Genomic DNA, 255,655 nt, shown 5'->3' on the forward strand with positions numbered 1-255,655 from the left:
AAAAAATAAAACCCGACCCGCTAAAATGTGCAGGTTTAAAAAGAAAAAAACCAGGCTGCGAACAACCTTCAGTTACCCAGCCTAAGCATGGAAACATGAACCAGTAGTACCCGCTGCAGGTAACACCAACTCGGTAAGGCAAAGTAGGCACATGCCCTGCCCCGGTTCTAGGTCTCGGCAAGAAACTAGCCATATAAAAAAAACCTAGTTGTCAAACCTGTAGGGCCATCAGCATTCTGTAGTCAAATAAAAAACAAACCGTGACTACCGGAACAGTGCTGATGAGCACCAGGTAACTGTCTTGCGCTGAGTTCAGGGGAATCGCTGACCAGCACCCAGTCACGGCACGCTGAAAGATGCACCATGGGTTAGTAGTCACCTTGCCGGCCCAGGGCTTGAGGAGCTGATAAAGAGAAAACTGTCTTTGTGCCCACCAAGCCGTTGCCGATCGCCAAGATGCGTTGTTGCGTCCAATCCAGCAGGCTGTAGAAAACTTCTAGCTTCCTCAGCTGTGTTATACCAGCAAACTCCCTTCGCAGTAACCACGCGGAGACGAGCCAGATAAATCAGCGTGGCCCGGGTTCCTTGAGCTATAAGTTGGGTACATATGGGGGCCATAGCCTTGCATTGCACCGCCACAGCCAGGGAAAAGTCCTGAAACACCAAGACCTTTGCATTATCATATGACATCCCATTTTTAGCCCAGATCACCTGCAGAATTTCCTGCTTGCGGGCATAATTGAGAATTTTTGCCACGACTGCATGGGGCCGGGTCGCGTTCTGCAGCCTAGGCCCCAGCCTGTGAGCCCAATCGATGTGGAGGCGGCCATGTTTTTTTTTAGATAGGCATAACTCCTCCAGCGATGTCTCTAGGACTGCGGATAGCTGGCAGTTGTCCAGGTTTCGGGCAGGCCGATAAACCGTAGGTTCAAACGACGAGACCTGTTTTCCAGGTCTTCGAGCTTTGCCGACTGCTTTGCTACCATAGCCTGCAAGGATGCAATAGCAAGCTGCGTGTTTTGAAGGCCGTCCTGGTTGTCTGATGCACGGTGCTCCAGCTCTGTAAAGCGAGCCTCAAACCTTCCCAGATTAGCAGAAATTTCGGTTACCTTACTGGAGATAATTTTAACGTCCGTCCCAGAGCCTCCAGAACCGATTTTTATATCCGCATAGCCTGTCCCTGCGGGAGATTCAGGTGGGCTGCTGGCAGCCATCACTGTGGCTTCAGAGGGTTTCTGGTGTTCCTTTACCTTTTTCCTTCTCTTTACAGACAACATGAGAGGACATTCTGGGCTAGACTGCTCCCCCTGAATAAGAGCAATAAATCTCTGTGTGAGCAACATCCCTAAGGTATCATTAATAGTGCAGATGAGGTCTGATGCATGAGGCCTGGCTCCGAGAGAAGAGAATCACATCCTCTTCCCTCACTGCATCACGTGATCTGTTTTATTTTTTCGCACGTTCTTTTTACTATACGCAAGACTGAAGAGGGACCCCTGCTGGTTGCAGGGTTGGTGGCATGCTTAGTGGTGCCAGTCAAAGTTCTAGAAACTCTGACGTTCTGTGATTGGGCTCTATGCTGAGGATATCACCCATATGTGAGGACTAACATCCTGCTGTCCTGTGAGAACACCTGTTACAGGTAAGCAACTCTGCTTATTTATCTAATTACCATAATAGCAGTTTATGGATTTTTCTTCTAGGAACTTATCCAAACCCAATTCCACTAACTGCTGTAATCACATCCTCTTGCAATGAATTCCAGAGCTTTACTATGCACGGGGAAAAAATGTTCTTGATTTGTTTTAAATGAGCTATTTGCTAACTTCATGGAGTGTCCCCTGGTCCTTCTATTATCTGAGAGAGTAAATAAACTATTTACCTTAACTTGTTAAAGTCCTTTCATGATTTTGTAGACTTCTTCTATCATTCCCCCCCCCCCCAGTCATCTCTTCTCCAAACTGAACCCTAACATCTTTAGCCTTTCCTCATAGGGCAGGCATTCCATGTCCCTTATTAGATTGGTCACCCTTCTCTGCACTTTCTTCAGTGCAGCTGTATCCTTTTTGAGATGCAATGACCAGAATTGCACACAATATTCAAGGTGCAGTCTCCCCATGGAGCAATAGAGGCATTATGACATCCTCTGTTTATGTGCCATTCCTAACTTTGATCGCCACAGCTTGCTGAGCCGACAACTTCAATGTATTATCCACTGATGTCTAGATGTCGTTCCAGGGTGGTAACTCCTAAGCTAGAACCTGACATTGTGTAACTACAGCAAGTGTATCTTTTCCTATATGTATCACTTTGTACTTGTCCACATTAAATTTCATCTGGCATTTGGAAGCCCCATCTTCCAGTCTCGCAAGATCCTCCTGCAATTCATCAGTCTGCTTGACCTTTAACTACTCTGCATAATTTGTCTTTGGCAAATTTGATCCCCTCCCTTGTCATACCCCTGTCTAGATCACTTACAAATATATTAAAAAGCACCGGTCCAAGTACAGATCCTTCAGGCACTCCTGTTTACCTTTTTCCACTGTGAAAACTGACCATTTAATCCTACTGTTTCCTGTTTTTATTTATTTATTTTTTATTTATTTATTATTTTGCTATACCGGCTTTCATGACAGGAATCACATCAAACCGGTTTACATTTAACAATGTGTGTAAAGTAGAGAGAACTCAATCCACAGTAACAAGAACAAGGTTAGGAGAGTGCAACAGTTACAATAAAACAGGGTAGTAAAACTAGGATTTGGAAAAGAAAGGGGGAGATAATTGAACAGCAAAATATTTACAGAGTAGCAATATTGATTCCAATATAAAATTTACAGAGTAGCAATATTGATTCCAATATAAAATTTACAGGGTAGCAAGATTGATTCCAAGAGTGAAATTATATAACAAATGACATTAATAACACGGTAATTGAAAAGATGGGGAAGTTAGTGGTTTCTTATTAAATCCATTTATGATATAGTGTTTATGATATTGGGTAAGGTTCTCAATCGAGGCTTGGGAAGGCTTTTTTAAAAAGCCAAGTTTTAGTCTTTTCCTGAACGTTACTAGGCAGGGTTCCTGTCTCAGTTAAGCTGGAATGGAGTTCCATAAAGGTGGGCCTGCTGTTGAGAACGCTCTGGCACTGAGAGATTTGTGTTGGATTGTTTTGGCGTGAGGTACCTGAAGCGATTCTATGTAAGATTCCCTGATGGGTCTGGCGGACGTGTGTTTTTTTGAAGGGTATTAGTAAGTTGAGCTGTGTATGTTGATGTATGACCTTGTAGATGGTGGTGATGGATTTGTACATGATTCTGTAGTGAATCGGTAGCCAGTGAAGGTCTTTGAGGATTGGTGAGATGTGGTCGATTCTCTTGGAGTTTGTAAGGATTCTGACTGTTGTATTCTGCACCATTTGTAGGGGTTTGGTATGCGAAGCTGGGAGGCCCAGTAGTAGTCAGTTACAATAATCTAACTTGGAGAAGATTATTGCTTGCAGAATTGTTCTGAAGTCCTGAGTGTGGAAGAGCGGCTTTATTCTTTTAAGGATATGTAATTTATGAAAGCAATCTTTGGTTGTTTGGTGGTTGAAAGATTTAAGGTTGAGACGGTTGTCTAAGATGGCTCCTAGGTCTCTTACGTGTGAGGTTTGGAGGAGAGATGGTGGCTTTGAGGATGTATTGTAGTTCTCTGGGGATATAAGCAGGTATTCTGTTTTTGAGGCATTGAGTATTAAGTTTAAGCTGGTGAGGAAGTGTTTGATTTCTATTAAGCAGCTGTCCCAGTATTCTAATGTTTTCGTAATAGATTCTTTTACTGGGATCACGATCTGAACATAGTCTGCAAAGAGGAAGTGTTTCAGGTTTAGGTTAGTGAGCAGTTGGCAGAGTGTGAGCAGGTAGACATTAAAAAGCGTGGATGATAGAGGAACCCTGCGGAACCCCTAGGGAGGATGGAAAGTAGTGGGATTCTTTGTTATGAATTTTTACCTTGTATCCTCTGTTCTCAAGGAAAGTTTTAAACCAATTCAGTGCTGAGCCTGTCACTCCTATGTTAGGTAGCTGTTTTAGCAGGAGGTAGTGGTTGACTGTATCGAAGGCAGCCGAAAGGTCAAGGAGGATTAATAGGAACGCTTGACCTTTATCGATGCCTGAGAGTAGGAGAAGTCCGTGAGGGAGAGAAGTAGCGTTTCAGTGCTTGCAGCTTTGTGAAAACCAAATTGGTTTGGGGACAGAATGTTGTGATCCTGTAGGTAATTAGATAATTGAGTGTTCACTAATTTTTCCATAACTTTAGCTATAAATGGGAGGTTGGAGATAGGGCGGAAATTATTAGGATCGCTGGCATTTAGGTTCAGTTTTTTTTGTAGTGAGCCTGACATCAGTGTTGGCTCACATCAGTGTTGTGGTTTGTTTTTTTTTTTTTTAGCAGATTACAGTCCACAAAAGGACATCACCTCTATCCCATGACATTTTAGTTTTCTGAGAAGCTTCTCGTGCACAACTTTGTCAAACACTTTCAGAAAATCCAAATACACCACATCTACTGGTTCACCTTTGTCCACATGTTCACCTCTTCAAAAAGGGAGATTTGTGAGGCAAGATTTCCCTTGGATAAATCCATGTTGACTGTGTCCCATCAAATCATGTCTAAATGTTTTGTGATTTTTATTCTTTAACATTTTCCACAATTTTTCCCAACACTGATGTCAGGCTCACTGGTCTATACCAATGGACATAAATATTGCTACATTTGCTTAGGCCCAGATCACAACCAAGCGTCGTAGCGACTGTGGGTGCATGTCTCCACGGGCCCAACGTCAATGGGCAGCAAAAATGGAAAGACTGAAGATGGGCACCTATGCCCCACCAACATCAGTCCACTCTTCGCCGGGACAGGCCCACAGAAAGCGGGCATCTTCCCTAGGCCCCTTCGAAGCCAGACTAAGCCTACCAAGTACAGGGCCAGGGTTTCAAACACCCTCAAAACCCTTGACTCAAGCCAGGGCTCCGGCAATGGGATGGAAAATGGAAGGAAGTGGTGATGCGTCGCTGGGTTCTCGGCCTTCGAAGTCAAAAGAACCCCACCATTCTGCGTCAAAAAAGCGGACGCATGGCGCTTCTCCGGACAGCACCTTCACATCACACTGCGCATCTACGGTGCAAAAACCATCTACAAGCACATCAATGGAGCAAGGACTGCCTCATGATGCACCAGTAACTCAGGTTAAAAAGAAGAAATATTCTACATCTCACCATAAGATGCATCAAACACAGTCTTTGAGCAATTTCCTAGGAAAAGAAATGAGGAGAGAAAATATCAGGATGGGGGCCCGAGCTGTGAGAGCGAGAGAGAGAGGAAGGGCAGAGTCCGGCTGACCGGTGAGGAGGCGGAGATTCACCAACTACTCGCACCTGCGAACCCGCTCCTGTGACATCACTCGCCTGCGCCCGTGAGAATAAAAACCCGCGGGACTGCAGAGGAAATCGGGGCCCGAGCTGTGAGAGGGAGGAAGGGCAGAGTCCGGCTGACCGGTGAGGAGGCGGAGATTCACCAACTACTCGCACCTGCGAACCCGCTCCTGTGACATCACTCGCCTGCGCCCGTGAGAATAAAAACCCGCGGGACTGCGGCGCACCGCAGCCGCCGGCGCGTCGCCTAAGCCGCGCGCGCCCAAGGGGCACGTGCGACTTAGACCGACTTTGACCGCTTGGAACGCTTTGGAAACTTTGTTCAGATATTAGAAATTATATGGGGCGGAAAAGGAAGGCCAAAGTCGTAACATCATCTCCGGCTGGATTGAGAACAGGGCCGATGGACGCTCACATCTACAAGATATCGCCACAAGAGGACAATGGGGGAGACGGTTCAGAAGTCTCTCTAAGTCCTGGCACAAGGCTAGCACCTTCACAGCCCCTCTTGGGAACATCAGATGGAACTAGAGGGTCGTCAATAGTAAGTGATATTGAAACTAGTGTTCAAACACCGAATGAAGTGAACCCTCCCTGCCCAGAGCTAATACAGCAAGGGACAGGTTTGGATATAACACCTACCATTGATAGCGCTAGGTTATCAACCGCAGATGCTACCAATGTGACATTAGGGGACTTGTGGAGAATGATGATAAAATTGGATTCCAATGTTTCTTTGAATATGTCTCTCGGTGCAACAGTAAATAAGAATAAGATATTTATACAGGAACAGGGGAAACGCTTGAGTGATATAGAAATTTCAGCACAGAATGTAAAAGTAGAAATTGAGAATGTTAGAAATTATGCATACAACTGATAATATCATTTTGCATTCCAATATGGAAAATTTGGAAAATTTAATGTGTATAAAAAATCTACGTATGGTGAATTTCCCATGTACAAGGTTGTTATCTCCTTTTGAAATGTTTTCCAAATATGTTAAGGAAATTCTAGCTCTGAACGAAGTACCTGCTGTTTCTAAAATTTATTATTTTCCTTTCCAAAGAGGAGATAAGCCTGGGAATGGAGAATTGCAGTCTCCAGGAATATCAACCTTTTTGGAAGAATCTGTAGATATGATTGAAAAAAGGATTACTATGTTTGTATCGTTTATTTCAGAGAGAGATAAAGAGATTATCTTGGAAAAATTCTTTAAAAACAAGGATATATTATTCTGTGGGCAAAAAGCCTTCATCTTCCCTGATGTCTCTAAACTGACTCAGGTGAGGAGAAGGCAATTTTTAGCCCTTAAAAATAAGGTAATAGATCTGGGGGCAACTTTTTTTTTTAAAGTACCCCAGTAAATGCTTTATTAATTATCAGGGGAAAAAGTTTATATTTACACAACCCTCTCATTTGGAAAATTTCCTGAGACAAGAATCAGGAACAATTGGAAAATAATTTGTCACCATCATTGTCAGCCTAATAAGATAGGTAGAGATTTCTCTTTCGTTTTCTATATTTATTTTGAAGTAAGTAATTACTTTATGGGAAGAGGGCACCCCACACATTATTTTGTTTATTATAGCATTTGTTTCAGGTATTTCCTTTATGGTCTTAGATATTATTGTCTATGTAGAGATGCTATAATAATTTTTCCTGTATTATGCATAACGTGTATGATTTATTGTTTTAATGACAATGAAAATCAATAAAGTTTAAATTGCAAAAAAAAAAAAATATCAGGATGACTCCCCTGGTTCCTCAAAAACCAGCCAGGAAATTGATGTAGAAGTTCTTTCTACTCTGGAATCCTACTCAGAACAATCTCTTCTGAGTGAACATTCCTTTTCCACCATATCTTGGTCCAAGAAATTGTCTCCAGTCATTAATCCAAGAACCCAGCTTAAGGGTACCTCACCTGAGCATATCCTATTGCCTGCTATTCCTCCTAAACCTAAGATTCTGGAGGAGGGAAGCTGCACCTCCCTCCTCAAGGAACCCTTGCAGCTTCTGCAATGACAAGTTTCAGAAGTCTTGTCTACCTTTTTTCAGGATCTAGAACAGGGAAAGCAAATACCACCTATACGTTCTCTGCAGGCTTCTCCACCTCCATCACATGATATGATCACAGTGGACCCCATTATTGAACCTAGGCCACAACCAATGAACCCTGCTTCCTAGATATAAACTTGCTCTTCTAACTCTTCAACAGGAATGCCATCAGATCCACCTGCGAGTACAGCAGAGCCTTATTCCCCTCCGGAGGACTTAACCTATGCTAAATTCATTGAAAAAGTAAGTAACCTCCATGTTCAAACAGGAAAGGTCCCAGATCCTAGGGCAGAAATGATGGGCATTCTAAAAACCTTTGAATCCCCTGCGGAACAGACTGCCTTACCACCGCACTCTGTCTTAGACAATGGTCTCTTAAAAATCTGGAAAACTCCCTTTTCCACAACTGCAGCATCTAGAAAGATTGACATAAAATATAAGATGTGTACTTCATCTATATATGAAACAGCTCAACTTCCTCATCATTCTGTGGTGATGGAGTCAGCTCTCTCAAGAGCAAAATGATCAAAGTTACATTCCACTACCCCACCAGCCAAAGAAAGTAAATGCTTGGATGATTTCGCAAGAAAGGTATACCATGCTTCAATATTGACAACTACGCTACAGCACCGTTCTATACCACGCAGTACCTCTGCAAGACTCTACAAAAGCTGCGCCCGCTCTGCCTCTCAGAAAACAATACCCTTCCACAACCATATCTGGATTTAGAAGATGGTCTCAGACATCTACTCAAATTTATGAATCATTTGAGTCGGCGGCAAGGGCCTCTACTTCTGCCATAGCGGCTAGACACCTCGCTTGGCTCAAGGCGAGCATTATTCGAACAGATGTCCATAAAAAACTAACGGACATTCCATGCATTGGAGACTATCTTTTTGGAGACCAAGTTGCAGACGGTCTCACATGTAAAAGAGCAGAATGCAGCTGTCCTCTCCCTTACCTCCCCTTTAGAATCACACAATCATCATCAACAACAATCTTACCCTTCTTACCGTCATTGGTACTATTCACATCCATACTCAAAACCTTATTCCCAATATAGGTCACAACCGTATGCTCCACACCAAGAGGAAGACCCAGGCAGCAGAAGCAGCCATCTTCATAGGATGTCGCCTCCAATTCTTCCTAGACCATTGGAAATCCATTACATCGGACTAATAGGTGATCACCACCATCAGGGAAGGTTACTCTCAATTTCAAATCCATCCCACATCTTCCTCGCCTGTCTCCAAAACGGACCATTCCCTCCCCCATACAGCATCCCTCAAGGCAGAGCTAAGCAGCCTGCACCTTCAAAACTCCATGCAAAAAGTCCCTCTTCTTCAACAACAAAACCAGGGATTTTATTCCAATATTTCCTAATTCCAAAGAAATCAGGAGGTCCCCATCCTATTCTGGATCTCTGTCTGCTCAACACATTCAGAAGGAGACATTCAAGATGACCTCTCTCAAAAATATTCTACCACTGATACAACCCAACACTTGGCTATGGTTCCATTGACTTGAAGGATGCTTACTCCCATATACCAATTCACCCTTCCTCCTGTTTTCAAGTTCAGAGTACGCACTACCAATACAAGGTTCTCCCCTTTGGACTATCCTTAGCCCCCAGGGTATTCACAAAATGCCTAGCAGTGGTGGTGGCTCACCTCACACAACTTTCGATCCAAATATTTCCCAATCTGGACGACTGATTAATAGTAGTGTCCGATCAGTCTACTCTAAAAGCACATACGTTGCTCACAGTCAATTGCCTTCAAACATTGGGATTCCTCGTCAGCTTCGAAAAGTCACACCTGCAACCTACCCAACTGCTTCAGTTCATAGGAGCTCTCATCAATACAATAGAAAAGAGAGCCTATCTTCCCTCAGACAGGATGCATACTCTTACGATGTTAACGCACAGCCTACTCAAAGAACCCAAGCAGCCGCACACCAAATTCTTCAACTTCTGGGACATATGGTGGCAGCCATCTATGTGGTTCCCCACACCAGGTGTTGCTTGCAGTGGGGCCTAAAGACACAGTGGTCTCAGTTTCTACAGCCCCTCAGCTGCAAGACTTGCATTACCGAAGCAATGAAGAGGGACATATGCTGGTGGCTCTCCCTCAAACCTATCGACAGGGGCTCCCTTCTGTCTACCCCCTCTTCACCTCATGCTTACCACGGATGCATCCAGGAAAGGTTGGGGGGCCCTCCTGGGCTACCTGAAAATGTAGGGTCTCTGCACGACCCAGGAGTCTATGTACCAGATCAATCTCCTAGAACTATGTGCTATCTGGAAGGCACTTCAGATGTTCTCCGCTCAAATCTCATGGTGTACACAGACAACCAACTGGCAATGTTTTATATCAACAAAGGAGGGTCCGGTTCCTGGACACTGTGTTGGGAAGCACTTTGAATACTTCACTGGACTCTCAAGGCCAAGGCCTCTATCCAAGCCACTTACCTTCCAGGCCTCAACAATGTAACAGTAGATTGTCTAAGCTGAGTATTTTATCAACACAAATGGACCTTGAACCCAGAGCTGGCAGCAAACATTTTTCAAAAGGGGCGATTCTCCGCAATCGATCTCTTTGCCATGGAAGCCAGCAGACAAGTTCAAACGTTCTGCTCCATTTATCCCAGTAGCATACGGTTCGCCCCATATGCCTTTCTCATTGCTCATTTTTATACATCAATGAAACCCAAGCTTGAGGTGCTGCCTTTTCCACCCACACCGAAGTTTTTGTAACATTTTAAAGACAGATTTCTATGTAGCCAATTACAATTGGTTTGCATGCACTGCTGAAAATAAAAATCTGGAACGCACCCAGGATAAAAAAAAAACAACAAAAAAACAAACTGGTAGCAGGGTATATAAAATAAGCTAATCAAAGTGACCTAAATTCTTGCCACTGGGTACATATAAATATTGAGTAGGTTGGCAGAGAAGCTACAGCTGTGGGTTATGTGCTATGGTATCTCAAACCACTGGCCACTTAAATGAAATATGCTGCATCTTCTCTGGTTTAAAAAAAAAAAAAAAAAACATTCTAAAACTTTACCTCCCAATCCAACTTTATGAAGTCTAATTGGACTGAAACTTCTGATTCACCTAAGTCCAGTTTATAATATAAAATATTCAGGGAAATCAACTCTTAATTCCCTACTCAAATTATCTATCCAAAAGTTTTTGTTCCTGAAATTTATCTAATTGCCTAAGCATACACTTCTCAATTTTACTTACGTAATTTTCAAATTTGAAATTGATTGGAAGTTAGCAGTTTCTCTTAGAGTAAAGCAGGATTTTTCTGGATAGGCCTTGTTCCTGCTTATTTTAGTTGCTTAGGTAAATTATCTTCAGAAAGTGATTTATTTACTTATAAATTTGGCAAATCCTTTAACCTGGTCACTACAGCAAAGGGGCATGGATCTAAAGGTACTATATAATTTTCCCATCATGCATGTGGTCTCACTTAAGATACTGAAATTCAGACCATTTCTCCAGCCTACAAAACACCATCTATAACACTAATAGTAATAAATTTGGGATTGAGTTTTTTTGTATTTTCTTTAAAAAAAAAAAAAATGGCTGTTGAGCTTCACTGTGATGGTTCATCTTCCTTCTGGCAGTCTCATTTTAAGATCTGGCAAAAGCCTCTTACCAGAGCGAAGAAATGGCAAAGAGATTGACCATGAGGATGCAAGTTCTGAATGCTTACCTGATTTTTTTTTTAAGTCCCCTCTTCAACAGCCAAGGCATAGTTATTGTAAAAGTTTTATCCTGCATTTCTGTATATTGTGTTCAAAGTGGATTCCATAAATGTATGTACATAAAAATAACTTGCATACAACACAGCTGTGCTAAGAAAACTGAGTAGGGTCCTTATGATACTTATGTAAGAGCTTGAATAAAGAGATGGCTAGAGCTTTTTTGAAGTCTTTTGGCCAACAGTACACGATTCAAGAGATGCATTTCCAATTCAACGAGGCAAAAAATTGTTGCTAGGGGTTAGCAGACAAACATTTGATCACCCAAAATAACTCATAGTAATGGTTTAATGCATTGTTAATCCTAGTATTTACAGAAACTCTTCCTCCAAACAATTACTCCTGTACTCTTATTTCCATATACAGAAGCTCAGTAGTTCTCTGCTGGCTGCTCTCACCTGTTCGTTTTGATCAGCTAATGGTCAAGGCCAGGGGTGTTAACACAATGCCTCCTTGCAAGCAATTTACTTACCAGTGGTGGATAATACAGTGGCAGACAGACCAGGCTGCAGTCTGTTATCTTTTCTGATGCTGGGAACAACCATCAATCGACCTTCATGACAGAGACCAACCAAAAGCTTGAATACGTCTGCTCCATATGCCCCAGCCAACAGCAAGAGGCTCCAACTGTGTTCTTCCTGCCTGAGGGGGGAAGGGCCTAATGTATACTTTTTCACAGATCCCACTCATAGTATGGACCATCCAGAAACTCATCTGGGATCAAGCCAAAAATACTAATCGCCCTGGCATGGTCCAGATAATCATGGTTTGATATCTGCTTTAATTAACCTTCAGCTCTGCCCTATTACCTCAGGAATGGGGCAGTCTTTATTTATTTAGAGATTTTTATATACCGGTATTAGTTGTGGACATCATATCGGTTTACATTAAACAAAAAAGCTTGGAAATTACATGATAACAGGGGAACAATGAACTGGGAGGGGGTAACAAGGAACAGTTATGAAGAAAAGATAAACAAAAACTGGTACCTCAATATGAGGAATGCATTCAACCCCATGTAGTAAACATGATGTGGTAAAGTCTATTCTGGATAGGCTTGTTTGAATAGAAAAGTTTTAAATTTCTTTTTGAATTTGCTCACACAGGGTTTGAGGCGCAGGTTGGGTGGCAGGGTGTTCCATAGGGCGGGACCAGTCTTATTATACCCCATGCTGCAGTCACTTAACCTGGCAGCTTGGATGTTGAGTGCTCTGTCCTAGCACAATTCCTGAGTCAATTCAAGAAGTACTCTGCTTAATCAACCGGACAGGACTGCTCCTTTAAATAGAACAGTTACAGTCGTACACTGCATGTGCCTTGGGCCCCCCTTACTTGCAGCCCTCAGCATCTCCTGGCTTATTTCCATCACTTTTATAGTCTGGTTTGGCAACTTCCTGTGGCAGTGTCCACCGGCGTTCTATCACAGCATATCATGTGCAGGAGCATGGACACTATTTTCCTCCATCCTCTGGTTTCTAACTTCAGGAAGGGACTACTGAACCTTCACCCACCAGTCACGAAACCTCATGTTCCTTGGAATATTAATGTGGTGCTTAACTCTCATGAAGACTCCCTTCAAGCCATTAGTCAGCCTCTCTCAAACATGGAAGACACTCCTAGTTGTAGTCACTTCTATATGTGGAATAAGTGAACTTTATTTATCTGCTTTTTGCACATTTTTCAGCACTTCAAAGCAGATTACTCTGGGTATTTCCCTATCCCCAGCGGGCTTACAAACTTGCCCCTTGTGACCCCTACCTACAATTCTTCCCCAACATAATGGTCTTGCAAACATATCCCAAATTCCCATCGAAGGTAGCATTTGCTTTCCACTTGAATCAGTCCATCACTCTGCCCCCCTATCCAAAACTTCATGCCCATAATGACAAAGTATTACATATACTCAATTGTAAATGAGCCTGACCTGTTACCCACTGAAGGCAATCACATTCCTCAGTTGTTAGTCTCCTATAACCCAAATAGCATGGTTTCCAAACTGGTTAACTAGCTGCATTCAATACTGCTATATGGCAGCTGACCTTGAACGTACAGGGCCAGTTAGAGCTCACCAGGTGCAAGTTACAACTTTGTTAGTCACATGCATGAGAGAGGTTTCCATTGGGAACATCGGGAAAGGTGCCACATGGTCAGCTGTACACACTTTCACTTCCCACTACTGTCTGGATGCTCTAGCTGCTCGGGACACACTGTATTGAGACATACAGAATCCAGGTAGTCTGCTGGCCACCATGGAGTCCATCTTGCTATGGAAAAAACTACGCTACAACCCTTGGCTTGGGACTCCAGATAAGCAGGGCTAAACTAGCCACAACCTGTCAATGGGGGGGAAAAAAAAAAACAAGTTTGCTTACCTTATGTTTTCCACAGATAGCAGGATCAATTAACCATAAGATGCCCACCCTCTTCCATGGATAGCAGACTCAATTCATCCTAAAGCTTTTGGGAAGACAGAGGAGCTGTAATAATTCCCACACATGCCTAGTACAGCTGAAAGCACTCATAGCTGAGCCAGTTCCTTCCAGTACTACCAGAAGGCACCATCTGCAGATCATGGCTAATTTATCCTATCTACAGGAAATAGTTTACAGTAAGCAAACTTGCTTTAATTGCAGTTCCTCAGTGTGTAGTGGTCTCTCTGGGTTCAAAATATTCTATCCTTCAGTAACAAATTAATATACTCGATTAAGTCAAACTGGCTTTGTTTCCTCCGTCCTTCCTATGAAAAGGGACCAGTCTACTACATTGGGCCAGCAGCAGGCCATAGGCTCTTTTGTGCAGTCTCCTATTTGATCTGACCAGATGGAGAAAAACAATTGGTATTGACAAGTAGGTGGCATTTTCACCCCAACAATGAGCCAGGACTTCTTGCCTTGTTTGCTTCCACATTTCACTTCCTTAGCAGACTTCTGTGAATGCACACCAACAGGAAGATATCACATGCTGCCCACAGGCAAAAAGCCTGCTGGATTCTAACTGCTGCTTCAACTCCTAAAATAACTAATACTGCAGATGATCCACTGGCAGCTGTTGCTGCTTTGAATCTTAGTGACTAAAAATGTTGTGCATGCTCCCTGCTTGCTACTACTGCTCTTATCCTAGGGGCAGTGCATAGCAGCTTTTCCTGGCTGTAGGAAATAAGCAAAGATTGTTTTGAAAGATTGGGCCTAGATACAATAAATATTTTTACCACCCACAAGTTAAGTCTTTATTGCTAAGGTGTGCATAGTGCAGCTGGCAAAAGGATGGGGTAGGAAGGCTGAACGAGGCTGGTGGGGGATGGAAGGCCCGAGGTGCTGGTGAATGAGTGGGGGTGCAGAAGATGCTGTGAGTTGCAGAAGACACGAGCACGTCCTGGTGTTGCAGGGAGAAAGTATGTGAGATTTTAGGGGGGCTACTGGACAGGGATGGGGGACAGGACAAAGAGGAGCCATGACATTGTAAGGGTCTGGGTACTTGTGACGGATTTCCTTGGGTGGCCACTTAGTTTGAGCAGGGGAAGAGGGTTGATAGTGGATGGGGACATCCCTTGAATCCCCTCAACACTGCAGGGAAAAGGCACACCAGCTCCATTGGATACAAAATGTTCCCCACAAAGTGTACTACTGCCTGTCTCCAAATTATTAAACCAATTTCACTGGAAAAATGCAGACTTGAAATGGGCCTTAATGCAGCCAATCAAGTTGAAAGAGTGGGATGTATCTGTACAATACAGCATACATTGAGTACAGCTATACAAATTAGTACAGGGCCAAGATGTCTAATAGCAGTGGAACAGGTACAAATAGGTAAGAGTGGATGAAATTATCATCTGCTGCCATCTTTTCCTATATTAGCACTTCATTATAAAATCTGATCACTAAGGGACAGCCTGATAGCATAATTGATTCTATTTTGTATAGCGATCTGAATTCACAGGATTCAGTAACTACTGTAAAACTCAAGTAGACATCTGCTTTCATGCTCCTTTCTGGTATAAACTTCAGATATTGCGCTTAAGGGAGTTGATAAAGATGTTGAACATAAAATGGAGGAAATTTAATAATTAAGCCTATCAGGTATACATAACATCTTTAAGAGCTATCCCGCTTCTGCCTCTGTTTGACCTGCAACTAGAGCCAAAGACCAAGGAGGATGTTTCACTTGTAATGTTATCTAAAAGTGGTGCACTAATTTTTGCACTCTGGTATTAATAGAAAAGTCTTGCTTTTCTTGCCTTCACAGTAGAAGCCTTCACAATGAAAGCATGAAGCACATTCAAGACTAGATAGAACAGCATGTAAAGGAAGTTGTTTGCCCCCACCCTGGTGTATATATACACTGTGGGGGTCCCAGCTGGGGTTAAGTCAGGGCTTACTTGCTGGTACTAAATACCAGCACCTTTTTTTTTTTTCTTGTACCTGCTTGATTTTACACCTTGAGATCCCTTGAACAAAAAATGGATCCTGTCTGTGAGTACTGGCAGCCTTCCCTCCCCCCCCCCCCAAGGTAAATAAAGGCAGACGACCAAAAAGGTCCATGCACTTGGCCCAACACATTATCTAGGGTTGTAACTGCACTCCATGCAGTTTAGCCCAGTACAGAAATGTTACACCAGAATTATTAGTTATTTCTATTCACTGTAAATTGGGTGTAAATGAAGTGTAGACCCATCAAGGGGTGGATGATGTGGAGTCCCCAGCTGGAACTGCAGGTGATTGAGAGGGCAACCAGTTTTACACACACTCCTTTCACTGTTGCCTCCTTCCTTGGGCCTAAGCCCCCATCTTACTTTCAGGCTGTCCTCAAACTTTACAGCCAGGTGGGGGGTTTGGGCTCCATGCCCACTGCAATAGTGATCTGTCTGGCACTGCTGGCAGCTTGTGTGGGCCGAGGCATGCAGGCTGTGCCACTCACTGTTGCCATCATGCAGTAGCTCAAACTACTGTTGCATCTTCACCATGCTCATCTTGCAGTTTCAACACTTACTCCTGGGGGAATTCTGCACACAAAAACCAAAAATTCTGCAAAATACTGCAAACTTTATATTGGTCAAAATAACAATTTACATGACATTCTTTAAATAATTGCATTTTAAATTAATACAGAAAAAAGTTATTAAAGATGCAGAATTTTAAATATTTTGAGCAGAATTACCCTAGAAATTCTCTGTAAGAGTGTCCCTTCCACTCGCTCTCCCTACTCCCCTTGCCACTTTATCCCCTCAGGCCCCAACTCCTTCACCTGCCAGTATCTCCTCCACCTCTAGGCTCAACCCCTTCCAGTCTATCGCCAGTCCCAGAGTTTGACCCCATTCTCAGTACTGCCTCTCACACAGGCTCCTTGTCCCTCCCTCTCTCACACAATGCTCCCTCTCTCTAGTACACATACACACATCCTCATACAGGCTCTCTCACTCTCTCTTGCACACACACACATTCTCCCCATACAGGGCCCTCTCTTTTGCATACACACCCACACAAGCTCCCTTTCTCTCACACATACATCCTATGTCTCTCTCACGCACCCCTTCACACAGGCTCTGTCTCATACATACACAATCCCTTCACACAGGCTAGCACCCTCACATACACACAAGCTCCCAATCTCTCTCACACATACCCACTCCTTCACAATCTCCTCATATAGGCTCCCTCTCTGAAACCCACACTCAAGCATCCCCCCTACTCTTACCTCCCCATGCTCACACCTCTCTCCCTGCTCTCACCCTCACCCCTCACACCCTTTCCTACACCCCTCTCCTCTCTCACATTCTCTCTCACTGGGGCCTTTATCGTCGCCGAGAGCGGAGCACACTCCGTTCGTGGCACATGGGGGCCTTCCATCTTCGCCATGAGTGGAACACACTCAGTTTGCAGCACACAGGGCCTTCCATTTTCGCTGCGAAAGGTGTAACCAGGCCTTCATGAGCGGAGTGTGTCCCGCGGCACATGCGGGCCTTAGTCTTCGCATGCTCTGTTCGCGGCATGCAGGGGTCTCCTATTTTCTGGGCAGAATTTAGCAATTCTGTGCAGAAAATAGGAATTTGTGCAAATTCTGTGCTCCACAGTAGTGCAGAATTCCCCCAGGACTAAACGCTTCTGCCTGGCTGTTGACAGGAAAGGCTGTACTAAACTTGCAAACTGCAAATGCTGCATGCTCCATGTAGTCCACATGCCAAAGCCTCACTTGATGGTCAGATGCTTTTAAAAATGAACTGACAGCTATTAAGAGTTAAGGTTATAATTTTTATTACATAATTGTCTTCAAAAGAACGAAAGTTATAAAATTTAACTTTATTTTGTACAGTTAAATATACAGACGCTTAAATGTCTGGGCGAACTCCAAATCCAGGTCCTTTTGGGGGCTGTGTCAGAGAAGTCAGACCACCAGCTGGCTCGCAAGAGAAGCGCCCACTCCTAAAAAGCAAATAAACTTGCCATTAGTGGACCACATTTTCTATTAAATTAAAAAAACAAAAAACAAAACTATAGTCTTTTTCTGAATCCCTCTCAAAATGCTTGACTAAAGCCTGCCAGCAGCAGCAGGAGTAGAGATAATACTAATTGCTTCTATAGCACTACAATATAAGCAGCACTTACAAACGGTCCCTGCTCAGTTTACAATATAATCAAGACAGACATAAATGAAATTCCCAATTTTTGCCTGTAAGTGGTTAAAATCGGGCTGAGTGGGATAAAGGGGGTTAAAATTTAAAGGCAGCCTCAAAGTTGATTTTTAGACTGGATATGAATAAGGCGAGAGAAGGAAGCATGATGTTATCAACTAAGGAATTCTTTCGAGCTTGCAGGAGCCAGGAGTTGGAGATTAGGAAGGACAGATAGGCATGACTGATAAGCAGAGGGGTATAGGCAGAGAGGTGGCGAGTAGCTGCAGCAGGACTCCTCTTGTAGGAGAGTAAGAGGAGCTTGAACTGCATGCATATATTGATAGGGAACCAATGAGGTCAGTCACTTAAGAAATGGGTTTATATAGGCATAGTGACTTTGGCAAAAATCGTAGAACTGAATTCTGGATAGATTGTAATGGAAAGCTGTTCAGTAGGAGGACTAGGAAGAGCAGAATTGACAACTTTCAGGGATTTTCCAAGGGAGCTCTTAGATTAGTGGGGCCTCTGGTTCTCAAAATCAGTGGTTCTCACAAGACAAGCAGGATGGTAGTTCTCACATATGGGTGGACGACATCAGGATGGAGCCCAATCATGGAACACTTTTGTCAAAGTTTCTAGAACTTTGACTGGCACCACTGAGCATGCCCAGCATGGTACTCCCCTTCAGTCTCTTTTTCCACGCAGCTTTTGCCATGCGGAGTTAGGAGCTCTTCCACGGTTTCCTGACAGAAAAATATTCTTCAGGAAAAAGTTCAAGTTTTTCAAAAATGTCACCCCAGCTGGGGTCCCCCTTGTATACCGTCGATACCCGTGTCTGTTCAGTAAGTTTTACTACCTTTTCGGTCAGTTACTGAAGGTTCCAACTTTTAGGCCCGGAGGTCACCGACCGTGCCGTGGCCTAAATTTGACGACGACGACCATGGCGACAGGTTTTTGTAGGTGCCCGGACTGTCCGAGGACAATGTCCATCACCAACCCTCACCAGATTTGTGTGTTGTGCTTGGGCCCTAGCCATGATGTAGATTCATGTACCAACTGTGCCCAAATGACCCCTAAGGGGCATAGGGCTCGTTTGGAAAAGATGGCTTTATTGTTCCATTCCACACAGGTTTCTTCATCAAAAGCTTCGAAGTCATCGACACCGTCGCCAGCCAAGTCCCTTCACCGGTTGGATACTGATGACTCTTGACCTGCTTTGAGGACTTCAGCTTCCACTTCTTCGGCGCCGGACAACAGTAAGGGAGACCATAGGGAAAAGCATCGCCATCTGCATCGAAAACCCTTACCATCGGATCTGAGTGCACTGATGGCTTCCACTTCCACTGAACCACAGAGGAAGAAGGCCCGTGCTGAGGAGCCTCAAACCTCCTCAATGCCGGGTTCACCGAGGTGTCCCTCGCCTTCGAGAGAGGCACTGACAGTGCTCCACCTATACCGGTGGTTGTTCCGGCGGTGCCCATCCAGCCTCCCACTCCGGACCTGGTCTTAACGCCAGTGTTCCGTGAGGAACTGAGCCGGATGGTTCAGGAGGCGGTGGTGCAAGCTCTCCATGGACACCCAATTCCATCGGCACCGATACCAGCTCAGATTCAGACACCGGATCTGATGCCACCGATGCTTGCACCATTGCTGAACAGGATCAATGCCCTCATCGGTGCTTTGCCTTCAGCACCGAGGAAAACACAGTTACCTCTGAGTCCTTCGATGCCCATTCCCCTCTCTTCAGATGAAGGTGAATCTCCAATGCCAAGACCTTCTGGAGTGTTACCACCGAGGAGGCCACCGATGTCATAGAGTCCTTCAGCACCTCTTTTGCCACCAATGCCCCATCGACCTCTACCGATGCCGACACTGGTGCTACCGCTACAGCCACCGGGCCCTTCGGTGTCCCAACCTCCTCCGGCTGGGGAAGGTCCATTTTTGCCCTCTAGAGAACTGTTGGGTGCTGGGGCTCAGCACTATCATCCTGGTCTGTTGACTCTTCGGATTCCCAAGACATGGGGGATATTCCATCAGAGCCTTCTCCTCCTGATGAGAGAAGAAAGTCTCCGCCAGAGGATATCTTTTTTATAAGTTTCATCAAAGAGATGTCAGAGTCTATTCCATTCACTCTCCAGACTGAAGAAGACTCCAGACATAAAATGTTAGAAGTCCTTCAGTTTGTTGATGCACCGAAGGAAGTAATGTCCATACCTGTCCATGAGGTCCGCCTTGACCTCCAACGTAACTGGGAACATCCAGGAACAGTCCCCGCAGTAAACCGTAAGACTGATGCTACATATCTGGTCCAAGCAGCACCTGGATTCCAGAAGGCTCAACTTTCCCACCATTCAGTGGTGGTTGAGTCCGCCCAGAAAAAATGCAGAAGGCCAAGACCTCACTTGTCCACACCTCCAGGAAAAGAATAGAAATTCTTTGACTCTTTTGGGCGTAGAGTCTTCCATGGAGCAATGTTAATCTTCCGTATTGCAGCTTACCAGCTTTACATATCGCAATACAACAGGAACCTGTTCAAACAGCTCCAGGATCTTTCTAATACTCTTTCAGGACCAGCTCAATGCCATTCATAAGAAAGGTCTGGATGCTGGTAAACATGAGGTGTGCTCCGCTTATGACATCTTTGACACAGCCACCAGAGTGTCAGCAGCTGGGATAAGTGCTCGGAGATGGGCCTGGCTCAAGTCTTCGGATCTGCGTTCAGAGGTTCAAGAGAGGTTAGCTGACCTCCCCTGTACAGGAGATAACCTCTTCGGTGAGAAAATTCAGGAGACTGTTGCTCAACTTAAAGACCATAACGAGACACTACGGCAACTCTCGGCTGGGCAGAGTTCTCCACGTCTTCTAAACGCCCATTCCGTAAGAAGACTAAGCGAACCACCTTTAAAGCATGCAGGTACTACCCACCTCAGACTCTGTCTCGCCCATCTAGACCATATCAGAAGTCTCAGTCTTGCCAGCCTAGGCCTCAGAAGACGCAGCCTCCTCCACAGCCTGGTCCTTCCTCTGGTTTTTGACTGTCCAGTAGAGAGCATATGTCCACCTCCGCCACTGCCGCAATTACCACTAGGCGGCCGTCTCTGCCACTTCATCAACATCTGGCACACGGTCACCACAGATCAGTGGGTCCTGTCAGTAATAGCTCAAGGTTTCCATCTCAACTTTCTGTCCATTCTGTCGGACTCCCCGCTTCATTCAACGTGGAGTTTCGCCGACCACTCTCCACTTCGAGGAGGAAATAAGATCCTTTCTTCAAGCCAATGCCAAGGAACAAATTCCTTCTCCGCAAAGGGGAAAAGGCTTCTACTCCCAGTACTTCTTGATACCAAAAACGTCCGGAGGCATTCGTCCGATATTAGATCTTTGGGCCTTGAACAAGTATTTATGAAAGGAAAAGTTCAGGATGGTAACCTTGGGCTCTCTACTCCCTCTGATTCAACAGGGAGATTGGCTTTGCTCTCTGGATCTAAAAGACACGTATATGCACATAGCAATTACCCCATCCCACAAAAAAAAACCCTCCGATTCCTCGTCAGAAACAAGCACTTCCAGTACAGAGTGCTTCCGTTCTGCCTGGCATCGGCCCCTCTTATCTTCACAAAATGCCCAGCAGTAGTAGCCGTATACTTAATGCGACTGGGCACTCACGTCTATCCTTATCTGGACGACTGGTTACTGAGGGCTCAGTCTGCGGAGGCGGTTCTTCAATTCCTCCATCTAACCTTGCGACTACTACTGTCCTTGGGATTTCTAGTGAATTATCAAAAATCCAATCTGTCTCCGTCCCAATCCCTCTCCTTCATTGGAGCGGATCTCGACACTATCCAAGCAAACGCTTTTCTTCCTAGGGACCGAGTTCATACGCTTGCAGTGCTTGCGCACATTATACAGTCTCACCGAACCACGACTGCTTGTCGTATTCTCATCTTGCTGGGCCACATGGCGTCCTCGATCCATGTTACACCAATGGCTCGGCTCACCATGCGAGTAATGCAGTGGACTTTAAAATTCCAGTGGTCTCAGGCCCACCAATGTCCAAGATTGTCCAGGTCACCAGGCAGCTTAGTCTCTCACTAGCTTGGTGGGTCCAGGAATCCAACCTGCTCATGGGATTACCCTTCCAAGCTCCAGAACCTCAGATTATTCTGACTACAGATGCTTCCACCCTGGGTTGGGGAGACAATGTCTACAACCTACAGACTCAAGGAACCTGGTCTGCAGCAGAAGCATGACATCAGATAAATTTTCTGGAGCTCAGGGCAATCAGATATGCCCTTCTAGCTTTCAAAGCTTGCTTATCCAACAAGGCAATCCTAATCCAGACAGACAATCAAGTGGCGATGTGGTATAATCAACAAGCAGGGTGGAACCGGCTCCTACCTGCTGTGTCAGGAGGTAGCGCAAACCTGGGCTCTAACTCTGTCATTCCATGCTACTGAGAGCAACTTACCTGGTGGGCGTGGACAATGTACTAGTGGACTAACTCAGTCGCAAATTTTAACCCCACGAGTGGTCCCTGAACCCTGCGGTGGCGGAACGCATATTCCAGAAGTGGGGGTATCCACTGATAGATCTCTTTGCGTCGATCCACAATTACAAAGTGGACAACTTCTGCTCCCTACGTCGCAGTCCCAAGGACTCCACCGAGGGATGCGTTCACTCTCTCTTGGACAACAGGTCTCCTGTATGCCTATTCCCCGCTTCTACTCATAAGCAGGACTCTCGTGAAGCTATGTCGAGACAAGGGTCTCATGATTCTCATAGCCCCATACTGGCTGCGATAGGTGTGGTTTTCCATCCTTCCCGACCTCTCCGTCCGCCCACAAATTTGCCTGGGTGCAGATCCATCACTGATCTCTCAGAACGCCGAACACCTGAGACATTCGAACCTTCAGGCTCTGGCGCTGACAGCTTGGATGTTGAAAGGCAAATTTTGTGGCCTCTCAGACTCTGTATCCCAGGTCTTAGAACCTTCATAAAAGCCTTCCACTAGATGATCTTACCATTCTAAATGGAAACTGTTTTCGTTGTGGTGCACATCAAAAGGAGTTAGATCCCTTTACCTGCCCCACATCTAAGTTTCTAGACTACCTCTGGCACCTCTTGGAGTCGGGTCTCCAAACTTCCTCCATTAGAGTACATGTCAGTGCAGTGGCCGCCTTCCATAAGGGTATAAGGGATGTCTCTATTTATTTATTTTATTTAAAAACTCTTCTATACTGTCGTTAAGTTAGATAACCATCACAATGGTTTACAGCAAGGCACGATAATGAAAAATATGAGTGGTATAGATTACAAATTAATCATGTGCCATCATAGTACGGTAACAATTTAATACAATAAACTATGTGTGTAAGTTAAACCTGTTTGTTAGGAACATATTTGGCGGTTTGAAATTAACATTAATATGCATTTGTAGGTTATGAATAACAGCTTCTAGTTTGGTGCGTCCTTATCAATCAACTGTGTTTCTCCTTCTCTTTATAAAAGGCTTGTTTAAAGAGCCAGGTTTCAGATTGGTTTTGAATATTTTCAAATCTCTCTGCAGCCTTATTTCGAGTGACATGGTGTTCCATAGCACGGGGCCAGCCAGTTCCAGTGCTCTTTCCCTTACTTGCGTGAGGCGTGCAGATTTGACAGAGGGGACAGTTAGTAGAGCCTAGCAGATCTCAGGTTTCTTTGCGGGACATGTACGCGCAGTGCACTGTTAAGCCAGTCTGCTTTTTCATCGTGGATTAGTTTATGAATTATACATAAGTGCCTTATACTGTATTCTTTGTTCAATTGAATTTCAACGCAACCCTTAGTAGTGCGCTTTATGAAGGGCTTGCTTCACCTCAAGCCCCCACTCCGTCCCCTGGCCCCTTCTTGGGACCTTAATGTGGTGTTAGCGCAGCTCATGAAACCTCCGTTTTAGCCTCTGCGCTCCTGCGAGTTATGGCATCTCACTTGGAAGGTTCTCTTCCTTCTTGCTTTGACGTCTGCTCGCAGGATCAGTGAGCACAGGTGCTGGTTACTTACCCCCCTTATACAAAATTTCTTCATGAGCTGGTGGTCCTTAACACTCACCCTAAATTTCTACTGAAAGTAGTCTGAGTTCCATTTAAATCAATCCATAATTTTGCCTACTTTCTTTCCAAAACCCCACTCACATCCAGGTGAGTGGGCTCTGCATTCCTTGACTGCAAGCGTGCGCTAGCCTATTTGGAACGCACTGCAGGCCATAGGAAGTCCACCCAGCTATTTGTCTCCTTTGATAAAATTAAACTGGGAATCCCAGTGGGAAAGCAGACCCTGTCCTCCTGGCTGGCGGACTGTATTTCCTTCTGCTACCAGCAAGCAGGCCTTCCGCTCCAGGGATGCGTTAAAGCGCATTCCAGAGAAATGGCAACGTCGGTAGCACATTTTCGGTCTGTACCTCTTGCAGACATCTGCAGGGCTGCTACATGGAGTTCTCTCCATACCGTTGCAGCTCATTATTGCCTAGACAAGGCTGGCACCCAGGACTATCTTTGGCCAGTCTGTCCTACGCAATTTATTCTCAGCTTAATACCCAACTTCCTGCCAACGGCCCGCTGGGAATTTCAGGCTGCCCTCTTCCAAAGTCACCCCTGTTGTTGTGCCTGTTTCACATCCTTGGGTGCTTTTGGTACATTACTCAGGCATCCTCAGCTCGCTATTCACCCATATGTGAGGACTACCATCCTTCTTGTTCTGTGAGAAAGCAGAGTTGCTTACCTATAACAGGTGTTCTCACAGGACAGCAGGATGTTAGTCCTCACGGAACCCATCCGCCACCCCGCGGAGTTGGGTACGCTTACGATTTATTTTATTTTTCGCACTTACTTTTACTATACACGAGATTGAAGGGAGACCCCTGCTGGATGGTACCATGCTGGGCATGCTCAGTGGTGCCAGTCAAAGTTCTAGAAACTTTGACAAAAGTGTTCCATGATTGGGCTCCATCCTGATGATGTCATCCATATGTGAGGACTAACATCCTGCTGTCCTGTGAGAACACCTGTTACAGGTAAGCAACTCTGCTTTCTCAATCTTTTTCTCATCAAGATACACCTGACAGACCATGCTCACGTGTGACACACTGCTCATTACAATTCACGGCGGAAACAAAAAATAAAGGCCCAGTATTTTTATTGTTAAGAATGACACAAGGGAAAGATACATACATATACTCTCTGAACAGATACATATACTCTCTGAACAGAAATTGTATAAACAGTTAACATCCCACACCAAAACCACAAATTTCCAGTACTCAAACAGGGTATATTGATATGAGAGAAAATGTTTTGTGAACTGTTGTTTCCTGAATTTCCCTGTTTCTTCACGCTATGAGCTATTGAATGTGTCTATTAGAATTAGAGCCTTGTTTTCCGGTGGCAGTGTCTCCTTCTCGTGACCTAGGAGTATTGGGTGTTGGCGGGATTGATTCTGAGCTCAGAGACATATGGAGGACCGTCATGAGACCTGAGATCTCTCTGGTACAAACGGTCAAACAACTATATAATTTTTCTGCTGGAACTGTAGGGAAATTGTCTGATTTGGAATCTAAATTGGAACAAGTTGAATCTCACATTTCCTTGTTAACTGGTAAGGTTGCTAATTTACAAGCCTTAGCAACAGCAAATGTGAAAGATTTTTTATCTCTACATTATAAGTTAGGGTTAATGGAATCACATCTGAGATCAAAAATTTAAGGTTGTTGAATTTTCCAAAATTGAGATTAATATATCCTTAGGAGCTACTTAAAAGATATTTTCATGAGACATTGCACTTTGAATCTGGGAAAGAGATTCAACTTTCTCATTGTTTTTATGTACCTGAGATGAAAAACAAAATTTTGTAAATGGGGAAGGTGTACTAGATGCTCTAGCTAACGTCTAGAAGTTTAGACCTTACTGAATTTCTTCAAGATTCACAAGATATAGCGCCGGATTTTAAAAGCCCTATGCGCGCAGGGCCTATTTTAAAAAGGCCCGGCGACGCGCGTAATACCACAGGACGTGTGTAAGTCCCTGGGCTTTAATAAAGGGGCAGTGCCAGAGGCCTCCAACATAGCGGCCAGAGGCAGGCGCAAAAGGTAAGACAAAAGTCGGGGGTTTAGAGTAGGGCTGGGGGGGAAGGATAGGGGAAGGGGTGGGAAGGTCAGGCTAGGGGGGAGGGAACGGGGGGAAGGCAGCGCGGCTACCCTTGTGCGCACTGACCCCCGATTTTATAACTTGCGCGTGCAAGTTATAAAATCGGGCTTACATGTGTGCGCGCCGGGAAGCGCGAGCACATGGACGCCCGCGCGCACCCTTTTAAAATCTACCCATAATTTCCACTAGGGCAACATTGCTAATTTTCTGTTCTCTGGAGTTAGAGAAGAGGTTACTTTTGAGAAGCTATTACAGAAATAAGAATTTGTTGTTTTGTGGTCAAAAGGTATACATATTTCCTGGTGTTGTTGTATTCAGCAGCCCATGAGGCAAGGCCACGGACCATCATGCTCACCTACTCTCCTGACACCAGGCCAGGTACAGAGAAGGGCTACCAAAATGATAATGGGAATGGAACAGCTTCCCTATGAGGAAAGACTAAAGAGGTTAGGACTTTTCAGCTTGAAGAAGAGACGGCTGAGAGGGGATATGATAGAGGTGTTTAAAATCATGAGAGGTCTAGAACGGGTAGATGTGAATCGGTTTTTTACTCTTTCGGATAATAGAAAGACTAGGGGGCACTCCATGAAGTTAGCATGTAGCACATTTAAAACTAATCGGAGAAAATTCTTTTTCACTCAACACACAATTAAACTCTGGAATTTGTTGCCAGAAGATGTGGTTAGTGCAGTTAGTATAGCTGTGTTTAAAAAAGCATTGGATAAGATCTTGGAGGAGAAGTCCATTACCTGCTATTAAGTTGACTTAGATAATAACCACTGCCATTACTAGCAACGGTAACATGGAATAGACTTAGTTTTTGGGTACTTGCCAGTTCTTATGGCCTAGATTGGCCACTGTTGGAAACAGGATGCTGGGCTTAATGGACCCTTGGTCTGACCCAGGATGGCATGTTCTTATGTTTTTAAACACCTTACTTAAGAAAAGGCAACACTGAAAATATTTCACCAGGCCTTAAGTCACCAATACACCTCCTATTATGAAATCGGAACAAGCCAGGCTACCACGGAGCCCTACTCAGAAACTACACACCAGCAGAAAACCTCACCTGAATCACAAGTGCTGACCCTCACCTAACAAAGAAACCAATACACATAACTAGAAGCATGCAGACAAAAACTGAATTGCAACAAGCCATGGTCTCTGTATGCAGTGTAACAAAGGAAAAAGAGAAACATCACCAGTCCTTATAAAACAAATCAAATATAAAATCAATAGCAGCAAAACCATACTATGAAAAAGAACAGATTTCAAAACGGCTGATGAATGAAATATCCAATAATTAAAAAACTCATATCAAATTTCTAGATACCAATAAAAATTTCAAAATAGACACAAAGGCCCAATAATGAAAAATAATAAGGATACAAAAAATGTTTTGCTCTGCATACCTGGGTACGTTTTATATCCAGGTGCCCTGAGATTGTTTTGAATTAGCAGAAGGAGGGATGGTTTGCTTGCAACTTTCTCCTCTCTCTCACACTGGCTCTCAATCGCTCAAATATACACATGCGTTTTCTCTCTCACTTTTATATAGGCTCTTAATTACACATTTACACACATGCTGTCTCTGTCTTTTCACGCTTACACATACAGGCTTTCAATCGCACATATACATGCTGACTTTTTCTCACACACACACACACACACACACACACACACACACACACACACACACACACACTCATTCACATATTTATTATTTATTTATTTGTAGGGTTTTTTATACCGACCAGAGATATCATGCAGGTTCACAATTAACTAAGGAAAAAGAAGTGGGAAGATATCAGTTACAAAAAACAGGGGTCTTAAAAGTGGGGGTGCGAGAGAAGAGGCGCACGAGAGGGATAGTAGAAGGCATGAGGATAGATAAACTTAATACTTGGGTACAGATAAGGATATACAATGGCCAACATAGCTACACAACAGCTGAAACTAGCTGCTGTGTGGTTACATGCGGTAAACGTAACAAATGTTAACAGACAGATCTATTTACAGGAGAACGTCATAAAACATTTATTTTATTTATTTATTTAGTGATTTTTATATACCGCGGCACGTAAAAAAATACATCACCTCGGTTTACATTAAACAAATTAGCAACAGGCTTTACAGACAAAAGAAATTAAGGTGTACATAAAATAAATCATTTAAGAACTATTAAGAACAAATACATAATATAAATCAATAGCGAATTAGTTAAGAACAAAAGGCAATTAAACTGTTGAAAGTCCTATTCCATTCGTTGATGCCAAGTCAAAAATCATAAACATAAAGTGGTCGGGAGTATAGGGAAAAAGGAGAATTTCGCAGCGAGCAAAATTAATTGGGGAGAGGAATAGGGGTAGGGAGATAGGGAAGAAGAATACAAGTAAACAGCATTTCAGATTAATCGGTGTTCATTGCGTGTAAGCTTGTTCGAACAACCAGGTTTTGAGGTTTTGTTTGAATTTCTTATGGCAGGGTTCGAGACGCAGGTCCGTGGGCATTTTGTTCCAGATGTTGATTCCGGCTATGGAGAAAGCGTGGTCTCTTGTGGCAATGTGTCTGATGTGTTTAAGAGGAGAATAGGCCAGTTTAGCTTGGTGGATATTTCTTATTGGTCTCTTCGATGTACAGAAAATAAAATGTTCGGAGAACCATTGCATCTCTTGGTTATGGATCGACTTATGAATGAGGGATAGTACTTTGAATATAATTCTGGATGCTACAGGAAGCCAGTACAGGAACATGAGCGCTGGTGTGATGTGTTCATGACGGCGAGTATTGGTGAGTAAGCGTGCTGCGGCGTTTTGTAGCATCTGTAATGGTTGAATTGTGTTTTTAGGGAGACCTAGTAGTAAGGCGTTACAGTAGTCTAGTTTCGGCAGTATTGTGGCTTGTACACTGTCCGGAAGTCATGTGAATGTAGAAGCGGTTTAATTCTTTTTAGTGTATGTAGCTTGAAGAAACCATTCTTGATTGTGGCCGAGATGAATTTCTTTAAGGAAAAATTATTGTCAATCATAACGCCAAGGCTGCGGACTTGCTGCAAATGGGGAGGGTCTGATGTTGAAAGTAGTGTGGTGTTAGAGGAGATGTTATTGTGTGGAGTGATGAGGAGCTCTGTCTTGGTAGTGTTTATTGCTAAGAAGTTTTCTGTGAGAAGATTTTTTATTTCAGCCAGTGCCGTATCCCAAGTTTTCAGATCATTAGCGAGGGAATCGTTGATGGGGATGAGGATCTGTACATCATCGGCGTATATGAAATGACAAAGGTCCAGTTTCACCAGGAGTCGACAGAGAGGAGAAAGGTATCTGTTGAACAGTGTTGAAGAAAGAGACGATCCTTTTGGGACACCTTGAGATAGATTTCTGGGTTTCGAAACTTGGCATCCCATCTTGACACTGTATGTCCTGTCTTTCAGGAAAGATTGGATCCAGCATAAGGCAGTGCCGGTGATGCCAATTTGTGAGAGGAGGGAAAGAAGGGTATTGTGGTTGACAGTGTCAAAAGTAGAAGAAATATCAAGTAGAGCCAGTAAGTAAGAATGACCAGTATCTAGGGTTTTTAGTATTGAATCTGAGAGGGACACTAGCAGAATTTCAGTGCTATGGTTCTTACGGAAACCATATTGTGAAGGGAATAGTAATCGATTTTCGTCTAGAAAGTCTGTGAGTTGCTTGTTGATGACTTTCTCTATGATTTTTGACAAGAAAGGGAGGTTCGAGACTGGACAATAGTTGGCGGGTTCAGAGGGATCCAGGTCTGATTTTTTGAGTGTAGGCTTTATTATTGCGTGTTTGAGTTGCGTAGGAAAAACACCAGCCGTTATGGATTTGTTGATGATGTTAGAAATGGGAGGGGCAATCCTTGTAGGAATGGAAAGGAGTGTTTTTGTTGGCATGATATCAATGGGGTGCATGGCAGGTTTGATTTTTTAAAGAATTGATTCAATTTCTGATGCAGTTGTAGTTTCGAAATTTGAGAGTGTGGGTGAGGGGATCATGGTGCTTGTGGACAATAGGGATACCGGAGGAGCGGGAGAGGCGAAGCGAGCCATGATATTAGCAACCTTGTCGTGAAAATAGGTAGCTAGTTTCTCACATTTATTTATTTTTTTTTTAAATTTTTTATTTATTAAGTTTTACATTAATACACAAATAAACAATTGTGATTGATAAAGTGGTTACATAGTATTCCCTCTCAAGCAAATATACACTCAATGTAATATAACAATAACCATCAACAATAATTAAGCAATTAGGGGGAGAAATGGAAACCTATAGAGCGCATATCAAAGTAACAAGAAAAAAGAAATATTAAGGAGGCCGATTCCCCACCGGTTCATTACCACTTAGCACCCACTGTTAATGACTATGTGGCAGATAACTGATGAGAATCTATAAAAAAACAAAGTTGTGAGGGTTCAAAAAAGACATATACGGAGTCCTTGTACTTGACTACGCATTTGCAAGGGTAACGAAGCAGGAACTTAGAATAAATAGCCGTCACTTCTTCCTTCATTTGCAGAAATTTTTTCCTCCTTTCCTGAGTTGACCTCGTGATATCAGGAAAAAGCCAAACCTTTTGACCGAAGAATTCTATGGATCTGTTTCGAAAGAATAACTTTAATATATTGTTCTTCTCAGACAGGAACGCAAAGGATACAAATAAGGTCCCCCTTTCTTGAACCATGTCCTCATGTGAGAGTTCCAATATATCAGTAATATTCAATGAAGCCTGCTGCTGCTGCTGCGCTTGATTTTGCTGTTCATCTCTCTTTGATGGCATATAATATATCTTTGTAATTAATGGAGCAGCCTCTAGAGGAACTTTCAATATCACATTTAAATATTTTTTAAACAATTCTAGCGGCGTTATATGAGAAATCACAGGAAAATTTAAGACTCTAATATTTGTACTCCTAATCGTGTTCTCCATGTTTTCTATTTTTTTTATCAATCACAGTCTCTCTTTGCATTGAATGATATTGGAAACTTTCCAGTTTTTTAACTTTCTCTTCGATATCTTGAATTTTTTGTTCTTGCTGCTCAGCTCTCCTTTCATTTTCAATACTACGTTTATGCGAGTCCACACACATCTTAGACAAATTAATAACAGCGTTCTCAACGGCAGCTAAAGCGTCCCATATAGAATCCATCGTTACCACTTCAGGCCTTACTAGGAAGGAGGTTAAGTGTCGAGACTCACCAACACTAGCGGCTCCAGTAACAGTCTCTCTTCCTTCAGGCAGCGTCGGGCCGGGCAACAATGTCTCCAGCAATGATGTTCCCTCCGGGTCTCTCTCTTCCTGGGCACAAGGCCCCGCGAGGTTCCCCTGCAAGGTTGCCTGCGTCATCTCGCGGCTCTCCGAACGCTGTGGTGGGGAGGGAGTCTCGGGTGCACCGGGACTTAACGAGATTTCATCGGCCTGGGACCTGGACGTACGCTCCGCGTCCCTGTCCACCGCGGCCAGCCGTCCTGTCTCTCTCGGTTGGGGTGTCGAGGTGAAGAAGGCAGGTATTGTAGCCTGAGCTAAATCTCCTTAGCCAGGAGTCACCATGCTTTCGCGGAGCCGTGCTTTCCGCTTAGTATGGGGCATTTTAAAGCAATTTTTTCAGGCAAAAACTCTTTTAAGAGGAAAAAGGTTCGAAGCTGCCTTCCCGTACCTCTCAAGCGGCCGCCATCTTAGATTGACTCCGGCCCTCACATTTATTTTTATCTTCGTTTTCTGGGTTGATGTTTATTGGGGGGGAAATTATGTTAGAAACATATTGGAACATTATAAGGAGTACAAAGTACAAGGTTAGATTTACAGTAAGATTTGAGATTACAGTATTTGAGCTTCCAAAAATTGAGAATTTGGAATTGAGAATCTAGTATCTGCATATGTGTTCTGCATTAGGAATTGAACGTGGCAAAGGCTAATGCCAGAAGTCTAAGAAGTTGTATGCTAATGCCAGAAGTCTAAGAAGTAAGATGGGAGAATTAGAATGTATAGCAGTAAATGATGACATAGACTTAATTGGCATCTCAGAGACATGGTGGAAAGAGGATAACCAATGGGACAGTGCTATACCGGGGTACAAATTATATCGCAATGACAGAGAGGAGCAGTCGGGAGGAGGTGTGGCGCTTTATGTCCGGGATGGCATAGAGTCCAACAGGATAAACATCCTGCATGAGACTAAATACAAAATTGAATCTTTATGGGTAGAAATCCCTTGTGTATCAGGGAAGACTACAGTGATAGGGGTATACTACCGTCCACCTGGTCAAGATGGTGAGATGGACAGTGAAATGCTAAGAGAAATTAGGGAAGCTAACCAAATTGGTAGTGCAGTAATAATGGGAGACTTCAATTACCAATATACACTGGTGCAGGGTTAAATGTATCACCACCGAGAGATTCGAAAAGAGATTTTTATTTAATGTTTCAAGTAAAGTGAAACAATGTTGAAACGGCAACTCCACAAGTTACATAGTATATCATTTAAAGCGATCCCCCGACACGGACCGTGTTTCGCTAGGCTGCATCGGGAGGGACCAGCACGCACATTTAAATCTTCTCATATGTGCAATGGCGCTCCATTGCACATATGAGAAGATTTAAATGTGCGTGCTGGTCCCTCCCGATGCAGCCTAGCGAAACACGGTCCGTGTCGGGGGATCGCTTTAAATGATATACTATGTAACTTGTGGAGTTGCCGTTTCAACATTGTTTCACTTTACTTGAAACATTAAATAAAAATCTCTTTTCGAATCTCTCGGTGGTGATACATTTAACCCTGCACCAGTATATATTGATATTTGCGGATGTGCAAGGTGTTTGCTTCTTGACTCTTTTAGACTTCAATTACCCCAATATAGACTGGGTAAATGTATCATCGGGTCACGCTAGAGAGATAACGTTCCTGGATGGAATAAATGATAGCTTTATGGAGCAATTGGTTCAGGAACAGACGCTCCATAAAGAGAGAGGGAGCAATTTTAGATCTAATTCTCAGTGGAGCACAGGACTTGGTGAGAGAGGTAACGGTGGTGGGGCCGCTTGGCAATAGTGATCATAATATGATCAAATTTGATTTAATGACTGGAAAAGGAACAGTGTGCAAATCCAAGGCTCTCGTGCTAAACTTTCAAAAGGGAAACTTTGATAAAATGAGAAAAATTGTTAGTAAAAAACTGAAAGGAGCAGCTACAAAAGTAAAAAATGTCCAAGAGGCGTGGTCATTGTTAAAAAATACCATTCTAGAAGCACAGTCCAGATGTATTCCACACATTAAGAAAGGTGGAAAGAAGGCAAAACGATTACCGGCATGGTTAAAAGGGGAGGTGAAAGAAGCTATTTTAGCCAAAAGATCTTCATTCAAAAATTGGAAGAAGGATCCAACAGAAGAAAATAGGATAAAGCATAAACATTGGCAAGTTAAATGTAAGACATTGATAAGACAGGCTAAGAGAGAATTTGAAAAGAAGTTGGCTGTAGAGGCAAAAACTCACAGTAAAAACTTTTTTAAATATATCCGAAGCAGAAAGCCTGTGAGGGAGTCAGTTGGACCGTTAGATGATCGAGGGGTTAAAGGGGCACTTAGAGAAGATAAGGCCATCGCGGAAAGATTAAATGATTTCTTTGCTTCGGTGTTTACTGAAGAGGATGTTGGGGAGGTACCCGTAATGGAGAAGGTTTTCATGGGTAATGATTCAGATGGACTGAATCAAATCACGGTGAACCTAGAAGATGTGGTAGGCCTGATTGACAAACTGAAGAGTAGTAAATCACCTGGACCGGATGGTATACACCCCAGAGTTCTGAAGGAACTAAAAAATGAAATTTCAGACCTATTAGTAAAAATTTGTAACTTATCATTAAAATCATCCATTGTACCTGAAGACTGGAGGATAGCAAATGTAACCCCAATATTTAAAAAGGGCTCCAGGGGTGATCCGGGAAACTACAGACCGGTTAGCCTGACTTCAGTGCCAGGAAAAATAGTGGAAAGTGTTCTAAACATCAAAATCACAGAACATATAGAAAGACATGGTTTAATGGAACAAAGTCAGCATGGCTTTACCCAGGGCAAGTCTTGCCTCACAAATCTGCTTCACTTTTTTGAAGGAGTTAATAAACATGTGGATAAAGGTGAACCGGTAGATATAGTATACTTGGATTTTCAGAAGGCGTTTGACAAAGTTCCTCATGAGAGGCTTCTAGGAAAAGTAAAAAGTCATGGGATAGGTGGTGATGTCCTTTCGTGGATTGCAAACTGGCTAAAAGACAGGAAACAGAGAGTAGGATTAAATGGGCAATTTTCTCAGTGGAAGGGAGTGGACAGTGGAGTGCCTCAGGGATCTGTATTGGGACCCTTACTGTTCAATATATTTATAAATGATCTGGAAAGAAATACGACGAGTGAGATAATCAAATTTGCAGATGACACAAAATTGTGCAGAGTAGTTAAATCACAAGCAGATTGTGATAAATTGCAGGAAGACCTTGTGAGACTGGAAAATTGGGCATCCAAATGGCAGATGAAATTTAATGTGGATAAGTGCAAGGTGATGCATATAGGGAAAAATAACCCATGCTATAATTACACGATGTTGGGTTCCATATTAGGTGCTACAACCCAAGAAAGAGATCTAGGTGGCATAGTGGATAACACATTGAAATCGTCGGTTCAGTGTGCTGCGGCAGTCAAAAAAGCAAACAGAATGTTGGGAATTATTAGAAAAGGAATGATGAATAAAACGGAAAATGTCATAATGCCTCTGTATCGCTCCATGGTGAGACCGCACCTTGAATACTGTGTACAATTCTGGTCGCCGCATCTCAAAAAAGATATAATTGCGATGGAGAAGGTACAGAGAAGGGCTACCAAAATGATAAGGGGAATGGAACAACTCCCCTATGAGGAAAGACTAAAGAGGTTAGGACTTTTCAGCTTGGAGAAGAGACGACTGAGGGGGGATATGATAGAGGTGTTTAAAATCATGAGAGGTCTAGAACGGGTAGATGTGAATCGGTTATTTACTCTTTCGGATAGTAGAAGGACTAGGGGACACTCCATGAAGTTAGCATGGGGCACATTTAAAACTAATCGGAGAAAGTTCTTTTTTACTCAACGCACAATTAAACTCTGGAATTTGTTGCCAGAGAATGTGGTTCGTGCAGTTAATATAGCTGTGTTTAAAAAAGGATTGGATAAGTTCTTGGAGGAGAAGTCCATTACCTGCTATTAAGTTCACTTAGAGAATAGCCACTGCCATTAGCAATGGTTACATGGAATAGACTTAGTTTTTGGGTACTTGCCAGGTTCTTATGGCCTGGATTGGCCACTGTTGGAAACAGGATGCTGGGCTTGATGGACCCTTGGTCTGACCCAGTATGGCATTTTCTTATGTTCTTATGTGACATAGTATCTACATGTGAGTTCCGCAGCAGAGTGGTACATGGCAAGGTTATGGGAAGGCTTATACACATACTTACACACATGCGCTCTCTTTCTCTCATTTACACACAGGATCTCAATCACATACTCACACGCTCCCTCACCTAAACCAGCTCTCAATCACACACGGTCTCTCTTTTTCCCGTCGATAGCAGGGCTGAATTAGCCATACTGTCTGGGAAGCGTCGCGATCCCGAGTAGGCGCAGTTTCCCCAAGCTGATCACAGAGTTTTTGATTCTGTGCGTCTGCGCAGTAGTGTTCCCGCGCGGTTCTCTCACCTCTTCAGTTTCTTTTTTTTCCCGCAAGCCGTTCGCCCACGGGGTTTTTTCCTCTAGCAAATTTTTTTCTGACTGGATTTTTTGGGTTTTTTTCCCCCAGGATTTCTCTTCCCAGATGGCTCCGAAGCCCTCTGGGTTTAAGTATTGTCAGTGTGGCAAAATTATGTCCATCACAGATGGACATAATTATTGCTACATCTGTTTAGGCCCGAACCACGACCAAAAGTCGTGTCGGGACTGCGGAAGGATGTCTCCGCGAGCCCAGCAGCACTGGGCAACTAGAATGTTAAGATTACTTACCTGGTAATCTCCTTTTCCTTAGTGTATGCAGATGGACTCAAAACAAATGGGTATAGTGTGCTCGTGCTAGCAGTTGGAGACGGATCTGACGTCAGCACGGGTACATATACCCCCCACAGGAAGTGAAGCAATTCAGTAATCTTCCTTGCAAAGCTGTTATAGCTATATGTGTACTGACCGATCGATTAATCAACAGGATTAGCCTGACCAATTGATGGTAGCTGGAGACCGCCAGTGTTCTCAACCGGAAGGCGTCGACACCCGGCAGGGTGGAAGCCCTATTATAAGCAAAACATGGCTTACCGTGAGTCAGCGAATCCCCCTGTATACCGGCAGCCGGGCAGGATGCTGAGTCCATCTGCATACACTAAGGAAAAGGAGATTACCAGGTAAGTAATCTTAACATCTCCTAGCGTGTAGCAGATGGACTCAAAACAAATGGAATGTACAAAAGCTACTCCCGGACTGGGCGGGAGGCTGCCCGAGGACCGTGTAGGATTGCCCTCACAAATGCTGTGTCCTCCCTGGCCTGAACGTCCAGACGGTAGAATCTGGAGAAGGTATGGAGGGAGGACCACGTCGCCGCTTTGCATATCTCTGCAGGTGACAGCAGCTTAGCTTCTGCCCAAGAGGCTGATTGTGCTCTGGTAGAATGAGCCTTGACCTGTAGAGGTGGTGGTTTTCCTGCCTCTACGTAGGCTGCCTTGATAACTTCTTTAATGAATTTAGTCGATAGAATTTGGAAACACGCTCAGCGAGCGTGGGTAGCTCCAAACTGCTTTGGAGACGGAAATTACTGAATTGCTTCACTTCCTGTGGGGGTATATGTACCCGTGCTGACATCAGATCCATCTCCAACTGCTAGCACGAGCACACTATACCCATTTGTTTTGAGTCCATCTGCTACACGCTAGGAAATGGAGATGTTAAGAACGGGCACTTCAGCCCCACCATCCTCCGTACATTCTTTGCTAGGACTGGCGAAGTTGGGTAAGGCCCATTCGAAGCGGGCGTCCTCGCTGGGACCAGCAGGACAGGGAAGAGCTGTTACAAATTCCAGGCCAGCACACACCCTCAAGACCTCATACAAAAGCCGGGGATCCGGCAGAGGAACTTTGGCACAAAGAACCGGGGAGTGCGTCGTCAGAACCTGCGCTGTCAGCGTTGTTTAAAAGTAAATATGACACACGAGTGACACATGGCGCATTCAAATTATACGGCGCATCGCCGTGACGACGCATCTTCGACACGCCATACGGCGCACGGAGCATGTACGGCGCAAGGCCAACCACACAGCGCATCTACGGCGCACAAGGCATTGCACGACGCTCCTAAGGTGCGTGGTGCAAAAAGGATGCACGTACAATCACCAGATCACAATAGATCGAGCAAACATCACCATAAGTTGCACCATACAGGTTTTTCAAAACAGATGACAAAAGAAACTTCAACAAGGAGAGGGCACTCTAGAAGTTCATCAAGAATCTCCAACATAACTTCTGACATAGATGTTGAAGGTCTATCTGCATCTGATTCTCTATCATCAGGTCGCACTCCTCCCAGTGAAAGTTCTTTGGCCAGGCTCTCATCTGTATCTAGAAATAAGAGACGCTCTCCTACCTTGCAAATTCCATTAACAAAACGTATTCGCCCTTCGTCTATTATACCTCCTCAGGGCCAGCAAAAAGGAAAATCGCCTGAGGACATTTTGCTTGCGGCAATTCCGACAAAAGCCCCAAAGCAAAAATTACATATTCCTCCACAAGGTACTTTGGTGGCATCTACTATGACGAAGATCTCAGATATTCTCAGCTCTTTTTTCCAAGAACTGGAAGAAACTAAGCAGGTACCACCACAGGATTCTCCAGATGGTTCTCCTACCTCTCCTTCATATGTTGAACCTTTGGAGCTGGTCAAAGAACATACACCAACTCAACCACTTAGTCCGGGTTCTCCAGAATCAGTTCACTGTTTGAATTCTTCAACAGGAATGCCAACTGATCCTCAGGAAGGTCTACCTGAGCCTTATTCTCCTGTGGAGGATCTGACTTATACAAAAATCATTGAGAAAGTAGGCAGTCTTCTCCAGGTAGAAACAGGGAAACTACCTGATCCCAGGACTGAAATGCTTGGGATCTTAAAAATATTTGAATCTCCTCCCGAGCCCACTGCTCTACCTCCACACTCTGTCTTGGAAAATCTTCTATTCAAAATCTGGAAAACTCCTCTCTCAATATCTGCTACTTCAAGAAAAATTGATATGAAGTATAAGATGCGTAATTCATCAATTTATGAGTCCGCCCAACTTCCCCACCAATCTATTGTGGTAGAATCAGCCTTATCCAAAGCTAAGCGTAATAAGTTGCATTCGAACACACCACCGAGCCGAGAGGGAGAATAAATGCCTGGATGACTTTGGGAAGAAGATGTATCACTCCTCCATGCTCACAAACAGAATACAACATCATCAGTTCTACACTACGCAGTATCTCTCTGAATCACTCCAAAAGCTGCGTCCACTATGTCTATCGGAGGACAATACACTTCCACAATCTTTCTTGGATATTGAAGAAGGTCTCAGACATTTATTTCCCATGAGAAACTCGCCGATATTCCATGCACGGGAGACAATCTCTTTGGAGATAAATTTGGAGACATAGTCTCCCATTTGAAAGAACAAAGTGCAGCTGTACTTTCCCTTACCACACCTGCAAAGTCTCACAAATCTCAACACTGATTTTATCCTTACCATCGTCAGTATTACTCAAGACCATACAATAGGCCATATTCGCAATACAGGCCTCAACAGTATGTCCCACCAAGGAACACAGCTCCACCTGTTTCTAGGGGTCATGCCAGACAACAAAGACAAGTAAAACAAACGCCGGCCCATCAGCAAAAGCAAGCTTCATCTTTTTGAAATTAATACAGCCACCACCACTACCAGTACTCATAGGAGGATGCCTTCAATTTTTTCTCCATAATTGGGAATGCATCACATCAGACCAGTGGGTACTCAGCATTATAAAAAACAGTTACTCTCTAAACTTTCAATCTACTCCTTCTCTTCCTCATATTCCTCCGAAGAGGATAATACAATCCCACTACACATCCCTCACAGCAGAACTGAACAACCTACAAGTTCAACAATCTATACAGATCATCCCTCTTCATCAACATCACCAAGGGTTTTATTCCCAATATTTCCTTATTCCAAAGAAGTCAGGTGGCCTACGACCCATTCTCAGACTACTCAACAAACAAATACAGAGAGAAATTCAAAATGACTTCTCTCAAAAATATCCTACTGTTGATTCAAAACAACGATTGGCTATGTTCCATCCACCTGAAGGATGCATATTCCCATATACCAATCCACCCATCTTCTTGGCATTACCTATGTTTCCAAGTTCAGAATATACATTACCAATACAAGGTTCTCCCATTTGGCCTATCTTCAGCCCCAAGAGTATTCACCAAATGTCTAGTGGTGGTGGCTCACCTCAGGAAACTTTCGATCCAAATTTTTCCTTATCTGGATGACTGGTTAATAGTGGCATTGGATCAGTCTACACTGAGAGATTATACGTTACGCATGATCGAATGCCTTCAGATGTTGGGATTTCTTATCAATTACGAGACGTCTCACCTACAACCTACTCAACTATTTCAGTTCATAGGCGCTCTCATAAATATGGTGGAACAGAGAGCGTACCTTCCTCTAGACAGGATCCAGAACATGCAATCATTGGCACACAGCCTACTTCACAGAAACCGGACATCAGCATGCCAGATTCTCCAACTTCTGGGTCATATGGCAGCAGCGATATATGTGGTTCCTCACACCAGACTTCACATGCGCCGCTTACAATGGGGTTTAAGACTCAGTGGTCTCAATTCATATAGCCTCTCAGCACCAGAATTCAAATTACGAACGCAATGAAAGAGGATATTCGATGGTGGCTTCTTCCCAAAAACCATTCCTCGGGAGCGCCATTCCGTTTACCTCCTCATCATAAGAACATGTCATATTGGGTCAGACCAAGGGTCATCAAGCCCAGCATCCTGTTTCCAACAGTGGCCAATCCAGGCCATAAGAACCTGGCAAGTACCCAAAAACTAAGTCTATTCCATGTTACCGTTGCTAGTAATAGCCATGGCTATTTTCTAAGTCAACTTAATTAATAGCAGGTAATGGACTTCTCCTCCAAGAACTTATCCAATCCTTTTTTAAACACAGCTATACTAACTGCACTAACCACATCCTCTGGCAACAAATTCCAGAGTTTAATTGTGCGTTGAGTAAAAAAGAACTTTCTCTGATTAGTTTTAAATGCGCCACATGCTAACTTCATGGAGTGCCCCCTAGTCTATTATCCGAAAGAGTAAATAACCGATTCACATCTAGCCATTCTAGACCTCCCATGATTTTAAACACCTCTATCATATCCCCCCTCAGCAGTCTCTTCTCCAAGCTGAAAAGTCCTAACCTCGTTAGTCTTTCCTCATAGGGGAGCTGTTCCATTCCCCTTATCATTTTGGTAGCCCTTCTCTGTACCTTCTCCATCGCAATTATATCTTTTTAGAGATGCGGCGACCAGAACTGTACACAGTATTCAAGGTGCGATCTCACCATGGAGCGATACAGAGGCATTATGACATTTTCCGTTTTATTCACCATTCCCTTTCTAATAATTCCCAACATTCTGTTTGCTTTTTTGACTGCCGCAGCACACTGAACCGACGATTTCAATGTGTTATCCACTATGACGCCTAGATCTTTTTCTTGGGTTGTAGCACCTAATATGGAACCTAACATTGTGTAACTATAGCATGGGTTATTTTTCCCTATATGCATCACCTTGCACTTATCCACATTAAATTTCATCTGCCATTTTGATGCCCAATTTTCCAGTCTTACAAGGTCTTCCTGCAATTTATCACAAACTGCTTGTGATTTAACTACTCTGGACAATTTTGTATCATCTGCAAATTTGATCATCTCACTCGTCGTATTTCTTTCCAGATCATTTATAAATATATTGAAAAGTAAGGGTCCCAATACAGATCCCTGAGGCACTCCACTGCCCACTCCCTTCCACTGAGAAAACTGTCCATTTAATCCTACTCTCTGTTTCTGGTCTTTTAGCCAGTTTGCAATCCACGAAAGGACATCACCACCTATCCCATGACTTTTTACTTTTCCTAGAAGCCTCTCATGAGGAACTTTGTCAAATGCCTTCTGAAAATCCAAGTATACTACATCTACTGGTTCACCTTTATCCATATGTTTATTAACTCCTTCAAAAAAGTGAAGCAGATTTGTGAGGCAAGACTTGCCTTGGGTAAAGCCATGCTGACTTTGTTCCATTAAACCATGTCTTTCTATATGTTCTGTGATTTTGATGTTTAGAACACTTTCCACTATTTTTCCTGGCACTGAAGTCAGGCTAACCGGTCTGTAGTTTCCCAGATCGCCCCTGGAGCCCTTTTTAAATATGGGGGTTACATTAGCTATCCCCCAGTCTTCAGGTACAATGGATAATTTTAATGATAGGTTACAAATTTTTAGTAATAGGTCTGAAATTTCATTTTTTAATTCCTTCAGAACTCTGGGTTATATACCATCTGGTCCAGGTGATTTATTACTCTTCAGTTTGTCAATCAGGTCTATCGCATCTTCTTGGTTCACAGTGATTTGATTCAGTCCATCTGAATCATTGCCCATGAAAACCTTCTCCAGTATGCGTACCTCCCTAACATCTTCTTCAGTAAACACCAAAGCAAAGAAATCATTTAATCTTTCCGCGATGGCCTTATCTTCTCTAAATGCCCCTTTAACCCCCTCGATCATCTAACGGTCCAACTGACTCCCTCACAGGCTTTCTGCTTCAGATATATTTTAAAAAGGTTTTACTGTGAGTTTTTGCCTCTACTGCCAACTTCTTTTCAAATTCTCTCTTAGCCTGTCTTATCAATGTCTTACATTTAACTTATTTATTTTATTTATTTATTTGGAGTTTCTTATATACTGATAGCCGTTTGCACATCGTATCGGTTTACATACAACTAATAACTTGTGGGCATGGCCCTTACAACGAACAATAGAAAGATGTGGAAAACAAATATACAAGAGATATATGTGTAATTAATAGATATATGCAACAAATACAAGGGATATATATGAGTATAAGAACAGGGAGTATAAAAAGGGTTTCTTAGACAACTATATTAATAAGTATATCTTAAAGAGAACAATTATGATACAGAGGTTATGATACTAGCAAAACAAGAACATTAAACTATACAACGTTGCTATGAGAAAGTGTAAAAACAGCGGTGGGGAGCTGAGTAAATCAGGGATTCAATAGGGTGGGTCGGGGAGAAAAACAGCATAACGGAGGTATAAAAGGGTGTGGGAGAAAAAAGGAGGGTGAGGGAAAATACAGAGGGAAGGCATACAAAGGAGTAGGAGAGAGGGGTGGGTCATGAGCTACAAGGAGTAGGAGAGAGGGGTGGGTCATGAGCTACAAGGAGGTGGCCATAGGGGTTAAGGGAGTAGCAGAATTGCTAAAGGGGGGTGAGAGTCAGATGCAAGGGTTATCTTATCGATATCCTGTTGTAGGGTCTTCTTTATTGGGAGGGGGGAGCATGTGGGTAGGCCTGTATGAACAACCAGGTTTTTAGTTTTTTTTTTTAATTTAGGAGTTGAGGTCTCAGTGCGTATATCAGGGGGTAGGGAGTTTCATAGGGTAGGGCCAGCAAGGGAGAATGCTCTGTTCATGGTAGAGGTAAGTTTGAATGTTTTGATTGTCGGAGTGCGGAGGGTTCCTTGGAGGGCGGGGCGGGTGGGTCTGATGGAGGTGCGCGGATGTAGGGGAGGGGTGATCCAGTTGAGGTTTTCATTATTCAGACTTTTATGTATGAGGGAGAGGGCTTTGTACAATATACGTGATTGTATAGGGAGCCAGTGAAGTTCAATAAGTGTTGATGTGATGTGGTCCCTTTTTTTGGAGTTGGTGAGGATACGTGCAGCGGCAATTTGTAAGAGTTGTAAAGGTTTGGTATGTGTTGAAGGGAGGCCAAGGTGGACGGCGTTACAGTAGTCTATTTTAGAAAAAATAATAGACTGGAGAACTGTGCGAAAATCAGAAAAGTGTAGTAATGGTCTGAGTTTTTTAATCGTTTGTAGTTTGAAATAGCAGTGTCTGATAATACATAAACTTGCCAACGTTTATGTATTATCCTATTTTCTTCTGTTGGATCCTTCTTCCAATTTTTGAATGAAGATCTTTTGGCTAAAATAGCTTCTTTCACCTCCCCTTTTAACCATGCCGGTAATCGTTTTGCCTTCTTTCCACCTTTCTTAATGTGTGGAATACATCTGGACTATGCTTCTAGAATGGTATTTTTTTTAACAATGACCACGCCTCTTGCACATTTTTTTTTACTTTTGTAGCTGCTCCTTTCAGGTTTTTTTTCTAACAATTTTTCTCATTTTATCAAAGTTTCCCTTTTGAAAGTTTAGCACGAGAGCCATGGATTTGCATACTGTTCCTCTTCCAGTCAATTCAAATTTGACCATATTGTGATCACTATTGCCAAGCAGCCCTACCACCGTTACCTCTCTCACCAAGTCCTGTGCTCCACTGAGAATTAGATCTAAAATTGCTCCCTCTCTCGTCGGTTCCTGAACCAATTGCTCCATAAAGCTATCATTTATTCCATCCAGGAACGTTATCTCTCTAGCGTGTCCCGATGATACATTTACCCAGTCAATATTGGGGTAATTGAAGTCTCCCATTATTACCGCACTCCCAATTTGGTTAGCTTCCCTAATTTTTCTTAGCATTTCACTGTCCGTCTCACCATCTTGACCAGGTGGACAGTAGTATACGCCTATCACTATAGTCTTCCCCGACACACAAGGGATTTCTACCCATAAAGATTCAATTTTGCATTTAGTCTCATGCAGGATGTTTATCCTGTTGGACTCTATGCCAGCCCGGACATAAAGTGCCACACCGCCTCCCGGAAACTGACCACAGATGCCTCCAACAAGGTTGGGGGGGGCACATCTGGGCGAACTGAAAACTCAGGGTCTGTGGACCCCTCAAGAATCTACATACCAGATCAATCTCCTAAAACTACAGAGCCATTTGGATGGCACTTCAAACGTTCTCGGATCAGATACGGGGATCAAGCCTCATGGTATATACCGACAACCAGGTAGCCATGTTCTACATAAACAAGGAAGGAGGATCCAGTTCCTGGACTCTATGTCAGGAAGCAACACAAATTCTACATTGGACAATAAAAGCCCAAGTATCAATTCAAGCAACTTATCTTCCAGGCCTGGATAATGTAACAGCAGACCGTCTCAGTCAGATTTTTCATCCACACGAATGGACCTTAAATCCAGAAGTGGCATAAACATTTTCAAACAGTGGGGGTTTCCCATAATAGACCTCTTTGCCATGGAAACAAACAGACAAGTCCAGACCTTTTGCTCAATTTATCCCAGCAATCAAAGGCTTGCTCCCGATGCTTTTCTCATTCAATGGACACCAGGCTTGATGTATGCCTATCCACCCATTCCACTCATATCTCGAACGATTTGGAAATGCATCCAAATCAGACATGATTTTAATAGCTCCGGCGTGGCCGAGACAGCCCTGGTATGCGTACCTCGTGAAACTTTCTATTCATCCACCGATAACGCTACAAAAGATTCCACATCTTCTGACACAAGAAGGGGGCTCATTACTTCTCCCCATGAATCAATCCCTTCATCTCACAGCGTGGAGATTGAAAGGCAAATACTATCCCCTAAAGGATATTCTTATTGCGTCACGGAAACCTTCAACCAGACGTAATTAAAAAAGAAAGTGGAAGCGGTACTTAGACTGGTGTACTCCAAAGAACATAAACCCTTTCTCATCCACTGCCACTCAATTACTACAATACCTGCCCACACTTTACGAAGCAGGATTAGCCACCACTTCGGTACGAGTTCATATCAGTGCTACAGCAGCTTTTCATGAACCTTTTAATAACCTTCCAATTTCTAACCATCCGTTGATTTCTAGATTCATGAGGGGAATGATACGACTTCGCCCACCAGTGACTAAACTCCCAATTCCATGGAATTTAAACGTAGTACTGGAACAACTAATGCTTCCATCTTTTGAACCATTAGACTCTAGCCACATCAAATATATGACATGGAAGACAATCTTTCTCATTGCCATAACTTCAGCAAGGAGAGTCAGCGAACTACAAGCCGAGGGATCTGTAGGAAGGTCAAAGATCTTTAATAGACCTAATGTTTCCGATCTGGGATCTGGTTGTTTATGTACCTCCACATTCAGTACTAAGCCCACCTTATCTATGAACTTAGGGTACGCCAAGTCATCAGGGGGCAAGTATGGTTCCTGTGGGTCTGAAGGATACCCAGTGGATGATCCTGGTGATAATGGAACTGAGTCAGGTTGATTTGTCAACGGAGATGAACTAGCCGGTCTAGGCGTTAAAGGTTGAGGTGAGAATTGTGGCATCACCGATGGTTCCTTCTGTGGTGCTAGTTCTGGAATCTTTGGAGGAATATCCAGTGATGATAAATTTGGATTTTCCTCTGTTGGAGTAATGGGAGTTGGTGCAGGGATTCCAAAACCTGTCTGGATGGAGGATAGGAAGTCCGAGAAAACTAGTGATAACTGAGTTATCGCTCTTTGTGTGCCCTCTGGAATCTGAGGCTGTAGAGTTAACGGAGAGGGTGGATTGGATGGAATTGCAGCTAGCAAAATGAGCCTTCAGTATGTGGCGGATGTTTTTGTAGTATGAATTTTTCCTGTAGTTTGGTGCGCTTCTGCAAAGGTTCTTGCAGCTGAGGTAAGGCCAGTTTTCTCTTTGATACGGAGGCAGGATCTCAACGTTCAAGGAGGTCTGGCATGCAATTACATCCTACCGTTGGGTGCTGGAGATATCATCTCAGGGTTATCAATTACATTTCCAATCCAAACCTACCCTTCCGCATTTAACTGCCAACATAGGCAATTACTCCAATCACCTTCATTTGGCAGCAGAACTTTCACAACTCAAAAACCAAAGAGCAATAAGAATTTTGCCATCACACCTCCACAATATGGGGTTTTATTCCCCATATTTCCTAATTCCCAAGAAGGCAGGAGGTCTAAGACCGATTTTGGACTTATGAAACCTAAACAAACATTTAGTCAAAGCAAAGTTCAAGATGGTATCACTCAAATCAATTCTTCCACTCCTTCAACCCAACGATTGGATGTGCTCACTAGACCTAAAAGATGGCTATGCACATATTCCAATGCAGCTTTCATGGAAATACCCCTGTTTCGATTCAAGAACCAACATTACCAGAAAAAAAGTTCTCCCCTTCGGCCTCAGCAGCCCCATGGGTATTCACAAAATGCATGGCAGTGGTGGTGGCCCATCTCCTGTCTACAAAGCCTAGGTTTGATCATAAACTACAAAAAATCCAACCCAACCCCCTCCCGAACACTGCACTTCATAGGAGTATTGTTGGACACGACAAAAGCAAGAGCCTATTTTCCAACAGACAGGAGATTATTGTTACAAACACTGACCAAAGATCTCTGTCTTGCAACCAGACCAACAGCCAGATGGATACTAACAGTTTTGGGACATATGGCTGTGGCCATTCATATAGAAACATAGAAATGACGGCAGAAGACGACCAAATGGCCCATCCAGTCTGCCCAGCAAGCTTTTGCACTTATTTTTTTCATACTTAGCTGTTACTCTTGGCCCTTATAGGTAACTTTTTGGTTCTATTTCTCTTCCACCCCCGCCATCAATATAGATAGCAGTGCTGGTGCTGCATCTAAGTGAAGTATCTTGCTAATTGTTTAGGGGTAGTAACCGCCGTAATAAGCAAGCTACTCCTACGCTTGTTTACCCAGCCTGTGCAATTCAGTCATAAGAACATAAGAAAATGCCATACTGGGTCAGACCAAGGGTCCATCAAGCCCAGCATCCTGTTTCCAACAGTGGCCAATCCAGGCCATAAGAACCTGGCAAGTACCCAAAAACTAAGTCTATTCCATGTAACCATTGCTAATGGCAGTGGCTATTCTCTAAGTGAACTTAATAGCAGGTAATGGACTTCTCCTCCAAGAACTTATCCAATCCTTTTTTAAACACAGCTATACTAACTGCACGAACCACATTCTCTGGCAACAAATTCCAGAGTTTAATTGTGCGTTGAGTAAAAAAGAACTTTCTCTGATTAGTTTTAAATGTGCCCCATGCTAACTTCATGGAGTGTCCCCTAGTCTTTCTACTATCCGAAAGAGTAAATAACCGATTCACATCTACCCGTTCTAGACCTCTCATGATTTTAAACACCTCTATCATATCCTCTATCATATCCCCCCAGTCCTTATTGGTTTTGTCTGAATATAAATTCTCTTTTCTTCATTCCCCCTGCCACTGAAGCAGTGAGCTGCGCTGGATATGTATTCCAAGTAAAGTATCAGACTTAATTGATTCTGGGTAGTAACCACCATAACAAGCAAGCTACTCCCCTGCTTTTTTATGGATGCATATCTTTTTCCACATTTAATCTTGCCGTTGAAGCATAGAGCAATGTTGGTGTCGCATTAACCGTGTATATGTTTATTGAATAAGGATATTTATCTCCAGATAGTAGCAGTCATTCCCGCAAGCCACCCCCATGCCTCTTCTCTTCATTCACATCCTCTAGACTTTATGGATCCACAGTGTTTATCCCACGCCCCTTTGAAATCCTTCACAGTTTTGGTCTTCACCACTTCCTACGGAAGGGCATTCCAGGCATCCACCACCCTCTCCGTGAAGAAATACTTCCTGACATTGGTTCTGAGTCTTCCTCCCTGGAGCTTCAAATTGTGACCCCTGGTACTGCTGATTTTTTTCCCCAACGGAAAAGGTTTGTCGTTGTCTTTGGATCATTAAAACCTTTCAAGTATCTGAAAGTCTGTATCATATCACCTCTGCTCCTCCAGGGTGTACATATTTAGATTCTTCAATCTCTCTTCATAAGTCATTTGATGAAGACCATCCACCTTTTTGGTCGCCCTTCTCTGGGCCGCCTCCATCTTGTCTCTGTCTCTTTGGAGATACGGTCTCCAGAACTGAACCCAGTATTCCAGTTGAGGCCTCACCAAGGACCTGTACAAGGGGATAATCACTTCCCTTTTCTTTCTTGATATTCCTCTCTCTATGCAGCCCAGCATTCTTCTGGCTTTAGCTATTGCCTTGTCACATTGTTTCGCCGACTTCAGATCATTAGACACTATCACCCCAAGGTCTCTCTCCTGCTCCATGCACATCAGCCTTTCTCCCCCCATCGAATACAGTTCATTCAGATTTCCACTCCCCATATGCATGACTCTGCATTCTATGGTCCCAAATACACGACTTCATATTAGACAACTTCAATGGGGTCTAAAACGCCAGTGGAAGCAACATTCTCAGCCAATGACTCGCAGAATCTTCTTGACTTCAGCAATGAAAAAGGAATTGGAGTGATGGCTGCGGCCACAGATACTCCAGAGAGGTGCACTGTTTTCAACACCACCTCACAACATAGTACTAACAACACATGCTTCCCACAAGGTATGGGGAGCACACCTCAATCAGCTAGAAACACAAGGACTATGGACTCCTCGCAAAACTTATCAGATCAACCTCCTCAAGCTCAGAGCAATCCGTTATGCCCTCCGGACCTTTCGGAGACAGTTACAAGGCAAAAGAGTGATGATATACACAGACAATCAAGTGACCATGTTTTATATAAACAAACAAGGAGGGTCCGGTTCATGGATTCCCCTGCAGAGAAGCCCTTCTCATATGGGATTGGGCATCTCGACACGCAATACACTTGCAAGCAACATATCTTCCCGGCTTAGCCAACACGAGAGCAGACTGGTTGAGTCGAATTTTTTACCCTCACGAATGGGCTCTAGACCAGAAGGTGGGCGACTACAACTTTTTACAATGGGGAACACCATCCATAGACCTCTTTGCCAGAGAAAGCAACAGAAAAGTACCTCATTTCTGCTCCGTTTCCCAGTCACCTTAGGACGGCTCAAGACGCCTTTTAATCCCGTGGACCCGGGAAGTCTAATGTATACCTTCCCTCCAATTCCACTAACTCACACGCTCCAAAAATGCATGGCCAAGGCTGCGGACTTCATCCTCATCGCCCCGGCTTGGCCAAGACAACCATGGTACTCTTACCATTCTTCATCTCTCGACTGACACCTCCATCCCCTTGGGCAACAAGGAAAGACTCCTGTCCCAGGACCAAGGAGCTCTCTTCCACCCAATGCAGGTCTCCCTCCACTTAACAGCATGGAGATTGAAAGGTCATTATTCAGGGAACAAGGAATATCGGAGGATAGCCAAACAATTCTTTTAGCGGCCAGGAAGCCTTCTACTAGGAGAGCATATCAATATAAATGGAAGCGTTACGAATCATGGTGTTCAACCAATCACCATGATCCCTTTCATTGTGCTCCTATGAATCTCTTGGATTACCTGTTTTCCTTATAGTCATCAGGCTTAGCGACTGCTTCAATCACGGTACATCTTAGCGCCATTGCAGCCTATCATAGACCGCTCCAAGGACAACCAATCTCGCAGCACCCGATGGTTTCTAGATTCATCAGAGGTCTCTACCATCTACGACCCCCGATTTCTAAGCCGCCAATAGCTTGGAACCTCAACCTAGTTCTTGAACAACTAATGCTTTCCCCATTTGAGCCTCTAGATTCAGCACATAAAATACCAGTTGCAAAACGAACAATCTCTAGCTGGAAAGCTCAATGCATTCAGTTCTGTTACAACAAACAACGGGTAGCACTACCTGTGAAACCGAATGCTCATCAACTTTGGGCAATCTCTACATCCATAGCCCACCTAAGTCACGTTGCACCTATTGACATTTGTACGGCAGCGACCTGGTCATCTCTACATACTTTTACATCTCATTACTGCTTAGACCAGCAGACGTCTCAAGATGCTAAGCTGGGACGAGCGGTATTGGACAATTAGATTTAAGAACTCCACATCAGTTGTCCACTCAGGACAAGTCACACAAAAAAAAAAAAAAGTTACAACACTTCTTAGCGTGACAGGAAAAGCAAGTTTGCTTACTGTAAACGGTGTTTCCATAGATAGCAGGATGAATTAGCCATGCTGACCCACCCACCTCCCTGGACAGCCTCATGTATTTATAACTGCCACAATACAGACTGAGGAGAAGCTGTTTTCTGTGCGGGAACACTCGTGCAGCTGCACAGAGCAAAGCTCTGTGTATCAGTTTTGGGAAGCTCCACCTCCGACGCAAGACTGACAGTCCCAGGACAGCATGGCTAATTCATCCTGCTGTCTACGGAAACACCGTTTATGGTAAGCAAACTTGCTTTTTCAGCTTTCCCCCATGTCTGTAATGATCCTTCTCATCCACCTGATACTGCAGGTGGGCAGAGTGCATCTCTTTGCCAAAGAATGAGTATGTCTAACGGATAGGTCTTTGCCAAAGAACACACAAAAATGAAACTATGAACAATCAAAACATAGTTCTTTAATAACCTATAAAAAAAGCAAGTTTAGATAATGAAATGTCTTTAGATCCCTAAAACACCAATTGGATTGTCTGTATCCATACCAAAGATCTGCTGGCCTTTAGGATTCAACAAACATTTTCAGTATTCAAATCCATAGAATAATCATTGAAACTTGTATCCAACTTCAAGCTTACCATTTTAAGTGGGTTACTGAATATTGTACCATTTTAATTGGCTTACTGAATATTGTAGAACACTTAGTTGCCTTGCTGCACTTCAGTACCTATAGCACCACTTTTTCAGTGCTACGGAAAACAAAAACCTCACACTTAAAATGGCCCTCCAATTTACAAATTAATTCTGGTCTACATTGCAATTCCAGCTACCACCCATAGAAGCTTGACAGCCCATTTGGCTAGGGCATATATTAGAAACCCAATGTTACCTTTTCATTCATATTATTTGTGAATATCCTAAAAGCCAGCTGCCTGTGGGGTCTTGAGGTATCACTCCATCTTCTCATTCAGCATATCCACCGTCAACTCTCCTCAGAATAGATAGACTAGTACAAAAGTTCCAGATATCAAACATGCTCCATGGCTTACTGACCCATTTTAGGGAGTTAGAGTTGTAATTGTCAACTTATTTTTCCATTATCTACAGAGATAGCATATGTAAGTGCAATTTACACTTACTTTTGGGATTTTTGCCTTCACTTTCCTAATAAGCCTACATAACTTATTCAGTTGCCTTACTTAAGCTAATAGAACAAACAAACCTGCATTCTCCCTCCACATGTAAATGTGAGAACTACAATTTTTTATAGATAAGGCCTCAACTATTAAAACAGAAATGGACTAGACAGGGTGGAATTTGATGCTGTTGAGGCTATTCAAGAGAAAGACAGAGGCACATTTAGGAATTTACCAGCACTGAGTAAGTACTTGAGCTGTTTCTGAAATGGATCAGGCTGATAGAGCAGATGATTAAGCCAGTATTCTGTGAACTGTCCCTTCCTGATTGTTAAATCAGACCAGCTCAGTCTTGAGTGGCTCCTTAAGAAAAAATTTCTAAATGGAGTAGCAATTAAACCCCATCTATATTAGATCCTCTTCAATTGCAGTAGCAAATAAATTATGTCCCGCAGTCTCCAAATTAATTAACCCAACAAAAAAAGGAAATCAACCCTGGTTCTCCACCGAACTCAAACAGATAAAACAAGAACGACGACACAAAGAAAACAGATGGTGCAAAGCCCCCAACTCATCTACCCTATCAACATACAAAGGAACCTTACATCTTTACAGGACCTCAATTCTAAAGTCAAAAAGAGAATACTATGCCAATAAAATCCACGATCTCCAATATGATGCAAAGGATCTCTTCTCATATGTATCACAAATCACAAAGTCACTACCACCGACGATACCAGACGAACAGGCACAATCCAAGGCTAACGAGCTCGCTGTATTCTTTCAGTAGAAGATTTTGAGCACTCTCGCACTCCTTCCAACCAATACTACCCCCCTCGCTACATTCGCCAATATCCACACCCTCACGGGAGCCAAGCTCGACAATTTCGAACTAACCTCCCCTAAGGAGATCGCATCCCTTCTTAAGAGGCAGAAACCATCCAGCCACCCAGCAGACAACATCCCATCCAAACTTCTGCTACTTATCCCAAACACAATCTCCGGACCACTGACCAACATAATAAACTGCTTGTTAACTCAAGGTGTGTACCCAGACAGTCTAAAAAAACGCGGCTCTTAAACCCCTCCTTAAGAAACACAATTTAGACCCCAATGAACTAGCTAATTTCCGCCCCATCTCTAATTTACCATTCTTAGCCAAACTAACAGAGAAATTGGTAAACACCCAGCTTTCAGAATATTTAGAAGAACACAATATCCTATATCCATCCCAATATGGTTTCCGCAAATCACGCAACACAGAAACCCTTCTCATCTCACTAACAGACCATATTATTATGGGATTGGACAAAGGCCATTCCTTCCTTCTAATCCTCCTAGACATCTCGGCGGCTTTCAACCACTCCATCCTCCTGAATCGCCTATCAGACATAGACATATCCGGATCAGTCCACAGATGGTTCAAGTCTTTCCTTAGTAACAGAAGCTTTAAAGTCAAAATTAACAACAAAGAATCACCTTCTACAAATTCTTCTCTTGGTGTACCTCAAGGATCCTCCCTATCACCCACCCTCTTCAACATCTACCTCCTCCCCCTTTGCCAACTGTTAACAAGTCTCAAACTAATTCACTACATTTATGCAGACGACGTGCAGATTCGGATTCCTATAACAGAATCCACCGCTAAAACACTCACGCTCCGGAATAACTGCCTACAATCTATCACCAGCCTTCTCAACAGTTTAAACTTGGTCCTTAACGCCTCTAAGACCGAACTCCTCCTCATCTCTTCCAACCAAGACAACCCCCTCCCACAGACCCACCACAACACCCATCTCACTCATACTCATGTAAGAGATCTTGGGGTAATACTCGATAACCACCTTAACCTAAAGAAAATGATCAACATCACAACCAAAGATTGCTTCTACAGACTCCAGGTTCTAAAAAGACTCAAACCTCTCCTATATTTCCACGACTCCAGGACAGTTCTACAAGCCTTGCTATTTGCTAAAATAGACTACTGCAGTGCTCTTCTCATAGGCCTCCCCAGCTCAACTACCAAGCCGCTACAGATGATACAGAACGCCGCAGCTAGAATCTTGACCAACACCAACCGTGGAGAACACATTACTCCCATCCTCCGAAACTTACACTGGTTACCAGTTAACTACAGAGTCCTACACAAATCACTCACCTTAATACACAAATCCATCCATAATCACCTTCAACTCGACCTCGAAATCCCTCTCAAACTCCATACTTCCAACAGACCGATTAGAGAAGTCTACAAAGGATCTCTACAAGCCCCTCCAACCAAAGCCACACGCCTCACTTCGACCAAAGACCGAGCTTTCTCGACAGCAGGCCCAGCCATTTGGAACAACATCCCCTCAGACCTCAGGCTGGAACCTTGCCTCCTAACATTTAAGAAAAAACTTAAGACTTGGCTGTTCCGCCAAGTCTTCCCAGACCCCTTGGATACACACTAGATGACTAACTCTTTTCACGACAATGGATCTTTGTACCTCCTCTAAGTACTTTATAAGCATTAGTACCTCTCCTAACTACTTAATAAGCACTAGCCCTGATTCCACGATGTTATTGTTCTTAGTTTAATGCCCTCTTAGGCCTTTCTTTCCAGCTGCTTAAGCTTCCAAGTTTAATCTCCTTGTTGAATGTAACTGATTCTTCTGTGTATATAAAAGTTGTTTTCTGTTACAGTTTTTCCCAGTTCGATGTAAACCGATTTGATATGGTCATTAAACCATGAAGGTCGGTATAGAAAAGTGCTAAATAAATAAATAAATAAATTGATGAATTTCCTTTCTACCTAAACTGTCTGAGAAGTTAGTTCTTTTGCAATGTAATTGGTACATAGAGGAATATATCCTGAATAATCCCAGTATGAATTTGTGTTAATCATGGAATAGTGACAATGTTCTTTTTATTTTCTGCTTTTTGGCACTTCAACACAGATTACGTTCAGGCGCTATATTTGATTCACTGCATAGGAGTCTGGATAAGGGTGTGGGCAGTGAACAAGCTTCCACGGGGCTGCCAACAGCAGTGAGCCAGAATATGGTGTACAGAAGGAGAAGGTATGTGCAGCCACCAGTGGTCCTGATCCCACCCATGGACAAAAAAAAAACAGGGAGAGAAGCTATGCAGCTGCCAGTGATTCTTATCCAACAGCAGGCCCTCTGTATTAGAATTCATGCGAGTAGTACAGGGCTTCCCAAACCTGTCCTGGAGTCCCCACAGCCAGTCGGGTTTTCAGGATATATTCTTAATGAATATGCATGAGAAATTTGCAGGCCCCCTATGAAACTTATCTCTAGCCTGTACAGAGATGGATGTACCATCTACACCATGGTAGTATGTGCCAGTTGCACTCAGATGAACTCTATTGAAGTTGGTTTTCAAGCCAACCTCCGATAAGTATAGAAGATAATCAAGCAGTTTTTGTGTGGGGCAGAAGAACTGATCCAGGGCCTTCTGCTCACACATGGAACATCCTCACTACTTCAGTCCATTGGACTTTCTAGTGGAAAGCATTCTGGAAGGCACCAGGAGCAAATCATCATCCTTAGATCGAGCGGGTGCAAAATTAACCTCTCAACATCCAGGCTGTAAGCAACAGCCTGGAGGTTGGGATGCCACAACCTGCCTCAGTCTTGTGGGATGAGCTCTCGGGAAGTCTCCAGACTGATCAGTTTCCAAATGGACAACTCCCAGAGGAGTGGAAATCAGACCTGTCTTAGCCAATGAGGGACTAAGAGGATCAAAGTCCTTGTCCTTGCGAAGTTTCAAGAGAGTTTTCGCCACTAAGGAAATCTGAGGATATGCATACAGAAGACCCTTGCCCCAGTGGTGGGCAAAGGCATCTGAGGCTGGTTTGCCATCTGTCCTGCACAGGGAACAGAACAGTCACCTTTCTGTTGTGGGTGGATGCAAACAGATTTATATCTGGGCTCCCCTAGAGGCGGAAGATCTGGTTTGCTACGTCCTAGTCCAGAGACCACTCATGAACACTGAAGGCATGACTTTGTCTGCTATCACACTGTCCATTCCAGCCAGATACATGACCCTGAGCACCATCTCGTGGGACAGGTCCCACGACCAGATTTGGACTGCTTCCTGACACAGGAGATACAACCCCATGCTTCCCTGCTTGTTGACTTACCACATAACTACTTGGTTGTCTGTTTGGATCAGGACAATTCTGTTGGACAGAATCTCTAAAAGCCCAAAGCACGTACCTGATCCCCTGGAGCTCCAAGAAGTTGATTTGACAAAGTGTTTCCTGGACGGACCAGAAGCACTGGGTGCGGATCCCCTCTACATGAGCTGCCCACCCCAGGGTGGATGTATCCGTGATTAGAACAGTTTGGGTAGGGGAACTTTGGAAGGATATTCCCTATTCCAAATTTGAGTATCCACCACCAGGAGAAAGTCTCAGAGAGATGAGATGATTAAGATGTGATCCTAGAGTCTGTGCATGGCCTGGGGATACTGCGACCTCAGGGTCCATTCAGCTCTGTGCATGTGCAAACATGCTAAGGGAGTAACATGAATGCCGATCTGACACCTACTGCCTCTTGAGTCATTGCTGCTATGGACGTCAAGGTGATCACCCTGGAACGTGGCAGGAAGGCTTTCGCCTGAGCGGTGTCAAGTAGTGAAGTCCAACTGAGGTGACAGGTTGAGATGGGACTTCATGTAGTGAATTCTAGTAACTCCAACACCCAAATGGTCAAGTGCATGAACTGAGTGGTTCCTGCCTGGGATGTGCTCTTGACCAGCCAATCACCCATATAAGGGAAAATATGCACTCCCAGCCTGCAGAGGTGCGCCCCCACCATGGCTAGGCATTTTGTGAAGACATGGGGCCGACCCTAGCTTAAACGGCACCACCCTGTACTGGAACTGTTGTTTTCCCACCACAAATCTGATACTTCCTGTGACTTGGGAAGATCTCTGAGTGTATGTGTCCTTCAAACTGAGGGAGCATAGCCAGTCCCCCTGCCCCCCCCCCCCCCCTTTTTTTTTTTTTTTTTTTTTAGGGGAATCAAGGTGCCCAGAGAAACCATCTTCAACTTTTTTTTTTTAGAAGCTTATTAAAGGCCCTCAGGTCTAGTATGGCACAGAGTAATCCTGTTCTCTTTGGAATCAGGAAGTACCTGGAGTAGAATCCCTGCCCTCTTTGCCTTGGTGGGACAGATTCGACTGCTCTGGCTGTTAAGAGGGCAGAGAGTTCCCTTATCAGTACCGCTTGATGCACTACTGGCCCTCAAACAGACACTGAGGGCAATTTGGCAGGACACCCAATAGGTTTAAATTGGTACCCTTGACAGACGAAGGACAGAACCCACTAGTCCGAGATTATACTGGACAACAGATTCACGAAGAATCACAGCCTGCCCCCACCTTAGGAATCCAGCATCTCAGGTACAGGTGGCTGGCTTTATGCTCCCTATGATCCAGTCAAAACCCTGTCCCAGGATTTGACTGGGGTTTGGGAGCTTTCTGCTGCCTGAGACAGCAGCAGGAGCTCACACAAGCGAGGGGCCGGAGGATAGTACATCCTGTGGCGGTAGAAAGATTTCCTCTGACCCTGTCTCACCAACCTCCTGGTTGAGGATGACCGGTCGGAAGTGCTGGTGGAGAGTTGTTGGAGAATCTCCTGGTGGTCTCGTAACTGGATGACTGCATCCCTCACTTTATCTCCAAAGAGATTCTCTCCCGTACACTGCAAGTCAGTGAGTCTTTCCTGTACCTCCGGGTTGGAGATCCAAGGCCTACAGCAATGCCATTCTGCGGGTGCCTATTCCCACTGCAAAGACTCTATGCCGTTCCAAAAAACATCAGATTGTACAAACATCGTGTTTGATGCATTCCAGGCCCTCATGCACCAGTGACATGAGCAAGTCCTGCTGCTGTTGAGGCAGCTACCGGACCACCACCTACTTCTGCTTCCAGAGGTCTCACGAGTACTGGCTCATATAGAGCTGGTAGGAGGTAATGCGGGCAATGAGCATGCTCCCTGGAATACTTTCTTCCCAAGAGCATCCATCATCCTGTCATCCTTCCCCGGGGGTGGCAAGGAGTAAGTCCGAGAGAACTTGGCACTCTCTTGAGACTGGATTAGATCCCCGCTGATTGGTGCGACAGCTGACGCTTATTGAATCCGGTAGCCTTCCAGATGTACTCCATCCACCTTCCTATTCATAGGGAGGTACTGTGAGGGGGTGTTCCCATATCCTCAGCAGCAACTCCTTAAGGATCTCATGCACTGGTACTGCCGCAATCTCCTTAGCAGCCTCCACAAACTGGAGGATTTCTAGCATTTTGTGCCTGGCATCCTCTTCCATCAACACCTGAAAAGGGATGGCCTCTGCCATCGCCAGCACACGAGCTGTGTCGGGCAGCAGACTGTGCACCACTTCTCCAGCATCTATTCGCTCAGCCTCCAAGCATGATACGATAAGTGTTTTTTTGCTAGATATAGCATTTAATCGCTCAGCAAATAAATATAAGAATAATGTTTGTCAAGGAACAAAGAAAATGAAAATGAACAGTGCTTGTTAAATCTAAAGAGAAGAATACCAGTGCTTGTTAATCCAAGAAAAAAAGAAAGATTTTTACTAAACTGGTGAGATTTAGAGACCAATGATTATAAAATGGAAGTGTGGTATCAATGTACCAGTGAAATCGTGGGGTCCATTAAGCAGGAACCATTTCTCAGAGATATGCGAGAGTATATTATATCATAACTCTTTTCATATATGAGGTCTCTTACTCCCCCCCAAAAATTTAAAAATTAAAAAAAATTTTCACATCAAAGTTTCCATAATATATGGTGTTATTTTGGATACAGTATTAAGCGCTTACATCATATAAGCAGTTTATTATAATATGAGCTATTGCATGGCATCATGCAAAGGTGAACTGTGCCGATGTTTCCTCAACTTCCCTCTGTGCTCAGCCCAGTCTTTCCTCAGTACCAATGTCTGACTATGAACATAAGCACGACCTAGAAGAAACAGACAGGGGCCAGTCTCAGGCACCCTTATCTGCTGGCATCAACAGAACTGAAGGCCCCGTTGATGTTGATGGCGCGGTGTCCATCAGTGCAGCTCCAAGATCCATCAGTGCAGATGCCACGAATGCCAATCGATGGTTCGGACTTCCTCAAAACAAAGTTTCTCTATCTTATCGAGTCCAGTTAGATGGCGCCGGCCATCCATTGCTCCTTCCATGTGACAGGGGCCGACCAATGGCACCGGTAGCCCCTGTGACATAGTAAGGGCAAAGGCTATTGGCGCCATTTTGAATACTGGCAACAGACGGCCCGAGTGCAGGAGATCACTCCCGCACCCCTGCTGGACCCCCAGGGACTTTTGGCAAGTCTTGGGGGGGTCAGGAGGATGGGGGGTTGTAGTTAATTAACTTTAAAGGGTTGGGATGGGGTTTTTTGTTTTGTTTTTTTCCCAACAAAGAGAACGATAAACGTTTTCTGATCCGGGGAGTGGTCAGAAATGGCCCTCCCCAGACCTAAAAATGAAATGGGGACCAAAACAAATTTTATGCCCTCCCCTAATTTGCTCCATAAGACGCACAGACGCCCAGGAACAGAGCCGGTTTAGCACACCATTTTTTTTTTTTTTTTTTTTTTTAAATTTTCCCGCTCTGAATCCTAGGTGTGTCTTATGGTCAGGTGCGTCTTATGGAGCAAAAAATACGGTAAATACAAAATCTAAAGCAAACCAAAGTTTGTATTTAATACTTAAGTATCATAAGCACTAGGAAGTGGTAATATACTTCTTGAAGCGTGGAATGGACATGTTTGTTTTCTCCGGCAAATCAAACAGGACTACAAACTGACAACAGCATAGGTAGCTGCTGCTACTGGTTTAATAATCCTTGAAGCAAAACAAGTAGACTGCTCAGATGGATATTAAAATATTTTCAGACTTCTTAGACCATTTCAATTTAAGATTCTATTTTTACTAATATAGATTTTATATAAATAACTCAAATTGATAGAAGTGGTACAAGTTGCTTAACTGAACTATATGAAAAGCAATTTCTGAATTCCCCACAATCTACAACACATGCATTCAGTTATATTCAACAATTACCTTGGGCCTGGTTTTGGATCCCTACCAGCTTTTAATTCATCGATTATATTTTCAATATCTTTTGGTGTCAAGTCTTCCTGTAACAGAAAAGATGTTTATTACAAAATCAGATTTATAGAAAAGCTTCATGATTGTTTAAGTCAAAGTTCCATGACCACTGCACAACTTAATCACTCTATTTATATTAAAGAAAATAGTACACCAATTATAAAGATATACTGGGCGACATCCTGTTTTTAAAGATGAAACCAGAATATAGCATACTGAACCAGCTGCAAACTACAACCAGCCGATTTTGAGCTAAGCACCTGCCAAACAATCTGATATTAGAGACTGTGTCAAACACTGAATCCACTTGTGCAAGACATGAGCTAAATTAATGGTATTCAACCTGGTCCATTCACTGAGTCACTTCAGTAGTGAATACATTTACAAAGAGTTATGATCTGTTTTTAACCTGAACACAAACTCTAGATTCATACAGTTTCAAAAACATGCCTAGTTTCATAACTGTGTAGCTTCAGGGCATTTTTGGGTTTTTTTTACATTTAAAAATTGTATAGTCAACCAAACCAAATACATATTTTAAATCTGCATAATCTCTTAATGTTGCTCGATTGTGCCTTCAGACTTAATCATATGTGCCAGGGAAAATTCAGTTCTGCCTGATGCTGAGATCTGGCCAGCAACTAGACTACCAGCAAACAGCACCTTCTCATCTTTCCCCTCCTGAGCTTCATCTTTTTGAGTCCTCGGGCTGAGGGAGAGAATGCACTCATGCTAAGTGTTTGGAGCAGCAAGAGTGGAGGAGCTCTGCCAGCCAAGCTAACTGAACCAGCTGCCATTTGGAAGAGACTGGTGAGGCTTTTAGTGCTTCCGTAGCTCTTCAAGCAGGAGTCCTCCATGTCACCTGCCCCTTGGATGTTAGTGTGCCACATGACATTTTTGTTAATGTTGGTGTGATTTGGGCTTTAGAAGGTTGTGAAACACTGATCTGGCTCCAGTGTTTGCTTGAGATGGTAGGATGCAAAGAGCTCCTAGCTCTCAGAGAACAAGTCCGATCTCTGGAGGCTAGAGTGGCAGACCTGGAGGAGCTGAGGCAGACAGAGAGGTATATAGATGAGACCTTCAGGGACATAGTAGCCAAGTCCCAACTTCAGACTGGCAGCCCTGGTGCTGCCTTGGAGGAAGAAGGTCTCATGATTGGAGAGCATCAACCTGGTGCAGCAGGAAAGGATCCTGTAGCAAGGACCTGCTCTCCAGGTGATGCACTGCTCTTTCACACCGAGGATATCTCCCCAAGGCCTTCTGCCCAGGAGGGAAGGGTTAGGTCGGCCCTCATAGTTGGTGACTCAATTATTAGGAATGTAGATAGTGGATGGCTGGTGGGCGTGAGGATCGCCTGGTAACATGCCTACCTGGTGCGAAGGTGGCGGACCTCATGCGTCACCTAGATAGGATTTTAGACAGTGCTGGGGAGGAGCTGGCTGTCGTGGTACATGTGGGCACCAACGACATAGGAAAATGTGGGAGGGAGGCTCTGGAAGCCAAATTTAGGCTCTTAGGTAGAAAGCTTAAATCCAGAACCTCCAGGGTAGCATTCTCTGAAATGCTCCCTGTTCCACGCACAGGTCACCAGAGGCAGGCAGAGCTCCGGAGTCTCAATGCATGGATGAGACGATGGTGCAAGGAAGAGGGATTCAGTTTTGTTAGGAACTGGGGAACCTTTTGGGGAAGGGGGAATCTCTTCCAAAGGGATGGGCTCCACCTTAACCAGGGTGGAACCAGACTGCTGGCGCTAACCTTTAAAAAGGAGATAGAGCAGCTTTTAAACTAGAACAAAGGGGAAAGCAGACAGTCGCTCAGCAGCACATGGTTCGGAGAGAGGTATCTTCAAAGGATACTAATGATTCATTAGAATTAGGGCATCCCGACAGTGAGGTTCCAATAATAAGAAAAGTAGTCCAAGTGCCTGTAACTAAAAACTCACCTGAGTTAAAAAATTCTAACTTATCCCTATCAATTAAAAAGCAGAATGAAAATACAAACAAAAAACAAACTTTGAAATGTTTGTATGCTAATGCCAGGAAGTCTAAGAAGTAAGATGGGAGAATTAGAATGTATAGTAGTGAATGATGACATAGACTTAATTGGCATCTCAGAGACATGGTGGAAGGAGGACAACCAATGGGACAGTGCTATACCGGGGTACAAATTATATTGCAATGACAGAGAGGAGCCCCGGGAGGCGGTGTGGCGCTTTATGTCCGGGATGGCATAGAGTCCAACAGGATAAACATCCTGCATGAGACTAAATGCAAAATTGAATCTTTATGGGTGGAAATCCCTTGTGTGTCAGGGAAGACTATAGTGATAGGAGTATACTACAGTCTACCTCAGCGGTTCTCAACCGGTGTGTCGCGACACCCTAGTGTGTCGCCAAGCACCGGCTGCTGTGTCGCGTCCTCAGGGTCTCTCCCGCTGCTCTTTCTTCCCTGCTGCCGTTGCTGCTGAGCTAACAACACGTTCAAGCCCAGTGGGAACGGCAGCAGTGCTAAAAAAAAAGCTGTGGCACTTGTGGCTGGGCCTTTTCTTCTTCCCGCACCTGCTCCCCCACCCCCCGTGACCCGGAACAGGAAGTGAAACGCGGTACGCGGGAAGGAGAAAGAGCCGTGCCGCGTGATAAAGTAGCAGCGGCGGCTGCAGCATCGGCCCCCGAGCAATTGAAGCAGACGGTAATCGGGAAAGGAGAGAGCAGCATGAGCCTCCCGCGGCCGATGGGATTCTTCTTTCTTGGCTTGCGGGGGCTGGAGGAGGAGGCTGCTGCAGCTACCATTTGTGCTCGGGGAGGGGCGGGGAAGAGGAAGTGAGTGAGAGAAAGAAGCAGCCAGCCTGCGTGTGATTGAGAGCATGTGTGTGAGTGAGAGAAACTGGTCAGAGAGCCGTTGTGTGTGTGTATATGTGAGAGACAATGAAAGTGACTGCTCAAGGAGATGACTGATGTGTATGTGAGAGTGTGAGACATTAGTCAGGGAGGTGACTGATGTGTGTGTGAGAGAGAGAAAAAGCATTGAAGTGAGAAATCTGGGTATGTGAGAAAGCATGGGCATAAGAAGCCTGCTGTTGGGGGGGGGGGGGGGATGTGTGTGAAAGAAAGCATGGGAGTGAGAAGCCTGATTATGTGAGAGAGCATTGGAGTGGGAAGTCTGTGTGTGTGTGCATGCATGAGAGAGAGAGACTGGTTGGTAAGGTGACGGTGTGTGTGTGAGAGAAAGAGACTGGTGTGTGTGAATGTAAGAGAAAGAATGTGATTCAGGGAATGAGAAGCCTGTGCACGTGGAGAGCGAGCATGGAAATGAGAGAGAGACTGGTGTGTGTGTGAAACAGAGAAGGTGATTATGGGAATGAGAAGCCTGTGCATGTGAAGAGAGTGAGCATGGGAGGGAGAAGCCTGATTATGTGAGAGAGAGAGCGCGTGGGAGTGGGAAGCCTGTGTGTGTGTGTGCATGCATGAGAGCGAGAGACTGGTTGGTAAGGTGACGGTGTGTATGAGAGAAAGAGACTGGTGTGTGTGAATATGAGAGAAAGAATGTGATTCAGGAAATGAGAAGCCTGTGCAGTGGAGAGCGAGCATGGAAATGAGAGAGAGACTGGTGTGTGTGTGTGTGTGTGTGTAACAGAGAGAAAGTGATTATGGGAATGAGAAGCCTATGCATGTGAAGAGAGTGAGGATGGGAGTGAGAACCTGGGTGTGTGTGAGACACAGCATGGGAGGGAGAAGCCTGTACATGTAAGACAGAACATGGAAGTGGGAAGCCTGTGTGTGTATGCATGAGAGAGATCAGGTGACTGGTGTGTGTGTGTGTGAGAGAAAGAAAGTGATTATGGGAATGAGAAACCTGTGCATGTGAAGAGTGAGCATGGGAGTGAGAAACCTGGGTGTGTGTGAGACACAGCATGGGAGTGAGAAGCCTGTATATCTGAAAGAACATGGAAGTGGGAAGCCTGTGTATGTGTATGCATGAGAGAGATCAGGTGACTGGTGTGTGTTTGTGTGTGTGTGTGTGAGAGAAAGAAAGTGATTATGGGAATGAGAAGCCTGTGCATGTGGAGAGAACAAGCATGGGAGTGAGAGACTGGTGAGTGTGTGTGAGACAGAGAAAGTGATTATGAGAGTGAGAAGCCCGTATATGTAAGTAGAACACGGGAGTGGGAAGCCTGTGTGTGTGTATGGCATGAGAGAAACTGTTCAGGAAGGTGACTGGTGTGTATGTCAAAGACTGTTTGGGAGATGATTGGTGTGTGAGAGACAGAAACTGGTCATGGGGGCATGACTGGTATGGTGTGTGTGTGTGTGTGTGTGTGTGTGTGAGAGACATGGGCATTAAGGAAGAGGACCATGAGTATAGAGCTTAGCCTCTACTGCTGCTTCTGCTGTGTGCTACGGCCTGCATGGAAGAGGAGTAGGAGAGCTGCTGGAGGAGGGTAAGTAAAGGTGGCTTTTTAAGTTTATTTTTCTTGATTGACTGCCATTTTAATTATTTATTATGTGATGTGTCTGCTTTTTTTGAAATATTTTATTGGTGTTTGGAGAATTTTTAATAGTTTTTATGAGTTTTTAATTGTTGGATGTTATTCTGTTCATAGCTGTTTAGAAACATTTATTCTGCTTATTAGTATAGTTTTACAATTATTTCTGTGTGGGGATCTATAGCTGCTTGCTAGCTCTGTTTTCCTAATAACCTAATAAGAGGTGTATTGGTTTTTAGGGCCTGATTTAATATTTATAGTGTTGCCATTTCATAGATAGGGTTGCTCCTGTTTGAGTGTATTCCATAATACAGGTGTAACTGTGTGCGGATTAGTTTATGTGCATTACTACAGATCCTGGGAGTATGTTAGGTCGGTTCTGTGTCTGTTACCGAGATGAGATATTTTACTAGCATGTAAGAGTTTTATCAGTCTTATTTGTTGTGTTTTCTCAAGAGGACATGCATTGGTGGTAAGCTGCTGTCTTTTCATAAGTAGGGCTATTGAGCCTGGAAGTAGAAGGAGTTTGAGTTGCTGTTACTGAGATGACACCAGAACCAGAATATCTTTTTTATAGGGTGAATTGTATGGGGAATGTCATAATTCTGCTTTACATCCATTATTGTGGGTCAGGGGGGTTCTCGTGGATGCAAACTGTACTTTTACATCTAGCCCCATGACGATCATGGGTCAGTGTGTCATGCATGTGAGAACCATCTGTCAGGTGTGTTCCGACAGAAAAAAGGTTGAGAACCCACTGGTCTACCTGGTCAAGATGGTGAGACATCAGTGAAATGCTAAGAGAAATTAGGGAAGCTAAGCAAATTGGTAGTGCGGTAATAATGGGAGACTTCAATTACCTCAATATTGACTGGGTAAATGTATCATCGGGACACGCTAGAGAGATAACGTTCCTGGATGGAATAAGTGATAGCTTTATGGAGCAATTGGTTCAGGAACCGACGAGAGAGGGAGAAATTTTAGATCTAATACTCAGTGGAGCACAGGATTTGGTGAGAGAGGTAATGGTGGTGGGGCCGCTTGGCAATAGTGATCATAATATGATCAAATTTGAATTAATGACTGGAAGAGGAACAGTATGCAAATCCACGGCTCTCTTACTAAGCTTTCAAAAGGGAAACTTTGATAAAATGAGAAAAATTGTTAGAAAAAAACTGAAAGGAGCAGCTACAAAAGTAAAAAGTGTGCAAGAGGCGTGGTCATTGTTAAAAAATACTATCCTAGAAGCACAGTCAAGATTGTATTCCACACATTAAGAAAGGTGGAAAGAAGGCAAAACGATTACCGGCATGGTTAAAAGGGGAGGTGAAAGAAGCTATTTTAGCCAAAAGATCTTCATTCAAAAATTGGAAGAAGGATCCAACAGAAGAAAATAGGATAATGCATAAACGTTGGCAAGTTAAATTTAAGACACTGATAAAGACAGGCTAAGAGAGAATTTGAAAAGAAGTTGGCCATAGAGGCAAAATCTCACAGTAAAAACCTTTTAAAATATATCCGAAGCAGAAAGACTGTGAGGGAGTCAGTTGGACCGTTAGATGATCGAGGGGTTAAAGGGGAACTTAGAGAAGATAAGGCCATCGCGGAAAGATTAAATGATTTCTTTGCTTCGGTGTTTACTGAAGAGGATGTTGGGGAGGTACCCGTACTGGAGAAGGCTTTCATGGGTAATGATTCAGATGGACTGAATCAAACCACGGTGAACCTAGAAGATGTGGTAGACCTGATTGATAAACTGAAGAGTAGTAAATCACCTGGACTGGATGGTATACACCCCAGAGTTCTGAAGGAACTAAAAAATGAAATTTCAGACCTATTAGTAAAAATGTGTAACCTATCATTAAAATCATCCATTGTACCTGAAGACTGGAGGATAGCTAATGTAACCCCAATATTTAAAAAGGGCTAAGGCGGCGATCCGGGAAACTACAGACCGGTTAGCCTGACCTCAGTGCCAGGAAAAATAATGCAAAGCGTTCTAAACATCAAAATCACAGAACATATAGAAAGACATGGTTTAATGGAAAAAAGTCAGCATGGCTTTACCCAAGGCAAGTCTTGCCTCACAAATCTGCTTCACTTTTTTGAAGGAATTAATAAACATGTGGATAAAGGTGAACCGGTAGCTGTAGTATACTTGGATTTTCAGAAGGCATTTAACAAAGTTCCTCATGAGAGGCTTCTAGGAAAAGTAAAAAGTCATGGGATAGGTGGCGATGTCCTTTCGTGGATTGCAAACTGGCTAAAAGACAGGAAACAGAGAGTAGGATTAAATGGACAATTTTCTCAGTGGAAGGGAGTGGGCAGTGGAGTGCCTCAGGGATCTGTATTGGGACCCTTACTTTTCAATATATTTATAAATGATCTGGAAAGAAATACGACGAGTGAGATAATCAAATTTGCAAATGATACAAAATTGTTCAGAGTAGTTAAATCACAAGCAGATTGTGATAAATTGCAGGAAGACCTCGTGAGACTGGAAAATTGGGCATCAAAATGGCAGATGAAATTTAATGTGGATAAGTGCAAGGTGATGCATATAGGGAAAAATAACCCATGCTATAGTTACACAATGTTAGGTTCCATATTAGGTGCTACAACCCAAGAAAGAGATCTAGGAGTCATAGTGGATAACACATTGAAATCGTCGGTTCAGTGTGCTGCCGCAGTTAAAAAAGCAAACAGAATGTTGGGAATTATTAGAAAGGGAATGGTGAATAAAACGGAAAATGTCATAATGCCTCTGTATCGCTCCATGGTGAGACCGCACCTTGAATACTGTGTACAATTTTGGTCGCCGCATCTCAAAAAAAATATAATTGCGATGGAGAAGGTACAGAGAAGGGCTACCAAAATGATAAGGGGAATGGAACAGCTCCCCTATGAGGAAAGACTAAAGAGGTTAGGACTTTTCAGCTTGGAGAAGAGACGGCTGAGGAGGGATATGATAGAGGTGTTAAAATCATGAGAGGTCTAGAACGGGTAGATGTGAATCGGTTATTTACTCTTTCGGATAATAGAAAGATTAGGGGGCATTCCATGAAGTTAGCATGTGGCACATTTAAAACTAATCGAAGAAAGTTCTTTTTCACTCAACACACAATTAAACTCTGGAATTTGTTGCCAGAGGATGTGGTTAGTGCAGTTAGTATAGCTGTGTTTAAAAAAGGATTGGATAAGTTCTTGGAGGAGAAGTCCATTACCTGCTATTAATTAAGTTGACTTAGAAAATAGCCACTGCTATTACTAGCAACGGTAACATGGAATAGACTTAGTTTTTGGGTACTTGCCAGGTTCTTATGGCCTGGATTGGCCACTGTTGGAAACAGGATGCTGGGCTTGATGGACCCTTGGTCTGACCCAGTATGGCATGTTCTTATGTTCCATCTAAAGCTTGCCGAGTTTCCAGAACTCTCATATGAAGAGTATGGAAAAAATTCCATTAAAAAAAAAAACTGTGAATAAAATCTATTTAATGAAATTAAGTCAAGGAAGTACAAGGATGACAGCGGCCTTAAAAGTAAGGCTAGAGGCACGGGTAACTTGTAGAAATGCAGACAGTATATAAAATATCAATGCTAATGAAACATTTTAAGATACCAAAATTTATACTAATCATTTGACTTTTTTTCAAGCATTTTAAGTTACCTAGCATCATTTAAAGGAGTGTTTCCAAAATTATTTCTAGAGTTAAATTGTGCTTTAGCCACAGAAATAGGCTTTTAGAAAATACCCTTGCCCAATTTTCATATTTGGGAACATTTCATTTCTGATCACCTTGAGTGGTGGAGGAAGGGAATGTTCCTCCCTATTGCACAAGTTCTTTCATGCTCATACATGTGCTCACATACACAAGATGTGCTCATGCATGCTCTCACTCACACACCAGATGCCCTCATACTGGAGAAATTACTTACCTGATAATTTCGTTTCGTTTTCCTTAGTGTAGACAGATGGACTCAGGACCAATGGGTATAGTGTACTCCTGATAGCAGTTGGAGACGGATCAGATTTCAATCTGTCGTCAGCCCTAGTACATATACCCCTGCAGGAAGTGCAGCTCTTTAGTATTCTCCTCAAAAAGCATTGTGGATATATGTATGACTGAATAATTTGAATAATTTGATTAACTTTATAACTTGGATAACTTGATTAACTTTATAACTTGGTTGAGGGGGCAAACTAAGATGGCGGCAAAGTGGGACAGAGGAACGCCAGCTACCTCTACTCTTTCTAAAAAGATTATCTGAAAATTTGAAATGCCGTCGAAGAGGAAGGGAAAGGTAAGAGTCTTCCCTCCAGAGCCCTTACCTGGCCCCAGCCAGCTGGATATCGTCCGTTTCCTGTCCCAGGCAGTGAATTTTGAGGGAGACGAGGAGACCATTGTGAGCGCTGCGGCAAGAGCGCAGCGTGTGTCGCTGGCAGAGACGTCCCTCAGTCTGGACCTGTGCGCACCCCCGGCGCAACGCGACCATACCAGGGAATCTGCTCCGTCGCAGACGGATGACGTTTTAGCGCTGGAGTCGTAGGGAGAGCACCCTGAGGGAGCGGTAGGAGAGAAGTCGGGCCAAGTGCGAACTGACCCAGAAACAGATGGAGAGAGGCCGGAGACATCAAGGGAGACTCTGTTGGAGGAGGCGGGAGCCATCAAGGGAGACTGTTGGAGGAGGCGGGAGCTCCCATGGCCGGAGAGAACACCCAACAGCCAGAAGCTCCTGGTGAGTCGACTTGGGGGCCAGCAAGGCCGGGGGCGGTGACCCTCGAAGCGATTTGGGAACTTGTTGCAGGCCAAGGGCAATCTTTAACACGGCTTGAAAAGAAAGTAGACTCCCTAAATTATAACTTGCAGGAAAAGATACTAGGAATACAAGAACAGGAAACTGTTTTGATGAATAAGATGTCCGAGATGGAAAAAAAGGTCCAAACAAATGTCGCAGTAAATTCAGCAATTATAAAAGAACAACTTTCATCATCACGGTATTTCGAACTGCTGGAAAATGGACTGAGACAATTGAACGTAAGAATTTTAAACTTTCCCCAACTTATGGGAGAAATACCATATATATCTTCAGTTTTTAATCAGTTATTTTATTTTTAATCAGTTTATATTTTATTACCCCACCCAGATTCCTGTTCTATGTAATGGTATTACAAACAGTTATATCACTGTAAGCCGATGTTGAATTGTTTCGCTGTAAACCGATGTGATATGTATTCTTACATGAAGGTCGGTATAAAAAAAGTTCTAAATAAATAAATATAACCTTAAAAAGATTTTTGACAACTTCCCTAGGTTTTTCTGAACAAAATATTCCCTCGATAAATTCATGTAGATTTCTCACAAATAGGGCAGTTGTCAGAAATGAAAATACAAATGTTTTATCTAATTTGACGGGTTTTCTCGAATCTTCTAATTTAGATATAATCGACAGGAAAGTTCTTATAGTTTCACTTATCTCAACCCAAGATGTAACAAATGTAATGCGAAATTATTTTAAGAAATTTCCTGTGAGTTTCTGTGATCAAGAAGTTAGGTTGTATCCTGATATGGCTCCAATTACTCAGTATCGCAGAAAAGAATTTCTATCTTTTCGACAAAATGCCATCTCCCTGGGTTTCACATTCTCACTATGATACCCCTGCAAATGTATTCTAAAGAAAGGGGAAGAAATTTGTGTTTTTTCAAACTGACCAATTGCGGCAGTTTATTGAAGGCCTGTAACATCATCTCCTAATGCTTAAGAGATAGTAGGTCTATTTAGAATGTCACTGTGATTCTATGTAAAGTCTATTCCTTCATGATTTCTTGATACTCCTGATGATATTTTCCGTTTGTCCTCACTTCTAGGTTGATTTTGAATATTATATTTTGAATATCCTTATTATAAATGCATGGGGTAATGGATACATTTAAATTTTGTGTTATATATTTGAAAGGCTGAAAATTGAAAAGTAAAATGTTATACTTTGGAAGGATTATCAATGTGTAAAATTGAAAAATGATAAATAATAAAAAAAAAAACTTTATAACTTGTTTAGCTTGATAAATTTGAACTGGTTGAATTGGTTATAGCTGGAGACTGCCAGTGATCTCAACCGAGAAACGTCGACACCCGGTAGGATGGGTGTCCTAGTTGGAGGAAAGCATGGTTTACCAGTGAATCACTCGCTCTCGGGGATGTCACCCAAGAATTCCATGAATAACGGCAGCCATGGGTGGGATGCTAAGTCCATCTGTCTACACTAAGGAAAACAAAATTATCAGGTAAGTAATTTCTCCATTTCCTAGCGTGTAGCAGATGGACTCAGGACCAATGGGATATATAAAAGCTACTCCCGAATCGAGTGGGAGGCTGCCCATGACCCACTTAGTACTGCCCTTGCAAATGCTGTGTCCTCTCGAACCTGAACATCCAGGCGTTTAAACCTGGAGACGGTGTGGATGGAGGACCGTGTCGCCGCCCGGCAGATCTCACCGGGTGACAGCATTTTGGTTTCCGCCCAGGACACTGCCTGGGCTCTAGTGGAATGGGCCTTGACTTGTAAAGGCAGTGGCTTGCCTGCTTCTATGTAGGCCGCCTTGATGACTTCTTTGATCCAGCGGGCTATGCTTGCTCGCGAGGCCGCTTCCCCTTGCTTCTTCCCGCTGTGAAGGTCGAATAGATGGTCCGTCTTTCGTACGTATTCCGAACTTTCCAGGTATTGGATGAGGAGTCTGCCGACGTTCAGATGGCGTAGACTGCGAGACTCTTCCGAATTCTTAAGCTCATCTGGCGATTGTAGCGAGATGGTTTGGTTGAGGTGGAAGTGAGATACCACTTTGGGGAGGAATGATGGAACTGTGCGTAACTGGATGGTTCCTGGGGTGAGTCTGAGGAACGGCTCGCAGCAGTACAGTACTTGTAGCTCGGAGATACGACGGGCTGAACAGACTGCCACCAGGAAGGCTGTCTTCAATGTTAATAGTCGGAGAGACAGGCCGCGAAGAGGTCTGAAGGAAGCTCCTGCTAAGAAATCTAGGACCAGGTTGAGGTTCCAAAGAGGCACCAGCCACTTTAGTGGTGGTCGGATCTGCTTGACTCCTTTCAGAAAGCGGGAGACATCCGGGTGAGAGACTATGCTGCCGCTCTCGCTCCTGGTTCCGTAGCATGACAATGCGGCCACCTGTACCTTGATGGAGTTGAGAGAGAATCCCTTCTGTAGACTGTTCTGCAGGAATTCCAAAATCGCAGGAATTTTGACTGAGCGTGGAACTATGTCGCGGTCCTCACACCAGGCTTCGAATACTCTCCAAATCCTTATGTATGTTAGGGTTGTGGAGAACTTGCGTGCTCAGAGCAGGGTGTCAATTACTGCACCCAAGTATCCGCTCTTCCTCAGGCGAGTCCTCTCAATGGCCAGACCGTAAGAGAGAATCGAGCTGGATCCTCATGGAGGATCGGTCCTTGTTGGAACAGGTCTCTGTGTGGAGGTAGCAGGAGGGGGCTCCCTGTCAGCAGCCTTCGCATGTCTCTGTACCATGATCTTCTTGGCCAGTCCGGGGCCACTAGAAATACTGGTCCCCTGTTGTGTTCTATCTTGGGGATGACTGCCCCCAATAGGGCCCACGGCGGGAAGGCATATAATAGTCTCCTGTGGCCAGGTCTGTACCAGGGTATCGATTCTCTGGGACTGGGGTTCCCATCTGCGGCTGAAGAAGCCGGGCACTTGGGCGTTGGACCGGTTTGCCAGGAGGTCCATGGTTGGTGTTCCCCAACAGTTTACTATCAATTGGAATGCTGTGGTCGACAGCCTCCATTCTCCTGGGTCTAGACGTTCTCTGCTGAGGTAATCCACAGAGACATTGTCTTTCCCCGCGATGTGGACAGCAGAGATCTCTTGAAGGTTCGCTTCCACCCATGACATAGGGGGTCTATTTCCAGAGACACCTGTTGGCTTCTGGTTCCTCCCTGATGTTTGATGAAGGCAACTGTTGTGGCATTGTCTGACATTACTCTGACTGACTTGTCTCGGAGTCTGTGACCGAACGGTAGGCAGGCTAGTCTGACTGCCCGGGCCTCTAGGCGATTGATGTTCCACCCCGACTCTTCTTTGTTCCATTGCCCCTGGGCGGTTAGCTCCTGGCAGTGTGCTCCCTATCCTCGTAGGCTGGCGTCCATGGTGAGCAGGATCCAGGTTGGTGAGGATAGTCTTACTCCCTGGCTCAGATGGCCTTCTTGTAGCCACCATCGTAGCCGAACTTTGTCCAGGAGCTGAAGACGTACGATGTAGTTCTGGGACAGTGGATTCCATCGTGATAGTAGTGAGCGCTGTAGGGGTCTCATGTGAGCTCTTGCCCATGGCACTACTTCCAGTGTGGATACCATGAGGCCGAGGACCTGTAGGTAGTCCCATGCTGTGGCACGAAGCTCGTGCCACTGGATCATCAATTTCGATCTCCTTGTCTTGTTTGGTGTCGAACCGGACGCCCAAGTATTCTAGAGATTGGGAGGGCTGCAGACAGCTCTTCTTTGTGTTGACCACCCACTCGAGGCTCTCCAGTAGAGTTTTGACTCTGTTGGTCGCCTGGTGGCTTTCCTCTGGGGATTTCGCCCTGATCAGCCAATCATCAAGATAAGGGTGTACGAGGTTTCCTTCCTTCCTCAGTGTCCGGGGATGCTGTGGCTAACCCGAATGGTAGTGCCCAGAACTGGTAGTGTCGGTCCAGGATTGTGAAGCGTAGAAAACGCTGCTGCTCTTGTTGGATCGGAATGTGTAGGTAGGCTTCTGACAGGTCCAGGGATGTAAGGAACTCTCCCGGTTGTATCGCCCTTATTACCGAGCGTAGGGTTTCCATGCGGAAGCGAGGAATCTTCAGGTGGTGGTTGACCAACTTGAGGTCCAGGATGGTCCTGAACGTTCCTTCTTTCTTGGGAACGATAAAATAGATGGAATAATGCCCAGTATATATTTGCTGTGTGGGCACCGGTGTTATAGCCTCTAAGGCTAGCAATCTGCCATGACCCATCCCCTCTTGGAAGGGTCATGGCAGGGGGATTCCACAAACTTGTCCGGAGGGAGGTGGTGGAAATTCAGGTAATATCCCTCTCGAATGATGGCTAGGACCCACTTGTCCGAAGTTATCTCTACCCATCTTTGGTAGAATAGGGCAAGTTTGCCCCCTATGGCTTCTTCCTTTGGACGGGTCTGCTGATTTTCATTGTAGGGTGCGGCTGGGGCCTGGGCCCGAGCTGGCTCCCCTTTTGTTGTGCTTGTTCTGAAAGGACTGGCTCCGGCCTGCATGGCGGGCCGCTTGATATGTGCTGTGATCCTCTGCCCCTGGAAGTTCGGGGGAAGGGTTGCTGGTTTCTCTTATTCCTGTCCTCCGGTGGCCGCAGCAGTGGGGATTCGCCCCGTTTGTTGGCTAGTTTCCCTAGTTCGCTTCCGAACAGGAGGGTTCCCTTGAAGGGCATCCTTGTGAGTCTCGTTTTGGAAGATGCGTCGGCCGACCAGCTTCGGAGCCAGAGTTGTCTTCTGGCTGCCACGGCTGATGACACTCTTCTAGCTGCGGTGCGCACCAGATCAGAAGCGGCATCTGTGAGGAATGATACAACTGGTTCCAGGGCTTCCCCAGGAGTGTTGTTCCTGGTCTGTGATAAGCAGGCGCGTGTCACCACAGCACAGCAGGCCACGATCTGTAGAGACATAGCATAGATGTCAAAGGACTGTTTGAGGATAGATTCCAGACGTCTGTCTTGAGCATCCTTGAGTGCTGCTTCTCCCTCCACTGGGATAGTAGTGCACTTCGAAACCGCGCAGACCATGGCATTCACTTTCGGACATGCCAGGAGATCTTTGGCAGCTGGGTCCAGAGGGTACATGGCTGCCAGAGCACGTCCCCACTTTGAATGTAGTCTCCGGGGCATCCCATTCCAGGTCAATTAGCTGCTGGACAGCTTGTAATAGTGGGAAATGACGGGAGGTCTGACAGAGTCCCTCTAGTAGGGGATTCGTCTTAGGCACTTGTGCCCAGGATAGCGAGCTCTTTCAAGCTGTGTGACCAGGTCTGGAAGCTCGTCCTTGGTGAAGAAGCGTCTCATGGTTCGGTGGGGCTCTGTCCCCGGAGGGAGTTCCCCTTCCTCCAGGGGTTCTGAATCCTCATTTGAGTTGTCCATGTCCCCGAAGGTGGGGCTTCTGGGTGGTGAAATCACTTCCCTGGGCATAGAGGGTCCTGGGATGTTGAGGTCCTCCGGTGGAGCTTGTGGCCGTATTATCGGAGGCCCCGGTTGCATGTGGACGAAGGTATGCAGACCTTTGAAGAATTCCACCCAGGAGATAGATGCTGGGTCTAAATTAAGAGGCGCCGTGTCCCTGGGGAGCCCCATTAGAGGGAGGGTCCCGCTGGAAGATGCTAGGTCCGGCGTACTGTTCGAGAGGCTGGAACCCAGCACCGGCTGGAGAGGGCCATGGGCTGGATCCCCTAGGGCCTCCTCGCACTGTATACACAGGGCCGTGGCCTCCTCATGCTGTGCATCTCTAATGTGGCATGCTGGGCAAAGGCCCCGAGCCTTGAGTTTCTTTTCCGGTGGTGCCATGGCTTGTGCGCATAAAATACAGTTATGAGCTCCGGTGCGAAGTTGTACGCGTAGGTTTGGTGCGCGCTCAGGGAGATATGCGCGCACAGATCGAAGTTATGCGCCCGATACAGTAAGCGCGTGGCTATGCGCGTCGCCTGTGCACACGGTACTTGGGCGCGCAACGTTATTTGTGCGCACGGAGCGGGACGACAGACAGGGCGGTGAACAGATCAAAATGGTGACGGTGACCACGCGGACAATATGGCGACTACCTCGGAGGGTCTCCACGTGAGAGGACCCTCGGGTCTAGCCCTGCTAGGGCAGATCAACCCGGTGGCACTGGTCCCGGCTGGCGACCTGTGCGACTCCTCGAGCTTCGGAGACCGGAGACTTTTAAATAGATTTCTACCTTACCTTGTCTTGGCCCTTCCCAGTCTCGTTCCGGGCAGTCTCCGCACTCGAAGTTGCACCCGCTGCCTCTCAGCCTCACCCGATGTCGGGGGTTAGGTCCCCGCCAAGGATCAGCCGCTGGACCGAGGCTTACCTCCAAGGGATCGTGGAAATCACATCGGGAATTCTCAACTGGGGGAGGGACCCAATGGGTGTCACCGCAGGAGAGCGGGGCTCGTCTGTAGAGATAAGATTTTTTCTTATTTTGGTTTTCTTTGGTAAAATTACTCTAACGCTGTGCAAGCGTGCATAGAGTCCCTAACTGCTATGGAGATGGAAAATACTGGGGAGCTGCACTTCCTGCAGGGATATATGTACTAGGGCTGATATCAGATTGAAATTTGATCTGTCTCCAAGTGCTATCAGGAGTACACTATACCCACTGGTCCTGAATCCATCTGCTACACGCTAGGAAAATACACATTTTCTCACACACACACACACAGATATGCTCTCACACATACAAACTCACTTTCACACACACACACACACACAGATATGCTCTCACACATACAAACTCACTTTCACACACACACACACAGATGATTGAGATCAGCAAGAAGGAAGTGTTAGCTCCGCAAATTTTGAATACTGCAGGGCTGGCACAGGAGGAGCAGCAGCTGAACAGGCTCCCTCCTGCTCCTGGTCGGATAATGGACGGCCTGCTTCTTGCCTTCACCACCAATGGGATGAGGTCCACCGGCAGTGCTAGAGGATTGTTTTCTTCCTCTAGACCCGGAGACTCAGCAATTCATTCAGAATTCCAAGTCTCCAGGCAAATCCGGAGAGTTCCCAAGTATACCTATACATAGGTAGAAGTACATGCAAAGGGCATTCAGGGCTATAGTTTTACCTGCAGTGGTAAGTGTCCACCCCAGGAACACCTTAAGCACACTTTCTGCTTTTTCAAAAGTGTGCATGTAGTTTTCTACAAATTAGGTGTAAATGTGTGCTCTTAGTCCTCTGGAATAAAATACAAGTAAACTTTGCCTTTATACCAATTTTCAAAATCCATGGGTGACTGACTTCGAATCAATATGGGCACTTGCAAAATTACCCCCTTAATGTCTACAGTGGGTTAAGTCTCAAATTCTGTTATATACACACCATGATTAGTCAAATTGGGAATGGCCAACTTACCACAAGCCTTGGGTTTCTGTTTGGCATAGGAGCCAAACTTTCATAAAATAAGCCCTATGAATAACTTCTGGACTGCAAGGGTTAAGGCAATAACACAAGTGATAAGTGTTCAGTATAAGGTAGTGGGGTAGCCACCTAGTGGTTAGAGCAGCAAGCTAGGAACCAGGGAAACCAGAGTTCACATCCCATTGCCACTCCTTGTGACCTTAGCCAAGTCACTTTACCCTCAGTTGCCTCAGGTACAAACCTAGATTGTGAGTCCTCTGGGAATAGGGAAATATCTACAGTACTTGAATGTAATCTGCTTTGAAGTGCTGAAAAGCAGAATATTAATAAAATAAAAAGGTATTACTGTATACAGTTTAATTTATTGCATTCAGGCTCCTGTTTTTCTTCACCTGCAGCGGTATGCTTTATATTTGTCTCTACATCTTTGGGTTGTCATAATATTTTTTTCATTTGTGACTTACTATTAAACTTTACCGTATCCAAAGCTTGGTCTTGCATTTTCTCAGCGTTCAGACAGGTTAATCCACGTCCAGTGAGTTATGCACCTGTACCAGCAGATGGAGATGAAGCAAAGCTGACATCACGGTGTATATACCCCTGCTATGACATCAGTCTGCCAGTATTCTTAATCTCCAGCAATCTCTGGCCATGCATCTCCCTACTGGGGAGTGCTTGTTTAAGGGGGGCGGGGGGGAGGAAGGATTGATCACACACCGCTTGTCCTGAGGAGATACCTGGTGATCCCTCCCTCAGTCGAGTGCCTCGGTCTAGTAGCTGATTTCTGGCATGGGCTTAGCTGCCAGGAGAGATTCATTTGAGAGGCTAGCAGGTGCAGGAAGCAGAGCGTGGCAGTGAAGGCATTAGCCCTCTCTCACCGCAGCAAGAGACAGACTCAGCTCAGGTAAAGTTTATTTAAAAGAAAAAAAGAATGCTTTAGGGATTCCCTCTTCTGTTGCTGGTCTCAGCGCACCAATCAGACATGCATTCCCATCTCAGTGGGGGACTTGGAGTGTCACGGTAGCTTTTGCAGGTTGAACGGCCCTTTGGGCTAGGCCCTGCTCAGAGGATTCACTGGGATGCCACGGCGGCGTTCACACGCTCTTTTGCACAAGACATCCACAAAAGCAGTGCCTGACTTCTTTTCATAACTGCGTGTCCAGGTTGAGCGTTGGTATGGACCGCGTAGTTGAATGTCCAGATTTTGGGTGTTCGTAGTACAATCGTTCAGAATCTCTCTCTCCATCTCTTATATGCATCCTGATTTTGGGTGACCAGTCCAAGGGTAAGATAAAGTTCTTCTGTGTGGAGACATGGACAAGGGCTAGGAAGGGCTCAAGGAGAAATCCAAAGGTGCTGCCCAAAGAGGATGACAATATATATATATTTTTTTTATAATAGGCTACAGCAATCTACAGCTTCAAAGCCTTATTTAGCCTTAAGACTGAGAATTTTCATTTATGAAAAGGGGAAGACAGCCATTACTGTAGGCTGTTCCCTCTATTGCTCAGCTATTAGAAAGGGCAGGAGAAAGAAGCTACAACATACATGTGATTTCGCCTGCTTAAATAATTCAGCAGAGAACTGGAGTTGTGCAAGCTCTGTGGTGCTGAGGGAAAATATGTAGAGCCCTCCCCACTGAAACTTCCCTATATGACTATCAAGGGAAGAGGAAGGTAGAGAGTCTGGCATGCTTAATTTATTATTGGGATGAAATAGCAACAAAATGTTTGCTGATCCAGCCAAAACAAGAGTGCTGACCAGGCCCTGTTCCATGTGCACTACAGTGCTACCTTCCACTATAGGGGCCAAGGCTTAATGGGGAACTCACCCAGTTTACTCTTGGTAGGATGCTGACCTTCTGCAGTTCACATCCACTTCACCTGGTGCCTGCTTACTCATAAACCATGCAGAATACACCTGCTGACACATTGAGCCACCATGACTTACCTGCAGCACCATGCCTCCCTATATTTCCAAACATATTGGAAGCCAGGAGAGGGAAGGAGAGGAAAGAGTGATCTAAGACTTCCTGACAATCCCCAAATCTTTGTACAGCACCATAGAAAACAAAGACAGTTCAGGGGGGAAAAAAAACCAGCTGTGCTGTAAGCCTTTTGTTTTGTTTCTTTTTTTAAAATACTGCCTCCCTATTGCTCTCTCAGACAGGTTTGGTAATTCCTTTTGCCAGACCTTACCAAGGGAAGATAATTATCCAGGACACACTGTGCTTGACCCACCCATGCAGGAACTCCAAACCCAACTGGGAAGGAAAAATCAGTCCCACCAGGACCATCACCTGAATACCCCCAAGACTGCCTACATTCCACCAGGAATCTGAGCCTAAAGCTTTCTAAAGAGCAGCCTATGCTCCATCAGAACTTGGGCCTAAAAAGCCTTCCCGGGAGTGGCCTACACAACTGCAGCACTCTATAGACATACATACATACACACTCAAACCACTAAACGGGAATACTATAATCGTTATAAAACTGCTAAGAAAATTATTTCAGCAACAATTGCTTGCAAAAAAAAAATTTTAATTAAATATATTACTGAAAAAATATATATAAAAGAAAAAAAACAGAGAACTATTTAAAAGTGGGGGAAAAGCCAGTTCATAACTTGCCACTGAAGTAGCAACACAGAGACAATTTGAGCTCCAAAATCTAACGCTGCAAGGTTTTTGTACTGATGTGTTTACAAGACTTGCTTTCTTAAATCTATCAAGCATTATCATAGTGAATAGCCAATGTTGTCTCAACGCCATTTATAGATGGCGTTGAGGGCCTTCAGTTGGGGACAATTAATGGCTTACATCGAGCTGTATTAACAGATAAGCAATTACTATCTTAAGCACAGCCTAAAAGTGATGCTTTATGGTTTAAACATTTTCATCTGACAAAATGAGACGGAGTAATTTTATATTATTAAAAAAAGGTTTACCAAAAACTTTTTGTACATCACAGGGCACTTTATACATGAGCATTCCTCCTTTGAATAATTTATTCAATTTTGCGGGTGTTTTTTTATGCCAGTGATGATTAGAAATGCTTGAAGCCGGAAGGTACATCATGTAACAGTTTTACAAGTTGGCTTGCTACTTCGGTGGCAAGTTATGAACTAGCTTTTTCCCCCTCTTTTAATCTGCTCTTTTTTTCCTATATATTTTTGCAGTAATATATTTCATTTTATTTATTTTTTTGCAAGCAATTGTTGCCGAAATATTTTTTCAGTAGTTTTGTAACGATTATAGCCTTCCTGTTAGTGGTATTTCACAAATTATACTATTGGCCTTATGATTTAGGTTTTGCCATTGTTTCACCTGTATATATATGTATACATATACACACACACACATATACATACACGCATGCATATACACAGTGTATGCATTCACCTTTCCAGTAATACACAACAGTATAACAGCAAAATTACTTCAATAAATAAATTCCTGCTTCTGAATCTCTCCCCTCACATAAAAGCTCAATTCATTGTAAAGTGTTCCACTCTTTCGTCCTCAAGAGAGGTTCAGCTATTAAGCTGCATTTGATTATGAAAGAGTATGGTTTGCTAATATATTTTTATTGCTCATGTAATCTATATTTACTGATCCCAGAATGGTACCTTTTAAATTCTTCCAGTTTCATTACTACAAAACCTAGCATCTCTACTTTCCTATATTTCACAGCCACCTTGCTTCAATTTAAGTGTTTCAATTTATAAATAGATTTCCAGCCCATCAATTTACTATGTTAGAATTCCTGTTTATTTGATCTTTTTCTGCTGTCACATTTCTCTTGGTAGGATGCTGACCTTCTGCAGTTCTATAAAGTGATGGGAATTGTAAAGCTAAATTAGTTGAGTAAATGGGCAGACTACATAGTCTATACCAGAGCTTTCCAAAGAGTGTGCTGCGACACATTAGTGTGTCGCCTGGTCTACATAGCAGCAAGGAACTGCAGCAGGAAGATCGGTGGGCCGTGATGGAGCTTACCTCACCACTGCCCAAAGAAGAGGGTCACGTTTACTCCTCCTCCTTCCTGCCTATGCAGCCCTGAAAGAAAAACATTGCCGGAGCCGCATGGGCAGGAAAGAGGCGGACAGGGGCGGATTGGCCTATCGGGGGATCTGGCTCCCCCCGATGGGCCAGTCACTCCCATCACGTGGTTTTTTTTTTTAAACAAGGATTCCCACCAAAGAAAATGAGAAGGGTTGCTGTGGCCCAAAAAAAGATCTACAAAGTCGCAGTAGAACCGATGAGGCCGCATCACAGCTCATTCTGCTGTGCCTGAAGAGGACCTGCGAGCTGCGGCAGAGCCCATCCTGCCGCGGCGTGAAGAGAGATCTACGGGGCTGCTGAAGAGGACCTACGTGTAGGGCCGGTGCACCACCAGTCTGGGGGCGGGGATGGCATGACTTCTCCTTCCTGTCCGCACGGCCCGGAAGAGAAAGTGGTGGGTCCGTATGGGCGGGAAGAAGAAGAGGCCATGCAGGAAAAAGAAGAGTACTGGCTGTTGCAGGCATTGGCTCCAAGTTCGCGTGGCATCCAAGAAGCAGCAGTAACACCTCTCCCACCTCAGCCTCCACCTCCACGCAAGTGCATTCCCCGGGCTGTCGCAGGAAGAGGCATCAAGGGCCAGAGGAAAATCAACAGTGTCACCTCCCTCTCCCCCTGCAGAAAACAGAGCGGCATCAGCCCCCCACGGCCTCAAGTAAAATGAAGAGGTCCTCTGCAATGGGGCTGAAAGAGGAGGCTGCTGCTGTACTTCTACTGGGGAGGGGGGAGGAAGTGAATGAGTGAGAGCATTTGTGTGTATGTCTCTGTGAGGGTATGTATGGGTGAAAAAGCATATCTGTCTGAGAGCATGTGTATGTGCGAGAGCATGCATGACTGTGTATGACTGCATGTCTGAGACAGCATGTCTGTGTGTGTATCTGTGAGATTATGTCTGTGTGTGTAGCTGTGTCTGAGAGCATGTTTGTGTCTGTGTGTGAGAGAGCATGTGTGTTTATATGAGAGAGAGAGATTGGGAGGAACAACCCCTCCCCTCACCTCTCCCCTCCCCTGCTAATCCACAACAATCTCAGGGTATCTGGAAATCAAAAGATTCCAGGTATGAACAATCAGGGATTTTTTATCCTTTTTAAATTTTAAGTATTGCATAGTGTTTGAAATATTTTATTAGTCTGGAAAATTTATGAGTTTTCAATTATTAGATGATGTTCTATTTGTCAGCTGTTTTGAAATATTCTTTTTATTAGTATGGTTTTACTTCTATTGATCCTTTATATTTACTGATTTTGATGTTTTTCAGGTATTATAATATTTCTGTTTTTCCGTTGTTGCACTGCATAATAGTCTGGCCTGTTGCAGTTAACAGTTCAATTTTTGTCTGAATGTTTGTAATAATACTTTATGGTTACTTTATTCTGTATTTTTGTGAGGGTTTGTTTGTATTTTGCATCTGTGACTGAGTTGACATATTCTGCTAGTGTGGAGGTTCTGTGTAGGGATCTGTAGCAGCTTGGCTTTTTCTGTTTTCCTAATAGGAGGCAGCAGAACGGGCTTCAGTGCCAGTAGCAGCAATCAGCACCTCCCCAAATATCCACATGGCAGCAGTGACAGCAGTAGCAGAGGAATGAGAGAGGCTCTGAGTTGCTGGCAAAAGAAAGAGAGGAGGGGTCTGCCTTCAGTGTGTGCAAGTGTATGAATAGGAGTCTGCCTGGGGGGTGTATATGTATGAATGTATGGGTGTCTTCCTAGGGTCTGTCTGTGTTGGAATAGGTGCCTGCCTGTGTGTGCGTGTGCGCATGTGTGAATAAATTGGTGCGTGCGTGTGTGCGAATAAATTGGTGCGTGCGTGTGCGAGTGCGAATAAATTGGTGCGTGCGTGTGAGAGTGCGAATAAATTGGTGCGTGCGTGTGCGAATAAATTGGTGCGTGCGTGTGTGTGTGTGTGCATTAATGTGTGCATGCCTGGGGGGTGGGGAGGGAGCGGTGTGAGAATGAATGGGAGCTGCCTGGAGGTCAGTGTGGGTGTAACTATGTAATCCACAAAAATGTATGTATATATTTAAGGAAACATACATAAATTGTCAAAATATGTTTTGTTCGTTTAACCTTTAACCTCTGGTTTGCTGGTAGACTGAATTACTGTGTCTTGAAATTATGTTTGTCTAAAAAGTGTGTCACCAACATGAAAAGTTTGGAAAGCTCTGGTCTATGCAGTCTTTCTGCCCTTTTGCTTTTTTTTTTTATTTAAACTTTAAGCAAAATATTTGAATCAAAAACAGTGAGGTCCATATTCAGCAGGGCTGTTAGTGGACAAGTTATCCAGCTAAAGTTAGCCAGGTAACTTGTCCTGTACATTCAGCGGGATAAATGTCTCACTGAATATACTTGCTTAAGTTATCCAGCTACATGTAGCCTGATAACTATGAAATCTAACTGGCTGTTTCAATTCAGCTGGTTAGGTTATAATGTTAAAAGTTATCCAGTCTCATGTGGCAAGATAACATGCTACTTAACTGGATATCTTTAACGATATCAGCTAAGTAGTGCTGCCAAAAGGAAAAATATTAAACAAAGAGTGGGCAATCCCCTCCCTCCTCCATCCTGCCAAATATCTTTAAAGGCCTTGTCTGGAGATCACATGATGCCTCGAATGGGGTAAAATATGATCTTGCTTGCTCCATTTTCCCACCAGCTGCATCTGCTTCCATCACCCCCATCAGTTTAAGTCGCATTTTCTTTTGCGGAGTCTGGGCCGGGCATGTCGGCCTGTGCTAATCAATGCGACAAAGGAAAAGAAAAGTCCCGGCCTGGAGGAAATAAGATGGCGGCTGCAAATCAATCGCAGGAGGCCACATCACCATCAGGGGCTATGATTGCAGAACTGAAGGCAGCAGTGGTGGGGGCTCTGGAACCGGAGTTCCAATGATAATCATGGGAATGCCAATAAAAAAAATTGGAATTTCATGCCCCATTTACAATTGATGAATTGGAAACAAAATTGGATGATCAACTAAGTGTAATGGAGACCTCAAACAAACACAATGACAAAAGAATGGTACACAATCACAACCAGTTTAGCAACTAAATTAAACCCAGTAAAAACAAAATACATAAAGAGTAGGGATGTGAATCGTTTTTGAACGATTAAAATTATCGTCAGATAATTTTAAAATCGTTAGAGTGCACGATACAATACAAATGCCCCCGATTTATCATCAGGGGCATTTGTATTGTATCGTTAAATAGGGCGCGAGAAAACCGGCACACCAAAAAAAACCCTAAAACCCACCCCGAACCTTTAAAACAAATCCCCCACCCTCCCGAACCCCCCTAAAATGTTTTAAATTACCTGGGGTCCAGTGGAGGGGGTCCCGACGCGATCTCCCTCTCTCTCTGGCCACGGCTGCGTTGAGAAATGGCGCCGGTGGCCCTTTGCCCTTATCATGTGACAGGGCAAAGGTAGCGCCGGCGCCATTTTGGTTCCTGGCTCCCGACGTCACCCGTGCAGGAGATCGCCCCCGGACCCCCACTGGACCCCCAGGGACTTTTGGCCAGCTTGGGGGGGCCTCCTGACCCCCACAAGACTTGCCAAAAGTCCAGCAGGGGTCCGGGAGCGACCTCCTGCACGCGGGCCGTATTGCCAATCTTCAAAATGGCGCCGGCGCTACCTTTGCCCTCACTATGTCATATGGGCGACCGTCGCCCGTATGACATAGTGAGGGCAAAGGTAGCGCCGGCGCCATTTTGCCGGTGAACGCGATTCTGTATTTAAATTAGGTGACGCGGTAAAAACGGGGAAAAGGAGGCGCTAGGGACACTAGCGCGTCCCTAGCGCCTCCTTTTTGACAGGAGCGGCGGCTGTCAGCGGGTTTGACAGCCGACGCTTAATTTTGCTGGCGTCTGTTCTCAAGCCCGCTGACAGCCACGGGCTCGGAAACCGGATGCCGGCAAAATTGAGCGTCCGGTTTTTGGCCCGACAGCCGCGGGCCGAATTCAAATTTTTATTTTATTTTTTTTTACTTTTCGGGACCTCCGACTTAATATCACTATGATATTAAGTCGGGGGGTGCACAGAAAAGCAGTTTTTACTGCTTTTCTGTGCACTTTCCTGGCGCGGGAAGAAATTAGCGCCGACCCAAAGGTCGGCGCTAATTTCTGAAAGTAAAATGTGCGGCTTGGCTGCACATTTTACTTTCTGTATCCCGCGTGCATACCTAATAGGGCCATCAACATGCATTTGCATGTTGAGGGCGCTATTAGGTGCCACGGGTTGGACGCGCGTTTTCCTCCCCTTACTGAATAAGGGGTAAGGGAAAACGCGCATCCAAGGGCAGGCTAACAGTGCACTCCGTCAGAGCGCACTGTACTGTATCGGCCTGTATGTGAACTTAATAGCAGGTAATTGACTTCTCCAAGAACTTATCCAATCCTTTTTTAAACACAGCTATACTAACTGCACTAACCACATCTTCTGGCAACAAATTCCAGAGTTTAATTGTGCATTGAGTGAAAAAGAACTTTCTCTGATTAGTTTTAAATGTGCCACATGCTAACTTCATGGAGTGCCCCTTAGTCTTTCTATTATCCGAAAGAGTAAAAAACTGATTCACATCTACCCATTCTAGACCTCTCATGATTGTAAACACCTCTATCATATCCCCCCTCAGCCGTCTCTTCTCCAAGCTGAAAAGTCCTAACCTCTTTAGTCTTTCCTCATAGGGGAGCTGTTCCATTCCCTTTATCATTTTGGTTGCCCTTCTCTGTACCACTAGAATGGTTCAAATCTTTCTTGAGCAATAGAATGTATCAAGTATATATAAATAATAATTCCACTATCTGATAATAATTCCTTATCAGATAGTGTGAAGCTTGAAACAGGAGTACCATAAGGCTCCGCACTATCTGCAATTATGTTCAATATATATATGACACCATTGTGCCTTCTTTTGTCAGGCCTTGGATTGTCATATTATCTATATGCAGATGACATACAGACATTAATACCAGTTAAAGATACGTTAGAAAAAAACTTTTCAAATAACGGAAATATATATGAATATTATAAAGCAATTATTATCCCAGATGAAATTAAGTCTTAACATTGAAAAAATAGATAATGTTATTGGAAAGAAAAAGAGGGATGAGCAATGAGAACCTTCAGTTTAAATATGAAAACTATCAAATTACGATGACCACAAAAATCAGAGATCTTGGAGTTGTCTTAGACCCAGAACTGAACTTTAAAAAACAAATAGAAACAAAAATGAAAGACAGGTTTTTTAAATTATTGTTGCTAAGGAGATTAAAACTACTTTTGAACATAAAAGAATTCAGAACAGTGTTACAAGCCCTGAATTTTAGTGGCATTGATTACTGCAATGCCCTCCTACTTGGACTACCGTATTCTACATTGAGACCTTTGCAAATTCTTCAGAATCCAGCAGCTAGGATACTAACCGGAACTCGTAAACATGACCATATAACACCAATACTGATTGATCTACACTGGTTACCTATTGAACAAAGAATACAATATAAAATTTTGACAATTCTACACAAGGCAATACATACAGAACACACAGAAAGGCTGAATGCTTCTATAAGATTACATACTCCACAGCATAATTTGAGATCATCAAACAAAGGACTATTGGCAAGCCCATCACTATCATCTGCTAGACTAACATCAGTAAGAGAAAGGGCATTATCCTTCGCAGCCCCTAAGATCTGGAACACTCTACCAGTGGAATTAAGACTAGAAACAAGACAGAATTTTAAAAACTACTAAAAACATGGTTATTCAAACAGGCTTATATGGAGAACAACAACTGAGCATTTCACGATAAAGGTGTTTTAAGAAGCAAATGAAGAATGATAATGTGAGATGTGAGTGGTAGATTAGGTATTTTCTGTTGTAAGAAATTTTTTAGATTACTGGCTAATGTTAGTTATAATTGTTTTACTTATGGAAATTGTTTTTATGTATTTTAACAAGATTGTAAACTCATTTTTTTGTCATATTATTCAGAAATTACTACCCATAATGGAACGCATAATGATAGTGGGTGGGGACTTCAATCTTACTGCAGACCCCCTTCCTGGATAGGTCCACTGCTCAAAAGGTTATGAGAATGGGACCACGAAAAGGCATTCCTTTTTTGCTCTCTGAACTCCAACCTTTGGATGTTTGGTAAACGCTACACCCCACAGAGAAAGATTTTACCCACTTATTCTAGACTAGATTACTTCTTAATCTCTGAATCTAGCTTCTCACAGGTAGATGAGGCTGGAATTGGGAATATAGCTATATATGACCATGCACCTATTTGACTGACTTTGAGTGGGTTAGGGGCAAGGTCCCAAGTTTGGGATGGCAGACTCCACTTTTCAGGAATATTTGAAGACAAAGAGGTTGGATTATGAGTCAAACAATAGTAGTCATTTTGCAGAATGGAGAAATTACTTACCTGATAATTTCATTTTCCTTAGTGTAGACAGATGGACTCAGGACCAGTGGGTTATGTGCTCTTCTACTAGCAGACGGGAGACGGAGTCAGATTTCAAAGCTGACGACACCCTAGATATACCCCTGCAGTGACCTCAGCTCTTCAGTATTCTCTTCGAAAAGCCATTGTGGATATATATTTGCTTAAATAACTTGCTTAAAACTGATTAAATTTGATTCAACTGATTCCAAAAACTGGAGACCGCCATTGCACTCAACCAATTAACGCCAACACCAGACAAACTGCGGGTGTCTTGAACTAGGGGTAGGCAATGGCTTACCCGTATTTGCTTAATCTCGAGGTTCGCTTTCCGAGGTCCTCCTTCTCTGGGGCAGCCGTGGGTGGGATTCTGAGTCTATCTGTCTACACTAAGGAAAACAAAATTATCAGGTAAGTAATTTCTCCATTTCCTAGCGTGTAACCAGATGGACTCAGGACCGGTAGGATGTACAAAAGCTACTCCCAGACAGGGCGGGAGGCTGCCCATGGCCCACTTAGAACTGCCCTTGCGAAGGCTGCGTCTTCTCGGGCCTGAACATCCAGGCGGTAGAATTTGTAGAAAGTGTGTAAGGAGGACGACGTCGCCGGCCGACATCTCGGCAGGCGACAGCAGCTTGGTTTCTGCCTGGGCCCTAGTAGAATGAGCCTTAACCTGTAGGGGTAAGGGCTTTCCTGCCTCTATGTAGGCTGCCTTGATTACTTCCTTATTCCAGCAAGCTATGGTCGCCCGCTTCTCCTTGATTCTTTCCGCTGTGAAGAATGAACAAGCGATCCGTTTTGCGCACCGGTTCCAATCTTTCCAGGTATCGCACCAGGAGTCTGCTGATATTTAGATGGCGAAGAAGGCATGAGTCTTCAGAGTCCTTATGTTCATCCGGAGATGGTAGGGAGATGGCTTGGTTCAAATGAAACCTGGAAACCACTTTCGGTAGGAAGGAGGGGATGGTGCACAGCTGTATCGTGCCAGGAGTGAACCTAAGGAACGGTTCCCGACAGGATAGTGCCTGTAGTTCGGAGATGCGATGAGCTGAACATATTGCCACTAGGAATATCATCTTCAATGTTAAGAGGTGTTGTGACAGACCGCACATTGGTCTGAAGGAAGCCCTTGCTAAGAAGTCTAATAAAAGATTGAGGTTCCATAGGGGGCACCGGCCACTTTAGGGGTGGCCGGAGTTGCTTAAGCCCTTTTAGGAAACGGCCCAAGTCCAGATGAGCTGATAGATGGATTCCGTTCACTTCGGCTCTGAAGCAGGAGAGGGCTGCTACTTGGACCTTGAGGGAGCTGAGTGACAACCCTTTCTTCATACTGTCCTGTAGGAACTCCAGAATCATGAGGATCTTTGCCGTCCGCGGGAGTATGCTGCGGTCCTCGCACCAGGCTTCGAATACTCTCCAGATCCATATGTATGACAGGGATGTGGAGAACTTGCAAGCACGGAGTAGGGTGTCAATCATGGCCTTTGAGTAACTGCGCTTCTTCAGGCGAGTCCTCTCAAGGGCCAGACCGTAAGAGAGAATAGAGACGGATCTTCATGAAGGATTGGGCCCTACGGGGAGGTAGGCACAGAAGGTTCCTCGCAAGGAGTCTTTGCATGTCTGCGTACCATGGTTGTCTTGGCCAATCCGGGGTCACTAGTAGAACTAGTCCCCTGTGATGTTCTATCTTGCGGATGACCTTGCCCAGTAGCGGCCATGGAGGGGGAAGGCGTACAGCAAGTCTTCCTCTGGCCAAGTCTGGACGAAAGCGTCAATCCCTTGGGAGTGTGGCTCTTGTCTGCAGCTGAAGAACCCGGGGACTTGGGCACTGAGATGGGTGGTCAGCAGATCCATGGCTGGGAGGCCCCAGCGATTTACTATTAGTTGGAAGGCTGTGGTCGACAGCATCCATTCCCCCGGGTCCAGGCTCTCTCTGCTGAGGAAGTCTGCTGAGACGTTGTCTTTTCCTGCGATGTGGGAGGCCGAGATCCCTTGTAGCTTTACCTCCACCCATGCCATGAGAGGGTTTATCTCCAGAGACACTTGCTGGCTCCTGGTTCCTCCCTGGCGGTTGATGTAGGCAACCGTTGTCCGACACTACTCGAATGGCTTTGCCTCGGAGTCTGTGGCTGAATCGCAGGCACGCTAGTCTGACTGCTCCAGCTTCCAGGCAGTTTATGTTCCATCCCGCCTCTTCCTTTCTCCTTTGTCCCTGGGCCGTCAGTTCCTGACAGTGGGCTCCCCACCCTCATAGGCGCGCATCCGTGGTGAGCACGATCCAGTTCGGTGGGGATAGGCTTACTCCTCTGCTTAGGTGGAGTTCCTGTAGCCACCACTTAAGCTGAGAACGTACTTCTGCTAGTAGTTGGAGGCGAATTGAGTAGTCCTGGGACAGTAGGTTCCAGCATGACAATAATGAGCACTAGAGTGGTCGCATGTGAGCCCTTGCCCACAGAACGACCTCAAGGGTTGATGACATAGCCCAAGGACTTGAAGATAGTCCCATACTTGGGGTGTGCATTGGTCATCAATCGTCGTAATTGTTCCATCAGCTTCCTTCTCCTCGGGGGAGGGAGGAAGACTGTTCTGTTTGGTGTTGAAACAGGCCTCCAGGTACTCCAGAGACCGAGAGGACTGCAAACTGCTCTTGACCATGTTCACAACCTGAATTCCTGCAGTATGTTCTTGACTCTGCTGGTCACCTGCCGGCTCTCTTCTGAAGACTTTGTCCTGATCAGCCAGTCGTCCAAGTAAGATCTCTTCCTTCCTTAGTGTTGCTGCCACGACCACCATAATTTTGAAGGATGTTCTGGGGGCGGTTGCTAGGCTGAAGGGTAGCACTCAGAACTGGTAATGGTGTCCCAGTAACACAAAGTGTAGAAAATGTTGGTGATCTTGATGGACTGGGATGTGAAGGTAGGCTTCGGAGAGGTCCAGGGAGGTTAGGAACTCTCCCGTTGTACTGCCATTATTACAGGGCAGAGAGTTTCCATGTGGAAGTGTAGTACCCGCAGATGACTGTTTACATTCTTGAGGTCTAAGATGGGTCGGAATGATCCTTCTTTCTTGGGAACAATAAAATAGATGGAATAATGCCCTGTATTTTTCTGGGGCGTAAATACTGGAGTTATAGCCTTCAGACTGAGTAGACTTGCCAGAGTGGATTCCACTGCCAGTCTCTTGGTGTGGGAGTGGCAGGGTGATATCATAAATTTGTCCTGAGGGATGCTGTGAAACTCGAGTGTTACCCTGTCGAATGATATTTAGTACCCATTTGTCCGTGATTTTGACCCATCGTTGAAAGTCGACCCCATATTTCCTCTTCCTGTGGATGGGTCGGCCCATTCTTATTGGGAAGCACGGTTCAAGCCTGCCCCCGGGCCTATTCCTCTCTTGGTTTGTCTGTTCTAAAAGGGCTGGGACCTTCCAGAGGGGCGAGATACATGGAATGATGAGTTCCTGTATGGTCGAAAACGTTGGGAGCCTCTGCTCCTAGTTCTTCTGGGGAAGGGGCGTTGGGATCTTTTACCCCTGTCTTCCAGTAGCCGAGGCACTGAGGATTTGTCCCACTTGCTGGCTAACTTCTCTAATTCGCTTCCAAATAGGAGAGATCCCTTAAAGGGCATTTTTGTGAGATTCACCTTAGAAGTCACGTCTGCCGACCAGTTCTACAACCATAACTGCCTTCTGGCTGCCACTACAGAGGCTACTCCTCTGGCTGAGGTACACACCAGGTCTGAGTTTGCGTCAGTCAGGAAGGCTGCTGCAGGTTTGATTGTTTCATTGACATATGTTCCGGAATTATCTGCCTCTCTTGATAGGAGCAAGCAGGAACGTGCCACCAGCGCGCTGCAGGAAGCTATCTGCTGTTGCGTCGAATGCTTGCTTAAAGATGGATTCTAATAGTCTATCCTGAGTATCCTTCAATGCCACCCCTCCCTCCACAGAAATGGTTGTTCGCTTCGAGATGGTGCAGACCATGGCATCCACTTTCAGGAAACGCAGGCGATCCTTGGTCACTTAGTTCCAGAGGGTACAAGGCTTCCAAGGCTCGACCTCCTTTAAAGCTTGCCTCTGGGGCATCCCATTCCAGGTCAATCAGTTTCTGGATGGCTTCCATCATTGGGAAATAGCATGAGGCCTTATGAAGGGACACCAAGTTAGGGTTCTTCTTTGGTTCTGTCATAGGGTTCCGTGCCTGGGATCCCCAGAGTCTTCAGGGTCTGTGAAAACAAGGGCTGGTAATTCATCCCTGTGGAAGAAGCGAAGCATTGTTCTGTATGGTTCCAGGCCTGGAGGGATTTCCCCTTCCTCCAGTGAGGCACCATCGTCTGAGGTGTCCAGGTCCCTGTCAGAAAAATTCTTGGTGAGGCAAGGCATGTCTTGTGGGCCCGGGGGGGGGGGGGGGGGGGTGTCAGGTGCTCCTGGCTGGGGTTGGACCTGAGGCGCAGCCGGAGCTGATTGTAACTGAACAAAGGCTTGCAGTCCCTGGAAAGATTCTAACCAGGAGAAGGCCCCTGGGTCCATGTTAGCCCCAGGGGGAGTCGGAGCAGTAGCCCCTGAAATGCCCTCTTGTGGAGATGCCATTTCGGAGTTACATAGGTTCGGGGTGCTATCGTATGTAGTAGCTCTGGACCCATCCTTGGGCTTCTTCGCATTGTTCTCTAGTTCAGGCTGCACAGCTCTGATGTGGCAGGCTGTGCAAAGGGAATGCCTTCTGAGCTTCTTGGATGCCAGTGCCATTGCTTCTGTATATAGTTGCACAGGTAATGCGTTTCAATATGCGCACAGTTATGCGCATGAGCACTGTGCTTGCATGTAGTTATGCGCGAGGTGTGCGCTCCTCTATATTGGATGCAAACAAGTTGGGCGCATTGGCCATCTGGCCTGCCCCGCGCGTACCGCCGGTCGAGAAAGGAAGATGGCGCCAGCGCCCCCGAGGGTCTCCAAGTGTCTGGACCCCTGCACTGAATTGGAGCCTAGCCCAACCAAGGCTGCTCAACCCGATCGGTGCTCCCTTTTTACCTCGCTGGAAGAGAAACTGAATCGATACGGCAATCTGAGCCTCGGAGACCAGAGAACTTAAAGTTTTCTGCTTACCTGGTCTCGGCGCTTACCGATCGTGTGCCGGGACAGTCTCCAGCTGTGGGGGGGAGAGGGCTTTACCTTCACCGCCGCGCTCGTTTGTGCACCCACTGCCTTTCAGCCACTCTGGGAGCTAAGTCCACGCCAGGAACCGGCTACTGGACCACAGCATACCTCTGAGGGATATCTAAAATCACCTCAGGAATTCCCAACTGGGGGAGGGACCCTTAGGTATCACCGCAGGAGAGCGGGGCTCGATCTTCTTTAACCTTTTAGGTACCAACGTTCCACAAGTGGAACATTTCTTCATACACTTTTAATTACTTGCAAATTGTTTTATACCATATTTATACCATGCTTGGGTCTAGTTAACTAAGATATGTAAAAAGAGGCATCAGGAAATAATTCCTTCAATGAGCAGGATCTAAAAGGTTAAGGTAAACATTTTTCTTCTTTGCTGTAATTCTTGACATTGTTCTAGTGTGTGGGATAGTGTCCGCATCTGCTAGGAGATGGAGAGATACTGAAGAGCTGAGGTCACTGCAGGGGTATATCTAGGGTGACATCAGCTTTGAAATCTGAATCCGTCTCCCATCTGCTAGCAGAAGAGCACATAACCCACTAGTCCTGAGTCCATCTGGCTACACGCTAGGAAACTTATTTATTTTATTTATTTCGGATTTTTATATACCGGCATTCGAGACCGCAGTCACATCATGCTGGTTCACATAAAACAGGGGTGCATAATAAACATAAACTAGAACAATGGGGCGGAAAAGGCAGTTACATGTAACAGGGTGACTAGAACTTGGCGAAGAAGGGCAGGAAGATTAAGATAGGTAACAGCATTAAATATAATTCAAACAGGGTTGTAGTATTTACAATTTTTGCAGGAAGCGGTAAGGTTGAATGCAGACACACATTTGTAAATGAAAGTCCCTTTCAAGCTCTTCCTAAAAACGGTGCTGCTCTGGCTGGGTGCAGATCCAGTTTCTGTACATGAGGCAGTTTGCACTCCTGACGCTGCCATCAGTCAGGTAGGCACAACCCGATTCCTGTGAAATGCTAAACGTGTTATTGAATTCCGATCCATCCGTCCATCTCCACGGCTGCCCTTGCTCTTTTCTCAGACCGATCCAGTGATCGGAGGGACCTTTATGGCGAATTGAGAAATCCAGTTCCTGCCGGGTCTCGATGTGAGCGAGGGAGGCGTTGTGAGAGGTGCAGAAGCTCTGGGCCGTGTCCAAATCTCTTGAGTCCTCAGAGAAAAAACAACATTTGCTTCTGTACCAACTTTATTTTGGTATGCTTTATTTTGGTATGCTCCCAAGGCAACTTTATTTTGGTATGCTTTATCCAACTTTATTTTGGTATGCTCCCAAGGCAGTATTGCGAGGAGATGTTTTCTTTTTAGTGTGGCGGCATAAAACTATAGCTAAAGAATATTGGAATTAGAAAAGGCATTAACTCGCCATAAAATAGCTTCATTATGTGAAAATACTATGGTGAATAGAAAAAAAGAGTATATTTCAATACAGGTTGCCCTAAATACGTTATTGCACCAAAAAGCCAAAAAAAGCATTCTTTATTACAAATATAAATTATACCACCAGGCTAACAAAATAGGGAAACTGATGTCGAGATTAATAAAAGTAGACACCGCTACTAAATATATTTCTTATATTAGGAGACCACATGGGCGAGTGATGAATACCATTTTGGAAATTCTTAGTTCCTTTGCAGGATTATTACTCCCACTTGTACAGTTCTGGAGAAGTAGATTTGGTACATTGTCATAGCTTCTTGGGGAAGCTCAGTGTGAAATCCTTTACAGAGGCACATTTACAGAGATTGAACCAGCCAATTAGAGTTGATGAGGTTATAGGAGGTGTACAATCAGCAAAACTATTGAAGGTCCCAGGCCCCGATGGATTCAATGCAGAATTTTTTAAGTTGTTGATTGACCATATTCCACCCATACTGAGTAAAGTGTTTATGGCCCTCGTTGACGAAGGCGCTTATCCAAGCAGGATGAACAAAGCTGTTATGGTACTTCCCAAACTGGGTAAGAATCCTAATTTAGTAAAATCCTATTGACCTATATCTTTGTTAAATTTTGACCAAAATATTGGCTAATAGGCTGCCAGAATGCATCGGTCCATGCTAAGTGGGGTTTGTGAGAGGTCAATATGCAGTTAAGAATGTTTGGCGTTTAATGTCAGCTATAGCACACTGTACTTATAATAGCAAGCCATTTATGATAATCAGCTTTGATGCCGAAATGGTGTTTGATAGGATGGAATGGCAGTAGGTGTATGATCTCTTACACTATATGGGGTTGAAAGATTTATTCTTGGATGGGATACATTTGTTATATACTAACCCCTTAACAGAGGTGGTAGTTAAATGGGGAAATGTCTGCAGATCTCTTAGTTCATAGAGGGATGAGGCAGGTTGTCCCCTTTTTCCGCTTTTATTTCTTTTGTCTTTAGAACCTCTTTGGATGGTTATACAACAACATATGTGCATTCAGGGTCTCTTGATGGGTAGCCTGGTATTCAAATATGCTGCATTCGCAGATCTGTTTTTCTTACAAACCCTTTTAGTTCCCTTATACATCTACTACCACTTATCCAAGAGTACAGAGGCTTTTCCAGGTTTAAGCTTAATATGGACAAATCTGAAGCTATGGTATACCCAGATACTCTTAAAAGTGATTGGGTAGGGGATTTTCCATTGCGCTGGGTTGAAGGGTCTTTTCGTTACTTGGGGGGTAATATTTCTTCCGATTCATATCAACTATACACTCTGAATATCCAACCTTTATTCACTAGCACTAAAGACAAACCATTGTTGTGGCACTCCCTCCCGCTATCGTTGGGTGGCCGTGTGAATCTTTTTAAGACGGTTATTTTTCTCAAATGGCTATTATGTTTTACAGATGCTTCCTATTCGCCTTGCTAAGAGGGATATCCTAGACCTAGATAAGATGCTATCTATCTTTCTTTCTTTGGGCGGGGAAAAAAAAACCTAGAGACGCACTTGCAAAGTTAAAGAAGAACTGGAGAAAAGGGGATATGGGTTTTCCGGATATGGAAGAATACAAATTAGCTAGTTTACTGAGGGTAATAAGAGATTGGCTTTATGATGGCTCGACTTTTACAGACATCAGCAGCAATAAAATACTCAGATACATTAGATTTAAGATACGCCTTACAGGCCCCTTCAACAAGTCTCCCTAAAAATGTAGTTCGTCATGTTTTATTGGCTCCCCTATGCTGTGCATCGAAATCCCTTATGAAGAAGTTGAGAATTCTGTTAACTTGTACCCAGTTTCTGCCAATTCAGGGCAATTTGAACTTTCAGCCCGGTTCCTCCTCACCATGTTTTTCATATTGGCAAGAGAGGAGAATTACCAAACTTCAACATGCACTTTCAGGAGAAGGGACTATCATGTCTTTTCAGACTTTACAAACTAGATATGGCCTAAGTCCTCACGATGCTCTCTCTTATCTTCAATTATGTCATTATATCCAGTCATTACAATTGATAAATCTCACTCCTTCAACAGTAGATAAAATAGATAATTATTACTGTGTTGAGAGACATAAGCTTTCTCTATCCCTGCTATATAAAGAATTACAGAGACTTGGATCCATGGGGTGGGTACACTCTCTTTGGGAGCGTTGGTACCTAGAAGGAGGACTCCCCATTAGTTGTAACCCTCTGCCCGTTCAGTTTCTGGAAGTACACAGTCTTTCTACCAACAGTCAGCTCAGAGAAATGCAGTTTAAATTTCTACATAGAGCATGTGTTTCTCAGTCTATGGCATTCAAAGCACAATTAACTTCATCTGCATTGTGTAGAAAGTGCTCCCTATCGCCGGGTTCCCTTATTCATAGTTTTTGGGGTTGTCCACTCATTTTGGGCTTTTGGAAAAGAATAGTGCCATATATTAATAACCTTTTCGTATGTTTAGTTCCACTACAGGTAGATATAATTTTATTTAAAATGTGGTTAGCCACTTATCTTAAAAAAGCAAACGAAAGGCTACCCATGAAGAAATTATTGGCTCAAGGAAGACTGTCAATCTTACTAGCGTGGCGAGAAAAAGATATTCCATCATAATGGCAGTAGCATAATGCTGTTCACTCCATGATTTCTATGAGTCTATGACAGCACGATCATCCTATCGAGCCAAAACCAGATTTTTAAATGTATAGGATAGGTACATCCATTCCCTTTCAAGTAGGGCACGGAGTCTAATCTTGAATTCTCTTTAGAATTTCTGGTAACCTGTGATTTGTAATTCAATGGTGGAGGAGGGAAAGAGTGGGGAAGGAGGCTGGAGAGAAGGAAAAAAGAGATAGAAGTTTAGGGCTCTAGCCACATGTACAAGATCAAGGCATCTGGCTGGATTGTGGACAATTAGAGCAAATGGGGGGTTATTAGAAGAGATACAAAAGAAAGGAAGGGTCTTTGGCTTTGTATATGATTTATCATGATGTTGTTGTTCAATCATACACTTTCAATGTTGTATGTTTCTGCTGGAAATCAATAAAACAAATTTGAACTAAAGGCCCTGTCTGGTCGTGCCTTCTTCGCCTCACTCAAAATCTTAACCAGTCCCACCCCCTTCCCAGTGTAATTGCAACATCTGGCAGCCCCCCTCTTCCTTCCCACAAGGGTCTATTAAACAGCCAGGCCCCACCCCTTTCCCCGACCCTCCTGATCCCCCAATTATCTTTAAAAAGATTGCCGGGAACAAGGGACCCTATATGCCTTGGTCCCAACACTTCTGCAGTGCTCTAAAACAGACAGCGCTGGAAGCGTAAACTTACTTTAAGCTTATACTTTTAGCACTAGAGGCAGTACACTCACCAGCATAAATTGGAGCCCCTGGGGAATAGTCTGTACAACCTCTGTGGTATAGGATTGCATCTAAAATAAACTTTATATAAATTGTGTGTCAGTTGAGCAGAAACAGAAGCCTTTGCCAATCTTAGCCGAATCTCCTCCTAATCCTTCTCCAGAATAAACCCCGCATCATTTTCCCATGCAAGCTCATGCTTACGTTTCCCCATTGGGCATGAAAGCAGTAATTTATATAGAGATTAAACCTTTAGAGCTAAACTGACCACAACAAAGCCTCTCAAAAAGTGTGACAGGTCTCTGTATAATTTTTTTACCCACTTGCACTTCAAAGTAATGCCTTATCTGGTAAAAAAAAAAAAAAAACCCTGTTAAAAAACAGCTCATATTTCTCTTTAAGAGTTGCAAACTCTAAACTATGCTTCCCTACAAACTACATAAAGTAGCAAGACCTATGTTCATCCATAAAAACATAGGAATCCTGACCCAGAAGGAAATTACTTCAAATAGAAGCAAGCAGGAAATGTTTCCTCCAAGAAATCACAGATTCTCTCCTTGAATACCATAATTTATTTATTTATTTAGCATTTTTTTTATATACCGAGGTAGAGCAGAGTAGCCTTCACTCCGGTTTACAAATTATAACATGTTACATAAAACTATTGAAGACATTGAAGAAAAACAACAATTAACAATCTGAGAACTGTCATGTCAAACATATGAACAAGGCAAGATATCCCAAAGGATAAGCAAATTGAGTATAAACTAGATAAGATGTACCAAAGGATAGGTACATTAAATAGACTGAGTTCAAGTATAATGATAAAATAGTCTTAGATATCTGTAGGAAACAGGATAATTAGACAGAGGGGGGAATAAATGACAAAATATGGGAAGCTGTGGGATTAAGTTTTGAGATTGTTGTGCAGGCTGTCAGTATGAGATTGGCAGAGTAGCCAGGCTTTTAGTTCTTTCTTAAAAGATTTTGGGTTTTCTTGGGAGGTGAGGAACTGAGGGAAGGAGTTCCATAGTTTTGGGCCGATGATAGAAATGGCTCTGTTTCTGGTGGACGAGAGTTTAGCATAAGGGAGTGATGGAATCACTAGCTGTAGTTTACTAGTTGATCTTGTTGTGCGTGGAGAGTACTGGATATGAATGATGTCATCAAGTGCGGTGTAGTCTGCTTTGTATATTGCTTTCTGTAAAGTTGAGAGGATCTTAAATTCGATTCTTTGTTCAATTGAGAGCCATTGTAATTGCTTGAGTACGGGTGTGATATGATCAAATTTTCTTTTACCCGTCAGAACTCTGGCAGCAGCATTCTGAAGGAGTTGTAAGGGTCTTAGGGATGATTTAGGTAAGCCAATTAGTAGAGAATTGCAATAATCCAGACCAGAGAAGATTAGGGTTTGAAGGACGGTTTTGAAATCATGGGGGTAAAGCAGAGGTTTTAGGTGTTTGATTACATGTAATTTATGAAATCCTTCTTTTATTTTTGAAGAGATGTGTATTTTATAGTTTAGATCGCTATCAATCCAGAAGCCCAAGTCTTTAACGTTGTCTTTGAGTTGGATGGTGGTATTGTCGAATTGGAAAGGTGGCATAAATTTTGGTCTGACATTATTTCTGGCGATTAGAATGCATTCGGTTTTGTTCATGTTTAATCATATGCCTCATAAAAAGGTTATTATCCCAGGACAAGCAGGATGCTAGTCCTCACATATGGGGTGATGTCACTGACGGAGCCCTAGTGCGGGAAAACTTTCTAGAAACTTTTGACTGGCCCTGTGATGCTACTGAGCATGCCATGATATTCTCTGCCACAGGGGTCTCTTCAATCTGCGTTTTTCCGCACTGCTACAAGCATCGCAGGACAGGAGCCGTTGCGAGTTTTTCACAACATTCTCTGACTGAAAAGTCACAGTTTTTTCAATATTCTCTCGGTGTTTCCTTTCATCGGCTGGTGAGCACCTCGGTCTCAATTTCTCATCTTTGGAAAAATCTTTTCTCACGAGTTCCCATTCTTTTTCAACGGCCGTCGATAACTAACAATGGCTACGGGCTTAAAAAAATGCCCCATATGTAATAGAACCATGTCGATCACCGACCCACATCTTGAATGTGTCCTCTGTCTCAGTGAAAAGCACGATGTGAATTCTTGTCCTAAATGCGCTGAGATGACTGCGAAAGGCTAGGCAGGAAAAAAATGGAACATTTGTTCCAACTGCAACTGATTCCTTCCCCTTCAAAATCATCAAGGTTATCTCCGGCCGGAGTGACTAAGCGAGCATTACTTAAGAAACCTCGTCCGGACGGATCGGGTGATCGTCCGTCCTCGCCATCGTCCACAGCATCGACGAAGTCGACCAACCAACTTAAATTAAAGCATCACCATCGGCATCCGCATCGACGTCCCAGGAGGAATCGACAGCAAAGCGGCCACGGACCCAGGAAACATCAGTCCCCTCAACGCCTGGGCCTTTGCCTCCATCGATGCCAGATCCTCTGCAGACCTCTGCACAGGATGCATCATCGCAGCCTCCGCCACCGCTTACAACTGCTCTGGTTCCATCAGTTGTACAGCCGGAATTGTCTGATCTCAGACAAGCGGTCATTCAGGCTTTAAAGGATCAAACACCTCCGGCGATCCCACCAATGCCACCAGCATAGATGCCGGTGGGCCCACTGATGCCGGTGTCCTTGTTGGCACCGAGGACAACCATGGAGTCGATCACTACGACACCGAGACTCATCACGTCATCGACGTCCATCTTCGCCCAGATACCATCGGGCTCTTCGATGCCGATCTCAATCCCAACGACGTCGAAGTCTTCGACACGAACACTTCTACCGACGACTACATCGATGACAGCTACTATACCATCGAGACAACCGTCATCTGAGCCTCCTGAACCTCAGGATCTCGCATTCTATCGACGTTTTTTACAAAGATATCAAAATGTCATCGACAACCTGCCAACATCAAAGGCTCAGACACTTCACATTTGTTTTCTTCCGATGATCCACAACCAGGCCCTTCAGGCCTTCATTACCCTCCCAGATCTTCCCCACGGTCTCCTTATAGAGATGACCCAGACGACTCTTGGGATGACCAGCAGTCTGTTACGTCTTCTGAGGGATTCATGTCTGAACCTTCACCTCCAGACCAGAGAAAAAAAATCACCTCCAGAAGATTTATCTTTCTCAACATTCATACAAGACATGGCAGATTCCATTCCCTTCAAGCTAACAGCAGAACAGGATACTAGGCAACAAACTCTAGAAGTTCTACAGTTTGTAGACCCGTCTAACAAGTGTTGGCTATTCCAATCCATGAGGTTCTTTGGATATTCAACGCCGCATCTAGGAGCATCCATCTTCTGTCCCCGCAGTAAATAAGCGTGTGGACACAACATATTTAGTGCAGACAGCTCCAGGATATCAGAAACAACTACCACACCAATCTGTGCTGGTAGAATCTGCATAGAAAAAGTCTAAACGTACCCGCCCACACTCATCAACTCCATCTGGTAAAGACCATAGGTTTCTCGATTCATCAGGGAGAAAAGTGTATCAAAGTGCCACCTTGAACACAAAAATCTCTGCTTACCAATTGTATATAACACAATATCAGAGGAACCTATGGAAGCAAATGGAAGAAATTATTACTTCTTTGCCTATGCAATTTCAGGAACCAGCACAGGCCATAGTCAACAAAGGCCTAGAAGCCGGAAAGCATGAGATGAGGATGGTCTATGACAACTTTGAGACGGCTTCCAGAGCAGCAGCAGCTGGAATCACCGCTCGTAGATGGGCATGGCTTAAGGCCTCGGACCTCAGGCCTGAGGTCCAAGAAAAACTTGTGGACCTACCATGTCTCGGAGACAATTTGTTTGGAGAAAAGGTCCAAGAAGCAGTACAACAGCTTAAAGACCATACAGAGACTTTACGTCAACAATCTCAAATACCACAAGATCCCTCTACACAACCTTCTCGTCGCCTACCTCGAAGAGAAATTAGGTGTTCTTACTATATAGGCCAAGAAGATACTACCCCAAAACTTCTAGGGGTAGGTCAACTAGACCACAACAATGGTCCCAGGCCAGACTCCATAGTCTCTCAAGGTTACAAACTAAATTTCCTCTCAATTCCTCCAGAATCTCCACTAAGTTTCTTCCCACAACAAAATTCTCAACTAATTCAATTACAAGTAGAATTATCCATCCTTCTGAGAGCCAGGACTGTACAGCTAGTGCCCCGAACTCAGCAGGGCAGAGGATTCTACTCCTGGTATTTCTTCATTCCAAAGAAAACCGGAGGCCTACGTCCCATCCTAGACCTCAGAAATCTCAACAAATTTCTAAAAAAACAAAAATTCAGGATGGTTTCTCTAGGCACCATGCTTCCACTACTTCAAACAGGAGATTGGCTTTGTTCTCTGGATCTTCAAGATGCTTACGCTCACATTCCCATATTCCCTCCTCATCGCAAGTATCTGCGCTTCATGGTGGGCCATCACCACTTCCAATACAGAGTTCTGCCATTCAGACTGGCATCTGCTCCCAGAGTCTTCACCAAATGTCTAGGCCTACCTTTTCAGCAACCAGTCCCACAGATAACTAACTACAGATGCATCCACCTTAGGTTGGGGAGCTCACATAGACAATCTCCAAACACAGGGGACTTGGACAAACCTCAAAGCAACATTTCAAATAAATTTCCTGGAGCTTCGAGCTATACGTTTTGCGCTACATGCGTTCAAGGACTGCCTTTCACAAAAGGCTGTTCTAATCCAAACGGACAACACAGTAGCCATGTGGTACATCAACAAACAGGGAGGTACGGGCTCGTATCTCCTTTGTCAAGAAGCTGCACAGATTTGGGCCTGGGCCCTAACACACTCTATGTTTCTCCGGGCCACTTATCTGGCAGGCATTCACAATGCAGTGGCAGATCAACTCAGTCGTCAATTCCAACCACACAAATGGTCCCTGGATCCCTCAGTAGCGAACAGGATCTTTCAACGTTGGGGTCAACCGACAATAGACCTCTTTGCGTCACATCTGAATCACAAAGTGGACAAGTTCTGCACTCTGCACAGACAGAAGAACCAGCCAGCCAAGGACGCCTTTTGCTCGCCCTTGGAACTCAGGCCTTCTATACACGTATCCTCCAATACCGCTCATAACCAAAACTCTAGTGAAGCTACAACAGGACAAGGGGTCCATGATACTCATAGCCCCATATTGGCCTCAACAAGTATGGTTTCCCACACTTCTAGACCTCTCAGTCAATAATCCCATTCGCCTGGGAGTAGCTCCCACTCTCATAACTCAGGATCAGGGTCGGTTGCGCCACCCCAACCTTCAATCCCTATCCCTGACAGCATGGATGTTGAAAGCTTAATTCTACAACCACTCAATCTTTCAACCAATGTATCTCAAGTGCTTCTAGCTTCACGTAAACCTTCCACACGTAAGAACTATTATTTGAAATGGAAACGGTTTACTTTGTGGTGTAGGCAGAAAAAAATTGATCCTTTTGCTTGCCCCACTGTTTCTCTACTAGAATACTTATACCATCTTTCAGAATCTGGTCTTCAGACTTCATCTGTAAGAGTACATTTAAGTGCAATCTCAGCCTACCATAACAAGGTAGGAGATGCACCTATTTCCACACAACCTCTTGTCAGTAGGTTTATGAGAGGTTTAACACATCTAAAACCACCAATTCGGCCACCAGTCATAGAATGGGACCTGAATCTGGTCTTAACAAGGCTCATGCATTCCCCTTTTGAACCCATAGATTCATGTGATCTTAAAATTCTCACATGGAAGACTATCTTCCTCATAGCCATTACATCAGCTAGAAGGGTTAGTGAGTTACAAGCACTTGTCACATACTCACCCTATACAAAGTTCCTACATGACAGAGTGGTTCTCCGTACACATCCAAAATGCCTTCCCAAAATAGTTACAGAATTCCACTTGAACCAATCTATAGTTTTGCCCACATTCTTTCCAAGGCCTCATTCCCATCCAGGAGAAACAGCCTTACATACCCTGGACTGTAAGCGGGCACTAGCATTTTATATAAACCGCACTGCAGTCCACAGGAAATCCACTCAACTTTTTGTATCTTATGATCCAAACAAACCAGGAAAAGCAGTGGGTAAACATACCATATCCAATTGGCTAGCAGATTGCATACAGTTTTGCTATGAAAAAGCAGGCCTTTCTCTCCAAGGGCGAGTAAAGGCGCATTCAGTAAAAGCAATGTCAACCTCAGTAGCACACTATTGTTCAGTGCCAATCCTTGACATATGTAAAGCTGCAACATGGAGTTCTCTTCACACCTTTGCAGCTCATTACTGTTTGGACAAACAAGGACTACAAGATTCAGCATATGGACAATCTGTCTTAAAGAACTTGTTTCCAGTTTAATCCCAACTCCTTCTACATCCAATCTGCTATGATCTTCGGCTGCCTCATTTTCAACAACAATACTTCACTGTTGCTTCACTACCAAATGACTCAGCCTCTAGCTTGCTAATCACCCATATGTGAGGACTAGCATCCTGCTTGTCCTGGGATAAAGCAAAATTGCTTACCTTGTAATAGGTGTTATCCCAGGACAGCAGGATGTAGTCCTCACGAAACCCGCCTGCCACCCCACGGAGTTGGGTCTCCTACCTTTTATTATTTTATTTTTCCTAAAGCTTACTGCTACATACGAGACTGAAGAGAGACACCTGTGGCAGAGAATATCATGGCATGCTGGGCATGCTCAGTGGCCTCACAGGGCCAGTCAAAAGTTTCTAGAAACTTTGACAGAAAGTTTTCCCGCACTAGGGCTCAGTCAGTGAAGTCACCCCATATGTGAGGACTACATCCTGCTGTCCTGGAATAACACCTATTACAAGGTAAGCAATTTTGCTTTAGCCAATTTTGGGAAATGTATCCCCTTCAATACCCAAGCATCATCAGCCAAGGCCATGCCTAGGAGGGAAAACTGTAACTCCACCTACTGTTTAAGGTTAATTCTACCTTGTCATTACACTACCGCTCTTAATTGTACTGCTTTATAAGATTGCCCTTGCCCTGCTACCCTTAGGATTCCAGACTGGTGAAGAAATCCTGTTTGTCATGGGTTTGCACTTGCAGTACCCTGACTTCCTGTCTCTTAGTGGATTTTCTGGATTTATTCCCTGTGGAAATTGCTCCGTTTCAGCTATTCCAAGCAGCCTAAGGGCTCTATCTTGGTGGGTAACTCCCTACTGGAATCGGCAGTGAGTAATTCTCTTGGAGTTAAGATATACAGGGTGGCTCATGGAAAAATAGCCTGCCTCCAATGCACTAGTATTGGAGGCGGGCTACTTACCCCAGCTACTTACCCCAGCAGTCCAGCAGTCTGCCTCGTGTTCTTTGCTCCATCTGACTTCCAATTGGAATTTCAGTGAGAGGGGGAGAAAAGCTAAGGCTTTTGTGGTATATATTAGTGTATACCTGCAGGGAAAAATACACCACTTTTTCCCTATATTTTCGCCAAACTCTGGCCAATACTGCCTTTCGTATTTCTTACTTCACCTAGTTGCCCAAAGGGTCTTCCTGTTCACCTGAACTATCCTTTACACAGGATGGATAGCTCTGCCCTTGACAGGGTGCAGTGTGGGTGAGCTTCAGGCCTAACCTATCTCCCTGCTCTGGAGTTTGGGCTAGCGTTTCCATCCAGAAAACTGTGATCTTTGTCCAAGGGTCCTTCCCTTGGTTACATCTCTGGACTTTTTCCTGTATCCAAAGGGTTCTAAACATACTGTCGTCATGGTTTACTGATCTGAAACCCTGCTTGTAATGTTTTTCCATGATGCAGATATGTTTTTTGTTTGGTACTTGCATCATTCCCCTGCCTCAGGCACCCCCTGCTACGCATAGGGGTTTTGTGTCTCAGTCTTTTCTATGCTTTTCTCTTTGTACAGCCCCATTCTTTTTCCTGTTTGGTCCTCTTGTAGGTTAGCTGCCTTACAGGCAAAAGGGAGAGAAGCGGTGCTTTCAGTACGGTGCGGTTTCCCGCTCTCTCCTGCTTGAACAGCCTATAGCTTGGTATTCACCCATGTATGAGGACTACCATCCTGCTTGGCCTCCGAGAAGGCAGAGTTGTTTACCTGTAACAGGTGTTCTGAGGGCAGCAGGATGGTGGTTCTCCCAAAACCCACCCCCCTCCCCTGGGGGTTGGTTTCTCCATGTATTAGCTGTACTTACAGTTAATCTTTAAAAACCATTTTTGTGAGCGACGCCTTCATTCTGCCATTCAGCGTCTTTTTGCTTTACTTACTTTTAAACTACCCCGGGCCAATCACCATTCTCCTGTTCAGAACGAGGCCACCAGTACCCTTGGGTGCTTCGAGAAATTTGTTAGTCATCCCATTGGCTTACTTCGTGCTCTGTCCGTTGACCAGGCTTATTGTTATGCTTTCTTAGATATACTAAGAACTTCTTAATGAATTTGTTCTTCAAATGTGTATTCAAAACATATGTCATCCATAAAGTTAAACACACAGTGGAAAGTGAGCGGCCTCTACAACATCACTTAAAGTGGACACAGACTACAAGGCCCAACTGTGCGTCCAAAAACTGGATGCACAACCTGGGCGCACAGCTAGACACACATAGACCAACAATCCTATAGAGCAGTGGTTTTCAACCTTTTTTCTGTCGGGACACACCTGACAGATGGTTCTCACATACATGACACACTGACCCATGATCGTCACGGGGCTAGATGTAAAAGTACAGTTTGCATCCACGGGAACCCCCCTGACCCACAATAATGGATGTAAAGCAGAATTATGACATTCCCCATACAACTCACCCTACAAAAAAGATATTCTGGTTCTGGTGTCATCTCAATAACAGCAACTCAAACTCCTCCTACTTTCAGGCTCAATAGCCCTACTTATGAAAAGACAGCAGTTTACCACCAGCGCATGTCCTCTTGAGAAAACACAACAGATAAGACTGATACAAACGCTTACATGCTAGTAAAATATCTCATCTCGGTAACAGACAAAGAACCAACCTAACATACTCCCAGGATCTGTAGTAATGCACATAAACTAATCCACACACAGTTACACCTGTATTATGGAATACACTCAAACAGGAGCAACCCTAACTATGAAAAGGCAACACTACAAATATTAAATCAGGCCCTAAAAACCAATACACCTCTTATTAGGAAAACAGAACTAACAAGCAGCTATAGATCCCCACACAAAAATAATTGTAAAACTATACTAATAAGCAGAATAAATGTTTCAAAACAACTATAAACAGAATAACATCCAACAATTAAAAACTCATAAAAACTATTAAACATTCTCCAAACACCAATAAAATATTTCAAAAAAGAAGACATCTCATAATATTAAATAATTAAAATGGCAGTCAATCAAGAAAAATAAACTTAAAAAGTCATCTTTACTTACCCCCTCCAGCAGCTCTCCTACTCCCCTTCCATGCAGGCCGTGGCACACACCAGAAGCAGTAGTAGAAGCTAAGCTCTATACTCATGGTCCTCTTCTTTAGTGACAATGTAGTAAAGGAAATGTCACAATGAATTTCTCTGAATCGCCGTGTCCCCACAGGAATAAATATATTTTGTATTTATTTTAAATTATATAGCCGCATCATCAAGCCTGTCAGCGTGTTCTCTGAATGTTGACAGGAGAGCCGCCCGGACTTCTAATCTCGAGGGCGATCGGGCCGCCGTCCATATCGAGGCAGAGGCAGAGTTTGGAGGAACGAAACGCCATCCAACACCAGGCAAACCCGATCTCAAACCAGCAGGAATGTCTAGTGTTAAATCTTTCTAAAACGTCTTTAACAGAAGCACAGCTAAGGGTCCTAAATAAGGGACTTACTTTTGTGCCCACCCCAAAACCAAAATTGTTTGATTTAGAAGTCGCCTTATTTAAATTTGTGAGGAAACTGTACATCAAACATTTTTTTACTGATCAACCTGCAACTATCGATATCTCAATATTGAAGAACCCTTCAACATGGATACCACCAGGTCCTCCGGATCCGATTATATTTTCTTTTCATCAGCTAATATTGAGACAATTACGTCTTCAATTTACTAATAATAATCAGTTTTGCAATTTGACATCTGATGAATTTCGAGCTATACATGATTTACAAAACAACTCTGAACTGATTATCAAACCAGCTGACAAAGGTGGGAAAATTGTCCTTATGGATAGACCTCAGTATTTAAATGAAGTACACCGTCAGTTATCAAATAGGACATTCTACCTTCCATTACAAGAAGATCCCACGATGTCATTGTTAAAAGAAATTGAAGATCTTGTACAAGAAGGAGAAAAAATTGGGTTCCTCACGAAGAGAGAAACTAATTTTTTGATAATAAAAAAATTTTTTTTAATAATTTTTAAATAATTTTTTGATAAGAAGAAATTCGATGGTCCCCATTTTTTATCTTTTGCCAAAGATTCACAAAGATTTAAATAATCCACCGGGGAGACCAATCGTTTCAAGTAGAGATTCCCTACTGGAACCTCTGTCAAAATTCGTTGACGTCTTTTTGGCTCCTTTTGTATCTGGATTACCCTCTTTCATTAAAGATTCACAAGAAATGATTATTTTTTTAGAAAGTATTCAGGATGACATTAGTGACTTATTTTTAGTCACCTTAGACGTGGAGTCCTTGTATACATCTATTCCACAGAACGAGATGATGGACATTGCGATGACCTATTTCGAATCTAGGACTCGTCCACAACGGATACCCTCAGAATTTTTGGAGTCCTTACTACGAATTGCATTAACTAAAAATTATTTTCCATTCGAAAAAAAAATTTTTCAACAAATTTGTGGCACCGCAATGGGTGCCACAATGACACCTGATTTGGCAAACCTGTATATGGGGGATTTTGAGCAAAAATGGATCAATGAGAATCAACCTTTTTTTTCAAAACATTTTTGTGTGGCGCAGATATATAGATGATATTCTGATATTATGGCGTGGAACAAAGGATGTTTTTGATGAATTTCTAATTTGGTTGAACGCACGTAATATCAATTTACATTTCACAGCTTCAATTCAGACTAATATCATTCATTTTCTAGATATCACTATCAAGAAGACATCTGATGGATTTAAAACTTCGGTCTATCGGAAACCAGTTAGTAGCAATACTTTTTTGCACTTCAGCAGTGCTCACCCTCGAAATTTGAAAGAGAATTTACCGATGGGTCAATTTTTTAGGATTCGCCGCCTGTGCTCCTCTCATGATGATTTCATAAATCAAGCTAAAATTCTAAGTGATCGCTTTATAAAGAGAGGTTATTCTAAAAGATGTGTGAAGCGAGCCTTCCTCCGTGCGAAATACACCAACAGAGATTGGCTTTTTTTACCTAAAAACAAACAAACAGATGAACTGATCACATGTGTTGTGCCCTTTTCTTCTATGGCATCCACTTTTAAACAATTAATTTATCAAAATTGGCAAATATTACAACATTATGGTGAGTTTGAAGCATTGCCCAGATTTACATATACAAGAGGATCGAATTTAAAAGATCAATTGGTACATTCCGATTCGACTATCTCTGCCATTGAACAGAATATTGGCTCACATGCAGCTTGTGGAACCTGTTCTGTATGTGCAAATATGCTTGTGACCACAGTTATTAAATTTGATAATCCATCCCTCTCAATTCAATTAAGGCAGAATACTACGAGTAAATCTATGGGTGTCATTTACATAATCCAATGTACTTGTAAGATGACATATGTCGGAAAAACCAAAAGGCAACTTCGGACTCGAATTATTGAGCATCGTTCAAGTCTAGCAACACAACGCATGACTGCACCTATTGTATCCCACTGTATAGAAAAAGGACATATTTTTGAAGAACTATAAGTTTGTGTATTGGAACAGATTTTAACACATTGGCGTGGAGGTGACCTGAATCAAAAACTTTTGAAAGCAGAACAAAGATGGATTCATCTTTTAGACACCCTCCACCCGAAAGGGCTGAATGCTGAACTTGAACTAAATGTGTTTCTGTGAACACTAACTTGATACTGACGTCATATCCTTCCTCTATCATAGAGCTAACAGCAAAACACTTAAACTCTGGAAAACCGGCCATCTTGATGGGAGACTTCAACCTCCACGTGGATGTCCAACCTCAATCCTCTAACTGCAAAACCCTTCTCTCCTCCCTCAACCATATGGGCTTCAGACAAATAGTGAAAGAACCCACCCACAAAGCTGGCCATACGTTAGACCTTATCTTTATAAACGAAGGTCTTTCATCCCACACTACACCAACCTGCCTTACAGTACCTTGGACGGACCACCATATCATCTCATCCATGTTAGAGATCTCTGAGCCCCCTCCCCAAACAACTCAAACAATCACCATTTCGACCAGGAAACAATGCTCAGGAGAGCACCTTAGTAAACACCTGTCCAAGGAACTAATGAATCTGGACCTTACTGACGCCAACTCAGCAACATCATCATGGATCAACATCACTAACAAGGTTGCAGATCAAGTGTGTCCCATGACAACAAAATCTATCAATCCGGACAAAGACAACAGGAAACCTTGGTTCACTACAGAGCTGAAGTCACGTAAACTCGAGCTTAGATGCAAGGAAAACCAATGGCGAAAAAGCCCATCTACAACAACCCTCCTCACCTACAAATCTTGCCTCAACACATACAGAAACGAAATCAACAAAACCAAGAAAGCATTCTTCTCCAAAAAGATTCACCACTTTTCATTTGATTCAAGAGCTCTCTTCTCTTATGTTTCAGCCCTCACTAAACCTTCCGGACCGAGCATCCCAGATGACCAAGCTCTAAAAAAAGCCAATGAACTAGCCGACTTCTTTGACAACAAAATCACCACACTCGTAGCCCCCCTCAAAGGATCATCGCCGCACACTAGCTTCACAAGCAACCACAGCCTGCAATCATCTATAGCACCCGTTCGTCAACCCTACACATACTCAGCAAAGCTCGAAACCCTTGAACCCACGTCCACCTTAGAAATAGCGAACATCCTTAAGAAGATAAAGCCGTCCTCTCATTCCCTAGACCATATCCCACCAAACCTGCTGAGTTCAATCCCTGACTTCATTGCCAAACCAGTTGCAGACATAGTTAACCGCTCCCTCGCCCAAGGCCAAGTTCCTAACCAACTCAAGTTGGCAATGCTCAAACCTCTCCTTAAAAAACCCAACCTTCCCACTACAGATCCTGCTAACTACAGACCCATAGCTAACCTTCCTATGTTAGCTAAAATTATGGAGAAAGTGGTTAACAGACAACTTTCTGAATTCCTCGATGACAACAATATCCTTACCACTAACCAATTTGGATTCCGGAAGAAAAAGAACACCGAATCGCTATTAGCCACACTCACGGACACCATCATTTTCAATCTTGAAAAAGGTCAACCTTGCCTCCTCGCACTTCTGGATTTATCCTCAGCGTTTGACACCGTGAACCACTCAAGCCTTCTACAACGACTAACAGACATCGGCATCTCAGGAGCAGCTTTCAACTGGTTTAAATCCTTCCTAGAGAATAGAACCTACAAAGTCAAGATAAACAACAAGGAGTCTCACCCCATTCAAGCCAAAATGGGGGTACCACAAGGGTCCTCACTATCCCCCACCCTCTTCAACATTTATCTTCTCCCACTCTGCCATCTACTTACTAACCTCAAGCTCACCCATTTCCTATACGCGGATGACATACAAATTCTCATCCCCATAACGGATACTATACATAAAACCATGGCTTACTGGAATAAATGCCTCTCAACAATCAACGATCTACTAGCCAGCCTCAACCTGGTCCTAAACACCAACAAAACGGAAATCCTTATAATAGCTCCGGATCAAGCTGCCCCACCCACCACCAGCAATCCTCCAGACACCTCAGGACTCACCACCTCACCTCAAGTCAGAGATCTGGGTGTACTCCTAGACAACAGACTCAGCCTCAACAAATTCGTAAATAACACCACAAAAGAATGCTTCTTTAAACTACAAGTTTTAAAGAAACTAAAACCACTTCTACTCTACAGGGATTTCCGCACAGTACTCCAAGCCATCATTCTCCCGAAATTAGACTACTGCAATTCACTTCTGCTGGGCCTTCCTGCTTGCACCACCAAACCCCTCCAGATGGTCCTGAATGCCACTGCAAGAATTCTCACCAATGCCAAAAAAAAGGACCATATCACCCCGATCCTCCAGAATCTCCACTGGCTTCCCATTAAATACAGGATACAGTTCAAAACCAGCATGATGATCCATAAGGCCCTACATAACATCTCTCCACTCAACTTAACCTTCCAGCTTCAACTACACACTTCTAAAAGGCCAAGTAGAAGGGCATACCAGAACAGAATGGTCACCCAACCTGCAAAATCCTCCCTGAGGAAACGCGCACTATCAACAGCGGGCCCGTCTCTCTGGAACTCTCTACCACCAGAGCTCCGCCTTGAGCCGTGCCATACTACTTTTAAAGTTAAACTCAAAACTTGGCTCTTCCTTCAAGCCTTCCCTGAGAGCTAAGTTCAAGAAGAGCAATAACCCTCCTGTTATTACAACAATAATATAAAGTTCATTTGCCTTATTTATATGTTTTTAAGTTGATCCTAGTTGTATTTTACTCTATAATTGATTAATCGTTTGACTTGTTCCATGTAAACTGCCATCCCGGCGATAGTTATCTTGTTACCTGTGAACCGGAGTGATATGTATTGTATACAGGAACTTCCGGTATATAAAAACCAAAAACAAATAAATAAATAAATATTGACAGATGACGTGTAAGTTAAGAATTGGACTATACTTGTTTTTAAGCTCGCGTCTGACGAAACGATGGTCTCTGTTTCTCTTGTGGAAAGAAGTTGTGAGACGATGTTCGTCCATTTTGAAGGTCCGACTGCACGCCGACCCAAGATAAGTAATTTCTAATACATTATTGAAAGATACAAAGTGGATAATATTTTACAAAATTGTATCAATACAGGTATCGATTTAACAGAGAAAGATTGCCTATGAAAAAATTCTGCACTTTTACTATAGCTCCTGATGAAGCAGCTGGTGCTGCGAAACCTCGGCCGTATGTTGAGCTTTCATTTAAGATCTACATTATAAATAAGTGCAAAAGATTACAAAAATGCAAAATTGAGAAAAAACTCTTAAAAAAGATTGCCGCAGATGATTAGAAGTCCGGGTGGCTCTCCTGTCAACATTCAGAGAACACGCTGACAGGCTTGATGATGCGGCTATATAATTTAAAATAAATACAAAATATATTTATTCCTGTGGGGACACGGCGATTCAGAGAAATTCATTGTGACATTTCCTTTACTACATTGTTTCTTAATATTGATGGAAATTGTCTGAGTTCTTTTTGTGTACGTACCTCTTCTTTAGTGCCCATGTCTCTCACACACACCCCATACAAGTCATGCCCCCATGACCAGTTTCTGTCTCTCACACACCAATCATCTCCCAAACAGTCTGACACACACACACACACACACACCAGTCACCTTCCTGAACAGTTTCTTTCATGCCCATACACACACACACAGGCTTCCCACTCCCGTGTTCTACTTACATATATGGGCTTCTCACTCTCATAATCACTTTCTCTGTCTCACACACACACTCACCAGTCTCTCACTCCCATGCTTGTTCTCTCCATATGCACAGGCTTCTCATTCCCATAATCACTTTCTTTCTCTCTCACACACACACACACACACACACACCAGTCACCTGACCTCTCTCATGCATACACACACACACACACACACACTTCCCACAGGCACTTAGAGAAGATAAGGCCATCGCAGAAAGATTAAATGATTTCTTTGCTTCGGTGTTTACTGAAGAGGATGTTGGGGAGGTACCCGTAATGGAGAAGGTTTTCATGGGTAATGATTCAGATGGACTGAATCAAATCACAGTGAACCTAGAAGATGTGGTAGGCCTGATTGACAAACTGAAGAGTAGTAAATCACCTGGACCGGATGGTATACACCCCAGAGTTCTGAAGGAACTAAAAAATGAAATTTCAGACCTATTAGTAAAATCAACCATTGTACCTGAAGACTGGAGGATAGCAAATGTGACCCTAATATTTAAAAAGGGCTCCAGGGCGATCCGGGAAACTACAGACCGGTTAGCCTGACTTCAATGCCAGGAAAAATAGTGAAAAGTGTTCTAAACATGAAAATCACAGAACATATAGAAAGACATGGGTTAATGGAACAAAGTCAGCATGGCTTTACCCAGGGCAAGTCTTGCCTCACAAACCTGCTTCACTTTTTTGAAGGAGTTAATAAACATGTGGATAAAGGTGAACCGGTAGATGTAGTATACTTGGATTTTCAGAAGGCGTTTGACAAAGTTCCTCATGAGAGGCTTCTAGGAAAAGTAAAAAGTCATGGGATAGGTGGCGATGTCCTTTCGTGGACTGCAAACTGGCTAAAAGACAGGAAACAGAGAGTAGGATTAAATGGACAATTTTCTCAGTGGAAGGGAGTGGACAGTGGAGTGCCTCAGGGATCTGTATTGGGACCCTTACTTTTCAATATATTTATAAATGATCTGGAAAGAAATACAAGTGAGATAATCAAATTTGCAGATGACACAAAATTGTTCAGAGTAGTTAAATCACAAGCAGATTGTGATAAATTGCAGGAAGACCTTGTGAGACTGGAAAATTGGGCATCCAAATGGCAGATGAAATTTAATGTGGATAAGTGCAAGGTGATGCATATAGGGAAAAATAACCCATGCTATAATTACACAATGTTTGGTTCCATATTAGGTGCTACAACCCAAGAAAGATCTAGGCGTCATAGTGGATAACACATTGAAATTGTCGGTTCAGTGTGCTGCGGCAGTCAAAAAAGAAAACAGAATGTTGGGAATTATTAGAAAGGGAATGGTGAATAAAACAGAAAATGTCATAAAGCCTCTGTATCACTCCATGGTGAGACCGCACCTTGAATACTGTGTACAATTCTGGTCGCCGCATCTCAAAAAAGATATAATTGCAATGGAGAAGGTACAGAGAAGGGCTACCAAAATGATAAGGGGAATGGAACAGCTCCCCTATGAGGAAAGACTAAAGAGGTTAGGACTTCAGCTTGGAGAAGAGACAGCTGAGGGGGGATATGATAGAGATGTTTAAAATCATGAGAGGTCTAGAACGGGTAGATGTGAATCGATTATTTACTCTTTCAGATAGTAGAAAGACTAGGGGGCACTCCATGAAGTTAGCATGGGGCACATTTAAAACTAATCGGAGAAAGTTCTTTTTTACTCAACGCACAATTAAACTCTGGAATTTGTTGCCAGAGGATGTGGTTGTGCAGTTAGTATAGCTGTGTTTAAAAAAGGATTGGATAAGTTCCTGGAGGAGAAGTCCATTACCTGCTATTAAGTTCACTTAGAGAATAGCCACTGCCATTAGCAATGGTAACATGGAATAGACTTAGTTTTTGGGTACTTGCCAGGTTCTTATGGCCTGGATTGGCCACTGTTGGAAACAGGATGCTGGGCTTGATGGACCCTTGGTCTGACCCAGTATGGCATTTTCTTATGTTCTTATGTTCTCTTTCAGATATACAGACTTCTCACTCCCATGCTGTGACTCACACGCACCCAGGTTTCTCACTCCCATGCTCACTCTTCACATGCACAGGTTTCTCATTCCCATAATCACTTTCTTTCTCTCTCATATACACACACACACACACACTCACCAGTCTCTCACTCCCATGCTTGTTCTCGCCACATGCACAGGCTTCTCATTCCCATAATCACTTTCTCTCTGTTACTAGTCTCTCTCTCTCTCATTTCCATGCTCGCTCTCCACGTGCACAGGCTTCTCATTCCCTGAATCGCATTCTCTCTCTCGCATTCACACCGTCACCTTACCAACCAGTCTCTCTCTCTCATGCATGCGCACACACACAGGCTTCCCACTCCCATGCTTTCTTTCACACACACACACACACACACACACACACACCCCACAACACCAGGCTTCTTGCCCATGCTTTCTCACATACCCAGATTTCTCACTTCCATGCTTTTTCTCTCTCTCACACACACACACCAATCACCTCCCTGACTAATGTCTCACACTCTCACATACACATCAGTCATCTCCCTGAGTAGTCACTTTCATTGTCTCTCACATACACACACACATCAGCTCTCTGACCAGTTTCTCTCAATCACACACAGGCTGGCTGGCTGACTGCTTCTCTCTCTCACTCACTTCCTCTTCCGCCCCCCTCCCCGAGCACAAATGGTAGCTGCAGCAGCCTCCTCCTCCAGCCCCCGCAGACCAAGAAAGAAGAATCCCATCGACCGCGGGAGGCTCATGCTGCTGTCTCCTTTCCCGATTATCGGCTGCTTCGATTGCTCGGAGGCCGATGCTGCTGCCTTCTGCTATTTTTCTACGCGGCACGGCTCTTTCTCCTTCCCGCGCACCACGTATCACTTCCTGTTCCGGGTCACCGGGGGGGGGGGGGGCGCGGGAAGAAGAAAAGGCCAGCCGCAGGTGCCACTACTTCTTCTACCACCGCTGCAGTTCCCACTGGGTTTGAACGTACTGATAGCCCAGTGGCAACGGCAGCAGGGAAGGAAGAGCAGCGGGATAGACCAGGAGCACGCGACACACCTGCCGGTGCTTGGCGACTCACTGGTGTGCCGCGACACACCGGTTGAGAAGCGCTGCTATAGAGGGCAGCCTTAGAAATTGTGCAAAATGCTGTTGTGGCCTACCACATGGCATTCAGCAAAAAAACCTTGGAGCACAGCCTAGCCTAAGGAGGCTGCTCAATCGCTAGGCTGCCCACTTACCTCAACCTCCCACAGAGCAGGATGACCGGAGCAACTCAATCCAGCAAGATTGTAACCTTCATCCAGCTTTATATCTACCTCCTCATCAGAGTCAGAGGTGGCCTGCTATCACTCCCACACGGCCATGCTCTTCCCACATCAGTGTCTTGCTTTCCTTGCTGCAAAGAAGCTCTTGATTTCTGAAATCTTGCGGCACGTGGACATACTCAGGAGGTTATACAAACAAAATTTCTTCATGTAATGCAATTGTCTTCCGCAAGTAGAATAACTAAATTCTTACCCAGGCTTCTTGGGGGATGACATCACTTTCTCACCCCTACCATCAAATTTCTGTTTATCTATTTGTCTACTACTGCCATCCATGTCATTTGTCATTACACAGAAGCAAATGCACAACTCTTTCTACAGTCTCTTCCTTAAAGTGTCATAAAAAAAAAGTTTCCTTTTAAAAATAAATATCAGAAAACATCTCTCCTTCCTCTTCTCTACCTCCCAGAGCTTTCTAGTCAATCTGAAAAACTGAAGTTTTCTACAAAGATTCAAAGAACCTTTTCTGCTATTATCATAGTCTCTTCAGGTTGTTCTAAATCATATTTTGTACTGTTTCAATGATGCATTACTACAGGAGAATATGCTGTTTAATCTCCTTCCTACCATGCTAGAGCCCGTCCAGTCACACAGCATATCTATCTCCCCAACCAGAAAATCAATGAAACACTTGGACCCATACACATAAGCGGGGACTCAATAGTAATTCATACATACTAATACAAATTTGATAATATATTTATAAATATGTATTACATATGTAAAACTGACTGGACAGTTACTTGAAAAAAATAAAAAGAGAATATCAGTTAATATCTTCTAGTTTATCTTCCCCACCCTCACTTTCTTCTTTTAATCCCTTTATTTATTTAGCATTTAACCTTTGACCACCATTGTTTATGGAAATACATGTTAAAAAGGAAAAATTCTAAAGATAAAAAGGTATGATATAATAAAATACTCACATAGTAGTGATCATTAATTTGCACCATTGGTGCATTCACACAGGCACCAAGACATTCCACTTCTGTCAAAGTGAACAGTTTGTCAGTTGTGGTTTCCCCAACTTGTACACCTAAAAACAATGAACAATTAGGCAATTTAATTAGCTAAGTAATACAGCATTAAAAACAAGCTTTTGATGTTATTACCAATGTTGGCCTTGTGCCTCTTTCCTCAAGACCAGGGGTGTGCAATGGGGGGGGGGGGGGCTGTGAATGAAGATCCAGGGGGCTGCAAATGTCCTACCATGGGGGAAGGTGCATGTGGCCACCAGTGGACCTGATCCCACTGGCAGCCAAAAAAACAGAGAGAGGCTTGCTTGATGGATGGAAGGGGGGGCCAAAACTAAAAGTTTATCACCCCTGCTCTAGACCAATGATGGCAAACTCCAGTCCCCTAGTGCCAAAAACAGGCCAGATTTTCAGGATATCCACAATGAATATGCATGGGATATCCTAGGCAGTGCATCCAATCTCTCTCATGTATATTCATTGTGGATATCCTGAAAGCCTGGCCTGTTTGTTGCACTCGAGGACTGGAGTTCGCCATCACTGCTCTAGACACTGTCCAAGAGACCATTTCAAAGATTGTTTAAACCTGGTTCACTTGTAAATCATAACTGAATAATAGTACTGCCCTGATCTGACCATCAATTAATAAAGGCAGGCGAGATCAAAAACAAACCTTTACTTTCAGGAAAAAGATAGATAAGGAAATACTTTTAGAATCAATGGAAAATAAGCTCCCTGAACTAAATCCAGCTAGTGCTACCTCAGCCTTTGATTCTTGGGAACAGACTGACAATGACATAGCTGATAACATCAGTCCTGTCCTAACAAGAACCTGTAATAAAGAAAATAAGACTCCCAAACCGAAAAAGCCATGGTATAATGATAATTTAAGATGTACCAAACAGACCCTCACAAAATCTGAGAAACACTGGCGAAGTGTCCTTCTCCAGAACCACTTGGAAAATATAGGTCTCTCTTAACTAAATACCATGCATTAACTAATAAAACAAACAAAACAAAACAAAACAAAGATTATTATGCTAAACAGATCCATGGAGTAATATTTAATTCTAAATTACTCTTTGATGTTAAAAATTTAATCAAGGACCCATCATCTTCCTGAGAAACTAACTTCTCAAAGGCTGCCTGTAATGAATATGCTGCATCTTTGTTAGATAAAATTAATAGGTTGAAAAATCAGTTCCCTGTTAGTTCTCACACAAAAACCTCTGAGGATTCCCATGGTATGGCTAAATGGACCACGCCTGACAGAGTATCTGAGCTTGAAATCAGTCAAAATCTTGCTAAAATTAACCCAGCTATTCATCCACATGATCCAATCACAGTACACTGTGTTATTTCTCCTAAAATCATAACCTTAATCAATCTTTCCCTTTCTGAAGGACTTGTTGCATCTGATTTAAAACAGCGGTGATAAAGCAGATTCCGAAAAATAAAACCAGTAGAATTGACAACTGGGATAACTATCATCCCATATCCAACTTGTCTTTTCTCTCAAAAGTACTTGAAATTGTGTTATTTTAACTGATGAATTATCTGAAGACCAAGACATTCTTTTTCCAAATCAATTTGGATTTAGGAAACATTATTCAACTGAGATTCTACTCCTCTCCTTAATGGACTCTTTTACAAGGATTTGATTCTGGTGAATCTTATTTTCTTGTGCTAATTGATTTAACAGCGGCTTTTGATACTGTGGATCACACACTATTATGTCAGCAATGGATCAACATTGGGATTGATGGAAGTGTTCTCAGTTGGTTTTCTTCCTTCCTATCTAGTAGGTCATTTCAAGTTAAATTGGACATTATCCCAGGACAAGCAGGATGATAGTCCTCACATATGGGTGACATCACTGGACGGAGCCCTATCACGGAAAACTTTCTGTCAAAGTTTCTAGAAACTTCTGACTGGCACACTGAGCCCAATGAGCATGCCCAGCATGCCATTATCCCTCGAGCCACCAGGGTCTCCCTTCAGTCTTCTTTTTTCCGCTCTGCAGTTAGCCTCGCAGTTAAGGAGCCCTGTGTGTTTTCACACAACTTTTCCTCACGGAAAAACTAATATTTTTTCTCAGAAAAATCCCTTCATTGGGGTCTCCCGGTCTCAGGATCAATTTTTCTATCGATCGGTGACTAAACCTATATTTGCGGTCGATACCGTTCCTTAATTTCATCAATGACCACAGGCCGTCGACGGCTGTCCGGCCTTTCACAATGGCAACTAGCTTCAAAAAATACCCTAATTGCACCCGTACAATGTCCATTACCGATCCCCACATTGAGCGTGTTTTGTACCTCGGCCCCGGACACAATGTTTCATCATGTCCCCAATGTGCCGAGATGACTTCCAAAGGTAGACGGGCCAGTCTAGATAAAATGGAGCACCTTTTCAATATACAGCTCGTTCCATTATCATCGATGCAGTCGTCACCGGCAGGAGTTACAAAAAAGGTAATCCTAAAGACCCGCCGGGTATATGGGGGTAGTGGGGACCCACTATCCCCAACTCCTTCTAAGGCGTCGACAAAATCAGCATCGGTGCTCGAGAAAAAATAGCACCGTGAGAAGCACCGGCATCGACGGGAACCGCCCGGTGCAGATTCCAATCTGGGGATGGGATCCACAGCTGTCGACCCACCCGCTAAGAAGCCTAGGATCGAGGATTCATCAACACCATCGATGCCAGCAAAGAGGCAAGCCCCACTGATATCGGTGCCGGTTACTGAGCCCCCACAGGGACCTGTGGTGCAGCCAGTATTGCCTCCTCCGCCACCCCCTATAGCTGCTCTGTCCGCATCAGCTATCAGGGAGGAACTGGACGGATTTATCCGCCAGGCAGTAGTCGATGCCCTCCGTGACCTCCATCCACCAGTACCAGTGTCCATACCTCCACCGGAGACATCAATGCTTCAACCAATACGGTCCCGGCTCGATACCTTGATCGGTGTCCTGCCAACTCAACCGGTGCCATCGAGGCCAAAGACACCAATTAAGCACCCGAATCAACCAATTCCGGTTTCTGATTCTTCGGATGTTGAATCCGACTCCGACCATCGACTCCTTGTCCGATGCCAGGGCCGTCGGGGCTATCAGGATCGAGCCGCCCGATTCCATCGATGCCGATCCAGATGCCAGGAAAGAAAAATCAGAAATCATTGATGGATCCATTGAAGAATAAGTCACCATCGATGCCATTCTCCTTTCTTCCTTCCAGTCCACACCCACTTACTTTATCAAACACCTGGGAGGATGTGGACTCCGGTTCCTCTTATGAGGATTTCTTGTCAGAACCCTCACCACCGGAAGAAAGGAGAAAATCTCCTCCTGAGGATCTCTCCTTCTCTAACTTTGTGAAGGAGATATCCAAAACAATTCCTTTTCAGCTGCTTACAGAGGAGAATACCAGACATAAGACTTTAGAAGTCCTGCAGTTTGTAGAAGCTCCATAAGAACATAAGAAATTGCCATGCTGGGTCAGTCCAAGGGTCCATCAAGCCCAGCATTCTGTTTCCAACAGAGGCCAAACCAGACCACAAGAACCTGGCAATTACCCAAACAATAAGAAGATCCCATGCTACTGATGAAATTAATAGCAGTGGCTATTCCCTAAGTAAACTTGATTAATAGCCTTTAATGGACTTCTCCTCCAAGAACTTATCCAAACCTTTTTTGAACTCAGCTACACTAACTGCACTAACAACATCCTCTGGCAACAAATTCCAGAGCTTTATTGTGCATTGAGTGAAAAAGAATTTTCTCTGATTAGTCTTAAATGTGCTACTTGCTAACTTCATGGAATGCCCCCTAGTCCTTCTATTATTCGAAAGTGTAAAGAACAGAGTCACATCTACTCGTTCAAGACCTCTCATGATCTTAAAGACCTCTATCATATCCCCCCTCAGCCGTCTCTTCTCCAAGCTGAACAGCCCTAACCTCTTCAGCCTTTCCTCATAGGAGAACTGTTCTATCCCCTTTATCATTTTTGGTTGCCCTTCTCTGTACTTTCCCCATCTCCTAAAGAGACTGTTGCCATACACCAGTGCATGAGGTCCTGGTTGATCTCCAACGCCAACTTTGGGAGCATCAATGCACAGTGCCACCTGTAAATAAGAGAAGAGATGCCACCTATTTAGTGCAACACATCCCTGGGTTTCAAAAGTCTCAACTCCCACACCAGTCTGTCATGGTAAAGTCTGCACAGAAGAGATCAAAAAGGATTAAACCACACTTCTACACCTCCTGGAAAGTAACAGAAATTCTTAGACTCCTTAGGTCGTAAAATGTTCCATGGTTCCCTATTACTATCCTGGATTGCGTCACATCGATTATATATGACACAATACCAATGGAATTTATGGAAACAAATGCAGGCCTTTTCAGAAACCCTTCCACAAGAGCATCAATACTCCTTCAACTCTATTATTTACAAGGGTCTAGAGGCTGGAAAACATGAAGTCCGTGCAGCCTATGATTCATTTGAGACTTCATCCAGAATGGCAGCAACTGGAATCAGTGCCCGGAGATGGGCATAGCTCAAAGCATCCGACCTCAGGCCTGAGGTCCAAGAAAAGTTGGCTTATCTGCCTTGCACAGGTGAAAACCTGTTTGGTGATAAAGTCCAAGCGGCAGTTGCTCAACTAAAAGATCACAGCAAAACTCTGCGCCAACTCTCCATGATACCTGCAGAAATTCCATCCTCTACAAGGCTGACTTCCAGAAAGGATACAAGACCACCTTTCTACAGACCACGCAGATATTATCCACCAGCTTCTCATGGCAGAACATCAAGACCATCACAAAGAGGTCAATCCAGACAAATAAAACCATCCATACCTCAGCCTCCCCCCTCAGACAGGCCAGGCATCTGGTTTTTGAAGAGATCCCAGAGAACAGCAGCCTCTCCAGAAACCAGAGTCCAAACTTGCCAGTCAGAAGCCGGGTTTCCTACTTTCTGCCCACCTAGTCAACCATCACCACAGATCAATGGGTTCTATCCATTATAACACAAGTTTAACATCTGGATTTTCTCACAGTGCCCAAAGACTCTCCACCAAGGCCTCTTTGGGTACACAAAGATCATACCACTCTTCTTCACACAGAATTATCCACCCTCCTGACAGCCAGGGCCGTGGAACCAGTTCCCCGACCTTAGCAGGGCAGAGGATTCTACTCCTATGTTCTCATTCCAAAGAAAACATGAGGCCTATGACCCATCTTAGACCTCCAAAATCTCAACAAATTTCTACAAAAAGAAAAGTTCAGGATGGTCTCCTTAGGCACCATGCTTCCCCTTCTTCAAGCAGGAGATTGGCTCTGTTCTCTGGATCTTCAAGACGGGTACGCTCACATTCCAATATTCCCTCCTCATCGCAAGTTCCTGCGCTTCCTGGTGGGTCGTCAACACTTTCAATACCGGGTTCTGCCATTCTGACTTGCCTCGGCACCCCGAGTATTCACGAAGTGCCTGGCGGTGGCAGCGGCCCACTTACGCAAGGAAAGCATACACGTTTTTCCTTATCTGGACAACTGGCTCATCAAAAGCCAATCAAAACAAGGAACTCTCTCAAGCTCACAATCAATCTGCTTCACTCGCTGGGATTTCTTATCAACTACCAGAAATCCCACTTCCTACCTTCTCATCTCCTACAATTCATCGGAGCAGAATTGAACACCACCGTGTCAAAAGCATTCCTATCAAAAGATCGCGTAGACATGCTCTCCAAGTTAGCGAAATCTCTGCGTGCAAAGCAAACGGCTACAGCCCATCAGTTCCTTACTCTGTTAGGCCACATGACTTCCACAGTCCACGTCACCCCTATGGCCAGATTAGCCATGAGAATAATGCAATGGACATTGAGATCACAGTGGCTCCAACCCATTCAATCACTATCATCTCCAATTCGGATAACCCACCAGTTGCATTCATCTCTCCTCTGGTGGACAAACATGAACAATTTTCTCACTGGCCTACCTTTCCAGCAACCAGTTCCTCAAGTAACCTTGACTACAGATGCATCCACCTTAGGTTGGGGAGCGCATATCAACAATCTACAAACTCAAGGTACTTGGACGAGTCTCGAAACCACCTTTCAAATCAACTTCCTAGAGCTTTGAGCTATACGTTATGCTCTCTATGCGTTCAAGGACTGCCTTTCACACAAGTCTGCTCTCATACAAACAGACAACACATTTGCCATGTGGTACCTGAACAAACAAGTTGGTACGGATTATCTCCTTTGCCAAGAAGCCACACAAATTTGGGATTGGGCCCTGACACATTCCATGTTTCTCCGGGCCACTTATCTGGCAGGCATACACAACGTAGTTGCAGACCGCCTCAGTCAGTTCTAACCCCATGAGTGGTCCCTGGATCCTTTAGTAGCAACCAGGATATTCCAACGTTGGGGGCAGCCAACAATGGACCTCTTTGCATCCGAGCTGAATCACAAAGTGGACAGATTCTGCTCCCTGCACAAACAGAGAAAACAGTTAGCCAAGGACACCTTTGCTCGCCCCTGGAACTCAGGTCTTCTATACGCGTATCCCCAGATACCGCTAATAACAAAAACTCTCGTGAAGCTACAACAGGACAAAAGGTCAATGATACTCATAGCCCTGTATTGGCCTCGACAAATATGGTTTCCCATACTCCTCGAACTCTCGATCAAAGAACCAATTCGCCTGGGCGCAGCACCCACTCTCATAACACAGGATCGGGGCAGGTTGCGCCATCCCAATCTTCAAATCCTATCCCTCACAGCCTGGATGTTGAAAGCCTGATTCTGCAAATATTCAATATTTCAACTAAATGTCTCTCAAGTGCTTGTAGCTTCACAAAAGCCTTCCACACGAAAATCCTATAGTTGTAAGTGGAAAGAATTCACCACGTGGTGCACGCAGAAAGTATTGATCCATTTTCCTGCCCCACATCATCTTTTTTGGACTATCTCTTGCAACTTTCAGACTCTGGTCTCCAAACTTCGTAAGTAAGGGTACCCTTGAGTGCTATCTCAGCTTACCATAAAGGAGCAGGGGATGCACAGATATCAGCGCAACCCCTTGTAAGTAGGTTTATGAGAGGTTTAATTCAACTTAAAACCCCTTTTCGGCCACCAGACACAGAATGGGACCTTAATGTAGTAATAGCAAGGCTCCTGCTTTCTCCGTTTGAGCCCAGAGATTCCTGCGATGTTAAATTTCTTACATGGAAAGTTCTCTTCCTAGTAGCTATTACATCTGCTAGAAGAGTTAGTGAGTTACAAGCACTTGTAACATACTCACCCTATACCAGGTTCCTACATGACCAAATGGTGCTGCGTACTCACCCTAAATTCCTTCCCAAGGTAGTTTCTGATTTCCACTTGAATCAGTCTATAAACTTGCCCACATTCTTTCCAAGGCCTCACTCTCACAAGGGTGAAAGAGTTTTACACACCTTGGACTGTAAATGCGCGCTAGTGTACTATCTAGACCGCACTAGAGTCCATAGAAAATCCACACAGCTCTTTGTTTCTTTTGACAAAAACAAACCAGGTATGGCAGTGAGCAAACAAACACTCTCCAACTAGCTAGCAGACTGTATAGACTTCTACTATGAAAAAGCAGGCCTTTCTCTCCAGGGACGAGTAAAGGCGCACTCAGTTAGAGCAATGGCAACCTCTGTAGCACACTATCGCTCAGTACCGATTGCAGACATCTGCAAAGCTGCAACATGGAGCTCGCTTCACACCTTTGCAGTTCATTACTGCCTGGACAAGGAAGGATGACAAGATTCAGCCTTTGGACAATTTGTCTTAAAGAACTTATTTCCAGTATAATTCCAACTCCTTCTACATCCAACCTGCTGTGATTTCAGGCTGCCTCATTTTTCCCAACAGGACACCAGTTGTTGTGCCTGTTGCACAAGTTGTACACTGTTGGTACAAAACAAAGATGACTCAGTCTGTAGCTTACTAATCACCCATATGTGAGGACTATCATCCTGCTTGTCCTGGGATAAAGCAAAATTGCTTACCTTTAATAGGTGTTATCCCAGGACAGCAGGATGTAGTCCTCACCCACCACCCCGTGGAGTTGAGTTCGAAACGTTTTATTATTTTATTTTTTTCGCTTACACTTACTGCTACAAACTGAAGGGTGATCCCTGTGGCTCGAGGGATAATGGCATGCTGGGCATGCTCAGTGGGCTCAGTGTGCCAGTCAAAAGTTTCTAGAAACTTTGACAGAAAGTTTTCCGTGATAGGGCTCCATCCAGTGATGTCACCCATATGTGAGAACTACATCCTACTGTCCTGGGATAATACCTATTACAGGTAAGCAATTTTGCTATCACATATTTTATACTTTCCATGTAATACAGGTGTCCCGCAAGGCTCATCACTATCAGCAACTTTATTCAATATCTATGATTCCTCTGTGTAAATTACTGACAGGTTTAGTAATATTCCTTTTGTATGCTGACATTCAAATTTACATTCCATTTTCTAAGTCATTTGAGCATACAGTGTTACATACAAGTCATATAAGTCATTTGAACATACACTAGCAGCCTATATGAAAGCTCTTCAGAAAACCCTGTCTCAACTTAAACTAACATTAAACCCTAATAAGACTGAAATAATCTGGTTAAGTAGAAATTTGTCTATGGTTAAACCACTGGCTCTTCTTCCCTCTCCCTCCTATTGTCCAGCACCAGTCACCCCATCCCACCTCCAATAGTACTCAAATAGTTCCCTCTTCCCGCCCCCCCCCCCCTTGGGCCTAGCAAAAATGTCACTGCAGTGTTCTCCCTTCCAGCCCATCCTACCTCCTCTTTTTGGTAGTAGTAGCATGGGCCCAAGTCCTGGAGGAGCACTTCCTTTAAAATACACCCATCCTTGCCACTCATAGGCAAAGGAGTCACCTCTAACATCATCCTTCTTCCCTTCCACCACATTTATACCCAAGTCTGACCAGGCGATATGAATTTGGATACCCCATGCTGCAATGCCAGAGCAACAGACTAGGGAATGGCCAGCTCTGATGTTAAAACACAGATGAAAGCATTTTAATCTGTCCCCACTTTGTGATAGAGGAACTATCCACCAGATTGGATGCAGATAAAATCCCAGAAAGTAAACAGAACCCTTTGTCCCAGTAAAATAAATTATTGTATATACTAGTGTATAAGTCGAGAAATTCATGCTGGATAATAGGCCCAAAAAAGCCTATTATGCATGTATACTATCTGTTTTTCCACATGTACTGTAAAGTCTCCAAGGTATGCGTGTATGTACACTTGAAACGCCAAAATGGAGTGGAGTTGGCCGCTTAACTTATGCAGCTAACTCTGGTCGTGCTGCTGACCTGTCCTAAAATTAGCGCGCTGTGTGAATTTTTTTTTTTTTTTAATTCAGATATGGCTTTTCTTGAATTTTTATCTTCCTGACAGATCACATTTTAATCCTCTTCTTATACATGAGTCAATGGATTTTGGTCTCAAAATCACCTATTGACTTATACATGAGAGACTTGTACACAAGTAGAAACTAAGACATGACCATTTCTTGGGATCAAATTATGAGCAATTGCAGGAATCAAGATGATTCTGTGTTAAAACATCAGCCTAAGTGTATCACCAACCCCTAATTCCTTAGCATCTTTTTATAATGAAAATTTACACCAAATCATTAGAAAGGGACTTATTACTAAAACACAGTACGGTTTCATCTACTGATGGTGTCTGCTTCTAACTGGAAGATCAGATCTGGTTCATAAATATGTTCCAGTGATACAAGTAACTAGAATGACTGGATCTGTCAGTGAACATTTTCTGGTATTGCTTATTCTCGATCAGAGTCTTCTACTCCCATCAAGCGCAACAGCAAAAAAAAAAACAACATTCAAATTTAAACATTCTAGGATGACGTGGTGATTCAAAGTAAGTACTGTACCTACTGTGCACAAAACCCAGATTGTTTCCCCAAGTCTAGTTTCCATTCCCAAGGCCAAGCAGAGCTGGGGGTCCTGCAGAGGCAGTTTTCAGAGCCTCTCAGGGGAGAGTTGCCCATACATTGCTCAAAGGTGACATCTACTGGACAGATGAAGAAAGCAGGCATACCAGATTCTGGAATAAGCCACACAGTCTGTGGCTCCTAAGGACCATCACTGCAATGCCTGGGATAGCAAAGGTTATAAAAATAGGGGAAATATCCCAGATATTTGTGAATGAAGGGTCACAGTGCAGTTGCTCAAGAAAGATTGGTATCAATTGAGCTGGAAACAATTAAAACCTGGTTATTTCAGCAGGCTTTTGAGACTAGAAAAGCATAGTACCACAATAGCAACAGAAATATTCTAGCAGACAGCATTGGAAGAGCAATGTGTTGACTGGTTATGCGTGTATGAATGGAGTTTAAAATGAAATTGTAATTTAATAATGTATGAATTAATCCACGGATTTATATTTTATTTTATATTCTTGTATTGCTTAGTAGTTATTTTAACTTTTTTACATTGTAAACCGATATGGTGGTGGTATCCAAATACTGGCATAAAAAACATTTTTAAATAAATAAATAAATGCAGGAGGAAAGTACCATTTAAATAAAAAAAAACACCCCTCAAGACTGAAATATTCTGTTGGGAAAAGGGGTTGGAGGGACTGCAAAGTTTCACAGTAGATCTAGACAGAGAAAGAAGGGTCAGTCTGGGAATATTGTTCTCCCTCAGTTAACATAAACCAGGATAAACCCAAAGCAGTAGCAAGGAGTTCTATCCCAACATGATAACCAAATCTAGCAGGAGAAAGAGTGCCATCTGCGATCCTAGGTTTACAAAGAATTTCTTCTGTGCTTATAGGCATGTTTGACATTGATTGGATATATTTATAGGAGAATCTCCTGTTGATCTCTATCTTAGATCCTTATGTTCTAAAAGGAAGTAAACTTTAAAAATAAAATGAACACGTGATCTATATAAAATCAATAAACTGCAATTGAGAAAAATAAGTACAAATCTTTTGATTCTCCGAGTAAAGAGAAAACTGGAGAGTAGAACCAGGGAGTTTCTGAACCATAGCCAGACATTTTACTATATCTTCTGAAAAATAATATGCCTCTAGATAGTTGTCACAAGCTATCTGCAGAGCAGATGCTGAAGAGCACAGAACCAGCTGGCAGGGGAGAAGCATTGACTTCTGTACCATAATGTCTGCTAAAATTGCTTGACTGCACCAAAAACCTCTTACCACCTTACAGGCCAATACAGAACGGTGCGCTCTGCCAAGCTCACAGTTAGCCCCAGTTTGGACGTGCGTTTTTGACCCGCTATTATTACCCCTACCTGAAATGACTCTCGGAGAGCTAATTGCAGTTTGTTTGGTTTTTTCTTCTCTTTCCTTTTTTCTATATCTGGGGGGGGGAGGGGGGTTACGGAATGTAGATAGGCGCCACAGCTCTTTATGTTTAGAGAGATGGTAGATTATAGGCATTGGGGGTTAGTAGGGGGGAGGGTTAGGGTGGATGAGGATTTCAAGGTAATACTGAGTTATTGTTTTACATAGATCCTAATTTAAAGGAACATTTGCACCATATGGATATGACACACATAGACCTGGGTTTAGGCTGGGAGGCCAGGTTCCTGAAATGGTTAATTCTTTGTTGCTCTTATTTCTATGCTTTAATCTCATAAGATGGCACAAAATGTGATAGGTATAGGCTCTGATTTCAAGAGATATAAAATACTGCAAACCCCACAAAGGCACCATGTACATATAGCCTTTTTACAAGAAATTAAGCTAAATGAACTGGATCATCAAAAGCTACACCTTATGTGGGTAAATCAGGTATACTCTGTGCACGTCTCATCCAGCACAGCTGGGGTAGCAATTCTAAATCGGTAAACATGTACCCTTTCAAAAAAGTATTTAAATAAATAAATAAATAAATAAATAAAGTTGAACAAACGCTAGCTGATGATGAAGATAGAAACCTCATACTAATTGGCCAAATCCATGGGCAAGATTTTACTATTTGTAATTACATATGCGCCTAACGTTTATAATCATGGTTTCTGAGGAGGACAAGATGGCGGCATAGATTGACGCAGCTTGATATCGAACGCTTCCTGAGCCAGCCAGATTTGCAAGTAGCCGGTGAAAGAACGGGGATCTCCCTTGGAGGAGGCGTCCCTCAGCCCTGACCTGCGCCTGCCTCCGGCACAGCATGACCCCGACAGAGACGCAGTCCAGTCGCCCTCCAATGACACAGTAGGAGCGACTGGGCAGGAGGGGGCTGCTTCTGGTGCGTTGGATGTGAAGAGTTCCTCTGTCGCTGGAGAGGAAGTAAATTGGCGATGGAGAAGGTGTGACTGGCTCCCCAGGAGATCTGCAGAGGAGGGAGAGAGTGGAGGCCCCTCTGGATGGAAGCCAGGAACCAACAACTTCCAGCGTACAGGGTGAGTCCACGCAATTCCCATGTAGGCTGGAGACAGTAACCCTAGAGGCAATATGGGACTTAGTGGCTGGATTCGGGACTTCACTAAGTAGGCTACAAAGTAAAATAGACTCTGTAGCTTATAATTTTCAACAAAAGATCCTCAGCGTCCAAGAATAGTCTAATGCAGTTTTAAATAGGGTAGTGGAGGCTGAAAGCAAAATTCAGTCGGCCCAAGCCCTAAATGTGTTCATTATTAAGGATCAACAGGCTTGTTCAAGGCGTCTGGAAATCTTGGAAAACAATATCAGACATTTGAATGTCAGGATTTTAATTTTTCCTAAAGTGGCGGGGGAAATACCTTATACTACTCTGAAAAGGTTCCTAACAGAAGCACTTGGATTTCCTCAGGACTATATTCCCTCAATAAATTCTTGCTATTTCTTAAACAAGAGGGCTTCTGTTACAGGGACTGCTGCTGCTGTTTCAATTCCCGCCAATTTGACAAGTTTCTTAGAAAACTCTAATATGGAAGTACTTGATAGAAATACATTATTGGAATCTTTCATTGCTGACCATGATATAAATAATGTTATGAAGTCTTTTTTTTTTAGACAATTTCCTGTACAATTTTATGGGCAGTCAGTTAGAATATATCCTGATCTGGCCCCAGTGACATGGATCAGAAGGAAAGAGTTTCTCTCTTTCGAACAAAGTGTTATCTCATTAGGTTTTTCTTTTATGTTACATTACGCCTGTAAATGTCTTTTAAAAAGGGGGGAAGAGTCGGATCAATTATGCCACTTTGTTGAAGCTCGTAAGCCGACCACCTCATCACCATTACCTCAAAATGGGGCAAGGTCATAAACTATAAATGTCCCGGTTATAACTAGGCTAATGCCCTAACTATTTTGATGGATGTTTCTTTAATTTTCTCCTTTTGATATTTCCTGTCCTCCCAATGGTTTACTTTCTTGCATATTATATATTGAAAGTACAAATTGGATAAACTCTTAAATGTTAATTGTTATTTCTTTATGAAGAAAAAATATTGTAATGATTACTGGATTTATTTAGTTGCGTAAAGAGTGTATATTCCTAGTTTGTAAGTCTAAAAATAATAAATAAAGAATTTTAAAAAAATAATCATGGTTTCTTCCCTCGCCTATTAACCCTGTTAGCAACCCACATCAAGGGCCACCTTTTGTTGGGAGGCAACTTTAACTGTGTGTTAGATCACACACAAGACCGAACTACCAAACGTGCTGAACCGGGTGAGGCAGTAACAAAAGGGGTATCCATGGTCTGCCACACATTACGACTGATAGATGTGAGGAAAACATTCACCCGAATGACCTTGAACATACACATCTTTCCCAAGCTCATGGTACTGGGTCTCTGATAGCTTACATACTAGCCCAAGAAGCTGATTTTGCTCAGATAATTTATACTGACCTGGGACCACTAGGCATCATGGATCATGCCCCAGTGATCATTGACTAGTTATTAGACCTACCGGCAAAACATACTCGCATATGGCGATTCCTGTACCACCTTTAGGGTGACTCGGGATTCCGCACTTACCTGGCTAAGAAATGGGAACTCTAATACCAATGACGAACATAAATCTCAGCCCCTTTATTCTGGGAACAGCGAAAGCAGTCCTCAGGGGTGAGATAATAGCTTACACGGCGATGCAAAATACAAATTTATTACAACAAATCCGTAATTTAGAGACGAAACTAAAAGATGCCAAACGTAACTTTGTAAAATTACCAACAAGAAAGACCAAATCTCTACTCCACACGTTTTCATATGAATTGAACTCATTACCACACCAAAGAGCACAGAAATCTGTTATGTATTTTAAGGCCAAATACTATCACTATGGTGCTAGATCCGGGAGACTCTTAGTGAACATGACTAAAAATTGGAATGGCCGAAAGCATATCATGGCAATGAGGTCCACGACGGGCTCACTAGTGAACACGGATCGGGAAATGAGGGAGATTTTCCGAACATACTACCAAACTCTATATCAGGCCAACCCAATTGATCTAGTGGCTCTCCGAGAGTTTCTATCTCAGGCAGGTCTACCTCGTTTATCTCCCTCCCAATTAGCTGGGTTAAACTGCCCAGTATGTGCCCAAGAAGTGTGTAATAATATTAAAAGTGCCAAGCTACTTAAAGCCCCAGACCCAGATGGCTTCCCAGCTGAATTCTATAAAATACTTTTCCCTCAACTCTCATTGCCTTTAACTGCAATGATGGATGATCTCATAGCGCACCCGGAATCTCCTTTCTACCACAATATAGCACATATCACTGTAATACATAAGGATAATAAAGATCCTACCCGGCCAGACTCCCATCGACCTATTTCTCTCCTTAATTTTGATGTTAAATTACTAGCAAAAATTATGGCAAATCGACTATTTGGCCTATTACCATCTCTCATTGGCGAAGACCAAGCTGGATTTATTAGGGAGAGAAATTCGTCCATGAATGTCCGGAAAATACCTTCCGTTAGAGACATGTCATTCGCAAGAGATACCTTCAATGTTGATCAGCTTTGATGCCAAAAAAGCATTCAACCAGGTTAACTGATCCTTTATGTTTGCTATGTTAGACTCTCTGGGTATTACTGGTTACTTCTGTCAAACATTACAGGCCCTATACTGCAATCCTACGTCCTCTGTGTTGGTCAATGGAGCGCTATCTGTGCCCTTTGGAATACAGCGTGGAACCCGACAGGGTTGCCCGCTGTCTCCATTGATTTTTGTTCTCACCCTAGAACCTCTATTGAATTATATATGGGCCAATAGTGAGATTAAAGGTATTTCCCTGCGGTATGGTGAGCCGGAGCTCTACAAATTAGTAGCCTTTGCAGATGACCTTTTGGTGCACCTAAGTACTCTGCCATCTTCTAAGGAAGCATTAATGCAGGAATTTACTCGCTATGGGCAAATAGCGGGCTTGAAATTAAATCTGGGGAAGTCTGCAGCTCTGCTCACCCAACCTGAATCTCATGCTTGGATTCCACCTGATTTCCCAATACCTCAGGCAACTCACACTCCATAAAATACTTGGGAGTCTTAATACCTCTTATTCCAGCCTTAACACAATCTTTAAATTACAGAGCCCTACTACGTAAAACTAATGTTCAACTCCAACTTTGGAGAACCTTGCCACTTACTTTAGCGGGTAGGATTGCACTGTATCAAATGATGATTCTACCCCAATGGTTATAAGTGATGCAGTTACTCCCTATCTATTGGTCGAACAGTGAGCTCCGGGAAATGGATGCTCAGGTAAGAATTTCTGTGTCAAGGCAAAAAACCCCGCATCACATTGTCTAAACTTCGCCATCCCAAAAAATATGGTGGTTGGGGTCTAGCCAATTTAAAAACTTATAATGTGGCTGTCAATTACATCATGCAGCTGATTGGATTATGGGAACTACTTATTACACCCCTTTGGTGGTAGAACAACTTCAAATTAAATCTCAGAGACTCATTTCTCTTATATAAAACTTCCTGAATACTTCTTATACAGCTTCACCATAACATATTGATTCGACCAACCTTAGAGGCTTGGCGATGGGCTTGTCGGAGATTGCAATTTCCTCAGCGGACCACTCACTTCTTACCTATTTTGGGAAACAAGGATTTCGAACTGGGCCTACACAATAGAGTTTTCCAACAGTGGTATGAGAGGGGCATTAAGGCTATTGTACATGTAGTGGATGACAATAATTCCATGTACTCGTTTCAGACCCTACAAGAGAACTATGGTCTTCTACCCCATCATTTTTACACTTACCTACAACTCCGCCACTACATACACTCTATCTTTGCCTGACCCCATAACCACGCATGGGAAATTTTATCAGACTCTTAGATATAGATGATCCTACCCGACACAGGCTCTCCTGCTGGTATAAGCTACTAAGTAAGCACCAACTCCCACCTGAATGGGATATATCACCTGAAACTGAAAAAGGAAAAAAAAAACAGAACTGCAATGTGAGGAAGAGACCCGATCGGAAGCCCCGCCCCCCCCGACGTCACAAAGGGCAGCTCCGACCGTTGAAAGGAGCCCTGCCACCAGTTGCTGCACGCCATGCATCATGCGCCGAAGGGGCACGACAAAGTGGCCCTCCCCTTTGTGCACCCCTTAGTGCAACCTGTAGTGCAAATGCCAGTTAATATCTTTGCAATTGAATATCTCTTCATGAAGTTAGCAATTGAATATCTCTTCATGAAGTTAGCAAGTAGCACATTTAAGACTAATCGGAGAAAATTCTTTTTCACTCAACGCACAATAAATCTCTGGAATTTGTTGCCAGAGGATGTGGTTAGTGCAGTTAGTGTAGCTGGGTTCAAAAAAGGTTTGGATAAGTTCTTGGAAGAGAAGTCCATTAACTGCTATTAATCAAGTTTACTTAGGGAATAGTCACTGCTATTAATTGCATCAGTAGCATGGGATCTTCTAGGTGTTTGGGTAATTGCCAGGTTCTTGTGGCCTGGTTTGGCCTCTGTTGGAAACAGGATGCTGGGCTTGATGGACCCTTGGTCTGACCCAGCATGGCAATTTCTTATGTTCTTATGTTCTTTGTTTAATATACTTCCTGTTATCCCTTTTTGCTCAATTGTTAAAAATCCTGCATTTGAGCTTTTGTAAACCGTTGTGATAGCTTTACCGAATGACGGTATATAAAAACTCATTAAATAAATAAATATATATATATATATATATATATATATATAACGGTTACCAGTTGGAACAGATAGAAACTTAGGTAGTGGAAAATGCCCTAAATGTGGAGACCCCTGTAGCATGCTGGGACACCAGTTTTGGTCTTGTCCACGAGTCTGCTCCTGCTAGCACGATGTACACAACTACCTGACACATATGTGGGGTATCTTTTACATATCATATAAATGTGTTTCTTTGGGATGACGTTAGAGGCATCTTATTTCCAAACAAATATGTACAGTGGTGGTGCAGACTGGCAATATTTCTTGCAAAAAATGTGTTTTACAAAAATGGATCTCTTCAGACCCGCCCACAATGTTGCAATTTCATAACATGATCCATCACACATGTATGTTGGACAAATATATAGAAAGAAATTGAATGGTTTAATAAGAAAAAAAACTCTTAAACGGTGGGACATTTACCATCAATCTTTACACCCGGCAGCTCAGAGCCTGATCCTGAACGATGTAACCACTGATTAGTCTTAGACTAGTGGCTACTCTGTACGGCGCTGTTAGCCTTTTCTTTATTTTGCTTAAGGATCCTGAGCTCTGGAGTGGGTGGGTGGGTGGGATGGGTGCAGAATGGGGTATCTACTCGTATATTTAGTGGGATCTTTTCTTTTCTATGTAAAATGTCCTTCCAATATGCAGAACCACTTCTGGTGGACATTCCTCCATGTGCCTAGAAATAGTGTAAGTTTACACTGAATATATACTTGGCATATCTGTCATGTAATTTGCGCATGCTTGATGACGCTGTTCTGATGGGTTATCTGAAAAACTATTATGCTGCTATTTTGTTTGTTAATTCTTTGTTGTTCAATAAAAATGATTTAAACAAAAAAAAAAAATCCTGGGTTGTGTACAGAAGTCATCCTTCCACACACAAGCAAAATAACAGACATAATGTGCACTGCCGAACCAGGACTACTGTCCTCAAAAGCTACTGAGGTTGGTGGGAGGATCCTTTATATAAAAGGCAGGAAAGACAATAGGTCCAAGGGCCTGAACTTATATCAAAGTCAGCGCTCTCCAGGAATATAACCTAGGAGCATTGGAATGAGTATAAGAAATGAAAACTATTGAAATAAAATTGACCCTATAAGAAATATCTGTCCTGTTGTAAAAGGCAGGAATAATGACTGATTGAAAATATAAAATTGTACAACTTGCTGTTACATACCAAGCTTTTTCTTAATGGCTTCTAGTATACCATCAGAGTCTCGAAGCATGCAGGGTGTTGTGGTGCAGATCTGAATGTGGTATTTTCCTACTGGCTTGCGATTAAACATTGTATAAAAAGTTGCCACTTCATATACTCTCATGGATGGCATTTGTAAAATCTCAGCAACCTACAATACAAAAATGAACAGATTTCTTGTTTAGTATACAAATTCAGAATCGCTGCACTGTACATTGATCTAATTTAATTTGATTTATAAAACAATTTAATTACTGCACTATTAAAGCCCCCTTTTTCCTTTGCCAAAAAGGGAACATGTTCAAGGTGTGCTACAGAATTGTTAAATTTGTTTTAATTAGACAGTTAGGATTTTTATAATGGGAAATACATTTTTGAACAGATATCTTGGCATCTTATTTTTATGCCATTTTAACTCATTTTTCTCTTATCATTTTTCTTTACAAATGCTTAACTGCTTCAAATGTATACATTTGGTGTGCCACAGTGCAGTGGTTAAGATCTTACTGCATCATAGCAGAACTGTAATCAATTGCATAGCAGCTAAGATATACAAACTGAAGCAACAAGATCAACTTATCCTACTGAATATAGTGCATGATAAGCAGGAGCTAGTTATAGTAAAGCAAATTATGTAATTTTATAATAAATGTCCAAGTGAATTATTACGAGCTGGCTTTATTGTAGCAGGCATTGCATATCAATCTTAGTTTGAATATACCAGAAAGCTTTATAACACGTTTACAATCTTCTTTAACTTGTCCTAGAGAATTGTTTCAGTGTTACTCGCCTTACCTCTCCAATAGGAAATAATGAGAAAGGAAATACCCTTGATTATAATATTTATGCCAAATATTGTATAGAAAAATTGGAGGCTGTTACGGACTCTTTAGGCATTCTAATAAGAGTCTGCTGCTTTTGTTGATGTGCCCTCTACTACCACTAAAGCAGTTTGGACTAGCTTTGATTATGTTGCCAAGTCCAAAATTGAAGGTGCAATTTTGAAATTTAGTTCTTACAGAGATGCTCATTAGATCCCTGCCTTTTTTGGGTTCATGTAGGTTTAAATAATTTTGAGTAAACTGGTTGATCTGTCTCTTATAGAAGGAGAATTTCCAGATGGTTTTAAAAGAGCAGTTGTACACTATTTTGAAGAATACTCAGCTTACACCAGATAGCCCTACACGTTATAGGCCAATTTCGATTCTCTCTTCTTTAGTGAAGGTTATTGAGAAAGTGGCACTGCTTCAGTTTGATTTTTTACAAAAACAAACTTTTACATTTGAGTCAGTGGTTTTCAAACTGGTAATAGTACTGAGATTCGTTTGCTCAGTCTCATTTTATTGTTCACAAATTAGATCAAAAACAACCTATTATTGGTATTTTCTTCGACATTTCAGTTGCTTTTGACTGGATATCATTTTATCTTAATGCAACATCTTGCAGAGACAAAGTTGGGTTGAGCTGTTTTTAATTGGTTCTGCTCCTAATTAGTTAAAGAGAAATTACTACTTACCTGATCATTTCCTTTCCTTTAATAAGGACAGGTGGATCCAGAACCAGTGGGGTTATGCACCTCTACCAGCAGAAGGAGACGGAGCAAAGCCAACATCAAGGTATATATACCCCTGCAGACATATCAGCCCGCCAGTATTCTCTGCAAAAGCTGACTGTGGACATTCTAACAAAGCTTGATTACTAACAGATAACTATTCCAGCACTCAGCCAACAGGAAAACACTGAGCTCAAAGAGTGTAAACACTAGTCTAGGGGCTGGATTGACACTTACCAGTAATCCCTGGAAAATGCAGCCACACAGGACAATAGCACAACCATCTGGCAGCCAAGGGTGGGAAGGTAGATCCACCTGTCCTTATTAAAGAAAAGGAAATCAATCAGGTAAGTAGTAATTTCTCATTTCTTAGCATATGGACAGGTGGATCCAGAACCAGTGGGATGTAACAAAGCTACTCCCGAACAGGGCAAGAGGCTACCCGCGGTCCAATCAACACCAGCCAACAGGAAAACACTGAAGATGGATCTTCCAATCAATTTCTGAGCCATAGCTGGCGACTAGCCGCTATTACCGAAGCTACCTCTCTCGCTAAAGGGCAGACCAAACTGCAGTCCACATCTGCCAAAAGGCAGCTGCTGGTTCCATCACTGACCTGGAATACACACCAGATTCAATCAACCTGAGCGAGAAGTAAACAAGAGCAAGCCACCAGGGAACAACAGGAAGCTATATGCCAATTCATTGCCATTGTGTCAAAAGTCTGCTTAAGGATAGACTCAATTCTCCTATCCTGTGCATCCTTCAAGGCAGTGCCCTCCTCTACAGGGATAGTCTTCCACTTGTTTACGGCACACACAAGCGCAATTGCTCTCGTGCAACTGGATCCAGGGAGTACAGTCCTTCCAAAACCCGTCCCTCTTTAAAAATTAGCTACCGGGGCACCACATTCAAGATCAATCAATTCTTGAATGGCCTCCATAAAAGGGAAGAAACAAGAGGCTTTACACACAGAAATCAAAATGGGATCTTTCTTTAGCTAAGACATGGATTCCGCCCCCGAACTCCCTGCATCCTCAATGTCTGGGAAATCAGAGCCGGTAATGTCTTTATGAAAAAAAACACAACATAGTTCTATATGGCTCCAATCTCGGAGGAATTTCCCCATCTTCCAGGAAGGAAGGATCGGCTTCACCATCTATGCCATCTGGGTCCCTATCGGGGAGACACGCAGCAGATCTAGGCTTACTTCAATGCTTACAGACAGCACCAGGCACGCGGGAATCCGCAGCCTGCAATCCTGACCTGTCAAGATTGACCGGGGCCAGGGACTGCACCTGAAGGAAGGACTGCAGTCCTTGAAAAAAATTCTATCCAAAAAAAGGCAGCTGGATCCATGCCAAAACCAGGGGGCATCAGACCTGCACCCACTGAACTAACTTCCAGTATTTACGAAGCAGTTAGGGGAGTCCCAAAATCAGGCGACACCTCTGGCAGCTCTTTTTCCATTCCCGCACCAGGCTGGGAAAAACCGGTCTTAGTAAAATCAGACTAAGGCAATTCTCCCTGAGCCTCCAAACAGTGCTGACAAGCCTAAATATAACAAGTAACACATAGGGCGAGGCACTTGGACTTCTTTGCTATGGGTGCCATCAGTCTGTCAATACACCCTAACAGACATCTGATAATTGTGCACCCAGCTATGTTCGTGCTGCAAGAACTAGGCACCCAAAATTTAGGAGCCCAAAAATTAGGTGCTCAACACTGTGCTTTGATAAGCATGCAAAGCGAGCTCAAATAAGTGCGTGCAAGTGTGTGTGCACAACTGAGTGCTCTGGTAGTTGCTCCTATATGCCCAACCTGGACACCCAGCTGGGCCACAAGCACAGACAGAATTGAAGAGGACAGTCTTGTGTGCAGAAAAATGCACGAAAATGCCACCATGGCCTACCACATGGCAAACAAGACAAGCCTGAGAGCGGGGCCTTTCCCAAAAAGGGCTGCTCAACCCAAATTGCCCCCATCCCCTAGGCTCCCCCGGAGGTGGGAACAACCATTGGATCAGTGGACAGAGCATGGAGACCAGAGGAAAAGGAGTCCCTATTTAACTCTGCTTCATTGGTTTTTTTTGTAAATTACCCTTTACCTGAGCTCAGCCCATCCCAGTTGAGTAAAAGTCTATCTCCGGCTGCAGGGGGGAGAGGGCAAGGACCTTCACTGGGGTTTTTTGTGGAGTTTTTTTTTTACAGCCAAGTCCACGCCAGCTGAAAAACCAGCTACCAGACCAAGGCACTCGTCTGAGAGAAAGATCCAAGGAAATCACCTCAGGAATTCTCAAATGAGGAAAGGACCATAAGGTATCACCACAGGAAAGCAGGGCAAATAGTTCTTCTCTTCTCCTTTGAAAATTTTTTTTTAAGAAATCCTCAGTAGGGAGATGTACGTCCACCATCTGCTGGAAACGGAGAATATTGGCATGCTGATGTCACTGCAGGGGTAGATATATCGTGATGTCAGCTTTGCTCAGTCTCCATATACTGGTAGAGGTGCATAACCCCACGTGTCCATATGCTAAGAAAGTAAGAGTTGGACAAAATTCTTCAGACTGGGCATCAATTTCCTATGGTGTACCACAGGGGTCTTGTCTGTCTTCGATTCTTTTCAATGTTTACATGCATCCCTAATGCTTTTTGTTATAAGATCTAGGAACAGATTTCAAAATGTACGCTGATATACAGCTTTTGTTTCCAGTTTCAGTGAGTGTACTTTAGCCACGTCTTCTGGTATCCCAGACATTACAACTAGTTAAGCACTGGATGAGTGAGAATGGTCTCCTACTGAACCTTGCTAAAACAGAAGCTGTATTTTCATGTTTCCTTGGACTTCATGTTTTCTTTGACCATTGATGATGTTGCTATTCCTGACTCCAATATAGTTCGTAACCTAGGAGTGTTATTTGATTCCTCTTTTAAACTTTGATTTACAACTGAAATTAGTGGTGAAAAGGGGCTTTTTAAAATTAAGACAAGTGCGATGGCTGAAACACATTTTAGATCTCAGTGATTTTAGAATGGTGGTTCAGGTTTTTGTCCTGTCCAATAAACTATTGTAATGCTTATATGTGGGCCATCCTAAATGTCAATTGTTAGCTTTGCAACTTCTTTAGAAATATGCAGCAGATTTGGTTACTGGCTGTGCTTTACATGATCATATTGTACCAGCTCTGCAATCTCTACACTGGCTTCCCATTAAACAAAGAATAAAATTTAAAATATTGTCATTTTGGTTTTTAAGGCACGAATTGAAGGCAATCCACCTTATTTGAGAGATTATTTGAACTGATATTAGCGCCTTATTACGCTTCATTCAAAGAATTTAGTTTTGCTGGAGTTACCTGACAAAAAGGAAACTCCACTTAAAAGAAACATGCAATTGTGCATTTTCTTTTGCTGCCCCTTCCATGTGGAACAATCTGCCTTTGTCCTTACATCAGGAGAGTGACTATAAGATGACCAGGGAGGCTTTTAATCATGATGTGCAATTTGTTTTAAACTTTTTTTTTAAATAATATCTGTATATTTTTATGTTATTTGTTAAATGCTGTAAATGTTTTATTGTAACCTGCTTGAAAGAGTCTAGTAATTGACGGGATATAAATTGTTCAAAATAAATAAAATTTTAGCATCTGTGCTCCTTCTCTCTACAACCAGCTTCCAAATTCTGCATCTTCCATCTTGCAGCACAGTATGTCTGAACTAGCCTTCCTGAGTTGGCATATCATGCTCCCACTGGCCATATTGAAATATAGAAACATAGAAACATAGAAACATAGAAATGACGGCAGAAGAAGACCAAATGGCCCATCCAGTCTGCCCAGCAAGCTTCCCTCATTTCTTCTCTCATACTTATCTGTTTCTCTTAGCTCTTGGTTCTAATTCCCTTCCACCCCCACCATTAATGTAGAGAGCGGTGATGGAGCTGCATCCAAGTGAAATATCTAGCTTGAGTAGTTAGAGGTAGTAGGGGTAGTAACCGCCGCAATAAGCAAGCTACACCCATGCTTATTTGTTTTTACCCAGATTATGTTATACAGCCTTTATTGGTTGTTTATCTTCTCCCCTGCCGTTGAAGCAGGGAGCTATGCTGGATATGCGTGAGGTATCAGTTTTTTTCTTCTCCCCTGCCGTTGAAGCAGAGAGCTATGCTGGATATGCATTGAAAGTGAAGTATCAGGCACATTTGGTTTGGGGTAGTAACCGCCGTAACAAGCCAGCTACTCCCCGCTTTGTGAGTGTGAATCCTTTTTTCTTCTCCCCTGCCGTTTAAGCAGAGAGCTCTGCTGGATGTGTGAAGTAACAGTTTTTCTTTTCCCCTGCTGTTGAAGCAGAGAACTATGCTGGATATGCATTGAAGTGAAGTATAAGAATGGAGTGATCAAGCTAGTTGAAAGGCATCAGGAGTAGAGGAAGGTGGAGGTAGTAATTTGGATATTTGGTTTGGGGTAGTAACCGCCGTAACAAGCCAGCTACTCCCACCAGTTTTAGGTTGTTTTTAAATCTTAAACCCAAAGTCTATCTGATCATAGTTGCATTGATTTGAACCAGTTTATTGTAATAAGTACATTTCTGGGTCCTCTTATTTGTCCTGTGTTTCAGGTCTTAACTAGATTATAAACTAAGGAGCAGGAATTGTCATTTATGTTTATCTATGAAGCGTTGCATTTATCTGGAACTTTTTGTCAGAGGATGTGGTTAAGGAAACTAGTGTAGCTGGATTTAAAAAAAAAAAAAAAGGTATGGATAAGTTCCTGGAGGAGAAAGCGCAGTTGCTTCCCAGTAACAGGTGTTCTAAAACAGCCGGATGTTAGTCCTCACAGATGGGCGATATCATCAGATGGAGCCCGGCATGGAGAACTTTGACTGGCACACTAAGGTCCCCCTTCAATCTCATAATATAGAAAAAATCATGAGCAAAAAAAAATAAGACAAGAAAACGCAGGAGAACCCAACTGCACGGGGTGGCTCGTGGGATTCCTGAGAACTAATATCCTGCTGTCCTAGAAGAACACCTGTTACAGGTAAGCAACTGCGCTTTCTCCTAGGTCAAGCAGAATGGTAGTCCTCACAGATGGGTGAATACCATGCTCCAGGCTGCTCTCGGCAACAGCCAAGACTAACAGGCACAAAATGTGGTGCCAACAGGCACAACTGTGGTGCTATTGGTCAAATAGGGAGATAGCCTGGTCCCACCCAAGGGGCCTTAGGTAGGAAGAGTTGGGTTTAAGCCGGGAAGAGATTGCGTAGGACAGATTGGCCGAAGCTACTGCCTTGTCGACCATCCTTGTCCAAGCAATAATGAACGGCAAACGTGTGCAGGGAGCTCCACGTCACAACCCTGCAGATTTCAGTGACATGAACCACCTGTAAGTGGGCCACCGATGCTGCCATAGCCCTCAGAGTGAGCTTTAACTCAGCCTCCCAGCTGAAGGCCCGACTGCGCATAGCAGAATGAGATGGAGTCTTCTAGCCAATTGGATTTCCCTGGTGGAAATGGGGCCTTGGAAAAAAGGTGGGCAACACAAGACTGATTGATGTGAAAAATCAGTCACTACCTTAGGCAGGAACATGGGATGCGTACGCAGGACCACACGATCCTGAAAGAACTTCGTGTAAGGTGGGTACATAACCAAGGCCTGAAGCTCACTTACCCTACGAGCTGAAGTAACCACCACCAGAAAACGGACTTTCCAGGTGAGGAATTTCAGCTCAAAAGGAGGATGCATGAATCACACCAACACAATGTTGAGATCCTAGGACAACAGGGGGCTTTAGCTGAAGCAGACCCCGCATTAAGCGACCTACTATAGGCTGAACCAAGATAGGCGTGCCAGCAATGCCGCGATAAGCGCTGACTGCACTCAAATGAACCCTAACCGAGGTGGTTTTGAGCCCAGCCTCGGAGAGGTGCCACATGTAGTTCAGAAACCTTGGAACAGGGCAAGTGAATGGATCTAAGCCATTCCCCTCGCACTAGACGGAGAACCTCTTCCACCTCAAACTAAGATGGAATTCCTGGTGGAAGATTTCCTGGAGGCTACCAGCACTTGAGACACGTTGTCAGACAAATCCAGATCAGGCAAAGTCCCTAGACAGATGGGATCTCTGACTGGTTCCCTCTCCTTCTGGAGCTTCCCTCCTTCTCTGACTGGTTCCCTCTCCTTCTGGAGCATCAGAAGAGTTCTCATGAGCAGCGGAATAGGAAGGTATGTGTATAGGAGGCCTGTGCCCTAATGAAGGGCAAAGGCGTTTGAGGCTGGGCATCCATCTGTCCTCAAAAGGGAGCAAAAATTGCTCACCTTGCGGTTGTATGGGGAGGCAAAGAGATCCACATCTGGAATTCCCCATAAGCAGAAAATCTGGGCTGCCAATGCCAGGTTCAATGACCATTCGTACGGCTGAAAACAGCGGCTCAGGCAGTCCGCCAGCATGTTCAGCGTTCCAGCCATGGACGCCGTTTGCAGTGACATGCCCTGTGCAGAGCCCACGACCAGATCTACACCATCTCTTAAGAGAGGAGGTACGATCCTTGGCCCCAGTTTGTTGATGTACCACAATGCCACCTGACTGTCTGAATCAGGACTAGTTTGCGGGTCAAACAAACCAGGGTTTATCTGGTACAGAGCTTCCTGAGCCGTCCAGTGAACCTGCGTATGGAGGCCATCTACATGGGCTCCCCAACCGTGGGGGGACAGCATCGGTGGTAAGAACCACTTGAGGCGGGGCAGCTTGAAAGGGGATCCCTTGCTCTAGATTAGAGAGATTCTCCCACCAGGACAGGGAGATCCTCAAGAGGCTGCGTGATGGAGACAAGGGCTCAGAGGTCCTGGGATGCCTGTTACCATTGCAAACGCAGTGTCCACTGCGCCCTGCGCATGCAGAGGTGGGCAATTGGGATGACATGGACAGAGGCTGCCATGTGGCCCAGCAAACGAAGCAGCAGACAGGCAGTTACTTGCTGTCTGCTGCATACCAAGGTCGCCAGTGAGGACAGGGGGAGAGCCCAATCGTGGGGCAAACATGCCTTGCCTGAGTCATGTCCAGTCTGGCTCCTATGAAGTCCAGCTGAGGGAACGGGCAGAGGTGAGACTTTGGATAGCTGATAACAAACCCTAAAGATTGCAGCACCTGTACAGTAAGGGTCAAAGCGTCATCACCCCCTCGCGGGAGGGTTTCGACCAACCAGTCGTCATGTCCCCTCTGATGGCTGAGGTGTGCTGCCACCACTGCCAGGCACTTGGTGAACATCCAAGGGGCTGAGGGCAAGCCAAATGGCAGTCCCCAGTACTGGAGGTGAACCTGTCCAACCACAAAGCAGAGAAACTTCCTGTGGTTTGGGAAGATCACAATCTGGGTGTAAGCCTCCTTGAGATCGAGGGAGCAGAGCCAATCTTTTCTGAAGCGCAGGGATCAGAGTGACCAGAGACCATTTTGAACTTTTCCCTTTGAAGGAATTTGTTCAAGGTTCTGAGGTCGAGAATGGGACGTAGGCCCCCAGTTCTCTTTGATATCAGGAAATACCTTAAATAGTACCCTCTGCCTTGCTGATGATGGGGAACGGGTTCTACCACTCCTGCCATCATCAGAGCGGAAAGCTCTGTCAAAAATTATTTCCTGTGGGGCAGAGGAGCCCCACAACAGATATGGGGGAAAATCCCACTGACACTTGTCTGAATTTCAGAGAATACCCTTGGCGAACAATGGTAAGCACCCACCGGTCGGACATGATGAGCGGCTAGTGGTGGCTGAAACAAAGAAGCCTGCCATTTACCGGGGGATCATGCGGCAGGGCTATGGCTGGTTAACCCATGCTCCCTCACCTCCAGTCAAAAGCCCATAGCTGGGGCTTACTGGGGAGCTGGCTGGGTTTTGGGGGTTCGCTGCTGACGAGAGCAAACCCTGGAACTCGGCCGGGAGGATTTGCTGCAGAGGATAGCGGATCGGAAGCGCTAGCTGACAGCTATTGAAGGGTTTCATCGTGATCCTTCAATTGAGCTACCACATACCTGACCTTACCCCCAAAGAGATTCTCTCCTGTACAGGGGAGATCTGCCAACTTCTCTTGTACCTCTGGACAAAGGTTCGAGGCACGGAGCCAGGCCATCCTACGGGCACCGATCCCCACTGCGGCTACCCTGGCTGCTGTTTCGAAAACATCATACGTGGATCTCACCTTGTGTTTTCCGGCTTCTAGACCCTGTTGAACACCTGCAGAGAACAACTCCTGTTGCTGCTACAGCAGGCATTCGGCAAGTTCATGGACTTGTTTCCACAGGTTCCAGTTGTACTGTGTCATATATAACTGGTAGGAGGTGATATGGGCGATGAGCAGGGCACCCTGAATGACTTTCCTACCCGAGGCATTCAGCTCCCTGTGTTCCCAGCCCGAAGGGTCGAAGACATGGGTACGGGAACGCAAGGCCCTTTTAAGAGCACACTATCACTGACTGGTGACGGAGGTGGCATCGTTCGAACCCTAAGGCTTGCAGTACCAAATAGGTGGCATCCGCCTTCCTATTCACAGGAGGAATAGATATCAGGTGTTCCCACATCCTAAGGAGGAGCTCCTCGAATAAGTCGTGGACCAGAACAGCCACTATCTCCTTTGGGGCATTGACAAACTGGAGCACTTCCAGCATCTTATGGCGAGCTTCTTCCTCCGTGAGGAGTTGGAAGGGGATGGCTTCAGCCATGGCCCAAACAAAATCCACAAAGGAGATATCCTCTGGAGAAGACAGATGCCTTTCTTCTGGCGGCGAGGGCTCCAAGAGATCACCAGATTCTTCAGAGCAGGACTCTGAGGAGTCATCTCCCCATGGGTCATATAGGCCTTCTTCTTCGCTAAGGTCCCCGGGGGGCCTGCGCGGACGAAGCCCATCCACCGAAGGCCCTGGAAGCAACAAGGGCATAGATGGTACCGGGAGCCCTATTGGCAGCGATGGCAATGAGAAACACGATATCCTGGCCAGGAATTGTGGCCTCGGGACCAAAGAACTAGATGGCATCAACGGCTGTTGCGTTTCATCCTCCTCAGAAGATCCAGTGATGGGAATCAGTCCTGAGGAGGGCATAGTTGGTCGCTGGGGAACTGAAGAGCCCCCGGGCATCGGAAGGACACCAAGTAAGACGTCCAGACACTCAAGCAGTGACACCAAGAGAGATGGCACAGGCTCCGGCGCTGGTATGGGAGCCGGCGTCAATGGAGACACCCCTCAGGGCTCAGAGCACCGCACTCTGCACCCTGCAGTCCAACTCCTCCTGGAAGTCTGATGTAGACAGCACTGATGGAGGGGGACGAGGTGTCACCGGAGCCTCCACGGAACCCTGAGGAGGCTCGGTGCCTGGCACTGCTAAAGGTGTGGAACGCCTGGAACTCCCAGGCCTGTCAGAGAATGGGGCCTACTTGCCACTGCTACCACTCGTGCCGTACTGGAACCGAAACCATGTGCAGACGGTGACTGGTGTCTATACTTGTGGGCCTTCCCACGGTACTCTGTCCAGTCTTTCCCTGGCACCGAGGAAGCTGAGGATCCCGAAGTCCTCAAGGGCACCGAAATCGGCAAGGGTCGATAACTGGCTCCTCGCTCCTTGGAAGAACTCACCGGGGGCGTGGAAAGGGGCAGTGTATCCATTGGTTCCCCTCGAATCCTGGGTGTCAGAGACTCCGAAGCAGGCATGGGCAGAGTAGACTTCTTTGGCCCAAAAAGTTTCTTCATTTTATCAAGCCAAGCACAACGGCCTTTGGGGGTCATCTGATCGCACAGCTAACGCCCTCGGACATCATGTAATGCCCCCAGGCACAGGATGCAGATCTCATGCTTTTCCGTGATGGACATGGTCCTCAGGCACTGGCGAAAACCGGACGCCACCATAAAAAGAAAGCCAGCGAACGGTAGATGGCAGATGGCCACCTGGGAGCGACACAACAGGAATCAACCAGAAAGAAGGTAGAGGTAGTAAAAATACCTACTGTACTGTAAGCTTTGCCTATAGTCTCTAGAGCAGAGCTTTCCAAACTTTTCATGTTGGTGACACACTTTTTAGACAAACAATTTCGTGACACGGTAATTCAGTCTACTAGCAAACCAGAGGTTAAAGGTTAAACGAACGAAATGTATTTCGACAATTTATGTATGTTTCCTTAAATATACACATAATAAAATGTTTCACGACACAACCTATCTTGTGAAAACCTTTCATTTATATTAAAAATATATAATATTCCAAGATTAATGTTAGCGTTATAATTTATGAGTAACAAAATTAAAACTAAGTTTTTGTGCTATTCAATTTACCTCTTTAATGAGATATATGAGCTTGATGGGATGAACACAGCTTTTGAATATTTGGTGTTAATAAAAAAAGTCCAAAGGGTCTTCTGCGTAATTTTAAAAAGCTGGCCAGTTTCACACTATAAAATTATTTGATAGCCTCATTCAACTAATTCTATATGGCTATGAAAGTGAAGTCTGGAATTTATAGGAAGGGACAGAATGTCAATATAAATCCTGCACCTCCAGTTCTGTAACTCTGTGTATCTACTGAAATTCCCCCAAACAATGGAGCTTGGATGTTTCCCTTACAGCTCATCATACTAAAAGATATTTTCAAATTCTGGAGTCACCTCACAGTAACAGCAGCACAAACACCTTCCACTGCCAGGCACATTGTAAACTAACACAAAACCCCGCAAAAAAGACACTCAAAATCTATACTGCAATCCCATTGTAACTTAACAGTAATAACACCAAGGACTCAAACAACAATACCCTACCTGTGAAAAAGCAAGGGTAAATATTACACTGGGTCCTAGAATACCAATACACCACCTACTTAGGAAACAAAACAAACCAGATTGCTATAGATCCCTATGCTAGCAGAATCTTTCATCATGATCACACACACAGAGCAAAGACAGATCCTTACCAAATACAGAATACAAAATAAAGGAGCACAAATTAGACAAAAACTGAAATGGAAACCCCCAAGAAGCCAGACTGTGTGTATTAACAATGGAAAAACAGAACCACCATTCCTCATAAAGCAAATAAAATCAAGAAACATAAAGCATCAGTTATAATAGTAAAACCATACTAATAAAAGAATATTTTAAAACTACTGATAAATAGAATTTCTATTAATTAAAATCTTATACATTTTTTACAATTTCCCAAACACCAATAAAATATTTCAAAACAGCACATATATCAAACACCACCCAATAATTAAAACTAATAAGGATTTAAAAAAGCCCCTGCTGTCCATACGTGGGAGCTCTTGATTTCCAGTCACCCTGATATTGTCAAGGATTAGGTGGTTATCCTCTCTCTCTCTCACACATACTCACATGTCCATTCTCTCTCACACATACACTGTCACATACATACACATTCATGCTCTTATACCCACCATAACTTCTTGCTCTCACAGACACTGACACACGCTCAGGCTCTAAGACACTCTCTCCCCCTCACACACACACACAAACTCTTACTCCCCTGGATTTTCTCTTACACACTCATGCTCTCACTCTCTCTGGCTCCCTCACATACAAACACACACACCCAGGCAAGTTCCCAATCATTCTCACACAAACACACACACCCAGGCATTCTCACACACTGAAACTGACCCCCAGGCAGGCTCCCATTCATTTTCACACCACTCCCTCACCATCCCCCAGGCATGCACACATTCATTCTCATACACACAGACCCCAGGCAGGCACCAATTCATTCTCACACACACACACACACCCCACACACAGGCAGGCACCTATTCTCACACATACAAAACCTAGGAAGACACCCGTTCATTCTCATACACAGACACATCCTCAGGCAGGCACCCATGCATTCACACACAGACACATCCTCAGGCAGGCACCCATGCATTCACACACATACACCCCCAGGCAGACTCCCATTCATACACACGCACACACTAAAGGCAGACCCCCTCTCTTTCTTTTGCCAGCAACCTCGGAACCTCACTCATTCCTCTGCTGCCACTGTCACTGATGCCGCATGGCTATTGGGGAGGCGCTGATTGCTGCTACTGGCACTGAAGCCCATTCTGCTGCCTCCTCTGTGCAGGCCCCGTGGGTTTCCACTTCCTCCATGTTGATCTCCTACATTGTGAGATCCGCATAGAGAAAGTGCTACTCTTGCACATTACCAAAGATTACATGTGCCAATCAGTAAAAAGTCTTTTTTTTTTTCCTTTGCTGTCTGATCTTAGTTTTCTAATCGGTTGGTCACAAGCTTTTTTGTTCCACCTCCCCTTTCTTATTTTTTTGCCAATTCCTTTCATATTGTCTTTTTTTCTATTTCTTTACTCTCCATCTATCTTCTTCCCTCAAACACACAGTCAGGTTCTCATTCTCACATGCTTTCTCTCTCTCACACACACACACAGGCTCTCACTCTCACATGCTCTCTCTCATACAATCATTCATACACACAGTCTCTCACTGGCACATGCTGTCTGACTCACACACACAGGCTCTCTCTCTCTCCCACATGCTGTCTTGCTCAAGCACAGGCTCTCACTGTCACATGCTCTCTCTCATACAATCATTCATACACACAGGCTCTCACTGTCACATGCTGTCTCTCTCTCACACACACAGGCTCTCACATGCTGTCTCTGCAAACATTCAGGTCCTCACTCCCACACACAATCTCTCAACTCATCTCATACACGCACACAATCTCGCAACTCATCTCATACACGCACTCTACGGGCCGCCCTCAGCCTCTCTCTCTTACCTCTGGGCCTCCTCTTCACAGGTCGCTGCAGGATGGGCTCTGCAGCGGCCCTGATCTTCTCGGGTTGATCCGCGGCAGCCCTGATCTTCTTGGGCCAATCCGCGGTGGGGACCCTGCTACCGGGCCTCCTCCTCTTCTCAGCCCACTGCAAAACGCTGTTCCTCTTCTGCACACGGCTGATGCTCCTCCTCTTTCCTGCCCGTGCGGCTCCAGCAACATTTTTCTTCCAGGGCCATGTAGGCAGGAAGGAGGAGGAGCACCTGCACGTTTAGATGTGACCTTTTTCTTCGGGCCGTGGTGATGTGAGCTCCACCACGGCCCTGCCGATCTTCCTACTGTGTGTCTCCGGCACAGCAAGGTGATGCTTAACTACTCAGCCGCCAGTGGGATGAAATCCACCGGCGGCCGCATTGGCTTCCTTTGACCTCTCCTTGGTATACCACGTCACGTGCACCGGGCTTGCGCGACACACCGGCACAGTGGAGGCGACACACACTTTGGAAAGCTCTGCTCTAGAGTGTACTATATTCTCCCCTTCAAAAAGGATTCTCCTTCTCAAAAAGAATTTCAGGGGCTAACTCAGATTATTCTTGATTTAAATATCACTAACATTCTGGAAGTATCTCAAAAGGGGTCAAGTCAAACCTTCTACCTTAATAGTTTCATTCCTACTAGAATCTGATAAGGAATGGATTATGAAGATGTTTTTAGACATCCTACAGAGACGCTTCTGGACATGAAAATCAGTGCCTTTCCGGACCTTGCAAGACCTACTCAGTTGAAGAGGAGACAATTTCTTCGATTGAGGCCCCAAGTAATACAACTTGGAGCCTTTTTTCTACTAAAATACCCATGCAAATGTGTGATTAAATATCAGAATCTTATGTTTATGTGCCCTCTCAACTTGTTGCTTTTTTGAAGGGTAAGAGTTGCCTGTAATTTCTTCTTCCCCTATAGCTGATGTTTAAGCGCCACTTATCTGTAACCTTAATCGATCATTTAATATTGGCTCCTGTATCAGATCCTATATTTCATAGTTTAGAAAAAATTATTCCTGTGGTTGTGTTTGCATCCTCCACTATTTGAGGACTTGACATGCAGATGGATTTTCTTCAGTTTTTTTCTATTCTTTTCACTTTTTGTTATCTTTCTCTGCTTGCAAATTCAAGTATTTTCTTGAAGTGTATTGTGTAAATTTATAAATTAAAAATAAAAAAACCCAAAACCTACCGCGCTGGAAAAAGCACCGACCAGAGAAGGGGGACCAGACGTTGGATGGGCAAAAAATGCTGTTTTTAAGCATGAAAGATACTTGTAGAGCGGAGCTCCAAAAACCGCAAGGCAACTATTACCGCGGAAAAAAAGACTGAAAGGGGACCTTGCGTGGATGAAAAGTTTTCCGTGCCGGGTTTCATCTGATGTTACCCATCTATGAGGATTACCATCCTGCTTGTCCTAGGAGAAGTCCATAAACTGCTATTAATCAATAGGGAATAGCCACTGCTTGTTGACAGCATTAGTAGCATGGAATCTATTTAATGTTTGTGTACTTGCCAGGTACATGTGACTTGGTCTGGCCACTGTTGGAGACAGGATACTGAGCTTGATAGACTCTTGACCTGACCCAGTATGGCATATCTTATATTTTTATATATGTCTAATAGTGTTATAGAAATATCATTTATTTCCACTTTGCCAACTTCGGTATTACACTCTGCTAGCTGTGTAACATTTGGCAGAGTAGACCACAAACCACTACTGGTGATTCTTCTACCTTTAAACACGGAAGAATCCTTAATGATACAGCCTTGGGACAGAGTCTATTCAAAGTTAGCCAATGATTACCACTCAGGTCTACTGCTTCTCAATATAGTTTTATTTAAGAGGTACAGACAAATGTTTCACCCCATGCAGTAAATAAAGTCATAATTTCACTTATCCCACACATACTTTTTATAGGCCATCTCTAATGGAGGTAAATGCCAACAAATTTAATTGTAAAATATTTTAATATGTTAAATGATAAATGAAACAAAAAGCATGATTAAATAAACTATATCCAGCACAACAGAAGGTTTTAAAGTTCACTGAGCCTAAAGCCAATGAAAGAAATGACTTTTGTCAACTATTTCTACTTACCATATTTTTCGCTCCATAAGACGCATTTTTTTTCCCCCAAAAGTGGGGGGAAAATGTATGTGCGTCTTATGGAGCGAATATAAAAAAAAACAAACAAAAATCTAACAACCCCCCCCCCCCCCAAGACCTGCCGACTTAGTTTACCGCAACCCCCCCCAAGACCTGCCGACTTAATTTACCGCAACCCCCCACCCTCCTGACCCCCCAAGACCTGCCAAACGTCCCTGGTGGTCCAGCGGGGGTCCGGGAACGATCTCCTGAGCGTGGCCCGTCGGCTGCCAGTAATCAAAATGGCGCCGACGGCCCTTTGCCCTTACTATGTCACTGAGACCGACCAATAGCAGCGGTCGGTCCCAGTGACATAGTAAGGGCAAAGGGCCGTCGGCGCCATTTTGATTACTGGCAGCCGACGGCCCACGCCCTGGAGATCGTTCCCGGACCGCTCCTGGACCCCCGCTGGACCACCAGGGACGTTTGGCAGGTCTTGGGGGGGTCAGGAGGGTGGGGGGTTGCGGTAAATTAAGTCGGCAGGTCTTGGGGGGGGGTCAGGAGGGTGGGGGGTTGCGGTAAACTAAGTCGGCAGGTCTTGGGGGAGTCAGGAGGGTGGGGGTTGTTAATTTAAAGGGTTGGGATGGGGTTTTTTTTTGGGGGGGGGGGGGAGGGGTTCCCAGAGAAAAAAGTTTTCTGATCTGGGGAGTGGACCGAAATGGCCCTCCCCAGACCCGAAAACAAAATGGGGCGGAAAAAAAAAGCTATGCACTCCCCTAATTTGCTCCATAAGACGCCCAGACGCAGAGCCGGTTTAGCACAATTTATTTTTTTTTTTTAAGTTTTCCCCCTCTGAATCCTAGGTGCGTCTTATGGTCAGGTGCGTCTTATGGAGCGAAAAATACGGTAGTGGTGAAAAATCTACTGAAGGATAGCAGTGTTAGTCTGGTGTAGCAAAAATGCCACCCAACTTCTGTCATTATTTCTACTTAACAGTTGCAAGTACAGGGTGACTTTAAAATATTCAATAAAGATTTAAAAACTTGGTTGTTTAAACTAGCATTTGAGATTTAAAATTCTGGCTGGAGAAAGGTAAAGAATTTGAGCCACTAGGAAAGAATGCATAATACTGATTACCAAATGATATGGATTGAGTATTACCGCTAATTATTATGCTTTGTTTTTATAATTGTTTTAATTTGTTATACTTTGTGTTACAAATATTTGCTATCTTGGAATTTATAAACTGCCGTGATGGCTTGTTAGAACGACAGTATAAAAAGAAAATAAATACAATAGTTCTAAACACACATATAGAAAAATATTGGTTTGCGAAAAAACACCATGTATGTTAAAACAGTGTTTTGGATGGGAGAGGGGATCATACTAGTGTACTATTTTAGTAATTGTTATGCTTATTAAAAGATGTACTATTAAAATATCACCTGCAGTGTTCAAAGTGTATCAGAGTTCAGCATACCCATCCTCAGAAATACAGAAAAATGCCTTTTTTCAAAATATTGCTAACCCAGACTTTATCAGAAGCAGACATTAAAGATACACACCCTTAACAGGTGGAACACAAAGGTCATCATTTAGAAACCAGATGTTTTATTTAAAGGAAAAAAAATATTGATAAAAGGAGAAGAAACTCCTGTTGCCCCCCATTCCTATGGTCTCAGTTGAAGGTAAAACTTATTTCTCAATCCTTTGTGCTGCACATTGCCATTTTTTTGCAGTTTCAGTAAACTGGGCCCTCCCACACCATATAATTTTCATGACATAAGTGGGTCTCTGTCACAGTGGGAACGCAAGCTGACATTACTGTAGAAGCTTCTAATCAGGTAACTACAACTGTAAATTAGGAGTCACTGTAATAATTTCAATACAGATTCAAAGTCCGGGAGGCTTTACCCGCGGAGACATCGCGCTTGACTGGCATTCGGGTGATAGGACTGATTGCAGCAGGTGAAAGATCTTTACCCTTACCTTAGTGGGAGAACCGGAAGTGAATTGCTGCTCGATAAAAAGCTGAGAGCATGCAGTGATTTTAATAGCAGGGGCAGGAAATTAATTGGTATCACTTGCTGAACAACATAGAGCAAGTGATACCAATTAATTTCCTGCCCCTGCTATTAAAATCACTGCATGCATGTGTGCATTTTATCAAGAAAAAAAATCATGGAGAAAAGAGAAAGGCAGTAACAGGCCCTACCTCTGCACATATTTTTAATTTATTGAAATATGTATATGCCACATTTTCCATTGTTCTAAGTGGCTCACAAAGGAGAAATGTTCATAAATAAAACTGTTATAACATACATAGAATCAGAATACATCATGCACCACTTGTATATTTTGTCTATTTTACTATATAAAACATTCCCAACAACCTCTCCATTCTGATTTTCCTAGCTCTTTATTAATAGCTTAACTTAAAAAGCCATATATAGAGAAAATCTATTTCCTGCTCACCAAACAAGAAAGATGTCCATGACAAGAAAAGATCACATTTAAGTCAAGCTAGTTCAAGAGTTAAGATAGAACTACAATACTAAACCCTTTGGCTCCATACCTTGTTCATAGCAGAAATGGGCAGCCATCCATTTTGCCTTTGTGCTAAATCCAGTACTGGGATCACAGCAGCTGCTTTATGTCCTTCTGGGTAGTTATTTATAATAGCCTCTATTCTCTAAACAGAAACACAGTATTATGACATAATACAGGAGTTAAGCATTCGCAGCTTTAAATTTACAATTCTATAAATTTTACATCATTTTTTTCATACCTTGTAATTTTCTGCTGTGAATTCAAATGGAGTATTTGGGTTGTTTTCGGGTGTATCTCTATGCTAAAGAAAAGAATGAATATAGTATTAACATTAACTATAACAAAAAAAGAAGTAAAAACCATGCTATGCATAGATTTTCTAGCATATTTCAACTTTGACCTTATTGAACATTACCTCATCCTAATACGATCAAGGTAATTTTCAATACAGTAAGGTGCCAGATCCATGATCCACCTTCCACTCACATTTGGACTTGATAAATGTATTTTCATGAAGTTATTATGTCTATGGATGGACAAACAGATTGAGCCAGTCTCTAAATACCTTTTTATTTTTCATGTAAGTTGAAAAGTGCTAAATGTATTCTTAAATTGGTTCTTTTTCTGAATGGGAAAACACTGAAAAACTAATCAACATTTTTAGACATTAAAACTAATATTTTCTCATTCATTATGTCAAGTCTTAACTGGTGAGTTCTGATATTTTTTTGACAGTTTCAACTGAATCACTTACTGGTAGTTGTCTAAGATAACCATGCTCATTCATCCTCCTTCCTATCAAATTCAGGATTATCAAGGTATATCTAGAGAAGTCATAAAAGTTCATCTTTTCATGATACGCATTGCAGGATGATAGGTAACGGTCAACATCAGTTTTCTTCCTTAGTAAAACCAATTTAAGTGGCCAAAATAGAATATATTCTAATTCAATAAAGTGTGCAGAACTTTTCCATACAACAAATTTCAAGCTCAGACTACAGTGTTAACTGTACATACTACTTATAAAGCACACTGCACACATATGAACTGCCTCAAATAATGGGATGTCACTGTTCTACGCCACTACCTACTCTCAGCAAAACACTCCAGCAGCAGACCGTATATATATCTAATCAAAAGCACCACTCAAAACATTTTAGTGATAATTATCAGGATCCTGGAGCAGTGATTCTCAACAATTTTTATGTTGTGGCACACCTGGCACTAAATTCACTTTGTCACAGCACACCAGCACCTTCCCCCCCCCCCCCCTCCCCCACTCCATCTGGCATCACTACCTTCCCTTCCTTACCTCGGCCCCATCCCATCACCTTCCCTTCTTTTCCTCCCCCTCACCCCATCATCATCACCTTCCTTTTCCCTACTAGCTCCCTGGTATCTACTTCCATTCCATCCTAGTGGATGGCCTAGCAGCCAGCAAAAGGAATTCTGCAAGCAGCACTTCTCAGCTTCTACCTCCTCCTCTGCCAGCTTCCTTCTGAAATCAGAACTGTACAGGGCCAGCAGGTCTTGTGAGACTACGGGCCCCATGTGGTTCTGATTTCAGAAGGAAGTCAGCAGAGGTGGCAGCAGCAACAGGTGAGAAGTGCTTATGTTCTTATCACAGACTCTCCTGGCTGGAGGGAGGCAATGGAATGGAGTGGCGGGGTGAGGGGAGCAAAAGAGACAATACTTTCCTGCCAGCTGTAGTAGTTGTAACTTGCATCCATTTTCCTTTGCAGACAGCCAAATATTTTGTAGCACTTGAGGGTGCCACAACACACCAGTTAGGAACCTCTGGACTGGAGGAAAAGTGTGGTAACTCTCCCAAAGCATAAATGTGACATTGCAAATATCAGTTTCAATATTCTACACACTCAAGAGTACTAGAAACCTGAACCTCTCTTTAGTCCTCAGTTACCAGCATGCTCTCTACTGAGTAGTCTGGACATAAGCCACACCATCTGGCAGTTACAGCATAGTAAACAGCAGTAGACTAGAAACATAGGTTATTCTCTGTGAGTCACCTTTATTGATCACATTAAGCTGTTTTACCTAACAACGGTTTTCTTAATGTCCAGTCAGATGAATCCAGAACAAGCGGGTTATGCAACTCTACCAGCAGAGGGAGACAGAGCAAATTCACATCATAGTATATATACTCCTGCAATGATATCAGCTTGCCAGTATTCCTGTCTCCAGCAGATGTGCATCTCCCTACTGAGGATTGCTTTCATTTGAACAAGGAGAAATAAGAAAAACTAATTCACCCACTCTCCTGCAGGGATATCAAAAGGTCCCTCCACCAGTTGAGAATTGCTGAGGTGATTTCCATGGTCCCTCAGATGAGTGCCTTGGTCCAGTAGCTGGTTTTTCAGCCAGCATGGACTTAAGCTGTTAAAGCAGCGGGCGCAGGAAGTAGAGTGCGGCTGTGACGGCATATGCCCTCTACCCCACAGCTGGAGACTGTCTCTGTACTCAGCCAGGAAAGGCTGAGTCCAGGTAAGTTTAAATACATACATACATACATAAATGCAGAGACAGAAAGAGAGTTTATTGCTGCAGGGCCCTTCCACTGATCTCGGTGCGCCGTTCCGTCTTTCGTCCCGCTCCGAGGGAGGTCAAGGGACTTGAGCAGCCTGGCGGGTTGAGAAGCCTCTGTAGGCTAGGACCCGCTTAGGCTTTTTTGCTGCATGCCGGTTCGTGGGCCTCAACTGCGTTTCGCATGCTCTTTAGGCTGCCCTCTACAGGACTGTCGGTTCAGTCTGTATATCTAGCTATGCGTCCAAGTTGTGCATCCAGTTTATGGACACTAAAACAGGCCTAGTAGTCTCTGTGTCCAAGTTAAGCAGCACCTTAAGTGGCCATCCACTTACCTGTGCGCACAAGTTGAGTGTTGCTATGCGCTTAATTTTTTTTATGGCGCCTACCCTAGGAACATCTAAGTCTTAGATGCCTAGCAATAAGACTTCTGGGCGTGAAGCGCCTATAATATTTTGTTCCCCTTAAAAAAAAAAAAAAAAAAAAGCTAGACGCATGCCTCCAGCCGCCAATCAGCACACTGACAGTCTAATGGCACCTATATCTAAGAACCTTAAGCGTCTTTGCACTGCCTGTCATATTCAGGCATCTCAACCAGAAGTATCCAATATGTGCCAGCGCCGTTTGGAGGCTCAGAGAAAATTATCTTCCTCCGATTTCACTAAGCCTAGTACTTCCCAGCCAGATATAGCTCTGAGTAAAGACATTTCAGGTGGGGTGCCTGATTTTGGAACTCCCCTAACTGGTTCTTCAGCAGTCTGAATGCTTCTACATTTTCAAGGGTAGAATTTTTCCACGGATTGCAATCCTTTCCTCAGGCACAATCCTCAACTCCTTCCAATGCTCCCAGGGCAGAATCGCAGGTGCAAACCTTGTCTGGACCTAATGTTAAGTGCCAGAGTACTCCTAGAGCGGCAGCGGGACTACCCAATAGAGATCCAGATAGCACAGATGACGACACCGATCCTCTCTTAAGGATGATGAAATTCCTCCAGGATTAGAATCATATAGGACTATGCTATGATGCTTCCATAAATATGAACTGCCAGCCCTGATTTCCCAGACCTTGAAAATGCTGAGAGCACCTGGGGCAGATTCCATATCTGAGCCAAAGAAATATCCCATTTTGGATTCTCTATGTAAAGCCTCGTTTTTCCCTGTGATGGAGGCCATTCAAGAATTATCTTGAGTGGGACCCCTCAGAAGCTAATTTCAAAGGAGGTCGGGTTTTGGAAGCCACGTTTACTTTTTCCCGAAGGTGGATGCACTTGTATATGCAGTCTCCAAGAGGACGACTATCCCCGTAGAGGGAAGAGAAGCCTTGAAGGATGTACACAAAAGGAGGATTAAAACTATCCTTAAGTAGGCATTTGAAGCAGTGGCAATGACTTTGCAAATAGCTTCTTGTTCCTCTTGTTTACTGTTCTCTCAAGAGGCTGATGACTCTGGGGTGAATTCCCGGGCAGTTATGGAGCCAAGAGCTGCCTTCTTGGCAGATGCAGGCTGCGATTTGGTCCACACCCCAACCAGAGGGGTGGCTTTGGTAATAGCGGCCAGGCATCAGTTATGGCTGAGAAACTGGTCGGCTGATGCAAACTCCAAGGCTATACTCACGAAACTGCCCTTTAAAGGCTCGCTCTTGTTGTTTGGGAGCAAACTGGATAAACTGGTCAGTAAGTGGGGCAAATCATCAGTTCCTCGATTACTGGTGGATAAGAAGCAGATGACATGCTCCTTTAGTATAAGAGGTCATGCTAGGGAATCCAAGTGTTTTCGACCTTGTAAAGAAGCAACCTTTCAGAAGACTTGACCTTTTGGTAGGTCTCAGTCGTTTCGTTCCAGACAGCCCAGAAGGAGCTCGGGTAGTGGATCCTCCCGAGCCTCCCAATGAAGGTTTGCAGACATACTCACCGGGAACAGGAGATAGGAGGACGTCAAGATCACATCACATTATTGGGTCCTAGAGATGATACGAGAAGGATGTGCGCTGGAGTTTTGCAGTATTCCTCGGGACAAGTTCATGGTCTTTCCTTGCCACGTCCCGCAGAATAAGCAGGCAGTGGAGGATACAATGGCAAGACTCCTCAATCTGAGGGCTGTGATTCTGGTGTCCACATCTCAAGAAAATACAGGGTGTTATTCAATTTATTTTGTTGTACCCAAGAAAGAAGGATTCTTTCGTCCCTAGATCTTAAAAGTGTCAGCCATCACCTGCGGGTGACATTTTCACTTGAAGACCATGCACTTGGTGATAATGGCCGTGCAGTCTGGAGAATTTCTGAACACTTTGGACCTGTCCAAAGCATTTCTTCACATTCCCATTTGACTAGAACATCAATGCTTTCTGAGATTCACAGTTTTAGGATACCATCAGTTTCGGGCACTGCCTTTTGGACTGGCCACCACTCCCAGGACCTTTTCCAAGGTAATGGTGGTAGTTGCAGCAGAACGGAGAAAGGATGGGATCCTAATACACCCGTACTTGGATGACTGGCTAATTCGAGCCAATTCGCTGGAGAATTGCAACAGGGAGTTACCCTGGTGACCTCCCTTTTGCAGGAGCTTGGCTGGGTGGTGAACCTAACCAAGAACATAAGAAATTGCCATGCTGGGTCAGACCAAGGGTCCATCAAGCCCAGCATCCTGTTTCCAACAGAGGCCAAACCAGGCCACAAGAACCTGGCAATTAACAAAACGCTAAGATGATCCCATGCTACTGATGCAATTAACAACAGTGGCTATTCCCTAAGTAAACTTGATTAATAGCAGTTACTGGACTTCTCCTCCAAGAACTTATCCAAACCTTTTTTGAACCCAGCTACACTAACTGCACTAACCACATCCTCTGGCAACAAATTCCAGAGCTTGATTGTGCATTGAGTGAAAAAGAATTTTCTCCGATTAGTCTTAAATGTGCTACTTGCTAACTTCATGGAATGCCCCCTAATCCTTCTATTATTCGAAAGGGTAAATAACCGATTCACATCTACTCGTTCAAGACCTCTATCATATCCCCTCTCAGCCGTCTCTTCTCCAAGCTGAACAGCCCTAACCTCTTCAGCCTTTCCTCATAGGGGAGCTGTTCCATCCCCTTTATCATTTTGGTTGCCCTTTTCTGTACCTTCTCCATTGCAACTATACCTTTTTTGAGATGCGGCGACCAGAACTGTACACAGTATTCAAGGTGCGGTCTCACCATGGAGCAATACAGAGGCATTATGACATTTTCCATTTTATTAACCATTCTCTTCCTAATAATTCCTAACATTCTGTTTGCTTTTTTGACTGCTGCAGCACACTGAGCCGACGATTTTAAAGTATAATCCACTATGATGCCTAGATCTTTTTCCTGGGTGTAGCTCCTAATATTGAACCTAACATTGTGTAACTACAGCAAGGATTATTTTTCCCTAAATGCAACACCTTGCACTTGTCCACATTAAATTTCAAATGCCATTTGGATGCCCAAATTTCCAGTCTTGCAAGGTCCTACTGTAATCTATCACAATCTGCTTGTGATTTAACTACTCAGAATAATTTTGTATCAACCACAAATTTGATAACCTCACTCGTCGTATTCCTTTCCAGATCATTCATAGATTGATCCCTGAGGCACTCCACTGTTTATCCTTTTCCAATGAGAAAATTGACCATTTAATCCTACTGTTTAATGTCTTTTAACCAGTTTGTAATCCACGAAAGGACATTGCCTCCTATCCCATGACTTTTTAGTTTTCTTAGAAGTCTTTCATGAGGGACTTTGTCAAACACCTTCTGAAAATCCAAATAGACTACATCTACCGGTTCACCTTTATCCACATGTTTATTAACCCCTTTAAAAAAATGCAGATTTGTTAGGCAAGACTTCCCTTGGGTAAATCCATGTTGACTGTGTTCCATTAAAGCATGTCTTTCTATATGCTCTACGATTTTGATCTTTAGAATAGTTTCCACTATTTTTCCCAGCACTGAAGTCAGGCTCACTGATCTATAGTTACCCAGATCGTCCCTGGAGCCCTTTTTAAATATTGGGGTTACATTGTACCTGAAGACTGGAGGATGGCCAATGGATGATTTTAATGATAGGTTACAAATTTTAACTAATAGAGCAGAAATTTCATTTTTTAGTTCTGTCAGTACCCTAGGATGCATACCATCCGGTCCAGGTGATTTGCTAATCTTTAGTTCGTCAGTCTGGCCTACTACATCTTCCAGGTTCACAGTGATTTGGTTCAGTTTGTCTTGACTCATCGCCCCTGAAAACCATCTCCGGAACTGGTATCTCACCAACATCCTCATTAGTAAACACGGAAGCAAAGAATTCATTTAGTCTTTCTGCAATGACCATATCTTCCCTAAGAGCCCCTTTAACCCCTCAGTCATCTAATGGTCCAACCGACTCCCTCACAGGTTTCTTGCTTCAGATATATTTAAAAAGTTTTTATTATGGAGTTTTTGCCTCTATGGCCAACTTCATTTCAAATTCTCTCTTCACCTGACTTATCAATATTTTACACTTAACTTGACAATGCTTATGTTTTATCCTATTTTCTTCAAATGGATCCTTCTTCCAATTTTTGAAGGATTTTTTTGGCTAAAATAGCCTCTTTCACCTCACCTTATAACCATGACTAATCGTTTTGCCTTCCTTCCACCTTTCTTAATGCGTGGAGTACTTATGGACTGTGCCTCTAGGATTGTATTTTTAAACAATGTCCATGCCTGTTGAACACTTAACCTTTGCAGCTGCACCTTTCAATTTTTTCTAAATATTTTCCTCATTTTATCAAAGTTTCCCTTTTGAAAGTTTAGTGTTAGAGCTGCAGATTTACTTATTGTCCCCCTTCCAGTTATTAGTTTAAATTTGATCATGTTATGATAACTGTTGCCAAGTGGCCCCACCATCCTTACCTCTCTCACCAAATCCTGCATTCCACTAAGAATTAAATCTAAAATAGCTTCCTCTCTTGTTCTTTCCTGAACCAATTGCTCCATGAAGCAATCATTTATTACATCCAGGAACTTTGTATCTAGCAAGTCCTGATGTTACATTTACCCAGTCAATATTGGGGAAATTTAAATCTAAGATAAACGTGCAAGGATAAATCTATGAGTTCCACCAGAGTTACAGGGGCAGATTTTCAGAGCCCTGCTCGCGTAAATCCGCCCAAAACCGGGCGGATTTACGCGAGCAGGGCCCTGCGCGCCGGTGAGCCTATTTTACATAGGCTTACCGGCGCGCGCAGAACCCCGGGACTCGCGTAAGTCCCGGGGTTTTCGGAGTGGGGCGTGTCGGGAGGCGTGTCGGGGGCGGGGCCGGAGCGCGCGGCGTTGCGGGGGCGTGTCGGCAGCGTTTTGGGGGCGGGTACGGGGGCGTGGCTACGGCCCGGGGGCGTGGCCGCGCCCTCCGTACCCGCCCCCAGGTCGCGGCCCGGCGCGCAGGAGGCCCGCTGGCGCGCGGGGATTTACGCCTCCCTCCGGGAGGCGTAAATCCCCCGACAAAGGTAGGATGGGGGTTTAGACAGGGCCGGGCGGGTGGGTTAGGTAGGGGAAGGGAGGGGAAGGTGAGGGGAGGGCAAAGGAAAGTTCCCTTCTAGGCCGCTCCGATTTCGGAGCGGCCTAGGAGGGAACGGGGGTAGGCTGCGCGGCTCGGCGCGCGCAGGCTATACGAAATCGATAGCCTTGCGCGCGCCGATCCAGGATTTTAGCCGATACGCGCGACTACGCGCGTATCTACTAAAATCCAGCGTACTTTTGTTTGCGCCTGGAGCGCAAACAAAAGTAGGCTGTTCGCGCTCGTCTGAAAATCTACCCCACAGTGTATAATATAAATGTTTATTTCCTCAACTGTGATAAATGGCAACTCCACATTGATCTAAATAGATTTGTATAAGTCCCCCAACACGGTCCCGTGTTTCGCTTGTGGCTGCATCGGGAGGGACCACAATTTCAGTAAAGTCTACAATACAAAAGTATATCATTGGTGGAACTGAAAAAACATACATGCGGCTACTTATTCTTAATAACAATCATTCTGTCTGTACATACCTTTTGCATGAGTCATGGAGTACAAACGCCCTCATCACTGTCAACCTTTTTGAAGAAGAGGATTGGCGCCAAACCAGATTACATCGCGAGATCCTCGAACCAATCACCATCCCCAACCGCTCAACCAAACAGGTGCCATTCAATTTCTTTATTCAGGCCTCTGGGATTAATCGTGTCTAACGAAAAGATCCACCTTTGCTTCCTTCTACCCAGCAATTCACCGTAGTCTCCTCCCCTAGACGGGGGAAGGACTATCTCCAATACTGAAAAAATGAGATCTGAGATGGCATGGCCGGAATGAGCCCAATGAGATACCAGCGGTTCATCCGTTCTCAAAAGCCGAATATTAGAACAGTGTTCAATTATACGAGTTGTCACCATTCTGGAGGTTTTTCCTACATATACAAGGGGGCAAGGGCATTGTACCACATACACAACACCCTTAGTTGTACAATCAGATTTACCACGTAATTGAAAATTTCGGCCGATATTAGGGTGGGTAAAGGAGGAAGCTGCAGAGGTATGGCTGCACATAGTGCAGTGGCCACACGGACTGTGTCCCCCTACCCCCCATGTGTCTATCTCATTCCTGGAAAACCTGGTATGGACCAGCTGGTCACGGAGGTTCTTCCCCCTACGAAACGTAAACCGTAGGGAGCCATGAAACAGAGAAGATAAAGATACATTTTGCCAGTGTCTGCGTATCATCGAAGCAATGGATTTACTGACAGTTGAAAAAGATAAAATGCAATTATAAAAGCTCTCATCCCCCTCCGAAGAGGGGAGGAAGAGCCAATCACGATTGGTATATAGGGCACGTTTAAAAGCTTTTTTCACCACCCGGGCAGGATAGCCTCTCTCCAAAAACCTGTTAGTCATTAACTGAGCTTGATGCACAAAATCCATGCGAGATGAACACAGACGCCGCAACCGTAGGAACTGTCCAGTGGGGAACTCTCTTTCGCCCTCCCCTCACCTTCCCCTCCCTTCCTCTACCTAACCCACCCCCCCGGCCCTATCTAAACCCCCCCCTACCTTTATCCATGGATTTACGCCTCCCGGAGGGAAACGTAAATCCATGCGCGCCAGCAGGCTGCTGGTGCGCCGAGACCCGACCCAGGGGCGGTTCCGGAGGGTGCGGCCACGCCCCCGGAACACCCCGGCCCGAAACCAGGCCGGGGTCTTGCACGTCCTTTACACATCCTATTACACAACAAATCTTTCCCCTTCGGGCATCCTCAGACTGTACCTCAAAAGGAGTGATATATACGATCACTTGCCCTTGTCCCCTGGTATATGTGGGAAAGACTTCCAGAATGGCAAAGACTCGTATGATTGAGCATTGCTCAAATATTCGCAATACCCGTGAGAATGAACCCTTAGTCACATATTGGGTCCAACAGGCACATACCATCTCTGATTTGTTCTTCTGTATCATTGAGGTAGTCCCCTGCTCTCCCCGGGGTGGCAACTACAATGAGCAGTTAGGACGGATTGAACAGAGATGGATTTTTCAACTTGACACAGTCGCTCCCAAAGGTCTTAACCGGGAACTAGAGTGGCATTTATTCACTTAAAAACTGTAGGGCCACCTAGATTACTTGCTGCCTGCACTGCTAGTTGCGCCTCAGGAACAGGGGCAATTTTGATTGGCCCCGAATGACCATGTGATCTGTCAACCTGAGTTTCGCACCAACTCCGGGAGGTTTAAATGCCTGTCTGCATCTAAGCTCCCTGCCAATTTTGAAATTGTTTTGCATTCAGGTATGTGTTGAATTCTATGTAATATCTGTACTGGATGATTTATGTCGGCATTCTGCAGTTTTATGTCCTAACCAGCATATGTTTATTTACAGTGTATTGTGAAAACTATTGCTCCCTCCCGATGCAGCCCTAGGCGAAACACGGGACCATGTCGGGGGACGCGTTCTAAGTTGGTGCTATTATAAGTCAGTGGAGTTGCCGCTTGAAAATGAATAAAGGTTTTCCTGCTCTGTAGAGCTTTTGAAGAATCTTCGTGGTTTGGACTAAATTTCTATTCTGCACTTTTTGTTGGGATATTATTGAAGTGCAGTAACTTGCTCTGTTGTATTTTGGGTAATTGAAATCTCCCATTATTATTGCACTGCCAAATTGGTTTGCTTCCCTGATTTCTCTTAGCATTTCATTATCTGTCTGACCATTTTGTCCAGGTGGACGGTAGTATACTCCTATCACTATACTCTTACCCAACACACATGGGATTTCTACCCATATAGATTCTACTGAGCATTTAGTCTCTTGTATGATCTTTATCCTGTTGGACTCTATACCATCCCGGACATAAAGTGCTACACCCCCACCAAGTTGATCCTCCCTATCATTGCGATATGATTTGTACCCTGATATAGCACTGTCCCATTGGTTATCCTCCTTCCACCAAGTCTCTGTGATGCCAATTATGTTAATCTCATCATTTGCTGCTATACCCTCTAACTCTCCCATCTTACTACTTAGACTTCTGGCATTGGCAATGTGTGATTATTTCAGTAATCCCAAAAATAAGAGACTTGTTTTGAGACTGATTATATGAAAAGCAACTGAAGGTCTAGTACCAGTAGTGCTTAATATGATGGTCCACTAAGATTACTAGGTTTTCTCTTCATTAATGGAAATTTGTGCTGTTCTGCTGTTACACATATACAAGCTATTTTGATTCCATTGTGTTGTAGGACAAATAATTGACAACTTGTATTTACTTTCACTTACAATACAATACCCTTAATTTTTTACATCTGTAAAATGACTCACCACAAACGAGGCTCCTTCACCTCCACTGCATAAAGCTGTTTTATGCAAGTAGCGTGCCTGATTCACCTGCAAAATAAACATTCAGAACATCTAACCACTGCATAAAAAACCTTTTAAACTGCAAACAAACAAATTAGGTTATCAACTGATATGAAAAAAATGCATTTAATCTGTTTACTTCTGATTAAGGGATGCAACATCCACTTATCAAAACTATTCCATGTTTAGTTTTTAGCTATATAGTTAAATACAGTGGCCTGCAAAAGTATTCAACCCCCTAATAAGTCAGCAGATGTGTAGTTACAAATGATGCTTACACAGATTGTTCCAGACAGTATGTTTATTGCAAACAAGCATACTCTTAAAAGTAAATTCTCAAAGGCACAAAACATTCATTTTTGGTAAAATAAAATTAAAAACTGAAAAAATGCTGCTGAAACAATGTGGGGTAGATTTTCAAAGGGGTACGCACGTACGATACGTGCGTACCCCCGGAAAACCTACCCAAACCCCCCCTGCGCGCGCCGAGCCTGTTTTGCATAGGCTCGGCGGTGCGCGCAAGCCCCAGGACGCGCGTAAGTCCCGGGGCTTGCATGGAGGGGTGTGTTGGGGGCGTGACAGGGGGCGTGCCGCAAGTGAAGCAGCGTTTCGGGGGCAGGCCCGGGGGGGGCATGGCGCCGGCCCAGGGGCGTGGTCGAGGCCTCTGGACCAGCCCCCGGGTCGGGTGATGGCGCACCAGCAGCCCGCTGGTGCATGCAGATTTACGCCTGCTGAAAGCAGGCGTAAATCTGGCAACAAAGATAGGGGGGGGGGCGAACAGGCAACGCACGCCGGGCTCGGCGCGCGCAGGTTGCACAAATGTGCACCCCCTTGCGCTCGCCGACCCCGGATTTTATAAGATACGCGCGTATCTTATAAAATCCAGCATACTTTTGTTTGCGCCTGGTGAGCGAACAAAAGTACGCCCTCGCGCAAATTTATAAAATCCGGCCCTCTGTGTAAGTCATTTGTAATCCACACAAATCTGCTGACTTTTTAGGGTGTTATACTTTTACAAGCCACTGTAATTATTCATCAATATCAGACAACTAAATTTAGTACACTATTCCAGCATATTTCTCAATGAACCACACTAAGTTATTTTGCCAGTTACTCTATTTATGCACAATGGATTTAGTCAATATTTACATGCTTCACTGGGCTTGTTTTCCATAAAAAATATTAATACAACATACAATTTGTCATATATTGTAAGATTCCACAACTAAAATTCACAATATTTCTACTGCAGAGAAAATTTCATGCAGCATTGTCTTCTCAACTTTTTAATTTGTTTCTTCTGTACAACACATACATTTATATCTATATCATAGTAAGAATAAATAGTAAGAATAAAAAGTACTTTTTTTTTCTGGATAATAACTATTTCTAACTTAGTTTTGACATATCATTAAATGGAGAAATTACTACTTACCTGATAATTTCCTTTTTTTTTTTTTTTTTTAATAGGACAAGTTAATCCACACCAGTGGGTTATGCACCTCTACCAGCAGATGGAGACAGAGCAAAGCTGACATCACAGTATATATACCCCTGCACCGGCATCAGCCTGCCAGTATTCTTTGCAAAAAACCATCTGTGAACAGCTAAAGAAATCAGGATTATAACAATTAAGATAGCCATTCAAACACTCAGTCAACATGAAAGCATTGATGTCAGACAAGGATTATAGTGTTACTAATGTAGGGACTGGATTAACACTTACCCGTAATCCCTGGAAACGCAGCCACTTAGGAGGATCATAGCACCATCACTTGGCAGCCAAGGGCGAGAAGGTAGATTAACCTGTCCTCATTAAAGAAAAGGAAATTATCAGGTAAGTACTAATTTCTCCTGTTTTAGGATTCGGACAGGTTAATCCACACCAGCAGGATGTAACAAAACTACTCCCAAACAGGGCGGGAGACTGCCCACAGTCCGATCAACACTGCACACGCGAGGCTGCGTCCTCCCGGGCTTGCACCTCCAGGCGATAATGCCTGGAAGTTGTGTAAGCAAAAATAAGCATGTCTCAGCTCGGCAAATCTCGACAGGAGACAACCATCTACGCCCATGACACTGCCTGAGCCCTAGTGGAATGAGCGCTAACCCAACTAAGAAACAGCTGCTCAACATCCACATATGCGGCCGTGAAAACTCTCTCAATCCGACGGGTTATTGCAGTCCATGACGCCGGTTCACCCGGTTTACTCCCACTGTGGAGTATAAACAGCCATTCCACCTTCCTGAGAGGTTTAGAAATCTACCATACCTCTAGATATGCTGCTTGACACCCAAGGTCCATAACAGGCAATAATTCTCCACCTCTCTCTCCCTGTTCAGAGCAGCAGAGATTGAGTCTAAAAAAAAAATCAGAGACCACCTTTGGCCAAAACGATGGAACAGTTTGCATCTGGACCGCTCCTGGAGACACTCACAGAGTTAGTTCCCAGCAAGACAGAGCCTGCAGTTCAGAAACTCTACGCAAACATCATCCTCTAGTAAGTAACCTCAGAAGAGGCTATGCAGTGGTCAAAAGGTAGGACCCACCAGAATTCCAGAACCAGATTACGACCAAACATGAGCACCAGCAACCACAAGGAGCACGAAGATGCTTCATCCCTTTCAAGGCCGAGCCACAACCAGATGGGCCAACAAGAGTTCACCAGTCACGTGACCCTGGAAACAGGTCAGAGCTGACACCTGTACCTTCAAGGAATTAAGGGCCAAGTCCTTACACAAGCCATCCTGCAAAAATCCAAAGCAAGTGGGGATCTTAACCGAACGAGGATGAGCCTCTCGTTCCTCATGAGAAGCCAAAAAACATTCGCCAAAAACGTGAATATAGACAAAGGAAATGATTAACTTTCACACTCGAAGCAAGGTGAACTACCCACACTTCCACAATTAAGAATTCTCAAGGGCCACATTGTAAGACAAAAATTAAGAAAGGCTTTCAAGAAGAATAGGCCCCTGCCATTTTAGATCCCTGTGAATCAGTAATCAGAGAGGATATTCCACCAGAAGCCTTTGCAGAACTGCATACCACAGGCTCCTGGGCCAATCTGGCACCACCAGAAGTACCAACCCCATGTGGCCTTGAATCTATGAATCATTCTACCCAACATGAGTCAGGGGAAAAGGAATATAGAAGCTTGCTTTCCGGTCATTCCTGAATGAGGGCACCAATGCCTGAAAACTTCAGATCTTTCCTGGGACTGAAGAAGCAAGGAACTTTCACACCTTGTGATGTCGCCAGCAAGCCTAGAAATGGGAGATCTCAGCGGCCTACTATGAGCTAGAATGCTTCACTGCACTATTCCCTTTCTCCTGGATCCAGACAGTGTCTGCTGAGAAAATCGGCTCTCCACATTGTCTTTTCCTGCAATGTGCAAGACTGAGATCTCCTGAAGTACTTCAGCCCATTCTGAGTTGGGCTATTTCCTGTGACACTTGCTGGCTCTTAGTTCCTCCCTGTCGATCAATGTAAACCATTGTCGTCGCATTGACTGACATTATTCAAACCGCTCAATCCTACAATCGATCGACGAATCACAAGCATGACAACCAAACAGTACGAGCTTCCAGCCGATTGATGCTCCAGCACCCCTGCACTTTCAGCTCCTGACAGTAAGCCTCCCAAACATTGTGCGTAATAGCCAGTCAAGTGTTTATAGGGGAACATCCCTCATTAGATGATGCACCTGCAACTATCGCTGCAGTTGGATGCAGATCTCCACCAGTAACTGAAACTGCATCAAAGAGTTCAGAGACTGTAATGCATAAGCAGTGTGCACCTAAGAGGACACAATGTGCCCTTGCCCACAGAACCACCTCTCGGTTGGCTACCATCAACCCACGCACCTGTAGATAAGACTATACTGCTGGGCGTATTGTTTCTGTCAGTAGTCGAACCTGCGCCATCAGTTCTGAATGCAGACCCCCAACAGGAACACCTGTCTTGCTTTGTGTCAAAAACAAACACCTAGATACTCCAGTGTCTGGGATGGCCGCAGATTGCTCTTGACCAAGTTCAAACCTAGTTCCTACAAGAAGTCACTTTGCGTGAGGCCTGAAAATTCTCTTTCATAGCTCATGATCAGAATTAGCCAATTGTCAAAGTACAGGTGGGTCAGAATGCCATTCTCTCTCAACACTGCTGCTACCAGCCCCATGACCTTAGAGAAGGTTTGGGAGACTGTGTCCAATCCAAAGGGTAGCACTCAAAATGTGACAATGTTACCCCATAAAAAGCAAAGCGCAGAAAACCATTGATGCTCCAGCCACATGGGAATATGCAGATACTCCTCCAACAACCCAGAGACTTAATAAACTCCTCAAACTGTACTGCTTATCAGCGAGCATAAGGTTTCCATGCAGGAATGAGTCACTTGCAAAAGCTGGTTGACTCCCTTGAGATCCAGGATGGGGATGAAGGAATATTGGCCTGAATTATCATGAGACATGGGCCCTGTTATCACAGCCCGCAGACTGAGGGAGTCCTGACAACTTACACTCCACTACCTGTCTCTTCTGTGGAGAGTTGCAGGGAGATACCACGAAAACGTCCCAAAGCACACTGAGAAACTCCAGAACACATTTACCTCTTATCTCCAGACCCCACTGTTCTCCCCATGATCTTGATTCATCTCCAATAAAAGGGAGAGAGAGGCAACCCCCTACCTCCTGATCCTAAGAGTGGGTCGGCATACTGATTGAGGGGGTTCGGGGGGGGGGGGGGCACCACCACTCGAGGCCATGCCCCATCTGTTCTGCCTAGGATGAAAGACTGAACCTATCCAAAGGTTGAGCCCTATGAAAAGTCACTCCTCTGAGGGTCGAAAACATTTGAAACCCACCAGCACAACATACCGTGCCGAATAAGTGTGGTGCCTACTTTTAATCCTCTGATAACTGAGGAACCTGGGACTCATCCCAATTATTGGCCATTTCTTTTCTTTTTCTCTCACTCACAAATCAGAGTGATCCTTAAAAGGCCATTTCCTAAGAGTAGGATTTGGTTTGTCTCAGCACCCATTCGTCAGCCACAGCTGACACTCAACCCTCTTATTTACCGAGATCAGACTAGATCAGGCTCAGCCAAGGTGGAGAGGCCATAGGGCACTGCCCTGAATTCAAACCAGACTCAGACTTCCTGAGAGCAAGGAAGAGCAATCCACCAGGGAGCAGCAAGAGGCCATCTGTAATTTATTGCCACCTGCTTAAGGACAGCCTCAATTCTCCTATCCTGCGCTCCCTTCAAGCCGCTCCCCCTTCCACAGGGATAGACAACCGTTTGGTGACGGCACATTCCAGCGTAACTACTTTCAGAAAGCGCAACTGCTCTCTTTCTGCTGAATCCATGGAGTACAGCGCTACCAAGGCTCGTCCCCCTGTAAAACAGCATCTGAGGCACCCCATTCAAGAACATTCTTGAATATCATCCATAATGCTTCACATAAGGAATCTAAATGGGATTCTTGTTTAGCTTCAGCACCCGGCATCCCCAGCATCTTCAGTGAATGGGTAATTCGAGCCAGCAACCCATCTCTATGAAGAAATAACATTGTCCTATAAAGTTCCCACCCTGGAGGAATTTCCCATCCTCCAGGAAGCAAGAGCCGCTTTCACCATTCAGGCCACTTGGGTCCCTATCAGGTTTATTTATTTTTATTTAAACACTTTTTTATACCGACCTTCATAGTAATAACCATATCGGATCGGTTTACATAGAACAAGGGTATAACTGAAGCAATAAATAAAATAGTAATTAACAAGAGAGGAGAATAAGGCTGACTCGCAGCAGGAGTAGACACACTCAAGATGTTTACCTGCATCACCAGAGGTGTGCAGGTATTCACATACTGCAATTCTGAACTCTTAGGTCTACCACGTCTGACTGAGCAAAAACCTGCAAGCAGGGCGAGGCCAAACGGCTGCTCAACCCACTAAGCTGTTTCGCGACAGACCTGCGCATAGAAAAGCACGCGAACACCGCTGTGGCCCATACCAAAACCCAGGGAGCACCCAGTCCTGCACCAAATGAGAAGCCTTTCCCTGCTGACAATATAGTTAGGGGATCCCCAAAACCTGGAGACACCTTTTGACAGGTTCCCTTCCAGACCCATTCCCACATCATGCTGGGAAGGGCAGGCTCAGCAAAAACTCTCCTTAAGACTCCAAGTAGTGCGGATACAAGTTAGTGGGTGGGAGGGGCGAGGGCCGGCACCAAGCTGATATGCCTGAATATGGCAATCAGCACAAAAGTAAACACCCGCTAGCGGCAACTCCCAAAGTGTATGACCATTGTGCGCCCAGCTGCATGCCCCCCTAAGCGAGCGCAAAGCAGCCAAAAACAAAGTCCTGTCCAATAAGTGTCCAAAAAATTATAGGCACGCCAGAAATCCAGCTATCGGACCGAGGCACTCGTCTGAGGGAGGGATCTGTAGGTATCAACTCAGGAAACTCAACTGAGGGTAGAACTATAAGGTATCACCACAGAAGAGCAGGATTAATTAATTTCCTTTTCTTCTTTCACTTTCCATGGGTTTTTTTTTAAGTAATCCCTATTAGGGAGATGCACATCTACCACCTACTGGAGACTGAGAATACTGGCAGGCTGATGCCAGTGCATGGATACATATACCGTGACATCAACTTGGTGGGAGTGTGGCACTTTATGTCCGGGAGGGTATACAGTCCAAAAGGATAAAGATCATACAAGAGACTAAATGTTCAGTAGAATCTTTATGGGCAGAAATCTCATGTGCGTTGGGTAAGAGTATAGTGAAAGGAGTATACTACCATCCACCTGGACAAAATAGTCAGACAGATGATGAAATGCAAAGAGAAATGAGGGAAGGGAGATTTCAATTTCCCCAATATTGACTGGGTAAATGTAACATCAGGTCTTGCTAGAGACAAAGTTCCTAGATGTAATAAATGATTGCTTCATGGAGCAATTGGTTCAGGAACCAACAAGAGAGGGAGCTATTTTAGATTTAATTCTTAGTGGATCGCAGGATTTGGTGAGAGAAGTAACGATGGTGGGGCCACTTGGCAACAGTGATCATAACATGATCAAATTTAAACTAATAACTGGAAGGGGGACAATAAGTAAGTCTGCAGCTCTAACACTAAACTTTCAAAAGGGAATCTTTGATAAAATGAGGAAAATAGTTAGAAAAAATTGAAAGGTGCAGCTGCAAAGGTAAGTGTTCAACAGACATGGACATTGTTTAAAAATACAATCCTAGAGGCGCAGTCCATAAGTATTCCACACATTAAGAAAGGTGGAAGGAAGGCAAAATGAAACTATTACCGTCATGGTTAAAAGGTGAGGAGAAAGAGGCTATTTTAGCCAAAAAAAACATTTTTCAAAAATTGGAAGAAGGATCCATCTGAGGAAAATAGGATAAAACATAAGCACTGTCAAGTTAAGTGTAAAACATTGATAAGACAGGCGAAGAGAGAATTTGAAATGAAGTTGGCCAAAGAGGCAGAAACTCATAATAAAAACTTTTTAAAATATATCTGAAGCAAGTAACCTGTGAGGGAGTTGGTTGGACAATTAGATGACCAAGGGTTTAAAGGGGCTCTTAGGGAAGATAAGGTCATTGCAGAAAGACTAAATGAATTCTTTGCTTCCGTGTTTACTAAGGAGGATGTTGGGGAGATACCAGTTCCGGAGATGGTTTTCAGGGGTGATGAGTCAGACGAACTGAACCTAATCACTGTGAACCTGGAAGATGTAGTAGGCCAGATTGACAAACTAAAGAGAAGCAAATCACCTGGACTGGATGGTATGTATCCTAGGGTACTAAAGGAACTAAAAAATGAAATTTCTGATCTATTCGTTAAAATTTGTAACCCATCATTAAAATCATCCATTGTACCTGAAGACTGGAGGGTGGCCAATGTAACTCCAATATTTAAAAAGGGCTCCGGGGCGACCTGGGTAACTATAGCCAGTGAGCCCGACTTTAGTGCCGGGAAAAATAGTGGAAACTATTCTCAAGATCAAAATCGTAGAGCATAAAGAAAGACATGGTTTAATAGAACACAGTCAACATGGATTTACCCAAGGGAAGTCTTGCCTAACAAATCTGATTCATTTTTTTTGAAGGGTTTAATAAACGTGGATAAAGGTGAACTGGTATATGTAGTGTATTTGGATTTTCAGAAGGCGTTTGACAAAGTCCCTCATGAAAGGCTTCTTAGAAATCTAAAGAGTCATGGGTTAGAAGGCGATGTCCTTTCGTGGATTACAAACTGGTTAAAAGACAGGAAACAGAGATTAGGATTAAATGGTCAATTTTCCCAGTGGAAAAGGGTAAACAGTGGAGTGCCTCAGGGACCTGTACTTAGACCAGTGATTTTCAATTGTTCATTGTACACCCCTGTTATATGTAAACCGGCATGATGTGTTTGTAACATGAATGCCGGTATATAAAAATTTTAAATAAAATAAATAAATAAATATATATATAAATGATCTGGAAAGGAATACAATGAGTGAGGTTATCAAATTTACGGATGATACAAAATTATTCTGAGTAGTTAAATCACAAGCAGATTGTGATACATTACAGGAGGACCTTGCAAGACTGGAAATTTGGGCATCCAAATAGCAAATGAAATTTAATGTGGACAAGTGCAAGGTATTGCATTTAGGGAAAAATAACCCTTGCTGTAGTTACACGATATTAGGTTCCATATTAGGAGCTACCCCCCAGGAAAAAGATCTAGGCATTATAGTAGAAAATACTTTAAAATAGTCTGCTCAGTGTGCTGCAGCAGTCAAAAATGCAAACAAAATGTTAGGACTTATTAGGAAGGGATATAAAAAGGAAAGTGTCATGGGATCAGTACCATGGGATCTTCTTAGTGTTTGGGTAATTACCAGGTTCTTGTGATCTGGTTTGGCCTCTGTTGGAAACAGGATGCTGGGCTTGATGGACCCTTGGTCTGACCCAGCATGGCAATTTCTTATGTTCTTATCAGTTTTGCTCTATCTTCTTACAGAGGTGCATAAACCCATTGGTGTGGATTATCCTGTCTGAATGTTAAGAAAATTTATTTTTGTTACCATTTTTAGTTGCTAAAAACAAAAAAAAAAAAAAACAAAGAGTAATACTAATACCATAATGTCTGGACACAAGTTTTCTAGGGCCTCTGCTCTCTCGTCTCCACAGAAGTTAAGCAATAAATATCAATCATAATTCATTACCTATAAACACTGAAAAATTCACTCAGAGAACCAGTGTCAAATTCAAAGAGCCATATGCAAACAAATTCATCTTATTTATTACTAACACAAATCCTAAATTAGAGACTGGATGAAATAGTTAAAAATAGTGATGTGAACATAATTAAGGGGAATTACATTCAAAAAAGTGTGAAATAAGAGAAATTTATTAGACGTTTATTAGACTTTTCTTCCACTAAGTAGACTCCACTTTTTTGATTGCCTCTCCTGAATTATGAACACCTTTCCTGAAACTATGCGCTTAATGGAATGCTCTGCGGCATTCAAAACTATTGAAAACTTTTTTGTTCAGGCTGGCATTTGACTGGATTATATTTTATGAAGTTTTCTTAGCAGGTTATTGATGCCATTTTTATGATACTTGTCATTTCATGTTCTGGTTTTAATTTATATATATTTTTTAATTGTAAACTGCTTAGTATTTCAAGCAATTAATAAATCTAGAGTACAGATAAAAGAAGCTGCATTTGGACAATAAAACCACAAAGCAGATCAGCAATGGAAAAAAAAAAAATGTTACAAGAGGGTCTCTTAGTGCACCTTCAGCCAAAGCAATATCGTGTACTAAGCCTAGCACACAGGTTAACTAGCCTAACACATCCAAAACATAGGTCCAAGCACTAGCACCCGATGCAATAAGCGGGATTAGCGCATCCAAAACGCGCGTCCAAATTAGTGCGTAGCTAATAAATGTAAATGTATATAGATGAGGCTATTAGCTATTCCCCCCCCCCCATGCAAAAAAAAAATCACTGGGTCTGATATGCACGTTTTAAACACAGAAAACTTAATACCAGCCACTTTACACACTCCAAGCAGTCTGGAAAACACCCCATAAAGCCACAAAAAAGCCCAAAGGCCCAAAATACTAAGTAGGAATAACCACAGGAATCAGCATGAAAAAAAAATTTTTTTTTTTAATCTTGCCAGCTATCATGTTAGGAAAGCAGACGTCCATTAATTGACCGTCCATTTTCCTAACCAGGACACACCACATCTCCTAGACGTCCAACGCACAACTTATCCCTAGCGCATTCTTTTTGGCACAGTGGCTCATTTGCCTATTGCATCGGGCACCCAGGAGAGGAGATTGTGCGCGCGTTCAAAAAACGTGCGTCCAGTTTGGATGCACATTTTTGCTTGCACTTTATTGCATCAGCCTGATAATCCTCAAATAAGCCAATCAGACAAGCTGATCTTAGTTTCTAATGTCGGTATATAAAAAATAATAAATAAATAAAGATAAAAGCACCAAGTGCCAAGGAACACAACTTGATATTTTGAGCAATCTAACTTGCCCCCTACTGTAGTCTTGATTTATCATATACACACATCCAGATTATTTATATGCCCCTGCAATGGAAGGCAGCACCTGCTCTTTTCCTGAATTTTATTTATTTAAGGCTTTTATATACAGATGTTCCTGTACTTTACATAGAACCAAAGTTGGAAATTACATCAAACAAGAGGGTACAAATAACAGGGCTAACTTCGTATGAACTTATAGATAAAGCAGCGAACGACTTAAAATAAAATTATTATAAATATAAGTATAAATATACAAAATATAAATAAACAATCAACAAACTTGGATTAACAGCAGACTTGAAAAGCTTGAATGCATTATAACATACAGCTAGCGGGGAAATAATGAGATTAACTTATAAGGTTAAATCGTTACGGCGTCAGACATCTCGCATATTGGGTTATGAAATGCGTGAATCTGACCATGAGGGAGAGACATTTAAGTGAAGGCTTTTGTGAAAAGCCAAGTTTTGAGCTTCTTTTTGAACGTCCGACTACAAGTTTCTAGCCAAAGGTCTGTGGGGAGGGCATTCCAGTGAGAGGGGCTGGCGGTAGAGAATGCACGTTTCTTGAGCGATGACTTGGCTGGAGGTGCATATAAGGTGCCTAAGTAGCTGGTTCTGATTGGTCTCAATGATGCGTGGGGACGAAGTGGGTCACTTAGATTTAGCGAAGTTTGGGAATGAATGGTCTTGTGGGTTATGGTTAGTACTTTGAATATGATTCTAAATTTAATAGGGAGCCAGTGTAGGTTCTTTAGAATAGGTGTGATGTGTTCTCCTCTACTAGAGTTGGTTAGGATCCTGGCAGCCGAGTTCTGCAGCATTTGTAATGGTTTGGTGGTGATAGCTGGGAGGCCAATTAGCAGAGAGTTGCAATAGTCAATTTTTGAAAATAGAATAGTTTGGAGGACTGTTCTAAAGTCCTGAAAGTGGAGGAGAGGTTTTAGCTTTTTCAATATGTGTAGCTTGTGAAAACATTCTTTCATAGTGTTTGTGACAAACGTTTTGAGATTCAGCCTATTGTCGATAGTAACACCAAGGTCTCTTACGTGAGTGGGGGAGATCATTAGCGGTGTGATTAGATTGTTGGCAGCCTGACAGTTGTCATCCAGGGTGATCAACATAAGTTCCGTTTTTGCAGTATTGAGAACTAAGTTAAGGCTAGTGAGGAGGGAATTTATGGTCTGTAGACAATTGTTCCAGAAATTGATGGCATTGGAGATAGATTCAGTGATAGGCAACAGGATCTGGACGTCGTCAGCGTATATGAAGTGTGTGATCTTTAGACTTGAGAGCAGATGACATAGTGGGAGAAGATAAATGTTAAACAGGGTTGGGGAGAGGGAGGATCCTTGTGGGACTCCAAGAGTGGACTTGGCCGGGTGTGATTCCTTGTTGCTTATTCTGACCTTGTATGTCCTATTGTTAAGGAACGATCTGTGTTAAGGAATGATTCATGTATTTTAATACATGAAACAAAAATGTTTCATGCATTTTCCCGTCAATAGCAGGGCCGAATTAGCCATGTGTCTGGGGACATCCTCTGACAGCAGAGGCAGAGCTTCATTTAGCTGTTACAGAGATTTGTTCTGTGTGGTTGCACGCATCTTCCCGCACGACTAACGCTCTCAGTCTGTTCTTTCCGCGTGCCACTGATTGCATGCAGAGCTTTTCCCCCTCAGTCTTTTTCAAAGAAGAAAAAAAGGAAAAAAAAGCACTTTTCAGTGCTATCATGGGGCAGAGACCACCTGACTTCAAATACTGCCAGTGCGGTAAGGCGATATCTATCACCGACGGCCACAACTACTACTACGTCTGCCGCAACTCAGGTCGCATGTATCCCCGGGCCCTGCGACAACAGGCAGAGAAGATAGAAAGGCTCAGGGAGGACAATGGGGGCTCTTAAGCCCTGCCATTGGAATCCCACTCCTCGCCTGTGCCTAGCACAGAGCAACCCAAGAAAAGGAAGAGGGCCCTCCTCCATTGGGCTCTAAGGTAAGGGCACCAAAAGAAACAAAAATTCCCATGGCCCCATCAGGGCAACCTCCATGGCCCAAGAGCCCAGGTCCTGCATCGCAGGGATGTGAGCAAGAGCACTGTCTGTCCGACGCAAAGCTGACGCAAGAGTCCATGGACGCCGAATCGCCCCACGCATACATCAGGCAATCGACGCACCACATTGAGCCCCAACGCATGGCTCACTGCAAAGCCCTACAATGCACAGACGGGCTGGGATCGCCCTCGAGAACAGGCCGCGTCTTGTCACAGGACCAAGACAAAGCCAGCCACAAACAAGCACCGTCATGACTCGCTTGGGGAAGGTGCGCCAGACATTGCTTTTTGTCTGAATACCCTGACTCTGAAGCGGCTGCTTCTTCGTCAGTGCAGGTGTACTCAGAATCTCCTCCATGCCCAAACTGAAGAGATCATCCCCTCAGCTACACAAACCGCTGGTGTAACGACCCTGCCTTCCACAGGTCATACCCCCACTGGCACACAGGCCCTGGGGTCCAGACTCCAACATTCTGCTTGCTGCCATCCCGGGTCTCTCTTGGGGCATACACTCCAAGTGGAGAGGGAAATAGCCGGAACCACGGACCTCTCCAGCCCCCAACAGGAAAGCTCTGGCGGAGCAGGCCATTTCCCAGATCTCAACTGTTTTATCCGGGCTTTTTGTATCCTTGGATCCAGCGACCAGACACCCAGCTAATCCGCCATCTGGGGAAGCCCCTTCTGAAGATGAAGCACAACCTTCTGAAGGAAAGCCACAGAAGAGATCTTGTTCCCCTTCTCAATTCTCTCCCCAACCAAGCTCGGTTTCCCAGGACTCACTCCCCTCACCCCTGGGATCATCTACGGGGATGCCATCTGACCCATCTGAGGAGCCGCCTGAACCTTCCTCCCCACCGGAGGACCTCTATTCAAAATACATTGAAAAGGTGGGAGCCAGACTCAATGTAGAGACCAAGGTGGTCTTGGATCCAAGAGCAGAGGTCATGGGCATACTAAAGATATTTGAAATGCCATCCGAACCGACAGCACTCCCTTCCCACAGTGTCCTGGACACGGTATTAGAAAAGGCCTGGCAGTCACCATTCTCTACGCTACCAACTTCTAGGAAGATGGACCTGAAGCTCCGGATGAGGCAATCCCCATAATATATCTCTCCTCAACTTCCGCATGCCTTCCTCATCGTGGAATCCACCATAAAGCGAGCTAAAAAGATGAGGCTGCACTAAAACACACAACCTCTACCTGGATGTCCTTCCAATTCACCATGCTGGGTGCCAAACTAAAACACCAATTTTACATCACCCAGTATCTCTATGAGTGCCTCCAGTCTATAAAACCCTTCTTCTGGAACAACCCATCACCCGCAGGACTCCCACAACCAGTACTGGACATGGAGGAAGGGTTACGCCACCTCCTCCGTACCATATACGAAACCTTTGAAACATCGTCAAGAGTGCCAGCGGGGGCCAGCTTTCCAACTGCTGCACCAGCCCCCTCCCGCCCGCAACCTCAAAGGAGCAGATTCAGAGGCCAACGGCAAAAGCACCAGCCATCCACCCCTGCACCAAAACTCCCACAGAGTTTTTAAAGATTCAGGGCAGCCATCAACCCCAGTGGGGGGCAGGATAGCACAGTTTTCAATGCCTGGTCCACCATCACATACGGTTGATGGGTGCTGGACATTATCCACGAAGGCTACCAACTGAGCTTCAAACTTTCCCCCACGCTTCCCTGAATAACAGTCCCCCGCAAGTGCCTCTCAACACTGCAGATCCTCCGAGAGGAACTGTCTATGCTTCTCGCCCAGTGAGCCATCCAGGTAATTCCACCACGTCAACGGGGAAGGGGATTCTATTCCCTGTATTTTCTCATACCCATGAAGTTGGGAAGCCTTCGCCCCATATTGGATCTCCAGGAGCTAAACAGATTCCTCCTCAAGGAAAAGTTCAAGATGTCGTCCTTGAAGAGTACGCTACCCTTTCTTCAGCCCAAGGACTAGATGTGGTCCCTGGATCTCAAGGACGCCTATTCCCATGCACTGCTCCTCGTGGCACTATCTGTGCTTCCAGTCCAATGGATGATATTACCAATATAAGGTGCTCCCCTTTGGCCTGTTTTCTGCCCCAGGGTCTTCACCAAATGTCTGGCAGTGGTGATGGCCCACCTCCATTGAAAGGGGATTCAATTCTTCCCTTACCTGGACAATTGGTTGTTTGTAACCTTGGACACTTCGACCTTGGAGCAACATCTCAAAGAATCAATAAACTGCCTTCAAGGACTGACTGGGTCAGTATCCGGCCAACACAAATCCTGCAGTTCATAGGAGCAAGGCTTGACACACTGTCCAAAAGAGCGTTCCTGCCCATCGACCGAACGGATGCCTTAGACAAACTAGTCAAGCAGCTGCTGTCCACCTGGAGCGCTTCTGCCCATCAAATCCTCACCTTCCTGGGCCACATGGCGGTGGCGATCTACGTGGTTCCACACACCAGGCTACACATGCGTTGCCTACATTGGGGACTAAAGGCTCAGTGGACCCAGTATTGTCAGACACAGTCTACCTTACCCGGTCCATCAACAGGGACATCACTTGGTGGCTGCGTCTGCAGTCACTCACAAAGGGGTTAGCTATTCCGGCCGCTACTCCACAAAATAATCCTGACCACGGATGTTTCGCGCACGGGCTGGGGAGCCCACATAGGCCATTTGCAGACACAAGGCCTATGTCGCCATCAGAGAGAGCTCAACAGATAAATCTCTTGGAGCTTCGAGCAATCCGAAATGCCCCGAGTACCTTCGTGGATTAGGTCCGAAGAAAAAATGTCATGGTTCACACGGACAATCAGGTTGCCATGATCTACATCAACAAGGAAGGAGGGTCAGGTTCATGGAGACTCTGTAAGGAAGCGGTGGCCACTCTGGAGTGGGCCACCCAGCACTCGATCAGGTTGCAAGCCACTTTTCTCCTGGGGGTGACGAATGTGCACGCAGACCACCTGAGCAGGAGTTTTCACTGCATGAGTGGTCCTTGAACCAGAGAACAGCGGACGACATATTCACCCAGTGGGGTACCCCGATCATGGACCTGTTCGCGACAGTCCACAAAAGGAAGGTACGTGAGTTCTGCTCCATGTTTCCAAGCCCACTGAGATCAATGTAGGATCCCTCATTATCCCATGGTCGAAGGGGCTTTTCTACACCTGACCTCCCATTCCCCTGCTGTCCCAAACTGTCCAGACGTGCATTGAAGATGTTGCCGACTTAATCCGGATAGCCCCAGCCTGACCACGTCAGCGTGGTACACCTACCTCGTCTGGCTGTCGATAGCTCCACCCATTCCCCTGGGTCACATGGATCTCCTTTCACAAGAGGGAGGATCTCTTCAACACCTTTCCTGGGTGTGCGACGCAATATGTAAATGAGGGGGTCGCTCTGCCAAGGAGGCGCTAGGGACAAATGTGTACCAGGCACCCAGGAGACATGGCTGTCAGCAGGTTAGGAAAATGGACGCTCAATTTAACAAGCATCCATTTTCCTAACCAGTGCACAGCTACGGATTAGGAAAATGGATGCTCATTAATTGAACGTCCATTTCCCTAACCTGACTGCCAGCACTTTTTTTTTTGTTTTAACTTTTTGGTTCCTCCAACTTAATATCGCTAGGATATTAAGTCAAATGATGTACAGGCGTCAATTTCTGAGCATAAAAATGTGCAGGTCGTGCGCACATTTTTTTTTTTTATTTGGGGAGAATAACTAATAGCCTCATTAGCATACATTTGCATGTGATGAGCACTATTAGTTTCACGGTGTTTTGTACATGCTAATCCCCTTATAGCATAAGGGGCTGTGGTCGCACATCCAACCGCATGTTAAACAGTGCACTCAGTTGAGCGCAGTTTTGCATTGGCCCCATACAGCATGCCATATCTAACTGTATTCTCAGGAAAAACCGACTAAACTAACACACAGGCCAATATAATAAGCACAGGAGAACGGGTGCTCCATGTTGAGCACCTGCTCTCCCAACACGCACCAGCCACCTCTCCTGGGCGCACGATCCTGTATTTAAATGAGGGGGGTCCCCCTTATTAACAGAAAACCAGGAGGTGTGGCTGTCAGTGGGTTCACGAAACGAACGCTCAATTTTACAAGCATCGGTTTTCCGGGCCCGATAAAATTGAGCATCCATTTTCCTAACTTGACCTGCCAGCACATTTTTTTTAAACATATTTTGGTTCCTCTGACTTAATATCACTTTTCTGTACACTTTTTCAGGCTGCTCAGGCAGGTGTTAATTTCTGAGGTCAAGCCACACATTTTTTTTTTCAGTATCCTGGGTGCATAACTAATAGCCTCGTCAACATGCATTCACACATGATCAGTGCTATTAGTTTCGGGGGGGGGGGGGAGGGGTTGGACACAATTTTGGCGTGCTAAACCCCTTACAGTATAAGGCAGCGGTTCTCAACCGGTGTGTTGCGAAGCACCAGCAGGTGTGTCGCGCACTCACTGCTCTTCCTCCCCCTTTCACCTCAGCGAGACAAGCACTGCTGCTGTTCCTGCTCAGGCTATCAGCACATTCAAGCCCCAAGGGGTAACGGCAGCAGTGTTTGTGGAAGCCAGCCACAGGAACAAGACCTTTTCTTCTTCCCGCCCCTGTGGCCCGGAAGAGGAAGTGATGTTTACCGGGCACGCGGGAAGAAGAAAATGCCATGCATGCATGCATGCATGCTGCTGCAGAAATTGCACCACAAGGCTCTCCCTGGCCCCGCTACACTCAGTTTGCCTGTGCTGTGATCATCGCGGAACAGAGCATTCAGCTGAGAATGTGGCCGCTGGGATTTCCTGCCGCCCAGCTGTTGGGGAAAGCCGTCCATCAGCTGCCCGGACCTGGAGCTCGTTGCTGGCTGGTCACTTTGCCAGGGGCTGCAGGAGTACGCTGCCCCCCCCCCGGCTTGGCTCTGACCTCCCCTTCTCTCGCCAGTGCAACACCAGCAAGAAAACAAAAATAATAATAATCAAATTGCAAAAAAATAAAAGGCTGGGGTGGGGAGAAGAAAAAGCATAGAATTACATTCTAGGCTGACTGCTCTGGCCGTGATAGCAGCACAAGCAATCAGCTGAGTGCCGCCTTCTTACCACTGCGGGGCGGGGAGGTCATTCCTGCTGTCAGGACTCTGCTTTTAATAGCAGCATACCGGCTACCTTGTGCTATAGCTGCCATGTGTGCTGTGGGTGGGGGTGAGTGAGACAGAGAGAGTGAGCCAGCATGTGTGTAAGCGTATGAGAGAATGTGTGTGTGTGTAAGAGAAAACGTGGGAGAGCAAGATACTAGTCAGGAAAGTCACTGGTGTGTGAGAGAATGAGATTGTTCAGGGAGGTGACGTGTGTGTGTGTGAGTGAAAGAGAGAGAGAGAGAGAGAAAGAGAGATTAGTCAGGGAGATGACTGGTATGTGAGCGTGAGAGAAAGAGATTGGTCAGCGAGGTGACTGGTGTGGGTCAAAGAAAGATTGGTCAGGGAGATGACTGGTGTGTGTGTGTGTGAGAGAGAAATAGCCTCATCATGGGTCCTAAGGAAGAACGTGAGGACAGAGCTTCAGCAGCCCTTGCTGCTTCTGGTATGTGCTATTGGCCTACAAGGGAAAGGAGTAGGAGAGTTGCTGGAGAGGGTAAGTAAAGGTGGCTTTTTAAGTTTATCTTTCTTGATTGACTGCCATTTTAATTATTGGGGATTAAGTGATGTGTCTGCTGTTTGAAATATTTTATTGGTGTTTGGAGAATTTTTAATTTTTGAAATTTTTTAATGATTGGATGTTATTCCATTATCAGTTGTTTTGAAACAATTATTATATTCTAGTTTTAGAATTATTTTATATTTCTCAAGGAATGTATAAATAGAAATGTGGAGACAAAAACTGAACTGGAAGCAGCAAGAAGCCAAACTCTGTATGCAGTGCAACAACAAAAGCATTAGCTTTATGGTCACTTTATTCTGTTTTGGTGAGGGTCTGCCTGTGCTCTGCACGTTTGACCCAGCTAAGAGTGTTCTGCAAACTTGTAGTTTCTTGGTAGGGATCAATAGCAGCTTGGCTTGTTCTGTTTTCCTAATAGGAGGTGTATTGGTGTTTAGGGCCTGGTGCAATTTTTGCAGTGCTGCCTTTTCATGGGAAGGGTTATTACTGTTTGAGTTCCATAATGCAGGTGTAACTTTGTGCACATTATTGCAGATCCTGGAAGTCTGTTAGGTGCTATATTTCTGTTTTGCACAGAATGCAGAGTGGCTTTTTTGGGTTTCCATATTTGTAATTTGTGGTCTTTCTGAACTTGGTGAAGGTCGATTCTATGTGTGTGACGGAGGTGAAGTATTTTACTAGCATGTAGGCATTTGTATCAATATTATTTGTTGTATTTTCTCAATAGAACATGCATTGGTGGTAAATTACTGTTTTTTCATAAGGAGGGCTATTGCACCTGGTAGGAGAGAGTGTTTATGTTGCTGTTACTGAAATGACACCAGAAATATCTCTTTTGAATGGTAAATTGGATGGGGAATGTCCTTGTTCTGTAGCCATTGTTGGGGGTTGAGGGTGGATCCGGTAAATACAGAGTATATATATTTACATTTAGCCCCGTGACAATCATGTGTTCAGTGTGTCACACATGTGAGAACCATCTGTCAGGTGTGTCCAGTCAGAAAAAAGGTTGCGAACCACTGGTATATGGGATAGTGGACACATGTCAAAAACGCACATGCAATTACATATTAAACAGTGCACTTGGCTGCACGCACTTTACTGTATCGGCCAGACAATGCATTATAAGTGAAGCAGGGCAGATGAATGTATATTTTGCCATTGACAGAAATAAAAGGTCAACAAAGAAGTTGTAGGTAGGCTTGCTCATTTGCTGACCTTTATTTCCACAGTCAAGTGAACAAACAGGGCTACGCCACTTTATTTCGTTATTCAATACTTGACTGATGTATAACCTAAGCCCGGCAGAAGCTTTCAGAGTTGCTTTGCAGTCGATGTGCCTACAAATAATTCGACACCCATACAAATACCAGCCACCATCTTTACCGGTGGATCTCTACAGAACACGGCTCATTACATTTTCACACCAACACAAAGGAGAGGAACGGGGGCAGGCTCAGACCTAAAGTAAATATTTGCTCAAAGAAAGAGCGGTGGATGCGAGGTACATCCTCCCAGGGAAAGTGGCGAAGTAAAAAACAGTAACAAGAACTCATGGGGCCTGGGGTAAGCATCGACGAGCCCTAACTACAGGGGAAGAGTAAAACCTGAGGTCGGGCAGGTTAGAGCTGGACCGATCCCCGCGGTCCTCGGCTTTGTCACTGTGTGCCCTGCACACCACCCCACACTCCCTGCCTGCTAACCGGGGGCGGGGTGAGCACAGGCACACTCTCGGTGCTGTCGGACAAGCGGGTGCACTGAAGGGCACCGAGGACGGGCACGGACGAGAGGGAATCTCACCCAGCGCTGCAGGACTATCCGGAGCATGACGGCAGTGGCGGAGGAGCGATCCCAGTCTAGAACGCGGCAGAGTTATCAGTCCTAGCTCTGGAACGCGGCGGCTCAAGCGCTCACGACAACCACCACCCCCTCCAGGGCACACGCCAGTGCTCGGAAGCCGCGAGCGGCGGCGTCATTCTAACGACCTGCGTGGGGCGGAGCCGGGGAACGCGCGCCGCTTTCGTATGACAAGGAGAGCGGGGCCTGGGCAGCGAGCCAAGCGGAAGTAGGATTGCGCGTGAACTCGACGCTGTAGCCTGATATTCTGGGTCCGCGAGAAAGACAGAATAGGACAGAAGTTGTAAAATGTTTCTGCCCTTCTCCGACCTTTTTTTTGGGGGGGGAGAAAAAGCCTCAGGGCTCAAACTTGAGTTTGGCGCAGAAGGGATAGCGCGAAGCAAAGCCTTTTGGAAGCGGAAAAATGACAAATGCAAGCGACGGTGGGCAGCTATTGAAGAGATGGGGGTTCAAAGTTTTTCTGCACGCAAAAAATGTTTTTAGTACACAGCATTTTTTGCATACATACATTATATTTTATGAGTAGAAAACATGCTTTTTTTGAGGCAAAAAGCATGTTATCTGCACATAAAATGCAGGGTCTCCAGCTTCCACACACAGACTGACATTTATTTATTTATTTGCAGATTTTTATATACCGGGGTACGTAAGTAACATCACCTCGGTTTACATTAAAACAATAATTCAGCATTGCGCTTTACAATATAACATAGAAACTGAACGAATACAAAACCATGTATAACTTTGTATTAAAAGAATATAATCGAAATATAAGAGACTGTGGAAATGGTGAAGAATGGTATAGGACTCAGATCATTAATAGTAGGCTTTTTTTAAATAGCCAGGTTTTAAGATTTTGTTTAAATTTTTTGTGACAAATTTCCTGGTGTAATTCAGAGGGCATGGTGTTCCATATTATTGATCCAGCAATGATGAATGACCGTTCTTTTGACATGAACCTTAGAAACTTTACTCCACTGTAGAACATAAGAAAATGCCATACTGGGTCAGACCAAGGGTCCATCAAGCCCAGCATCCTGTTTCCAACAGTGGCCAATCCAGGCCATAAGAACCTGGCAAGTACCGAAAACCTAAGTCTATTCCATCTTACCATTGCTAATGGCAGTGGCTATTCTCTAAGGGCCGGATTTTAAATGCCCTGCGCGTGTAAATCCGGCCGGATTTACCCGCACAGGGTCCTTGCGCGCCAGCGCGCGTAAGTCCCGGGACTTCGTAAAAGGGGCGGGTCGGGGCGGGACCAGGGGCGTGGTTGAGGCCTCCGGACCAGCCCCCAGGTTGGGTGATGGCGCGCGCAGATTTACGCCTGCTTTCAGCAAGCGTAAATCTGGCAACAAAGGTGGGGGGGGGGTTTAGATAGGGCCGGGGGGGGGGGGTGGGTTAGGTAGGGGAAAGTGGGGGGAGGGTGAAGGAAAGTTCCCTCTGAGGCCGCTCCGAGGCCGCTCCGATTTTGGAGCGGCCTCGGAGGGAACAGGCAACGCGCGCTGGGCTCGGCACGCGCAGGTTGCACAAATGTGCACCCCCTTGCGCGCGCCGACCCCGGATTTTATAAGATACGCGCGGCTATGCGCGTATCTTATAAAATCCAGCGTACTTTTGTTCGCGCCTGGTGCGCGAACAAAAGTACGCCCTCGTGCAAATTTATAAAATCTACCCCTAAGTGAACTTAATAGCAGGTAATGGACTTCTCCAAGAACTTATCCAATCCTTTTTTAAACACAGTTATACTAACTGCACTAACCACATCTCTATTATATCCCCCCTCAGTCGTCTCTTCTCCAAGCTGAAAAGTCCTAACCTCTTTAGTCTTTCCTCATAGGGGAGCTGTTCCATTCCCCTTATCATTTTGGTAACCCTTCTCTGTTCCTTCTCCATCGCAATTATATCTTTTTTGAAATGCGGCGACCAGAATTGTACACAGTATTCAAGGTGCGGTCTCACCATGGAGCGATACAGAGGCATTATGACATTTTCCGTTTTATTCACCTTTTCCTTTCTAATAATTCCCAACATTCTGTTTGCTTTTTTGACAGCCGCAGCACACTGAACCGACGATTTCAATGTGCTGTCCACTATGACACCTAGATCTCTTTCTTGGGTTGTAGCACCTAATATGGAACCCAACATTGTGTAATTATAGCATGGGTTATTTTTCCCTATATGCATCACCTTGCACTTATCCACATTAAATTTCATCTGCCATTTGGATGCCCAATTTTCCAGTCTCACAAGGTCTTCTTGCAATTTATCACAATCTGCTTGTGATTTAACTACTCTGAACAATTTTGTGTCATCTGCAAATTTGATTATCTCACTCGTCGTATTTCTTTCCAGATCATTTATAAATATATTGAAAAATAAGGGTCCCAATACAGATCCCTGAGGCACTCCGCTGCCACTTCCTTCCACTGAGAAAATTGTCCATTTAATCCTACTCTCTGTTTCCTGTCTTTTAGCCAGTTTGCAATCCACAAAAGGACATCGCCACCTATCCCATGACTTTTTACTTTTCCTAGAAGCCTCTCATGAGTTTAAGTTTCCAGCACTAACAAAACACAAGTGCAGCTTTCCATGGCCGGATTTAAGATTTTGGTGCCTATAGGCAGAATGCCATGGCAGGATCCCTTTGATGCGTGCCAACACATGATCATGAAGCAAGCAAAATCAGGCTCTTCTTTGGCCTGGATATTTGGTGCTTTCAAAATTTGGTGCCCTTAAGAATTGCATATGCTGTCTGTGCCTAAATCCAAGTCTGTACCTCTCTGCATTGGGATGGGGAGGTAATAGCTAATGCCTTCATTAATTAGCTTGGAATTTCCATGTGAGGACGCTAAGCAATACATATTGTTTTATAGTCACATTTTTGTGTACATAATTCCTTGCTACATCAGCAGTAAAATGTGCACACAAAAACGCATACAACTGCAGGTTAAACTGCACTCTGTTCAGTTTATTACAATGGCCCCTTAACTTGTAATGATCTTTAGGGTAGGGACCTACCAACTACCTGAATTTATAATTCACCTTCAGCTTGCATTTGGAAAGGCAATTTAAATTAAAAAATCTGCACATGAGGAAGTTGCTTTTCATTTGTGTTTGATGCTGTATCCGTTCTCTTTCCCTCCTGTGGCTTCCTCCTCTATGGTGTATTTACAATGCTGCAGGCAGGCCTGGCTTTTTAAATGTATGGGGTCAGTGAAAAAGAACAGAAGTAAAGCAAAGGAAAAGAAAGGCAAAGGAGTAGAAGGGCACAAAGGTGAAGAACATAGGAGGAGGGAAAGAAGGATAAAGTGGCATGAAGAGAGGAGGACAGGGAGAAAAGAAGGGCACAGGGAAGAAAAAGAGTACAGGATGGAAAAATCAAGGTCCTGTGCAAAGGATAACTAAAAAAAAGAACCCAAGCAGACCCAAAAACGATAAGTAAAACTGCAGAGGAAAAGAGGAGATGTGGGGAAAAATAATCTAGAAAAGAGTGGAATTTTATAATTATAATAATGCCAGAAGTTCCTGTTTAGGCATTAATGAGAGGAGTAGTGTCTCAGTTGAACGGTTTCCTAAATCCGAATTGATTTGAGAAGATAATATCTTTTTCTTCCAAATGATTTACAAGCTGGGTTAATACTAGGGATGTGAATCGGGCTTCAGATGATTGAAAATATTGTCGATATTTTCAAAATTGTCAGAAATCGGGGGCTCCCCCAAAACGATAGGAAAACCCCACGATATTGATTGTGGGGGTTCCCTTATCGTTTTGGGGGAGGGCGGGAAAAACAGCACACAAAAATAACCCCTAAACCCACCCCGACCCTTTAAAAGTAACCCCTTAGCTTCCCTCACCCTCCCGACCCCCCAAAAACCTTTTACAGGTACCTGGTGGTCCAGTGGGGGTCCCGGGAGTGATCTCCCGCGATCTCCCGCTCCGGGCCATCCTCCCGCTCCCGGGCCGTCGGCTGCCACTAATCAAAATGGCACCGATGGCCCTTTGCCCTTACCATGTGACAGGGTATCCGTGCCATTGGCCGGATCCTGTCACATGGTAGGAGCACTGGATGGCTGGCGCCATCTTGTGCTCCTACCATGTGACAGGAGCTGACCAATGGCACCGGTAGTCCCTGTGACATAGTAAGGGCAAAGGCTATCGGTGCCATTTTGATTACTGGCAGCTGATGGCCCGAGTGCAGGAGATCGCTCCCGGACCCCCGCTGGACCACCAGGGTTTTGGCAAGTCTTGGGGGGACCCTCCTGACCCCCACAAGACTTGCCAAAAGTCCAGCAGGGGTCCGGGAGCGACCTGCACTCGGACCGTCAGCTGCCAGTATTCAAAATGGCGCCGATAGCCTTTGCCCATACTATGTCACAGGAGCTATCAGTGCCATTGGTCAGCCCCTATCACATGGTAGGAGCACAATTTGGCGCCGGCCATCCAGTGCTCCTACCATGTGACAGGATCCGGCCAATGGCACGGATACCCTATCACATGATAAGGGCAAAGGGCCATCGGCGCCATTTTGATTAGTGGCAGCTGACGGCCCGGAGCGGGAGATCGCTCTCGGGACCCCCACTGGACCACCAGGTACCTGTAAAATGTTTTTGGTGGGTCGGGAGGGTGGGGGAAGCTAAGGGGGTTACTTTTAAAGGGTCGGGGTGGGTTTTTTGTTTATCGGCTGGGACGCAGCCGATAAACAAAACCGCGATCGAGCCCGATTGAAAAAACCCCACATGTGAATCAGAACCGGAATCTGAACCGATTCCGGTTCCAATTCACATCTCTAGTTAATACTGCTTTTTCAAGTACTTTTGATAGAAAAGACAGTTTGGATATTGGACGATAGTTGTCCCAATCATCGATTCTACCAGTTTTATTTTTAGGAATCGGCTTTATCACAGCTTGTTTTAATCTATTCTGTTAGAGAATGCTTAATTAAGTTTGTGATTATTGGAGTGATAACATGGTGTACTTGTTTCAAGGAACTGGCTGGAAATGGGTCAAGTGGGTGAGTAGCAGGCTTAATTTTATTTATTTTATTTAGGCATTTTATATACTGTTGTTCCAAAAGAAGATCACAAAGGTTTACAAAAGCAACATTCATATTCTAGGTCAACACAACATCAAAAACATGTTAACTAGGGGGCTAGGACAGTAGTTTATGATACATAAGTTCCATTTCAATAACCTTTACAAATTAGTAAGTTGTCTTAATACACTTTACATCTCTCATTACTTATAGCTCATTCTTCTAAAATTATCTATGTTTTTTATAGTGAAGTTATCTGCATATTGATATTTTAAGTTGGATCATACGCATTTTTGAAGAGCCAGATTTTTAGTTCAAATTTGAAACTCTTTCTTTCTGTTATCAGACGTAACAACTCTGATAGAGAATTCAACAACTTGGGGCCTGCTATGGAAAACATTCGATCTCTTATTTGAGGTAGAAGTGTACTCCAGTTGTAGGCACAGTTAATAGTCCTTTGTTTTGCGATCTTACTGTTCACTGCGGTGTGTATAGTTGAAATGTCACTCCTATTAGGCAGGGGTTTATGTCGTTGATGATATTAAAAATTAGTGTTAATACTTTATAATGAATTCTGGATTGTACTGGCAGCCAGTGCAGTGCTATCAGGAAGGGGGTGATGTGGTCAAATGTCCTTGTCCCTAATAAAAGTATTGCTGAGGCATTTTGTAATAACTTTAGTGGTTTTAATAGACCTGAAGGTAGGCCTAGTATTAAGGAGTTGCAGTAATCTATGTTTGAAAATATTAGTGTTTGTAAAACAGTGCGGAAGTCCTATAATGTTAGTAATGGTTTCCACAGGTGTAATCTCAGCTTAGAGTATCCTGTTTTAATTAATTTGCTTATGTGCTTTTTCATTGTAAAGTTCTCATCAATCTGTATTTCTAGGTCCCGTACTTGATCTGAGGGCGTAATGTGAAAATTATCCAGGTCTAGAGGTGGTGGTTTGACTATAGAGGAGTTTCTCCTTAGCCACAAAATTTCAGGTTTTTTTGTGTTTAGTGTTTGTTTCAGCTGAGCTAGTTCTTGTCATATTGCCTTCATGCATGTTGAGAGTGTCGAAGCAGTTTTTTCAAATGATTCAGCGAATGGAATGTAGAACTGTATGTCATCTGCGTATAAGAAGAAGTTGATTCCTAGTTCCGCAAGTAATATACAAAGAGGAAACATATAAATGTTGAATAGTGTTGCCGAGAATGCTGAACCCTGGGGGACACCTGTAACGATTGAGAAGGTGTCAGATATGTGGTTGCCCAGTTTGATGTTGCGTCCGTCGGTCGCAGACGGCTGCGACCGCTCTGCCTTACCGCCTTTTCTTCCTTTTTCTCTCTCCTTGGGCAAGATGGCTGCCTCCGGTGCCGAGGGTCTCGGCGTCTCCAACCTAGCATGGGTGTTCCAGTCCACCATGCTCACTCCCATGGCCTCCTAGGGCGTGAGCACGCACATCTCCTACGCTCAAATACACGTCATGGCGGGAACCTCGGGGGCGGCCCCACTGCATGATGTCAATACCTCAGGGTATATCAAGCCTCCGTTTTGCTACCACCTTTGAGTTAGCAAGGACTTCGGTTTAGCTACTCTGACCGCTCTAAGCTGTACGCTTAGACGCCGCTTTCACTCCAAGGGCCTCGCTCCAGTAGAAGCTCTAGACACCCGCTCCTCGGGGGGTCTCTTGCTTCCAACTACCCTTCGGGGCCTCTACTAATTAAGACAACCACTCCTCAGGGGTCTTTCTCTCTCTTCTTCATTTCAGGATATCGGATTATCAGGTACTCGCTCCTCGAGGGCCTACCAGCTATGTATCCTGCACCACAGACCTTCGGTCCCACCATTTCATCATCAGGAAGACTCCTACATTCCTGTGAGTACCTCTACGATCTGGTGCTCCAGCTCCACCCACCAGCCGCAGCGTTACCCGCACTGCGGGCTCCTGCCTATTGTGAACATCTGGGTTAGATTACATCCCAGCTCCACCCACCAGCTGCAGTGGTACCTGCACTGCGGGTTCTCGCCTATCGTGAACATCTGGCTGAGATTACATCTGAGCCTGTTGAACGTATTGACACCTCGTGGATCTCATTGCCTTACCTTCCTGCCTACATCATCTATCTACTGCAGTACAATAAAGCCCTCCATCCATACTGTGTCTGCTATCTGAGTTCAGCCTATCGCTGTGGTTCCCCACGGGGCCCCTCCCCGTGGGCGGAGTCATCTCCATAGCGACCAAGGGTCCACAATGCCTCAAACACAACATTTGACTTGGAATGTCCTGTCTGCTAGGAAGAAACAGAACTATTTGAGAACATTTCCGTCTATTCCAATTTTTCTCAATTGATGGCATAACAGGGTATGGTCCACAGTGTCAAAGGCCGCTGTTAAATCAATTAGTTCCAGGACATAAGATTCATCATTGTCAAACCCCTGTAGTACAGGATCCATTAAAGAAATGAGTAAAGTTTCTGTTGATCGATATTTTCTGACTCCAAATTGGTTTGCATGTAGAATATTATTGTCTTCTGTATGGTTTTCTAATTGAGATAGCACTGCTTTTTCTAGAACTTTTGCGATAAAAGTCAAGTTGGATATTGGTCAATAATTGTCCCAATCGTCAATTCTGCCAGTTATATTTTTTAGGATTGGTTTGATCACTGCTTGTTTTGCCCCAGCAGGGACCAATCCTTCTGATAGCAAGTGGTTGATACTATTTTCAGGGAACTTGCGGCAATTGGGTCCAGTGTGTGGATAGCAGGCTTAATTTTGATAATGATTTGGTTAATTTTGAGTTTAGCTACTCTGTCAATTGTGTTCCATTTGACCTGCCCATGTTTTTCTTCAGGTTCTTTTGTTGACAAGTAATTTTAACTGATATCAAGATTAGTTACTCTGTCGAAGGTTGATCACCTAACCAGGCCATTTGAATCTTCAGGTGCTATTTGTTGCGCTGCAATAGGAGAGAGCGCCAGGGGATGCTCCACAGCACGGGATGAGTTTTGTGTGCCCCTGCGGAGAGATGATCCATGTCTGGGAATGGAGCAACCCAAGGCCCTGCCAACCTGCGCAGCCTCAGTGAGACCAACCACGCAAGGTTGGTCTCACTGAGGCCCTTTCAGACCTGCTGCTGGTTAACGGCAAGAAGTGGCAAGCCGGACAGAGATCAAGGGCGGAAGGAGATATCTGGCACAGGACGGATGTGGAACCGAAGGTCAGAAGAGACGAGGACTTGGAACTGAAGATTAGGAGAAGACGAGGACTTGGAACTGAAGATCAGACTCGGACGAGACGAGGTTAAAAGCAGACTAAAACTCAGCATGAGAAGGAATCCGGGCGATGCCTGTAGCAACCTCCATCTTGGACTGAGCTTCGTAGGTCTGGCGGAACAGGCCAGAGAAGTTGGGCTGAGGACGGAAGGAAGCCATGAGCCAAATCCGGAACCAAAGTATCTGGAACAGGTTAAAACATCGGGCTTCCTCGGCGAAGGCTCCGGACATCCTATACGGACTCCCAGGACACTCAGTTAAGGGCAGCAAGGAAGAGCAAGCAAGACATCTTGAAGACTCCGGACTCCGGAGGTGATGAAGGACAAGGAGATCTTCGGCTCCACTCGATGGAGAAGACCCACCAGTACCCTACAAACCCCAGCGGGGTGGTCGCGGACCACTGGACCGCAGCGCGCCCTACTCAGCCCAGCGAGGCTGGTCGCGGACCACGCTAGGATGGATCATGGTGGAGCTTGAAGAAATCAGGACAAGATGGATAACAGAACATGAAGACGAGACCGAGGTACAACAGGACTGGAACGGAACATCAGGAAGAGACCAGGAATGGATTGGGATCCCAAGGGAAAGTGCCAAGCTGGAGCATAAGACGAGGAATCCTGGAGTAGGACTGGCTCCTTGCGAAGGCAAGGCATGACTGACCTGAAGAGCCTTTTGTAGCGAGAAGAGGGAGTTCCAGGAAGTGAGGTCATCCAGGGCCCACTCCCTCACTGGCCCTTTAAGTTAGTGAAGGAGGCGCGGCTCCGCGCCTAAGAAGGAAGAAGGTGCAGGACCCTGGACAGCGGCCCTGCTGAGAGACTGAAGACGCTGAAGCAGGAGAAGGGCTGCAGGCAGGACCCGAAGTGGGAGGCGGCTTCCTGCCGCTGAAGAGTTCCAGGGGCGGCTCCAGCCGCAAGAAGGCCCCGGGGACTGCGGCCTCCGGCCCGTGTCAAGGAGGATGATGTCAGCGGCCTCCGGGCTGCAGGACAGGCCGAAGTCCGCGGCTCCCTGCCACGGTGAAAAGGAAGTCAGCGGCGGCCGCATGGGAGAACTCCAGCGTGGCTCCTGCCGCGCCGGCAAGATGGCGGCCTATGGGCCCCGGAGGAATGATGTCGGCGGCCTCCTGCCGCATGGAGAGGTCCAGGGGCGGATTCGGGGAACAGGTAGGCCGGCTGGCCGAAGAAGGTAAGAGGCGGCTCGTGTTTCCTGCCACGAGACGAATCGCAACACTATTATGGGAGAACAGATAGTGAACTGAGTTTTTAATCTATTGATTTTATCTAAAAAGGATGAGGCATATTCATTGCAAGCAACCTTTGAGAAGTTATAGTTTCTCGAAATGGAAGGTGATGGGTCCTTAATTAAATGTTTATCAACATCAAAGAGCAATTTAGAATTAAATATTACCCCATGAACTGTTTAGCACAGTAATCCTTTTTTGTTTTATTGGTTTGTGTACGGTATTTTGTTAGGAGGGATTTATATTTTCCTAGCGATTCAGAAGATAGGCATTTCCACCATTGTTTCTCTAATTTTCTAAGGTTCTGTTTAATGCATCTTAAATCATCATTGTACCAGGACTTCTTTTGTTTAGAGATATTCCTTTCTTTCAGGCTGATACAGAACGGTGCGCTCTGCCGCACGTTTTTGACCGCTATTATTACCCCTTATACTGTAAGGGGTAATAGCACGTGGAAAATGCACAGCCAACCCCCCACCAAAACTAATAGCGCTCATCACATGCAAATGCATGTTGATGAGCCTATTAGTTAGTCACCCGCAATACAGAAAGTAAAATGTGCAGCCAAGCCACACATTTTACTCTCAGAAATTAATGCCTGCCAAAGGCAGGAATTAGTTTCAGACGGCAACGGGCAAGTGTACAGAAAAGCAGAAAAAACTGAGCAATATTAAGTCGGAGGCCCCAAAAATAAAAAAATTTTAAAAAACGTATTTTAAAAAAAAAAATCTGCCCGCGGGTTGGAAAACGGATGCTCAACTTTGCCGGTGTCCGTTTTCCGAACCCATGGCTGTCAACGGGTTCGACAACCAATGCCTATAAAATTAAGCATCGGCTGTCAGACCCGCTGACAGCTTCCGCCAATAAGGAGGTGCTAGGGACGCGAGGGCCCTAATTTAAATAAAGAATCATGCGTCCAGGAGAGGTGTCTGGGCGCACGTCAGGAGCTCGGGTGCTCGCCTTGGAGCGCCGACTCTCCCGCGGACTTTATTGAATGGACCTGACTGTTAATTTTCGTCTGGACAGGACTGAAGTTTTCAGTTATGTCACTGACCATCTGATCTCAGGAATCAAGTGCAAAGGAGGCATTGGATTGGTGTAGTTCAAGGAGCTTATCTTCTATTGATTCTGCAGATACCTTCTTGTCTATCTTTTTCCTGAAGGTTAAAGCATGATTATTATCTATACTTTGATGAGTTGGGTTGAGGAAGGTTATTTCTGCTTTTATTAATTGTTGATCAGACCAGGGCAATCTGGTGTGAGAAGTATTGATTAGATAGTTACTGGTATTGGCAAATATTAGGTCTAGAATATGTTCCGCCTTTGAGTAGCTATGGAAACAAATTGGGACCATCCCAAAGCTTCCATTGACTCTAGAAACATTTCACAGGCTGTGGTTCTCAATGTTTTATCTGCATGGAGGTTAAAGTCTCCTACAATTAAGGTGGAATCCCAAGGGAGAGATGGTAAAGAGCATGCTACCATTTAAGTGAACTGCGAAAGAGAAAACAAAGAGGACAATACAGCTATGTAACATGAGCTACCAGCCCAGAAAACCCAGAATGAGATTGAAAAGGTTGCCAGATCCCTTACCCTGAAGGTGCTTAAATGGCCATTGAATAGATGAATCAGAGACTCAGGTAGGGGAATTTGCATGTCACAGCCCCCTGGACTACTATTGGTAACTTGCAGTGAAATATCACTTTAAATCATTCTGTAATTTGTCTGATATTGTACACTACTTTCCTCCTCCCCCACAGCTATCAGGACAGGCAGTGCTAGAAACAGTTACCTCTATCACCTCCTATGCCTATGCAATTCAAATAGTTCAGAAAAACCACAGGGCGTTTCCACAGAATCAGACTTTTGTTTATCAGACTTTTCAGGTTTTAGCAGTTAGAATAAAATAAACAAGACTTATCTCTAAAGTCCTTGCTGCTTAGCATCAGTTTATACCAAGTAGAGCTCTGCAAACATATCAGAGGCTTTAACCTGCTTTGGATATTTTAATAAATGTATCTAACTAGCCTTCCAACTTTAGGAAATTATTTTCTGTTTCACTCTGGAGCAGTCTCTGGCTGGAGGTCTCGGAGAGAGCTTGCATTCTTGGTCCCTGTGCTTGTCATTCACTCCGAGCAACTAGGAACAGGCAGGAATGTCTTATGTGCAGACATCTTGTTTGGACACAGGAATTCTCCCTTCGCTGCTGGGAGGGGCAAGGGTGATGTCTCAGGCGTAGTCGTTGACCCTTCCTAGGCTCTCTTGCTGTCCGCTTTTATCAGACAAAGCATGAATATGCTCCCTGTGACATAGTGAGGGCAAAGGCGATCGGCGCCATTTTGAAACCAGTCCAGCAGCACCGGCACCGAGGGTATGATTGAAGGGATGGCTCCCGGACCCCCCGCTAGACCACCAGGTACATGTAAAAGGTTTTTGGGGGGGTCGGGAGGGTGGGAGAAGCAACGGGGTAATTTGTAAAGGGTCGGGTGGGTTTTTTTTTTATCGGGCCATCAGCGCCATTTTTATCAGTGGTAGCCAAAATGGTGCCGATGGCCCGAGAGCGGGAGATCGCGCCGGGACACATACCCCCCCCACACACACTGGACCACCAGGTAATTTAACATTTTGGGGGGGGAGTTCGGGAGGGTGGGAGAGCAAAGGGGTCATTTGTAAAGGGTCGGGGTGGGGTTTTTTAATCTGCTCAGGCCTCACTAAAAAAGTAACGATGTGAATTGGAATCGGAACCGATTCCAATTCACATCTCTAACGATCCAATTTTTTCCTCCCTCCATCCGAACCTGATCGTTAAAACGATCAGGCACACGATTCACATCTCTACACCTTATAACATGGCCCACTCAGCGGCAGGGATACTGCCATGCTGCTCCTCTCATGGCTCGCTGACTCCTAAAGGCCTTGCAGCAGGAAATCTGTGGCGTCACTCATTGATGATGTTGGCATTGGCTGAGTATTTAATCCCAAGCTGCACTCCCAGCCAGCGCCTCAGCAAAAGGTCCTCCTGCAGTCTTGCAGTGCGTGTCGCTTTGCCTTGTCTCCTTGTTGCCATGTCGTCTCGTTGCCTTGTCCTGCCTTGCCTTCGTTGCTTGCCCCAGCCATATCTTGGTCCCTTCATGTCTTGCCTTGGTTTTTTCTGTCTCTGCTTGACTCTGGTTTGACCTCAGCTTGGACCTTGACTACTCTTCTGGATTTCCCCCTGCCCTGACCTCTGCCTGGACCTTGAAGCTACTTGATCTCTGCCTGCTATGACCTCAAATCTGCTTACTCACTGCCCACCCTGACTTTGCCCTGCTCCTCAACCTCACCTGACCACTTCTTACAGGACACACCTAAACCCTGCTGTCCCCTGGAACCCAAGGGCTCAACCTGCAGGGAATGAGGTTGGTATAGGTGAAGCCCTAGTCCTAGTCCTTGTAAAAGCGTGTTCTACTGCTGTCTGCGTGAGCCTAGTGAGTTCCTCTGCTAGGCTGTGTCAACCATGCCACAGCCAAAGGATTCACATTCATGACAATCACCCTCGGTTTCACCCTCAAGATCTCTTAGTACAGTCTCTCTTGCTCTCTCTTCAGAACCCAAGGGGGTCCTGGATTGTTCCAGGTTCCAAGCAAGAGACTAGGATCACTAACCTTATACTTGTGACTGACAGGGCTTACCTTAATACTCCTCTCTCTCACACACAAATATTGAGTTAAAACACCTTGGTGCCAAGTAAAAGTAATAGTGGATGCATTATGAGCTTATAAGGATAATTAGACAAAGGGAAGTGCTACAAATAACACTAAATTGTTGATTGCAATAATAAGACAAGGAGTACAATCGGAATGATTACGGTATTTATTCCTTAGGATGTTCCTTAGGACCCAAGGTGTCATGGGGCTCCTGAAGAGGTTAATGTTCTGTCCGTTTATAGCTTTGCTTATTTTTATATTGTTTGTGCCTTCTTTCTAGGACTCTGGTTTTGCTTTGATGTCCTTCTTTTTGTGCCTGGGTGTTCTTTACAACTCCCAGAAGTTTATCTGATAGTTTTCAGGATTTCAGCACATAACAATTTACATCTGTGAATCCTCAAAGCAATAACAGCAAGTTTTAATCAACAGCATCTTTTGCATTTGTAAGAGACCTGAACATCAGCATATGTAATTGCTCTTTCTGTGGGACATCGCCGTTCTCTTTAGCTTTCTTGTCTGACAGGTTTCTACACATAAAAATAGCAATAGTACACATACTTTAATATATATCCCTCTCTTAATGTGTATTTTTAGAAGGTATTTTTTCTGCTGCTATTTAATCCCTTTCTCCTGCATCTGAGATTATTAACCTGGGCTATCACATCTATATATTTTCACTGTGAACTAGCTTGTAGAGCTAAACTCTACAGCTAATATGTTGTGTTCCACGGCCGTGGCGCCCCACGACCGCGGCCCCCTACCTTGTCCATGGTGCCCTTCGCCACAGGAGCCCCGGGGGAGGGCTGTGAACCAGGCCGCCCCTCCCGCGCGGCCTCCAGTGCCGCTTGCTGCAGGGGGAGCCGTCCTGCTCCTCCCTCGAGGCGTTCAGCGGCGTCTCTCCGGCGTCTCTCCTCCACGGGGGAAAATCCAAGATGGCCGCCGCCATCCTTAGGCACGAGGCCGCGCCTCCTCCACTGATTTAAAGGGACCTGATCCCTTTAACAAGCCTCACCTGTTCCTCAGCAGCCTAAGCAGGGGAAGTATAAAAGGAGACTTCATCTGCTTGTCCAGTGACTTGGCAACATCCTCCAACGTGGTCTAGTCTGCTTGCTTCGGTGAGTTCCTTGAGCTTGGATTCTGCATCCTGTTTCATCTTGGTGTTCCTGGTTCCTGACTTCGGATTGGCTTATGGTGATTCTCTGGTTCCTGACTTCAGATTGGCTTACGGTGATTCTCTGGTTCCTGACTTCGGATTGGCAAGCGTGATTCTTCGGTGCACAACTTCGGACTGGTGAGCGATGACCCTCTGGCACTCGACCTAAGACTCCTTCAAGACTACCGTCTCCAAGGGCCCACCTAAGTCCCAGCGGCCCGGGTCCCTACGGGCTCCTCCCAGGGGGACTGCGGGCTTCCAGGGTGAAGCTCCAGTCAGCCCTTGCACCGACACCTGACCTCTCAAAGGTCCACCTAAGTCCCAGCGGTCTGGGTCCCTATGGGCTCCTCCTGGGGGAACCACAGACTTCCAGGGGTGAAGACACAGCTCCTCTTCTCTTCATCCGTCTCTGCAGCCGCCCCAGTTCCCAGTGCCAAGGGTCAGCTCGCCCCATCTTCCACTCTGCCTCGCCTCCCGACGAGAGAACCTACGGATCCTCCGAAAGGTATACCATCCTTCCGTCGGCCAAGGGTTCACAAGCCTGGGCATTACAGATTGCCAAGTCCATGGACCCGGCAGAGGCATCCGCCCGCCAGGCCATTCCGGGAATGGCCCAGCGCCTGGTGGACCAGCAGAAAACCCTAGACGCCCTGGTTTCCACCGTGCAGAGCTTAACCCAACGTCTTGAGACATTAGGCCCTATGAATCCTACACTGCCTTCTCTGCCCGGGGCACAAGGAGCCTGTGCTACTCAGCCACACGCTATCCAGACCTCCAGGGGTGACCTGGGGTATGGAACTCCAACTCAACTCCCGGCGCCCTCTCGATACGCCAGAGATGTGAAGCTGTGTCGAGGATTCCTCAGTCAGTGCCAGGTCCTCTTCTCTTTGCTGCCGGCGCAGTTCCCTAGCGACCTGGTCAAAACCAGTTATATTATGTCCTTGCTTGACGGGAAGCCTCTGATCTGGGCCTCTCATCTGTGGGAGAGAAGGGATCCCATCTTTGGGAACTTGAGTCAGTTTCTGTCTGCCTTCCAGCAGATGTTCGATGAACCTATCCGCAAACCCACTGCGGTCTCAGAATTGCTCCAACTGCGACAGGGTACTCGGACAGTGGCTGAGTACGCAATGGAATTCCGCACCCTGGCTGCAGAGCTGAATTGGAGGGAAGATTGCCTGCACGGAATCTTCATAGAAGGGCTAGCCTCGCGCCTTCAGAATGAGATAGCAGCAAGAGAACTTCCAGACGATCTCGACGCCCTCATAGAATTGGCTAACCGAGTGGATCGCCGTATGAGGTTTCACCTTCCGGTAGCTAAGGTGGCGAGAAGGCCCTCACCTCTGCCCAAAAGCATGTCTGAAGCCCCTCGGGCACTTGTCGAGGAACCCATGGAAGTGGGACGAGGGAAGTTGTCCTCCCGTGAATGCCACCGGCGAATAAAGAAGGACCTCTGTTTTTATTGCAGCGCAGCAGACCACCAGATAGCCGCATGCCCGGCGCGATCGGAAAACTCCCGTGCCTAGGACCAGGAGGAGGTCTCTGGTCGTGTGACCAGAGACCCCCTGGACGACTTGATGCAGACCCTTCTCCTTTAATAGAATACATTGTAAAACACAACATTGACTCACCGACCATCCTGTTAGGAGACTTCAGTCTCCACGTGGACGCCACTCCTCGCTCCTCCAATTACGAATCCTTCCTCAGCTCCCTCAGCTGCATGGGTTTCAAGCAGCTAATCAACGAACCCACCCATAAAGCAGGAAACATGCTAGATCTCATCTTTATCAACCAAAGCTTTACTCTAGCGTCACATATCGATTGTCTGCCTATTCCTTGGTCGGACCACAAGCTTATCTCTACTTCCATCCGATAACTACATTCAACTCCCTTGGTAACACAGAAATCCACAGTCCAATTCAGAAAGCTATGCAACCAGGAAACACTCAGCTCTCATTTATCCTCCGAGTTATCCCATATCGACCCTTCGGATGCCGACACTGCTCTGACCTCTTGGATAAAAATCACTAACAAAGTGGCTGATGCAACCTGCCCTCTTACAACCAAAATCATCAGTGACAACAATGACAAAAAAAAACCATGGTTCACCCCACAATTAACAACACTGAAACGTGAACTTAGAAAAAAGGAACAGAATTGGCAAAAAAACCCCTCTTCTTCTAACTTATCGGCTTTTAAATCACTCATGCACAAATACAGGATCGACTTTCTTCAGACAAAAAGAGACTTCTACTCTCAAAAAATCAATCACTTCATCCACGACCCAAAAGCCCTCTTTTCTCCTGGTCTCATCGCTCACCAAACCACCTACTTCAACCATCCCAGATGACAAAGCTGCTACCAAAGCTACCGAACTTGCCACATATTTAAAAAATAAAATAACAAACTTACTCGCCTCCCGTACAAGCAATAAGGTTCCTACCCAGAATCATCCAAGCTCTCCTGATCTACTACTCAGCTCATATTTTTCTCAACTTTCCTCAGCCTCCTCGCAACATACAGCCCACTTAGAGGATTTCGAGCTTACATCTTCTTTAGAGATAGAAAACCTTCTAAAGAAACTCAAGCCATCCTCACACCCTCTTGATGCAATTCCAGCTAACCTTCTCATAATCTGCGCTAAAGACATCGCTAAGCTTATCACCCAGATCATCAATGCCTCTCTATCACAGGGCCTGGTCCCTGACCTCCTCAAACTTGCCATCTTAAAACCCTTATTAAAAAAACCAAATCTCTCTACAGATAACCCAGCAAATTTCCGCCCGATTGCTAATCTTCCGATCATTGCCAAGATCCTGGAGAGAATAGTCAACAAACAGCTCTCTGAATTCCTTGAAAACAACAACATCCTCTCCCCGGCTCAATTAGGCTTTCGCAAATCCCGCAGTACCGAAACTCTACTTTTATCCCTGTCAGACAACATTCTCATGAATCTAGAAAACAAACATCCCTGCTTGCTCATCCTCCTTGATCTTTCGGCCGCCTTTGACACAGTCAACCATGATTATCTCATCGAAAGACTATCCGAGATTGGCATCAAAAACAAAGCTCTAAACTGGTTCAAATCTTTCCTCCAGAACAGATTCTACAAAGTTAAGATCAATAGCAAAGAGTCACCACCATTCAGTTCCACCTTAGGGGTCCCTCAAGGCTCTTCGCTATCCCCTACGTTATTCAATATATATCTTCTCCCGCTTTGTCATCTCCTTTCCAACCTAAAGCTAACCCATTACTTATATGCAGATGACGTCCAAATCCTTATTCCTATCACCGAATCACTACAAAAGACCGTACTTTTTTTGGAACTCCTGTCTCCTCTCCATAAACAAACTCCTGTCTAATCTCAACTTGATACTCAACACTGACAAGACAGAATTCCTCCTGATCACTCAAGATGGCACCCTTCCATTGAATAGCTCTCACCTTACGCCGCTCCCAGTTCTCGCCCCTCGGGTCAGAAACCTTGGGGTGGTCATGGACAACCAACTGAGCTATTCTGGTTTCATCAACACTACGGTTAAAGAGTGCTACTACAAACTCCAAGTTCTAAAATGGCTTCGACCCCTCCTTCATTTCCATGATTTCAGATCAGTGTTACAATCCATCATCTTCTCGAAAATAGATTATTGTAATTCACTGCTACACGGACTCCCAGTCTACACCCTAAAACCTCTTCAATTGTTACAGAACGCTACAGCAAGGTGTCTCACTAAATCCAACAAAAGAGATCATATAACACCAATTCTAAAGAAGCTCCACTGGCTCCCAGTCAAATCTCGAATCCTCTTTAAACTTTTATCAATCACCCACAAAGCCATATTCAACAACACTCCACTGGACCTCAGATTCCCTCTTCAGGTTCACACGTCTTCCCGACCGCTAAGATTAGCACAAAGAGGAACTCAACACACACCTCCCATGAAAACATCTTTAAGTAAAAGAGCTCTATCCACAGCAGGCCCCAAACAGTGGAATTTGCTTCCTCCTGAGCTAAGGCTGATACATTGCCCCAACACGTTCAAAAAAAGACTCAAGACATGGCTGTTCGGTCAAGCATTCCCTTAACTTACTAAGTCCTCCACAGCTCCCACAGACTGTTTATACTGTTGACACCCAGAACCTATGTTCATGTTTTTTTACTCATCAATAATAAATTACTCCCTCCTCCCCCTCCCCCAATCAACCTTCCTCCCCCCCCATTAGCAAATCTCCCTCCCCATGGCCTCGTTTCATAAGAACATAAGAAAATGCCATACTGGGTCAGACCAAGGGTCCATCAAGCCCAGCATCCTGTTTCCAACAGTGGCCAATCCAGGCCATAAGAACCTGGCAAGTACCCAAAAACTAAGTCTAATCCATGTAACCATTGCTAATGGCAGTGGCTATTCTCTAAGTGAACTTAATAGCAGGTAATGGACTTCTCCTCCAAGAACTTATCCAATCCTTTTTTAAACACAGCTATACTAACTGCACGAACCACATTCTCTGGCAACAAATTCCAGAGTTTAGTTGTGCGTTCAGTAAAAAAGAACTTTCTCCGATTAGTTTTAAATGTGCCCCATGCTAACTTCATGGAGTGTCCCCTAGTCTTTCTACTATCCGAAAGAATAAATAACCGATTCACATCTACCCGTTCTAGACCTCTCATGATTTTAAACACCTCTATCATATCCCCCCTCAGTTTCGCTCTAATAGGGTGTACTGTTACTGATCCCAGTTATATTATGTTATGTTATCCAAGTTGTTCACTCTCTTGTTCATTGTAAGAAATATGTTGTCATTGTTTACTACCTGTTGTAATGTAAACCGGAGTGATAAGTAATTCTGTTACCTGAACTTCGGTATAAAAAAAGTTATAAATAAATAAAATAAATAAAGGACCGTTATCCCCTGCTTCTCATCTCTGAACTCTTCGACTGGCTACAAGGTGCAAGGATCTTTTCCAAATTGGACCTCCGAGGGGCTTACAACCTCATTCGAATTAAGGAAGGAGATGAATGGAAGACGGCCTTCAATACCCGTGATGGCCACTATGAGTACTTAGTGATGCCGTTCGGGCTGTGTAATGCCCCAGCAGTATTTCAGAATACTATGAATGAGATTCTCCGCGACCTCCTGTACCAATGCGTGGTGGTCTATTTGGAAGACATCTTGATTTTCTCCGATACCTTGGCCGCTCACCGGCGGCACATCGTCCAAGTTTTACAACGCCTCAGAGAACATAAGCTGTATGCAAAGCTCGAAAAGTGCCTGTTTGAGCAGGAGTCTCTTCCCTTCCTGGGATATATAGTCTCCAGTCAGGGATTCCGCATGGATCCACAGAAGCTAAGTGCCATTCGGGAATGGCCACAGCCGTCCGGGCTCAAGGCACTCCAAAGGTTCCTGGGCTTCGCAAACTATTACCGGTCTTTCATCCCTCACTATGCCTCCATTGTTGCCCCAATGACAGCCCTGACCCGGAAGGGCGCGGATCCCAAAAAGTGGCCTCCGGCAGCAGAGGCTGCCTTTCATCGCCTCAAGGAGGCATTCACGTAGCAACCATGCCTTCAGCACCCGGACCCGCAACGACCCTTCTTTATAGAGGTGGACGCATCTTCAGAGGGAGTAGGGGCCGTCTTGAGCCAGGCCTCCGAGGGCCATAAGCTATATCCGTGTGCCTTCCTCTCCCGCCAGTTCTCGCCTGCTGAGCGGAACTATGCCATCGGCGACAAGGAGCTCTTGGCCATCAAGGTGGCCTTGGAAGAGTGGCACCCGTGGCTGGAAGGGGCACAACACCAGTTTACGGTCTTCACGGACCATAAGAACTTAGAATACTTGCACCGGGCACAACGGCTCAACCCACGACAAGCCCGGTGGGCCCTGTTCTTCACCCGTTTTAATTTCATTCTCCATTACAGACCGACTGGGAAGAACATCAAGGCTGACGCCCTATCTTGGGTATTTGGTTCAACAGAAGGATCTGAAGAACCACAGTACATTATTGAGCCATCCCGTATCCTCCTGTCGGCTACCACCATCGTTCCGCCTGGGAAAACTCTGGTTCCGCCACGCTTACGGAAACAAGTGCTGGCATGGGCTCACGATTCCCGCTGTTCTGGCCAGTAGGGTTTTCATAATTGCCGCAATTAATTTGCATGAGATATATTTGTATACACTGTGTCTGTAAATTTGTCTCATACATATACATTATGGTAATCCTGAAAACCCAATTGGCTAGGTGTACCTCCAGGACAGGGTTAGGAAAACAGTGTTTGTGGTTTTTCCCATTGATAGCAGGGCTGAATTACCCATGCTGTCATGGGATCTGTCAATCAGGTCCGGGAGGCGGAGCTTTACCAAGCAGAGGCTAGATTTTTCCTTTCTGTGGCTGCGTGTGTGTTCCCGCACAGGAAAGTAACAGATTCTCCTCAGTCTGTTCTTTCCATGTGCGGGATCGCATGTGGAGCTGACTTTCTCCTCAGCATTTTTGTTTTGCAAAAAATGTCTAAAAAATCGGGCTTTAAGCCCTGCAAATGCAGCAAGATAATGTCGGTCACGGATGGCCATGACCAATGTTACTGGTGCCTCGGGACAAATCATAGCCAAAAAGACTGAATTTCGTGCCCGAATGTCACCTAGGGCCCAAAGGCAACGGGCCTATAGGATGAAGGAATTAAGTTTGTTGGAGCCTTCGGAGGCTCACTCCTCACCAGGGCCCTCGACAACTCCGGCTCCATCGCTGAAAAGAGCAGCGTTGTGGGATCCTCTACCCTCCAGGCCTGGAGGTAAGGACTTGCCACGACGACCTAGGCTATTGGATCAGGGACCTGATCCGAAAGACCAGGACAGGGATTCGGCACTATTAAAGATGGCGCCGTCCCCAAAACACCATTCGCACAAGATGCCGGGAGCGGCGCAAGTGGCACAGACGGCGTCGACAATGGAGCAAGCGATGCATATGGCGCCGCAAATATTGGCACCGAAGACATCGGCGCACACGACACCGAAGACATCGGCGCACATGGCACAAAAACACAAGAAGCAACCGGAGGAGCCCGGCGCCACGGGAACACACTACAACACCGACGATGCAGAAGGTTACGATGCCACAAGATACGGCTCATGGGGCGCAAATAACGATGCCAACGAAGCAAAAGTCGGCGCATACAGCGCAAAAGGCAACACATAAGTCCAAACACTCATCTCACCCACTACATCATGGATCAAAGAGACAACATGAGTCTCCAGAGGTATCTCATTCCACCTTTAACGATTCAACACCAAACCGCTCTTGTACTTCATGGTCCTCAAAATCCACTTCTAAAGGATACAGACCAAAACATAGAAGACGATCACCATCGGAACACAGGATCCACACAGGAACATCATCGGGCCATCACCGTGGGCATTTACATCACTCACACCATAAAAAGGCTTCACAAACAAGTAGAGCGTGGGAAGTAAGCCCTTCTACTTCTATTTCGTTTCATGCACAAGGTGCCAAAACCTTATACAAATCAAACAGGGAAGTAATACAGGTTACTTCCTCCAATACATCTACATCCTCAAACAATTCTACTAGGACTGCAGATGACAATAAAGGGAAGAAGCATGATGTCCCACATACTCTACCTCAACCACCCCCGGTGGAGCCTAAAGCACGTGAGATACCTAAGCAGACCGGTCGTTCAGCAATGCCTCCTCAAACAAAAGAGGCATTTTTTCAATTATCTCAGTCGTTAGCAGGGTTTTATGAAACCCTCAAATCATCCTTTAAGATGTCTAATGACCCATCTGCAAGTTCCCCGGAACCCAGTATACATGTTTCCAGGGAACCATCGGTGGAGCCTCCGTCATCTCCATTAAGATGTCGCCCAACTTCACCAATTCAAAATCCAGATAAGCCAATAGATTCCATGTCTCCACAAATGTCGCCATCCTCATCTACCAGATTCCCATTGGACCCACAAGAACAACCGCAGGAACCGTATTCCCCTCCAGAGGACCTTACGTATCTGAAATTTTTAGAAAAACTTGGTATGATATTACACCTGGAGGTCCAAAAGGAGACGGATCCTAGAACAGAGACCTTGGGGCTCCTGAAAAGTTTTGATGCTCCAGGAGAACCCACGTCTCTTCCACCGCAAGACGTCCTACATAGCGTCTTACAAAAATCCTGGGAAACACCATACTCTCTGTCAGCGGTTTCAAGAAAAACAGATATCAAATTCCATATGCGAAAAACATCACCCTATTCTATGCCACAATTACCTCATGCATCAATTGTGGTCGAGTCTGCCATGCAAAGATTTAAAAAAGCAAAGACGCATACCTCCTATCCACCAGGCAAAGACAACCGATGTCTAGATGAGTTTGGCAGAAAGATGTACCACAATGCAATGTTAAACGCCCACATTATGCACCATCAATTTAATATGGTACAATATCTATATGAGTGCATACAAGCCACGAAAGTTATGCGTTCCTCGACAGCAGACCAGGTACCACCACCTCTTCATGATATGGAAGAGTGTTCTAGACACCTTCTCAGGGCGATATATGAAGGATCTGAAACATCTTCCAGGGCGTCTGCAACAACCATTGTAGCCCGCAAGATGGCATGGCTGCGTTCCAGTACAATACGGGAAGATTTGCACGAGAAACTAGCTAACCTCCCGTGTACAGGAGACAGCTTATTTGGAGAACGATTTCAGGAAACAGTGGGCAAATTAAAGGATGAAGCTCTAGCGGTTCAGTCCCTGACATCGCAACCTCAATATTCAGCTACGCGTCAATATTACGGTTCTAATCGTCGACAATCATATGCCCGAAGACCCTACAGGTCTTATCAGTCATTTCGCACACCGACGTACCCATCTTACCAGCGTCCTCAAACACAACCCCAACTCATCGTAGGGGTAAGCCACAAAACCAGAGACAGTCAACCCAACAACCGGCAGCCATGGTAAAATCAACACCATCTTTTTAATAACTCAGCCACCACCACAGCAACAAGCACCACCTGGTAGAATTCATTCTTGCCTAGCAGCCTGGGAGAGGATAGCATCCGATCAATGGGTTTTAGAGATCGTACGACACGGTTACCAACTTCAATTTACCTCAAAGCCCACATTACCTCATCTTTCCATTCTAAAGCCTCAATGGTCCCAATCACAACTCGGGGAAGAAATTGCTCTACTTCACAAACAACAAGCCATTCAACTGATTTCCCTGAAAGCCCAAAACCTAGGGTTTTATTCTTCATACATCCTCATTCTCAAGAAGTTGGGTGGCCTTCGTCCCATACTGGATGTTCGAGAGTTGAACAAATTCCTGACCAAAGAAAAATTCAAGATGGTATCATTGAAATCGATCCTACCTCTGATTCAACCCAACGATTGGATGTGTTCCAAGCATCTGAAGGATGCTTACACACACATTCCAATCCATCCATCCTTGTGGCGTTACCTATGCTTTCGCTACAAGCAACACTACCAGAACAAGGTTCTTCCCTTTGGGCTATCGGCTGCACCCAGGGTTTTCACCAAATGCATGGTAGTGGTGGTGGCTCATCTCAGACAACAGGGTATGACCATCTTTCCATATCTGGACGATTGGTTGATAATAACCTCAACACCACACGTCTTGATCAATCACCTCAGCCGAGTCATAGAGTGCTTATAGGAATTGGGGCTGGTGATCAATTTTCAGAAATCAAATCTACAGCCAACACAAAAACTACAATTCATAGGAGCATGCCTGGACACCACTCCAACCGGGCATACCTACCAAACGACAGGATAACACAAATACGTCAACTTCTCCATTTGTTGAACCACACTCAAAAACCTTCGGCGAGACAAATTTTAGTAGTCCTAGGCCACATGGCAGCAGCTATTTTCACGGTTCCAAACATCAGGCTGCACATGAGATGCCTGCAATGGGGATTAAAACGTCAATGGAAACAACACTCACAACCATTGACACACAGACTATCGCTTACATCCGAGATGAGAAAGGACATAGCATGGTGGCTCCTGGACTCCACCCTTTCCAAGGGAGCATTATTCAGCCCTCCTCCTCACAACGCAGTCTTAACCACCGACGCGTCTCGCAAGGGATGGGGTGCACATCGCGAGATTTACGAAACGCAAGGGTTATAGACAATCTCTGAGCAGACCCTGCAAATTTTATTGGAACTCAGAGCAATTCGAAATGCACTACAAGAGTTTCAAGAGCACCTGTAGGGCCGCAGGATCATGATCTACATGGACAATCAAGTGGCGATGTTTTACATCAACAAACAAGGAGGGTCCGGTTCATGGTCCCTTTGCAAGGAAACCCTGATAATCTTTGAACACGCTCACCGACATTGCATACATTTGCAAGCAACTTTCCTACCGGGAGTAGCAAATACAAGAGTGGACAGGCTAAGTCGCATCTTTCATCCTCACGAATGGGCACGCAATTCAGCCATAGCCCAAAACATCTTCATACAATGGGGGACACCATCGATAGATCTCTTTGCAACAGAAATCAACGCTCAAGTTCCCAAATACTGCTCGATAAGGCCCAGCCCGCTCAGAATGCTCAGGATGCCTTCCTCATCCCGTGGAAAACAGGCCTCCTGTATGCCTTTCCTCCCATACCTTACCAGGGCAATTCAAAAGTGCATAGCAGACAGAGCTCAACTGATACTCATAGCCCCAGCCTGGCCCAGGCAACCGTGGTACAGTTTCCTTCTCCGACTGTCCATCAAAGACCCAATTCGACTACCGAATCGTCCAGATCTCCTGTTCCAAGACCAAGGGACGCTCCTGCACCCGCTACACTCATCTCTCCATTTGACAGCATGGAGATTGAGAAGCTCCTTTTAACAGAACAGGGAGTTTCCACTTCACCACAGTTCATCTTGTTAGAATCCAGGAAACTCTCAACGAGGAAAAATTATAGCTATAAATGGAAGCGCTACTCTACCTGGTGCATTTCCAAGGGATTAACACCATTGGACTGCTCACCTGAGCTACTCATGGATTATCTTCATACACTATACACAGCTGGTCTTGCAACATCATCCATTAGAGTTCATCTTAGTGCCATAGGGGCATATCATAGACCAGTTAACAATATTCCTATATCCAATCACCCCTTACTCTCTCGTTTCATTAAGGGGTTAACTCACCTTCGTCCTCCGATCTCTAAGCCTCCATTTCCGTGGAACCTCAACATGATTCTTGAACAGCTCATGCTTTCCCCGTTTGAACCCATGGACTCCGCACATATTAAATACCTTACTTGGAAGGTTGTATTCCTGGTTGCAGTAACATTAGCGTGACGATTCAGTGAATTACAAGCCTTAGTCCACTATACTCCATATTTACAGTTTTATCACCAAAAGGTAGTTCTCAGGACTCACCTATCCTTTCTGCCAAAAGTGGTTTCTCAGTTCCATCTCAATGAAACCATAGAACTACCCATCTTTTTCCCTAAATCTCACTCAAATGATAGGGAAAAATTACTGCATACACTAGACTGCAAAAGAGCGTTAGCATACTACAAAGAAAGAACAAACTCGGACTCCCGTGTTTCTCAACTATTTGTCTCTTTCGACCAGAAAGCACCTGGACTACCAGTGGCTAAACGCACCATCTCCAGCTGGATAGCACAGTGCATCAAATTCTGCTACAACAAACAGAAATTACATCTATATTCTGCTCCTAAAGCTCACCAAGTCAGAGCAATGGTGGCCTCCTTGGCACACCTTAAAAATGTGCAACCCATAGACATTTGTAAGGCTACATGGTCATTGCTCCATATCTACATGGTCATCTACATGGTCATCGCTCCATATCTTCACATCTCACTACTGCCTTGATCAACAAGCAGCCACTGATGTGAAGGTAGGGCAAGTAATCCTGCAATCTCTATCCTCCTGTCCACGGTGACTGCCACACTACTAGGGATCATGTACGACTATACACATCACAACAACGTGATCAGGAGCTTGGGATTCCCATGACAGCATGGCTAATTCAGCCCTGCTATCAACGGGAAAAAGCAAGTTTGCTTACCAAAAACGGTGTTTCCATAGATAGCAGGATGAATTAGCCATGCTGACCCTCCCTCCTCCCTGGCAGTCACCGTCTCTTCGACTACATTACAGCTTAATCACAGACTGAGGAGAAACTGTTATTTTCCTGCACGGAAAGACACGCGCAGCCGCAGCCGCAGAGAGCAAAAATCTAGCCTCTGCTTGGTAAAGCTCCGCCTCCCAGACCTGATTGACAGATCCCATGACAGCATGGTTAATTCATCCTGCTATCTATGGAAACACCGTTTACAGTAAGCAAACTTGCTTTAATAGTCTTGTGTTTCTCAGAGAAATTAGAGATTCACAAGTTAAAAAATGCAATGGAGTAAAACCAGAACTGTCTCAACCAGCTTCTTGTCCTAGAGCTATTTGTGTTGCTGTGAAATTCTAAAGTAGAAGAGCCAGTTTTTCCAGTTCCATCTGAGCAGCATTCTTGCCTATTTGCGTCATAAAATCTACCTGTCTTTATGTTTTTCCATAGGTTGCTACACTACCAGTTAACCAGAGTGGAACCAGAGTGCTGGCACTAACTTTTAAAAAGGAGATAGAACAGCTTTGAAACTAGAACAGGGGGGAAAAACGACATGGTTCAGAGGAATGTATACTTGAAAGATACTAATGAAACAGGAGAGTTAGAGCATCCCAACAGAGAGGTTCCAAAAAAGGCAAACGTAGATCATTCTGCCTATACGTAAAAAATCACCTGAGCTAAAGATTTGCAAATTATCCCTGTCAACTGAAAAGCAGGTTGTTAATACAAACAAAAAACACACTTTGAAATGTCCATATGCCAATGCCAGAAGTCTAAGAAGTAAGATGCCCCTCGATCCAGAATCCAAAGCAATTATAAACTTTTCAAAACAAACCTCAAAACCTGGCTTTTCAAACAAGCCTTTTACAAAGAGAATGACGCAAGCAAATAAATAAGGAAAAGCAGGCATAGAGCACCCAGCACATAATCTCCAAATACTACCTGGAAATTATTTTTACCCAACAGATAATCATAATCAATAATCCGAAATGTTGAAAATCAACGCATATACTCTCCCATGAGAATTTCATCAATGAAACGTCCATGTCATAAACCATATAGTACTTAATGTTTATTTACTACCGGATACTATTGGCACCCTTTCTGTAAAGTACGATCTATTCTTTGCTATACGTGCCCTATTGTAAACCATTATGATGGTAAACAATTTAATGACGGTATAGAAAAACATTTAAATAAAAATAAAATAAATATAGCAGTAAATGATTAGATTGACATAATTGGCATCTCAGAGACCTGGTGGAAGGAAGATAACCAATGGGACAGCGCTATAGCAGGGTATAAATTATATCGCAATGATTGGGAGGATCAACTTGGTGGGGGTGTGGCACTTTGTGTCCGGGAGGATACAGAGTCCAACAGGATAAAGATCACACAAGAGACTAAATGCTCAGTAGAATCTATATGGGTAGAAATCCCATATGTGTTGGGTAAGAGTATAGTGATAGGAGTATACTACCTCCACCTGATCAAAATGGTCAGATAGATGATGAAATGCTAAGAGAAATCAGGGAAGCTAATCAATTTGGCAGTTCAGTAATAATGGAATATTTCAATTACCCCAATATGTTATGGCTGTGGACCCTTGGGCCGGGACTAGTGATGATATAACCACTGAGGGATTGCCCCCAATGGATCTCGTCTCCGGTAGGTGGAGCTGGTGAGGACAACCCGGCAGGACCTTCACCTACACCAGCCATTCCTACTCCTGTGAGCGAAGTTTTGCCACAAAAATCATTGAGCAGCTAGACTGGGTCCTCACCTTTTTATTTGGTATTCGGCCATCATCCTCATACATCCAAGCTGTACCAATCTCCATCACTTGCCCTGCAGGCAACTTAATGGGGCATGAACTCCAAAATCTATGACAGAAAAAATACCATCTCCTGGAACTTCTGGCAGAACGTTCTAAAAGACAGGCAGGCAAGAGATGCTGCCTGGCACCATCATTCTAACCTGGGAACCTGCTTTGGCTTAGCACAAAAAATATATGCCTTAAAATGCCATTGCTGAAGTTTGCCCCAAGATTTGTAGGACCATTTCGCATTGTACAGAAAGTGAGGCCAGTAGCCTACAAACTCAAGTTATCTCTGTCTCTACAGATTCATGAAGTGTTTTATGTTACACTTTCAGGATTTCCGTTCAGTGCTTCAAGCCATACTGTTTTCAAAGATCGACTACTGTAACGCTTTACTACTCGGTCTCCCCGCTTCTTCTACCAAACCTCTACAGATGCTGCAAAACGCAGCGGCCAGGATCCTTACAAACACACGGCGCAAGGACCATATCACTCCAATCTTAAAAATCTTACATCCAATATAGAATACTTTTCAAAGCTCTCACTATCATCCATAAATCCGTCTACCAGCAATCCACACTCCAACTCACCTTCCCTCTCGAACTTCATTCTTCTGCAAGGCTGATCAGAACTGCCTACAAAGGCTCACTCAAGGCCCCCCCCCCAACAAATCCTCGGTCCACAACTCCACTCACAAGAGAGCACTTTCGACTGCAGGCCCACTACATTGGAATTCACTTCCCCAAGACTTACGCCAGGAACAATGCCATCTTACATTCAGAAAGAAACTGAAAACCTGGCTGTTCGCACAAGCCTACCATTGAAGGAACCTCTTTCAACCAACACCGACTCTCACCCTCGACCTCTCCTTAATCCCTCCCCCCCTCCCCTTCTCCCTCCCCCCCCCCCCCCTCCCCTCTCCTCCTCCCTCTGGACATACCATGTTATGCCGCTAGGACAATCTCTGTTTTATGCATCACTAATATATTGTTTTCTGTTGAATTTATTTATCACTCTCCAATTGTTACAGTTTAAAATCTGTCCTGTCTTCCTTCTCCCATGTTTTACGCTCCCTGTTTAATGTAACTTTACTTTCGATCTAGATGTTAATTGGTTTCCCCCTGTTCTATTGTAAACCGGTACGATAAGACCTGGTCTTGAGTATCGGTATAGTAAAAGAAGTTAAATAATAAATAAAATAATAAATAATAATGTTTCCCTGCTGAAGCCAGCAATCATATCTTGGTCATCCAGGCTTCTACTCAAACCCATCAAAGTCACAGAGGAGGAAAATGTGCAGTGCGAGGTTGAGGAGATCGTAGACTCTCAAAGTCAGGAACCAAATCCAGTACCTTATTGCATGGAAGAATTTTGGACCTGAAGAGAACCTCTGGCATCCTGCTTCAAACCTCCAAGCCCCCCAGTTGTTACGGAATTCCCACAGACTTTTCCCCAGGAAGCCTAAGCCCAGAAGTCTGGAGAGGGGGTTTGCAGGGGGATCGTGTTATGTTTGCCAGTTGCGGGACTTGCCCACGAACAGCATCATGCACCACCATTACTCCCCAGCTCTCAGTGTGCCTTGGAAGCCACCACGCTTTCTTCCTAAGGCAGGATGCTGCCAGTGTGACACCATGCTCTCCTCCCCTGCAGGCTCCCTTAGGTGTGCTCAACATGCCATCATTTGAAGAGCCCATGATGGGAACTTGGGCTGCCGGAGCCTGCTGATGACAATATGCAGCTGGGTATATAAGGCCCAGTCATGCTCAGAAGCCTTGCCTCAGCAACGGTCTCCTGCATTATGTTGCTCCTGCATTCCTGGTTTCCTGCTTTCCTGTGTTTTCCTGGTTCTTGATTCTTTAGCCTTGCCTCATCCAGCTTTACCTCATCCAGCCCTGCCTTCTTCAGTCTTGCCTCATCCAGCCCTGCCTTCTTCAGTCTTGCCTCATCCAGCCCTGCCTCATCCAGCCCTGTCTTCTCCAGTTTTGCCTTGCCCAGCTTGTCTTGTCCAGTGTCTCCTATGTGTCTTCATATATCCTTGGCCTGACATTGGCAGCATTCCCTCCCCCCCCCCCCCCCCCCCATGCAGTGGGAAGTAGCGTGGCCCAGACGGCCGTTAGAGTTATTTGACTACTCCTCCACCCTGGCAGTGAGGAGCATAGGGCTGAAAAAGCATCAGGTTGCTTTCCATGTCCCGCTTCACCAGTGAGAAACAGCACAGCCCATGGGGCTGTGAAAAGTATCAGCCTCCTCCTTTCTCTCATCATCCCAGCAGTGAGGAGGAACAGCACAGGCCACAGGGCTGCAAGACACATTGGCCTCTTTCCCCCCACCACTCTGGTAATGAGAAGCAGTGCGGCCCATGGGGCCACAAGAAACATCGGCCTCCTCCTCCCTCACCCCACTTCTAAAGTAAGAAGCAGTGCGGCCAACAGGAGAAAAAAAATGTAGTCTCCTCCAAACTCAGCCCCTCTCTCCTCAGCAGTGAAAAGCAGCATGGCCTACGGGGTGCAAGAAGCATTGGCTCTCTTTGCATACTCTATCCCCCCAGCCCTCCCCCTCAAGTCAGAAGCAGAAGCAGCACTGCACAAATGAAGACTAGAAGAAAGCTGAAGAGTCTGATGGTCCCTGGGGGCTGAAGGAGGAGGCTGCTGCTGCTCGTGCGCCTTATGCTTCCAGAGGGGGAAAACAAAGATCATGTGTGTGTGTGTGTTTATGTCTGACTGAGCATATGAGAAAGCATGTGAGTGACTGAGCACATGAGAGTGTATGAGCAACGGCATGAGTTTGACTGCATGAGAGCATATGAGTGTGTGTATCATTAAGCATGTGAGAGAGAGAGAGCATATGAGCCTATGTGTGAGTCTCTATGTGAGAGAGTGTATGTATGAGTGATTGAGCATGTGAGAGAGCATATGAGCATGAGTGTGTGATTGAACATGTGAGAGAGTGAGCATGCTTGTGTATAATTGAGCATGAAAGAGAAAGTATCCAAGCATGTGTGTTTATGTTTGAACATGAGAAAGAGAAAGCATATGAGCGCACATGTGTGTGAGTATGTGTATAATTTAGCATGAGAAACAAAGAGAGAACGAGAATGTGTGTATGTACATAGGTAAGCATTAGAGAAAAAACAAACGAGTATGCTTGTGTGTATATAATTGAACATGTGAGAGAGAGAGAGAGTATGTGTGTGTGTGTATATGATTGAGCATATGAGAGAAAGCGCATGAGTGAATGTGTGTGTGTATGGTTATCATGTGAGAGCATGGAGAAAGTTTGTGTGCAACAACCCCCCTACCCACTGCATCTGCTAATTCATTATAAACTCAGGGCATCTGGAAATCAAAAGTTTTCATGTATGGAAAGCAAGAGATTAATTTTCCTTATAGTTTTAATTATTGGGTGTTATTTTATTTATCAGCTGTTCTGAAATATTTTATTGGCATTTTGAAAATTTTATATGAATTTTTAATTATTGGATGTTCTGTTTGTCAGGATTTTTAAAATATGTATAATTTTTATTAGTATGGTCTTAATATTATAATTTATAATTCTTGATTTTGTTTGATGTTTTATGAGGCATGATGTTTATGTTTTTCCATTGTTGCACTGCATACAGTGTCTGGCTTGTTGTGGTTTCCAGTTTACTTTTTATCTGAATGCTTATACTTACACTTTATGTCTCTTTGTTCATTATCTGGTGAGGATCTATCAATGTTCTGCATGTGTGAACAAAGTGAAGTGTTCTGCTAGCATGTAGTTTTGTGTAGGGTCTATAGTAGCTTGGCTTGTTCTGTTTTATTAATAGCAGGTGTATTGGTGTTTTAGGGGCTGGTGTAATATTTACAGGGTTGCCTTTCATAGATAGGATTGTTACTGTTTGAGTGCTGGCATGTAGTACTGATTTGGTATGGGAGGTTTTACCATATTGTAATTTAGCTTACTCATGGCTTTCTGGGGGCCAAGCCTACACCTAACATGTGTTACCATAGGCCTAATTTATTTATTTATTTATTTATTTATTGTTGCGATTCCGGGCCGCCCCCGGAATCGTCACTCACCGGCTCGCGGGCTGGCGCGGGCTCCGCGCTCCCCAGGGCTCCGGGGACACCAGAGACTGCAGGCCCGGCGTTTCTCCAGCTCGCCCGGGCCTGCAACTGCTTCTACTGCCGCTTCCCTGCCTCGTCGGTGCAGCCGGCGCCTCGCGGCGCTAAGCCCCGCCCCCTAGACGCGCGCGCGCGTCTTTCTCTGTTTTTTAAAGGGGCCAGCGCGGGAAACCTTGGGGACGCCCCTGGATGACGTCAGACGCCCCCAGGGTATTTAGCCCTGCAGCCAGATCCCAAACGTCGCCTTGCAACGAGGTTCCCAGGGTTGTTCCTGTCTTCAGTTGCTGCGTTCTGCTTGGTGTTCTTCCTTGGCTCCTGACTCGGATCGGCTGACGTCTCTCCTTGGTTTCGGACCCCGGACTGGCATTGGTATCTTCTGACCTCGGACCGGCTTACGTTGACCCTCTGGCTTCTGACCTTGGACCGGCTTACGTTGACCTTCTGGCTTCTGACCTCGGACCGGCTTACGTTGACCCTCTGGCTTCTGACCTCGGACTGGCTGACGGCGATCCATTGGTTCCTGACTCTGGTTCGGCGAGCAACGACCCTTCGGCTCTCGACCTTGGATTACAGCTGACCAGGCCCCTGCGGGCCCTCCTAAGTCCCAGCGGCCGGGTTCCTACGGGCTCCTCCTGGGGGGACTCCGGCTTCCAGGGTGAATCTCCTAAGTCCCAGCGGCTGAACTCCTACGAGCTCCTCTCGGGGGAGGATCGGCTTCCAGGGCGAAGGTTTCCTCCTCACCGAGCCAGCGCCACCATCACCTCCATCCTCGCCGGAGCCCTTGGTCGCATAGGGCCTCCAGAGTCCCGTCTACGACCGGCCATCAGTCTGTCCCTGCCGCCTCCCGGTCGGGGTCGCTGCTTCTACCACCTACAGCAGCTCTTCCTAAGGCTCCGATCGGCCCAAGGGTCCACGAATCCAACAGATTGCAAGGCCATGGACCCGGCGGATCTTGCCGGTCTAAAGGCCATTCCCGGCATTGCCCAGAAGCTGCAGCAACAGCAGTCCTGCCTGGATACGCTGATGTCGGCCGTCCAACGCCTGGCGGATCGCGTAGATGGGGCCTCCGCAGCCCACTCCGCAGCATCCACATCTATGGTCAACCCGACTTCTTCTGTCCCGGTGCAGATGCCAGCGCCCCCGAGGTACTCGAGGAATCCGAAGACATGTCGAGGGTTCCTCAACCATTGTTACATCCGGTTCGACCTCCTGCCTGCGCAATTCACCTCAGACCGGGCAAAAACGACTTACATTATTTCGCTTCTGGACGGGAAACCGTTGACTTGGGCTTCCTCCCTGTGGGAGCGCCAAGATTCCCGCTTAAATAACTTAGTTCAATTTGTCCAAGCATTCCGGAGGATCTTTGACGAACCGTCCCGGGCCTCCACAGCTGCCTCAGAGCTCCTCCAGCTGAAGCAGGGTAACCGTCCCCTTGAGGAATTTGCGATGGAATTCCAGACCCTGGCTACAGAGCTGGCCTGGGGCGAGGACAGTTTGCATGGGATCTTTCTGGAGGGTTTGTCCTCTCGGCTCCAGGATGAGCTTGCGGCACGAGATCTCCCAGACGACTTGCAGGAACTCATCGAACTCGCTGGACGTGTGGACCGGCGTATCCAGCGCCGCTTCCGAGAGCGAAGGCCCGCTCAGGGATCCTCCGTCCGGCGATCCACTCTGCCGCAAGCCCGGTCCTCTCCTCCTGCAGCCACAGCTCCAGCTACAGACGAACCCATGCAGTTGGGCCGTGGTCCCCTTTCCTCCGAGGAACGTCAACGCCGACGTGCCCAGGGACTGTGTCTATACTGTGGGGGTCAGGGGCACTTTTTGGCCCGCTGTACCGAGCGTCCGGGAAACGCCCGAACCTAGAGCTCAGCGGGGAGTTGACTCTAGGCAACATTTCACCTAGCTCCCCATGTACCGTTCCGGTACGACTCTGCCTTCCGGAGGGAGGCTTTGATACCCTTGCCTTAATCGACTCTGGGTCCGGGGGGAACTTCGTCCTCCGGGAGCTAGTTGAACAGCTACAGCTCGAGGTCTGCTCGCAAGACCCGCCTGTGCGGGTTTCCTCCATTCAAGGGAGCCCACTTCCTGGTTTAATATCCACTCGCACCAGTTCTCTGAAGCTCCAGGTTGGAGCCCTCCACCAGGAGGAAATCTCGTTTCTTATTTTAGAAAAATCCATCCACCCGGTCATCCTGGGTCTACCCTGGCTTCGGCAACACTCTCCGGTAATTGATTGGGGTACCCTCCAGATTACCTCCTGGAGTCCTGCGTGCCGTCGGCATTGCCTTCCTGCACGTCCACTGCGACCTATCGCACTCTGCACAGCTCCGTTAATGGTACCTCCACAATACCATGCCTTTCAGGATGTCTTCTCGAAAGAAAAAGCAGAGCTTCTCCCGGAGCACCGACCCTTTGACTGCGCAATCAACTTGCTACCAGGAACCACTCCGCCCCGTGGGAGAGTCTACCCTCTGTCTCTGCCTGAGACCCAAGCTATGTCAGCCTATATTAAGGAAAACCTGGACCGGGGTTTCATCAGACCGTCCAAATCCCCGGCCGGGGCCGGGTTCTTCTTTGTAGGAAAGAAAGACGGGTCTCTCCGCCCCTGTATTGATTATCGGGGCTTGAATCAAATTACTCGCCGAGACCGTTACCCGTTGCCTCTGATTCCAGAGCTCCTGGATCGCCTCCAAGGGGCCCGTGTCTTCACCAAATTGGACCTCCGAGGTGCTTACAATCTCGTTCGTATACGCCCTGGGGATGAGTGGAAGACCGCTTTTAACACCAGAGACGGCCATTACGAGTACCTTGTTATGCCATTTGGGCTTTGTAACGCCCCAGCGGTGTTCCAAAACCTTATGAACGAGGTCCTCCGTGACTTCTTATACACTTCAGTGATCGTATATCTGGACGACGTATTAATATATTCCCAGGATCTCGAGACACATCAACAACACGTGCGGCAAGTCCTGCTGAAGCTAAGGGAGAACCACTTGTACGCTAAACTGGAGAAATGCCAGTTCGAACAGGAGTCCTTACCCTTCCTGGGATATATTGTCTCCTCGACGGGCTTCCGAATGGATCCGGACAAGGTGAGCGCCATCAAGGGGTGGCCACAACCATCAGGAATAAAAGCGCTTCAGCGGTTCTTAGGATTCGCCAATTTTTACCGCCACTTCATCCCGCATTACTCCAGCCTGGTAGCTCCCCTGACGGCCCTCACGCGGAAGGGTGCGGATGCACGAATCTGGTCCCCTGCTGCGACGCAGGCTTTCCAGGATCTCAAGGAGGCGTTTCTTCAAGACACTTGTCTTCGGCACCCTAACCCTCAACGCCAGTTTATAGTAGAGGTAGATGCTTCTGCTATCGCGGTAGGGGCAGTGCTACTCCAAACCTCTCCCACTGGCAAAACCTGGCCGTGCTCATACTTCTCCCGCAAGTTTTCACCGGCCGAAAGGAATTACGGGATTGGCGACAAGGAGCTGTTGGCCATAAAATTGGCGTTCGGGGAGTGGCGTCAGTGGTTGGAGGGAGCCCAACATCCGATCATAGTATATACCGACCACAAGAACCTGCAGTACTTGTCTCATGCTCAGAGGCTCAATCCCAGACAGGCCCGCTGGTCCCTCTTTTTTAGTCGGTTCGACTTCTCGCTTCGCTACCGACCCGCAGCCAAGAATGTACGGGCAGATGCTCTATCCCGCACCACCGAGGTTGATGATACCACGGAGACCCCTCAGTATATTTTGGACCCAGCCAAAGTCCTACTGGCAGCCACAACTTTAGGGTCCGAAGGTAGGACGGTGGTCCCAGTCCGTTCACGGAGGAAGGTTCTGGCATGGGCCCACGACTCCCTGACGGCAGGCCATCCTGGGATTTCTCGAACCCTTGAATTGCTCACTGAGTTTTACTGGTGGCCACGTGTGAGGGAGGATGTCCGGCACTATGTTAACTCCTGTCCCACATGCGCTCAGCAAAAACCCCCACCGGGACGTCCGTGGGGCCTACTCCACCCGCTCCCTATTCCCGCAGAACCATGGTCCCACCTCTTCACAGACTTTGTGGTGGACTTGCCTCACTCTGAGGGGAAAACCGTAATTTGGGTCACTGTCGACCGCTTTTCTAAGATGGCACATTTCATCCCGCTGCCCAAGCTGCCCACGGCTCCTGAGCTGGCTGACCTATTCGTCCAGCATATTTTCCGGTTACATGGACTGCCCTCGCATATCGCGTCGGATCGCGGCCCTCAGTTTACGGCCAAGTACTGGCGGGCATTATGCAAGAAGTTTGGCATACAGTTGGATCTTACCACGGCTTTTCATCCCCAGGGCAACGGCCAAGTGGAGCGGACCAACCGGACACTGAAAACCTTCCTCCGAGCTTTTGTAGATGAGCTCCAAGACAACTGGGTCTCTCTCCTTCCCTGGGCGGAGTTTTCATACAACCGCCACAAGCACTCCGCTACAAGCCAGTCTCCCTTCCGGCTAGTTTATGGGAGGATCCCCAGACCTCCACTGCCGTTACCGGTACAGGTCTCTTCCCCCGCAGCACAACTAACAGCTAACCAGCTCCATCACCTTTGGATTGCCACGCAGGAGAAGCTTCGCAAAACAGCAGCCCGCTTCAAGGCGTATGCGGACCGGTCTCGGCGACCCGCCCCAGTATTCTTACCCGGGACGAGGGTATGGCTAAGCACGAAGCACATTCGATTGCGGACTCCCTCCATGAGGTTAGCACCCCGTTACATTGGACCTTTCCCGGTGGCAGAACGCGTAGGGGCGGTTTCTTACAGATTGCGGCTGCCCTCCTCGCTCAAAATCCATGATGTCTTCCACGTGTCCCTCCTCAAGCCGCTGGTGCTCTCTCATTTTCGGGCAGCTCCGCCTGTGCCCTCCAATGTTTCCTCGGATCCGGACGTCACCTACACGGTTAGGGAGGTCTTGGATGTCCGGTGCCGTCGCCACCGTTGGGAGTACCTACTGTCTTGGGAGGGTTATGGTCCTGAAGAGAACTCGTGGGAGCCCTCCGCCCACATACTCGACAAAGACCTCCTTCATCAGTTTCATTTGGCCCATCCGGATAAACCACGGCCCCCCGGGAGGGGGCGTAGGAGGGGGGGTACTGTTGCGATTCCGGGCCGCCCCCGGAATCGTCACTCACCGGCTCGCGGGCTGGCGCGGGCTCCGCGCTCCCCAGGGCTCCGGGGACACCAGAGACTGCAGGCCCGGCGTTTCTCCAGCTCGCCCGGGCCTGCAACTGCTTCTACTGCCGCTTCCCTGCCTCGTCGGTGCAGCCGGCGCCTCGCGGCGCTAAGCCCCGCCCCCTAGACGCGCGCGCGCGTCTTTCTCTGTTTTTTAAAGGGGCCAGCGCGGGAAACCTTGGGGACGCCCCTGGATGACGTCAGACGCCCCCAGGGTATTTAGCCCTGCAGCCAGATCCCAAACGTCGCCTTGCAACGAGGTTCCCAGGGTTGTTCCTGTCTTCAGTTGCTGCGTTCTGCTTGGTGTTCTTCCTTGGCTCCTGACTCGGATCGGCTGACGTCTCTCCTTGGTTTCGGACCCCGGACTGGCATTGGTATCTTCTGGCTTCTGACCTCGGACCGGCTTACGTTGACCCTCTGGCTTCTGACCTTGGACCGGCTTACGTTGACCTTCTGGCTTCTGACCTCGGACCGGCTTACGTTGACCTTCTGGCTTCTGACCTCGGACCGGCTTACGTTGACCCTCTGGCTTTTGACCTCGGACTGGCTGACGGCGATCCATTGGTTCCTGACTCTGGTTCGGCGAGCAACGACCCTTCGGCTCTCGACCTTGGATTACAGCTGACCAGGCCCCTGCGGGCCCTCCTAAGTCCCAGCGGCCGGGTTCCTACGGGCTCCTCCTGGGGGGACTCCGGCTTCCAGGGTGAATCTCCTAAGTCCCAGCGGCTGAACTCCTACGAGCTCCTCTCGGGGGAGGATCGGCTTCCAGGGCGAAGGTTTCCTCCTCACCGAGCCAGCGCCACCATCACCTCCATCCTCGCCGGAGCCCTTGGTCGCATAGGGCCTCCAGAGTCCCGTCTACGACCGGCCATCAGTCTGTCCCTGCCGCCTCCCGGTCGGGGTCGCTGCTTCTACCACCTACAGCAGCTCTTCCTAAGGCTCCGATCGGCCCAAGGGTCCACGAATCCAACATTTATTTTTATATACCGATGTTCCTGTATAATATACATATCGCACCGGTTTACAGTGAAATCAAACTGATGCCTCTTGGGCAGCTTACAATGAAACATAAAAACTAACAATAAATAACTTGGACTAATGCCATATGGGTTCCAAATGCCTTTTTACTTCTACATTTTCTGCAGGGTTTTCTGCATGCAAATATAGATATTGTTCTAAGTGATATTTTTACCCCAGAATGTCCTTCTTTATGTAAAATCTGGTATTATAAATGCATAATTTTTAATTGTGTGTGTGTGTGTGTGTGTGTGTGTCTGTGTAAGGCATGACTGGGAGGGGTCTGGCACCTGGTGGTTGGATTGGGGGTCCATGACTGCAAGTTCTGAAAGGAGCCCTGGTGCATGGCCCCCATCCCAGGACTGACACTACAATGACTGGAATAAACAAGTTGGGAGAGGATATAAAATAACTTTTGTGAATGAAGGCTCATGGGGTCAGGATCTCTGTATTGGTAATGACTGGGCTAGAAACCCAAAGGAGCAGGAGGAAACAGCTGGGTCAAAATAAAACTCAAAGCCCCCTACATTTAGCAGAGGCTCCCCTCTCGTGGTGTTGTATATGGTGTTCAGAGTGAGGGAGCTCTGTTTTATTTGGCCATAGGTGTCAAATGGACTGGCTACGAATCTGATACTCTCTTAAATACTCCTCCAGAGGATCTTCTTCTTAATCCTCTTAAAGGAATTGCATCACTGGAAACTACCTTCATCTAGAAACTTCCCTATTATATAACATGCAAAGGAGTTTATTACGATTTACCATGCCATCTAGTGGCAGTTCACTGGAACTTCACATAGTGATTTTTCCAATGTTCCCACAAAAAAGTCTTGACACTCCCTCACCCAAAATCTCTTCATAGCTACAACTCAAGACATGGACCCAATTTAAGGGGGCCAATGAAGGTAGCTATTTAGATCAGGTTGTGATGATAAAATTAAATAAAAACATACTGTTGCGACCGTTGCTGCCCGACGGCTTCACTCCGTATACTTTCCTTTTTGGCGACTCCTCCTGCTCCTCACAGACGTCTGGCTGCCGTGGCGTCGTTCTGCCATCCTCTCTGGCGTCCCCGGACTGGCTTGGGCACTGCCTCCCGCCATGCTCTCCAGGTACCTTAGGGCGCGCGCACCGCGCGGCCCTCATTCTTATTTCCTCATTGGCGCGTTCCTCAGGGGCGTCACCCTGTGATGACGTCACGCTGCCCGGATATTTAAGCCTACTGTTTATTGCTAGCCTCTGAGTTAGCAAGGGAATTCCTACGGATGGGATTCATTCTCCGTACCCAGCTATTCGGGGGCCTCTTTGTTTCTTTCAGGTTGCTATCAGGTAACCAGTACTCGCTCCTCGAGGGCCCATGTTCACTGACCCGCTGCCTGCATCTATCTCCTCTTCTACTTGGAAGAATTTGCTACCAACACCATCAGTAAGTACTACTACCATCCACTCCTCAGAGCTGTCTCCCTGGAACCAGGTACTCGCTCCTCGAGGGCCTGCCCCCGTTCCAGCGCCAGTGCCATCTCCTACGTGGAACCGCTGTGTAAGTACTTTGCCAACGAATCTCTCTACCTCCAGGGATCTGGTACTCGCTCCTCGAGGGCCAGCTCTCCCTATCTCGGGGCTTCTCCATATTTGGGACTCTGTGAATGTTCTATTGTACTCACTTTCTCAGTTCTCTCCACTATAGCACTGCTACCGGAGGAACCGCTGTTCCAGCGCCCTGGGGAATACTAGCCCAGCCAGGCTACATCTTCTACTCACTACTGCCACCTCTGGTGGCTTCTCAAACTGTCTAAATAAAGAATTATCTGTGTGTCCAGAGCTGAGCCTGACCTGTGGCCCCTCACGGGACTTCCCCCCATGGGCGTGGTCAGCTGCCACAATGTCCAAGGGTCCACCCAAATCTCACTAACTATAACACATACACATAAGACATAAGAACATAAGAAATTGCCTTGCTGGGTCAGACCAAGGGTCCATCAAGCCCAGCATCCTGTTTCCAACAGAGGCCAAACCAGGCCACAAGAACCTGGCAATTACCCAAATACTAAGAAGATCCCATGCTACTGATGCAATTAATAGCAGTGGCTATTCCCTAAGTAAACTTGATTATTAGCCGTTAATGGACTTCTCCTCCAAGAACTTATCCAAACCTTTTTTGAACCCAGCTACACTAACTGCACTAACCACAACCTCTGGCAACAAATTCCAGAGCTTTATTGTGCGTTGAGTAAAAAAGAATTTTCTCCGATTAGTCTTAAATGAGCTACTTGCTGGGGGGGGCGCTGTTCGCATCGGATGCGTGCGGACGTGTGAGCGCTCGGCTCCGACTCCCCACCCGACATAAGACCCTTGGAAACGCTTGCAAACTCCTCAAACTTGGTGACTGAGCCATTAATCAGGAGGGGAAACGTTTCTCTTCTTCTGCGCGATGTCCTCAAAGCGCAAAACGGCAGATTTAAGGCAGTTTTCTTATGAGAAACTGCCGACAGAGCCAGTTCAAGATGGTGGAGCAGCCGGAAGATTTGGCGCCAGTTGCTGACACCGCTAGCCTGGCGCTCCTAACCTGCGATGAAGCAAGGCAATGGTTCATTGAACTAAGAGCCGATCTCAAGCAGCATAGGGTGGAAATTATGGCTTCGGTAGCTGACCTTAAGGAGGACCTCGCTGCCCTTGGACACAGAGTGGATGAAGCTGAAACCCGCATAGATGGGCAAGGGGACGCCATTAACTCCCTCATTTCTCAACAGACATCTTTCACCACAACTATACTGGACTTGCAAACTAAGGTTGAAGACCTGGAGAATAGGAGCAGGCGTAATAATTTAAGGATCCGTGAAGTCCCGGAGTTACCTGAGTACACTGAGGTGGGTGATACAGCTGCTCAAATATGCACATTTCTCCTTATGCGGAACTCCGAGGGGGATCAGACATTTCTCACGCCACCAGCCGAGATCAAGTTTGAGACAGCGCACTGGGCACTTGGGCCTAGGCAGGATCAGCGGCCTAGGGATATTGTGCTGTGCTTTACTAGTTTTCCCATCAAGAAGCGAGTTTACTCAATCTCCAGGCAGATGAAGGAAATCAAATGGAACAACCACAATATTTCCATTTACCAGGACCTTTCACCAGTCAGCTAAAGAAAAGATATGAGCTCTGGGAAGTAACTGCTCAACTGCGGGAATGGAATATAAAATACCGCTGGACATATCCCTTTGGACTCACTTTTCAGATCCAGGGCATTGGCTATAAAATCACTTCGCTCGATGATGCAATTGTGGCCTTCATTAAAACTCAACTTCCAATCACGTTTCAGCCAACCAGCGCGCCGCAGATCCAGCAAAAAATGGATAGTGCACCCCGGTGGCAGAGGGCGGACAAAGGAGGCAAACGGCTTCGTCGCCAGCCGGATGCAAGATGCTCAGTGGCACAGGAGCATGGATGAAAATCTGTACTGTCCAAGTTCAGTTTTCTAATCTTTGGAGTTCCACTTAGGTGCCGTGGCGAGTTCCCATGTTTAACTTTTCTAGGTTCCAGGTTGGGGTCCTCATTGCCTAGCTGATTTTCAAGTTAATTCCTATGGGTGAGCATTGGGGGAAATCACCAAGTTTGTCTTATAAGAAGGGTTCTTGACAATTTCAGCAAATGGATTATTTCACAGGGTGGGGAAATCATTGAGTTGGGGGTTGTTCACTTCACATGAGTCGCTGCAGACCTCCCGAGCAGGAGTATCTCATGGGGGTATATTGGGATACTAATGGACTATTCTGGGGATTTACTGGAGTTCTTGGCCTAGTGAAATGTTATTTGTATTACTACTTGAGGGGAGCAGTTTCTTATAGGGAGGGTGGAGAGGGTTTGTATATTGGTTGCATCAGGGGGAGCTGGGTAAATTCTGTTCTAGATGGGGGGACCAACATGCAGTGGGAGAAACCGGGTCAGTTTGTTGACGGGATAAATGGCAATTAAACTACTGTCCCTTAATGTTAAAGGGCTTAACACACCACGAAAGCGCTCACTCTTCCAGAAGGAGCTCCAGCGCCAACAGGCTGGAATTGTCTTTGTACAAGAGACACATGTGCGGCGGCATCATGAACGGCTCCTGCATTTTTCCCAATACCCCACCATGCATTGGGCAGCTAGTACAAAAACCTCTAAATATGCAGGAGTGGGTATCATGTTTGCTTCCACCTTTGTTCATGAAGAGGTATCGCATGTGTATGATACCCAGGGCCGATACGCCTTGGTTAAAATCAGAGTGGGTAACATATCTTCACATTGCTTAATGTCTACTTTCCCAACACGCAAGGGGCCTCCTTCATAACCTTCCATGACCTTTTGCAAAAACACCTTGAAGGGGATCTCATATTGGGGGGGCGACTTTAATTTTGTTCAAAATCCCTCTCTAGATTCCAGCTCTGGGAAAACATCTGACTCACATACACGCACCCGGTGGCAAACATTCTTAGACGAATGGAGTCTAACTGACATCTGGAGATGTCTGCATTCCTGGTTATCCGCTCCTCAGAGGGCCTACCTGCCTGACTGCTACTAGACCGGCTTCTCAGGTATCTCTCTCTCTCTAGGAACCATCTACTGTGAGTGCCTGTACTGACTTCTACTATACAGACTGTATTGTGGATTCCACGCAGTGTACCCCGACCCTCAAGCCACTACCGCCTTTCTTCAGTGGAAGCCATTCAGCTTTCCTGCTCTACAGAATATCTACACACCATCTACAGGAGCCACTTTTGGGTTCCGGCATCGCTACCAGTTCTTCAACATCTACTGTACAGAAATCCTCGGCATACCCCGCTCCACGGGCCACTACCAGATCTGTATTCCTGATGTGCCTACACTCGTCAGAGGGGATCCCTGGCGTACCCTGCTCCACGGGCCACTACTGGATCTTCTCAACTGTGGTCTCACTCTGGGTAATTCCCATTGCCCAGGACTTCTCCAATTCTGTGGGCATTACTTTTTCCTTCCTTCATAATAAAGTCTCCACTTCTAGCTGTGTCCCATGCCACTGAGACTGCACCTGCTGACAGTGAGGCTCACAGGTAGGCTGGAGAGAGCAGAAATTAGCCCCGTGCCAGCTAAGAAAAGTAGGCCTCTATGTAAGGTTCTGATGTGATACTTAATAAGAGAAATCGTTTCCCAAATAATTTTTATTTTTTTAAGAAGGCTTTATGAGCTTTTTTGTTAGCAAATTCTTCAATTACAATTGACATTTTTATTTATACCTGTTAGAAATAGATATATTTAGCTTTTTTTTTTAATTTTGCCCAACAAAAGTAGGCCCCTTGAACACTGTAGGCCCTAGCCAAATGGCCATGCTGGCACCCCCTCTCTCTGGAGGAGCCCTGTGGGCAGAGACACTTCTCATCTCAGCCCAGGGTTCACATTCTCACTTAAAATTAACAGTAATAAGCTGTTCATTAGGACTGTGCACTGAAATTCAGCACACAGGGGAGATTTATCAAGCTGTGATATTTTATTGCAAGTGAGGCAAAATATTATGAGGGGTGTCCCTGCGATAATTAACCCCTCCTGACAAAATATGACAGCAGTATTGCTGTGTGATTTATGATAGTGGGACAAATGTGCGACAAAAGATTGCACGGCAAAATGTGGCCTACTCACCCAATGGCGGCTTACTTCGGCCAGGGCTGCCATTGTATTAAAGGGCCTGAGGTATTAAAATCTACTCCCCCAAAATGTGACAAATGGCCTCGCATGGGTTCTTCCAAGATCCCAGCCTCCCCATCACTTTCTAAGGCGGCAGCAACCCCAAAAATAAGAAAAAAATCAGCGTTCAAACCATGCAGCTTGGGGGAGGGTTGGGGGTTGCTGCTGCTAAGGGGGGATTATGGGAAGGAAAGGCTTTTTACTTGGAGCAGTGGCTAGATTTTGAGACAAAGGGAAGGGGTTTGAGAAGGGGAAAAGGGCATTACCATACAGTTTCAATGCTGATTTTTTTCTTATTTTTGGGGTCCCTGCCACCTCGGAAGATGGGGGGGGGGGGGGGGGGGTGTGTCTCAGGAGACTCCTGGGAGGAATTTATCACATTTTGGGGGAGTAGATTTGGGCTGCTTGGCCCTTTAATAAACAGCGTAAGGCCATAGGGATGCGCATTAGCATCCCAATGCCCCTGAGTTGTTTTATCTACACCTTTTGGATTTGCGATAAAATAATGGGGCTGACGTTTTCTAAATAGCCATGTTATTTTCTTTGCATAGAATTAAATATACAAGAGCTGCTTTGCATGGATTTGCAAAATTCATGGATGCAAAACACAATGAAAGCAGTTAATTTTAATAGGGTTTTATGCAAAAATATCACATATGTTTCGCGCACCGGCCACGGCAGACCCGCGGCTCAGCCCCCTCACCTCTTTGAAAGTAATCCAGCATCTGGTCCCTCGTCTCTGGCGGCTGTGGGCCGTCGGCTCTGTCCTCGGGTTGCCCCTGGTGCCTCCGGCTCTGCTGCAGCTCCTGATGCTCTGGTCGGGCCTCTCCACGTGGCCCGCAGAGAGACGCCGTCCCGACCAGTGCTGCACCCCTCCCTAGGCACACACGTGCGCACAGCTAGTCTTTAAATAGGGCCCGCGACGGAAACCTGGCTGCAGCCCCGGATGATGACGTCGGCAGAGCTCCAGAATGTAAGCCCGGGCTCCGCTCTCTCAAATTGCCTTTGCAACAGGTCCCCTCGCTAGTCAAGTACTCATTGCCTCTTCAGTCCTGATTGCCTTCGTTCCTGTTTCCTTGTTCCTGTGTTCCTGTTCCTTCGTCTCTCCTTTGGATTGCTGACCTGGTTTGACCTCTGCATTGCCTGACTACTCCGTTGCCTTTCTCCAGCCCCGGATCTCTGCATCGCTTGACTATGCCGTTGCTTCTCTCCGGCCCTGGATTTCTGCTTCGTCTGACCATCCTTTTGACTCTCTCCTCGTCTAGACCTCAGCCTTGCTTGCCACTGCTTCCAGATTGCCGCCAGCCCTGATCCCTGTTTGCTTACAGACGCCTCTTCAGCTTTTGTCCTGGACGTGGTTCATTCAGGCTTCGGCCTGCTCTTGCTCGGGTGCCCTCTGTCAAACTGTGTTCCTATTGGTGCCCAGGTTTCCGGGACTCCGCCTCATCCAGTACAGACTGATACCTACACTAGTTGCTGCCTCTGGGCTGACCTCGATCCGCCCATCGACGACCACTGACGGAGGCCACCTAAGTCCAGCTGGCCTCGGCACTCAGAGGCTCAACCCGCAGGGAACGAGGGCTGGTATTGGTGAAGCGCCAGCTGGCCTCCATCCATCAGCCTTCTCTGCCTGCTGACGGTGGGGACCCGTAGGATCCCTCCTACGGGTAGCGTCAGCCCCACCTCAGCCCAAGGATCCACCTCCGGCACAACAACATTATATCACAAATCTCACACAATATTCCCTCAATATGGCGGTAAACAGCATTTAACGCTCAGTAAACTCTTTTTATCGAACATTATAGCCAAAACACAGCTTTGCAAATCTAGGACATAATTTCTTAATGCTACATGCTAAAACAAAAACTTGAAATGCAGTAAGCAAATGGCATGCTAATGCACTGGGTGTTAAAAAAGCACACTAACCTAAGTTAAAGTGTGCACTCAGGCTTTTGCATTGGCTAAGCACACATTTTAACTTCGGGGAGGGCAGGAAGAGGGATTAATGTGCTCAGAAAAACAAGCTGAGATCATGTTTTGTGCACATAAATCATTCGACAGGAGATGGGTGTCGAGAGAATTCAGCACCCTGGCAGCATTTCTTCTTCTCCTTGCTCCCTCATCATATGATGTTGTATGTATGCTGTACACCTCTTTGGGTAGCTGACGCCCGGTGGAGTGATATATAAATAATAAATGAAATGAAGGGGAATAAAGAGCAGAGTCTCATGAGCATGAGCTCCAAGTTGTGATTCTTTCTGATAGTATCTGAGATGCTTTAAGCAGAGCCCAGAGCTGGCCCGAACCTCTAGAAACCCCGGAATCTGCAGTACCTGAGCCTGAGCACCTCGAATGGAAGAAGAGCCGCCCATGTCCACATGGCTGAGCAAAGTCTAGGGCCAACAATTTCCGAGTTGGGCAGCACCCCGGCTGCCAACCATCCCCCATGATGGGCAAGTAAATGTAAAAGTGGGAGCATTATACAACTATTTAAAAAGAGAGGGAGAGAAAGGAAAGATTTATGAGCACAAATCAGTTTTTGTGTGGATAAATCTGTACAGGTCCCCTGAACCACAAATTCTCGATCAGCCCGCTAGAATAACACTAGCACTGGAAACTTTACTCCATTTCTGACCAAAAGTAACATTTACAGCGTAAAGAGACTATGAGTTAAGTCAAGGCAACTCTCTTCATGGATGGAGAGGGCAGTAACAAATAAGGCATTAATTACCATGAACTTTACATAGGGTGGGGCACTAACTTGTATGCACATTGTTGTTTGCACATTTTGGGGCGGATTTTAAAAGCCCTACGCGCGCCGGACCTATTTTAAAAAGGCCCGGCAACGCGTGAAAAGCCCCGGGACATGTGTAAGTCCTGGGGCTTGCAAAAAGGGGCGGTCCGGGGGCGGGGCCAGAGGCCTCCGACACAGCGGCCATTGCCATAGCCGCTGTGTCAGAGGATTGTGTGCTGGCAGGCTGCTGGCAGGCGCAAAAGGTAAGACAAGGGTCGGGGGGGGTTAGAGTAGGCCTGGGGGGGGGAAAGGTTAGGGGAAGGGGTGGGAAGGTCAAGCTAGGGGGAAGGGAACGGGGAAGGCAGCGCGGCTCGGCGCGCGCTAGGTGCACAATTGTGCACCCCCTTGCGCGCGCCGACCCCTGATTTTATAGCTTACGCGTGCAAGTTATAAAATCAGGTGTACGTGTGCACGCCAGGTAGCGTGTGCACATGTACGCCTGCGCGTACCCTTTTAAAATCTACTCCTTTTTGTGCACAAAACTTTCTGCATCGAGAGTAGTTAGCACACAAGTAATGTGCACACGACTGCAGGTAAAACCATGTGCTCTGCTCAGCGCACTTTATTACATTGGTCCCAGAATGTTAGAAATTATTTGGAAAGGAATAGAGAATAAAATTGAAAATATGATAATGCTTCTATATATGGTGCGACTGCACCTTGAGTATTATCTGCAGTCCTGGTCACTCCATTTAAAAAAAAAATATATATATAGCAGAGCTAGAAAAGGTACCAAGAAGGGCAACAAAAATGTTAAAGGGGATGGAATGGCTCCCTTATGAAGAAAGACTGAACAGTTTAGGGCTCTTCAGCTTGCAGAAGCGATGGCTGAGAGGGGAATAGAGTTATTTACCCTTTCAAATAGTACTAAGACTAGGGGGGCAGTCCATGCAACAAACTGGTAGCAGATTTAAAACAAATTTAAGAAAGTATTTTTTCAGTCAACATACAATTAGGCTGTGGATTTTATTGTAGAGGAATGAAATGAAAGCTATTAGTATAGGTGGATTTTAAAAAGATTTGGACAAATTTGTGGAGGACAAAAGCATGGATGGTTATTAGAACATAAGAAAATGCCATACTGGGTCAGACCAAGGTTTCCATCAGGCCCAGTAACCTGTTTCCAACAGTGGCCAATCCCAGCTACAAGTACCTGGCAAGTACCCAAACACTAAGTGTATTCCATGCCACTGATACCAGTAATAGCAGTGGCTATTCTCTAAGACAACTTGATTAATAGCAGTTAATGGACTTCTCCAAGAACTTATCCAAACCTTTTTTAAACCCAGCTACACTAACTGCACTAACCACATCCTCTGGCAAGAAATTCCAGAGCTTAATTGTGCAATGAGTGAAAAATAATTTTTTCCAATTAGTTTTAAATGTGCTACTTCCTAACTTCATGGAGTGCCCCCTAGTCCTTCTAGTATCCGAAAGTGTAAATAACCGATTCACATTTATCCGTTCTAGACCTCTCATGATTTTAAAGACCTCTATCATATGCCTCCTCAGCCGTCTCTTCTCCAAGCTGAACAGCCCTAACCACTTTAGCCTTTCCTCATAGGGGAGCTGTTTCATCCCCTTTATCATTTTGGTCGCCCTTCTCTTTACCTTCTCCATCACAACTATATCTTTTTTGAGATGCAGCGACCAGAATTGTACACAGTACTCAAGGTCCAGGCTCACCATGGAACGATACAGAGGCATTATGACATTTTCCGTTTAATTCACCATTCCCTTTCTAATAATTCCTAACATTCTGTTTGCTTTATTGACTGCCGCAGCACACTGAGCCGACGATTTAAATGTATTATCTACTATGACTCCTAGATCTTTTTCCTGGGTGGTTGCTCCTAATATGGAACCTAACATTGTGTAACTACAGCATAGATTATTTTTCCCTATATGTATCACCTTGCACTTGTCCACATTAAATTTCATCTGCCATTTGGATGCCCAATCTTCCAGTCTTGCAAGGTCCTCCTGCAATTTATCACAATCCGCTTGTGATTTAACTATTCTGAATAATTTTGTATCATCTCCAAATTTGATTACCTCACTCATTGTATTCCTTTCCAGATCATTTATAAATATATTGAAAACCACTGGTCCAAGTACAGATCCCTGAGGCACTCCATTGTTTACCCTTTTCCACTGAGAAAATTTAGCATTTAATCCTACTGTCTGTTTCCTGTCTTTTAACCAGTTTGTAATCCAGATAGAATGAGATTGTGTAAGATTCATGGACCCTTGTTGCTGTGGTAAGGTTGGATCCGCCTATGGGAAAGGCCCCATAGGTCCTTACCGACAGCTGGCAGAGCTACCCAGGGGAGAGACAAGTCTGTAGCTTCACCTACAGTAACCCTTTTCCCCTTGGTTAAGCCCTTGGGTTATGGGGCCCATCAGGTCTTAGGTGAGAGTTTCTTAGGAAGCCGTGAGAGCATAGGTCCAGAGTCAGGGTCAGAGGCAGGTGGCAGGCAAGAATGGTCATTTACCAAGCTAGGGTCAGTGGCAGGCGGCAGGCAAGAATGGTCATTTACCAGGCTAGGGTCAGTGGCAGACGGCAGGCAAGAATGGTCAGTGTCCAGGCTAGGGTCAAATCCAGAAGTCAGTCAGAGAGCAGGCTTAAAGAGGAAGGAGAAGGACTGACACAGCAGGGCAGGAAGGAAGACAGAGGCAGGATAAGACTAGGCTGGGGAGATGAGGCAGGCTGGGCTGAAGAGATGAAGCAGGCTGGGATCAGGAATGCAGGAAGAAGGACTAGGGGACACTCCATGAAGTTAGCATGGGGCACATTTAAAACTAATCGGAGAAAGTTCTTTTTTACTCAACGCACAATTAAACTCTGGAATTTGTTGCCAGAGAATGTGGTTCGTGCAGTTAGTATAGCTGTGTTTAAAAAAGGATTGGATAAGTTCTTGGAGGAGAAGTCCATTACCTGCTATTAAGTTCACTTAGAGAATAGCCACTGCCATTAGCAATGGTTACATGGAATAGACTTAGTTTTTGGGTACTTGCCAGGTTCTCATGGCCTGGATTGGCCACTGTTGGAAACAGGATGCTGGGCTTGATGGACCCTTGGTCTGACCCAGTATGGCATTTTCTTATGTTCTTATGTTCTTACAATACACGGGGATGTAGGCAACCTGTTGCTGAGGTGAAGTAGAGGCTTCGGAAGGGCCCTTTTATAGGGCTACAATAGTGACATCATCAAGGGGGCGTTGTGGCCTGATTCACGCCATGGGCCCTTTAAATGTGTGAAGGGTGTGTGCGCGCATGCTGAGGGGGCATGCTAGTGGTGGTGATTTTGGTGGTGTCTTGCAGCGCTCGGGAAGGTTGGTGGCATTCACCATAGAGGAGGGACTAGGGTGTCTGGCTGTGTCAGGGTCAGTGCATAGCTCACGGGGTCTATCCACAAGCCCCGAAACGTAACAAATAACCACCTCTTTTTCTGGGAGTGAGCAACATGGAATGGATCTCCCCATTAGGGTACTCCCAAGTGACCCAGATGGGTAACTGTCAGAGATATGATGATGGGTTTGAGGGACCGTTGTTCGAACCAGCATGGCTCTTCTTAAGCTAAGCTCTTAAGTACACAGAATGCAAATGTTGTCACTTTGAGAATCCAGTTTGCAGTTAACAATAGGCTTCATAGAGGGAGGTTACATGACAATTTTCAGCTCTGTCTGTGCTCTGGGGCTGGTCTCAAATATGTAAGCCAATTCTATAGGGGTTCAAGCATTAAGCCCTTATGGGAATCGGTTCTGGGGTTTCAGATTCCTCAGCAAACTCACTCTTTATGCCTTCAGTTAAATAGAGGTGTGTCACCTTATTGAAACCGAGAAAGAGCTACAGGGTCCTAGCTCTTTAGAATCCATGCTGGCTGGACCACATTCAAGCTATAGGATTGTTTCTCACATGCACATGTATTCTTTGGTGGCAAAGGAGGCATTGCCTTCACTGATTAGCAGGTGGAATCTAGACCTTCAGATAAAGCTTGCTTCCAATGATTGTATCATTCAAAAAAAGGTTGATATGCTGTAAAAATCATGAGCTGCTATCTAGGTTATTCCACCATACATATAGGATCCCCCCTTTTCCTTTCCAAAATTGGCAATTGCAGCCCTTTGTTCTGAAAAGGGTATGGACAGATTGGTTCCCACATATACACTCTGTAACTCGTAAAACCACTTTTTCTTATAGTCTTCTATATTTCAGCTAGGTTACTGGAGGGAGATCTACTTCTTGGGCTGGCTTGTATGCAGACTGTACATAGATAATCAATTATTACACACTTAACAATAGCATTCTTTGCAAACCCCACTGCAAATGGAGGTCTAGACAAGTAAAGTGACTGATATTGTTTTATTAAAAAAGCTAATATTTGTATTCAGGAAAGAGGTGGATATCTATAACCTTATGTTAAGAACCGTGGCTCGTGGGAAGACCCCACAAGCCGCCAGACTCACCCCAATGCCACAAATGCTCTCTGTGGCCAGGATGCTTTCCAGTCCAGCCTCGTCCAGACTTATCTTGTCTTCCAGCCCAACCTGCCCAGCTTATTTTCCTTGTTGTTGTCGTCAGTGTCTCCTGTTTGTTCATGTCTACCCTCGGCTTGTTACTCTTAACCTGACCGCTTGCTTTGACCTGACTACACAGGCCTGACCTCCTGCCTGAACCTAACTACAATTGCCTGCTGCCTGGACCCAACCCCTTGCTGGACCCAACTATGCTTGCTTGCTGCCTGCCTCGACATTGGCACGCCTTTGAATTTTGTAAGCCTGCTGTTCATTCTGCTGGTTAAGGTGAAGCTCCAGATTTTCCCGATACAGGGCATGTTTGTCAGCTGCTGGCATAGGTCTCAGGGGCTTGCCCTTGAAGATGTGTCAACTGCACCACAGCACTAAGGGCTCACACACCCCATATCATAAGAACATAAGAAATTGCCATGCTGGGTTAGACCAAAGGTACAAAGGTCCATCAAGCCCAGCATCCTGTTTCCAACAGAGGCCACAAGAACCTGGCAAGTACCGAAACACTAAGAAGATCCCATGCTGCTGATGCCAGTAATAGCAGAAGCCATTCCCTAAGTCAACTTAATCAGTATCAGTGGCTGCAGCCACCACTTTCCCAACCGACTGAGTCAAAGTACCCTGTATTCTCTCCCTGCTGGGAGGCACCTCCTTGGCCTGGGCTTCTCCTTTCTGGGAATGCGGCGATCCACTCCTGGGGGATCTGGCTCGCTTTTTGCAAGAATTCCGACAAATATTTGATGAGCCCGGTTGCACCCCTTTTAAATCTTCTGAACTCCTGCAGAACATAAAAGGCTCCCGGTCTGTGGGAGAGTATGCAGTCCACTTTTACACCTTGGTTTCTGAACTCCAGTGGGGTAGTGACAGCCTGATTGCAATCTTCTGACAAGGAATTTCGGACTATGTTAAGGACTAGCTGGCTGCCCGAGACCTACCATCTACCCTGGATGAGCTAATCAGTCTAGCTTTATGAATAGACCTGAGGTTTCAGGAACTGGTCAAAAAAAGACGTGCAGCCCATCAGCCTGTCCACTTTTCTCCAACCTTTCAGAAACCGGCAACTAGTCATTCTCTTCCTTAGTCAGGCTTACCACCAGCAGAACCCATGCAAGTGGCTCGTTTCAGAATCTCAGACTACGAGACACAAAGGCATCATACACTCAATCTATACTTATACTGTGCTGCCCCAGGCATCTCACAAGGCAATGCTCAAGTAGGGAAACTCAAGGGCCTAGGCCTTGTGGGAGTAGCCACCCTAGGTCATCCTTGTATCGCTCCGCAGCTACTGATTCCAATATGCCTGTCTTGATTATTTATTTATTTATTTATTTATTAGTTTTATAAACCATCGTTCGGAAATACCATCACAACAGTTTACATATTGTAAAATAATAAAATGGTATATAAAATTAAAAAAAATTAAATGTACATAATTAAATCATAGTAGAGCAATAAAAGAATGGGCTAAAAGAATAAATAAATATATACATAAAAATCATAAAATCAAAAGAAATTACACTTTACATCATAAGGGCAAGCAGAATTATAAAATATAAGAATACATTAAAGATAAAAGAAAAAGGGCACATTGATAAGAAACTAAGAAACTCCCCTACTCCTTGGTCTTATATGTGGTTAAAACTTCGTAGAGAATTCTGTATCCTTGTGAAGATGTCCTTGTCTATGCTCTTGCCTTTCTGGACAATGGCGCTAGAGTTAGCGTTATCCATGAAGCTCTGGTTATATTATAGTGTTGAACCAGAGCTTCATGGATAACGCTAACTCTAGCGCCATTGTCCAGAAAGGCAAGAGCATAGACAAGGACATCTTCACAAGGATACAGAATTCTCTACGAAGTTTTAACCACATATAAGACCAAGGAGTAGGGGAGTTTCATAGTTTCTTATCAATGTGCCCTTTTTCTTTTATCTTTAATGTATTCTTATATTTTATAATTCTGCTTGCCCTTATGATGCCCTGCTTATAAGATCTCCTACCTGGACAGATTACCAAGAGGATAACAACAAAGAATAGATGCCCAAGGGTCTTTTTCCAAATCTTTAATTGGTGGAGACGTATGTGATTAATTAAAAGTGCCCAACTCGCGCCGAGTTTCGCCACATTCCAGTGGCTGCCTCAGGGGCTTAAATGAGAGCACATTGAATAATTATTAGTTAATTCCAACATCCGCATTACAGACGTATCTTGAATAAATAATGTAGCGCTTAAGCTTCTCCTGGTTCCATTCTCAAATGGCGCCGCATACATGTTTCTGCGTGTCAGCGTGTGCCGTCTCCACTTAGTACTGTACTAAGTGCATTGATTATCGTGGTCTCAACTTGATTACTAAGTATCAATATCTGCTTCCCTTGATCTCAGAGCTTTTTGACCGCATTCAGAGTGCAGAAATATTCACAAAGTTGGCCTCCGGGGGGACATAAAAATTTGATCTGAATCCAAGAAGGTGATGAGTGGAAGACTGCTTTTAAAACCTGTGACAGACATTATGAGTATCTAGTAATACCCTTCTGGTTGTGCAATGCCTTTGTGGTCTTCCAGTTTATGGTAAACGAGATCTTCTGGGACCTGCTCTACTCCCATGTGGTAGTTTACCTAGATGGCATGCATCTTGATCTTCTCAAAGTCATTGTCTGAGCACTGCCACCATGTGAAACAAGTCCCTCAAAGACTTTCAGGTACATTTTAAAAGGAGTGCACATGTGCCCATAAACACTCATATTGGGCATGCGAGCAAAAATAGTTAATTTTATATTGTGTGTACAAATACACGCGTTATCATTTAAAATATCTCTGCTGCGCGTACTTGCACATGTGATCTTATTGGGGGAGGGGGGGAGAGAGACTCTGTTAGACTGTCTGACACACTGTATATCTCCCACTGTAAGAGGGGCACTTTCAACTCAGGGTGGGTTTTGGGGGGGTGTTACAAGGTTCTACAGACCCTTGTGCCCTAGGCAGACCAATGTAACACCACCCCCCCAAAACTCACCCTGAGTTGAAAGTGCCCCTCTTCAGTGGGAGATATATAGTGTCAAATTGTCTCTCTCTCTCTCTCTCCTCCCCCCCCCCCCTGTATTCAGGACCCCTCTGGCTCAAAATCTTCAGACTTGCGCCTCATCAGGACCAGTAGTAAAGTTACGCATGTAACATGGCGTGCGTTGCCATGTTCACGGTGACACATGTAAGTCTTGGCCCCACCCCAGAATATCCATGCTCCTTTTCTGCCTTCTTATTCTTGACACGTGTACTTCCCGGCTTCTTAAAATTCATGTTGCTTGCGCGCGGCCCACATACACGTGTATGAGGCCATTTTTGTGCTAGCAACGCTTTTAAAATATACTGCTTGTGAGCATCACATCTACAACATCTACACAAAGTTAGAGAAATGTATCTTTTCGCGGTTTATCATTTCACATCAAGGCCTTCAGATGGATCCAGAAAAATTAAAAGCCATGTTAGAATGCCCTGGCTGATAGGCCTCAAAGCCAAACTGTTGCGTGTGCTGGCTGTGGCAGGCCTGCGGCCAGGCCCTCTTACCCTCTGCTGCCTGCTATACTGTCTGGCTCCATCTCTCTTGCGGCCATGGGCTGCCACCTGCGACCTTGAGCCTGTCCCATTGCTCCTGCCTCCGCTACGGACGTCCATGCTCCTGCCTCTGCTACTGGAGTCCATGTTCCGCGGCGGGCCTCCCCGCATAGTCCGTGGGGAGACGCCGCCATCAGGCGCCGTGCCTCTCCCTAGGCATATGTGCGTGAACTTCTTTCTCTTTTAAAGGGGCCGCAGCGGGAAACTAACCTGCGGCCCCGGGCCCAGCTACTGTTAGTTGCCTTTGCAACAGGTCTCCACATTGGTCGTGTACTTCGTTGCTTCCCTTGTGACTCCTTTGTGTTCCTGGTTCCTGTCTTGTTCGTGTTCCTGTTCCAAGTTCCAGTATTCTCCTTGTTCCTGTGTGGTTCTACGGATTGACTCCTGGACCCGACCTCTGCTTTGCCTGACCACGCTACGGATCATCTCCTGGACTTGACCTCTGCTTTGCCCGACCATGCTACTGATCTTCTTCTGGACCCGACCTCTGCTTTGTCTGACCACGCTACTGATCGTCTCCTGGACCTGACCCTTACTTTATCCGACTACGCCACTGATAATCTCCTGGACCTGACCATTGCCTTTCTCACCATTCTACCTTGCCTGCCGCCTGCCCTGACTTCTGATTATTCTACAACGCCTCTGCTATATTCAGTCTGGACTTGGCTTCTCAGGCTTTGGCCTGTTTTTACTTGAATGCCTCCTGTCTGCCTCTCGTTCCACTAGGCGCTCGGGTCTCTGGGACTCCGCCTCATCCAGATCAGACCTGCTACTCCTACCACTGCTGGCCCCTGGCTGACTTCATCCTCATCCTTCTGAAGACCTTGGACAGAGGCCCACCTAACTCCAGCTGGCCCCGGCACCCAAGAACTCAACCTGCGGGGAATGAGGGCTGGTATTGGCGAAGCTCCAGCCGGCCTCCGTCAGTCAGCCAGCTAGCTCTGCCTATTGACTGTGGGGATCCTTAGGGCTTGCCCTACGGGTAGCGCCAACTAAACCTCAGCTCAAGGGTCCACCACCTGCGCAACACAGCGCAACACAAACAACACTTTTTGGGATTCATAAACTACTACAGGCAATTTATACCTGAGTACTCCACCTTTGTGGCCCCACTTACAGCCCTCACTGGAAAGGGTGCACACACCAGAAATTGGAGCTTGAATGCAATTTGGGCCTTCAACAGCAAAAGAAGCAGTTCAACTTTGATTCATGCTTAGATCATCCAGATCCGTCTTGACCCTTCATTCTGAAGGCAGATGCCTCTACCATGGGGGTAGGTGCTGTTCTCCTATAACATAACTATAAGGATACTCTTGTGACTTGTTCCTATTTTTCAAGGAAATTCTGTCCAGCAGAGAAGAATTATACCATCAGTGATCGTGAGTTACTAGTCGTCAAGCTAGCTTGGAAGATTGACAGCATCTGCTGGAGGGGGCCAAGTACCAAATAGCCATTTATATGGATCACAAGAACCTTGAACATGTATTTATTTATTTATTTGACGTTTTTTATATACCGACATTTGTTTAGTAACATCATGTCGGTTTACAGATAATAATGTTTCGCATCGACGCTAGAAAAACAGAGATTAATGGCAGTGCTTTACAATTAATGTTCAACTTAGGAGAATGACAGTCAACAATGTTTCATAACAATGCTAAGAGAAAGCGAATAACAGAGTAATAAATGATAATGCAAACAGAGGGGGGAGTTAACTAAATAAACTAGCATTAAATGGTTAGTAACAATGATTAATTAAAGGAAACATATTTATAGAGATATTATTGGAAGTACTTTAGAGATCACAGACGAATAGTACAAAATTTACAGAACGCAGAAGAAAAGTACAAAATTTACTGAACTTAATCGTGTGGTGAATGCATGGGGGGGCAAGGAAAAAAATGAGGAAAAATGCATGGCAGATTGCAGAAGTAATAAAATCTTTAAAGGAGGGAGCATTTCAAGAGAGGGAAGTCAAGGTCGTAGGGATATGACAAGTAGCACATTGCGAAAGGGGGCTCAGAAGGGGCAGGAGTATCAGAGAAAGGAAAAGATGATGAGTTAAAAGCCGATGGAATAGAGAGGCTAGGGGAGGAAGGTGGAAATGATGTAATACTAAATTGGATACTTTATGCAAAGGCTTTTAAGAATAGCCAAGTTTTGAGTTTTTGCTTGAACTTTTTCGGGCATAATTCCTGATGAAGATCAGGAGGCATACTGTTCTAGCAAGAGGGGCCGGCTATGGCAAAGGCACGTTTTCTAGTTGTGTCGAGTCTGATAGTTTTGTGAGAGGGTGTGTGGAGTGTGGCTGCATGTTGTGCTCTAGGGGTTCTGGAGTGTTTGTGGAAATGGATGGCATTATTGAGCCAGGTCATGTTTTCAGTGTGTAGGGTCTTATAATATTAATGATAATACTTTGTAAGTGAGTCTTTGAGCAACAGGCAGCCAGTGCAAATCTTTGAGTATGGGAGTGATATGTTCTGACCTTCGTGTGTTAGTGAGGATGCGCGCAGCAGCATTTTGCAACATTTGTAGGGGTAGGATGGTGGATTTGGTTAGGCCTAATAGGAGGGCGTTACAGTAATCAATTTTAGTAAATATGAAGGTTTGAAGCACTGTACGGAAATCACATTGATATAGAAGTGGTTTTAGTATTTTTAAAGTATGCATTTTGAAGTATCCGTCTTTTATAGTATTGTTGATGTGTTTTTTAAAGTTAAGATGGTTGTCTATTGTGACTCCAAGGTTTTTGACATTCTGTGTAGAGGTGACAGAGGGGAGTAGAGTGGGTGCGGAAGATTCCGTGTTGTTGCCTTTATTAGGGGAGATTATCATAATTTCTGTTTTGTAGGGATTGATGGCCAGTTGATGCTGGTAAGGAGAGCGCTAATGTTTGTAAGGGCCGTATCCCATTTCTTGAGGGCATTGTTAAGTGAGTCAGTAATGGGGATGACGATTTGTACATCGCCAGCATAAATTAAGTACATGATGCCAAGTTCTGATAGGAGGTGACAGAGGGGGAGGATGTATATATTAAAAAGGGTAGAGGATAGGGCAGATCCTTGTGGTACTCCATGGTTTATATTATATAATTGAGATTCTTTGTTCCCAAAGTTGACTTTGTATTGCCTACCTTGAAGGTAGGATTCAAACCAGCGCAAGGGGGTATCAGCTATACCAATTTCTCTGAGTCAGGTAATGAGGATATTGTGGTTTATGGTGTCAAATGCTGCCGATATGTCGAGCATGGCTATAAGATACGAGTGCCCTTTGTCAAGCCCGGTGAGGATGGAGTTGGTGAGTGAGATTAGAAGGGTTTCCATGCTAAGATGCTTACGAAAGCCAAATTGTGTGGGTGAGAGAAATTCATGCTTTTCCAGGTGATCTGTAAGCTGTGTGTTTACAATTTTTTGAAGAATTTTTGCTAGGAAAGGTAGATTGGAGATGGGACGGTAATTAGTAAGGTTGGAGGGCTCAGCTTTGGGTTTTTTTAGTATGAGTTTGATGATGGCTTGTTTCATTGTGGTGGGAACTTCACCAAAGGTAAGAGAGCAATTGATAATGTTGGCAATGTGGGGTGCAATTATTTCTGGGATAGATATGAGGAGTTTTGTAGGTATGGTGTAACTTGGGTGTGTGGCTGGTTTCATTTTTTTAATGGTGTTTTCAATTTCTAAGGAGCCGGTGAGTTCAAAGGAGTTGAAGGTAGCATGTGGGATATGGGGAATAGATTTGGTTGGGAGGTTGTTGCTAGGAAAACGTGTCATGATTTTTGCTATCTTCTCATGAAAGTATTTGGCTAGTTCTTCACTTCTATTTTCGGCATCCTTATCAGGGCAGGGTGTAGTGTTGGATTTTGTCAATTCGGCTACATATGTAAAGAGCGCGTTTGAATTATACTGCAAATCGTGAATTCTTTTGGAGTGGTAGTCCTTTTTTGCATTGTGGGTTTGTTCACAGTATTTGCTTAAGGTTGCTCTGTATGTGTTGCGTCGTGTGAGAGAGGGGTCACTACGCCAGTCTCTCTCTAGTTTTCTAAGGGTGCATTTAAGCATTTTTAGTTCGGGAGTGTACCATGGTTTTTTTGTTGTGTTGGGGGGCTTGATTTTCTTTGAGCATAGAGGGCATATCTTGTTTGCAACAGTATTGGTAATAGAGTGCCATGATGCGAGTGCAGTGTTAGTGTCCGAAAGGTTAAAGTTGTGCAGTTCCTTCTTGAGAGCATTGGTAAGGTCATCTTTAGAGCATAGTTTGCGAACCTGTATAGTTCTACTTTCTGAGAGTTTGGGTGATGTGTTTAGTTGGAGGGTGAGGGTGGTGTGAATAAGGTAGTGGTCTGACCAGGGTACAGGTGAGCAGGCAGGGGGTGGTGGTGGCGTTAATGGAGTCATTAATGAATATCAGGTCTAGGGTATGGCCTGCTTGTTGTGTAGGGCTAGATAAAATTTGTGTGTATCCCATAGCCTTTAGGGCTATTAGAAAAGTTTCAAAAGCAGGTGAGAGTGGTAGTGCCTCAACATGTAAGTTGAAGTCACCTAGAATAATAGCTGGTGTGTCAATCTTGATGTTTTGAGTGATATATTCGATGAGGGGAGAGGGATTTTTTTCAAGGATGCCTGGGGGGATGTAAGCAAGACAGATTTGTAGGTGGGGTGATTTAAAAAGCCCGATTTCAAATTTCGAAGTAATTTGTACAGGATATGAAGTTAATTTTAATTCTTTTTTTAGCAGCGAGCAGCAGCTCGCCCCCCTTTTCTTTGGGTCTAGGGATAGAGTAGATGTCATAAGCATTGCTGGGCAGTTGGTTTAGTAGGACAGAGTCGGTATCCTTCAGCCAAGTTTCAGTTATAGCGCAGATGTCTGGTTTATCATCAAGTAATAAATCATGTAATATGGTGGGGTTTTTTGTAATGGATTGAGCATTGAATAAGATAATGGCTAAGGTCATGAGGCCTAGGAATTGTGTGAGAGGTGTGAGCATGATTGGGATGAGTTGTCTATTTAAATGCTGAAGTTTGTTGGGTGTCTGCGTGAAGGGTTGGTATTTGTGTTTGAGAATGTGGATAGGGTTGCCATCTTGGATTGGACGAATGATGATTTGATGGGGAAAATTACTAGGAAGCAATGGGGTATAGGAGGGTTGAGAGAATGATGATAAGGGGGGAAGAGGAAAAGATTGCAGGGGGAAGACAGGGAAGGGTAAACCTGAATGCGGGGAACACAGCGGGGCAACGCTAAGGGGCACGACAAGAGATGCCTGGTGCGAGACACCAGGGTAGTAGATACTGGCTTTACGGGGCTTCCACCGCCGAACGTGAGGTCAGCCGGGTGGGCGGTTCAATGTTGTCGTGCAGCGCAGTGGTTTGATGGCCTTAGGCTCGGGGCTCGGGCTTGGACCCCGATGGGTCACCCGTGCTGATTGCAATGAGCCTGGTGGGAGTGTGGAGCGTGATGCGGGCAGGATGGCAGGGATGTCGATCCGGCACAAAAAGGGCAGAGAAAGGCTTGCCTGGAGCTTTAAACAGCTTCCACCGCCGGATGTGAGGTCAGCTGGGTGGGCGGTTCAATGTCGTCGTGCGGCGCGGTGGTTCGACGGCCTTAGGCTTGGGGCTCGGGCTCGGACCCCGATGGGTCACCCATGCCAATTGCAACGAGCCTGGTGGGAGCGTGGAGCGCGATGCATGCAGGACGGCAGGGATGTCGATCCGGCACAAAAAGGGCAGAGAAAGGCTTGCCTGGAGCTTTAAACAGCTTCCACCGCCGGATGTGGGGTCAGCCAGGTGGGCGGTTCAATGTCGTCGTGCGGCGCGGTGGTTCAACGGCCTTAGGCTCGGGGCTCCTACCTCAACCACAGCCAGGTGGGTGGTTCAATGTCGTCGTGCAGCGCGGTGGTTCGACGGCCTTAGACTCGGGGCTCGGGCTCAGACCCCGATGGGTCACCCGTGCCGATTGCAACGAGCCTGTTGGGAGCGTGGAGCGTGATGCGGGCAGGACGGCAGGGACGTCGATCCGGCGCAAAAAGGGCAGAGAAAGGCTTGCCTGAAGCTTTAAACAGCTTCCACCGCCGGATGTGAGGTCAGCCAGGTGGGCGGTTCAATGTCGTTGTGCGGCGCGGTGGTTCAACGGCCTTAGGCTCGGGGCTCCTACCTCAACCACAGGCTCAAAGATGAAATCCCAGGGAAACCTGCTGGTCTCTATTTTTCAATCAATTTGACTTCAAGCTGAGTACTGACCAGTTGTCAAGAATCATCGAGCAGATGCTCTCTCCTGGTTATTCGAAACTGAGGGGACCCTGGAACCCCCACAGCACATTATTGACCCAGCCAAAACTGTGGTCACTGCCATCTTCACAGATCCTCCTGGCAAGAGGGTGGTACCCCGATACCTACATCAGAAGGCTCTTGAGTAGGCTCACGATTCCCATCTATCTGGTCACCCTGACATTACAATTATAATCAATGTGACATTGTTGGTAGCTGCAGATGAAGACCAACATTCAACATTACGTAGAGTCCTGCCCTACATGTGCCATGCATAAAAGTGTCAGAGCACAATGTGGATGTTGCTACAACTATTGCCAGTCCCCATGGAACCCTGGACCCATGTGGTCACAGATTTTGTCTGTGACCTTCCCCTGTCTGGTGGCAATACCACCATTTGGGTGGTTGTGGATAGAATCTCAAAGGTGGTGCATTTCATTTCCCTACCTGGACTCCCAACTGCACCTGAATTAGCTAAACTCTTCATACCACACATCTTCTGCCTGCATGGGCTACTACTTCATTTCCTCTCAGATCAAGGGGTTCAGGCCTCTGCCGAAAATTTGGAATAACTTTGGATTTCACTTCCGCATACCATCCTCAGGGCAACAGACAAATCGAATGGGTGAATCAAAGCCTCAGGGCATTCCTACAGGCTTACTTTAATCTACATCAAAATAACTAGGCCTCTCCGAGTACGCAGACCGCTTCCTATCTTAGACAATTACCCAGCAGCCAACCTGACGTGACAGGAGCTTTGGAAAAAAACTTATCTTCTCCTAGACAAAACAGTAGAACATTCTAAGGAGCAAGCTGACAGGAAATGCAATCCTGAACTTTAGCTCCACCCAGGAAGTGTAATCTGGCTTAGCATCAAGAATCTGAGACTCAAGTGCCCTCTATGAAGTTTGCTCCATGGTTCATAGGGCCCTTTCCTATTGACCATCAACTGGGCCCTGTAGTGTACAAGCTCAGATTACCACTGTCCTTAAGGGTTCATGAAGTATTCTACATCTCATTGTTAAAATTTGCCAATTTCTCTTGGCCACTCAGACTGTCCCTCCAGGCCACTGAAATTTATTATTATTTATTTCTTTTTTATTAAAAATATTTATAAAACACCTATAGTATCAAGATATGCTAGGTGGCTTCCAATCAACATAAACATTGTAAAAACATAACATAAGAAACAAAACAAATAGAAACAGTTAAAAACAAATATTACATACCAGCAAGCCCAACCCTTAAATAAATGCTTCCTCAAATAAATAAGCCTTAAGCTGTTCCCTGAATAACTTTACATCTTGCATGGACCTGATGTCTGAGGGCACTGCATTCCAAATAGGAAGACATTCAATTCAAGGTCTGGGAGATTTTAGACTCTCGAAGAGTTTGTAACCAATTGCAGTATCTTATATTCTGGAAAAACTATGATCCTGAAGAAAACCCTTGGGAGCCGTTCTCCAATCTACAAGTCCCCCAATTTGTAGCAGAATTCCACAAAAGATTCCCCAAGAAAGCCAGACCCAGAAGATTGGGGAGAAGCTTAGGAGGGGTGTACTGTTAAGAAGTGCTGCTCGCAGGAAGGCCCCATGAACTGCCAGACTCACCTTGATGCTGCAATGCTCTCCTGCGGCTGGGATGCCACGCTCCCTCGAGCACCACCGAATGTGACATGGCAGGCTGTCTTGTCCCAGAGCTCCGGGCCTCTCCTCTTCCTAGGTGTTTGTGCATGCCCAACTCACCACAGGATAAAAGGCCCACAGCGGGAAAGTTGCCTTGGCGCCTCCTGATGACATAATTGCCTGCTCCCTATATAAGGCTCTCTCAGGAGCAGAAGATGCCTCAGCAATGGGTCTCTTGCATCCATGTGCCTGGTTCCTGTTTCCTTGTCCAACCTTGTCTTGCCTTCGAGTCCAGCTTCATTCAGCCTTGCCTTGCAGTTCAGACTTGACTTCTATCCCAGCCTTTCCAGGCTGTCTTCCTTGTTGTCATCATCAGTGTCTCCTGAATGTTCATGTCCACCCTTGACTTGTTGCTCTGGACTTGACCTCTTGGTTTAACCTGACTACAATTGCCTGTCCTCTTGACTTGACCTCTTGCCCGAAGCCGACTATGATTGCCTGGCACCTGGACATGACCCCTCACCGGGACTCGACTATCCTTGCTCACTGCCCATTCCGACATTGGCTCTCCTCTGACTTCTGGTGTACCACTCTGCTTCTGGTGTACCACTGGACTCTATCAACCTTGCCCTAGGGATTCGCCTAAGCCTGCTAGCCACCAGAATCCAAGGGCTCAACCTGCGGAAGAGACAGCAGATAAAGGTGAAGCTCCCTACTGTCCCAATACAGGGCGCATTCGTCAGCTGCCGGTGTGGGCTTCAGAGACTTACTCTCGAGGCTGTGTCAACTGTGCCCCAGCACTAAGAGCTCACACACCCCATATCCATCACACCTTACTTGGTCCACTTATTGCAATGGGTGCAGAAAGGATATTTAACTGGACCTGTTAATTATTTCTTATTTTGTTTTATTCTGAATTTTTTGCTGTTCTTTTCTGTATATTAGAGATGTGAATCGTGTCCTCGATCGTCTTAACGATCGATTTCGGCTGGGAGGGGGAGGGAATCGTATTGTTGCCGTTTGGGGGGGGGTAAATATCGTTAAATCGTGAGCCGGCACATTAAAACCTCCTAAAACCCACCCCCGACCCTTTAAATTAAATCTCCCACCCTCCCGAACCCCCCCCAAATGACTTAAATAACCTGGGTGTCCAGCGGCGGTCCGGAACGGGCTCCTGCTATTGAATCTTGTTGTCTTCAGCCGGCGCCATTTTCCAAAATGGCGCCGAAAAATGGCGGCGGCCATAGAACAACACGATTCCACGGCAGGAGGTCCTTCCGGACCCCCGCTGGACTTTTGGCAAGTCTTGTGGGGGTCAGGAGGCCCCCCCCCAAGCTGGCCAAAAGTTCCTGGAGGTCCAGCGGGGGTCAGGGAACGATTTCCCGCCGCGAATCGTTTCCCGTACGGAAAATGGCGCCGGCAGGAGATCGACTGCAGGAGGTCGTTCAGCGAACCCAACGACCTCCTGCAGTCGATCTCCTGCCGGCGCCATTTTCCGTACGGGAAACGATTCGCGGCGGGAAATCGTTCCCTGACCCCCGCTGGACCTCCAGGAACTTTTGGCCAGCTTGGGGGGGGCCTCCTGACCCCCACAAGACTTGCCAAAAGTCCAGCGGGGGTCCGGAAGGACCTCCTGCCGTGGAATCGTGTTGTTCTATGGCCGCCGCCATTTTTCGGCGCCATTTTGGAAAATGGCGCCGGCTGAAGACAACAAGATTCAATAGCAGGAGCCCGTTCCGGACCGCTGCCGTTCCGGACCGCCGCTGGACACCCAGGTTATTTAAGTCATTGGGGGGGGGGGTTCGGGAGGGTGGGAGATTTAATTTAAAGGGTCGGGGGTGGGTTTTAGGGGGTTTTAGTGTGCCGGCTCACGATTCTAACGATTTATAACGATAAATCGTTAGAATCTCTATTGTATTGTGTTCCATAACGGTTTAAGACGATATTAAAATTATCGGACGATAATTTTAATCGTCGAAAAACGATTCACATCCCTACTGTATATATTGTTTGTGTGTCTGAAAAAAATGAGGCAGATATTGAGCCACTGTGAGATCATCTAGTTAGCTGGATAAACTTATCCGGCTAACTTAGCCCATTTATTCAGCAGCCTGGCCATGCTGCTGAATATATCCAGCTATCTTAAAGTTAGCCAGATAAGTTTATCCGGCTAACTTTAGGACAGCTCTATAAGCCAACCAGACTTAGCTGAATATCTGAGTTGGTTAGATAACTTATCTGGTTAAGTCTGCTCCTCCTGGAAAGTCCTTGCCTCACCTGCCATTTAGCCAGATAACTATCTAGGTGGCGGCCGTTCAATGGGTCTGGATATTCAGCTGCTGCGACTTAGCTGGATAAATCCTAACTTATCCAACTAACAGGCCGATACAGTACAGTGCACTCTGACGGAGCGCACTGTTAGCCGGCATTTGGACACGCATTTTGGATGTGCTAGCTTTACCCCTTATTCAGTAAGGGGTAATAGAGCGTCCATAACGCGCGTCCAACCCCCCCGAACCTAATAGCGCCCGCAATATGCAAATGCATGTTGATGGCCCTTTTAGGTATTCCCACGCGATTCAGAAAGCAAAATGTGCAGTCAAGCCGCACATTTTGCTTTCAGAAATTAGCGCCTACCCAAAGCAGTAAAAACTGCTTTTCTGCGCACCCTCTGACTTAATATCATGGTGCTATTAAGTCGGAGGTCCCGAAAGTTTAAAAAAGTAAAAAATAAAAAAATAAAAAAATTGAAAATGGGCCCGCGGCTGGAGGATCGAAAACTGGATGCTCAATTTTGCCAGCATCTGGTTTCTGAACCCGTGGCTGTCAGCGGGCTCGAGAACAGACGCTGGCAAAATTGAGCGTCGGCTGTCAAATCCGCTGACAGCCGCCGCTTCCGTCAAAAAAGAGGCACTAGGGATGCGGAAGTGTCCCTAGCGCCTCTTTTTACCGCCGGGCCTAATTTTAATAAATGAAAATACTGAATCGCGCACACAGGAGAGTGGCCTGTGCGCTCGCCCGCTCTCCCACGTTTTTACTGTATCGGCCTGTTTGTAGCCCTGAATATCGCCCTCAATAAGTTTACAAAAAAAGAATACATTATTTGTTACAATAGGATCTACATATACATGTTAAGGTATTTCTCATAGTTTTGAGATGATGTCATCATGCAAAACCCGAGGTTGGCACTGTTTTTTAGGAGAGTGTCAAAATGCTGTGAGTACAGTCATGTGCAAAAATGTAGGCACCCTAGGTGAAAAGAAGCTGACATATCTACTACATTGTACAAAGTGAAACACACATCTTTCTGCAAATTTGAATGCATAATTTTTTATTTGAATTTTTTTTAAAGATTCAAAATAAAAGAACAGTGCATATGGTATGTGCAAAGTTTGTGCACCCTGTCAGTCAGTACTATGTAATACATCCTTTGGCAAAATAACTTCTTCCAAACGTTTCCTGTTATGTAGCCAGCTAAGAATCTTTCTATTCCTGCTTTTGAATCTTTTTTCCACTATTCCTTGCAGAACTCTTTTAGTTCAGGCATATTCTTACATGTATTGCATGTTTGAGATCTCCCCACAGATTTTTAATAATATTCAAGTCTGAGGACTGTGAAGGCCATTCCAAAACGTTCATCCTTTTTCCTAAGAGCTCCTCGGTTGTCTTTGAGGTATGTTTTGCATCATTGTTTTGCTGAAATATCCAACTTCTTTTCAGCTTCAATTTCTTCACTGACTATGGGACATTAGCTATTAGGATATGTTGATATTTAGTTGAATCCATTCTTCCTTTCGCCTGCACAATATTTCCTGTTTTTCTTGCTGCCACGTATGCTTAACAGTTGGCAAGGTGTTGTTTTCTTCAAATGATTCACCCTTCCGTCTCCAAATGTATCTGTGGACTCGTGGATAACTACTCCAATGGCAACTAAACTATTCCGGTCAGTTCCAGTGATCTGTGGGTTCTGTTTGTTAGGATTAGTTGGTAAGTGGGCCGTGGGCTCTGGGCCAAAGTGAGAGGTGGTACCGTCCACAGGGAGGAGCCCCATGAGCCTCACTGTCGGGAGGCGAGGTCTTAGCTGACGTCAGACACAGAAACAGTCTAGAGTCTTTATTAAAGAGATAGAAGCACTACCCGCGGAGCAGGGGGTGCCAGAGAGGAGGTCTCACAGAACCAGAGACACAGGGTTGGTGGAATGGGGGTACCCAGAGGGAATACCTCTGTAGAGTTGGTAATGGTCCGCAGAGAGGGGTATACTGATGAGGTCTTCAGTAGAGATGGTAGAGGTCAGCAGAGCAGGGAACGCAAGTGAGGTCCTCGTTAGTGTTGGTAAAGGCCCGCAGAGCGGGTACGTCCGAAGGAGTCCTCCATAGAGATGGTAATGGTCCACAGAGCGGGGTACACCAGGGAGGTCCTTGGTAGAACAAGAAGTGCTCCGCAGAGCAGAGTACTCATGAAAGAGCAGTGATGGTTCCAGGGAAGCCCCGGGGAATGGGGCAGGCAGAGTCCAGGTGTTAAGACTCTCTGAGGAGCGGATAGCCAGGATGAGAAGAGGGCCCCCCCGAGGAGCGGATACCCGAGATGTCCACGCTGGGAAGCAGGAACTGGAACGCAGGGTCCTCAGGAAGCGAGGCGGATTTAGCAAAGATGGATCTCTTTGCCAAGTTGTCCATAGGCAGGGCCAGCTGGTTTAAATATCCTGGAGGGATGATGTCATCTGGAGGCGACGCCCCCGAGGTTCCTGCCATGACGTGGTTAAGACTGGCCTGTGTGCGCGCACCTAGAGGAACCCGATGGCAAGATGGCGGTCGGCGGCATCCATGCTGACCCGAGAGGCCTGGGAGCGGTAGGCAGGTCGTCAGCAGCTGGCGGAGGCTGCCAATCTACCCCATGGAGTCAGAGAAGCAAAGAAGGAGGTGAGCAAGAGTGGTCGCAGACAGGCGTAACACTGTTTTTGCAGATCTGACCAATTTTTGGGCAGTTCTAAGAGAGATTTTTCTTGAACTTCCAGATCTGACCCTGACCTCAACAGTTCCATGTATGTTTCATTTTTTATGCCTTTTTTATTTTATTAATATTCTGCTTTTCAGCACTTCTTAACAATGTTTCTCACAGTTGAAATTGCTGGCTGGAAGCATTTAGCAAACTTTATATAGCCTTCCCCTGCTTTGTGTAAATTCACTTCATTTTCAAATGCTCAGACAACTGCTTAGAGGAGCCTATCCTTGTTGACTAGACAAAAGAATAATCAGTGTCAGATTATTTTTAAATGTCTTCACCTGACTAAATGAAGGCCTGAGTCAATCAACATTATGTACCTTAACAACTTTAAAAAAAATAGTAATGAATCAACTTGGTGACCAAACGTTTGTAAATGCCAAATTCCCTTGATTATTATCAGTTTGTTAAAATCAGCAATTAACCATTACCAAAAGATATGTTTAATTGTATAGCACATGGAAACTGTGTTAGCTACTGTTCACTTTGAGATTAATTGAAGCATACAATTTAACCAGGGGTGCCTACATTTTTGCACACGATTGAATCTCCAAATGTTGAAACTGACTCTGAATGAATACACTCTGTCCACCGATAATTGAGAAAACCACCAGGGGAATCTTACCTCTACCCAGCACACTGGTCTCTGTCTGGCACAGATGCCAGACCATAAGCATTTTTAAACTTGTGAACCAACTTTGCTAATTTCACTGTACTATTTCTTTTCCACTTTATTGCTCTTCCAAGTAAAATTACGTAAAACTATTTCTGATCACATTTCTGATGCAATAGGTGCAAAATTTCTTTTTTTTTCCTTCAAATATGTTGGCCTGGAATACAGGATTACAGCACACACTTTACTTTGAACTGAGTCCTGGAGCCACAGGAAGATAAAAGTGGGTTTCCCAAGGTCAGAGGGCCTGATGTAATAAGGGAAGCGTTAAAACTATGTACTGAATTCAGCGCAGTTTCTTAATGAGCTAACAAAACAATTTTTTAACCCTGATGCAGTAAGCTAATGGTATGCTAATGCATGGGAGTTAAAACGTTTACTGATTTGCAAATGTGCGCACGAACCCAGTACCCATAGGTAGGAGTTTGGGGGTTGAGGCAGGGAAACTGGAACCACAGTGTAAAAGAGGAGGGTGGCAGTTAGAGGAGGTAAACTGAGAGGATTCTGAAAGAAGAGGGAGGTCCAGGTGGAGGAAAGAGGCATTCAGGGGAGGGAGGGAGGAAAGGAGTGCATGACACTGGGACGATAGAGAAAGTAGCAAGCTGTGGAGCTGCAGAAAGATATAGATATAAACATGGAGGATAGATAACAGATATGCTACAGAAACTGCAGGAAGATGGGAAAATATGTTTTAAATGAGAGGGAATGGGGAGACAGAGAAAGTAAGAGAAGACCAAGAGCAAGCAGATACAGTGGGACATCATGCTCCTAACACAAAAGCTGGAAAATTGTTTGAGTTTTGTGAAAGTTTCTGTGCTAAATAGGCTTTGGCAGCACTATATTTAGGCAAAGGCAACATGGGCATAGAGCAGTGATGGCGAACTCGAGTCCTTGAGTGCCACAAACAGGCCAGGTTTTCAGGATATCCAAAATGAATATGCATGAGATAGATTTGCATACAGTGGATATGATACAGACTTTTAAATACCTATCAGGTATAATAATGCACAAGAATCAAACCTTTTCTGATGGAAAGCAAGCTGTAGAACTAAGGGTCATGATATGAAAATCCAAGTGTTTGACTCAGGAGTAATGTCAGGAAATATTTCTTCATGGAGAGGGTGGTGGATGTGTAGAATGCCCTCCTGGAAAAGGTGAAGACAAGGACGGTAATGAAATTCAAAAGAGTGTGGGGATCATCATAGATGATCCCTATTGGCTAAAGGATAGAAATGAA

The 255,655-nt window shown here is 45.0% G+C and overlaps 1 protein-coding gene across 2 annotated transcripts; it reads right to left on the reverse strand.

Annotated features, from left to right (window-relative positions):
* Positions 1 to 17,467: 17,467 nt before the first annotated feature.
* Positions 17,468 to 185,750, reverse strand: NDUFV2 (NADH:ubiquinone oxidoreductase core subunit V2). 2 transcript variants are annotated; one of them, XM_029591007.1, is made up of 8 exons: positions 185,556 to 185,749; positions 165,432 to 165,497; positions 154,291 to 154,353; positions 154,078 to 154,194; positions 135,019 to 135,187; positions 116,589 to 116,698; positions 59,468 to 59,544; positions 17,468 to 17,659 (listed from the first exon to the last, which is right to left on the reverse strand). In XM_029591007.1, exons 1-8 carry the CDS (start codon positions 185,580 to 185,582, stop codon positions 17,566 to 17,568), a joined length of 723 nt encoding a protein of 240 aa, XP_029446867.1. In that variant the 5' UTR covers positions 185,583 to 185,749; the 3' UTR covers positions 17,468 to 17,565. The 2 variants fall into 2 exon arrangements, with proteins under 2 accessions (XP_029446867.1, XP_029446868.1); XM_029591008.1 differs by lacking the exon at positions 165,432 to 165,497 and having other exon boundaries at positions 185,556 to 185,750.
* Between the last annotated feature and the right edge of the window lie 69,905 nt (positions 185,751 to 255,655).

Source organism: Rhinatrema bivittatum, chromosome 2 (assembly GCF_901001135.1).
Source record: "Rhinatrema bivittatum chromosome 2, aRhiBiv1.1, whole genome shotgun sequence".
Lineage (NCBI taxonomy): Eukaryota > Metazoa > Chordata > Amphibia > Gymnophiona > Rhinatrematidae > Rhinatrema > Rhinatrema bivittatum.

Excerpts from the sequence above, each read along its gene's own strand:
- NDUFV2 (XM_029591007.1), bottom strand. The coding sequence starts at position 185,582 with ATGCTCCGGATAGTCCTGCAGCGCTGG. Across the intron at positions 135,188-154,077 it reads CCATTTCTGCTATGAACAAG|GTTGCTGAGATTTTACAAAT; the intron begins GTATGGAGCCAA and ends TTTGTATTGTAG. Across the intron at positions 116,699-135,018 it reads AGCCATTAAGAAAAAGCTTG|GTGTACAAGTTGGGGAAACC; the intron begins GTATGTAACAGC and ends CATTGTTTTTAG.